The 271,384-nt window shown below is 42.4% G+C and overlaps 19 protein-coding genes and 1 pseudogene across 45 annotated transcripts; 8 read left to right on the top strand and 12 right to left on the bottom strand.

Moving 5' to 3' along the window:
* Positions 1-36,651: 36,651 nt before the first annotated feature.
* LOC131673705 (cytokine-like nuclear factor N-PAC) lies at positions 36,652-58,096 on the bottom strand. 2 transcript variants are annotated; one of them, XM_058951917.1, is made up of 10 exons: positions 57,924-58,096; positions 57,701-57,737; positions 57,031-57,119; positions 56,830-56,956; positions 56,658-56,759; positions 56,240-56,446; positions 55,873-56,046; positions 39,136-39,246; positions 38,618-39,062; positions 36,652-38,553 (listed from the first exon to the last, which is right to left on the bottom strand). In XM_058951917.1, exons 1-10 carry the CDS (start codon positions 57,956-57,958, stop codon positions 38,354-38,356), a joined length of 1,527 nt encoding a protein of 508 aa, XP_058807900.1. In that variant the 5' UTR covers positions 57,959-58,096; the 3' UTR covers positions 36,652-38,353. The 2 variants fall into 2 exon arrangements, with proteins under 2 accessions (XP_058807900.1, XP_058807901.1); XM_058951918.1 differs by having other exon boundaries at positions 56,240-56,422; positions 57,924-58,095.
* Positions 43,376-53,740, top strand: LOC131673704 (leucine-rich repeat and immunoglobulin-like domain-containing nogo receptor-interacting protein 3). Of its 4 annotated transcripts, XM_058951916.1 has the most exons (4): positions 47,864-48,509; positions 49,170-50,992; positions 51,077-51,359; positions 51,429-53,737. In XM_058951916.1, exons 2-4 carry the CDS (start codon positions 49,179-49,181, stop codon positions 52,107-52,109), a joined length of 2,778 nt encoding a protein of 925 aa, XP_058807899.1. In that variant the 5' UTR covers positions 47,864-48,509; positions 49,170-49,178; the 3' UTR covers positions 52,110-53,737. The 4 variants fall into 4 exon arrangements, with proteins under 4 accessions (XP_058807898.1, XP_058807895.1, XP_058807899.1 ...); XM_058951915.1 differs by lacking the exon at positions 47,864-48,509 and adding an exon at positions 43,376-43,512 and having other exon boundaries at positions 51,077-53,740; XM_058951912.1 differs by having other exon boundaries at positions 47,862-48,509; positions 51,077-53,739.
* A 1,059-nt stretch (positions 58,097-59,155) lies between the features above and the next one.
* Positions 59,156-62,539, top strand: LOC131673698 (NEDD4 family-interacting protein 1-like). 3 transcript variants are annotated; one of them, XR_009302736.1, is made up of 7 exons: positions 59,160-59,564; positions 60,456-60,611; positions 60,685-60,834; positions 60,933-61,056; positions 61,166-61,351; positions 61,434-61,732; positions 61,815-62,535. XR_009302736.1 is itself a non-coding variant. In XM_058951908.1 (6 exons), exons 1-6 carry the CDS (start codon positions 59,451-59,453, stop codon positions 61,535-61,537), a joined length of 831 nt encoding a protein of 276 aa, XP_058807891.1. In that variant the 5' UTR covers positions 59,156-59,450; the 3' UTR covers positions 61,538-62,539. The 3 variants fall into 3 exon arrangements, 2 of the variants coding, with proteins under 2 accessions (XP_058807891.1, XP_058807890.1); XM_058951908.1 differs by having other exon boundaries at positions 59,156-59,564; positions 60,456-60,608; positions 61,434-62,539; XM_058951907.1 differs by having other exon boundaries at positions 61,434-62,536.
* A 555-nt stretch (positions 62,540-63,094) lies between these two features.
* Positions 63,095-81,215, bottom strand: LOC131673703 (dynein beta chain, ciliary-like). Its single transcript, XM_058951911.1, is given in 63 exon segments — positions 63,095-63,445; positions 63,517-63,665; positions 63,738-63,911; positions 63,971-64,081; positions 64,144-64,319; positions 64,382-64,715; positions 64,775-64,981; positions 65,040-65,321; positions 65,405-65,537; positions 65,615-65,931; positions 66,003-66,141; positions 66,200-66,466; positions 66,526-66,801; positions 66,858-67,355; positions 67,425-67,594; positions 67,685-67,872; positions 67,931-68,168; positions 68,247-68,380; positions 68,453-68,579; positions 68,646-68,897; positions 68,966-69,187; positions 69,251-69,487; positions 69,559-69,720; positions 69,794-69,940; positions 70,089-70,250; positions 70,323-70,542; positions 70,616-70,744; positions 70,828-71,005; positions 71,083-71,275; positions 71,341-71,578; positions 71,631-71,846; positions 71,918-71,989; positions 72,067-72,270; positions 72,337-72,548; positions 72,620-72,735; positions 72,793-73,833; positions 73,904-74,120; positions 74,182-74,249; positions 74,339-74,437; positions 74,501-74,702; positions 74,766-74,990; positions 75,060-75,305; positions 75,375-75,523; positions 75,589-75,878; positions 75,947-76,179; positions 76,239-76,395; positions 76,452-76,801; positions 76,881-76,976; positions 77,053-77,281; positions 77,360-77,590; positions 77,658-78,018; positions 78,083-78,201; positions 78,282-78,559; positions 78,649-78,858; positions 78,927-79,118; positions 79,199-79,402; positions 79,484-79,711; positions 79,776-79,990; positions 80,069-80,221; positions 80,300-80,501; positions 80,570-80,677; positions 80,769-81,002; positions 81,087-81,215. Coding segments are annotated over 63 exon segments (13,641 nt in total). The 3' UTR covers positions 63,095-63,150.
* A 1,392-nt stretch (positions 81,216-82,607) lies between these two features.
* On the bottom strand, positions 82,608-86,513 carry LOC131673688 (dynein regulatory complex protein 10). 3 transcript variants are annotated; one of them, XM_058951878.1, is made up of 10 exons: positions 85,270-85,404; positions 85,054-85,189; positions 84,855-84,997; positions 84,560-84,767; positions 84,361-84,496; positions 84,129-84,278; positions 83,927-84,056; positions 83,692-83,868; positions 82,950-83,630; positions 82,608-82,854 (listed from the first exon to the last, which is right to left on the bottom strand). In XM_058951878.1, the coding sequence occupies exons 1-9, from the start codon at positions 85,396-85,398 to the stop codon at positions 83,604-83,606; spliced, it is 1,236 nt and encodes a 411-aa protein (XP_058807861.1). In that variant the 5' UTR covers positions 85,399-85,404; the 3' UTR covers positions 82,608-82,854; positions 82,950-83,603. The 3 variants fall into 3 exon arrangements, with proteins under 3 accessions (XP_058807861.1, XP_058807860.1, XP_058807859.1); XM_058951876.1 differs by having other exon boundaries at positions 82,670-82,854; positions 84,361-84,767; positions 85,270-86,513; XM_058951877.1 differs by having other exon boundaries at positions 82,612-83,630; positions 84,361-84,767; positions 85,270-86,513.
* On the bottom strand, positions 86,514-88,216 carry LOC131673702 (uncharacterized; annotated as a pseudogene).
* Positions 88,217-88,862: 646 nt separating this feature from the next.
* On the bottom strand, positions 88,863-93,339 carry LOC131673697 (probable cyclin-dependent serine/threonine-protein kinase DDB_G0292550). Of its 4 annotated transcripts, XM_058951905.1 has the most exons (8): positions 93,067-93,339; positions 92,460-92,645; positions 92,152-92,358; positions 91,867-92,068; positions 91,431-91,791; positions 90,610-91,351; positions 90,254-90,576; positions 88,863-89,946 (listed from the first exon to the last, which is right to left on the bottom strand). In XM_058951905.1, exons 2-8 carry the CDS (start codon positions 92,634-92,636, stop codon positions 89,694-89,696), a joined length of 2,265 nt encoding a protein of 754 aa, XP_058807888.1. In that variant the 5' UTR covers positions 92,637-92,645; positions 93,067-93,339; the 3' UTR covers positions 88,863-89,693. The 4 variants fall into 4 exon arrangements, with proteins under 4 accessions (XP_058807888.1, XP_058807886.1, XP_058807887.1 ...); XM_058951903.1 differs by having other exon boundaries at positions 90,254-91,351; XM_058951904.1 differs by having other exon boundaries at positions 90,254-91,351; positions 92,469-92,645.
* A 1,088-nt stretch (positions 93,340-94,427) lies between these two features.
* On the top strand, positions 94,428-101,308 carry LOC131673706 (zinc finger MYM-type protein 3). Of its 4 annotated transcripts, none has more exons than XM_058951921.1 (14): positions 94,428-94,491; positions 95,388-96,294; positions 96,382-97,494; positions 97,663-98,016; positions 98,077-98,517; positions 98,596-99,023; positions 99,439-99,668; positions 99,747-99,988; positions 100,074-100,260; positions 100,331-100,456; positions 100,528-100,649; positions 100,730-100,877; positions 100,957-101,056; positions 101,134-101,308. In XM_058951921.1, the coding sequence occupies exons 2-14, from the start codon at positions 95,398-95,400 to the stop codon at positions 101,306-101,308; spliced, it is 4,563 nt and encodes a 1,520-aa protein (XP_058807904.1). In that variant the 5' UTR covers positions 94,428-94,491; positions 95,388-95,397. The 4 variants fall into 4 exon arrangements, with proteins under 4 accessions (XP_058807904.1, XP_058807903.1, XP_058807902.1 ...); XM_058951920.1 differs by lacking the exon at positions 94,428-94,491 and adding an exon at positions 94,772-94,982 and having other exon boundaries at positions 95,393-96,294; XM_058951919.1 differs by lacking the exon at positions 94,428-94,491 and adding an exon at positions 94,772-94,982.
* Positions 101,309-101,857: 549 nt separating this feature from the next.
* LOC131673707 (large ribosomal subunit protein bL19m) lies at positions 101,858-103,403 on the bottom strand. Its single transcript, XM_058951924.1, has 4 exons — positions 103,261-103,403; positions 102,658-103,093; positions 102,276-102,566; positions 101,858-102,110 (listed from the first exon to the last, which is right to left on the bottom strand). The coding sequence occupies exons 1-4, from the start codon at positions 103,316-103,318 to the stop codon at positions 101,981-101,983; spliced, it is 915 nt and encodes a 304-aa protein (XP_058807907.1). The 5' UTR covers positions 103,319-103,403; the 3' UTR covers positions 101,858-101,980.
* A 359-nt stretch (positions 103,404-103,762) lies between these two features.
* On the top strand, positions 103,763-107,586 carry LOC131673689 (tubulin-specific chaperone D). The gene has a single exon (XM_058951879.1). It carries the CDS (start codon positions 103,832-103,834, stop codon positions 107,300-107,302), a length of 3,471 nt encoding a protein of 1,156 aa, XP_058807862.1. The 5' UTR covers positions 103,763-103,831; the 3' UTR covers positions 107,303-107,586.
* Positions 107,587-107,762: 176 nt separating this feature from the next.
* Positions 107,763-109,175, bottom strand: LOC131673696 (peptidyl-prolyl cis-trans isomerase-like 1). Of its 4 annotated transcripts, none has more exons than XM_058951901.1 (5): positions 109,066-109,141; positions 108,681-108,768; positions 108,383-108,606; positions 108,193-108,300; positions 107,763-108,124 (listed from the first exon to the last, which is right to left on the bottom strand). In XM_058951901.1, the coding sequence occupies exons 2-5, from the start codon at positions 108,755-108,757 to the stop codon at positions 108,009-108,011; spliced, it is 525 nt and encodes a 174-aa protein (XP_058807884.1). In that variant the 5' UTR covers positions 108,758-108,768; positions 109,066-109,141; the 3' UTR covers positions 107,763-108,008. The 4 variants fall into 4 exon arrangements, with proteins under 4 accessions (XP_058807884.1, XP_058807883.1, XP_058807882.1 ...); XM_058951900.1 differs by having other exon boundaries at positions 107,764-108,124; positions 108,681-108,758; positions 109,066-109,151; XM_058951899.1 differs by having other exon boundaries at positions 107,764-108,124; positions 109,055-109,143.
* Positions 109,176-109,267: 92 nt separating this feature from the next.
* LOC131673690 (endoplasmic reticulum mannosyl-oligosaccharide 1,2-alpha-mannosidase) lies at positions 109,268-113,645 on the top strand. Of its 2 annotated transcripts, none has more exons than XM_058951881.1 (10): positions 109,268-109,490; positions 109,855-110,025; positions 110,279-110,465; positions 110,539-110,724; positions 110,792-110,940; positions 111,010-111,386; positions 111,452-111,578; positions 111,651-111,815; positions 111,891-112,040; positions 112,100-113,645. In XM_058951881.1, exons 1-10 carry the CDS (start codon positions 109,377-109,379, stop codon positions 112,316-112,318), a joined length of 1,845 nt encoding a protein of 614 aa, XP_058807864.1. In that variant the 5' UTR covers positions 109,268-109,376; the 3' UTR covers positions 112,319-113,645. The 2 variants fall into 2 exon arrangements, with proteins under 2 accessions (XP_058807864.1, XP_058807863.1); XM_058951880.1 differs by having other exon boundaries at positions 110,279-110,468; positions 112,100-113,644.
* Positions 113,646-113,723: 78 nt separating this feature from the next.
* On the bottom strand, positions 113,724-142,120 carry LOC131673695 (uncharacterized). 7 transcript variants are annotated; one of them, XM_058951895.1, is made up of 4 exons: positions 141,775-142,120; positions 121,753-122,012; positions 116,542-116,811; positions 113,724-115,176 (listed from the first exon to the last, which is right to left on the bottom strand). In XM_058951895.1, the coding sequence occupies exons 3-4, from the start codon at positions 116,640-116,642 to the stop codon at positions 114,741-114,743; spliced, it is 537 nt and encodes a 178-aa protein (XP_058807878.1). In that variant the 5' UTR covers positions 116,643-116,811; positions 121,753-122,012; positions 141,775-142,120; the 3' UTR covers positions 113,724-114,740. The 7 variants fall into 7 exon arrangements, with proteins under 7 accessions (XP_058807878.1, XP_058807877.1, XP_058807876.1 ...); XM_058951894.1 differs by lacking the exons at positions 121,753-122,012; positions 141,775-142,120 and adding an exon at positions 120,675-120,766; XM_058951893.1 differs by lacking the exons at positions 121,753-122,012; positions 141,775-142,120 and adding an exon at positions 120,543-120,661.
* Positions 130,710-134,810, top strand: LOC131673691 (luciferin 4-monooxygenase-like). The gene is made up of 8 exons (XM_058951883.1): positions 130,710-130,797; positions 130,852-130,977; positions 131,081-131,288; positions 131,385-131,860; positions 132,039-132,216; positions 132,299-132,523; positions 134,256-134,479; positions 134,565-134,810. The coding sequence occupies exons 1-8, from the start codon at positions 130,771-130,773 to the stop codon at positions 134,760-134,762; spliced, it is 1,662 nt and encodes a 553-aa protein (XP_058807866.1). The 5' UTR covers positions 130,710-130,770; the 3' UTR covers positions 134,763-134,810.
* Positions 142,121-147,796: 5,676 nt separating the features above from the next.
* On the top strand, positions 147,797-149,724 carry LOC131673694 (uncharacterized). The gene is made up of 9 exons (XM_058951888.1): positions 147,797-147,943; positions 148,003-148,125; positions 148,200-148,317; positions 148,390-148,654; positions 148,732-148,860; positions 148,942-149,032; positions 149,116-149,252; positions 149,323-149,455; positions 149,536-149,724. The coding sequence occupies exons 1-9, from the start codon at positions 147,797-147,799 to the stop codon at positions 149,578-149,580; spliced, it is 1,188 nt and encodes a 395-aa protein (XP_058807871.1). The 3' UTR covers positions 149,581-149,724.
* Positions 149,725-150,084: 360 nt separating this feature from the next.
* On the top strand, positions 150,085-151,708 carry LOC131673700 (tRNA-dihydrouridine(20a/20b) synthase [NAD(P)+]-like). The gene is made up of 2 exons (XM_058951910.1): positions 150,085-150,130; positions 151,012-151,708. The coding sequence occupies exons 1-2, from the start codon at positions 150,085-150,087 to the stop codon at positions 151,584-151,586; spliced, it is 621 nt and encodes a 206-aa protein (XP_058807893.1). The 3' UTR covers positions 151,587-151,708.
* An 871-nt stretch (positions 151,709-152,579) lies between these two features.
* On the bottom strand, positions 152,580-156,556 carry LOC131673692 (juvenile hormone epoxide hydrolase 1-like). Its single transcript, XM_058951884.1, has 8 exons — positions 156,406-156,556; positions 155,579-155,693; positions 155,299-155,503; positions 154,240-154,478; positions 154,048-154,163; positions 153,756-153,955; positions 153,442-153,676; positions 152,580-153,366 (listed from the first exon to the last, which is right to left on the bottom strand). Exons 1-8 carry the CDS (start codon positions 156,462-156,464, stop codon positions 153,141-153,143), a joined length of 1,395 nt encoding a protein of 464 aa, XP_058807867.1. The 5' UTR covers positions 156,465-156,556; the 3' UTR covers positions 152,580-153,140.
* Positions 156,557-158,054: 1,498 nt separating this feature from the next.
* Positions 158,055-158,393, bottom strand: LOC131673699 (large ribosomal subunit protein mL55). The gene has a single exon (XM_058951909.1). The coding sequence runs from the start codon at positions 158,391-158,393 to the stop codon at positions 158,055-158,057; it is 339 nt and encodes a 112-aa protein (XP_058807892.1).
* Positions 158,266-171,575, bottom strand: LOC131673693 (cystinosin homolog). Of its 3 annotated transcripts, none has more exons than XM_058951886.1 (11): positions 171,454-171,575; positions 167,226-171,209; positions 166,875-166,930; positions 166,702-166,792; positions 166,204-166,386; positions 164,636-164,876; positions 164,438-164,557; positions 162,552-162,840; positions 162,354-162,456; positions 159,054-159,414; positions 158,266-158,394 (listed from the first exon to the last, which is right to left on the bottom strand). In XM_058951886.1, the coding sequence occupies exons 3-10, from the start codon at positions 166,915-166,917 to the stop codon at positions 159,327-159,329; spliced, it is 1,158 nt and encodes a 385-aa protein (XP_058807869.1). In that variant the 5' UTR covers positions 166,918-166,930; positions 167,226-171,209; positions 171,454-171,575; the 3' UTR covers positions 158,266-158,394; positions 159,054-159,326. The 3 variants fall into 3 exon arrangements, with proteins under 3 accessions (XP_058807869.1, XP_058807868.1, XP_058807870.1); XM_058951885.1 differs by having other exon boundaries at positions 170,882-171,209; XM_058951887.1 differs by lacking the exons at positions 158,266-158,394; positions 159,054-159,414 and adding an exon at positions 159,763-161,317 and having other exon boundaries at positions 170,882-171,209.
* Positions 171,576-176,757: 5,182 nt separating this feature from the next.
* Positions 176,758-255,458, bottom strand: LOC131673687 (uncharacterized). The gene is made up of 11 exons (XM_058951875.1): positions 255,301-255,458; positions 222,093-222,231; positions 217,817-217,881; positions 213,442-213,693; positions 209,548-209,862; positions 205,374-205,656; positions 203,971-204,116; positions 184,099-184,467; positions 183,408-183,791; positions 182,108-182,413; positions 176,758-181,693 (listed from the first exon to the last, which is right to left on the bottom strand). Exons 1-11 carry the CDS (start codon positions 255,386-255,388, stop codon positions 181,602-181,604), a joined length of 2,439 nt encoding a protein of 812 aa, XP_058807858.1. The 5' UTR covers positions 255,389-255,458; the 3' UTR covers positions 176,758-181,601.
* Between the last annotated feature and the right edge of the window lie 15,926 nt (positions 255,459-271,384).

The following is a 271,384-nucleotide window of genomic DNA, read 5'->3' as shown; positions in this document are numbered from 1 at the left end:
GTTGCTGCTATTGTTGCTGCTACTGCTGCTGTTGATGTTGCTGTTGCTGTCCCTGTTGCTGCTGCTGCTGCTGCTGCTGCTACTGCTACTGCTGCTGCTGCTGCTGCTGCTGCTGCTGCTGCTGCTGCTTGCGTGCTTGATCGGTTGACCGGGGTAACCGCCGCGGCCGCCGTAGGGTGGCTTGCCGTCGGCTGGCTTGACGAAGCCGCTCCTCTGCGAGGACGAGGACGACGACGTAGGCACGTTGGAAGAGGACGAGGACGAGGAGCGGGGCCCAGGACCGCTGGCGCCGGGCTTCTTGAACTCCTGCGCGGAGGGCGAGCTGCGGCTGGCGGACGACGAGGAGAGCCTGGAGCCGCTGCTTGAGGAGGTCGGCGCCGGACTCGCCGGCACGCCTTCGATCCCAATCAGCCTCTTGTTGTCGTCCAAAAGCAGGTGCCTAACTAGCGAGTAGTTGCCTAGCTTAGACTGTATCTGCTGCGTCGTGCGGTCGTGGGTGTCGGTGATGACCTACAACAGATCGTCGGCGATTATCAGGCTGGCAAGTGCTACTTGCCGCAATCAGCGCTCTCTCCTTTTCTCCGCAAGATTAACAAGCCAGGCAAGACTTCCGACGACGATCGACGACGGCGCGGTGACTCTTTCGCTTCGCGACATAGACGACGTGACTCGCCGCTCGCGAAGCGGCATGGCCGAGAAGCTTTGAATTGATCCGCGATCACCTTCCCACCGAGAGGACCTCACTCGTACCCGCGAGAAATCAACGGCTAACTGCGAGAGTGGTTTAATGAGGCGGTCCGCGATTCGACGAAAGGTAAGCGAAAAGGAACGCGAGCGACTTTGAGAGCGAGGAAGAAAACAAAAAAGCATTAAGCGCGCGTCGGGACGCCAGACGTCGGGGGGATAAAAGGCGTGCTTCTTCGCGGCGGACCTTTACGGAAGATCGTCGCCGGCGCTGGATTGAAAATGATAAAAGGGGAACGCGCTCGTTGTTTTTTTTCCAGCAGTTTGATTGTAGCGAAGGAGAGAGAGGGAGAGAGAGAGAGAGAGAGAGAGAGAGAGAGAGAGAGAGAGAGAGAGAGAGAGAGAGGAGAGAGAGAGAGAGAGAGAGACGAGGGGGAAAGGACTTTCAAGCTCACTGCTACAGTCATTAGCAATAAAGCGTCGCGACGGTCGTAAGTACAAGGGACGCGAGCGTTTCCGCGCGTTATTCGCAGCTGCGAGCCACCCCGGTTCCCGCGGCTCGAGAGACTCGTATTGATTTCGCCGGGACGACGAGATCGAGCGTGGCAGCCCTCGCTGCATCATCGCGCACGCATTCCCCGCGCGATCGATCGGAATAACCCGGCGAAACTCGACGACGAGCGGCGAGCGTGCGACAGTTGCGCGGCGACGCGACCGGGTAATCGACCGCGGCGTTCGAAGGAGGCCGACAGCGACGGGCGCTTAGGTGCATCGGAGCTGCCGCGGCGTTGACAATGCCGCTCGGCGCGAGAGCGCAGCTGGCTCCCTCTGCTCGCTGGCGGGAAACGAGGTCAGCCGCTCGCCTGCTCGCGCTTTCGCGGCGGCCTCCGCCGCGACTAGGAGATACGTGCACCCGACGAGCCGTCGATCGCAACGCTGTCGCTTTCGAAAGAGCGCGTCGTGCGCTTGGCAAGCTGTAAGCATAGTACAAGGCAACGTGCGACTTACCCGGACCGGGGCTCGGAACAGGCCGGAGGTGTGAGCGTCGGCCCTCGACGTGGTGTCCGTGCCCGTGGTGGGCATGGTGGTGGTGGCTGTGCCTGGAGTCGCCGCTGGCCCTGGCGGCTTGCTCGGCGTGGACCGACATGGCTGCGCGGGCTTGGCGATCCCGCTCGCGGAGTCGGTCGCGATCCACGCTGCAATGCCAAAACAGAAGCGGATTAGCCGCTGCGGCTTAACGACCACTGCCCAAGGTTGAACGCCTCGCTGCCGCCCGCCCGCCCGCCTTCCTTCCTCCCTCCCTCCCTCCCTTCCTCCCGCCTTCGCCCACCTCCTCGCTAGCATCGATTATTTTCGGATCGCCTTGCGCTCACACCCCCTCCCCCGCGGCCCCTCCCAGATTGATAGGCTCGTCTCGAGCCTACCTATCCACCCCCCAACGACTGCGGGCCCGCAGTGCAAACAAGCCAGGCTTAACGCGTCATAATAAATTGGTGTAGCGCACCGCTGTCGTCGCCACTAGCGCGGTTACGCTGGTTGAATAATCGCGCGGTAAGCGGCTGGCTTGCGCCGCCGAATTCGCCTGCCACGATCGCGGCAGTGGCGAGCACGCCGGCATCGCTATTTTCGCATCGGAGAACGGCCGCGCGGCGTGGTTTCGCCGAGCTGCTCTCGACGACTCGAGGTCAACGTGGAGCGTCGCGCGCGGATCCCCGAGGCTCGAAGCGAGGATGGAACCACCTGTGGACGCGACGCGCAGTCGACGTCCGCACGCGGCTTTCTCGCGGATGATACGCGAGACGGGCGAGCACCCGGGGCGTGCCGGGGGCACGTGTTTGGAGCGGCCACGTGCACCTGAGCGACCGATGCACCGACGACGAAGCCAGAGTGTGGATCGCGCTTCGCTAGAGCCGCACGGCTTCGTCCCGCTCCGGGCGTTCGCATCGCGACGGTTGGATCACTGGCACGTCCGCAGTGGTCCGTGACTCATCTCGACGGCGCGCAAGCTGCCGGGCGATCGATGATCGAACGAGGCTAGTCGACGACGAAGGTGCCGCGAGAAGGGCGGCTGGCCAGGGAGTCCGGGATCGATCGAGCTTCGGTGCCTCGTTAGCGACTCGCCTCCCCGCCGACGCGAACCCTCGATTAAAGCGTTGCTGTTCACTCGATCGGAGCGAACAGCTCTTGCAGGCCGCGTGCCAGTTCGCTGGTCGCCTCGTTGCCGCGAGAGAAACTGCGCCGCGAGCGCGCCAGTCGAGGCGTAATTGCCGGAGCCCAAGGTGTATCGGCGAACAATAGGCTCGTTCGCGCTGGCAATCGCGTCGAGCCGCGACTCGTCGGCGAAGGCCAGCAGCAGCGCGAGCTTGCGCCTTGGCTCTGCGGTAGTGCCGCCGCCGTCGCTGCCGCCGCGAACGATGTCAGTGTGTCAGTGTCAAGGCGCGCGGCGCCGCCGTCGCCGATCTCACGCGTGCGCGCGACCTGGCAGATCGGGCCGGTCGGGATCACGCCTCGCCAGACAGCGTCGTCGGGGACTCGTCGGCACCGCCGAGCAACGGATGCGCGGAAAGCGCGCGTCCGAGTCGGCCGGCAAGGCAGACACCTGCGGTCGGCGCTCGCGGGAACGGATCGGGAGCCGAGGTTCGCGAGGTCAGTGAAAAAGAATCGAGCTCGGGGCGCCGCGTTTATCGCGATTCGCGCGCGACCCGACTGATTTCCGTACCGACCGAGCAGTCGGCGCACCGCGCTCGGCTTATCGGTGTCCCGACGTCAGTGGGCCGCGTTTGATCGGTCGTTATTCCCAATGTCCGATCGTCAGCCAAGTAGGCGAGAAGAAGCGAGGCTAATCGGCGAGCGATTAGCGCGCGGGAGTCGAGGCGAGGACGCAGAGCCGCGCGCGCTTCGGTTGGCGAGAGCGCCGACCAGGGACACGTGTGAGCGTGCGTGTTTACTCGGCTGGCGGTGGGCGGCCATTTTTAAAAGGAAACCGAATCGCGCCAGCTCTGCAGCAGCGCAGGCGGCAGGCGCTTACGTAACGCGCCTCGTTGGCGAAAATGGCCTTCTCGCGCGTCGGCGTCAGGCTCTGTTGTTGTTGTTGTTGGTGTTTACACTTTGCCGCACCGTTATTGAACTCGCATGCGGCGACGCGGGAAGGGTCTGGGTCGGCCATTAGCGAACTGGCAGTGGCACTGTCGGGTCGCAGCGTCCGGGCAGATGACGCGGCACCGGTGCCGCTCGCGCGCGATCTCTCCGGGGCGACCGGGCTATCGACAATTTTCCCGCGAAACGTCAAGGTCCGACCGGCGAACGACGAGCTCCGACAGCCCCCGGACGACTCCCGAGCTTCTCGATGTAATCCGATACGCGCCTCTGTATTCGGCTGCCGCGCACGGCCAATGTAAATGCGGGCACGCGCGCGCCTTTTTTCCTCGCGCCAGGCGCGCTCCGTTTACGCGCGCCGGCTGCCTCCTCGCCGCGGAAGGCCTTTCGCCGGATTACCCAGCGAGGGCTCCCTCGATTAGCCCCCCCAAGAGTCGCAACCGGAGAAAATCGACGAGAGCCGATGGGGCAGATATAGAGTCGGCCAGGAATGTTGGACGGCGCCCAAGGGGAGCGGAAGCGGACAAGTTGAAAGTCCGCTCGCGAACTTTTGCACGGGAACGCCGGCGTCCAGACGGCGATATCGTGGACGGGGGGCGGCATTGTCTTTTACGTGCGTCCGACGCCGGCGACCGCGTACGCGAAGCCCAACAACTCGGCTAGGCTAATCCCGGGCTAACGCGGGAGGTTGTCGTCGGAGGCAAGCTCGAGCCCGCGAATTTCGGGTCCCCGGCAGCCGACAGCGTCGACACGTCGCCGCAACACGGAATCGGTGCGATCCGCAGTGGCGCACCGAACGATCTACCAATGAGACGCAGTTGGCGTGCCCGCCGCGCGCAGTTGCGTGGTGCGAGCGGCCCGAGCGACACGTGTGACCTTGTTTCCAATCATTGAGAAATCTACGCGGCGGCGGCGAGCGCGCGATCGATGCGCGGCCCCGAGAAAGATAAGAAAACAGAAGTCCGCGGTCGCCTAGGAGAAGCGGCCGAGAGGAGAAGGCAACGCCGCGTCGCGGATCGGCGCCAGTCTCGAGGCGAGCTCGCGAAACGCTCGTCATTGCCGTCGACGTCACGCGACGCAACGCGAGGCGGGCCGAGCGATCGGGAACAGGTAGCCCCGCGGGGGCAGGGGTAGCCAGCGCGGACTGACGTCAGGCGCGCCAGCGACGTACACGCGTGTACACACAGGCCAATTATCGGGCTTACTTACGTCGGCCTCTGCTCGACTGACATGTCGCGGAAGGGCAAGTTGTTGCTGCGATGCTTTTTCGAGCGAACGACTCACCGGACAAGTCCGTTGCTGGTCTATCCGGCAGGTCAAGCTCCGCACTCGCGCATCCTCTATCTGGCTTTGCCACGGACGACTGCCCGGACCACGGCCAGCTGCCTCGCTGGCTGCTCGCGCGACGCGGGCCACTCTCGAGCACTTGGGCGCACAAGCTATTTGGATATCAGCACTGTCACTCACTTGCACTGGCAATCACGGCGCGAACGCGTGGCTATGCCGCTCGTTACTGCACACCGCACCAGACTGAACTGACCGTGCGACACTGGCGCGGGAGTAGGGGCAGAGGCAGAGACTGAGAGAGACGTGGAGTGGGGAGCTGCAGTTGCGAGCGCGTGGGAGATGCGTCCGAGACGATCGGCGAAGAGAGACTGAGGAGAGTGGGGCTTTCCGGCCGAGGAGCTGCGGCGTCGGCGGCGCTGCTGCTGCCTGCTGCTGCTGTGCTGGTGGTGGCTGCTCGATGCGCGCGCTCGCGCTCTCTCGGCTGGCGAACCTTGCCCGCGCGGCTGTGTTGCGTGCGTGCGCGCACGAGCAGCCGACGACGACACCAAAGCGGGCGAAATATGTGCGCCGCGACGCGCGGGGAGCTCGTCTCGCTGCTGCGGATTGGCGCTCGATCGCAGGCCCCGTCGCCGTTTAATTAGCCGCGCGAGATGTCGCCGCGTCGGGCAGCGCCGACCGCGGCCGAGGGCATTAATTAACGAGCGGCGTTTTCGAGGGCCGGAGCGCGCGCGCCGAGAAAGATAGCCAGGTCGGCAAACGCGACGCGAGTCGGGCGCCTGCGCGAGCTGCGATTTATTAATAGCCGCGTAAATAGCCAAGTAACAATGTGCGACCGGGCATCGGGACGACGCGCGACTCGCCGCCAGCGGCCTCTCTTTATGCTCTTTCGGCGTTTTTCTATTATTAACGCGCTCGCTGGCGCCCGATTCGCCTGCCCGTCGCTGTTATTGTTGTTGTTGTCGTCGACTCGCTTTCGCTGGAGCTCACGCTCGCCGCTGACGCAATCGCTCTGTTTTCGCGCGCTCGCCTATGGCGCAACAGCAGGGTGGGGAAAGTCGCCAATGTGTAAATCACGGACGGCGACCATAAAGTACTCGGCGCGGACGATTAGTCAAACGTCGGAGGAGAGCCACGCAGGTACACGGCCACCGCGACGCTCCTTATCCGCGTCGAACTAAAAATAAAGCTTCTTTGTGCGAAGCCGAGCGACGACTTTTCTTTCTTTTTCTTTCGCGGACAGAGCGAGGGAGAGAGGAAGCAGCGAGGAAATGCCACACGGACGGAAAGCGGGTTTTTGTTCACCTGGCTCGCGGACAGGAAGCATCGAAGATGCATGTGGCGACGGGCCGAGCCGAGCCGCTCTTGAAAAACCCGCGACTGCCGAGCGGACGCAGCGAGCGCTTTCCTCCCACGCCCGTCTCCCAATTATCCACCGTCGCCGTTCTCCGCGTCGCTGATACGTAAGCGTAGCTCCGTGCACGCAGCCTCGCCGATCGGATCAGCGCGCTCGCGAGGAGAGAGGAGAGAGGAGAGAGAGAGAGAGAGGAGAGAGAGAGAGAGAGAGAGAGAGAGAGAGAGGAGGAGAGAGAGAGAGAGAGAGAGAGAGAGAGAGAGAGAGAGAGAGAGAGAGAGAGAGAGAGAGAGAGAGAGAGAGGAGAGAGAGAGAGAGAGAGAGAGAGAGAGAGAGAGAGAGAGAGAGAGAGAGAGGGAAAAACTGCGAGCGCGGTTATGATTCAATTAGCCGCGCGGCCGCGCAACAATTGCCGGCGAGCCACCCCCCCCCCCCTCACCGCCTCCCGGTACGCCGTCGAGTGCCGCCCGATAACGAGAGAAAAGCCGAGGCAAAAGACCAAATCGGAGGCGCGTATCGGTCTCGTTCGGAGAGATCTCGCTCTCGACGCGTAGCAAGATGGAGCGAGGGAAGGCGGCGGATTCCCCGCGATTGCGTACGTGTGCGCGCTCGCGTTCGCTCGCCTCCTACCACGCGCCGCCGGGCAGAGAGAATACAAGACACGCGCGCGAGTGCATCGCCACCCGAATGCTCCGATGACGCGCCGATTCCTCGCCGGCTATTTTAACGCTTGATACTTGCCGGCCGATCGTCAAGATGGCCACCCGACGCGAGCGATTAGCCGGCTCCGGGCGAGAGAGAGAGAGAGAGCGTCGCGAGCACGGGGCATCGCCGTCGACGAGAGCGACGCGCTTTTGCGTAAGCTCCCGCTAATCGCCGGCCTATTTCTCATTTCGCTGCGTGCGAGCGCGCCACCACTCGAAAGTGCGCGCTAACGCGGAAGACGCACCAAGCGGAGCTCCACGTCTGCTGCTCTGTCGTCGCGCTGATGTAATTTCACGTTCGAGCGACCTTCGTTAGCGCTCGCTTGTATCATCTGCGCATTCGCATTATTGACTTTTTCTCCGAGCGGCCATTCTGCCTTCGCCGGGCGCGCTTCGCTTCATTATCATACGACCGACTGCAAGTCCCGAGCGTCAAATCAAGTATTTCGATCAATCACGGGCCTCCTCTGGCAGCGAGACAAGAGTTACGCCGGCGTTTCGCAGCGCGCGCTAGCGCGATGACGACAGCTCCTACGACTCGCAAAAACATCGACCTATCGCTGGAGCATCTGACAATCGTATACTAATGGGCTAAATTTAGCGGATGCCGTAAGAGAGCTGGACAGCTTTGGTCGGCAGTCCACCCAATGCAAGCGGGATCTCCGCGGATGCTCGTTACGAGACATCCAAGTTCTCGCTTGTCGAGGCGCTGTCCAGAATTGAAGGAAAATACAAAAGCGTGGGGGAAACCCGCGGCTCTTAAGGCGCAGATACGCTAGACCACCTCCTCTATCTCACTCCAACGTGCCGAAAGACATCGTCACAGATAATAAATAACTATGACCTGCCATCACTTCTCACGACGATGTTGGGAAAACTGCAGGATGAAAACAAGTCGAGTCCCTTATACCTGCTCCTCCTTTCATTCGTTTATCTTCCATAGAGCTTAACGTACGACCCCCGTGGTTGCCGGAGGACACGGCTGTCGTATTAATTTTCGGTCTGTCACCGCATTATGCTCAATTGACCATACGATTGTACTCAAGTCCCGTACAAAATACTTTGCTGACACTTTTAATGACTCTTGTAAATTTGCAGCACCTTTTATCGCTTACGAATCATACTTTGAACCTCATCTAGCCTCGTTGATCGCCAATGTGAGATCAAAGCGACAGGAAAATTTTAAGCTAGGCAAATGTCATTCCACTACAGATCCACATCTAAGGCTACTCGACGCTAGAGAAAAATAGCGATAACGGAAGAATGCCTACCTAATTGCCGTTCAATTTGAGAAAGGTTTATTACTCATTGTGAACCTCAGAAATGTGAAATGAGCCTTGGAAAAAAGAAATCAGTCAGATATCACGATCATGACACTTTTTTTTTTTGTTACAGTAGAATCGGGATTTTGATTTCAGTCACGTAGCACACAGTAAGTTGTTTAAAAAAAAAAAAAACGTTGCCAAGGTCGAATGAAAAATGGCTTGCAGTCTCCACGCGACATTGAAGAGGAACGAGCCAAAGGACCTTACATTTACACGAGTGGGAAAAGGCAGAAGTACGATAAGGCAGTGCGTAGCGATGAGGGAGGGGGGGGGGCGAAATAAAATAGTTCAAGAATGACGCGCCGAGAGCGTGGAATCAGCTACAGGCTCGCGCGCCAGAGCCTCCTTGACCCATTAAAAGGTGATGACGAGCGTGTCGAACGGCCGACGAGAGTCCATAACATGTATATCTAATCTGGCCGTTAAAACTGACCGGAGACCAAGGGCTGGGCGCTACTGGCTGACAGAGCGATGCTTATCCGCGCAAAACGCGATTTTTCCCCTCGGCTCGTTGCGCAAACTGCCGGAACTGCGCACACGACGCTCTCGCGTGCGCGTGCGTGCGCGCGTGCGTTGGCCCCGGCCGCGAAGAGATGCCCGCGAAGAGATAAGGCCGAGGTGTCGCTGGTCGGCCGCGCTCGTGCCAACGAACTCGGGGCAGGCGCGCGCGCGCGATCGCCGATCAGTTTGGCCAGCTCTCTCGAGCATCTGCTAATTGAGGTTGGTCGCGGCCTTCGTCCTCGGAACCAGGCCAGCGCCCGGCGAGCGGCAGCGGAGATCGGTAAAGCCACAGTCGACTTATTTACACAGGCGGCAACGTTGTACGACACAAGTCTGTCGAGGCTTATCGGCGACGAAGGCCGATAACGGCTCTGCGCGCGCACGCGCGAGCGCGCGTCGACGCCGGCCCCCTACCAGCGCGATCTCCGCGTCTCTCCAATTCCGAGTCCGATTCTCGAACGGGCTTCCGCTCCGTGGCCTGGTCGGGCCACGCGCTTTTCGCTCGTCTTTCGCCGGAGACGACAGCCAGGCTGCCGCGCAGTGCTCGCGATCGCTCGCGCCTCTATTGCCAAAGACTTCCGTCGCACGCTTCCAGCCAGATGGGAGATAGGCGATCGCCTTATCTCGCTCGCGTTCGCTCTGCTTGCCGCTCGGGCTGGCTGCACGGGGCGACGCTCGACGCCGCGGGTGACGCAGGCGAAGCCCACCATCGATTATTAACTTACACTCGCGCTCCCAAGTTAGCCCACCGGGCTGCACGTCCCGCTGCTGGCCAACACTCACCTAGAACAAAAAAGCAAACATTCCGACATTACTATCGACGCTCTGCAGCGTTGCCTTTAATTTACGAGGAAAACTTTCGATTATGTAATGCCATTGCATTCTCTTCTGTCGTTCAGCTTCCATTCGATCGAAGCTAAACGTACGAAGTTTGCAGTGGCTCTGAGAAACGAACCCGATCTTTACGCTTGTACAGGCACGCTCATGCGTGTAGGAGTCGCAACACAGAGATCAATGTCAATTAGTTAAATCTAACTGCGATGAAACACGGATATGAGGACCGCGTGTGCTCGGCTCAGCCAATAATCTCGCTTAAATAACCAATGGCCGCAGCGGCTCATTGTTATTTCAGTCACGGTTCACTTGCAGTCGTCCAGGCTGGGCGCACGCCATGGCACCGGGGGAACATCGCAGCCGTCAGAGAATGCGAGAAAAATATGGCGATCACGGGACTGCTAGAAAGAGCGGAGCTCCTCTGTAATCTAATCTATTCCGTGAGAACAATGGTTAGCTTGAAAATCGTACGAAATCCAAGTAGTTTTCATTAGACACGCCTACCCGAAAAAACAAAAGGTGATCTGTGTACTTTAGGCACGATCCATTTACACAAATGTATTTTCACGCGCTGAACCTAAAACCACCTCAATTTTTCGTTATTTCGATTAATTAACTAGCATTAATTAACTTAGCGCGTTGTTTGTCACCGTCGCACAAACTGAAAACATGTTTCCCTCCATTTTATTCCAATCGATTCTTCTCTTCTCCCACCAAATTTCAAGACGTCGACATCAATTTTAATATCACAGATGAGAATCGGAATTATCGATTACTACTAATAATTCCAGCGAATTTTACAAAAATAACCATATCGATTGTTCATGAATTTACTACTAAAATATGAATTATCTTCTAGTTGTATAATGCGATTGTTTCAAAGTACAAAAAAATTCAAAATTTTGCTTTCGACTCGTCATTCTTTTCAGACGAGAATAAAGCCCTGAGTCAATTTAATGGAAAATAGGAGAATACAGCTTTGAAAACATTACGCGCAAGAATTTCGGATTCCGTGGGTCAAAACACGTGCAGTTTGGTGTTGCTTGTCAAAAGTACAGACCACGTTTTATTTATATTTTCGTATCACTGAAATCTGCGAGTTTTTTCTCATTGTCAGATTGAATGATATGTCGTGAACGATATCAAAATAAAACTTGGGTCGATACATTTGACGACTTCCGTTGGAAATGACGTTAACGGTATTTTGCTGTAACTGTGTTATTGTTAGGTCGTACAAAAAATGTTTTTGAGAAAAATGTAACACTCGTTAGACGCTTCTGCGTTGATAAAGATGATAAAGAAAACGTCACCGAAAGGTCCGTAAATGTACCGATAAAGTCAACCTTGAAAGGATCCCATGGGAAAGATTTATTTGGCAGCTCGGAAAAAACTTATTCATCTTAATATCAAAGCAAGACTACACTTTTTTAAATGAAAAAAAAAAACCTATGTAAGTATTCGGAGAATTTACATGAAATGATTGCTTTTTTTCAAATCTATTAGTAATCCATCGTCAATATAAAATTGTACGTATAACCATAGTGAAATTAACGAAGATAGACGCTTCTAAAAGAGCAAATCTGTGTACATCAGAATTTCGGACTAAAGGGATGGCGTGCGGATGCGACAAGCAGATGTTTCGGGGAACGAAAAGAGAAAGTGGTTGACAGAAACGTAGGAGAGGGAGCGACAAGTTTAGGCGAACAAACGCTTTCTCGTTTTACTGGATACATAGAATCGGTTACGCTATTTAGATTTTTATCATGCTAATTAGAAGGACTATTCTTTTATGTATAGGCGATTGTTTTATACTGAGTTCAAGAAAAATTAACAATTTAAGTAGTCGTTTCTTCATTCACAATTTTAGAGGGCAGATATGGAAAGGCCGACTGAGCAAGGGGCTTGCACAGCGGGGCGGAAGGTAAGTAGATAGCTATTATGGGTTAGTCATTCTACCTGTCAACGACAAGGTCAGTTTACTACGATTTGAAGTTTCAATTTATTGCCGAAAATAAAATACAACCATTTATGGGTAAGCACTATATTTATTGCGGAGATAAACGCATTAACTTAATGCAAGTTTCTTTTAATAACAATAACGAAGAAACAAAAATGAATAATCTTTTCTAGAAATTAGATCTTATCATTTGCTCATTCATTTTAATGGCATTCATATTCATAATTATGTTTGTGTTATCACGAAACCATTTTGTAATTTTGTGTATACGACTGTTTTTCTCTTGATATTTGATTTTCTCATTACTCTGCCATACTTTTAGTATATTTTTGTTGATGTGTCGATGACTGCACAAAGTTAACGTTTTGTTTAAATTCTGTATGACAATTTTATTTCTGGTAGTCTTTTATCAGTAATTATATTCACAAGCTAGGATGCAATAATTTTCATTAACAGCTTCCAATAGAAAATGTTCCCTAATAGAAAGTGATTGTTAATTTTTTTAATTTTCTGCATAGGATTTTAACCAATTTATTCTGTATTTTTTTAGATATTATTATACATAATTGTTGACTATAACATTGTTTTAAGAAGCTCCATGCCAGGCAATTGTACGATAGATTGTCATTAATGTTTTTATATCTACGAACTTTCATAGTTTTGCCATTCCGTAAACAAGATATCTTGTTGTACTACGATATAGAATATTAATAACAAATTTTTGTCAACAAAATGTTAAAAATAACTACATAAATAATCATTTATTCTCGTTTTTGAATCATGGAAAACCAAATACTTTTACGGAACTTATAAATTTAATTTTATTTGGACTTTTTTTTGGCCCACGATATTTGATAAACAAAATAATTTTAGAACAATTTTATTTTCACATAAAACTAAAAATAGATTTATTAAAGATATTTTTATTTAAATATAAATAATAATTATTTTAAATTATCATTACCTAAAAAATTGCATGAAATTGCATATAATGAACGTAAAATTATATTTTCCAATGAATATACGTAGAAATATTGCCTGTTAATATTTTTTACCAATTTATTTTCAATTGATTTTTATAATGAATTGCTATGGAGAAAGTATTGACACTAAATTATAGTTTATTTTGTTAAAAATGAGTATTCCATTGTTGCATACAAAAGAAAAACATTATATCTAATAAGACAAATTAGAAATTTTGTCTTAAATCAAATCATACAGAATTGGCATCTCTGTACGAATTCTGCCTCATTGTGTCAGTGAAATTTTTTGAATAAATATTGTTTCTAATAAATATTAATGCGGAATTAATTTTCATTTTAAGGATTTCACTCACACTTGTAACATGAATATTTGTTTCTATATTTTCAATAAAAATATTTTATAATTATTTTATAATCTGAACAGGACATCAAGAAAACCAATTATTACATTAATTACCAAGTTTAAAGTCATTAGAAACTTTGTAGGCTTTGCAAAATATTAAATAATTAATAGATTTAATTCTCTCTAATATATTTAGTTTTGTAATGGTCGCAGTTAGATTTGTGAAAACACAAGCGCAATATCTGGCAACATGCTTCATAATTACGAGTCATGGGAATTTTTCGAATAATCAATAATTTCTAGAAAATTGTTTATAGAATTTTGATTTGACTTTGACCCCGCTTGTAGCCCCACGGCTGCAATAGTTCAATCCGATATAAATCTATATCTTTATCAACTTTATTTCCAATAGGCAGATTATTTACGGATGCAACCTTGACTTTTTCACTGTCAATATTCAATAACGAGGTTGTATGATCATCCAAACAATTTGTATTTAAAATTGTCTGTTTACATAAATTATCCACTTTATAGTATTAATGAATTAATCTTTAATTGACTACACGTTAAGCTAATTATGAAACATAATTCAATTTCCAAAATTGAAGAATTAAATATTTGCAACGAATTCATAAATTGAAGTTGGATTGTTGAAAAATCGTTAATAAAAAAGTGTCAATACGCTGATGCGAAAATTGCGAACACGAAGGTTTTAACAGGGATAGAAACGGCCGATATACCTGCTGGCTACCTGCCAATGTACGTGGGGCTTGTTAGTCACGATGAACCGAGGTGTATAGTTTTTACATCCTTGTTAGTCAGCTACAGTAGCGCCACACTGTAGCTGCCTAACAGAACTGCAGCTCCAAAGCTAAGTCCCCCTAAGACCTACTCTTCTACAAGCGTTTATCTTCGCTGGTTATATACGGCTAGTCCAATATTTGAATGTATTTTAACACCGACATTCACGAAGAGTCTTGAAAGAAGTGGCATTTAATTCTTTCGTGATGTTTTGTGGTATCAAGAATTATATATACAATGGCAATCAAATTATTTGCGCAACGCACTACCAACCAGTAAAAGGAATGGATAATAGTCACCGGGTTCCAATCATTATAAAAAAAATAATATCGGGGGTACAGGAACCTGTTATACTTACTTCACCTATTGTTATCTATGATGTTTATTCGTCAAGACTGTTTCATGAAATAATCTACCAATGATAATTATTTTAATGAATTTTAAGAATGTGCTATGAAAAATCGTTTATGAAAAAAATTAATTGTCAACAGTAATGTTCTATAGACATATAGTCAGGAAATACGTGTGTCAGATTTGAGATTAAACAAATAAATGGAAAAAGCTTCATAAAAAATTGAGCTTTAGTTCATGTATAGCAATTATCATGCGCCAGTAGTTTAAGAAAAATAAATCAGGTATAAAATTTTTCTCACTTATTAGCTTGATTTTAAATTGCAGAAATTTTAATTACTTCGCTGCGTATAATACAATATTATCAAAAAGATTTTTTCAACAAATGACACTTCACATCGTTTTATTGAAGATTTTCAGAAAATAGGATTATTCAAATAGGATTATTATTGTTCAAATGTACTTTTTATACGACTATAGTTATTGGTCAGAGATCATTTTATTGAAAAATCCGGTAGGAGTATCAAGCGAACAATAAGCGAAGGCAAATATTACAGATTATTCTCATTTTGTTTGGTTAAATATCGGGCATAATTAACTAGGAAACGCTAATTTAAAGATGAATAAATAATTACGGGCGGCTGCACTCTGCAGGCGCTGTTTGATGCTTGGCGCGGCATCGCTTTGGCCGAATACTCAATGGAAGCCCCGAGCTATAAAAGCGCAAAGGTGCGGGCATGATTCCGCGGCTGGCTTGAGCTCGGACAATCGAGCCAATAACTACGTGGCCTTGGCCATAGAGGAAGAAGGAGCAACTCGTCGCGGCCGGGAAAACACTCGAGGAAAGAGTGATGTTCGTTCTCTCAGGAAAATCGAGAGGAATATTGCCCGAGGCTGCGTGCGCCGTAACTGCGTTCCACTTTTGCCCAGGATCGCGCGGTTTCTTTCTCTCTTCTTTCCTCGCGCTACTCCACATCCGTGCGGCCGCAGCTTCGCTGTCCACTGTCGACCGAGCATCGGCAGCGAAACTCTCGCGAGTGCGACTAGAGCTCAGCCCGGCAACGCTGCGAATCTGGGCCAATGGAGCGAAGGAGCCCCTCGGCCCGTTTCCACGCCTCGACCCAGCGATCGCCCTATCCTTGCCGAGCCACCGTCACCGAAGGCTGAGCGCACCGGCTCAGGCCACCATCGATCGGATCGAACACCTGCGCGTTGCATCGGGACTCGCGGACGTGCGACAGACGAGCGCAGGCACGGCGGCGCATATGGCGCAGCCTTTACTCCCTCGCTTCCTTCCGTCCTCCTCTTTGTCGCTCCTTTGGCCGCTCCTTTGTGCAGCATTTCCTGCCGATTCTGTGGCGCGCGTCTCGAGGAAGTGGTCGCGCGCAATTCGCCCGTCGGTGTTGCGTCGCGCGCCAACCGCCTCCAGAGAGCCAAGGTCTTCGGCTCGGTCGCCGCGGCAGAGCGCGCGAGCGCGCTCCCTACCTTAACGGCCGAGCCGAGTTACCGCCGACGAGTACGCCGCGCGGTGGCGTCGCGCGGCGCGGCTTTCGCCGACCGATAGCTTCCGTCGGCCGCCGGCGGCCACGGCTCGAGAGCCTGGGCTGCCGTCGGCCGTGGTCGTCGCCGCGGCTGTGTTGCGCGTAAGGAGGAAGCGCGCCCAGTGGCACGGCAAGGGGCTGGTCGTGCGTCTAATTGGGCGTCTCGGGCCGGGCGAGTTCGTCGACCTCGCTTCGCGCTGCACAGCGAGAGTACAGCCTGCTGCTGGCACGTGGCTCGCGCGAGGCCGAGTGGCCGCGGACGACAGTCGCCGCGACGCGGGTAGTGCGCCTGCAGCGTAACAGCTGTCGTCGGGAGCCTTCGCGAGGGATGAGTTGGCGCGCGCGAGTGCCACTCGCGAAGCCTTCTTACGGGTACGAGGGACGCCCCGCTATCGATCGATCCGCAAACCACTTGCATCATTGTCATCGCTCCTCCTCCTTTTATCCAATAGCTTCGTTTCGGGGCTTTCGCCAGCGCGGCGCGCGTTCGATCGACGCATTTGAACGAAGTAACACAGCCAGCTATTTCCGGAGAGAGAGACGGAGGGGGGGGGGGTCTGGATAAAAATGAACAGGAACGAATCCCTCCATCAGCACTCGCGCTCTTTATTCCAGAGCCAATTTCTGCAGCGAGCAAAGCAATTTTCATTTTCCATTAGGCGTATCGAAAACAACATCGAGTCCGGTGCCGAGGCTACCGTGCGCACGTTGCACCGTGGAGTTCGGCCGCGGGCCAACAGACAAGGCAAAGGAAAAAAAAGCTCGCTCACAGCTCGCAACCGCGCTACCCGCTTTTCTCAACATAGAGAGATGAAGAGAGAGAGAGAGAGAGAGAGAGAGAGTATTGCCATTATAGTAGCTCGCGGAGGCGTCCGACGCTGTATGGCCAGCCGCGGCGGGGACTGCTTACTCTAGTCACAGACTCCAGACACGCACCGCCTCTCGCGCCCCGTGCTTGCTGACGGTACGGCTGAATGCGCCCCCTCGTCGTTCAATTGAAATTGAGCATTCGCTTTCGGTCAAACCAACAATCACCTGGCCAAGAAACTGCCGCGCCGTTTCAATCAAGTCGATTTGTCCGCGAGCTATCCGATCTGCGCGGAGTGTGTTCGCTCGGCAAACTAGCGCGACCTGACGCGATCAGCGGCCAAGTGACGAGCCTGCGAAGAGCGCGGTTCCGCGAGAGGTCTTCGTTTCGGAAGATCGCCGAACGGCTCTAGCTCGCTCGTGAGACGGCACGCGTAGAAGCTACTACTCGAAGCCCGTCGTCGATGACAGCAGGTGCCGATTCGAGCCGAAGGAAAGTATCACGTATACGCGCATCGTTCGAGCGCCGGACGAACGCCTCTCCTCTCTCGCCCGGCTTGTCGGCGCCGCGCGTCCGATAGCGTCAAGTTAGCCAGCACTCGCAGCAGCGGCGCTTCGGTGCGCGGCGATCGAAGCGATTAAGCTGGGCCGCGACTCTTGGCCGATTCGCGTCGTGCGCGGAGCTCGCGGAAAGGACCACAATCTCGCTCGCTCGCTCGTTACCGCCGCGTTCAAATCGCCTCTCTCATTCGCATCCGCGATTGTGCGCTGATAAGCGCGGGCGAACCGGCGTTCGCGGGAGCGCTCACGCCCATTGCTTTTTAACGAAGCCGCGAACCGAGCGCCCCCCGGAAATCGCCCCACTGCACAGTCGCGTCTCCGCGATATCTCCGCCAGCGCCGTTGCTGCGGGGGAGTGCTGGCGCTATTAATTTGCCGACCTGAATATGGACGTTGATGCACGAGAGAGGCGGGTCGAGGGGTAGTCGCGGACAAAGAGTGAAAAAAGCCAAGCGTTGCTCTAGATAAATTTCACGCGACAGTGTATGCAGCGAATGCATAAAATCAATAGGCACTTGGGACGCTCGAGTTGCGCTGCCTGCAGTTGGCGGTAATTAATGGATCGGCGCTTGAAAATCAGTGGAGCGTTGGTCGGCCGAGGCCTGCATCGGCGCTCCTCCACACACAGCCGTGGACAGTGTGTCATTGAGGCACCGCCTGATTAGATAATCGATGTAGCGCGGCGCAAACAACTCTACTAGTAAAAAGGCCAGCGGCGCGCGAGCCGTGCCCACCGCTCTTCCCGCGAGTGTTGCCCGAGCTAGCTAGTCCAAAGCCGTCCTTCCAGCCCCCGGCCTGGCCGGCGCCGCGTGCTCGTCTCGCTCATCGCCAATCGTCGCCGTGGCGTCGATATCGAGCGTCGATCGCCGCTCGCCAGCTTCGATCATCCTTCGATCGTCCTTCGATCGTCCTTCGATCGTCACGAGTGCGCGGGGGCACGATTCGGGCAGACACGCGGATCGAGTCGGAGAGTGCGAACTCGAGCTAGGATCGCCAGCGAGCCGACAAAGGGCGCGTCTTTTGATCGCGGCCGGCCACTCGCAAGCTCGCTCGAGTATCAATTTCAGGCGGCAGCGACGGGCTTTGTCGGGCCGCGGCGGAGAGGAGAGCCGAGGACTACCGACGCGAGCGCGCAGGCTTGTGCGCCACGCGCCTCCTCCCCCTTCCACTCGCGGGCTTTCAAGCAATCGGTAATCGAAAAGCCAAGAAGACGCCTGGAATGGCAATCGACCGCGACGTGCGCGGCGAAGGCAAGAGGGTCCCCATCCGAGTGGCTTGTCGGCGCACAGCCTTTATCAGCCGAGCAGACCGTCGTGGTCGAGCCACAACGGCCGCCGTCGCAGCGTCAATCCGAGGCCCGGCTTCGCGATGGGACGGACTCGAGCCGGCAAGAGGACGCGCGGGGAAACAGCTTCCACCTGGCTGTGGCTGTCCTCTATTCATCAGTGCGCGCAGGCGCTCGGCATTGTGCGGCCGAGGGAACCGAGGGCGAGTCAGCTGCCCGTGCGCCGGCGTTCGCGGGCAAGTTCCCCGGCGCAGCTGCCGCCGACGCGGCCGATCGCGCGATCGGCCGCGTCGGTCCCTGCAGCGGGCGGCGCGGCCCTGGGCACCAGCTCGTAACGACGGCCAGCGGGAGCGCGGCCAGTGCTCCGTCCTCCGCCCCCACTCCGCGAGGACCGCGCGCGTGCGAGCGAGCGAGGGACAAGGACGCGAGCGCGGCTGCGAGTTCCTCGAACTCACTCGCTCACTCTCACTCGGCCGCTCGCTCGCGGTGCACGCCGCTGCTCTCCACGCCTACTTTGACAAAGCCAACGACTCGGAGAGTCGAGCGAGGCCCGAGCCTGCCGCCGACGAGCATTCTTCCGCGATCGACCGATCCGCCGCTTCGGCTCCCGAGCGCGGCGTGCCCCCGTCGCGTCGGCCGCGCACCGCTGCTTCCCGCCGCGGTGAAGTCCACGGAGAGCGGAGGAACGGTCGCGCGTGCAGAGGCCGCCACTTATCGCCGAGAGCGCCGAGGCGAGCTGCTGGCCGCGGACAAAAGTGAAGGCTGCCCGCGCGTACGGCCGCTTTCACTGTTGCTCGATTGTTCGGCAAGAGCTGGCCCGGCGCTGTCGCCCGATTAATCCACCTTGACGTCTCAATGCGAGCAAGGCGGCGAGAAGAGTCGTACGCGAGTGTGCGTGCGTCGGGGGCTCGATCGATAAGCCGACGCGCACACGCGTACATACGCACAATGGAGAAGCGAGCAAAAAAGAGAGGAGAGAGAGAGAGAACGTTTTCTCCCTTGGCGCGACTCGTCGTCGATCAACCCAACCCTCGCCGCTTCCATCGGCGTGGGGACGTAAATAAACGCCGACCGCGAGCAGGCGCGAGGACGCGCAGAGCCCGGGGGGGGCGAGCTGGCGTGGGCGGCGAGGAGGCCGCAACTTGCCGTCGCCGCCGCCACCGCCTCTCTAATCGTTTTCGCGCCGAGCGACACGTCTACTACGCAAAGCGCACCGTTAGCTCAGTGGACGCGCCCGGCCGCCGACTGCTTCTACCTCTATCCTCTATGCTTTAGCCTCCTCCCCTCCGCCTTCTCGGCCGATCAGCCCTCCGTCGGCATCGCGCGCAGGCGAAAAGCGGCGCCGCCACCGCCGGCCAACGAGGGACGGCTCGGGAGGGAAAGTGCACGGCCGTGCCTCGACCGCGAGCCGCGAGAGGTGGACCAGCGAGCGACGGACGGTTCGACAGCGGGATGAGCGGCCCGGCAGATTGGGCGCCGATAAGCAATTAGGTGCGTCGGCCGAGCGAGAATGTGTGTCGGCGGAGCGCGATAAGCCGCGTCGGCCGAGAAAGCTCGTCGCGGTACGCAAGTTCAATAAACCTCGAGGCGCGACTCATTGAACGACAGTCGGGCGAACTTTAACGAGCGAGCGAGCGAGCGCCGGCCACTTGGCCTTGCTTCGGGCGGGGAATCCATTAAAATATTCCGCCGCGGCAACAAAAGCAGAGGAGGGAGTCGCTTGCAACTGGCGTACCTATACTACAACCTGATATTTCTCCGTCTCGCTCTCCAGGTGCGCGCGCGACTACATAATACGCGAACCAACCGTCCGCGCGTCGCGCGCTCGCTCCTTCCCACGGAAGAAACTCGTCGAGGTTTTCCGCTTTGTCGCCGGCCGCGATCATTTCGCCCCGATCGTGATGCCTATCTGGGCCGATGCTCGGCGTGCACAACACGGCGATGCCCCGCCGCGACCGCCCGCACCAGTTCCCGTTCGCGCGCACACCATGCCAATTTCCGTAGTTTATCGGCCCGAGCGACTTGTGTTTATACTAGCAGAGGACAGTGTTGCAATGGCGGCACGCAACCATTCGCACCATATCGCCAGGCTCTTTTCTCTTTCTCCTCCTTCGCGCACCGCCTGCCTCCGTTCAGGCTTGTCGATTGCAGCAGCAGCTGCAACAGACACAGCACGCTCCGTTTTTACATAACGCGAGAGACGAATCGCGGAAGTTTAAATGGCACGGAGAGAGACGGACTGGCTCTGACGATAAAAGTGGGCCATTCACCGACAAATAGAGACACACTAATGAATGGCGCACACGCACACCACTTCACGGCTACTACGAGAGGCAGCACTCACCTCCGTGGCTTCTTCATCGCGGGCTAGCGTGTCAGGTGTTCACCTGGTTGGCATTCCTCATGGCATCCGCAGCCCTGCTGCTCCTTCCGAGGCCCTCTCCCTGTCTCGCTGTTTCGCGGCCTAACCTCCAAGCGGGCGACACACACGCACACAGAGCCAGCGCTGAGAGTAGCAGCGCTGGCCAGCCGAGCCGCAGAGTTCACGAAACTGGCGATCAACCGAAACAGCAGCAACGGCGGCAGCAACAGCACTGGGCTCCGTCTGCCGAGTTTTCAGTTTTCCCAGAGTGTCGAGGTCACAGACTTTTCTCGGATACGGTATCAAAATACACACACTGGCACGCACACACGGAGGAACGGCGTAGCGGAGCGACAGATGTAGTTGACCGCGAGCGTGCGTATATACTGCCGACGACGACAAACTAACCTCCGTTGGGCAGCTTGTGCACCGACACCGACACCGACACCGACACCGACACACGCACACAGCCTTCCAGTCTCGCAGCACGGCAGCGCAAAAGTCGAGAGTAGATGGCGCAAGCGACGCGGCAACGTCGCATCTGTCCGCTGCTCCGACTTGCACAATTACCACTAGGCGCGCGCTAGGTGTCTCTCTCACCGTCTGTGTGTGCGAGCGCGCGCCCGCAAGTCGAGTTTCGCGTTGGACTTGGGAGTCGAGCCCCCCTCCCAGCTGTCGCCAGCCAGAGAGAGAGAGAGAGAGAGAGAAAGAGATTGTACGTGCACGACTACACGTGCACCGATCAACCTACACTGCTATTGCCTCGGTTGTGTGTACAAAGCACGCTCGCGCACACCACCTACAACCAATCCAAGGGATATATCAGTGCGCGCACTCTTCCTCTTTTCTTCTTTGCTCGACCCCCCTTCCCTTTCCTTCGCTGCTCTTCTTTTCTCTCTTTTGGCGGAGCGCCCAAGCAGCTATGTATTTTCAGATAGACTTCGCTTTGTTTTCAGCTCTGTTTATTGCTTCTCATTTGCACTTGTCTCTCCACTCGGACGTGCGATCACAACAACAGCTGTCATTTGCACCGCTCGCCAATGCGTGTCTTTCAGTTTCAGCAATTACGCGGGTCTATTGCACAGCTCGTCGAGTCGTCCTTACAGTTGTTGCACTTGAGCATCAGCAGTTTTGTCGTAGCGATTCGGACGGCGGCGCGGGGGGCGCGGGCAGTGGGGGAAGGTGAGCGCACCTAACCTTATCCGACGCAAGTACAAGAGGGAGACACTCGCGCCTGCCCCGTCCTTGTCTCTGGCGTAAACTCTAACGCGCACTTCGATGAGCGAACTGCTGTCGTGGTTTACTTTAGCCGAGTTGCGTGCGCTACCGATTAGCGTCGACCTGTTTAAGCTCGTCAAAACACTGAGCGCCCTGGCACCGAGCACTCGATCGACGCTGCAGTCGCAAGTCCACCAGCGCGAGATGTAGATGAGAGCGGCGGATGAGATTTTGGTAGATTCATGCGGGACACGGACGAACGGTGGAGAGTGTAACGGAAGCCATATTGGCAGGCAGCGATCGTGAAAACACGCACGCACACAGCAAGTGTTCGCAGCAAAGATATTCGCACTCTCTCTCTCTCTCGCGCGCGCGCTTTGCTGCTGCTGCTGCTGCTGCTGCGAGCAGAGCAGAGTAGGAGCGAGCGCGAGAGTTCAGCTGTCGTCGCTAGGAGGCTCTCAAGAGCAGCCAAGTATTGCAACCGCTCCTCCACTTGAGTGTACATCCCAATTCCACAACCAAACGCCGCGATAAGCCGAACTCGCAGCATCCGAAGGTTCACCTTGTTCGATCCGTTTGTCCGCCCGCGCCAACCAACGCTGTCTTTGTTCTCGTTGCGTCTCTGTCTTTCTCTTCCATTAATTCATGCAGTCTCCACGTCTCGTTGCGCAATGCGCGCTTCTGCGCTGCCAAGATAGGCTCGTGATTAGTTCCTAGCGCGGACAATTTAGCGCGTCCATGCACACGTAACGCGCAGCTTTCCAAAATGAATAAAAAAAAGAAACGCTCGATAGGCAGGCGTCGGAAGACGAGGTTCGCTCAGAGCGAACCGCAGCTCCGAGGTAGAAAAAGCGCGGAGTCCGTATCGATTGGTTTGAAGCGGTTGCCATTCATCTCTGACGTTTGGCACTATCAATTAACGTTGTCGATTGCATCGCCGGGGGCAGACAGCAGCCTGCGCCGCGATTACTTTTCACGCGCATTAGTCTACGATCTAGAACGATTGTACGCGTGGTCCGAAGACAGGACAGTTATACTTGCAAAAGATCCGAGCAAAGAATACCGAAGAGAAAAAAATACTGAGAATAAAGAAAATAGCCTACATGTGGCAGTCTTTCGGCTGAAACAGCTCGATGGTTGACGCGGACAGAAATTCACTTGCGTTACGAGCCGAGCGCCTGAATCGGGATGATGAATAAATGCGTCGATTCACGGGGTTGTTCCCCTCGATGGGCTGCAGCGAGAAAGAGAGAGAGAGAGAGAAACGCTTTTGGAAATCCGACCCTTGACCGACCAGCGCTCGTTCGTTTCTGGGAGCGCGAAAGAGCGAACGGAAGAAGCGAGCAGGAGAAGAAGAAAAAAGGCCATTGATCCCCCTGTCACCCCCTCGAAAACACGCAGTGCGCAGCTGAACCGAGCTACGTTCGCTAGTCGCGCGCCCGCGGTCGCGAGCGAGGCCAGCCTGGCGACATCTCTCGGCCAGCGGCTCAATCATTCCGAAATTCCTCGGGTAGCAGCGACGTTTGTCGCTTGATTTTCGCAAAGGTTGCCTTGACGGTGTCCGGGTGGCTAACAGCGCTGGTTGGTTCCTTCGCTGCAGTATGCTGCTCGCTGACCGAGGCAGGCGCGGCAAAATTGAGCGATTGGACCGGTAGAGGTCGGCGGCCAACGCAACGGCCACCGACACGTCACTTTTGGCCTTCTTCTTCTGCCTCTTCGGCTTTTTTCGCTCGTCGCAGCTCGCGTTGCTTGGCCCGACCGCGCAGGGATTAGGCGCGAGAAGATCGTCGTCGAATGTTCCCGCTACGGCTTGCCGACAATATTTCACTTGTCGGCCGCACGCGCTCCCCGCTGCTGGCGTTGGTGGCTGGAATTTACGACGCCACGCTTCCTCCGCGACACGGGAACAATCTCTTCTCGCAGCTCGGTCCGCGCGCCTTGGCTCCCTTCGACTTTCCCTGCACGTGACTAACGCAGCAACAATTGGACAGCAGCCCGCCCAGATGCGGGATAATGAAAATAAGTCTTGGTGAGTCACTCGACGGTGCGCAGCAGCAGTAACAGCGGTGGCGGCGGAGAGGATTGCAAGCGCCGTTTATCGGCTTCATATCACGGGTTCGTTGACAAAGCACCCAGAGCTGCCAAACACAGGCCGCGCCACTGCGTCACCATACGACGGAGCTGCCAAAAGCTGGATGCTGACGCATCTCGCACCTGAACGACCTACCGACCGAGAGCCCGGTTTCTTTGGCCGCTAAGCGCCTTAATCTCCCTCTACGCCGCACACGCCTGAGTGTATACTTGGTCTGAACACTTGGTTGCACACGAAGCCAGTTGTTTCCCGCTTTGCCGAGTCGACAATGAGCGAAAATAAGGCGCGTTAGCGGTTCGGACGTCGAAGAACGAGCCGCCCAGTTTGTCGCCGTTCACGCGGACGCTGCCATCGGTTTCCCGGCAGGGAGCTCGATCGTCACAGCGGGCCCCAACAGCTCGTGCCCGAAGACGCCGTGGGAGCGATCGGTGGGCCAGGGACGCCGACGCGCGGGCAAGCGAGCGCGGGGGAGGCGGGCGTTACGCCGGGCCGGAACGAGCGAGGCGCATTCGCGCGACGTCGAGTGCGAGCTTTCGCGAGGATCATTCGACAGGGCCGACCGCGTTCGGCGGCGCCGCGGCGTTTCGCGCGGCAATCGCGTTGCGGCAATTCCGCGAGCGCGCGCCGGCGACGCGGGCGTTGCGCAATTGCCGCGGGTCACTCGGCGAAATTGGCCGGACGCGTCAATGGCAGCGCGCGGCTGCTGCAACAAGTCCCCGAGCGGAGGTGGCGCTGCGGGCGACGCGTGGCTCTTACGTCACGGGCTGACGCATCGGGACTTGCTGATCGGAGACGTCACGTCAGCCTGCACTCCCCCCCTCCCCCTGCCCCGCGCGCACGAAGCCTGACGTGCGCGCGGACAGCTGCCTGCCGGTGCTATCCCCCTCGATCGATCGCCCGAGCGCCGTCTCGCGTACGCGCAGAGCCGATTGATACGCGTTGTCGATGCAACAAGCGTCTCGACTTCAATTCCCGCTGCTGCCGAGCGCGCTGCGAGAGTTAGCGCGCGTGGGCGACGCGAGCGAAGGAGTCGGTGGCGAGGAGGAAAATCGATAGCCGCGCGCGACCCCCTGCCGTCGCGTCGACGACGCTCGCCTCTTGTTCTCGTCCCGCCTGCCTTCCCGCGACCCCAAACTCCGGCGACTAGTCCACGCGACGCAGATGACTAAACTCGACGGTTAACAATGGGCGTCGTTGCTGGCCAATACCGCCAACTTCCTTGTCACGATCGACCTGTTTGTCGATACTTTTGGAATTTTGACGACGAAGACGACGAGCGCGACTGGGTAAGCAGCAGCTACCTACGCGAAGAAAAAAGTTCTGACGTAGGCTGAGGATATAGAAGCTGCCGAGGCGGGGAAGAGCGAAGGGGAGAGAGAGAGAGAGAGAGAGAGAGAGAGAGAGAGAGAGAGAGAGAGAGAGAGAGAGAGAGAGAGAGAGAGAGAGAGAGAGAGAGAGAGAGAGAGAGAGAGAGAGAGAGAGAGAGAGAGAGAGAGAGCACTGAGGTGTGTGTGTGTCGGCATGTATTTTTAGAGCGGCGTTACTGGTATATTTGACGACCCACATACGCGAGCGCTCTCGGGGTCGTCCCCCGCTCGCGGGCGCGCTCCAGCGCAGGATGTGGGGATTCCCGAGCGTGGCGCGTTCCGCGCGGCCGTCTGGCAGATTCGACCAGGCGGCCGCGCGGAGATAAGACGAACCGTTACCTTGCTATCGCCGAGCCAGAGACAATCGACGCCGAGAAGAAAGCCGCGGTCCGACGGTGAATCAGCCGTGAGTCAGATTCGCCGTCCTGGTCTACGTAGACGGCTGCGTCGCGCGCGCCGCGCGCGCCGCGCCAGCATTATTCTTGCGCGCAACAACGCACTTTCCAACGTCCTCGCGCGGCCGAGGCGATAAGGAGAAATAGGTTTTCAGGACGCGGCGCGTTATTCGCCGAAAACAGCGACGCGCGCGACGAGAAGGCCTCGAGTGGGAGCCTTGCATAAATCGGCCCGACATTCCCGCGCGCGTTCCCCTCCGCCGACACTGCGCTGCGTCGTCCTTGAGGCGACGCGTTCCGGGAGCGCCACGCCGCGACCATTGCGATCTGACCTTCTCTCTCTCGCACGCGCGCGCGCGCGCGCCAGGCTAAAAGTGTCCCGTTAGGCGACCATTTTCGCTCTTCTCCAGGCCTCCGTGGTCCATTCCCAGCCGCTTCGGCTCGCGTCCTAGCTGTCGCGTGTCCTAACACGTGCCTCGCTCGAGCCAGCCCCGTGTGAAACGAGGGCAGTCGCTGCCTTCGCGCCATCCGACGAGCTTCGACGAGGCTCGACAGGCGAAGCTGCCTGGTTTTCGGGAGACTGTGCGCGGCGCGAGGATCGAACACTTTCACTTGGCGAGCGGCGAGCGAGGAATGCAGCTATCGGGTCGCGCGCGCGGCGCTGGATCTAGGCCTACGGGCGATTAGTCGCGAGAAAGTCGGATCGCTCGACGGGACGTTTGACGGGCTTCCAGTGCTGGCGCTTGGGCGGCGCTCGGCCGAGTGGTGGTCGCGGGTCAGGCATTCGAATTAACGCTAATGGCAGCGATACCGATACCGTCTGCGAAATCTCCACTCGGGACGAAGCCCCCTGCGGCTAAGCAAAACCGCGGCCGCCATTTACAGCTCATTTCTCAGGCGATTACGAGCCATTCAACGTGCACGCGCGCAGCCTAACGCCGTGCGGCTACTGGCGTCCACGAAACGAGTAAAGTCATTGTCATTTGGTTAGCAAGCCACCTTGCCAGGCGTAACGGCAGCAGCGACTGTAACGGCGCGCGCCCGTTTCCGCGGCGCTCGGCCATCGGAGCATTTTGGCCCAAGCGATCGCTCGTCGCTCGTCGTTCAAACGTGGATCCGCCGACGAGCAGAGCCGACCAATCCGAAGAGGCGAGTAGCTGGCTTGGCCTGGATTCGCGTTGGTGAAACGAAGGACTTGCCACGACTCGGCAGGACGGGCCGAGGCTTGCCAAAGAGTCGGCGTGGCAGCTAGGCGCCGTCTAGTAATCGACATAGCTACGTACTGGGGAGAGCAGGAGAGAGACAGAGAAAGAGAGAGAGAGAGAGAGAGAGAGAGAGAGAGAGAGAGAGAGAGAGAGAGAGAGAGAGAGAGAGAGAGAGAGGAGAAGGAGGCCACTCGTCCCGGGCGCTCTTCGCTCGTAGCTCGACTTTCACCTGCACGGATGGCTTCGCCGCCTCCTAGTCGGCCTGCACGCTGCGCGACCGTGCCGCAGAGCGCTGAATGACGCTGCCACACGGGGACCAAAAGACGCGTGCCTACGCGTAGGCGCACTAGATGCGTGGCGCACAGCGCGATCAGAACTCCTGCGAACGGGACAGGCCGAACCAATTGGGTCGCCGTGTGCTCTCGATGGAAGAGGCCAGCGACGCACGTCATCCGTTAAACGCGCCGGAAGTGACAAAGTTAGGCGGAGTCGCAACGGCGCGGTTACATAAAACCGACGTCCTCCTCGGCGCGCGTCCTTGACCTAGATCGGGCCCTCGATCCTACCGCGGCCAGATGGCCGATCGACCCCGAGGCAAAAGCGGCGCCGAGCGCGTCTCGTCCCCGGCCGCAGCTCGCCGAGCGCGAGAGATCTCTCGCTCGGGAGAAAGTGCATCACCGTAGCCGCGCGCGTATCGAGCGCCGAACCGAAGCAACGATCGGCGAGTGGCGGCCGCTCGCGACGACGATTGCCGCTGCGCGCGAGATACGCCGTCGAAGCCGCGAACTTTGTCGCAAGCTTTCGGCCGGCGAATCGGCCGATCGGCTATCACCTTTTTCGAGCACTCTCATAGCGCATGCAACGACGACACAGTCGCGCTGGTGGGCGCAGGTGGCGCGCGACTTTCCTTTCGGCGCTACGCGCTCGCGGATGTCGACGGCGGCGAGCCACGTCACAGCCGAAAACGCACCGAGCGACCGCGTTCGCGGCGATGGGGCAACGTCGATGTGTCACCAAGGAAGCGAGCGCGACCGAGCGCGAAGTCGCCGGCAGCAAGAACGGAACGGCGAGCGGCCGAAACGAAAGCACAAAGAAAAAAGAAGGAGAGAAAAAAGAAACGGGCAATCAGCGCGAATGGCATCGGAGCTACGTGTCGTCGCGCGGCGAGCTGCGGCTACGGGCGCGCGGTGGCGAAAGAGCGCGCAACTTAGAAATCCGCGGCCGCGAGCTCTGCACGAGCGGAGCTGGTGAAAGTGTTTCGAGCAGCGCGCTGCGTCTACTCATTGGCGCGCTGGCGATGTGTGCACCTCGCCACGCTTCGCCGGATCCTTTGTTCTGCGATCGAGAAACCGAGAGTTTTTGGACGCGCGACTAATGGGGTCGCGAGCGCGCCTCGCGGATATTTAAAACCGGTTAGCGTCGCCGCTGGAGTCTCGGCGCTCGGCGCCCAGTCATTTCGCTTTCGTCCCGTCCGTTGGCGTGGAAGCGCGCCGAGGGACGCAACGTCCCGCGGCCAATCCGCTCGCCGCAGCCTCCGCGCGCCGCGTCACGGCCGCGTCTTCGCCGAGCGGTCCGCGGAGCGCCAAGGCGAAGGGTCACGGGGGCGCGCGCCGGCGAAATCGGCGCCGACCGCCGAACCTTTCACTTTCGCAAAATGGAGAGCGCTCGCCGCCGAGGAAGGCAGCGGCGAGCCGTGCCAAGAAAGAGCGCCTCAACCTTGGCTCGAATTAATTAAGAAGCACCGAGCCGGCGGCGAGCGAAGGCTGCGCCAGCGGCACGCGAGCGCATTGTTTACGCCGAGCGCCGCGTCGGCCAGAGCAGCCCCGTCGCCCTCGCGCCCGCGAGCCAGCGACGAGCCGTGCCCGGAATAGATGCGTCAGCGATAAAATTAGCCTGCGAGCTCGGCGGCGAGAGGACCGACCGCGCACCTCCGCGACCGAGGCGCTCTCGGCAGCGATGGCCGTGGTCCTCGCCCGCGACAGCGAGGACCGAGCGCGGCGGGCTTTTCGAAAGTCGCCGCGGCGCGCCGGAGTGCATTTGCGGGTCGGCTCTAAAGCTGTGGTTACGCAAGAGCGGCGTGGCCGGGCGGCCCGTTGGACTCGCCCGCGCCGTTGATTGCTGTACTCACCTGGACATGGTGCCCTTGAGCAGGGGGTTGCGGTCGTCGTAGTAGCCGCCTCCGCAGCCGGGAGGGGCGCCAGTTGCCGCTGGGAGCTTCTTCATGGCGATCGCTGTGCGTGCGCTGCTGCTGCTGCTGCTGCTGCTGTCGGTCGGCCGATCAGTCGAGCTCGGCGACGAGGCAGTCGCGCCTCGCGCCACGACACTGCATCTTTCAGGCCCGCGCTGCCATTCGCCGCAGCCTGCTTGACCGGCTGGCGATCGGCGCACCGCCGACGTACTGCTCACTGGCCCAGAAGTGCCTGCAACGCAGAGCCGCGCGAGCGGCCGGCTTAGTGTCTGGCTTGGACGAGGACCACGCGGAGTGGCCATGAGCTGGGGCGAGAGCCGACCGTCGTCGGTGCTCGCTTGGCGACTCGCACCCGTCGTTTCTAAGAACGCACGCGTATCACTTGTCAACGCGAGTCCTTGTTTTCCACGCGACGCGACAGCTTGCTGCCTTGTCTTATCAGCGCCGGCTTAAATTGGCCATCCTGCCCGTTTTCCCCCTTTGCGGATCGCTTTAGACGCTGTACTCCCCCGTTCGCGCGCAAAGTTTTATCAGCGCGCCGCCGCGCCGGTCGACCTCAGACGATAAATTCAGAGCATTGGTCGGCAAGGCGCGTTCGTTATATTTCCAATTTCACTTCTAGCGCGAACAGTGCTGTAACGAATGACGGTCGTACTAGGAGAAAAGAAATAAATCGTATTTTAATTTCTCAGCGCGATGCATTGTTTGTTTCTATGATAACGAGACCGAGTCAAGGTCTGCTTATGACGCGCGGAAAAAAAAAGTATTTCCAGCCTGGCATTCCCCATCGACGCGCTCGTATCGGCTGGAGGCGAAGCAGAAAAAGTGAAAACGACTGCCACGAAATTCTTGCCTTCCGTCAAGCCAATGAGGCGCGGTTCAGGCGGACAACTCGACTGCTGGTGAGAAAATGAGGTCGAATTAAGAAAAGACAAATAAGTGGAAAAAAATTGGCTTTGTCTCTCCTCGCGAGATAAGCCATATCGGTACATTTCTCGTGCTCGCAAAGTTGACAAGATAATGGATGTGGCCCAACTAGACCAGAATTGGAAAACGGCGAGCGAGAACCGGCCGGGAAAGCGAGGAGGCAAGAAGGAACAGCTGCGAAAGGCCGCGAAAACAATGGGAGTCGGCGCTGCTGCAACGAGTCAAAGGAGCCGTGGCGATGAAATGCATTGCCGAGTAAAAGTCGCGTAGCCAAGGACGCGCGCGTTATAACGGGATGCAGGCGCGCGGATCGGAGCAGCGCACTCGCGCGCCTACGATCTCGCGCCAGTCGCGCGCGTTTTCGGATCGAACGGGCAGGGCGCCGCGCTGCATTCCGCGTCGCGGTCGGACTCGATTCGGCACCGGGTGCGGACGCCTCGGCCGGGCCCGCGAGCGGCTCGGGTGGCTGTCGTTGTGGGAAAGCCGCGCTGCAGGCTCCGCGATTGTGAAAGTGGCACTGCCGCCGGGCGGCCGCGGACCTCGGCCTAAAATTGAGGCGCGAGAGCGAACGAGAACGGCGTCGGAGCCGCCGTCGCTGGAAAATACCGTACCGTTCGGCGTGCCACTTGCCGAGGAAAACGCTCCGAAGTCGGCGGCGCTCGAGCCGCGGGACGCGCTGCGACGATTCCTTCCTCGCTCTGCTCGTCCTCTTACGCCTCCCCTGGCTGTTCCCTTCATCGCTAACCTAATATCCGCTCGGTCAGCGTATTCGTGTTTCGGCAGCGTATCCGGCGGCAATAATGAGCTTTACGAGAACGGCCAATGGGAAAAGCCATGGGTTCCGCGCGAAAACTATCATTTGGCGAAAATGCCGACAGACTTGCTGGCGGCACGTCGGTGAATAAGGCGATAACTTTGTTCGACGAACAAGAAAAAAAATGGATGAGAAATAAGTTTGTTCCTCTTATCGGTCGCGCACCGCTCAAGAAGCTCGCCAAGTGTACAGCGTGAATTAATACAATGTCAACAATTTCAAGTGATCCAGAGCGTTGATGGAGCAGCCGACGATGATAATAATCAGCTATATCTGAACAAACATAAAAAAAAATCTGGAATGGCGTAACAGCACTGCTTCATCGGGACCCAATCTTCATCCGCGTTTCACGCTGCGATTCGTATTAGACTCGACCACGGTCACCTACACGTAACTTGTGACTGGATCGCGTCGTCAAACTCCGGTCAATTCGATCGTAACGTCCGAAAAAAGAAAAGCGAGATTGTGGAAGGGAACTGCGGGGGGGGGGGTCGATGCCACCCCAGAGCTCGCGATTATTGTTTTGACCGCACGCGCTACAGGTAAACAGGTCTAACAGAGAGAAACATCAGAATAACGAAGGTCGTCTGCCGTGTTGCCGCGCAGATTGTGCGCGTATGTAGACGTGACTGTACGTTGATGTTCGATTATGGACTCGCTCCCCCACCTCTCGCGCACTGGCTGTTGGATCGAAGGTAGTAAACACGAATCATTTTTTTATCCGTTTTCGCCTGCAACGCGACACTTGTCTCCAATTTGCCGTCGTTCAAATTTTTACGAACCGTCGACTGTTAAACTACACGCCGAGATGTCTCTCGGAAAAGCGCCCCGAAAAAGACTAATGCACGTTGGCAGGACGCGAAGGATGGAAGATGGGGACGGTCAATGACCTCTGAAAGACGAATTTCAGAAGGAAAGCCCGAGAACCTCGCGGATGATTGAAATTTTTGAAATGCTCGTAAAGGTCAGCTCGAGAGCGCGCGACATTCGGACGCGCACAGCGACGCAACGATATAATAAATTGCTGACAAAAGCGCCGCGATACAGATGGTCGTTGTATTGCTCGCGGTCGACGTTAGATTATCGGCGCGGCTCGATCGCAAGTGAAAAGCAAAAAAGAGAAGCGGAGCGCCAGGGCCGTCGACGGCAACGGCGAGCAGTGATGCAACGGTTTTTCTCGTGGCGCGCAACTAATCGGGGGCGACGCACGCACGGCGAGGCGAGCGAAAAGAAAAAGCCGCGAATTTTATAACGGCTCTCGGCGCGGATCGCGGAGCTCGCTCGGCCGGAGCAATGGCGCATTATCCGCGCGAGGTCGCCGGCGCGCTCGATCGCGGCTCGATCGCGGCTGCGGCGCGCGCGCGCCAGCTTTATCGGGCCCGCGGGTGCGCGAATAAACAGTGCGGGAACACCGCAAAACTCGCGCGCCAGCGAACGAGATACGCATGCAAATGATAGGAAAATCTTCGCTGTAACTTTCACCGGCGAGCGGCCAGTCAGGCAAGCCGGGCCGCGCGATACGAGCAAGCAAGCAAGCAAGCAAGCAAGCAAGCAAGCAAGCAAGCAAGCAAGCGCGCGTAGCCGCGCAACGCAACGCTCTCGGCCGAGGCACGCGCGAGTGTGTGTGCGCGCGCGTGACATAAAAAGCTATTTCAAACGCACACGCGCACTCGTCTGCTCGTCGTCGATGCAGCGTTTGTTTATCCTTCCTCGCGCTCTCACAACCTGCTGATAAAGATTTGCGCAACATCGGCCGGCTATATCAATTCATTGTCAGCCGGCGATAGCGACGTCTGATTTCAATTCGCCAAACTCCGCTCTGCACGGCTGCACCACAACAATCGCCGGCGCGCGGCTTTCTCGAGCTTTAATTTTTCCTCGTTTCGCACTGCCTCGCGAGTCCGATTACAGCCAAAGCAATTCATCCACACCGTGCGCCAACCACGCAGGTGTGTGTTTTTTATTTGCTAAGCATTTTGGTAAACAGACAGAACTTTGTTATTCGCGCTCAGCAGTTTGATAAAGCCGAGCGAAAATTCTCGTGCGCGCAACATCCGCGTTCCGAAAATTTCCTCAAGCTCGGAGTACGTAGACCACCGTACGGAGGTCTGCGGCCTGGCTTCGGCTTGCTGCGTACGTGCGTTCGTCTGCTGGTGGTTTTCCTGTTTGCGCATTTCTTATCGCGCGATGTAGCTGCGTTGCGCCGAAAAAGTGGGAATCTGTCGCGCAGGCACAGGGCACTCGAGGCCGAGCAGTAGCCAAGCGGCAGAAGCCCCACTTGGCTACGGGTCCGCGAAGAAAAGTCGGTCGCCGAGGTCCCTGCGAGAGCCGAACTCTCGTGCAGGCGGCCGCGGCTGTACAGGTATATAGATGTGCATATTTCGTCACGCTCGCCACACACCGATACGCGCACACGACAAAACACAGCTGCACACCAGCGCGACCTCGGCAAGGCAGCGGCTTCGAGAAACCTGTGTGCGAAACTACACCTCTCACTCTCTCAGCACTCGCGCTCGCCTGCCTCTTTCGCGTATTCTTGCTGTCCGGTTCAGGCACACTTCGAGTTCTTCCTCACGGGCAGCAGAAGTGGTCGCTCGTTTCCGAGAAAAGCGCGGGAAATCCGAATGGACGAGGCAGCGAGAGAGACATTGCGAGCAGAGGGAAGGAGACGGAGACGGGGTTAGACGACGGTAAAAAGAGCCGATCGAAAGGAGGTTATGCAGTGCAGGGGGCGCGGGCGGGAGAAAGGAAGAAGCAGAAGGAGCGGAGGGCGAGGGGGAGGGAGCGAGGCAGGCGAACGAAACACACCGGTGAAATACTTACTTGCAGTGTCTGGATGGCCGTGCGATCCGGAAATTCCAGCTGCGCGCTCGCCGAGCCGCCGTCGCTGATTCCGGGAAGAGGTCGTCGAGTGCGCCGCGCAGCACGGAGCCAGCAATCGGGCTGAGGCCAGGCACACGCACAATCACTATCACACATACGCGCGGCGATGCTTTATCACAGAGAGGGAGAGAGCGAGCACTGCAGACGAGAAAGTCGTAGGAGAGGTTATATTCGTCACGCGTCGTCGCTGCTTCGGTCGGATCTGCGACTGTCGACGACACTGGCACGCGACAGCCACGAAGACGCGGAGGCTGCGACTCTCGGTGGCTCGTTTTGCGCGGCTACGTGCGCACCGCGTACGTCAAGAATCGCGTAAGAGCAACCAGCGCCGCGCTGCTGCACGTAAACAGACGGACGAGGCCAGACTCGACGCACGGAGCGGCAGCGGTGGAGAAAGGAAGCGACCGGGCGGCGGGGGGCGCACTGCTGCCTGGGCGCATGCGCGTCGCGCTAGAGACTCGCACGCACGTCGCACACGCTCGAGTCGCGAGCCGCGCCGGGACTGAGCGAGCGCGCGCGCGCCACAGGTGTCATGTGACAGCGGCGGCCCCCTCTCGCCTCGCACCTTTTCCCATGCTGCCGCGGACTGCAGCGCGTGCCAGCGCGCTCTCGCTCTTTCGGCTGCTGCGGATGCCGCGCTCTTACATCTCGCTGTGGCCAATTTCGCCCTTGACTACCAGCTGCTCGCGCTCCTCTCTCTCTCTCTCTCTCTCTCTCTCGCGCGCGCGCCCGCCGTTTCCCTTTCTTCTTTCCGCGAGCCAGGTGGCAGCCACACTTGCGACCATCTGCACCGGCCCAAGCTTTTCGCCGCGATCCTCGCTAAACACGTCGCCGCGCTCGTTTTCGTTTCGGCCCCCGTCTCACCGTCTCGAACGGTCTTTCGACCTGTTCTTAGCGCTTACGCGCTACTCCAACCTGATCCAGCTCCATTCTCTTCCCCTCCCCCGTGCGCTGGCTTTTTTCACAAACTTATTTGCGTAAACTTTCGAGCGAAAGTGTGCCGAAATCAACGAAAATAGTTTCTAAATCTCGCGGTGGCTGTCAATTCAATTAACAAAGGGGCCCACTTGCAGACAGTTGACCTCAATATTACGTCGCTCCGGCTAAACGCCGAATGCCACTGTCGTCTCATTCCAATTAGTCAAAGGGAGCCTAATCTACGTAAGCACGTAAACGAGCAAAGATGATCGATTGCGTAAACTCGAAACAGACAAGTAATTATTATGTGCTATCTCTACTCCAGGCCTCGGCGATTTCACCTAGTTATCGTTCGTGTTTGCATACCCGACTAATCCACCTAAAAAACAATGAAAGATCTCTAGGCGAACCGTCGTCGTGGATTTAGTAAGTGAACAGAAATCGACAGTTGTTGCCTTGAATTGGGTTCGACGTCATTGTCAAAATACGAAAGCAGTAACACGAGCAAGGTATTTTTAACGACACACGAATGCATCGCGGGCAAGAACGAAGGGCTGCCGAGATTATCGACCTCTATGCCGACTTAAAAGCCGCGTATGCGTAGAAGGGCGACGGAAAGGAAGCTGCAACGCAGGGAGAACGAGCAAGGGGAGCGCTTATATTGGGTTCGAAGTACGAGACGTTGAGCGCAAGGCACAACTCTATGGGGAAATCTACGTGTGCATGCCCTGAATATCTAGCACAATGAGATAAAACACAATAATACCTGCTAAAAGGCAATCTATCGTTTCACCTTGTTTTCTCATCGTGCCATTTTTCTCAATAATAATAAAGATAATGTAAATTATTAAATAGCTCGTACGGACCTTGGCGTTTTCAAGTAACAATTATAAAAAATGTAGATGCTGAGGCACGTGGGCTCGAGGGTTTCAACCTAGTTGCAATGACTTCGTTTTTTCATACCGTTATTTCGAGCGATTACAATACGTGTACACTGCCATTCTTTGACAATAAGTTATATCCTAACCATTATTTGATCATCAATGCTGTATCGACCTGGCCTACATAAAAAGTGTACAAAGCTTTGCCGTTCGGTCATTAAATTCTTGACAGTTCCAATGCTATTTTCTTACGTAGTTTTACACCGATCGAAATGACTTCGAACAGTCATTTTGCTGAAAAGTAAGCAACTAATTATGCCGAGAAAAAAAGTTGCTCAAATACAATTCCCCTCAACAGTTGCGTGATAAAAATTAACGATAGTTAATCACTCGAAAAATTCAAGATAGCGAGAACAATATTTGCTTTTAACGATCAACTTAACATAAAGATCACTTTTCACGCCTGCTTACGTCATCTTTCGTTGATGCTTTCAATCGTAAATCATCAAAATGTTTTGAGCGACGTCGCGTACTTTATAACCAAATTTTTCACCTTGCTCAACAAATCAACCTGACAAGTGTTATCAACAAATTTTTCACATTTGATCGCTCGACATTGCCAAAGATATTTGTATTGTTACTAATACTTTTCTTCTACCTTACGTGGAACAAGAGATTATTTTTATGCAGTATTAGTTTGCTTTATTTCTGACAGGCTCGGCAAAGCATCAAAGACCTTGCTGATGACGACCATTTTGGTCTCATTGTTCTTTACAGCTGTCGAATATTTACGTCTAATTAAAAGTTAGTCTTTTTCCATAATTTTACCAAGCGACTAAAGCGCGATCTTAAAAAAAATTTTATGACATAAAATTACTCAATAGTAAAACACAAGTTGATAAATGGCTTGAATCATTTTTATAGCGAGTGAAGAAACGAATGAATGGCTAAAGGTTCAGAAACAACAAATAAAAGCATTTAAAGTCTTTATTGTAACACCCAAATGTAAAATTTTAGAATCCTACTCATTTTCCTATTAAACTAAAAATAAAATGATATTTTTGTTCATAGATATTTTCTGCGAGTTATGTAATCAATACAAGAAAATATACATATGAAATTATTCTATATACCTATATATATATATACGTAGACTGTGTATCTTTAATTTTATTTTTATTATAAAATTTAAAATAAGTTGAATAGATAATCTAATTTAAAAAAAAAAATAATCTTGTGACATAAAACATACGCATAATGCGCCACAAAATCTAGGAGTTTTTATACTCTCATCTTCAACACACTTTCATAACCATCCTTTTTTCGCTATTTTAGTTTTCATTCTTTTACAGCTATGTATATATATAACCATATACCCAATTTCCTGTATATTTTCCAGTTTGCGGTCTGATTTTTTCCACATATATTTATACAGATACAAAACTTGCTCTTTCAAACCAAAACTCAAAAATGTGGAAGTAGAATGGATTAGTTAGTATACAAATAACATTGTCTTAATTACAAGTATGTGACATTAATATTCTGTACTGTTGAATGGTATCTTATCTGCGACCGTCGGTTTAAAGAGCAAGTTAAGTCATATTTTAAAAAGATGCAAATGAAAATTTTATTTCTAAATTTTATTAATCAATTTTAGAACAATCGTATTCATATACTTATATTTGAATATTACACCTTTTAATTTTTTTTTCTATTATTAAAATTCAACTCTGCCGCAGCAAAATACAAACTCACTCATTCCCTTTCTAACAATTTTCAGCTTGATGCTTTAGCAGATTTCGCTTACTTTTATTTTACCCTCTTTTTGCATTTTCTGCATTTATAAGATTAAAATGTATCTCTTGAAGTAACACGATGTTAGTGTTAGAAAATATCATTTTTATTTTAATGATTTTTAAAGATACAACAGAGAGAACAGTAGTACTCATCTGTTTTTAATACGTCAATTTTCTAAAATGATCGATACATTACTCGAAATCATTAGACAATCGCTAATAAGAAATTTATGAAAGTAATCAATTTTGCAAGTAAATTATAAGCCTGATACTATACAGTATGGAAAAGCACATTGATCCAAGAGCAATGAGATCTTTGTCGCATAAAAAGGAAAAGTGAATGCATACAATGATGATGTTTGTTACACATAACATTATAAAGTTTAATCAAGTGAATAACTGCTTTTCGTCCCTTGTCTTTGTTTGACTGATTGTAAGCATGAATAAACATGCTCAAACTTGATTGAGATATAATTGAGTAGATTGTTAACCATGGTTAGAGACCAAAATGAAATCTTGAACTTATAATAGTTTGTCATAAAATCTGGATGGAAGGAGGGAAAAGAGAGGGAAGGGGTCGGTCAAATAAAAAATAAAGAGAGAGAGAGAGTTGAAAAAGAAGATTAAAGGAAAAGATTGCATGAATAACGATGGTTGGACGATACTCAATAAAACTAAGCCATGTTAGCGTAAAAATCAAAGCCTAATAATCTCTCTTATTGCACAGTCAGTGTAAGTGTAATTACGTGTGTGCGTGGGCGTGTGTGTTGGTCGGTTGTGATGATGCGTGGCAAAAGAGAAGAGACGAGATTAGTAGCTGTTCATAGAGTCACGTCGACGTCGACGATTGAAACTTGGTGATGAAAAAGGCGGCGGTTGGAGGCGTGTCGGGATTGTTCAGAACCTGGCGCCAATGTAGACGGCCGAGACGTCGTGCTGGCCGTAGCCGAGACGCTTGGCGTGCTTGTAAATCTCGTTGGCCGCGGCGGCTAGCGGGTTGGGCTGCTCCAGCTGGTCGCTCATGATCAGCGACAGCCGCAGGTCCTTCTGCATGTGTCTGAGCGGCTGGCTCGTGGGGAAGCCGCCCTCGATAATGGCTAGAGGACAGACGGCAAATCGGTTAGCGAAGCCGACAAGAGGAGCGTCGCGCCCGGAACTCACCTCTGCCTTTGTCGAGAATCGCTGGGCAGGAGAGCGAAGTGAGCTCGAGGATCTCGAGCACGTCCTTCTGCTGCAGACCGACCCTATCGGCGAGGGCCATGCTCTCCGCGAGTCCGGCGAGCGTGACACCGGCCAGCAGCTGGAGCACCAGGTTCATCTTGGAGGCGTTGCCCACCTCGCCCAGGTAGAAGGTGTTCTTGCCCATGGCTCCGAAGCAGCTGTGGCAGTTGTCGAACAGTTGGCGGTCGCCCGCCGCCAGGATGACCAGAGTGCCCTCCTCGGCCTGCACCTTGCTGCCTTGCACCTGGGCCTCCAGGTAGCGCGCGCCTTTGGCCGTGATCGCCTCGGCGATGTCCTCCGAGGTCTCCGCGTCGATGCCCGTCATCTCCACGTAGCCCTTATCCGGCGAGATCTCAGTGAGCACGCCACAGTTGCCGAACACCATCTTCAACAAGGCAGGTTGTTACGCCTCGCGTCGTCGCCCGAGCGTGCCCACCGGGCTGGCGCTGATCACTTACCTCCTTGGCGGTCTGCGGGTCGGCCACGCACGAGAAGGTGATGTCCGACATGCCCACCACGTCCGACGGCGTCAGGCCCTGCTCGGCTCCGGCCTTCACGAAGTCCGCGCACTGGAACGAGCAATGGGTCGAGCGTCAGAGCTTTGGCGATTCGAAGAGGGTCGCCCGAGCGCGCCGGTGACCGGCCTGTCGGCGCCACCTCGCGGCCGCGCGTTCGACGCTGCCTGCCTTGTCGGCGGCGAGCGACCGAGCGCGCGCGCGAGATGACGCTCGCGTCGTTGACACGAGCTGTGCTCTCTCTTTCTCGAGCCACGGCCACATCAGCAAACGCCGCCATGACTGGCTGAGCAACGCGACCGACGGCTCTGCCGCCCACATCCTGGCCCGCTGTTCCTGCAGTTTCGGAGGAGCTCGCAGCTCTCGCTGGACCTGCGTGCCCGCGCGATCACGCATCCAGGAAGTCGCTGGGAACGTGGCCGCGCGGACGAGCAGCAACGTCGACGCAACGAACGAACGCAACGGCAACGGCAAAGTCGCGATGTACAAATTCGACAACGCTTGGCAGTCGGAGTTATCCGGCGCGAACAAGGCCAAAAGGAAACGGCAACTCTAGCAGCGCGGAGACGGCGGTGGGGGCACCGCGAACGAGCCTCGACGCTTCCAGTTGAATTCGCACGGGCAGCTGTGCGTCAAAGGGCAACGCACTGCGCTTCGGCGAGCTCGGCGACAGTGCGTCGCTAGCCGCATCGTAGCACGCGCGCTGCCTCCGCCCGGTCGCTGGCTCGCGGTCCGATTCGCATCGAACGCTTCCTGCCTAGGCGTGTCTCGTCACTGGTCGTCGGGCTGCCCCAATCGCTCGATAATCCGAGGCTCGGCGAGGCGCGTCGCCTCCTCGCCGTCGAGCGATCGGTACAGCTCGGTCCGCCCACGGTTGGCGTCACGCGCGGCTCTCGACTCTTTGCCACTTCTCCACAGCTGCGTCCAACCAGGAGATCATGATCGTCGTGCGATAAGCCGATAGAGAGAGCGAGACCGAGATCGGACCCGATCGACGCAACGGAAGGCAGCCCGCCGAGCGTCGAGAGCGCGAGCCGCGCTCCGCCAATTGGGACGACTGCGCGTTTGACGCTGGGACTGGTGGCCAGCCAGCCACCCGGGGCGGCGACGACCGCGAAAGCCGAACGCGTAGGCCGTTGACGCATTTGCGCGCGCGAGTTTGATCGATACCGGGCGAGTCCGGCCGGCCTATTGCGAGTAGCCAGGCAGGCGGCTACGCCACTGCCTTCGCCCTTCGACCTAGCCGCGCTTTTCTCGGCGCGCCATGCTTCGCGCCGTGGGCGAACACGACGGACATCGCTCGAGTCGCGACTCGTTTGAGCCTCGCTGGCGCTTCCCGTAATAAGCGCCGCTCGGCCTCACCGGCACGAATTTATCGACGTGGCATCGATCCGCAGCGCCGACGACGGCCGTGGCGAGCTACGAGCCAGCGGGGATCGCTTCGTCGGGACGATCAGCCAGCAGCGGACGGCGACAACGAAAGCGGAGCAGCCAGTGGCGCGGCCGTGAAGGCTGGCGGCACGGAAGGGACGTTCGCGCGCGAAAATGCAGGGCTTCGTGGATCTGCGTCCCCGGCGCTCCTCGGGAGTTCCGCCGCCGCGCATCTGCTTGCGATCCACCTGTCGACTGCGCGAAACTCCACTAGCCGCAGCTGGTTGGCGAAGCAGACAAGACAACGACGGAGAAGGCGAACAGCCTGCGTAGGTGTCTATCAATTTGGGGGCGCGTTGCCGCGTCGCCGTCACTGGCACGTGCGGAGGCGAATAGTGGGCGTCCGAGCGCGTGAAGCTCTTTCCAACGGGTATCCAGTGGCTAGCTGCCCTCCAACTGTCTTGCGTGCGCTTTCTATTTTAGGTACCAGTCGATCGCTTAAATTAGCCGCGAAACCCTCGGACCGTCGCTCGCGCCGCTCTTCCTGCGCGACTCTCTCCTTCAGCCAGTTGACGAGCTAATAGATCGCGCTCTATACACTCGTCGGCGTGCAGTGGCGTCCGGTACAAAATTAACCAGTTGGTCGCCGTCGTATTTAGGTCAATATTTCGCTTGCGCAACCCGGCTGCTAAGCGGATTTTCGATTACACGTCAGCGACGTTGGTGCGCTAAACAAGCTGCTGCTATTCCCGCTGCTGCCATTAATCGTCGCGACATTCGAGAACCTCGAGAATGCGTTCTACTCCGAGTGGCAAGGTCCTGCATAAGCGCTCGGAAGTCACTTTTACGTGGATCACTTTCGCTCGGACCTATCGCCGAGCGACGCCAACGGCGACGAGCGCGCGCGCGCGCGCCTCGCTTTTATTTTTAAAAACAGCGGCGTGCGATGCGCGTTTCTGCAGCGGTTGCTATAAATAACGAGCGGGCGCGCGCGGAAAAATGCCGATACAACGCGACCAACCATCGCGCGCGATTATTTTCGGAACGGACGAGTGTCGAGCGAAAGGTGCAATGTCGCGGCCACCCTGCGAGCAGTTTCCCTCCAAATGCACTCGTTCCTACGACACGGTCGACTGATTTATTGCATTCTTGTCTCTCATCGATTCGTTCGTCTTCCAAAATGCATCGTAATCATTTTCATGCGAATACGAGGCCGTGCGAACGATAAGTTTCGATTCGCCTCGACCATTATTTACGATCTATCCGATCTTACAGAGCTCGTTTAGTCGACGCCTCGAGAATACGAGCAACGAAAACAAGAAAAATCGTTCGAATTATTCGCAGCGGCGGTGGGTTCTGCATGTCGAGAAGGAAAGGAAAGCCAGCAAAAACATTCGGCAATATCAAGTCGGGATGCGGCACCGCTACGTAATAGCGTTAGCGCGAGGAGAGAAAGAGGAGACGACAGCTGGAGGCGCAAGCGAGAAGATAAGATAACGAAATGATAGCGGAAGATTACTGCGGCCGCGTGAATCGGAGTCGATGGGGCACGGAATGAAACGCGTCCAATTCGAAAGAGAGACAAGGTGTCACGGGTCGATCAAAAGAAAATGTAATCGATTGGTCGGTCGCTCGTGAACTTGACTGTCGTAGATCGCGAGGCGCGCTAAAGATCAGCGCTCGCGACGGCTGGCCCGTGAAAATGAGACGCGCGAAGCGGGCGACGAATCGGGCAGGTTTGGCGGCGATCGGGCCAGCTCCGAGGCGGAGCACACGGCCGGGAGCAGTCGAGGAACGCTCCGAATCCGTGGGCCAACCAGCGGTTAAATAATCGCGGCGCGCGGAGAGAGAGAGAGAGAAAGAGAGGGAACGTCGGTCAGCGACGACTCGTCGGTCGGTCGGTCGGCCGCGCTGCGACGGCGACGTTGCCGCCCCGCCATCGATTGGCAGCGGCGCTCCGCGCGGCAACGCTGCGCGCGGCCCAGCTGATCGCCGCGCCGCTGCCAGCCCGAGCGCGAGCCTCTTAGTTTCGCCCTGCTCCGGCGCTCAACGTCGCGCATGCGACAGTCGCTTCCGTCGGACGTGGCTCTCCCATGACAGGTCAAAGGCCCGCGTCGTCTTATCCGAGCTCGCGCGCTATCAGCGCTTGGTCGCGCGACTCGCGATCGCCTCGTCGACGCGCCGTTTCACACGGCCTCGACGGCTTCCAAGCGGCAGCCGATTATCGCGAAATGTGTTTCGATTACGCCGTAAGCGCTCGACGAGAGGTATCAATTTGTTTTGAGATCGCGCGTGAAATAAACTTCGCGCGCACACTTAACTTGCGCGATAAAGAATTGAGCAACGCGACGCGCGGCTCTTTCCTCGCCGAACGGCAAAACGTGTTTTAAACGAATGAAAATTTTTGTAGCTCCTTATGTAAAATCGAGGGAATTGCTGATGTTGAAAAAATACCGCAGCATTGCCAATACTGCGAACCGAAGAAGGAAAAACTCGTCAAATGCCGTTCTTGCTTCGTCGAAATCCCAGAAAGTTATTCAACAGAATTGCGCCGCCGTCATTTATTCGACGATTCGCGGAGCCGACAACAAAGTGACACGTGCAATCTCTTTTATTTTGCCATTGTTTACGCGTCAGACTGGAAAATCGCAACGAGGTGGGCGATTTTGAGCGTTCGACGAGCCGATATGAGAAGCCCGCGGGTGAGTGCATCGGTTAACGCGACGAGGCGAAAATCGACGGTCATATTTATAAATATGCCCGGCAGCGCGGGTTCGCGAGCTTTCAGTTTGCACTTTGCCGAGTCGTACGACGTTGCCGCATTTCTTTTCGCGAGTCAGTTTGACTTGTCTACTTTGACAGTTCAGTTGGGCAAGTATGCCTTTTTGACTTTCAGTGCTACATTCGTCTTTTTGTGTTTGTCAAAATATATCCAGGAATGTAGTAGCGGTATGCATAATTTCGTATGTTAGCGAGCATTTTCTTATTTTCGTATTGTTCATCTATTATTAAACAGAACAGTATTTATAAATTCAACATACACTTTGAGACTAAAACTTTACGAACTCGATCTTGGAATAATTTTCTTAATTTCTTTTTATATTAGGTTAATACTTGTTAGGCCTGTTTCATTCAAGTGAACAATGCCGTACTTGAAATGCATTTAACGGTGTGCAAAAATGAATATAAATGAAAATAGTTTTATAAAAAAAACAAGGTATTTATTTATGGTTGTGCAGACCGTAAATGAATGTTATAGTTTTGTTTATCACTGAGCTGTCTGCAAAAGTATGCTGGAGTGAGCGAAACAATTAATTATAAATTGTTGTTGTTATCGTAACTACATTCATGTGGAACGCTGCAGAGGTATGCTAGGTACGCATTAGTGTTAGTTCTCTATAGTCATGAGTACATAGATTCACACCCTCACAAATAGATGAATGATGTATTATTTTTTCTAATAATACTGCGCCTCTCTATTGCAATTAAATGTTATCTAATATATAGTATAAAAATGAGTATATTTTTTATACCCATTTCATTGCTTTCAATAAAATTTCTTTGTAAAAATTGAATTACTCTGACATATTGGCCAAATTATCACTGTCTTATCCATTTATTCGCTTCGAAAAGATCAACCGACCATTATTAACATAATATAAATAGAAATTAAGAAGATTGTTCAGAGTTCTGTTGAAAATGGGTGACAACTGAAAGTTCACAATATTTTCGTTTTAAAGTCTTAAAATTTATGTCAAATTTATGTGCAATTGCGCTTAAAGGACATTCCTACACTAGTTTACATTAGTTGAAATATACAAAAATAAGGAAATGCTTGTGGACATATAATTAGATTTACCTACCTTGGCCGGGACGAGGGTCAACACGGTTGAGGCGATATTTGTGTACGGGGTAGTGTAAGGCCGAAGCAGCTTGCAAAGTGAGCGTCGATCGTTATACTATCCCGCGCACAAACATCTCCTCAGGGTACATAAATAATTGACATCACTAGATTCCTGAATTTATTCGATGACGAATAAAAAGGCTTACTTAATTTAACTATTAAAATAGCAGTATAGCTGTTGACAGAGCAGTATTATTACAATTTAATATAAATTAATTACTTAAATACCAGTGAAATTATGTAATGAAAGAATTATCCTCGACAGAGTGTTAAAACACATAAGGTAATGTAAGTCATACATAAAATATGAAGAAGAAGTACAACTTGAGAAAAAAATTTTTATCGATGAAATATATCTAAGAAGATGACAACTTATATGACGATGAAAAAACAATTTCTATAGTGTTTATGTCGATTATTTAATCTAAATCAATAATCAAAAGTGGACTAAAAAACTCTTTTTCACGAGGTTCCTTTTTTGCTTGAACTGTGTTGTCATATAAGAATTGGGTATTGATAGCTTTTTCGAATGCATATTATAAAAATAATCATGAAAAACTTTGAAATGAAAAGCACTGCCAGATGTATTGGTTGGTAGCTAGTCTCCGGTATACTTGGACCGACCGCGACTTTGGAGCTTACCGAGAGACTTCAGGCGACACTTTTTCCCGACATCGTATGTCGAGAGTGTACGTAATTCATAGAGCCGAAGCGTAAACACGACCTCGAATGATCTGCGCGAGAAGGCTCACGTGACGCAGAACAGTAAAGTTACGTTGGCGCGGTTTATCGCGTGAGTAAGTTACTTTCGATTGCAGCGCCAGAGAGTAATGCGACTCTGGCGGAGCCGATTCGAGTGCCAAATTAGGGCAAAAGGCGGCCAAAGAGCGGACGCAGCCGGTTCGACCCTGACCGCGACGGTCCCGTGGGACAAAGCGGCGAGTCAGTCGTGTGACAGGCGCAGGTTGCATTTTGGTCGGTGCGTTGAGCACCGAGGCAGTTTGGCCTATCCCACCTGGCCGTTATTTGCTCGCTAATTGCCGACAAAGCGCGACCACCTCGTGAGTCGAGCGTGACCAAGGGCAGTGGGAATGTCGCATTGTTCCCCGAGAACTTTTCGCGCGTCCGAGGGACTGCATTCTCAGAGTGCGCCGTCGCGATGTCGCCCGCGGTGGCGGCGAGCTTTTAGCCGGTTCGCTCCTCGCGACGACTTTCGGATCCGTTCGAGTGAATCCGCACTGGCAAGGCCGATCGATGCGCGAGCAGCTCGCTGTTCTCAATGGCCGGCTTGCAAGGCGGCGCGGCGTCCAAGTTGCAGCGGCTCGACAAAGCCCGGCAAAGCGCGAATGCCAACAGGTGCTATTCACGTTTCCGCGTATGCAGCGCGTTTCCTTGTGCGACACTCGCGGCGGCCGCCTCGGCGCACGTGCCCTCCGACAAAGACAGTCGCAAGGACGCGTGTGCTTCACAGGCTAGGCCAAAGCCCCGTTATCCGAAGGACATCTGCTCTCTACGCCGGTTCTTCCTTCGCGCTGTCAATTAATCAGCGGCACAATTAGCTGTTAACGAGTGGTCGGGGCGTGATAAGCAAGAGAGACACGTGAAAAGCGGGAGGGGTGGGATTGCTCGGGCGAGCTCAATGCCTCGTAGCGATAAACAAGGGTGTGACTGTCGGGCGTCACGTGCCGCCGCCGCCGCCGCCACGCGAAAGAACGGACGAGCCTGTTCGCGCTGGCAAATGGCGAGGAGCCGGAATCGATCGCGAGAACGGCGGCAGGTAAAACCATCGTTTCCACGTCGAGCGAGAGAAAGCAGCGCGGGCACCAATTCAAGCTCCGAACTCTCGCTGGCGCGCGCAATCGACGTTCCGTAAGAGCCGCCTCTGGGATTCACCCGTCGACGGAGCACTCGAGGCGCTCGCTCGGGAAGCCAAGTGACCTCACCGCACCCGGGCACGTACTGCGCGGCGCTGGAACTCAGACCGAGCCGAAACGCCAGCCAGAAACGAGGACGATGAAAATTCAATTGGAAACGCTGCCGTGTCTCGGCTTGATTAATAATAATTAACGGCACGGCCAAGTAGGCCGATGGGAGCGAGTGGCCGCGGTACGACGTCTCGTTCGCTCGGTAAGAACGTGCCTTTCGCAGGAGGCAACGAACACGACGACACCGAGTGTCCAAGCGACTCCACGGCTCGTTTCGTCTGGAGGCTCCGTCTCCGAAATGCACGCCTTCCGGCTGTAACCGGCCGCGGCGTGTGGTCCGCGGCGCTCGCGCTGTCCGCTCGCCTAATGCCCAAACAGACGAACCGCGGGATATTCGCGACAACGCGTCGACGACGAACGGCGGGTCGGCTCGCCTCGGGCAGCTTCGGGCTTTGGGAATTGTTCGAGCGCGGGCGATCGGCACGGGTCGGCTAGCGCGAATTTCCAGTGACAAGACCTCGAAAGTGCCGCGTCGGGCGAACGAACGTGCCCATCCGCAGTTGCGCAACCACCGGGGCGTTACGCAATGCCAAGTTGCCGCGATTATTCGCGGAAAACAAAGCAAACGCGCGGCCGGCCCGAGGTGACTCCGGTCGGCTGGGCGCGCTATCGCAATTCCGCTCTTGCGCGAGCTGTCGGGCATGCGCCGGCAACCGCTTGATCTCGACCACGGAAAGGCAACTCGGCTGGGCTCAATTCAGCAGAACGTTCGCGAATTTTCCCGCGAGAGGTTGTCGGAGTTGCGCGCGCACGCTACGGTCGGAAAGGTCGGATACGGGCCGGCGAGGAGGCGGCCCGAGGGCGGCTCGCCGACAAATCGTCACGACGGGAATGAGAGGCGAGCGCGAGCACTCGTCATAGCGACTTCGCTAGCTCACTCCCCGTGTAGCAGAAACGCTCCTCGGACGAAGTATACGAGCGACCGAAAGAACGGAAGCAAGGAAAAACATAGAGCGGTGTCTCTGTCTATCAGCTGTGAGCGCAGCGGCTTGAATCGATGAATGACCACGGGCGAACGGGGCGAAAGGAAAGCGGCGCGACAAAGTGGATGCACGCGGCAACAGCTTCAGAATGGAAATCCTCGGCGACGGAATGTCCCCAGAATTTCGCTATAGGCGCGTTGGCGCAACTTCGGCGAAAATGTTTACGTCCGTGCGCGCGATTTGGGCCACGATTTGCTATCAAGACTTTGCGACCTGCCGAGACGCTTCCGCGAGAGCGCGCACACGCTGGCTATTCTTATCCCAAACTCTCTTCCCGCATCAAAGAGGCTCAAAATCGTGCTGCTGCTGTGGCTGCTACTCGATGTAGCTGAGCGGCCGATCAAACTAGTTCCGCGTAAACATTTATCCAACGGGGCTGCTTGCGAGGAATTGGATAAGTTCATTTACTTACGGACTTGACGCGATAATCGACGCGTTCCTGCACTTGCCAAACTCACCTGAAACACAAAGAGAAGTAGGTCGTTAATATCGAAAAACCGAAGCCGCCAGCGTTCAGCAAAACGAGGATCTTCCGGAAAGGGAAAAAGGAAAACCGTTAGAAGGGAGCAAAGGGGATCCAGCGAGCCACGGGAAAAGAGCCAGCGCACAGGAGGGACGAGCGAACGGGCGCGTAAGAGCGGTGGGGAGCGAGCGGCCGACCAACCAAGCATCGCGCTCGTCGGCGGCGTGCGCCGCCTGGCCGTCGGCGCTCGCGACGGCAGCAGTACGCGCATGGGCCGCGTGTCAGTTGGACGCACGTAGCTGTCTTGCTCGTGTGAAACAACGGCCGAGCGAGACTCGCGCGCACTGGCAGACAACGGAGAAAGGACGAAGCGCGCGCGCGAGAGCAGCTAGCGCGTCGAGAACACACCGATGGTAGACTCGTTGGCATTGCGCGCGAGCCCAAAGACAGTTGTTGATGCTGCTCGGCAATAATGGCGGACGCGAGTAGCAGCTGAGCCGTGCAGTGGTAGCAGCGTCAACGTGAACGGAGCTTCGCCACCGTCATCCACTAATTCCTCGACTCGCCAATGAACTCCGAGCAACGCTCTGCGAAGCTCGAGCCCGAATTAGGTACGCGTGCACTCACTCTTTCTCCTTTTCTCTCTTTCTGTATCTTTCTTTCTGTCTGTCTCTCTCTCTCTCTCTCTCTCTCTCTCTCTCTCTCTCTCTCTCTCTCTCTCTCTCTCTCTCTCTCTCTCTCTCTCTCTCTCTCTCTCTCTCTCTCTCTCTCTCTCTCTCTCTCTCTCTCTCTCTCTCTCTCTCTCTCTCTCTTTCTCACACATGCACACACACACAGGCACACGCGCGCGCACCGTGTTTCTCCCTACTCGACTCGGCGGCGTGGGAGTAGCGAGTCCGTGCGTGCGCGCCTCTGTCTGCCGCGTCTACGGATGCTTCGTGCTGATGCACTTGAGTGCCCCGAGCAGAATAATAAACAATGGCGTCGACGTAGCGTTAGAGCGCGGTGCATGTGCCGGGTTCCCCGAGCGCGGCGGCCCTTTGTCCGCGACTCGGACGGGTCCCGGCTGCAGAGGATGCCACGGCGGGGCGCTATCGATTGGCCGCCGCCTTGGCATTCACGCCCGGACGGCAGGCACGCGCTCGGACGCGCGCGCGCGCGCTCGGTCTCCCCGAGGACTAGAGGGCGAGATTGGAGGTTAGCCCGACGTCGAGAGGCGGGCGCGGCATCTCGGCACACCGAAGGCAACCGGCGGGCACGCTCTGTTTCAGGTGTCCGGAATGGGGGTGGCTCGCTGGGTCGCTGCCCTCCGCCCAAGCCTCGCGCTCTGGAGCCTTGCCGCTGCCCTCGCCGTCCTCTGCCCCTCGGCAGCCCACAATGGTACCGCCGACAGCGCCAGCTCCGCGCCATCGAGCTGGCCATGTCCCGAGCGGTGCGAGTGCGACCAGAACGGTGCCTGGCTGGACTGCCGGGAGCGCGAGCCACCGGCGCTGAGCCCGCGACTGAGCCGACTGTCGTTGCGGCGGGTGCGGGCGCCGGCGGCGACGCTGAGCGCCGCGGCCCTGGCCGCGGCGCCGCAACTGCGACAGCTGAGCTGGCGCGAGAGCGACCTGGAGCAGCTGCAAGCGCACAGCCTGGGGGCGCTGCGCCAGCTGGAGCTGCTGGACCTCGGTGACAACCGACTGCGGCGGCTACCCGCGGAGGCTTTCCGGCCGGCGCTCGGCCGGCTGCGCAGCCTCAACCTGACCGGTAACCTGCTGGGCGTGCTGCCGCGCAGCGCGCTGCAGGGCATGGACGGGCTCCAGGAGCTGCTGCTGGCCGATAACCGGCTGGAGGTGCTGGCCTTCCAGGCCTTCGAGGCGGCGCGCGGCCTGCGCCGCCTGGACCTGTCGCGCAACTTGCTGGTCTCGTTGCCCGACCACAGCTTCCGGCCGAACCGCGCGCTGCGCGAGCTGCGGCTGTCCGGCAACCGGCTGAGCCGGCTGCCGCCGCAGCTGTTCTCGGCGCTGGGCGAGCTGCGCGAGCTCGAGCTGGCCGACAACGACATCGAGCTGCTGCCGCGCGGCCTCTTCGCCGAGTTGGGCCGGCTGGAGCGGCTGGGCCTGGCCGGCAACCCGATCGCGGGCCTGGCCGCGCACAGCCTCGCTGGCCTGGGCGCGCTGCGTTGGCTGGACCTGAGCCGCACGGGCCTGGCGCAGCTGCCCCCGGGTCTCTGGGCGGCCACGCCGCGGCTGCACAGCCTGATGCTCTCGGACACGCGCATCGAGGCGCTGCGCGACGGCGCGCTGCGCCACCTTGGCGAGCTGCGCAGTCTGGAGATGGACGACGGGCCGCTGCGCGAGGTGGGCCCGCACATCCTGGAGGACACGCCGCGGCTCCGCCGACTGAGCCTACGCCGCAGTCAGCTGAGCTTTCTGCCGCCGAGTCTGGCGGGGCTGCGCGAGCTCGCCCAGCTGGACCTGGAGGGCAACCCCTGGGCCTGCGACTGCCGCATGTTTTGGTTCGTGCGCTGGGCCGAGGAGCACGCGCACCGCGCGGCCTTCGGCAGCGGGCTGCGCTGCGGCCACGAGGCCGACATGGTGGACACGATCCAGGCGCTGCGCTATCTCAACTGCACGCCGCCGCGGCTGAGCGCACCGCGGCCCGGGCCGACGCGCGCGCGGCTGCGCGGGCCCGCGCTGCTCGAGTGCGAGTTCGCCGGCAACCCGCTGCCCTCACTGACCTGGGTGACGCCGCGGCTGCGCGTCTTCCACTGGAGCCCCGACCCCGCGTTCCCCGACGCCTTCGCGCAGCATCCGCGCGCCCACGCCTTCCCGCTCGAGGCCGACGTGGTGCCCGAACCCGACGACGGCCGTGTGCGCCTGCTAGAGAACGGCTCGCTCTATATCAGTCGGCTGCTGCGCGAGGACGTGGGGGACTACAAGTGCTTCGCCGTCAACCCCATCGCCAACCTCACCAGCTTCGTCAGCTTGCGCGCCGACCCCGTCACCTATCGCAACATCTTCCTCGTGAGCCTGGCCGTGGGGGCGGCCAGTGCCGCGGGCTTCCTGCTGCTCACGCTGCTCGTGCAGTTGCTACGCTGCCTGTTCGTCAGGTGAGTAAGCGAGTGGCCAACCGATCGGCCGACCGCCCGACCGTCCGACCGTCCGGCTAACACCGAGGCCCGCTGCGTGCGCAGGTGCGGCTGCGCCAAGTGGTGCCTGTGCTGCAGGCACGTCGGCGCGACCCCGCGCGCCAAGCAGATCTACCAGATGCTCGACAACATCGAGCATTACAAGAGCATGCAGCTGGAGCGGCTGCGCGAGAACTACACGCAGCAGGTGCAGCGCATCAAGGAAAACTGCGCCCAGCAGGTCGAGTGGATCAGGGACAGCTACGAGGGCCAGATGCAGCACATACGCGACATCCGCGACTACGGCACCAACCACCTCACCACCTTGCGCGACCAGTACTACAACCAGGTGAGTCTCGAGCACGCGCGCCGTGCTGCCCACTCGGCGCTCACGCTCGACCCGCTGTCTGTCGTGCAGGTGACTCGCGTGCGCGACTACTCGACCAGCCAGCTGAACTGGGTGCGCGAGAACTACGTCTTCCAGCGCAACAAGATCCGCAAGTTCAGCTCGCACCAAGTGCTGCGCCTGCGCGAGTCCTACAAGTACCAGCAGCAGACGCTGAACAAGGTGCTGGAGAATCTGCCAAGCCTCTATCTGGACAACTGCCGCAGCGGCTCCTGCGGCCGCTCCGACTCGGTGGTATTCGACCCAAAGGACCTGGTGGACGGAGACGAGCCGCCGCTGGACGTTCAGGTCGACAGCTACTTCAAGGCCAAGATCGACGACATCGTCGCGGCCTACAGCTCCAGCCTGGACGACGTCAATAGCGAGTACTACACGCCCAGTGGCCTGTCCTCGTGCAGTCCGCGCCAGCACGTGGAGCATCTGGTCGGGGCCAACCTCGAGGGCGTGCCGGTGATCAACTACATCGACGACCGGCCCGCCAGGCCGCTCGGCATCGGTCCCTCGGCCTTCCTGCAGCGCATCGACGAGTTCAACGGCACCAGCACGTCCAGCCTGGACAGCGCCGAGCGGTCCGTCTTCCGCGGCGTCAGCGCCGAGACCCTGGCCGGCGACACGCGCGGCACCCCAGAGGTGCTCGGCCTGCTAGTGCCCAGCGCCAGTCTGCCGGAGCTGCCGCACGAGACCCGACTCTGACCCGGACGATCTTGATCTTCCCTCGCGCTGCGTGCTCTTGTTGTCAGTGCCGTCGCTGTCTTTGTGCCGCTCGTACGACTTTGTGGTTTCGTTGTCAATGCCGTCGCTGCGGTCGACGGATGCCTGCTCGGAAGATTGACCAAGTACCTGAACGCTGGGTTCGCTGCGACGATATACGGTGCTATGTGCAAGTGACGCGACTCTGTGCCGGTGACTTTCTTTCTTCGTGTCCGTCGTGGAGGCATGGTGCAAAATGTTGTTCGCGCTGGTCAGCACGACGATTCAAAGGGAAACTATGTCGACGGCGACGGCGACGACGACGACGACGGCGACGAGGCCGGCAAGCGATCGCCGCTGTTCGCATCGACGCTAAAAATTCCAGCCCCATGGCACGTGTCAATTTCCATCGATCGCTACCGCTCAGTTTTCTTCGCACAGTCACGCAGCTTGCTGCTCAGTTAGGTCTTGAGACAGTGAGAGGGCCGCGGGGGCACCGAACTCGCGCCTCTTGCGCTACACCTCGCTGATTGAAGGACAAGCCCGAGACGGACTTGAGTGAGTGCCAGTGTGCTGTCGCCTCGCAAAAGACTGAACGACCAAAGTCGTCGACGCCTCCCTGCCGCCGCGAGCTTTTACACGCGCGGCGAAGGTTTTAATGTACAGTCTTAGACATATACACACACGCACACACGCGCGCGCGCGCGCGCACACACACACATACACTCACACTCACTACCGTTATCGAAATATTGTACGGTTGCTAAGTCCAACGTGGATGCACGTCGGCACGTTTACTTCGCGTTTGTTGTGTTACGTAATCACGACGCATCGTATGCAACTTCGCGAGTAACATTTTTAGATTTTGTTTGTTTGTTTTGTAACTTTTTATCAATACTTATCGGATTTGCAAATAGACAAAAACGTCTCTCGCTCTCACTTTCGCAAGGTAGACGATTAATTAGGCTAAACAATTTATCGTATTCGTGGTCTTTTTAAGGTCGATTCAACTTAATAAACAAACAAATAATCAATTAAATTAGTTGATCATGCCAGTTGGTTATTTTTGTTCATACTGGACTGTTAGTGCTACTTTTCATTGGAAAAAATCGAAAAATTGATGTGAAACTATTGCGACGTCGCTGTTATCTGCGATCGTTATTATTATTGACTTTGTCGTTACTCTTCGATGCAACCATATATACACATACATATAACCAACTTTGATGATAATAAAAGGTCTATTATTGAAAATAAACCGTCACTGTTTTATTCGTCAGATAAGCATGTCTTTGATGAAATAATACGTAGCTATATACTACTGGTATAAATTATATACTTCGTCAATTCGTACTCTATTACAGTCGGAAAGTTATCCTTAATGGTATTTCGACTTGGAGTAGCGTCAATCATATTCTACTCTACTCTTGAATTCGATCAAATAAGGGACGATGAGTAAAAGCTTACTGCTCGTCCCATTGATCCTTTCCGTTTCTTTTTAGTCGTTTTTCATAATTTTAGAAATTATCTGTGATTTTCAATCTGTTACTTCTATTTGTTTTAATCAACTTTCTTTTAATCAAGCTCGAATAAGTCTGTTGTACATTTGTAAGACTAACAAAAGAGAACTGTTTTCCATTTAGTTTGTTTTTTTAATTATCAAAATAGTATAATATTTTTTTGAAAGTTGCAAATAGTTTTCCACTTGTTATGAAGATTTGTCAAGAAGTGTCGAAGTGAACGTAAAATTACGAGGAAACGGTAATAACAAATAGTGAAATAAAAGATATAAACACAGAAATGAACGATAAAAAAAATGTACTAAATAATAAATAACTACATCGAAAACAAAGTGAGCATTTTAAAAGGTGACAGGCAAGACTTGTACTTAGGCTTCCCTCATGTTGCATATATATTTTTATACGCCCTATTACTATGCGAGAAGTAAGAACAGTTCCATTCTCAAATGTAAATATTAAACACGCGTGACTCTAAACTGCCGAAATTCTATTTCTTGAGAATGCCTTTTTACAATATTTCCTATTAATTCATTTTATCTTCAGTTTTCAATTTGTAGATCACGTCAAAATTTACTCTCGACAATTTTTATGTTTACCAGCGAACTAATTAGTAATAAAATTCTTTCAGTAATTTATAATATTTTCTTTAACAAAATTAACTGGTACTATTTCTATGTTTATCTTATACACGAAATTGCCTTTATCTGAGAATGAATCGCATTCTTTTTTAATACCGAATCTCGTTCAATAATCATCATATTCTCTATGACACTTTTAATAAAAAAAAAACGTAATATGTAGTTTAAAAAAAATTTGATGAAACTTGAAGGAATTCGGCAACCTCGGTCATGCGAAATAACTTGAAGATCTGGTAAATAATAGTTGAAAAAACCAGTTATGGTATGTACAAGTGTCTTTAAAGAATGTGCGCTGTTAAATATTGCGTTAGCAAGTGTCCAAAAAATTGCAAAATAGAAGTAACATCTCGTTAGTATCAGACGTATATCAAAACTCATACATATTTGTTTTTAAAGACATTAAAATCATTAACTATATATTTTTCCAGCATAACCGCTTGCATTCATTTTTGTAATTTTGATTTATGTGTATTTCGAGATTCAAATAAAATATTATGATAAGCTATTTAAAAATCAGACATATTTCATTCAAATCTTGAAAACACATAAAAAAGACCGAAATTAACGTAACCAGTTATGTCGGTTGCTCCAGATTCATAATTTTACAGGCGGTCGTTCATTTTTCGATGCAATCGATAGTTTGTTGGATTTTATTTACATAATTTTATTTTATGAGTATATATGCCTCTTATCCTAAATTTAGTTCATCATAAATAATAAATAAAAAACATTTTCAATAATTACGTAAATTAGTTTGTGTTAAAATGAATATTTCACCATTTCAATATTTGTTATTGATAATAAGCGTAACTGGTAGCTCTGCGTAACGATTTATAGAAATTTTTCTCGTATGAGTTCAATAAATGTTTCAACATTTTAACTAAAATATCTTTTGTGTTAAAAACACATGTTCTATGGTTATATTATTTTGGAACAGTATAAAAATGAGAAACAATTTTGAATTCCATTAGTTGTCGTAAATTGGTTCTTGAATCTCATAAAAAATTATGCTGATAAAATAATTGAATAACGTGAAATTTACTCTAAAAGTATAACATGGCTTTCTCTTTCACTTATTTATTTTTTTTTAACATCAAATAGACAAGAATGAATTGAAATGGTGAAATAATTACTTTTTATGATAGCCCGGTTACGTTGTCATATAAAAACAAAAATTGTCAAATAATTGTGCTTTGATGACAACGACATATTTCTGTATCACCACATAAATAATAAAATCGAATATGTTCATACTTGTTCATGTTTTAATTAATAATGTCTTAACCCAAATTTAGCATGCATACTCTCAAGTTGTTACTTTAGTCATCTACATGTGCAGAAGTATTGAACATCAATGAAGAAAGTTTGTAAACTTTATTATTATTCAACTCAAGACTCAATTATTTTCGTAAGATATGCCCGCAAATTGACTTTTGATAGAGTGGAAACCAATATTCATGCCAATCACCAAAAAAATAATCACAGAAAATTTATAAAATAAAAACGCGACTCCACTTAGTAATTTTTTTTAAAATTATTTACACAAAAAAAATCGAGGGTCCAAATTTTTCTGAAAGAAAAAAAAAATCATAATGCGATTCTACATACCTTTGTTTGTGTTCTGTTCCAAACAACGACTTTGTGGCCACTATTCAGGAGATTTTTAACAATTCCACTGCCCATAATGCCAAGTCCAAGAAAACCAAACTTTAAGCTAGAAGCGCAAATATTTTTGTCCTTTAGAGTTTGAGAAAGTGTTTCAACATCCAATGGGGGAGTCGCCTGTGAACAATTTTCTATATTCAACAATAGCTACTCACATAAGTAATATTTGTAAACTAAAAGAATGTTGAAAGTTCACTTAAAATATAACAATTAATAACAAATTTTATGTAGTATTAAAGAACTTATCTAAAATAAAAGCAAATGTACTCTACTTTAATATTCTACACATGAGAAGTACTAAAATACTCACAGGTCTAGTAACATTTGCAGGTCGATCTAAAAGAGAACCACTTTTCCTTAAAGGTGTGGAGTGGTTCAGAGCAGGACTCAAACTACCAAGTCGATTGTTGCTACTGGCATTAGAGTCTGTTCTTTGTTTTTTAGCTGGGCGCCGTTCACTACCAATACTTTCCCTTTTTACTTTTGGAGTTTCCTGCAAAGGTACGTATGTTTTTAACTAAAATAAAAAAAAAAATTGTGTGAAGCTGTGTTATAAGTGTTGTTACTATAATTTATTATGTTATAAATAAATGATTCAGTGCTCTCATGCATAATGTAAGATGTAATTTTACAAGTAATTAAAGCAATTTATTTTCAAAAATGATAGTAGTTATGACTTGATAAACGTTTGAGTATGTAGTAATTTAAAATTTTTTAATATAAATTACCTTTTTTGGTTTTATCTTTGGAGTCTTTTTTTCAATTGAAGTGTTGCTTTCTTCTTTTAATTTATCAAATAGAGAGTCAGAGTCCAATTCATCTTCAAAGACCTACAAAATATTTGATTATATATTTGTATGACACTATATAATATGAATATAAGTAAATATAGGAACACACCTCTCCATCAGCAATAAATTTTTCAATAGCTTTACACGCTTCTTTGAATGCTGCAGTTCTACAAAGTTTCAAACAAGTCTCTTTATGATCTTGATAATGATTCATGTTAATTTCATCAATCCATCCACTAAAAATTGTTTTTATTAAATAATTGTCTCAAGCTTTGTAATAATTCAATAATTCATATAATAAATGACTCACTAGTTGTTTGTTCCAAAGAAATATATACAATGGACTGACCCCTTCTTTGGATTGTTTGGTTTTTTCATATCCTTTATAGGATTTGACACCTTCAATACAAATTCACAAAGTATAAACTAATTTTAAAGATAAATAGTTTGAATATTTCAGAAAATGTCCAAAATCAATACAGTTTACAATTATACAATTAGTGTAAAAAAATTAACGAGAGGCTTCATTTGACAAAAAAAATGTAAAGAACAAAATTCAAACAATGCATCGGTTGGTTATCAATCACCTTTTTAACCGACCTAAATAACAAAATTATTGCGAAAGTAAAAATCGTAATATACTGAGCTTTGTAGTACAGCTAATAAATGAAGTTGGACTTTGAATTAATTTGACAACAGATTAAAGCGGGCAATTTGACAGCTGAATTCCAGGTTAGGAGCCCGTGGGTTGCTGATCAAAACAATGATAGATAGAGCATCGAACGCGGTGAAAACACTCAGCAGCTTAAAGAAATAGATTTCAAACGATTCGAAATCGAAATTAACAAGTAATATCAGGCGTAATTATGATATTAAAATATTAGGTGGGGAGTAGAAGAAAAGCGCGGGAGCCAGCTGAGTGCAGCTTGCAACGGATTATTGAAGGATAAACATACTGATAAGAAAGCACTCAAACTTACCCGGCCTGGCCATGGTGAGAATCCCTTCATCTTAGCCCTGCAACAGAATGAGACAGGTATAGCGTCAGTTTGAAAATTGCCGAGCGTGCTGGGCTTAGGTTATGTTAATTCGGTGAAGCGAGTGGGCAACGCGCGATTGCTGCAACAAGCTTGGTGCTTGCTTTGGTTTTCCCCACGTTACATCCCGATAATTAGACTGCATTTTCGTCTTGTAAATACGTACCAGACCAGATCTCCGAGTTTAAATTGTTCAGTCATCGTCGCTTCGTTAACTTGAGTTGACGATAAGTTGCAGAATATCGGCTTAATGATTTCACACAAAAAATACAGCTCCGCCTCGAGGGACGTTCGGCAAGCGACTGACTGGAGTTTCTTGTAACTGCAGATCAGCAGTTATGCCGCCGCGCGTCCTTTGCCGCTACTACGTTAGTCGAACGCATCGCGCCACGCGGCCATCTTCTCTCTATGACTGCGCTCGTCGTTAAATGTCACCAATTCTTAGGCGCATTCTACAATAAGCATCATTACCTATATTTTTTTTCGCATAGAGTCAATTAATCTGAGCATGATTAAGCTAATCTGCACTTTTGGCATATAAATTTTCTTTTTAAAATCATTAATTTAAGTTTTTAGCGATATTCGTATGCACGTGTTACTTACACTGAGTTGATTTTTGAACAATTGTATGGTTGGCTTCACAATATTTTTTGAATATTTTCCAGCGTTTCTCTTTCACGAATACAAAACAAGCTACATGTCTTTGTTTTGAATTTTTTAGCATTCGGTTAGCTACATATTAGAGATATCTGTCTACTGCTATCTATAGAATACCAAGATTTTTGAGTTTTATTTCCGGTTTTATAAGTCAACAAGTTGAGCTTTATCCAATGCGATAGCTAGGAAGATTATCACACAGCCTCTCATTGGTTAGAACTTGATGCCGGAACTACCCGTTTAAAATTGAATGCTCTACGATGCAGAACATCTAATGCAACGGTAAATAAATAAATTTGTAAATTATAAAATATTTGTTTATAGAAATATTTCGATTATTTAATTTGGAATATTTGTTATAATTTGTATTCCGTGGAATATATTGGAATATATTTTTTAATAATTATTTGTTAATATGTTAATATTTTTTAATTGTTGTTATTTAAAATAAACCCATGAAAGATTTTACTTTTTTGTAAGTACTTTATTCTTAACCAATTTAATAATTGATGAAGGTATAGCGAGAAAAAGAAATCGAGTGAAGGATTTTAAATAATAAAAATTAACCTTGTACACACATATTCATTTCTGTACTATAAGAAGACCCGAGACTGCTTGCTGAGGCACGGTCAACTCTATATCATATGTAGTATGTGTACATCTATACGAAATGTATCTCACACACAAATACGCCAAGTGACTGCTCATCGATTGTAGGTAGCTTTTTTGCGCTTCTCTCTGCGCTTGCTTGTGCGCCTGTGTGAGAGTGCAAACGAAAGAGAGAAAGAGAGAGAGAGAGAGAGCGCTGAACGAGAGAAAAAGAGAGAGAGAGAACTGCCTCGAAGTGTACGAGGAGGAAGACGGAGACGAACGACGAGAGAGTTTTCATTCGCCTGATTCGCAAGTGAATTATACTTACGTGCGATGATGTACGGAGTAAGAGTATAACGCAGCGCTCGCCGTTAAATCGGACGTGTTTAGATAAGCTACTTAGGCAACGAGTAGCTCTAAAGAATAATAACAAATCTTGAGTGTTATGATCCGATACGGACGACCGACAACATACACCGCTTATCAATCGCAAATCAGACAGGATCACGGACTTAACTCTATCGCAGCACGTATGGACGACGACATCCACTCCAATATGGTATTTATTATGTTGGTTTTGTCGCATTTTTATTCGAATCGTGCATCCGGTAAAACCACTAGTATGACCTGTGTATAAGCACCTTCATACTCACGTTTTTCAATTTCCTGCCATTTTTTGTCGCAGTTAACTTGTTAAATGTGTATATATGTGTGTATAAGAGTGCGTATACCTATTCTCTCTTCAGTTTATAATTTTCTACTCGGCTGAATCGTGATAGTTTAACGTATACTTTTTTTTTCAATGCAGAATACTTGGTGTAATTCTGTGAATAAATTTGTTGTAACTGTGTTGACCAACATTTTTTTTTCATTTCATACTCATAATACCTGACTTTAGTAACATTGCTTTATTATTGCAAATATAAAAAGCTGAAGAATCAATATTGTTGTCATTAACTCAACTTTTACATAGCTTCAATATCAATTATGGCAGTTTCACGATAACTGCTTTTCCAGTTGAGTTTTTTATAGAATTTTGCTTAATAATTCATTGAGTATTCATTAGCATAAAATCTGCAGTACATATTGAATTCATAGGTATTATTTAAATACAATTGATAGTTCAATTGCATCAAAATCTGTATAACTTTTAAACAGATTTACTTCACATAAATTTATAATCAATGTAATATATTTAATGATCTGAATTTCTTTATATAAGTGAGATAATTTTAAAAAAATGTCATGTTAATTTATTCTATATAACTTTATTTAGCTGTGTGACACATTTCTAAAAAGAAACAACTTTGTAAAATAAGATATATTAAAACTTTTAATTGAGCTAGAGTGTATGAGCTAAAATAATGTTAGTAGATGCTATCTTTGCTTATCTTATTTATCTGACATGATATCCAGTTCTAATTATATTCGTCAAATGGCTTATCAACAGGCACAAGCCTCAGTAGCAGATGCTGAGACAAGTCAATCAGTAGTTCATTCTATAGCTTCTGGGACTAGACAGAACACCACCATAGATCAACATGAAGAAATAACACAAGAAGCCCAAGTATCTTCGAGGGCCCAAATTGCTATTTTGACTAATGTTGTGAGCTATTTTGAGGAGGGAAAATATTTCAGTTGAATTTATCATTGTATTCAATTTAATACATACTTTTCAGACAACTGAGGAAATCCCTCCTCCAAAACCAGATTTTTCTGCACCTCCTCCTTATGAGGTTGCTACCAAATTGCCAAGTTATGAAGAAGTACAGCGAGAAAAGACCCTTCAAGGAGAGCCAATACCACAAATTCATCCACAGATACACTTGGTAGGTTAATGTTTCAATAAAATTCTTTAATATATTTATTTAATCTACTGTTATGTTTCTCAAATTGATCAATTACCTTGACATTGCATAATAAATAGCCTGGAGTTGTCAGAGCACCACAACAACCTTTGACGATTCTGACTATAGATACAGATGGGGTTGAAGGAGATCCAGAAAGTACAATGCTTGGTACAGATTTTATGTTTTTTACTGCCTTTTTAGGTAGGTTTAACAATTTTCGTAAAGCTTTGATTTTTTTGTTTTATTTCAGAAACGATTCTTTATGTTTGTATGGAATAATATAAATTTCTAATATATAATATAATTTTAGTTGCATTCCTGTTTAACTGGATTGGCTTTTTGCTGCTGATGTGCTTCTGTCACACTATAGCTTCTCGATATGGAGCACTATCTGGATTTGGTTTATCATTGACTAAATGGACCTTAATCGTCAAGCACTCAACAGACTTGGCATCCCGCGAGAATTCTTGGCTGTGGTGGCTAATTATGGCATTTGGTAAATTTCAATGTTGTTAGAATTTATTTTACTTTGAGAAGCTAAATAATATTTATAAAAATTTCTCACGTGATTTTTGTAGGTATGTTGATCTGTGTTCGCGCTATCATTCAGTATTTGAATATCAAACGAGGCTGGCGGCTTTTGTCTGGAAGCGCTCAGGAGCGCTTACTTTTCTACTATTGAACATAACGTTTAAATGACGAAGTAACTTTCTGTTTTAAATAAGAAAATTTTTAAGTAAGACAAGCATAATTCAGGCGTGTAAAGATATTTGCCATATCCCTACACATTAACCGCTTCAAGGATCCTAGATTTCATGTTATTTATAGAGATTATGTACGATAAAGAAAAATAAGAAGTACACGTCAGTTTTGAAAAGTATGATCCTTGCATCATAGTTTAAAAAGAAACTCTGACAATTTTTACAAGGAAATAATCACATTTATCTTTTTGTTACAAGGAATATTCTTAAATATAAATATTGAAATCTGCAGCTGATACGTTGTAAGAATATCTTGCCACAGCTGTATTAAAGAAATATCAAGAGCAATGGTTGTCAACTGTTATTCCAGTGCGAGTATTAATTTTCGTTATTACACGAAGCCTTTTAGTGATATTTGAAAATAAAAAGGACGAATCTGAATGTGCAAGAGGGCGTTAGTGATATTTATTAAATATAAAGAATAAAATATGTAAATGAGAACAGAATAAGTGATCATGGAGCTTTTAGAACTTGATTATATTGAACAAATATACATACGTTCAACACTAATAAAGGCATAAAATAATAAAGAAGAAACCAATAATAATGCTGAATCGCTCATTTGTAAGTCATTATTTTTATTTATAAAAAAAGTATACAGACAATTTTAAGGTTGTAAGAATATTATTTTTATTACTGTGTATTATTTTAATAAATTAAATTATAATAGGTTTAAGAAAAAAGATTTTAATCGCTACCGTTCTTACTATAATTATCGATATTTTCTCTAAGAATAAAAAAGAAAGATTTTTGTCAAAAATCACTAGCATTTAAGAAAAAGATGCCTGATTTGAAAATATTAATTTAACACAGGCACTTTTCTTGTTTCGAAATTGTAAACATTGATTTTACAATATTTATGTCTTTCAAATTGTGAGGTGGAAATTATTTATGTAAATAAAATAAAAGAAGTGTTTACTACTTGATACTGTTTGTTCCATTAGCCACCTTCAATCCAGTCATTATGACCTAGGCTACCTAAAAATTTATTCCTGAAAAAATTCTTTCTAAATTATAGCAAGTATTATTATCAATGAATGCCAATTGAGTAGCTTCTTAGAAAAATTCATATTTTTTTATGAGTTCATTTTTTATAGTTCTAATTGAGAAGCTGAACTTTTTGAATGCATATACAATAATGAGGTTCAAGGTTCCATGGTGTAATGGTTAGCACTCTGGACTCTAAATCCAGCGATCCGAGTTCAAATCTCGGTGAGACCTAACTTTTTTTTTATTGTTATTCTTTTGAATTTTCTTACTCAAAATTTGCAATTAGATTTTATGATGAATAATTGAGATTACTCCTGCAGACATTCTTGTATCTTCACAAAAGTAATATTATTCGAGCCAGAGTTTGTACAATTGAATCTACTGAAATAGGTAAATTAGAAGAACGTTGAAGAAGTTACTTTATTGTGATTTAGCACAATTTTAAGTAAGAATTGTTAAAGGTAAAAATGCAAGAAAGGAGAGAGGAGAGAGAAACGAAGACAGAAAATAAGAAACTAAAAGAAAAGTAAAAATAAGATGGAAATCAGGTTTGCAACAAAATAGCAACGCCAGCAAGGGTCCACTTGGTGGATTTATCTCTTGTCTTAAGATTGAAGGTCCAGACGAAGGTGGGGCCACGCGACCTGGTCCTGTAGACGGGACACTCGTAGACGTTTTTGAGGTCCTGCTTGTCCTGCGTGATAGCCCTGATGTAGACGACGGGCATGAGCGGGAACAGCTCCTTGAGACGCGAATCCATGATCGAGCCGACGGCAGTGTCCCACCGTGCGCCTTCCATGAAGAGGCCATTTATGTAGGCACCCTCCCGAGGTGGGCTGCTGCTCGATCGTTTGCATCAGCATCCGCATGCGTGTTATCAACCATCGTGTGATTAGTTTGGCGCGCTCACTTAAACTCGTTCTTCTGCTTCTTGGTAACATCACAATAGAGGCACATTTTATCGAGAGGCCATTCGTTCTTGCGCGCAGTCTGCTGCATAATCGCGGTGAGGAAGGACTGCGGATTGAAGAAGCCGGCCAACCACACAGTCGCGGGCAACTGTGGACGTGGTCGGACATCTGTCACGACGATCGTTGCAAGTCGTTCAAGCGATCGGTACAGATGGCTTACGCTGAAGTCGCTGGTCCAGGCCTGTAGCTCGCTCTGCCTGTTGATCAGATCGGCGAACCAGTTGTTAAGGCCGAGGGTCGAGGGATAGGCCCGTTTGGTCCACGAGGGCGGAACCACGTCCATGAACAAGTAGTTCTGCAGGTCTTCCATGTCAGCGTTGATGGTTAGCTCTCCCTGCAAAGCGGCACGGACTCGTCAGACGCGGCGGATTTTCGTCGCTGGACTGACCCGACTTTCAGGCCGAGCTCCAGCTCGCGCAGAGAGCGTCGCATTTCGTCGCACAGGATGTTCATGCGCTCGCACTCCTGGATAGCGACGATCGTGTAGGGGGTCCTTTCCTCCACCTGTTTGGCAAGGCTCGGTGAGAGATGCTGCGATAGATAGCCGCGAGCGAGCTAAGCAGTACCTTGGTCATCAGTTCGAGGATGTTAAACTCTTCGGGTACCTTGTCCAGCAGGTCCTCGATGAGCGCCTTGACCTTGTCTTCGCGCGACATGCCGGCGCCGGCGCTCTCCCCGGCGTCTCGCGGCTGCATCTCCAGCACGGTGCGGAACAGGTTCTCGGCCGTGACCGTCAGGAAGCCTGTGCACGCCGAGCGAACCATCCATCGACATTCCCTAGGACAAGGTGGATCGCGCGCCTACCTATTTCCGCGTTGGGGTGCAAACCGTAGAGCAGCGGGCTCTCGGCTGGCAGGAAGTCATCGACGTACTGGTGGTAGGCCAGGTAGTCGGAGTTGGGTGGCGCAACGAAGCCAGCCGCAAAGTTCAGATCGGCCTCGACCAGCTCGGGCTTGAGGTACTCGAGGAGGTAGGTTTGGCAGAGCCGACGATCCCAGTCGTCGGTGATATGGCCTCCGTACATGATCTCGCCGAACAAGTAGCGCAAGTCCTCCCAGGGCACACGACTGTTGTTCTCCAGGTAATTCAGCAGTACCGATACGCTGATCGTCAGGTCGCCGAAGTTGAACGGATAGACCTGGCGCGAGGTGACACTTGAAACGATGATCCCCCTCGGCCGGCGAGCGATCGGCTTACCCTGTTCCAGCCTTGCGGCCCGAACCGCCGTCTCTCCGCCACGACGGCGTGGTAGTAGCAGAGCGCGAACAGGATGGCCTTGAACTCGGACTCCTTGCTGCACATCTCCAGAGTCTCCTGGTTGAAGTTGTCCAGGGCCTTGTGGATGTTGGCCTGCATGCCCGTAGGCGGCTCGTTGGTCACCTTGATCGCCGACTCCAGTATTCCCTGCGTAGCGGCCGACTGATAAGCGGCCGCCCAGGGCTGTTCGTTGACGAGCACTCACCTGGGGAATGATGGACTCGTGGGGGTCGGCGCTGGGCTCGGCGCTGATGAACAGCCGATAGCTGTCGTGGGGCTCTTCCGACAGCTGTTCCAGCTTCTTCTCCAGGTTCGGCAGCCAGCTCCTCACCAGATGCACGTTCTGCAGGATCACCCAGTGGCCCTCGCTCGCGGCCAAGTCCATGGCCGACTCGGCCACCGGCTCCTGGCCTTGGCCCAGCGACACGTTGTGGAACTTGCGCGCCTCCGCGGTGAAGCCCAGCCGCTTGCCCAGCCGCTCCACGTCCTGCGTTCGCCATCAGCCAAGCCCGTGTAGCATTACCGTGTGCTCGCTGGCGCAGCGGATCGATCGATAGCTCGAGCGCATACTTTGAGGGGGTCCACGCCGGGTGATAGGATGAAGAACACCGGCGTGATCGAGGAGGTTTCCTCAAAGGTCTTCTCGAAGGGCGGCGAGCGCGACTCGATGAACTTGGCACCCAGCTTCTCTTCGACGAAGCACCTGCCGAGCAATTTCAAGACCGAGTCAGACGTCTATCGGCTCGAGCTCGTCGCTCGGCGTTGCTCAACGTCGCTCACTTGACGGCATAGGTCATGCGATCGAGGCGCAGACAGCGCATCATGCACAGCCTCTGAAAGGCCGTCTTGTTCTTCCACTCGGAGGGAAACTTCTCCCTCTCGGGCTTCTCCGACTCGACCAGCTTCTTCCAGCGCTTGGCCGCGCCTTCGATGTCCTTGTCCAAATTCGCCAAGTCCTCCTGGTTACTCAGCAGTTTGATGCCAGCCCAGCCAGCGTGGCTGAGGAAGTCCACGGGACTGAGGACGTTCGGGTCGCAGGGGTAGCGCAGCAGAAAGTCCACTTCCGTTCGACTGATCTCGTTCGTTTGCAGGAGTATCTGCAGCGCGATGGCCGCACTCAAACAAATGGTTCTACGCAGACTAGACGCGCTGAGCGGACGTTGCTCACCTGAATAGCCATCTGGCAGAGAAAGGTCAGCTTGTCGGCCTCGAACAGTCCTCTGCTGGTGTACACGAACACTAGGTACGAGATGCTGTCGATCAGATTGACGACGCGTTTGCTAATGCCGTCGGCTGGCACGGCGAACCTGGCGACAAACGTGAATCGTGGAGCAACACTGCAGCTGTCGGTGATAACGCGCTTACTTGATGGCGTTCTGAAAGACCACGTTAAACGCTTTCAGCGAGAACTGGTAGAGCATGTTGATTTTGCTGAGGTCATTCAGGATAAAGTAGAGCAAACTGGCCCTCGAAGCAGCCGGTCGATACCACTCGCGCGCCTCGTCGATCTTCACGGACGTGACTCTCGCCTCCACGACTTTGATCTCGATCTCGGCGGCGGTGCGCTTGGTCGTCTCCAAATTCTCGACCAAGGCCACGTCGCTCAGTACGTTCGGTCCCGCGGTCGACAGCCTGGTTCGATTAGCTCAGTTCCGTTTGGCCATCGACGAATCGATTCATTCGCGCAGTACCTGTGCAGTAGCTCGTCTTCCAAGCTTTTCAGTGTGATCTTGAAGGTGTTCTGCTGCTTGGTGAGCTCGGATTTAGTAGCCTCCAGGTCGGGCCTCTCGGCCTTGACGACCTCGCCAAGCAGCTGCTCCTCCAGACCGTCCTGAGTCACCGTGAAGTTGATCAGAGTCGTCTGAGCTTGCATTTCGGGCTTGTAGTGCGGATTGCCCAGCTTCGTCTGGAGTATCAGCCGAAAGTCCGGGTTGTAATCCACTTCTCGGTCACCGATTTTCATCGCCCTAAACAGTCGCGCGAGTGATCGTCCGAAGTAAGCGGGTCGTGTCGCCGGGCTTACCGGCCCTTCTTCACCAGGACTCGGCCCAAAATCGGATCGAGCACGGCGTCGACGCTCTCCATTATGTTCTCCAGGAGGACCACTTGGCCGTTGCTGATAGCCATCTCGATCCTGTCCAGGTAGCTTCGATGCGTGAGGCGCAGCACCATGAGCTCGTCGCCGTACTTGTTCTTGATCCACTTGATGCCTTGTAGCTGGGGATCGATCATGAGCGGCCAGCGCGCCGAGTTGGTGAGTATGGTCGCGTTCTCCGCGGACATCCTGTCGGTGGGCAGGCCCTCGTTGTTCCACTGGGCGATCTGGGCATCGTCGGTGAGCATGCTCAGCGGGTCCATGTCCTCGGTTCTGGGTATCGGAGTGGCCAGCCCGCTCAAGTACGGGATCCAGTGCACGTTGAGCAGGTCCAAGCGGTATTTGCGGCTGAAGCAGCCGACGTACGAGATGAAGGCCGTGACCAGCAGCACGTCTCCGGGTATTTTCACGCCGGACTCCTTCAGCCTGTTGGCGAGTGGGTTTGTCGAGTGGATCGAGGCTGGATTTCTGGATTTGCCCTCGGCTAGCACTCACTGCTCGACCGTCTCCGCCCAGCGGACTTTCTCCGAGGCCAGACCGTTGACTAGTCGGTTCGCCAAGTCTATCGCCGTCGCCGTCGCGTCGGCCTCCGCCTGGCACTTCTGCTTCTCGGCCATGGCGATGTCCATTTTCTCGCCCAGCGCGTCCAGCACCTTTTGCAGCACCTGCGCGCGCGCAAACGCTCGTCCCGTCAGCCGGTACCGATCCTAGTCTCGGCGCGCTTCGGCGCGCTTCGGCATGCAGCCAGCACTCACCGCCATACGAGCCCGCAGAGCGTTCAGCTTGTCCATGGCGGCCTTTAGCTCGGCATTGGCTGCGGCCAGAGCCTGCCTCAGCGGCTTTACGTCCTCGTTTATGTAGTGGAACACCATGACGTTTTTCACCCAACTGCATATACCGGCAGCCGCTTGAGACTTGGTCTGGATGAAATCCGGATCGAACTCTGCGAGGAATGTCATCGTGAAGGCCGACCTGTTGATACAACGGAGCTTGCCGCCAACCTTTGTCGTTGATGTACGGCTGAATGGCTTTCACCACATCCGCATGGATATTCTCCTTGTTGTAATTTCTTAGGTTGGACAGGAACTGATCGGCGCTGCCCATCATCGCCTTGCAAGCTTTCCAGCTGCGGTCTTTTGGCACTTTGCCCTTCGGTGAGAACAGCACCAACACAGCCTCCGCCACCTTCGACACCGCCGGCGGCGGCGAAGCAAAAGCCTTCAACTCCGTGAGATTGCCCTGGAATCGAAGGTCTCGCTCAAGGCCCGCTTCCCTCGCGGCTTCCTCCGCGGTTCTTCGTTCTTAAAACTCGGTTACCTTGTTCAAGGTGTCCAGAGCCGCCTCGGCTTGTCGAACGGCCGGCTCTGCTTTGGCCAAGTCTTCGTCGCAATTTTTCTGCCTCTGAGACACCACCTCCTTGATTTCGGCGACTTTCGCTTCCTCCTCAGTCACTGCAGTCGACAATCCACGCCAATTCGTTACGTCGCGTCTGCGCGAATAACAGCCTCGTATTCAATTCTTACCGAATGCTTTTTCAACTTCAGCTTTGTTGTTCTCAGCAGTCACTTCGGCCAGAATTTTATCGGCAACGTCGTTCTTCTTCTTCAGCTCAACCTCTTGTACTGCCAAAACTTCTTTCAATTTGTCGGCCTGACAAGCGTTATTTATCATTATTTATCGATCGGTAGGTTGAGTCAATATTGGCCCTTAACTCACTTGACTAGCACAAGACAACAGCTTTTCCAAGCCGTTCTCCAGTCTCTCGATCATCGCTTTCAAGTTGAACGATTTCTCTTTCAGGAGTTTTCCGTACAAGGCAATTTGCTCGAGGAAGGATTTCGGAGTGGTATAATTGTATCGCTTTTCGTTCTGCAGGTATAATTTCGACACCTCGTTCACGCAAGTGTGAACAAATGACATGAACAGTGAAACTGGTTTTCTGAAATCTGCAGGAAGTGTCTCGAGTTCCTGGAAAGCGCAAGTTTCGATATACCGTCGACGAAAACAGAGAAAGAGGCAAATTAAACGCCAATTACTGCGAGGAACTGCGATGAGACGGACTCCAAGGCTTCTTGGGGCCAATCTTGAAACCAATTGATCGACGTGCAATTGACGATGGCTGGAAATTGACGAGCTCTTTTACGCAATGTCGCCCCCACGGGCGAGAAGCACAAGACGCATTTCAGCTGCCTTCGCACTTTGTCAATGAAGAATTTCCAGCAGGTCTCCTTTGTATCTAGCATTCCGGCTTGTTTTACCTGGTTTCATTTGTAAAAATCATTGGTAAAAATCTCGTCTAGCTACATTATCATTCCAATTACCTCATTTCTCATCGCATTGATGATGCCTTCGATTTGATCATCGGGGAAAAGATCTGGTATCTCGCCGGAAGCTAACATGTCGTTGACGACGACCAGAAACTTTTCCTGCGCCACTTGCGAATCCGTCATGAGGAATGTCATGCCAATATTTTTAACACCCGCTTTCATGTACAGCACAGCCAGATCCGCTTTCAAATCATTCAGCGAGTAGCCCTTCCTCAGTTGAACTTGAAAGACCTTTTTGCGGAAAAGTGAGGCCGTTTGCAAATTTGTTTGGGAGCTCTGGCATGCTCATCTGTCTAATTTACTTCCAATGTGGAGATGAAAGACGCGATCCTCGACAAGGACTGCTTTCCACTCCCACCAACACCGACAAGCAACGCGTTACCTCTTGGCGCTTCTAATATCCGATTGATGCGGCAAACGTGATACATCGCATCCTCGAACATTACCAGATTCATGGCAGAAACCTTCATTCCGATAGTGTCTTTATAGTTTTCGAAATTCGACAGAAGGCGTCCTTATCGGTATGTCATTACTCACCAACTCGTTATAATTCAGGAGAACGTCGCTAAGCAACTTTTCAAGGTGCGGCCAATCGCGTATTGGCATGTACTTTGGATCGCCAACACCCTCGGCGAAGTGGCAGAAAATTATTGGATCGGCAAAAACTTTGTCTTCCTCCAGCATCTATCAAAATCATTCTCCTACATTAAAACTGCAGCACTACTATTATTGATGTTCTAATCCGTTTAAAATTTTTTTTTTTTTTTTAAATACTCTAGACGCTCGAGTCAGCACGGTCAGTTTTTACATGAAAATATCTAATGGTGCTTACAGGAATGTATTTTCTCAAAGAATCTCGGAGAAGTTGATCAAAGAGATTTTTGTCTTCGCTGTCGACGAGCTTGTCACAATACACTCTGTTAGCTTCGTGTACATATAAACGCAAGAATGCTATGCTGTCCGGTATGGTATTGCCAGTTGAAAACAAGATACCCTGCAATGACATTTCAGAAACAAACAAATGACTTTATGGAGTGAATAGTGAACTCGAGAATGAATTATTCACTTGGAATATGTTTGACAGATCTCGGAGATTGAAAACGTAGTGGAACTTGATGGCCGTTGGCAAGAAGGAAGTTGTAACTTTGTCGTGCATATAGAGAGTCGTATCTATAAAGGCGTCCAACAGTTTGCCGATCGCCGGATTGATTTTGTGCAACGGGTAACTCAGATGCTGCTCCAATATCTGACTGTAAATCGTGACTAGAGCTTCGCGCCCAGGAAAACTGTCAACGGAAATTGATCGAATGTCGTGCGTGAGAGAATTGTAGGAAGGGAGCGCGAACGGAAACACGATACCTGACTGCGAAAGCAGCAAAGTGTCGCTGGAGTCGAGGATCAATCGTAAAGCTTCCGGCGGTGGGATTCATGCAGGAGACGTACTGAGTATTGTGAACGTCCTTCAGCGTGAATTTCTGCCTGTCGTACCTGGCGACGATAGGAATTTACGAAAATTATCGTTGGCTGCCGGCAAAGGTATTTCGCCGAAGTGTCAGTGAAAGTGACTATACCAATGGGCGTAGTCCATGTGTTGGCGTATAATCGTGTGCGGCTGAACTGTGCCGTACGTGTCGACTTCGGGCATGTTCAAGTCGTCAATGAAGTAAACCAACGACTTGGAGCCAGGTGGGCCGTAATTACGACCGGCCTTCTTTTCCAGGTACTTTTCCAGAACTCTTTGCAACATTTCTGTTCACGAGACAAGGTCGGATCAATAAAGTTGGATTATTCTTGAAAAGCATGAATAGACAGACATTGATCCTTACCGGAGGTCGTGTAATAGTTGAAGGGCACATTTGCGATATTATAGTTGTCGGGCAAGCTGGACAATTTGTCGGCCACGATGACGCTTTTGCCTGATCCCGCACTGCCGATCAGCATGACCGGCACTTTCTTGGCCATCAGCATGTCCATGAAAAAGCGAATGCGGATCGTCTCGGCGGTCGGCACCAGCGTCGCCTACTCGTCGACAATGCGCCTCGTCATCGTCGCCGGGCTTGCCTCGGCAAACGGGCAGCACATACCTGCAGGGGGATGTCGGTGTCGAGGTCGAACTTGCCGACCTTCTCGTCCCAAGGCAGCAGTTTCTTGGTCTCCGAGTCGATGAAGTACCCGAAGACCGAGCCGCCCGAGGGAAATTTCACGGACTTGAACTCACTCTGCCACCACTTACTAAACTCGTTTCGCCAGTCGACCAGCTGGTCTTGGAACATTGCCGAGCCGAACGCCCAGATGCAGCAGAAGCAGAAGTACAACTCGTACCTTTGACGTAAGCATTTATCAGTCCCTTCACCAACGGCGTCAGCCTACTTACCATTCCTTCGGGCAGTCAGCTGGCACGTTTTCCTTGACCAAGAAGCAATCCAGTAGATTGCAGAGCATCTCCAAATGAGCGATTTCCGGGATGGGCGTTATCTTTTTGAATCTCAATTTCGTCGCCTCCAGAAGCGGCGGAATGTACTTTTCGAATAGCACCAGCAAGTTGCCGCGCTCGTTCACGTGACGCGTGTCGATCCAGCTCTGCACAAACCTGAGACACAACCAAAGCAATCAGCTCGTTACCGGTGCCCATGACGAGCAAGAGAAGGTCGCTGCAGTTACGGGCTCCATCCGAGGTCCTGCGGGTTGATGTACAAAATACCAGCTCGCGAGACGGTCGCGGGGGTCGCCGTCCTAAAACGATTCGAGGTCGAACAAGCATTAGGTAGGCGCTCGAGTTTGCAGGCAGCGCGAGCTCGAGTCCGTCGAACCTCAAGTTGGAAATTTCAAAGAGCAGGCGCATCTGCTTCGTGAGCGCGATACGCTCATTGCTAGCAAGAGTGAGCACTTTGTTGTCGTCCATGACGGTGTTGAGCGATTCGATCCACATTGGGTCGATGTCGCCGTCGAAAATGATCCACTTCGGGCCGTCGCCGCTCATGTTTGCCTGGTCTCTCATCAGCACGGACACCAGACTGAACCGAACACATTGTTGCACGATCAAACGGCGCAGTCGTCGTGCCGTCCAGTCGCGCCATTACCCATCCTTCCATTCTCTGGTAGCTGGATTGATGACGCCGAACAGCTCGTCGTTGGTCACAGCTTTCGGATTGAGGTCGTTGAAGTACGGCTTGCGCTTCTGATTCAGGTAGGTGCGGAAGAGCGTTTTCCAGACCTGCGACTTTCCCGTACCGGCGAAGCCGACGATGAAGACCGAGTGCCTCACGAACAGCAGCTCTTCGAGTTGCACGACCTGCGCGGAAAAGACCAGCCGATATTCGAGAAAACCTCCCGCAAAGGGTCTCCCCGAAGGCTATGCCGTGCCTTCAGTATGAAGCCGTCCTCCGGCTGCAGATTCAGGTCGAGAGTGGCCTGCTTGACTTCCTCCTCGAAGTGTAGGTCGCGCTTACGGGGCACGTCGAGGGCAGGGAAGAGGTCGCCTGCAAGCGAGGGCGCGTGAGGTGGGGAGGGGGCGGCAGAAGCGAGCTAGAGGTTACCGATGAGGCCCATGAAGACGGGCACGTCGTCGGTGACGATCTTGGGAGTGTTGAAGTCGCGCAGGGCGCGCATGAGCACCTGGTCCTCGGGGCGCAATCGGTCGCCGCGCTTGAGCTTTCCGGCGACCACGAGCACGGACTTGATGGCCCGCAGGCCCCAGTCGTAGTGGTCCTGCTTGGAGAGCAGCTCGCGGCAGAGGGTGTAGAGTGTGATGAACTTGCGGGCGAGCAGGCGCGCCTCCTGGAAGCCCTCGGCCACCAGCATGATCTCGCAGATGAGCTCGAAGTCGGGCACGACCATGGCGCACGGCCGGAACAGCGCCTTGAGGTTCTCCGGCAGTTCGGTGCGCCCGGCGTAGCCGGGGTTCATCGTGATGAACATGCCCACCGACGGCACCAGGTTTAGCTCCTGGTCGAAGAACACGAAGGTCCGCCGGCGGCTCTTGATGCCGTCGAGCACGCACTTGACCTGCACCGCCACCACCGACAGCACCTCCACGCTGATGCGGTTGAACTCGTCGAAGCAGCCCCAGGCGCCCGTCTGCGCCAGCCCCTTGTAGATATTGCCACAGGACTTGTAGTCCATCTGCTCGGAGCAGTTGAACACGTAGACCATCTGGCCGAGGGCACGGCCCAGGTCCTTGGTGGTCTCGGTCTTGCCGGTGCCGGCCGGGCCGGCCGGCGCGCCACCCATCACCAGGTGCAGCGACTGCGTGAGCGTGATGTAGCAGCGGTCGGTCAGCGGCGTGATCACCAACCGCGGCGTGTTGCCCAGGTACTCGTAGGCGTAGGCGAAGCACGCGTCGCAGATGTTGGCGAAGCAGTCGGCCAGCTTGTCGTCCCAGCGGTGGCGCAGCTGCGACTGCCACTGAAAGCTCAGCGCGCTTTCCGCCTTCATCGAGATCAGCTTGGCGACCACGTCGCGCGCGTGCACGTCTATCGTGCAGATCGTCATGATCTTCTGCCGGTCGTTGTCCGTCAGCTCGCCGATCAGCAGTCCGATCAGGGCGTTCAGCTGCGCCACCTGCTTCTTCTGGTAGTCTGCGGCCGAGCGAGCGCGGTTACTCCTGCGCGTCGCCGCGAGCGTCGCGGGCCTCGCGCGCGCCACCACCTTTCAGAGCATTCTCCGAGCCCTCCTCCAGCTGGGCGAAGGCCATGTTCACCTCGCTCGTCCACCAGATTTGCGTGCCGCAGAGCGCCGGCTGCGCCTCGTAGTCGAACAGCCACTGCTCGCGCGGCTTCTCCGCGTACGAGTTGACCGCTTGGCTGAAGTGGTAGCGCACCGTGCGCCTCATCGCCTCCGTCACACGGTTCAGCCAGATCTCCACCTGTGCGGCCAACGCTCGCTTCAGTAGCCGGCCGGGAGCACGCGCCGAGCGCCCGTCCCACCTTTCCGCTGCAGTCGCAGACGCCGTTCATCTTCATCACCTCGCCGTCCTTCGCCACGATCGCATTCGCTGCGCGAGGCAAATTCGTGATTTTCATTTTCGACCCGTCAGCTCGGCCTCGACGTGGCTTTCAAAAATAATAGGCTCGAACGAGCTACCTGTTTTCGAGGATTTACCACCCTCGATCCTCCATTTCAAATTAGCCACCGAGTCGTATAGCTTCGACAAGTGTCGGCAGACCAATTCGGGGTTGTTTCCTGAAAGCCCAACCGAATACGCGTATGCATGGTCGATCTCTAATCGTCGTTCGCGCTGCTCACCATTGCTCAAAATGTCCAAGAGATCGGCCGGCGACACGAAATAGAATCGCGGATAGGCCAATCGCTTTGTTTCCAAATAGTCGGTCAGAGCTTTCTCGCACAGATTCAGCTGCCTTTCGATCTCTTCTAGCTTGCCGAGCAGATAGGGCTTGTTCGTTGCTTTGATTATATTCAAGTTCGAGCCTACGTCCCTGAGCAAGTCCTGTTCGGTGAGAGAAACGACATGAAACGGCTGGGTGCGAAAGCTAGCTACTCTAGCGCTAACCTTGAAGTCCCGATCGAGTTTTTCGAAACGTTTCGAGTCGTCGGGCAGCTGACTTCTGATGTCTTCCGAGCCAATGAATATACTCTCGAGATGCATCCATGTCCTTTGCACCTCGAACCAGATGCTTATCACCGCGTCGGCATTGCTCAGCTTCTGCTGCCAATCCGAAACCTCTTTCAAGAAATGCCCGATGAATTTGGATCCTAGCATGTTTTGCAATTGCACCTGAAACGATCGAAAGCGAGTTGCGTAAGGGTGGCGAGGGGGTGGGTACCTTTGTTTTGTTATTTCTACTTGGTTTTCTTCCAACGTGTCGATAACTTCTTCGTTGATTCGCAGAACATTCAAGCGCGTTCTCTCGTGCGGCTCCTTCTCAAATTCCATTTGACTCCACGTAACTTGCAATTCGTTCAATACCTTTTCCATGCCCATCTCCTTCACCGCCTTATCGACGATATTCTTCACCTCTTCCTCGTACTTGTGGAGTTCGAGCCTCAGCAGCTCCTCCAGTGTCGTTCGGTCGTTCATGGTGAACTTGACCTGTGGGGCCAGGCCCGATTAGCCGTCACACTCAAATGACGTTCAGGGACAGAGGACACTGAAAATCACCTTTGTCTCGGCCATAAGCTGATGCCAATGTCTTTGCCTGATGGCCGGGTTTTGGAGTTCTGACACCGATCTCAACGACGACATCATGTTTTTCAATTGCGCGTCGATAAACTTGTACAACTCCAAGCTTTTCACTTCTTTGTCGAGAACTGGCAAGCCGAAAAGTATTTTATCAGTAATCCAGATTGCATCGCGCGAATCGCTCAACACGTACGCCTCAATTCTCTGGTGAATTTTTTGCACTCGACGTCCATTCCCTCGATGTCCAGCTTCTTCCAAACGGTCTTCTTCCACTCGGAAATATTGGACATGACGACATTGGCGTAGTCCCAAAGGTTCTTTATCATCTTTATTTCCTGGCGTAATTGATTTAGCTCTTTGAACTCGGGTGTCGGCTGCTCGAATATGTTGGCCGTGCGCGACAATTCGCGCAGTTCGTCCACCAGTTCTTGCACCTTCTCGTTGATCTCATCGAGGCAGAAGTACGGATCCTCGCACGCCGGGCTACGGATTGTCGATGGTCAGCGCGGACTCGATTCAACGGGTAGGGCTACGCGCGAATACGGACGTACTCGAAAACTTCGTTGACGCGGAACTTGTCCAACAATTTCCTCTGTCGGTACTCGAACCAGACGAACTTCTTCTTCAGCCAGTCGATCTGCGTAGCTAGCAAGGGCGCCACGGTCTGCTTCACTTGAGCTCCCAGCTTTTTCACACTGCTCCAAAACTCAGGCAATTGCATCAGTTGGTCGCGAATCTCCTCCTCGAATTCCACTCGGTACTCGGCCAGCAGTTGGATCGTCAGCTGATCGTTCGACACAGGTCGGTATTTTCAAGGAGCTCGCGACGGAGAGAGATCGTTACTTTCAGCGGCTCGAACGCTTCGTCGATTTCGAAGGTCCGATCGCGGACTTCCTTCAAGTAGTAGATCGTGTCGAGCAGAGCGTCGTAGTCGTCCTCGGCCACGGGCGTCGAGAATCTCGTGTGGGCTTTCCTCAAAAAGTCCGCTATCTCGTCCAGGCTGAAAGCGGAGCCGATTATTTTCAGCGGAAACGGATATATCGAGCGCGAGCATACGTCTTGTGCACGCGCTGGACGAGGTACTGCTTCAGGAGATTGGACCACTTGCACACGTTGTTCAATATGCTCTGCTTCAGAGGCCTGACGTTGACCCTGAGCCACTTGTCGAAGAGCGCCACGTCCTCGATGCTACGGCTCTGGTCGTACAGCTCGCGGAACCGATCCAGCTCGCGCTTGAAGTCGTCGAGCTGTGGCTTCTTGTCGGGCATATCGACGAGCACCTCGTCGTCGTCGGCCTGAGCCACGCGCTCCTTCTCGCTCTCGGTCAGCTCGCGCGCGAATCGCAGGAACAGCTGCAGATACTCTTGCCTGTCCTCCGTCCACAGCCACGCGAAATAGTCGTATTTCTACGAGGGAGACACGCGAGCAGAGGCGAGTGGAGGTTAGGCCGGGCTGGTAGGGTAGGTAGCAAAGCTCAGGGCTCACCCGCGAGTACGCCACGGCTTCGCTCAGCGCTCTTTTCACTCGCGACGAGGTTTCCTCGAGCATGTCTACGATGTCTGGGTTTTCGGCCAGGTCCACCTGATCGGGGGAACGTTGCGGGCGCGTTAGACCCATCGACGCGCGACGAGTCGATCGCCGGCTAGGTCGACGTTACCGTGTAGAACTCGCGCTCGACCATCTTTTCCGGGTCGACCCGCGGCACGAGGGTAGCCATCCGCATGACGTCGAGCATGATGTCCTCGTAGAGCGCGTAGAAGCCCTCGGGATGATCGATGTCGGCGGACGGGCGGAAGACCAGGCTGGGCTCCTCCAGCAGCAGCTGGATCTCGAAGAGCGGCTCGATGTCGGCCGTCGCCTCGGTCTCCGCGACGACGTAGCCGATGCTGCGGACAAGCGGAACGCGGCCGTGCGCGTGAGGTGGTCGGAGTCGAGGATCGGTCGGTCGGTGGCTCGCGGCGAACCTCGACAAAGCAGCCCGGACGAGAACCCCGGCCACGAGCTCGTCGACGAAAGCTAGGTACCGGGCGTACTTCTGGCGGCGCTGCTGCTCGCGCTCGGCCTCCAGGGCCGCCTCCTCCTCGCGGCGGAGCAGCTCCGAGGCCGTCGCCGACGGCTGCGACTCCGGCTGCTCGAGCGCCGCCTCCTCCACGGCCTCGGCGACCTCGTCCCCGAGTCCCGCGTCCTCCTTGGCCCTGCCGCCCGAACGATCGGCCGAGAGCGAGCGCGTTAGTTCGACCGAGCAGGCGCGCGCGAGCCGACGCGGCGCCTCACTGCTTGTCGTCCTCGTCGGCCTCGCCGCTGTCCTCCGGTTCCGGGCGCGGCTGCTCCGCGAGCGCCGCCTCCGGCACCAGGTCAAAGTACAGCTGGTAGTTCTCGTCGAGGACGCGCTCGATTTCCCCGGCGTCGGCGCCGACCACCTGGTACCGCTTCTCGAAGATCTCCTTGCGCTCGACGACGGCAAGCAGCTGGCACCGCTTGTTGTCCTTGCGCGTGATCGCCGGCGTCGAGGCCCAGGCGTCCAGCCGCTCTCGCAGCTGCGACAGGTTGAGCTGGGCCTTTTTCACGCGCGATGACAGGCTGCCCAGCATCTCGTCCAGCTTGTCCACGAACTCGCTCGCCTCTGCAATACGTTAATCGTCGCTCTCGTCGGCCGCGCAGACTCTTCTTGCCGTTCGCGCGTTTACCAGGCGAATTCCACGTGTAGTTCTTCTGGCTGTAATCTATCATCTCGTCTATGGCCTGCATTTCTTCGGCCAGCAAGAACTTTTCAATGTCCGAAGTGGTGGTGTTGACGTCGTTGTACCTGAGACGAGCGAAAGACGCGGTGAACGACGGGGCACGTCGCGCGACTCGCCGGTAAGAATCGTGTTAATCTGCACCTACCGGCTGGAGATGTTGCCGAGCTTGACGTTGCACTCGGAAAAGAACACGGATCTCGCGAACACGTCCAGAGCCTCGGCCGGCAGATCCGTCTTTTCGACGATCATGATCAGATACCTGGACTCGCGCAAAACCATGGCCAAGTCCGCGTCCAGGTTCACGGACAAAGCGTCGTCCTCGTCCTTGTCCAGCAGAGTCTTGGCCAAGCCAAGCTCGCACCATTCCGGCACTGCCTCGGCCCAGCCCGCGAAGATATCGCGCTCCCTCTGGGCCGCCAGCTCCTTGACCGCGGACAACGAGCGCGTCGACAGTCGGCGGGGCGATCGGGGAAGAACCGATTGGCGGCGGCCCGGCCGCCTCGCGTACGCACCTCGAGCTGCTCGTACTTGCCGACCGCGATCGCCATCGACTCCGACTGCATCAGCGGATGATCGACAGAGCGGACCCAGTCCAGCGGCAGCCGGACGCGCGTCTGGAGCCTCCTCAAGAAGGCCAGCATACCGGCCACCGGCGGGAATCCCTCGTCGATGACCATGCGCCCGGTGCTATCGTAGAGCCTCGCGTTCTCGTCGAAGATCAGCTGCGGCGGCGTCACGGCCGATGAGAGTGTTCGCCCCCCGATCGGAGGCTCCTCTCGATCGACTTTACCTTGGCCGCGTCCAGCTCGGCGTGCAGCTTTCTCAAGAGCTTATCGTAGTACGGCCACAGCTGGCGGAATATGATCGGCCGCGAGACGATCGTGCCGACGTTCACGGTGAATTTGTAGATGCTTTCTATCGTGTGGCACTCGGCGAAGGCTCGGTCGAGAATGGTCGCCAGTCTGCGGTCGTACTCCTCGATCTGCGAGAGGGAACAGCGGCGACTTTGAGTTTTGCTTTCCGGCGGCGGCCGATCGCCCTGAGCGGCTAGGCGCCCAGAACCTGCTTCAGGAAAATCTCGTAATCGCGATCGAAGGTGTCCTCCTCGGGGAGCAGCATCTCGTAGCCGACGTTGGCGAACTCGGCGTAACGCTTGACGAACTCCTCGTAAACCTCGAGGACCAGGGCGCCGAGCTTCTTGCCCCGCAGCCCGGCTATCTCGATTTTCTCCAGTCTGAAGTACTCCTGCGCCACCTCGAGGAGCGACTGCGAACCGAGGCGCGGGCTTGCACTTGGCGCTTCTGCGGCTCGACCGAGCGAGCGGCCCGTGGATAGACCTTCGGCTACCTTCACTTGCTTCACCCTCGACAAGAACTTGAGCAGTCTGTCGAAGATCAGCTTCTCGTGGAAGTTCCAGCCGAGCGGCTCGCGCGAGTGCTTGAAGTAGCTGCTCACTCGGACGCGAAAGCTTTCGTACAGGTCCTGGAAGTTCTCGATGACGGCCACCCCGCGCGCGATCTTCTTCAGGCTGTCCTCGGCCTCGCCTTGGAACAGCGAGTCCAAGTAGTCCATGGCCTTGGGAGGAGAGCAGCAGTGAGTGCGCCGGCTAGCCGAGCCCCCAAGCTTGTCAACGACAAACCTGCAGCAGTACGAGGTTGTTGATTTCCTTGAAGAGCGTGACGATGCGCACGCTCTTGCAGTAGTACTTGGAGCGAGCCCAGGTCAAGCAGATGCAGTGCAGCATGGGCTTGAGCTTGGGCTCGATGCTCGGCAGGTCCGACTGGCTCTCGATGTCCTGGAAGTGCTTCTCCAGGGGCAGCAGGTGCAGGCAGACGTCGCGAGCCTCGACCACGGCTGCGCGCCGCGCCACTCTCGCCGTGTTAGCCGCGCGCACGCTCGCTATTCCGATTACGATTCCGGGCTCTTACTTACCTCCGACGACGTCTTCGAAGATCTTGCGCAGGCTCGGTAAGTACGTGCTCTTCGACTTTTCCAGGATTTTGCCCATCTTCTTCACTCGCGGATCCCTCAGCTGGTCGTAGATGGACTCGACGTTCTTCAACCGCTTTCTCCAGAATTGCAGCTCTGCGGGCGACGCAGCCGCAGCCGAATTCAGCGGCGTCCGAGCGGACGGCCCGCCGAACACGGCGTCACGGCGAATACCTGACTTGGGCAGAGGCTGCTCCTCCTGCTCGAGAGCTTGGCTGCTGTCCTCGGCGAGCACCTCGCCGATCAGCTCGGCCCACTTGATCACCACCTCCTCGATGCTGCGACGCAGCCGAGGCGGTACGGCACCTTCCGCGAACACGCGCTCGGTGCCCATCGGCATCGGCAGCATCGTCTCGCCGCTCACTTTGCTTCGGATCTGCGCGTCAACGGCCGCTTTTTCGCTCTGCGCTTTTGTACGGAAATCGGCCGGTTCGCGGCGCCTACTTGGCATATCAGGCTGCGAAGCTCGTAGATGTGATTTCTCACGTCCTCGGCGATCACCTCCGGCCAGGAATTGTATTCCTCGGGGTCCGCGAGAATCGGGATGAAGATCTACGAGTCATTTTCATTTCACATCCACGTACACCACTTGCCGTACGACTCGGACAAGCGAAACTATCAGCTGAAAGCAAGCGTCTCACACCTCTTCTATGACGGTAGCTAAGTCGTCGAAGGATCTGGGCGTCATTTCACCCGCAATCATCGCAGTCGAGCAGTTGTCCTTGCTAATCTTAACCGCTTGATTTTTCAAAAAATAGTGATACTTCGATTTGAAATTGAACTGTATCGTCAAGTGAGGTATCAAGACACTTGCTGGCGACAGTTCCACGAGAAGTAGGTTCTCCGTTGGGGTGTCGAAGAACCTTTGAATGGTATTCTGAAAAGTTGCAAAATAACAACAATCGAAATGCACATGAGTAAGTTATAATCTCGTTTGACGTTTGGTCCTGTGCAATATAACCTTGTACTCCTTTGTAGCCTTCATGCGCTGCCATACATCCATTTTAAGTTTATTCATCTTCAAAATGTACTGAAGAATAAAGTCGTAGCAGGGATCTTCATCTTTCCTGTCGTCAACTTCGTCACCCATTGTAACTTTATTTGTCGACTTATATTATTTCACTTTCAAAATTATTATACATCGAAGTCTAGGTAAACTTGTCTATTTCATTTTGATGGCTTCACGGCTCAATACATATGTACACTTTTTTTAACTACAACTCAGCATTTTTGTAATTGCACTGTGAGCGTGAAGTTGCTTAGCAACATTTTTTATAACGTACTTTTTCTCCCCAACATATCAAACAATCATTAGCGTTCAAATGTTTTTTGCAATACCTTCCGTCAACTTTCGATTTCGAATATTGGCTCGAATCGATAAGCATTGACTTTATTACATATTTCTGAGAATAAATATAATTATAAAATAAAATTAGCATTGACGCTCGAATTAACCCTTAACTGCTATGTGGGGTAGATTTACCCCAGACAATTTTTAACAATATATAAAATTTTTTTTTTTTTTCAACAATTTTTTTAGTGTGTGTAACATTAAAAATTGTTAACCTGAATATTTTTTTGTAGTAAAAGGTTTGAAATATACTAGAAAAAATTTTCATAGCAAAATATTTCAAATTCTCTGATTTATTCGATATTTTTCGGGCTGGGGTAGATTTACCCCACCGAGCAGTTACGTGGCCAAAATGAGGTGTGCAAGTTAAGGGTTGAAGTTAATAATTAACTTGATCACACGTTTTACTATAAACATATAATACTATAACAATGCAATGATATATATATATAGGCTTTCGAATCGTACATATACAATAATCAATTCAACATACGTAAATAGAATTATTTTTACGCATGTTTCATTGTAACTTTACGATACAACAATGCCGCTTTTAAATTTCTGAAGCAAGGCAATTGTTAAACTAATCAAGCTGACAAGACAGAAATACTTAGAACTGTATATCGTGCAAAGACAAAAAAAAATTCGCTTATTTAATTTCTTACTCGACAAAACTCATTTGCGCTTTAGCGCTTACCAATTGCAAACATTATTCGGTTGAGATTATATACAATCATTTATCGAAAGACGCGACATCAAAATCTTGTAATAGGGCATAATGTTAATTCTTATCCTTGAAAAATTTACTATTTTCAGTAGATGTATGAGCACGTTCGAAGGTTTGATCAATAACTAATGAGAATCAAGAAAGCGATGACTTTAGGTAGTTATATCTTTTATTACTATGGGGAAAAGCTGTAATATCTTGTTAACATATATGTGAGGTTAAGTTGATACATATATTAATTGAGTTTGATCTTTTTACATACAAACGTTGTATTTGATTCGAAACCACGATGCACGTTTGGTGCGTGAGTTTTCGTATGGTCAAAGTCAATAAAAAAAAAGAAAACGAAAGCATTTTATTAATTAATTGTATAGCAATTATGAAGGATGTATAGTATTAATTATATAATATTAAATTAATATTAAATATTATATTAATAAATATTCATATTAATATATTATTAAATTAATTGTATACTATACCTAGCGATTAACAAAAATGCCCGTTAGCTGTTCGTAAAAAACGATGAAAGAGCTCTGGACAATACGGTTTTTATCACTTCATAGACAAGCAACTCATATTTTATCACTAAGTTTTTCTTCGAGAATTTCTCGCTTGAGCGTTTTTCTTATTACATCGTTCTCATAGCATCTATCCGCAATCAAAGCGAATTTGATAAATGTACATGAATTCTTCTCCTAAACTTTGATTTCTAATAATATGTGCAGAAGGTTCAATTTACTTACATCAAACTGATAATTGCTATGGTACCAAGAAAACGTTGACGCTATGGCGACATAGAGTAATAAAAATCTTCAGTGAATTAGTCAGTAAAGCTTTTTATCCTGACATGTGTCATTTTCCAAAATAATATACTTTGGCTTAAATATTTTTATTAATATTTTGTCTATACTTTGGCCAATAACGAAGTATAAAAAATACAGTTGTTATTGGACAGCGGACGTTTACTTCGTAACTTTAGGACAGACCTGAGTTGAACAAAATATAACGAATGAATAATAAATTATTATTGACCTTCGATTTTATTCAACTATCGAGTTGGATACTTTCAAATGAAATACATAAAAATGGAAACAATTTAGAATTATCAACAGAAATTTTGTAATTTTCCAAACAAATATTTTTACATTATTTGATTGAAAATGTTCTTTTACATATATTTTTGAATTTTAGAAAAGTGAAGACTATAGATTATTACAAAAACACAAGTGTTTTCAAATCAGCTTCCGACTGTAACGAAGCTGCATTGATAGACTTTGTGAAATTTGTTTTCAGATGTCTTCGACTTAAAAGCTGACTTTATTTTCAGCTAAATTTATTGTATTCATCTTTTAAAATTGAACTATAACAGTTATACGTGTGAGTCTTCATTCGGTTAGCTAAGCTTTGGTCTTCTTCTTTTTTCCCTGTAAGTTTAATGCGTCAGAAATTTCCGGCACCATTCGTTTTTCGTTCTGCCATACAAACCTTCTTTTTATCTTTTTTCTTCAACTTCGAGCGGACAGCTCGCCACCATCTTTGAATTAATCTAGCCGATCGGTTGTTTACAAATTTCATATATTTTTCTCTATATTCCTCGAAAGCTTTCTCTTCCCTTTCCGTTATAATACTGTTGTAAATAATGAATTGTTCGTTCATGGCATCCTATAATGAATACAGATATTATTGGACTGCAAAGAAAATTATGTAGATCGAATGTCACCGTCAATTGAGATTTTTCTTGCTCCAAATCAACGTATTCTTTCATCAGCTCATCGTAAGTTTCCTGACGATCGCCAATTTCCGTATCAAATTTCATGATCAGCGACGTTAACTGAGACTCGACTTTGAATCTAATAATAGAATAGCATTGGCAAGACGTAAGCACGACAGTGCAAGTCAATGTGAATGCGAAAGTAATTTACTTTTGCATTTGAATGTCATGCTCTATCTTCTTGTTGTTGGCTTTATCGTTTGCAAGCTGCGTTTTCAATCGTTCAAATAACGATCGGTGACTATTTATTCTTTCGGTAAACTCTTCCAAAGATGTATCTCTCTTGTCTTTAGACGTATTCCTGACAGAAAAAAAAGAAAAATAATACCATCGAGACATTGATCGTTAGATATAGAATTTCATATCTACAATACTTTCCTTACAATAGTTGTTTGACAGTAACATTGTACTCCTCGTCGATGTTCTGCCATTGATTCAAAAGATTATCGAGTTTGTTTGTCAGCTGCTGGGTTTCCGCTCGTTGTCTAGATTTTTGATCTTGCAGAGCAGTGGTCAGGTCTATGAAAAGATGAGGTGTGATCGTTGTCGGGCAGGCAGCTGCGCTGGCTATCGTGCTTTTACCTAGCATTTCAAGCTTCGATTGCTCGATTTGCGCGCAAACGTTACGGAAATTCAGCTCCGTGTCTCTCTCATCGACGGGCATAGACAGCACTTTGGACACGACGAATTCCATGAAATACTTGATTTGCCGAAGGAAATAGTTTGATTCTCTCACGTTGGATTGCAAGCTTTTTGATAGTTGAAACAACGTCGGATTCGATAATACGATCTGAAGTAACGTAACAGCGCGCCAATGCAAGGAAATAGTCGACGATGTATCGCTAATGCGAATAATCACGAGATTTCAGATAGTTACTTGAAGAAGTTGGTACACATCGATGCGGTCTTTGATGGAAGCATACGAACAGGAGGATTGTCGCGATTGATTCACTTGGCTGTGACCTATTTGTTTCAGTGAGCCGGAATTGTCGAAATTAACGCCGACTGTTTTCAGTATATCTACAAATAATTCTTTTGTAAAAGACTTTTTAAAATCGAAACAATCGATCGTTAACCTTCAGTGTGGATTGATGCTGAATTGTCGTGGTCAGAAGTAAATTGCGAAAAAAAGGTGCTTAGGAGTCGTTTTGAATCTTCGTCCTTCACGATTTTAAGGATACTTGCATCAGAGCTTATTAGGGGTAAGGTAGCCTGAAACATCGACAATCGTGCACAGCGGATCGCGTTGAGAATATAATTATGGCGAAATCGATTATTTCAATGCAACTCACGGCGAGCTCCAATTTCGTCATCAGTATTTCGAAAATGCCAACGAGTCGTTTGGCAAATACGGCGACTTCGCTATTCGCGACTTCGGGTAATACGAAATGATTGTTCTGTTCCAGTGTGCTCTTTCCCATCTTGTTCCGAGATCAAATCCAAGTTGTAGCAAACTCCATCAAGACAAACGTGAAAATGCAATAATTTTGCTCGTTTTCTAACCTCCTTGACCACGTTAACCATTCCTAAAAAATAGTTTGTGCGGTTTCGAAGTATCGCACAGATTCACAAACATTCGGTTGGTTGGCGAAGGACATTACGAGAAAGTGCAATTTCACAAGTTGCAATCCATAAATCAGTTATATCTACTGCTGTCTGTAGAAATGATAGAAAGTCACTTGAGCTACGTTCACGCAATCACGCAATTCTTGATTACGGCAAGAATATTGCTAGCGATAGTCACAGAAAGAAACGAGCATTGGCTACTCGTTTGCGAAAGGCGTGTTTTGTTTATTGAATAATAATACCATGTGCACTGGCCATCGAAGGATACGGAGACGACGACTGTAAGTTTCAATGAGATTTCGGGAGATGCAACGAAACGATCGACGACGAGTGCGGGTTATAAACTTTCCGGGGAGGATCGCTCGAGCTTTTGATCGACGTTATTTTCTCGGCTGGTCCTGCTACGATCGGCAAAGGCGGCGATGGCGGGAACGGCGGCAGCGCAACTCGCAGCTGTCCGATTTTGTCGAGGCAATTCGTCGATTCCTAGTCGTCACGAGCGATCCGGCTGGAGCCGAAAACCACAAACTAAGCTGCGAAGGAAAGTCAGCCTGTCTTTCGTGTCGCAAGTTCAAAAGATAATGCAATGGCGCAGCGTCGGAGCCGATCGGACATTTCGTCACGGCGATCGTCATTGTTCTCGCGAACGTGCTCAATAATGATCGCGCAGTGTCTACGCAAGTCCGTCATGGCGAAGCTCAATTTGTATAGGGAAAGCTCTAACTGGTCGCTGAGTACGGCCGGGGTAATAACAGGCCGGTCGTAAATGGTTCGCCCGTGTTCCTAGCGCAATGCGATTTGCATACGGGCAAAAATCACGAGTACGCTTCGCGGCAAAGACGAGAGAAGGGCAAATGAACGTGCACTCGACGAAGCGACTTCCCATGAAAATGCTCTGGTGGCTATGCAGCCTTTATTCTTGTTATCGTGCTGACTGACACGCTGCGCCCGTCGCGAAAATCCAGCGTCGCCGGCCTCGTTATTGGAACGAAGAGAAAACCGCCATAAAGGATATCGACTTTTTCATCACCTGGAACAGAGGGAAAAGCGAGTGTCGAGCTGCGGGCAGGAAGCTGCACGAGATATAATACCGATATGAAGTTGGCGTAGTTCATGATGTACATTCCGCCGGCGGTAAGCAAGCAGGGCCTGGAGCATCGCAGCATGAAGAAGTTGAGGAGGGTCTTGGTGGGAGCCGAGTTCCGATATCATTGGTTCAGGTAGCTGCCGGCAAGCAAAAATAGCTCGCACAATCGTATAAGCGGCCAGACGAGCGTGGTAGGTATTTACGCTTGCCGATGAAGTTGGACGCTGTGGTCCATCAGCTTCTGTCCCGGCCAGCTCAGGTAGAACAGGTGTATCGCGGTGCCGGCGCACAGCAGCACGTACCTGACGAAGTTGAACGCGTTGTCCGACTGCAGGAGCGTCTGCAACATCCGAAGGCAGTGTGGTCGGTCGCGCGCGCGCACTTCTCGGCGCCGGTGGGTGGCCGCGAGCCGGCTATGCACTCACCGGCGCGCACAGCGGACTGGAGTACACGAGATTGACGCCCATGATCGCGAAGAACGGCTGCTCGTAGGTGCTCTCTAACGTAACTGCGAACCTTGCGCAACGATCGCACGAGCAACGCGAACGACAGAGCGACGGGCGGACAGCGCGAGACTGGGACCCGGTCTGCCAGCGCCGTCACCGAAACAACAAAACGAACGCGCGTCAATTAATCGAGCTTAACTGCAATATTTTCGAGTGCAGTCGGATAATGTGCTGCATCCAATGGTAGGCGGGATCTCCGAGCTGGAAGCCGCCGCCGGCGATCATCCCGTCGGCCATTCGCAGTCTGTGCCTGCGCTCACCTGACGATGGCGAAGAGTGCCAGGCAGTGCTCGATGCAAGCGGCGTACATGGTGTCGCAGGCCATGAACATGAGCACCGTGACCAAGAAGGCCAGCGTGTCGCAGAGATAGATTTTGCCGTAGTTGCTCTCCCGGTCGATCAGGAATTCCCCGTTCATCACATAGAGCTTGGGCCGAGAGGCGTTCAGCGGCAGCACCACGAACATCGCCAGACTCATGGTCAGATAAGCTGCGAGAAAATAGGAGGCGTGGTCGGCAATCCTACTGCGGCATACCCATACAACCCAGAGTGATCATAAGACCGCTTTCCGAATATTTCACGAGTATTTCCCGTTCTCGTGTGTCTATGATCGACGCCCAATTACGTTTGGGCTCGTTGTAGAGCAGCGATAACTGCGGCGATCGGAACGTAAAGGTGCGAGCGACGACTGCACGACAAATGCAACCGACGCACGCACGCGAGAAGTCAACCTTTCTCTCGAACACGATGCTCGAGATGACTTTCACGCTCGCCAGGCAAATCAACATGATGGTGCCTATGTGCTCCAGCAGGGTCCGCTTGTGCTTATCGAAGTTCACGATTATGCCGATGAACTGCGCACGAGTACCAACAATGATTAAAGAAAGTCCTGGGGCGAGTGCGACTCGCAAAATCAGCGGGCCAGCTCGTGCTTACGTGAGGCAAGCCCATGGCGACCATCGTGGCGAGCACGCAGACGCGCTTTGTACGCTTCCTCGGCGCGTCGTCGTACGGCCACAATCCGATGCCCACCAGCAGCATCTTATTGATGCTGAAGTAGCGGCTATCGAAGATGTCCATGTCTCGTGCGATATGTCGTCGACGTGGGCTGGCGTGAGCCTTGTTCGACTGCGCCTTGCCCTCCGACAGCGGACGCAGCCTCATCAATATTTCTCGCTTCACAATTACGCATTCATGTGACGTTCTTTGCGTTTGCCTTTCGTCGCGAGCGAAGAAAGGGCTCTTACGCTCGTCGACGGCTCAATTTGCATACGCAAAAATGATGATTGCTGGCGGAAATAGCTGCGACGAACAAGACTCGCCGGCCGAATCCACCGTCTAGTCGTTCATTTTCTCCGCATAATTCTTTGCAGCCCATCAATCTTTTATTTGATTTCTTTGTCTCAGAGACATCGACTGACTTGGCCAATCAATGGGGCAAGACCACATATTCCTTCGATAGCTAAGTCTTTCAGTTATAACTGACAATCGAAAGAAGCTGATTACTTCCAACTGCAAGGACCATTAACAGATAAGTCATTCGTCATTTCATCCAAGTAAAAAACGTGCATTTCTGAGGATACCATGGTAAAGGGCATATTACAAATAATAATAAAACTCTGATCCAAGTTGAAGATGACTTGCGTTTCCTATCCTGATCATATGATTTATGCTGAATGACGCGGTGTCAGACAACTCTGAAGAAATTAAAGAAACACAGTTTCCGAGTGCAAATATATAATCTTAATAACACTTTTTATTGAAATTTACAAGTTGCATAATTTACATCATACAAGCCTAACATTTGAATGACACATCGTCTTGGAGTTTTGCTCGGGAAACACTCGTGAAGATCTTTCCTAACACTGTCATAAAACTGATTTAACTATTATAACGATTCCGAGCCGTTTAGATTCTTTTTTTTTAATACTCGTTTCTTTCTTTTCGACATAAATTAATTAACATACAAAATTTATCATTCTTAAAAACAAGTAACTACTTTATTTCACAGCAAACAGTTTCATAGATTATCTATTTACTTATTCATCACTATAAAAACAAACTTATAATAAAAATAACTATTTCCGTTCTCTTCTTTATCTTACACTTGCTATATTTTCTTTGTTTACTAATAATAAGCTCCAGTTAAGTGATGTTTAAAATAGGTAAACACATCTTACGGTGATTTATTTGCAACATTTCGAGTCAATAATCATAATTGACAATCAACGTATTATTTTTCAGCTATACAGTATTACTCCAAAAGTTAATGTTAAACTCGAAAGCAATATCAACCATTAGATGCCAAGAAAAAAACTTGATGGTGTGATAGGTTTGGAGAAATCTTTCAGTGTGTAGTTGCTACTTTAAAGATTATCAAGTATTGAGAAGAATCATCTACATTTCCATCTGTCGTACTGCTACTAAAATCTTAGAAAAAATAGTCTTGAATAATACATCGAGTATACGCACGTAGCATGAGTGTGAAAGTTCATAAATTCGTTATTATTTTTAGATTTAATAAAAATGGAAAAATATCGTAAAAAGAAACAATCCCTTAAAAGTAGTTTCGAATTTTTTTGTTCAGAAAGTCCCACGTATGAGCCACTTTCTTCATGATCCGTCCTCTAAAGTTATTCGGTTTATCACGGTAAGTATCCGCTCGCTTCTTATTATTCGGTCGGGTAGAAGCTCTCCGAATCGTTTTCTTTTCTTCCGTCTTGCCTCCGTCGTTACTCCTCGCTTGCTGACGCGAATCTGCTCGGACAAAATACCAATCAGAATTCCGCTGTTTTTCGCGGGCTTTGCCCCTACACACAACAAAGAAAACAATGCCACACGTGAACAAATGAAATGGTACTATCTACAGTCGTTCATATCTTAGGTTTTATTTTCTTCGTGATATGAACAGTGTTATGCTGTGCGGAAGGATAGTTATGAAAATCAGTGTTTGATGCTGCGACTACTGGCACTGACACATAAATATAGTAATCTTAATGAATTATTCGGTAAAAGCGTGACGTTTAAGCTATTCAATTACGAGAGAGGATTTTCAAGTAATTTCTCGCTAAATAATTTACAAACAAGGTATTTATGCTTTACTATTGCAATTCTTACCTTTGCATTTGCCATTCTCCAGTCGGATATTTGTCCTTTCTATCTCTGCGTTCATGATTATCATATTTTGCATATTTTGATTCTTTGAAATTTTCAGGTTTTAAAACGTATTCCTTATTTTTATACTTTTGTTGTTCGTGATTATTATTCTTAATGATATCTTCCGCAATATTATCCATTTTTATAATAAATTTTGAATCATCATTTACGTCCTTATCATATTTTCCAACTTTTTTCTTCTCCAGTTTTCTTTCAAACTCATCATTTCTTTTAGATTCATATCCATATGCATAGTCATGATCTCTCTTATCTTCAAAATTTTGCTCAGAACTGTAATACTCTCTATCATAATAAACTTTAAAATCGGTATTGTGATCCTTTTTATATTCAAATTCACGATAATCATAACCACTATCTTTTTTGTAATCTTGTTTTCGATCGAATTTAGTATCTTTTTTATTATTTTTATTATTATACTCGTAATTTGTTTCAATTTTTTCAAACGACTTATTAAAGTCACTTTTTGATTCTCTTTTGTGCCTGTAACCGTTTTTATTGTTCTCTCTAAACTTTTCATTTTTATTGAATTTATTTTCTACATGATAGTATTTTTCATTATTTGTCTTCCAGTTATCATGTTTTGCTTCTCCCTTACTTTTGGTATTAGCAATATTATTAAAAGGTTCTCCTTCACTAGCATTGGTATATTCTTCCTTAGTATCCTTGTATTTTTCGTATCCTTTATTACTTTTATAGTCATTTTTTTCATTTTTCTTCGACTCATCTGTAATATTTTTCTTGGTTTCGCGATAATTTAGTTTTTTTGAATAACTAGTATTTGATCTGTAATCAGCTGTTACAGGATCTGCAGTCACATTACAATGATTTACAAAAAAATCATCGTCAAGTAAAATGTTTAAAAATTTGTCATCTGATTTTTCAAAATCATTTAATAAACACAGCCGTGAATATAATTCGAATCCGAACTTATTCAATCTTCTATGCATTTTGAATGAAAAGCGTACAAACATCGTTGAAAAATCAGATAGTAGGGAATCAGAAATAACGTCGAGTTTTCTTCCAGCATCAGTGAACATCCTAAAAAATTATTTACGGTAAGCATACATTTATCGTAATAGTACGAATATTTCGATAAGATTGTAAAAAAAATGAATACCGTTTTTCAGGCATAGCGGTTTCCTGTGAATTTTCGAAAGCAAGTTTCAGATTTTTTTTTAAATTAATCATATCTGACAGAATCGTTGGTGTTCTACATAAATCGTTTTCCATATCAGCATTGGATGAATTAACTTTATTCATTATCAAACACAAATTTGTGTAAGTATCCACAAGCATTTCCAATCTATCATTTTTAATATTGCTATTGAAATTGTTTTGATTATTAAGATTTATAAAATTCTTGTAATCTTCTAAAGAATACTTGAATTTATTGTTTTCTGATTTTTGATATGCTAGCTGATCTTTTAATTTCTTCATTTCTGGCATACTTGTGAGAATTTGGTCTAAAGCTTGTTTAACTATAAGAAATGATACACAATCAGCTGTATATAAATTCAAAAAATGTACTATATAAACATTATACATTCAATTACCATCACTTAATTCTTTCAATTTGTCTTCGATTGCTTCCAACTCTTTCAGTTTTTCAGCAATATTAACATTGGCTCCATAATTTGTAATATCTCCTTTTAAATTTGCTACTCTACCAGCAATCACTATAGCGAATGTTACAACTATCAGTGAACAAATGAGGCAAGTACTTGAAATTAACATATGAGGAGATGAGCTTTCTCCCTAAAAACGATATATAGATTTCAACTTTAATTTATAATTGCATCAAATTACAATAAACCAGTTATATACAATAAACTAATTACCAAGGAAATGTTTGGAATTAAAGCTTTTGACTGATTAGATTGACTTTCAACACGCCATTCTATTTTTTGTATTCTTCCTTCTTCAATAATAAGTTGCTCTGATTCACTTTCATCCGATAAAATTGAAACATCATCTGATTCAATATCATTCTCACCAGCTTCTTCACCTTCTTCAATTTGCTCTACCTCAGGTTTGCTTTCTTCGGTCTGCAAGATAAAATTTGCACATTGATATTGCATTTTTTATCCATATAACACAAAGATTTTATAATTTTTCTCAATATGGAATAGAACAATATAATTCTTACTGCACAAACATTTTCAGTAACTAAAGTTTCTTTAATTAAATCAGAAGTTTGATTTCCATTGTCTTCTTCAATTGCAATATCAATTTTGGATTCTTTTTGGTCAATAATTGTCCATTCCTCAGAATACAAGCTTTCTTCAAGGCTATCTTCTTTCTTTTCTATATTTGACTCAGCCATTTTGTCTGCCTATTATTACATTACATTAAATACAATATAAAATTTATATTACTCTATCACAACTGAAATATAGAACAAGCAATAGCTATTCTTTCAGTGGAATTATCCTAAAAAGAGTATAAATGTTTTGGACGCCGTTAGTTATTTGGTTAAAATATCCTATCCAAAACGTTTATTTTTAAAACTTTAATTGCAACTTTTCAAAATATTGCCAAATAAGCTGTGTATTTACGTATATACACCAATGATTAAATAAAGAAAAATAACTTTTCTTAGGAATCTAATTTCAAGGTTATTGGAAAGTGCCGTACCTACAGGCGAAGCTGGAAAGCTTATATCGGTAGTACTGAATAAGTGAGGAGTGTATAAAAAAACAGAACTGAGTTCAATTTTTGTTGATAGACAAAGAAAGAGCAATGCCAACTCTTACCTTTCAGCTCTAGTCCTTTGTCGTTTACACTTGTTTTCACGAGGGAGTGACGCCAAAATGCTCAATAATTTAGCATCGCACACGATAGTTTCTTGCGAAATCCGACGAAATTAACGACAGCACAATGATGATTTCATGGCAAATCTTGTATCTAACAGCGTTTTTTCAAGTTCTCGTCAAATAAATACAGGGACTCTATTTTGGCGACGACTTATTTTTCCGCCGCTGACGAACTGACAGATGATTTGCGCACGCGTATGGTAAAACACTGTACAGTCGAACCCCCGGCACTTCTCGCTCTCGGGAGTAGCTCGCCCTGGCACTTCTCGGTGAGCGGCAGCCAATCAGAGCGTACGGCCAGGTATGGGCATACTGTAGCTTGCCGCGTGGGCCCTTTGGGGGACTCAAAAATAGTTAGTTCAAAATAAGCAGCTGCGCCTTATATTAAACAAAATTCATACGTTAACAACAAAGTATAATTAATATGATAGTCAACTTTTTTTTTGATAATTTAAAAAATTGAACGCAAATAAATTTTATTTATGATTTCTACATATGTATAGGCAATAATTAGTTATTTAATTTCTTTGTAAAACATGAACGAACGAAATACTTCTTTTTTTTAATACCATATTTTTTTATATTTTTGTTACATTTTTATTATAAAAATAAATCGCTAAAAATTTTGTTTATTATAAAAATAAATAGGAAAATTCTTTTTTCTTTAAAAAAATTAAAAGCATCAATTGGTTTGACGAGAAAATCTAAGACATTCTCTATCGCGTTTTTTTTTGTCAGATTCTAATTTGTTAGTGTAAAATCATTATAAAGGGGTTCATAAGTTTAAAATTGGATTATCTGCATCCATAAAACTAAAAGTTTAAAGTCAGATTATGTATGTGTACCCATAAAACTAAAAGTTTGAAGTCGGATTATCCATACATATTCGGAAATCTATTGAAATTATAAAGAGGGAAGAATAAGCCTTCCAATAAGGCCGTAAGAGAAAGAGAGACCCCCTGGTACGCAAGGGGCAGTGTACGGCCCTGCCCCTTGAGAAGTGCCGCGGCGCAGCCAGCGAGAAGTGCGGGGGCGCAAGAAGTGCCGCAACGAGAAGTGCCGGGAGTTCGACTGTATGTTGTGTTCTGTTGCAGTCTGTTGTTGCGCCTGGCCTTGCCTGTGCATTTTATAGATATACAGTGCATGTATGAAACGTTCTGACTTGGTCCAATCCCTAGCGCACGCGGGAAATTAAAGTTATATCGTAACGTCATTATAGATTTTAAGCTGATTATGCTCGGAACTTCCGATTTTCCTATTTACCTAAAGATTACAACGAAATAATTAATCATTTTTAGATTTGACAAATTCTTTTTTATATGGATTATTCGCTCTGACCGCTTTGTCGTATATAGGTATAACTAAGTAAGTATACTTAAATGGAAATCTTGTAAAAGGACATTTAAGTCAGATTACGGAAAACCGGTCATGATGCGCGCACATGCAATCCGACGAGATAATGCAATAATATTTGCAAGAAACCGACCAATCCGGTGCAATATATTTTCCAACAATGGCGACGATTTTAACCTAGAAGCCTGCTTCCAATACTTACATATTTTTGATAAAAATTTGCGGCACTTTGTTAATGGAAAGAGTTCCCGTACTTTGTGATTTTTGTCGTCAACTATAATATTTATTTATCTCTAAACACATGTGCTTTAGAAGTCAAATCATTCGTAATTAACAGAAAACTTTGCTGCTATTGTTTATCTAAGGTTATGTTCAGCAATGGCTTGCTGAATATAGCTAAAACTGCCGCGGCGAACTATATATGTTATATCATGTTCCGTAAATTAAATTATTTTTTACTAAAGTACCGTTATTTTATCTAATTAAGAGTTATCAACTGACACGTAAGTATTTTATTATTTTGTAAAAAAACAGATTTTCGTTCACATTTGTTTGACGATTACTGTTCGTTGTCAAAAGCGTGGGTTGCCGGCTTTGAATAACCTATAAAATAACGTAGCGTGTGTAATGTTTCCAATTATTCTAATTGACAATGAAATGTCTTTTCCATTATTATCTAAATTTTTTGTTCTTTTTAAAATAAATATACTAATTATTATTTCGCATGAGGAACAATCATAGTTCCGTTAACATTTTCTCAAAGACGAGTAATTTTATATAATGTTCTAGTTTTTTTATGTTTTCTCATAAATACTTGTTGGCGATTTGTTATTTAATAGCGTTATTATATTAGATAAGCAAGTTACAGTTTCAAATTGTCCAATTATAATTATAATAGCACCTTTTAGCATAGGTTTCATGATGGAATCTGTAAATAATCAAGAAAAAGAATCTATTACTAAGGAGAAAGTTGAAGAATCAAGTAAAGCAGATGAAAATGCTGAGAAGCAGAACAAAGAAAGCAGTGGTGATGAACCATTTGATAAATGTAATATAACTACAGAACAGTTGGTAAATAATCTTACATCTACAAAAGAAACAGAATCACCATCATCTGAAAATGCTATGGAAGTTGAATCAACTGATACTATTGTAGAAAAAGATGCAAATAAAAATGATGAAGCAGAAATGGAAGTAGATCAAACTGAATTACAAGAAAATAAAAGTGGCAACCAAAGTAATGGAGAATCTACTACAGTTATAGAAAAAAATGAAGAAAATCAAGTAAAGGATGATTTGAAAAATCATGATGGTGTAAGCTTACAAAAATTAATAGTTACTGAAGAGTTAATCACCACAATTGAGGAAGAAAGTAATGGAAATCAAGAAGATCCTAGTAAAAATGAGAAGAATCCAAAGGAAAATAAAACAGATTCATCCTACGAGAAAGAAAGTTCTGAGAAGTGTACAAATGAGAGCAGTAGTTTGGAAAAATTATCTGAAAAAGAAGCAGAAGAAACTTTGGAATGCATTGATGTAGAAATGGAGAGTCAAAACAATAAAAACAATATAAATGATAAGAACCAAGAATTAGAAAATACAGAATTTGTTCAATTTAATCAGGATAAAGAAGAGTCTCAAACAGAAATTCAATCAGAAGCAGTTGATCCATTTGGCGGTGACAGTCTTAACATTAATACTGATAGTAATGAACTTATGGAAGTGGATTCTTCTAGAAAAGCTGAAAAAACAAAGTCTACAGAAATAAAAGATAAATCAAAAGATTCTAAAAATATACAGGACAATGAAGATAAGGTTTGTAAATAAAATTTTAATCTTACTCATAAAAAATTACTTACATTTTAGTGAGAAAAAGAATATTTGCATTTAAACAACTTTCAGGAACAGCCAACAGATAAAACCGATTTGAAGTTTGGTAAAGAAAGTAATGTAAAAGAACAGCAAACAGACTCTTCAAAAGAAACGATGGATATAGAACAAACAATTTCTCCAAAAAAAAATTCAGACAAGTCAATGGAAATTTCAGAAAAAGATGACGAATCAACAGAAGTTTTGCCTGGTCAAGACAATGAGCTTTGCATTATCCCTGATAGTACAAAAGAAAATAAGGCTAGTGATAAAGATAAAACAGACCAAAAGAAAGTTGCAGCTAAAGAAAATGAAGTTGTTATAGAGAATGATTGTGATACAGATAACCAAGATAAAGAAAAAAGTAAAGAAAAAGGAGAATCTGAATCACAGGACAAGTCAAAAGAAAACAGTTTGAAAGTAGCAGTTCTGACTTCGAAGACAAATGAAGTTCAAGAAAATACAGAAAAGTCAACTGAAGGTCAATCTGTGGTAACTTCAGATGTTATTGACATAGAGGATGATGCGAAAAATTCTGAGATAGAGGAAATAGACTCTAAAGAAATTTGCAAACAGTGTAAAGAAGAAAAAACATGCTCAATAAAAGTGAAAGTTGGTAGTAAAACCTTTAATGTGTGTTCAGAAGCTTGTAAAACTGCCTTTTCTAATGACAACAACAAAGCTACTGACATCCCAAGCGAAGGAGTAAGTTCTAAAAGAGACAAACGATGTGCTAATTGTTTATTAATTGTAGAGCCAAAAGATGAAAGAAGTTTATCATGGGAGACAATGGAATTTTGTAATGAAGAGTGTCTAGGAAAATTTCAGACAAGATATGGCAGTTATTGTCGAAATTGCAATGGAGCTGTACAAGCTGTCAGTTTAGGAAAATATTGTGTAAGATTTGGATACGATGTGAGGCAATTTTGTTGTTCGACGTGCTTGGAGGAATTCAAAAAAGGGCTAAAAGTGTGCAGTTACTGCCAAAAAGATATTAGTGCTGGTGCTGAAGGATTCTTAGCACCAGTGGGCGATAAAGGTCAGTTTAAGGATTTTTGTACACAGGATTGTATGGAAAAATATTCGAAAATGAATAGCACAGAGCCACCTGTACCTGAAAAAAAAGTCTGCAGTGTATGCCAAGAGGTAAATGAATAATTTTATTAGTAAAGTGATTGAAATATTTCATAGAATAAGGGCTTAAATTTAATGTAATTTAATTGAAAGAAATGCCCTTATTTCATAGAATGTTTAAATCTGATGTTTTTCTTAGGTGTTAATAATTTGTTAATTGATTTTCTTTTTAATTTCAAGGAAAAAGTTATGTTTTGTGAAGTTCAAATCGATAGGAATCCATCGGTAGCTATATGCAGTGAGCCTTGCTTTGCAGCCTTCAAATTTGTCAACAAAGTTGATCCTGATCAGTGTTCCACTTGTAAAAAGTACTTTCAATTACCTACAAAAAAAGGACGTGTTGTGTTCTATGAAGATGAAGCTCACGCTTTCTGTAATAAAACATGTCTAAACGTTTTTATAATAACAAATCGAAAGATAGTTCCCTGCAATTGGTGCAAAGTGAAAAAGTACAACTTTGACATGATAAAAAAAGAGCTGAAAACGGGTCAGGTGATGATGATGTGCAGCTTGAATTGTTTAACTTTGTATCAGGTAAGTTTGTTTGAAAATGAACTCGAGGAGCTGACGTTGTAACACGGCTTGAACTTATAGGTGTCGGTGAACGCAGTCTCGGCGCGCCGCATCAACTGTGATTTCTGCAAGGAATTCTCCCAAGCGCAATACCACTTGACGATGTCGGACGCAACGATCCGCAACTTCTGCTCTTACAAGTGTGTGATGAACTTCCAGGCGCAGTACACCAAATCACCGATCACAATTCCGGCGGGCGACGCTAACGGTCCGAGCGACCCGGTGCCTACTGGCATACCGAAGCGCGCGATCGCGCCGGCGTCGCTTCCGCGACCGCTACAACCGTCGACAGTCAACGAGATTCCGGCAACCAGCCAGATCGCCGCTAAGAAGACGCTGCCGGTGATTTCATCAGTCACAAGTCTCGCGGCCATCGCTAACGGCCAAGCTCAGAACACAGTGCAACTTGGCAACGCTCAGACTGGTATCAGCGCACCCATCACCCTGCAAGGCACTACCCCTGTGCGTCTCGTGCTGACAAATGACAGACGAAGCAGGACCGCCGGACTAACGTACTCTTGTCTTTTTTCTCTCGTGTAGGTGATCTACAAGCAGCAGGTGATAACGAGGCCAACCTCGCCGGTAGAAATTGGTAACAAGATGACCCAGTGCAAGCCGCAGATGCACACCAAGGGGGTATCCGTGAGGCCGATTCCGTGTGACCAGTCGACGCAGACCGAGGGGTTGGAGCGCGTGATTGTGCCCATACCGGTGCCTATCTACGTGCCCTTCCCCGCGCACATGTACAGTATGCCTTTTCCCGTGCCCGTACCCATTCCACTGCCCATTCCGGTGCCCATCTTCATACCTACTACTCGGAACAGCGTCAAGGGTATTCTTAAAGAGATCAAGAAGATACAGGAAAAGATACCCTCGGATCCTTTCGAAGCCGAGCTGCTCATGATGGCCGAGATGGTCGCCACAGAGAAGAAGAACGACAGCGATTCCGACTCTAACGACGAGGCCAGGTGGATATTTTCACTATCCTTTTTGCTTCTTTTTCCCCTCTCAAGCCCGATAGCGATCCATGTGCGCCATGTGCTACTTGCTCATTTTCATACACCCCACCGAGAATTCTCGACATTCGGAAAGGTTTAGACCAGCTGTTGCTGGCTTGGCAACGGTTCATGCTTATTTCAAAACTCACTCGCGCTTTCACATTCGTTACCGGTGTATGTGACTGACTTGCGTTTTATTATATTCAAGTATCATTGTTAATTACTTTTGATAGAGTGGTAATAATATTGAATTGCTTTTAAAATAACCATACCTTTACTATTATTATTATCATTATATCATCATCATCATCGTCATCATCATCATTATTATTATTGTTATTATTATTGTTATCGTTGTTATTATTATTATTATTCTTTTTATTAGCAGGGAGAATGCCGAAGTAAATGACGAGCCGCAAGCTGATAACTACAGTCCAGAAGGCGTTGATGGAGGCGTTGATTCGTCGAACACCTTTGGCGAGGACATGTTGCAGATGGCTCTTAAAATGGCAGACGAACTTGAAGAACCGGCTGTAGATCTCGAAACCGCTCTCACTTCAAATACTATACAGACACCGGCTCGAGCACAAAACGAGGAAAACGCAGAAAATAATGGTTGACTTCTTTGGCGAAGAACTTTCCCTATTTGATTGTATAAATACTAAAAAAATTTATTTACATTGCCAATCGCAGCTCCTACTCCTAGAGTACACTCGGTACACTCGTCGCGAGGACGCAAACGTGGCAGTTCATACAAAACTCGAGGCGTTCCTAGCAAAAGGGGTAAGCGAAGCACAAATTCCAATGACGTTGGTGTACTTGGCACTCAAGATACTCAGACATCAACACAACCACGATTTACCGAGCCTGCAGAAAAGCCAGATGCTAATATGGCTTTGAAATATACTTTTGGTGTTAACGCCTGGCGACAATGGGTAAGTGCTAACAGTTTTATTGATATTTTGTATGAATAGCTCTTTTATTTAATTGCAAAGCATATGTGAATCGAATAATTTTCAGGTTATTACGAAAAATGCTGAACTAGAAAAACAAAATACACCAACGAGAAAACTCAAATTATTCAAGACGGATCTATTACAATTAACAGCTGACGAACTAAACTATTCATTGTGTTTATTTGTTAAAGAAGTGCGCAAACCGAGCGGAGCTGAGTATGCGCCCGATACAATATACTATTTATGCCTAGGTGAGTTGACATTTAAAAAGTTTTTCAGAGTTACTAAAATAGCCTGACAATAAGTTGTTATATTTTCTAGGAATTCAACAATATTTATTTGAAAACAATAGGATAGATAACATTTTTACGGACGCTTATTATGAAAAATTCACCGATTGTCTCAACGACGTAGCAAAAAAGTTTACATCTCTTCACAATGATGCTCGTAAGTTTACAGACATTCAACATTTTAAGTTATTGATGAATTGAATGTAGCCTCGAGTCTTCTATTTTCAGTATTTGTCGTTACAAGAGTGGAAGAAGAACATTTGTGGGAGTGCAAACAGCTCGGGGCCCATTCTCCACATGTATTACTGAATACTTTAATGTATTTTAATACAAAACATTTTAATCTTGTAGTAAGTAATTATAGTCAATAATTGCTCGATGTAACTATAACACTACTAACGATTTATCAAAATACATATGCTTTTTCTAGACGGTAGAGGAACACATGCAGCTATCTTTCTCACATATAATGAAACATTGGAAACGAAACTCATCGACTCAAGGAGTCCAAGCTACCCCTAAAATCGCCGGATCCAGAAACGTTCTATTACGCTTTTATCCTCCGCAATCTGCGCTTGGTATACATTTTTTTCGAACAATAAATAGTTGATAGATAATATCAATTCTTTTATTAACAATTTATTATTTTTCTTCCAGAAGCAAATTCAAAAAAGAAAAAAGTTTATGAGCAGCAAGAAAACGAGGAAAATCCACTGCGATGTCCCGTGAAGCTATATGAATTTTATCTTTCAAAATGGTAAAAGATCTTATTTATCTTATTAATTAACAAAAGTATGTTCAAATGGAGCAATAATTTGTTATTGTCACTTTCAGTCCCGAAAGTGTTAAAACAAGAAATGATGTATTCTATCTATTACCAGAAAGAAGTTGCGTGCCAGATAGTCCAGTATGGTATTCGACATCTCCATTAGCAAAAGAGCACCTTATAAAAATGCTTCATCGTATTTTAATGGTGAAAGAAATAAATGTGGCTCTTTTGTCATCCTAATCGTATCAATTTTAGTTTCAAACTAAAATAAAAATTGATCTTAATGTATTTAATATGCAAAATATTTAAAATTTATATTTAGAATTGTCTTTGTGTAAAAACTTGTTTAAATTAAGAAATAAAATTCTAATTTTCGATAGAAGCGGATAGTTTGACACTGTATAAATGCGGTTGCCATAATGCTTTTCATTCACTATCTGTACAATCATTTTTCGACAAAGTATATGCAATCAGAATAGTCTATTAAGTTTGTATGGCTTTATAAATTTGTTAGAAGATACTCTTTAGGTTGTAAGCTTTTTGTATCGCCTTAATTAGTTGATACTTGTACACAAAAGATCGATAATGTTAATGACGCATAATTATTCATAAGAACTGAGTTACTCATGTAATAAGAATAAGTAGGTCTTATCAATTCGACACATTACAAATATTTTTTGTACATAAAGTAGTTTTCATTGACGCAAATGTAATTTTAATATAAAATTATTTGTGATTAGAATACTTTGTAATATAAAAATGCATTGTTTCACATCACTTCAACCCCACATCAATAATTCGTGATTAAAATAAAAAAAAAGATATTTTTTAATTATTTATTGTAAGTTTATTATCAATCAACTAGATCATTAAAAAAATGTCATATCAACAAGTATTTATAAAGCTAATTATTTAACCGTTTTTCTTTGGTTTAACAAAATTTCTACTGCGTTTCATTTTACGATTTTTCATTTCCAGTTCCTGAAGTTTATGATGAATCTCGCCAAATATTTCTGCCTGCTCTTCTGCTGGAATAGTTTCTCTGAAAACCACATTGATACATTTATTTACAAGATATTTATTTAAATTATAAACAATATTTTAACTTGAAAAAATTTTTTATATTATAAAAAGCAAGCTACTTAAAATTTATTTTAATCAACTGTATTCCTAAGGAATCCTTTAAATAGCAATATTATTAGCTTACCTGTACATTTTCATGAGATCATACTTCTCCCAAGGCCTCGTATGCATGGGCAATGCTGCTTTCTTTCTTCTTTTCTCGTTGACCATACTCAGAGGATCAATTAAACCTTTCATATCTTTTCTTTCCCACCGTTCAAGCCAAGGTGTTGGGTTCAAAGGAATTTTAATATCGTTGATGGGTACTGGCGTACCTTCTGGATGGTACTCTGGTTCCATATCCAACGGAAAAGTGCTATACTCTGGAGGACAATCTCGTAAATATAGTAATTCTTCATCTAATCTTTTCTCAAGCCTAGGAAAAGAATATACATGATATAAATATTTGAATTTTCATTTTAAAAATTTGATAATTTTTTTACAAATTTTATGTTAATTCTACATACCTTATCACTTCAATTTTTTGGATTGTTGGATCATATAAGTCAAAAATTATGTCAACACCCAAATTATCTATAACATTCCTCAGCATAAATGAAGCTCTTAAACCACATCCCTTTCTTTGTATGCATATTCCTAAAAATCTATTAGTTTTGCCTGGAGCATGACGATCAGAATGTGTTACAGCTACAATTGATCCCACATAAAATTCAGGTATCTCTACATTGAATCTTCTTGCTAACATATCTCGTCTTTCCAATCTTTCTCTTAACTTATTTCTGTATTTAAAATTAGGATCTGGTAAAAATTCTTGATACACAAATCTGTAATGTGGTGGTGGAAAGGGTTCTGTTGCATTAGGTATTTCAGTTTTCTCGTCTTTTTTCGTATCCACTAATAATTCTGATAATACTGTTGATACGCAACGTCTATTATTAAAAACTAAAGAGAAAACAAATGTTCAACATTAAATATTTTTCTGAAATAGAAACTCTAAAATTATTTTAAATTATTGTACTTCGGATATTTTATTTTTAGATATAGGTTATTTCACATTGAAAGATTGTAATAATTATATTACTTATTTTTGTGTTTCAATTGATACTTACAATTTCTGAAATTATTTCTTAGTTGTAAGTTAAAAGTGGTCTTACTCGCGAATGACATTTTACAAGTTTTTAATAAACCTGATTATAGATAATAATAAAATACAGTGGCTGTGTGATCTGGGATTCGTGTTTAGAGCTGGGCCTGCATTGATATCTTATTCTTCTGCTAACTTCATACGATTAAATTTTGTGAGAATAGGTCAGTTTCTTCGGCCAATTGACCACAGTGAATAATTAAAATTGTTCCTATTTTTGCACGTTGAATACGACTATAATTGTATAGATTTTTTATATATTATAAAATAATGTTACTATATAGGAATAATAAATAAAAACTATTGTTTAGTCTAATTTTCATATTTAACTGTCTGAACGAATAGACTTAATCTGACAAAAGTAATCGTTATGATGTTGTGAAGTCACCAGAATGTTTGTGATAGGACAGTAAATTGAACTATAAGGTTATGTTAGCGTCATTCCAAATATATATGATTGTTCAGGTTACAGTTACCTCAAACGTCACCTTTCAAAAAAATTAGTGCGTATAAATGACAGTGGAAAGAATTTAAAAATGAATTCTAATGATGACTCGGATTGCAATAAATGTGGGGGCGGTTTTACCGCTTTCAAAGAGATTGATGAAATCAATCATCTTATTCAACAATTGCACGTACCAGATTTACCCACGAGAGTCATGGAGAAGAATCAAGATCGTTTTTGTTTCATTTTAAAACAGTATCAGGATCAACCTCAGTTGCTTGATCCTTATCTTGAAAGTTTCCTTAGCCCCTTGATCCAATTTATCAGAGAGAAGACTGAGATTGATTACTTGAAGCACTATGTTTTCAAGTACATTTACATAATAATGAGCGTTAAGACTTACAAGAAAATTGCTATACACTTGCCTCATGAGGTAACAGATTTCAACACTGTCTTGGAAATGTTAGAAAAGCAAGATATAAATGACAAGGAAAATTGGCAAACACGCTATGTATTGTTAATATGGCTGTCGATCATAGCTAAAATTCCATTTGCTATGTCGAGATTAGAAAATGATCCTTCAAAAACAAATCCAGATCAAACAATCACAATAAGAGTGATCCAAATTTGCAAGCAGTATTGTGCTTCGAAAGACTCTTGCTCTGATGCAGCAATATTTTTAGTGGCTAACTTTCTGACTAGATTTGATGTCAAAGATAAATATTTAGAAGATATGGTAATGTGGTCATTGAAATGTTTTGAAAATGATCATTTAAATCACAGACCACTGGCTGTCATTGCATCAATCATTAAGCATAGTTGCAGAGATGATATGGCACCTTATACACAATTGATACTTGATAAAATTTCAGATAGTAAGTTACATGAAAGTCCTGCAGATCTAGTTAGAAAATTTTCAATAAAGATCTTTCAGCGTGTAGGTATGACTCTGCTGAAAGTAAACATCACTCCTTGGGGTTATAAAAAAGCATTAAAAACTATAATGTTATCAAACAATATAACTGAAACAAACAGTGTTGATTCTATCACAGTAGACAAGGAATTTTCAGAAATTGCTGAAAGCGAAGATCATGAAATTCCACCTATAATGGAAGATATACTTGAGTATTTGATAAGAGGTTTGCAAGACAAATCCATGATAATCAGATGGTCTGCTGCCAAAGGAATTGGTAGAATAACAGCCAGACTTCCAATAGATTTGGCTGATGATGTTCTTGGTTTTGTTATCAATCTATTTTCATCACGAGAATCAGAAACTGCTTGGCATGGAGGATGTCTAGCATTGGCAGAATTAGGAAGAAGAGGTTTACTTTTACCTTACAGATTGAAAGATATTATTCCTCTTGTTATTCAAGCTCTGGTTTTTGATGAACCAAGAGCATATGGACCTGTTGGTTCTATTATTAGAGATGCTGCTTGTTTTGTATGTTGGTCTTTTGCAAGAGCTTTCGCACCAAAAGTATTTGAGCCTCATGTAAAAGAAATAGCTCCAGCTCTCTTAATAGTTACTTGCTTTGACAGAGAAATCAACTGCCGTAGAGCAGGTTCTGCTGCTTTTCAAGAAAACGTTGGCCGACAAGGAAATTTTCCTCATGGTATAGATATCATTTCTGCAGCTGATTACTTTGAAGTTGGTGTACGCAGTAATGCTTATCTTAAAATCAGCGTGCATGTTGCTAAGTATGAAGGTTATTTCAAACCTTTGGTTGATCATCTGGTGAAGAAGAAAGTTACACATTGGGATATAGCCATAAGAGAATTGGCATCAAAAGCCATGCACAATTTAACAGAACTTGATTCAAACTACATAATTGAAGAAGTGCTTCCAACCTTATTGGGTTTCGTGGACTCAATTGACTTATTTGTTAGACATGGTGCTATTCTCGCTATTGCTGAAATCTTTGTCGCATTGCACAAAAAGCTTGAAAAAGATATAAGTGAAATAATTGGTAAAAATGATTTATTAAAAGTTCAAAACATTGTATCAACATGTCGCAACAGAGGTCAACTAAGAGGATTAGGAGGTGAAATAATCAAACAAGCATGTGTGACTCTTATCAAAAAGTTTGCATTAATACATAATCATGTAGACACAGATCCTATTTTGAATGACTGGCAAACTTTAATGGAAGAATGTTTGAGCAATGAAGTTTCAGCAGTCAGAATAATATCTGCTGAAGCTCATACTGCATTTTTCATTGAGTATTACTTTTGTTGGTCTCTTGAGGAGAGACATGCCATTATCAATCGGTATCTTAGTAATCTTCAGTCAAGTAATCAAACAAACAGAGTTGGTTTTGCTCTTGCAGTCGGTTATTGTCCAGCACCCGTATTGAAAGAAAAAGGAGAGGATATATTTAAAAAATTAATGGAATGTGCTGTTATTACTAAAGATACTCTACTATGGGCTGAAGCAAGGAAAGAAGCTATGAATTCATTAAAAAAGATATGCGAAACTTTAGGATTAGAGCATGCGGAGCTGTGGAAACCTTTTGTGGATGAAATATATCAATGCTTTTTTAATGGTCTGATGGATTATACAAACGATAGTCGAGGTGATATTGGCTCTTGGGTGAGAGAATCTGCAATATCTGGTATTCTCACATTGACAAATTTAGTTTATGATGCTGGTTACTTGTCTATTTTAACTGAAGAGCTTATGACAAAAGTCATTGGAGGAATAGCTCAACAAGCTGTTGAACGAATTGATAGAACAAGAGCAAAAGCAGGTAGTGCTTTCAGTTCCTTAATACACAGTCAACTTCCTAATATTCCACATCATGAAGAACTCAAATTACTATTCACATTTGAAAATAGAGACAATGGTAAATACACAGATTGGAAGTCTGAAAGTGAAACATTTCCACTTTTTATCAAAATGCTGGCTTATCCACAGTACACGCAAGATGTTCTGAAAGGAATAATTTTTAGTGTAGGTGGTTTGTCAGAATCTTTAGTGAAACATTCTAGCATATCACTGTTTTCATATCTGCAGCAACTGGATCAGATGACACTGACTTCACTTTGCAATCAAATTTGTAATATATTTGAATCTTGTCATGGAGATGATCGGATGATTTCGGCAAGTTTGGCTTTTCTCGATCGTTTATTCAGTTCAGGATGTATACAAAGCATTTTTGATGACGCGGAAAATGAAATACCCCCACGAATTTTGACGCTACTGAAGAAAGAGAGTAAGTCTATCAATGCTACTCAGCCTTTACTCAACAGCGTAAAACTTTTCTGTCATTTATTGCAAGTTCATGGTTCAGTAAGCAAAGGTGCATTTTCACATCTTAGCATATATTTGTGTCATAAATTCAAATATGTTAGGAAAGCAACAGCCAGTCGTTTGTATGAGTCACTCACACTTTATGGTGACGAAATGGACATAAGTGAGGATGAATTGGCTATTCTTTTGACTCAGCTCAACACTATTGACTGGGAGCAGCCAGTTGAAGAGTTAAGACCAATAAGAAATAAATTATGTGAAATTATGAAGTGCCCAATACCAATATTGCGACAAAAGCCTCAAACTTAAAATGAACTTATCTGCTCAAGTGCAAAGATCATTGAATATTTAAATAAATTTTAATTAATGCTACTAATTGTTTTAATAAGTTGCTAATTATATTTATAAAATAAGATGCGATAACAAAGAACAAATAACAAAACCAGTGATATAATAAAATCAGAGAAAATTTTGGACAGTAACTATAGTTAAAATGAAAGACTATTCATGTTTTAGATTAAAAAAAGCTTATTACATAATATTGAAAAATATTTTTATAACGCTTTTGAAATATATTATTTAATAACTAATATAACAAAATTTGGATTTTTTTTTATATAATTACTGTAGATTAATTTTTTGCAATATTCATATTTTGATTTCTAGACGTTTATTTATCAAATGAAAATAAGGCATATTATTGTGTATTAAAATATTTATACAAGTTTTATTTACTTTTCAGTCAATACATGCTTGAATTTAAATACAAATATTGAAAGGAAGGTGTTTATGAATATGCATTGAGTGTAATTTACTAAATTGTTATTGTTAGTATTGTAGAAACATACAGAAAGTAATTTTTACTTTGTAATTAAATTGTTTTTTAATCCTACTTTCCTTGACTCTAAAATGAATCCAAGTTTTTTTATCTCATGTTGATCTTTTGCTTGTGAATTGATATTGTTGCAAACTTACACGTTTTTTTGCTATTTTTATAAAATTAAATATTGTATTTTTACATATTTTTAACTGAAGCTTTAACTATTTTCACATCATCAATTGGTCTGTCATTCTTATCTGTTTCAACAAGTCCAATTCTTTGCACTATTGTCATTCCAGAGTGAATTCTCCCTAAAAAGAGAATTATGATTAAAAAAAAACGATAATACAATCAATAGAAGATAAATCATTTTCAATACCAAAAATAGCATGTTTTCCATCCAACCACTGTGTTGGAGCCAAGGTAATGAAAAACTGTGAGCCATTAGTGTCAGGACCAGAATTTGCCATTGATAATATACCAGCGCCTTATAAATAATAAGATAATAACATCAATTTATATTTCAAATATTATATCTTATCAATTCAGCAGCAAACAAGTGGTGGTACCTGTATGCTTTAAATCATCATGTATTTCATCGTCAAAGCAATCTCCATAAATGGAAGTGCCACCTTTCCCAGTTCCTGTAGGATCACCACCTTGAATCATGAAATCCCTGATTATCCTATGAAACTTTGTGCCATTGTAATATCCTCTCCTTGCAAGTTCTGCAAAGTTTCTACAAGTTATGGGAGCATGTTTCCAGTACAGTTCTATAATCACTTCTCCCATTCTTGAATAAATAAAAAAAAGTATTAGCAAAACGATAATTAATGAAAAAATTAAAGTATTTAAGATGTTATTTACGTTGTTTCAAAAGAAACAAATGGGGGTTGCCAATGTTTGTCAGGTATCCCTGATGAATTTGCAGTAGTCAAGGCCATCCTAGAGATAACTAAATATTAATTTATTTCAAAATTTTCAACATAAATATAAATATTTTGTATTGATAAACTTGTGTATATATATATATATATATATATATATATATACACTATATATATACAAGTATATATATATATACATTGTATATATATCGATAAATTTGTAGTGATGAAAACAACACCAACTTATTTAATGATTTCTTAGTAAAATTTTGGTAATAAAAAATATTAAAGGAAATAGATCAATTCTTCAATCTCCATTTTACTCTAAATAGTCTAAGTATCTTCAATAATGACCTTATATTCACCCGTAAAAGAGAAACTCCAAAACTACCGACAGAAAAGGTTATATTTTTGTTGACTTCCACGCACTGACGCCGCACTGACACCGCACTGACGCCAGACTGACGCCGCGTGTCTTGCCTTGCGTGTTCTTAACACGCAAGAAAACAGCTGTGATCCTGTGATAAGCCCTCTACCGACACGCTTAGACTTCAGTCGTCAGTGTTCCGTGTAATATTGCGGAGACGGGCAATTAGAGCGATTCCGCGGCGCAAAGTGCGCAAGGAATGCGAGGTGGTGGTGCTAAGGAGAGCTGAGGGTTGCCGCCACGTGGACGATGTTCGCGGCTAGGAACAACGATTCGCCGGCGGCATCTAAATCTGACTACATCAGTCTCAGTATCAACGACGGTACAGCCTTCGGAAAAACCACTTCTCGCAGTGTCTGGAGAGTAAGTTTGCAAAGCTCTTTCTTATTTTTCTTTATTCTTGTTAATGAGATAGAAACTTATCAAAATCCACTGTGTGACAACAATGATTTTTTTAATTTTCGGTGCTAATTTTTGTCTGTTACTCTCCACTTCCTTCTTACAATTAACTGTAATTAATTTTCCTGCTAGACTCATTAACATTTTTATCTTTATTGCCCATAAGTGATTGTTTGTTATTTATATTATTTTTAATATAAAGTAAGTTTCAAGTGCTTAATCCATTAATTCAAATCAATGTAAAATAAGTTTCAAGTGCTTAATCCATTATCTTTTCATTAAAAGGCAAATACTATCATCATATATAATGTTTATTTAATGTTATCAGCAATGGAACCAATTGTCCAGATTTCAGCGAAATATTTGCTACTTTGCTGTGATAACATTAATAATTTTAGTAATTTATTTATTACCTGGGAAGACTCAAGTTAATACTAATGTTGATGAAAGTGATTACGATAGTGCTAAGGTAGTTCAGGAATATCCAAAGCTATACAAGGTAATTGAGTTTTAATCAAAGAGCTATAATTTTATAAAAAATTAAGTCATTACACATGGTACTACAAATAGAATTTTTCTTTTAATTATTTGAAGATGCCTGTTACTATAAGTGTAATTTGTAATTCATTAATGTGTCTTTATCTACTTTAAAAATAACTAGTACATTTTTTAATTAATTCCATTTTATTAAACGATATATAAATAAATGTTTTTTTTATTTTATTAAATATGATGTATTTTGTGTATATTAGGTACCAGATGAAATTGTAATTAAAAGTGTAAACCACAATAGAGGAAACATGAAAGAAAGTATTAAAGAAATAAATGATAACAATGTTGATGTTATTGATGAGCCAGAATTCCAACCAGAAGTAAATCAAGTTGATGTTGATCAAATCGGAGAACCACCTCAACATAATATGCAACCTCTTAAATTTAGTGGTAATCAATAATGGAATATTTGCTGAATTATTTATAGCAATCGCAGTTATAATTTACTATTTTTCTTTAGGTCCACAAAATGATAGACAGAAAGCAATTGTTAGAGCTACAAAATTTTCTTGGGATAGCTATAAAAAATATGCTTGGGGCCATGATAATGTCAAGCCAATAACAAAAGGATATCACGATTGGTTTGGTCTGGGATTAACAATCGTTGATGCTTTGGATACTCTGTACATAATGGGAATGCACGAAGGTAAGCATTCTTGAATATTTAAAATTAATAATTTATTTTCGTTATAATATTGATTGTATATTTTCAGAGTTTCAAGATGCAAGAAATTGGATTCAAAATAATTTATCATTCACTCAAAATAGAGATGTCAATTTATTCGAAGTTACCATTAGAGTGCTTGGAGGTCTTCTCTCTGCTTATCATTTATCTGGAGATAAGATGTTTTTAGATAAGGCGGTAAAGCATTAACTTATTAAATTTATGAAAATTAATTTATAAAATGAAATTCATTGTTAACTTCTACAGATCGATCTTGGCGATAGAATGATGCCAGCTTTTTCAACTCGTTCAGGTGTACCATTTTCAGACGTCAATTTAGGCACTCGAAGCGCTCATCCCCCAAAGTGGGGTCCAGACAGTAGTACTAGTGAAATCACCTCTATTCAGTTGGAATTTCGAGATTTGAGTCGTAGTTCGAAGCAACCACGATTTGAAAACGCGGTGGCTCAAGTTTCTGAACACGTACATAGGCTTGAAAAATATGACGGACTGGTACCGATTTTCATCAATGCAAACACTGGATTATTCAGAGAATATGCAGTTATCACATTGGGTGCAAGAGGAGACAGTTATTATGAATACCTATTGAAGCAATGGATACAGACCGGAAAAACAATTGATTAGTGAGTGAAATTAAAAAATGTTTGTCTTTCAAGCTATTTCTAACGAAAAATTTTTATTTTAACAGCTTGAGAGATGATTATTTATTTGGTATCGAAGGGACAGAAAAGCATTTGGTAAAGAGAACTGCCGTTAATAAATTTTTATTCATAGCAGAGCTTTTAGGTGCTGCGCGCGACGTGAAACCAAAAATGGTATGGTAATTTATTTAATGAATTTAACGTAAAATTGCATATTATTTATTTCATTTTTTTTATTCATTTTAGGACCATTTAACTTGTTATTTAAGTGGAACACTAGCCTTAGGAGTACATAACGGCTTGCCAAAACGCCACTTAGAGCTCGCCGATGAATTACTCAGAACTTGCTACGAAACGTATGTCATACAGCCAACTGGTCTTGCACCGGAAATTACTTACTTCAATATACAGGTAGTTAAAATTTAATTTTACTTTGCACGTTGATTATGTATAGTATGTATAATTTATGAAAAACGTTTATTTCAGAAAACCAGCGATGAAAATCAGAAAGACATGTACGTGAAGACTAACGACGCGCACAATCTTTTACGGCCCGAATTTATTGAAAGTTTATATTACATGTGGTACTTTACTGGTAATAAAACTTATCAGGATTGGGGCTGGAAAATATTTCAAGTAAGTTTCTTCATTTTATTAGTTATTTATCAATTAACTTGATTTTTGTGCCCTTTCAGGCTTTTGAGAATTATACAAAAGTGGAAAATGGTTATACGAGTATCAACAACGTAAAAAATATTTACAATACACGTCCTCGAGACATGACTGAAAGTTTTTGGTTTGCTGAGACTTTGAAATACTTGTATCTGTTGTTCGATGACACAAGACAATTGATAGATCTGAACAAATGGGTTTTCAATTCCGAAGGACATCCATTACCGATTTACGATTCATAGGAAGTTTTTTTTTGTTGTAGTTGAACTGCTCGTGAAGTACTCTAATTAAATTTGTGATAAACGTTCCGCAAAAAGTATCAAGTGGTATTCTTCAAGATTATGTGGCGCTTGGTTAGGAAATTATAGAAAACACATGTACATGATTACAAAGTGTAATTAGGACTAGGCAATGGATTCGTTCGATAATTAACGGTAAAAAAACAGATACGATGAAATATGCAAACAAGTCAATTTCTTGTATACAAAAAAATCAGCTTGAACAGTTACATTTTATACAAATTTATATACTTCAGAGCACTTTATCGTACTTACTATATAGTAATTTTTACTCTCTTTATATAAAATTTTATTTGTTTATTATTGTGTAGATCGTATGCGTGCTATAATACTAGTGCATTGATATTTCAGATCATTTACAAAAAACAAGGTGATAGGATTTTCCCTTCTAAAGAATTTATAAAAGAATTACGAGATTGTGAGTTTATTGTTAGATTCACCTCATTGACAACTTAAAATTTTTTTTTTGGATTTGCAATTCTTTCAATGGTTAATAAGAAATAAGATTTTTTTTTAATAATGGAGGTGAATTATGTACTATAGTCGAATAATCATCTAGTCTTGTAACTAAATACACTACACTCACTACTAGAATATTGTTTGAATGAAAATGGCCTAGCGATTCTAAAAGATTTTTACAGAATACTGTATCAAATTATTTTTAATGCAAATTAGTAGCAGTCATAGCTTATCAGCATTTATGTACAATAAATTCAGTTGGTATGTATGAATATAGGTACACAAGTTCTGTAAAAATCGTTCTCGGACAAGATTGAGTATATGTACAAAACATAAGAATAGTTGAATCAAGGTATGAATTGAAACGGAGTATCAATTATCTATAAAATATTTTAGCTGTTTTTCAATTATTTGTCATATACATTTTTAGATTTGCTTAATAATGTAAGGCTTTAGCAAACGATAAACACAGACTATCACTAGTAATATTTATTGTAGTTCTATTTAATTTTAGAAATGCATCAATTGTCATTTGAAAAATCTTCCATTTATCGCGAACTGGATAATGACTGCGTGTGTCATCGTGAATTTTATTTACCTGTGGTGAAAGAATACTGTATACTTCGGGTTTTATTTGTAAATAGTTCAAGGTAAACGGCCTTTGAGACGTGGCTTCAAGCGGATTATCATAGAATTATAAAATTTATCAATCTATTAAGTCTTCCAGCCACGCCTCACTGCTAACTTTGATTATGTAGAATAAAATTGTCGAGTACATAGAAAAAAAGTGTGAAGCAATAAAAATATAGATAATCTCAAATACAAAATGTGTTAATTATTTCACATGCAAATTACAATAAGATAAGGAAATGGAAAATAAATAATGATATTTTGTAAAACAAATTGCACTTTAATTGTCACTTACTTCTGTACACTTATACAATAGATTGGAGAATCAATAGATTTTACTTTTTCTCTGACGAAAGCTGTTTGTTGTTGCACCCTACAAGACATTTTTTTTTCTCTAATATAGCTTTGCAGAAAAAGGTATAATATAATCATGCGTAGAAAAAAATATACTTGCGAGCTTTGGACTGCTATATAGTGTGAATAATTGTAAAATTCAAAATCATCACGTATACAAAAAAAATCAAAGCTTGCATCTTCTCGACATGTATCACTCATCGCGATTTTTCTCTTCTCATTATTATTGTAAATATTATCGTTGATCCTCGATCTACGACGTTCACTCTATATTTTTTAAAATATACTTAGTATATCCGGAAGATTTTAAAATATTCCTTACGCTTTAAATACAAAAATACAATTGAAATATTTTGTTGTTTTCCATGTCGATTTAGACATATTGTACTTGAACAAATTTGTTAAATCTATTACTTTTCTCTCTCGACTATCGTAAAAGAAATGCAATTTTGTTCATCCTTGACAGTGAACAGTGCCGCTCATTTTTCTCTTAAAGTGGTGTCTTTTGATATGTTTGATTTTACCGCCAACTTCCGCGAAAGATCACAGCTGGCTTCTCGGTTTATTTTCTTATTTCTTTTGTTATTGCCGATAGCCGATATGTATGTATATATATATACATACATACATACGGTTAGATATATATATATCTAATATTAAGATTTTTTCTTATATAATTTCACTGAGCATTCTTTTCTCGCTTACGGAGTTCTGTCTTTGTGATTATTTTGACAAATGACGCAGTGATTTTCAAAAAAAATACCCTTTACGCATGCAATTCACAATTATCAAAATAATCAAACGTCACGTGGCGCAGCGGAACGGAGAAGAGAAAAAGTTGAAGGAGAAAGCATCGGCATTGTCGTTCATTACTTTATCATTTCGGATTTCACTCCTTAAAAAAAAATGAAGGGGGAGGGAATCAGACTATCACGCACTCGCAGCACTGCTGCGTGAAATAAACGCATTTGATGAGGCAGCTGTCTTCGTCGACGTCACGTCGCTCTTGGAAAGCTGGCTTCTTCAGTCCATTGCTGTTGGCCATAGCAACGCCGTCCAACCTGTCGTGTTCCTTGTAACCATTGTGTTCGATTAACGGTCGTGGTTCTGGCGATGGCAGTGTCGTACGCACGATTGGAACCTCAGCTTCTTCGATAACTTCCTCTTCCTCGTGACTGCTGCTACCACCGTTACTACGACTCGTTGCTGCCCGCGGTGACGGTGACGAATTAGTCGTGTTGGTCGTTGGCGTTGTGGGTGTTATTTTGCCTGGTCGTGGCTCGTCTGGCAGCTCGACGTAGCCTGCTGATTGTAACGATGCTGTGAGCGTCGGTGATGTGTCCGTCGACATCATAACACTGGAAGCAGATGAGACGAAATTACATGGTGCAAAACTTGACAATAATGGAAGATGGATAAACGTGATGGTAGACGGATTTTGACGGATAGGTTTTCTGAAAAATTGATTTTTTTTTCAAAGATCTATTGAAAAAACATATAATTTAATTTTTCATTGAAAATATTTATTTGAAATGAATCATTTATACTTCGAACGTATTGGAAAAATAATAAAGGGATAAATATAGTAGGTGTATTCATAAATATATGCATGAGGGTATGTAAATCATAACGATCTACGAGTACAGATAATTGTTAATTATAAGAGTGAGTAAAAATATAACATCATTATGTATATCTATCGATAGCAATAATTACATTATTTATATTATTTAATCAAAATTATAGCTACAACAACGCAAAGAAAAATAAATCCGTACCATTTCAAAAGAAAACTATTGATTGCGTGCAACATTCGGATGCCTAAAAACATTATCCAAATGATAAATCAAACGAGCGACAAGATCCCAGCGCATCGAACTGTCGTACACAAGAAGTAGCATATTTATTTATTAATATTACCAATCAATCTCCATTTCGTCCTAAGACTTATATAAACGTCACTCAATATATTTTAAGCTCGTTATCGCACGACACCTTCATAAGGTAAACGATAATAATTTTCAAATGCTTGTCTTCTAATTGGGTACGTCCGTCAGTTTAGTTTTGCACGCGACGATGTACGACGTCTTCATTGATTCGTTTCCTTTTCCACCACGATTGATCAATCTTAATTGACAACGGCGATCTTTCACCTTACGTCAATCTACTCAAGCGACAAAGCATCAGACGAGTTCATGGGGAATACTAGATGGGTTTTCCTGTGCGAAGAATTGAACTTGTCATTGGTGGGCTAATGCGTGGGGAATTCGTATGACATTTCTTTTTTAGTTGGTGCACGAGTCTCGCGTTCGTTCAGCCCTTGGTCCACCCTGACGTTCAACACCCCGTGTAATCGAGCGCGAACGTATTTGTGCAGCAAAATTGGCCTCGACCGAACGGCATTTAATCGCTCGCGCAATCGAAAACGTGAATTCGTTATTTGATAACGAAACGCGACACTGATTAGAAAGTGGCGCGCACCGAAGAAGATTACTCGAGAAAAAAGAGAACAAGCTCTCGGTCGTAAATCAAACTCGAGTGCGTTAAATCAAGCTTAGTCGCTCTATTCGCGCGCGTTCCACCTCCACGTTGCAGGTTTAGATCTTTTTCCGTCGCGAGGCTGAAACGTCGCGCGTCGTTCTCAATAATTACAAGCGAAAAGAACAAGCCTCACACAAGCAAACGAGACAACGACACTGACAACAACAACAGCAACTACGTACCACTTGGCCTTCCTGCAAGGATGCATTCGGGCTTTTTCCTCGCGCGTTAGGGTTGGATAATACGAGGATGCCATCTGCTCGGGTATCTCGCTTAGTCCCATAGCGCGACCTATGGCGTTGTACCACTGGCGCTGTCGTACTTTAAACGTCGGTATCTTCGACACTCGATGGTACTCGCAGTAGTTGGAATTGTGCTATGGGTTGTGATGTGGATAATGCATCTCGCTCAGACGCCGACACTCACGGCACCACCATGCGCTCGTCTCTCGCCTTCGTTTTCATTTTTTTAAGACAGAGTTAGATTCTTCGTGTTTTCGTTGAGCTTGTCGAGAGAAGGTGCTTCGCAACTGTCGATCGTCGCTTCGTACAGAGGATTTTTCGCAATAAGCCACACGGTTAAATGACGATTAGTTTCTTACAAATCGCATCAAAGCATTGACGCCTCGATGTAACTATTTTTTTTCTGCACGAGAAAGTAAAAAGTGAAGGTCCCGTTGTGGTAAGCGTACTTCCTCTGCATAGGAGTATTACGTACCACCTGTTCGCCAAAAAAACAAAAGAAAAAAATGCTTCGCCGAAGCCCCTTGATTTTCGGTCAAATTCAAGGCACAGCTGTCGGTGCATAGTCAGTGTATTAAATTTCCGTAAAAGAAATTAACCTTCTCTCGACAATTTCTTTTTCTTTTCCTTCGAGCTTGCGTGTTTACCAAACCATTCGGATCGTTTATATTCGCACGGCCGTGCCAATATTATTCCGAAAGAGTCGCTGCAAGTCGCGACGTTAACCCTAATTTAATCCTCGCTTACACCTTCGTGGGTGCAGTCTTTGATAGCAATTGTCCCAATCGCACCGTGCTCAATTTCTTACGAACGTGTAACTAATCCCGCGCGACGTCTAGACAGTCGCGTGTGCGCTCGGGCACAGCTTGCACTTCTATTTTTACGTTTCGCTATCGTCTCCTCTGATAATTAAACTACTTTTCTTTCTTTTGTCGAGCGTATTCGTGTTATCCCGGTCACGCGTCGCGAGTCTGTGTGTCTGTGTGTGTGTGTGTGTGTGTGTGTGTGTGTGTGAGAGAGAGAGAGAGAGAGAGAGAGAGAGAGAGAGAGAGAGAGAGAGAGATAAGAAAGCATCTTTTTTGAATCCTAGATGATGGGTGATACAGGCAGGTAATAATCCTCCGAAACTCATATGGAAACCGCCCGAGGGATGCGCCTTGGCGCTACGCCGCGCGGCAAAGATGTTCCTCGTGATGATAATGAAATACAAGAAGAACATGTGCATTGGCATGGTTGACGGCTCCTAATGCTTACTTTGAATTTCAAATGATATACTGCGCTGTTTCTTTTTTATTTTTCAAGTTATTTACGGAATTTTAGTTAATTTTATCATGGAAATATGTATATATATTTCTTTTTTTCCAACAAGAAACTCAAAATTTCTAATTCGTAAAAAGTTTCATTCAAATTCCAACGACGATTACGGAGTAGTGAGTAAACGCAAATGACAAAAATATCTAAACTAAAAATTATTTTCGATAACGGCGAGCCGACGCAACATTCTACAAAATGCGCTACGTCAGTTATTTGCTTTTCTTATACACGTAACCGAAACGTTTTCCATTGATCGCTTTCACCGGAAGTTCAGCCGAGATGCCTAAGCTGCTCTTTATGCTCCCAATGTGAAAACTCGCGCGGCATCATTGGGCGGCAGGAGCAGCTGCAACCGAACATTCAAGGCCACGCGAGCGCGCGCGCGCCTGTTGACTCATTCACAAAAATTTACCGAAGCATTACGAAAAGGGGACGCCGGTGCAACGGCGCAAGGGACGGCGCTAAGCGCAGGAATATATTGCTATTATTGCGTCAGACGACTCGTCAACGTGCCTTCCGATGCCTTCAGCCTTTGTCCGCGGTTAGCTTTCAGCTTCCACACTTTTCGTTCGAGATAATTATTTTATTTGTTTTGGTAATTGATATATAAGTTCGGCAAACGAATAGACAGAGCGCAACGCGCGTGCCGTTCGAAATGAAAAGCTGATATGTAGATAAGTCATCGCGACGCATGTATCCCTGTCAAAACAATAACTCAAGAAGCAGCAGAAGTACTGCATCTGCGATTACGCTCGAGAACGCTTGATAAAAGTCGCCGCAGGAGCCGCCGCCAACTGCATATATAACACGGGCCCCCTTCGCCGACACCGCCACGTCTCTCGCGTGCGATATACCTATCGCTTCTTTTTTTTCCCTTCATTTCCTTTCGTACGCGTTACGTGCTCTCGTGGCGCCCGAGGAGGTGAATGCGCCGCCGCGATCTCGAGCGTTTCATTATAATGACGACGACTGCTTTTCTCACGCGCGCGCGCGCGGGATACGTTTGACAGAACAGGTTACCATCGACAATTATACACGTTCACGGGAAATCGCGCTGACCAATCGAGTCGTCCTCGTCGAAAAAGAAAGAAAGGAAACATCTTTTTCGGTGACCCTTGAGAGCAGCCCGTCCGATAAAAATTCCGTGAATCAAGTTGCTCGGATGACACGAGGCTCTGGCACGGCGGTCGCGTCATAAATTATTAACATTTTTTTTTTCGGGCAAACCAGAAACCACCTCGGCTGTAGCTCTCTTATTCGCTTCTCGTTTGGTTTTATGGGTGGGTGTGAAACGATAATTTCCAACTTGTAATTTACCATTTTTTTTTTCTTTTAGCTCTCTCTCGCGCGTGGGTGCAACAAAGAACCTCGCGTACATTTGCCTCGCTGTCTATCTCTCCGCGGGATCGTTCCTTATGCCCTTCGATATGATTTTCTGGGCTGATTAGAATTGCATTGTACGTGTTCGTTTTTCACGTGACGCGCGCTTATTTTATCGTATATTGTACACGTGCCGGAGAGAGAGAAATTCAAAACTATCTCGCGTGATAAATAATACACGGAGTTGCACGCTGATTTTTCGATCGAACGCCTATATATCGAATATGTTAAGCAAGTCGACGTCCGTGATTTATTTGACCTAACGAAGTTTCTTCAACGTTTACCTATCACCCATTAACTTCGTTAAAATAGATGGTTTCATTACCATAATTCCAACGATGTGTTAACCCGTCATCGCTTTGGTATTCCAATACGTAATAACAATTATAATTGAAAAAAAAACAACAACAAACGCGACCAATTATCTACGAACGAAAGTTCCAGGTATACACATTATCATATCGCGGTGGTGATCCTTACGCGCAAAGGCGCGCAGAGGGAACTCCACTGTATATGCGTCGAGAGGTTAACGGCGCCGCATACTGTACGTTAAACTTACCGGCTGGCTGCACACAACTGCAGCACAGAACGAAGCCAGTCGCGAATCCGTCCAACACGACGAAAAAGAAAAAAAAAAGAAAAACGCGTAACACAAGTGGAATTTCGAGTGGACGTTAGATCGAGTTAATTCATCGATTATACAGTAGGAGTCGTTAATTGATTGAATGAACGAGATGATGCGCGCGCTCGGGGGCACAGTTTCCTTTTACGCTCATGGGAAAAACTTGCGCGCGAGATAGCGCGTAGCAAACAAAAGACGTATAGCTGTTCGAATGATATATTTTGATTCCGTGTTTGGTTTGAGCGCATTGCGTAAGGATCCGTGCGATTTATCGACGCTGCGCACGCGAGTGAAAATTCTATGAAGCTACCGTAGATGTGTTTGTTAAGTTTACGACGTTTGCGAAGCGAGCTGGAAAGAGCTTCTTTAGAGGTAGAACGTTTTGAGAAGCTACACACTGACAGGCTGTATTTGCACTTCTGGAAGATATGATAATAAGATTCGCTGTTTTCTAACGCCTCCAAACGCTCGTGCGGCAACAATTTATTACTCCCGCAAGTACGTTTAACCCTTCGTCGTAAATCGAATGGTTTGGTAAACTACCGAAACTGACGAAGTCTTTATCTCGAGATCTCTTGGAGGAGTCTATACGCAAACAAAATATCGTGAGAACGGAAAGACAAACCAAAACAGCAAACTTCAGTCCAAAGAAAATCAAAGCGTGAGGGGAACAAACAATACGAAAATCACGTGATAAGCTTCACAAAAAAAAGGAAAAAATTCACACAAACGAAAAATAAAAATAAAAAGAAAATACACAAAAAAAAGCGGAGAGATGTAGGAGTCTCGATGCGGCGCGCTCGGGCGCGAAGCTACGACTACCGAGAGTTACTCGCTCACGTGTATGTGTCGTTGGAACACTGAGAAGAGAAGGGAGGGGCAACGCGCATTTCTCTCACTCGCGATTCCAAAACTCATTCTCCCCCTACCTTTACACGCAAGAACTTATCGTCAGTGTCGCTCTCACGTGTGTTTTTCCTTTTTCTTTCTCCTGCCCAAGAGGGAAAATTCGAGTTTTTGAGAAGGCTTCTTCGACAATAGATGCGCGTCGAACTTCCAACTGATGGTGAATTGAAATTTTTTCGGTGAAATGCAACGATCACCAAATGATTCATTTAAAGAAGCTAATCCGAATTTTCTACATTTCAAAGGAGCGAAACGTAACTGACGAATTATCGTATGAATCGCGACACGTTTCATCAAACAATACGTCATCGAAAGTACAAAGGCTTCAATAGATTTCTGAATTTATTCGTGAGAATCATTCAGTTTGAAAAAAAAATCTTCTAAGCTCTTCAGTTTGTAAGATTGAACTAGATACTTTGAAAGTTAATGTACTTTAAAGCGAACAATCGCGTCCTTTCACTTGTGCAAACTGCTTATATATGCGCATACACAGCGTATAAAAGTTCAATTAGACACTCTTCTACTCGCAACGTCTGTCTGATAATAGTAGGCTTTGATACTACCGGCTGCACATTGCAGCGATTATTATCGGTGATTGCCACAGTAGAAAAATTGAATACAGCTAGGCATTTGCATACCCAAGTGTCCAATCAATTATTCACAATTATCGTGCTCTTTTTCACTTGGACGAAAAAGTTCGTCGGCACACTCGTACACGCAGCTCGAAATCGGCATGCGAGCGAAAATAATAATTCAGTAAACGGCATTCTCAAAAAAATAAATAGTAATAGTAAAAACACTGCATCGTCATTCGATCAAGCAAAATTTGCATTCAGGAGATCGACGTTCGCTTGCACGCGAGGCACAATGAATGATCTATCGCAGCAGCTAAGTTCGAAGAATTGTCAAAGGAGAGGATATATACTTACAATTAAAGACGTCGCCGTCGCGGTTTGTTTATTTTATCATCGAGTTTCGCACGTTCAGCTGACAATCAAAGAGAGCCTCTGTGCTGTCGCTTAAGGATTTTTGATATTGTTGTTTTGGATGGGGTTTGTGGATGCGGTAGCGTAAAATAAAAGTAAAATATAAAAACACTGAGGAAGTATAACTAATTGCAAACTCACGAAATGCGAACTGCGGGTATACATATATGTATAGTGCAGTGCAAGCTGCTCTTGGGACTTACCTGGAACAGAAAGAATAAACATTTGATTAAGCACAATTGTTGCATTTCAATTTATAAAATTAATTTTTTTTATTCCTTCGTAGTAGCGTGTAATTGTAATTACGACAAGGCAACGTTTGCCTTGGTCATTGCAGTAAAACTTTTAACAGCAATTGTAAGCTCATCAAAATGCCTCACTAATAACTTGTGACTGTAAACAGTTACGATTATGATTTCGGTTGTTAATGATTATGCTTAACTGTATATTAATATAGCATTCACGCCTCGTGAAGACGAAAATGAAATTATATACCAATCGTTAATCTCGTGAAACGATAGCTTTTCAAATCAAGTTATGCTAAAGTACATTTAATTACGAATTTTAATAAGCGTTTAATTGCTGTTCAAAAATTTTACGGTAATAATGATCTCTCATTAACGTATCACCAAGCCTAAGAAAATAACTGCATTACGGCCAAGATAAAAAAAAAAGCAATCCAATTTACAAGTTGCAAGGGTACAGATGTAAAAAAGTCGATAATCCGGCGAACAATGCGGGCACAACAAGCAACAACAACGAAAAAGGAAAAAGGGACGACGACGGCAACGACAGGGATGGAGAGGAGAAAGAGACCGTAGAAAACCAACAAAGGAAGCCGAGAGAAATCTTTGTCGGTCGTCCCTTAACTTCGTGTGCGTTCGATTCCCGCGAAAAACCTGGAGTTATTGTCCTGCGCGGCGAGTTCAACGCAACGCAGAACGAAGCGCGCACGTGTGCTTGTTGCCGTGGCGATCCATTTTCTCCCTAAAGTCGGTTTGTTTACGCGAGGTGTCCATCGGGCGCTTTCATTCGATGGCGTATCGCTTGTCTTTACATCACTTGTGTTTGCGCGGCTCCATCTTCGCAGCAGAATTGTGGAAGCACAAATGGTTTTTCAAATGAAAAATTTGACTTTGCGTTATTACGAGTTCGACGATCTTGTCCCTTTAGTGCCCTTGCAATCGAAGTTAAAACATTAAATCTGATAAAAACGGTCCGAAGTATCTCGGCGTATCCGCAGCGCGCATTCCGCTCGAAAAATCGGACGAAACAAAACAAAAAAGCCCACACTAGCCTAACCTCAACTGAAAGATAGTCAACCCAATAACTCACGAACGCAGGTAGACTCACTTGTAAACACCACGCTGTGGCAACAGATTCCTCAACCTCATGTTCGCGTACTCCTTTTCAGCACGCTTCATATACAAAGCTTGGTTGCTGCGGCACTGTTACGCTATTTTGTGTCACGTCGGGCGAATAAAAAAGTGCGAGGCCACGCGAAAGGCAGCGGCAGACCGACTGCTGCTACACGCGTCGCGGAGGGAGACGCGCGCGCAGTCAGCAAAGCACGCAGACCGGCAGACGGACCAGAAAAAGGAGAGAGAGTGAGAGAGAGAGGCTGTATATGGGGAAGAAGTCGATATATAAGGGGATAGGACTGGACCTGTGTGCGATGATGCTACCGCGCTCTCCTTTCTATTCGCTATTTAACGATCGATCAGAGACGATTATTAATCTTAAGACAACGTTTGATAATGGCGCTCGCGCATGGATCTGTGCTTCTTTTTATTTTATTTTTTTCGTCCTACAGGAAATCTGTAATCTGTCCGTCTATTCATAAGGTTTCAAGAGGACTCATCTGGAACAACTATAAATAGGATCCTTTCTTTTCTATCGAGCCACGCGCGCGCACGACGCGCTTCGAACGAAAGGAAAGACAAAAAAATATCGACAAACTTGTTATTGTAACAGTCCCAGTCACAATGAAATACGCGATCGATCGACGGATTCGCGAAAATCGGTGTCTCCATTGATATTAGACGCGCGCGCGCGCGCGAGATTGTATTCAATTGCCACGAATTGACAAGCGCAAGCAAGTCAGGTTGCTATACTGTTCACGTGGCATCCTCGTGCCTAAACAAAAGTGCGCACGTCGCTTCGAAATTTACGGTAAAAATGCGCTCCCCTGCATTTTTGTTGTTGTTGCTTTTCTTTTTTCTTTTCGAGATAAGAATGTGCCGTTACGGTCGTTCCTTGGGTATTGGATGTATCGCCTGAAAATTGAGCTCGGTTGTACGCAAGTCAAACGAGCAAAAGGAGAACAATAGACGGCGTGTGCAGACGTGCGCGTGCATTGCGCGTGACATAATTCGGAAATTCTCCGTTTGTTTTGGGAATTCCAACATCAAAGGCTTACCCGTCTTCAAAACAACGCGCCAAAGCTATTCAATGGAATTTTTGAATAGTGGAATAACTCCATGTTGTTGACCACATACTTAGGTATTGTTTTCTGTATATGCAAGAATTGAGATAGATGTACAGTACACGTAAGCGGTCTAAGCAAATTCGTTTGCAAAAGTAAAAAAAAAAGATTGAGCTTATGATGAACGAATATGATCCCGGAAGTACTTTGTTGTTCGGGTTAACAATTTTGAATAATTAGAGTTTCTGCTCTTTTTTGAAAATTGTTTAATAATTATCTGTTCGAATGATTAATTCGACGATTCTGCGGAGCAATTCATAGAAAAGTTATGTAATTTTTACAAAGAAGCGTATTATGCAACACAATTGCCGTTAGAAAATGATTTAGTTGTTCTCGCTCATTGCTCAACAAAGATACTGACGAGTAGGAGAAAAAAGTGACCCTATGGAAATAAAATCTCGCGAAATACCGGATCTACAATGATCGCAATACCTGACTGAACACTATGCCAGGAATGGCGATCTGAAAAGGAGAAGTTTATCTCGGGGGAAATATCGGCAACAACTGAAACATAGGAAGGGACCCTGCACGCGGGAATCCGTGGAAATTGCGAGCAGACGTTGAATGTCCCACGTGTTTTAACTTACGAAAATGTTTCACGTTGCATTTCTTAATTCTTAAAAACAGTTACGGAAGAAATGTTTTTGTGAATTTTCAAAAATCAATGCTATCGAAAAATGGCAGTTATTTATTTAAGAATTTATTACGACTATTTTGCAAAGTCATTCATTGATATTAATCTGTGAATGTTTATTTTCCATTTCACTATTCTCAACAAAATAAATGTGAGGCATATTTACCGAGAGCTCAAAAGAATATAAGCGACGTTGAAACATGCGAGTTTTCATCTTAAGTAGACATAATTACTCGTTAAAGAAGGAAACGTTCACTGATTTACGATGGCAAACGTCAGAAACTAGCGAGAGAACTGGTACAATGTCAGTAATAAGTACTGTTACCTTGGCCACTTGGTTCGATGACACTGCAGCCGAGATAGAATATTCTGTTACTGTTGTTAAGCAACCAGACCAAGCAAAGTCAGCAGAAGATCGTTATTATAATTTAGCGTTATATTGTTACAACTATCTCGTCTATAAAAAAAATTGAATGGTTGTTCAACCACCCCCTTTAGCATTAACAAGATTCCGAGCGCGAAAATTCACGAGCGCATGCGCTGCAAAATTGAGCTTCAAGGTCTGATCATCGTGGGGGAAGGGTTTAGGAAAAAAAATTTTAAATCACCGACGCCGCGAGAGCTTCACGACAATTCTCGATGATCATCATTATTAGACTATTGCGCACCGGCTGAGGAGGACAAAGCGTACGAGGTAGAAATTGACGTTGAACGAATTATAAAGGAAGGGAAAATAACGCAGGCGACTAAAAAGTTTGATAAGCTTTTGAAAACATACGACGATTCGTCAAATTAACAATAACAAAATTTTACTTGTTTTTGAGTTAAAGTTTTAGCGTTGCGAATTTACATTTCCGCACACCAGGGAATTTAGCAGCTGGTGAGAATCGATTTGCTCACACCCTTGACTCTCGAGCACAAAGACTTACAAATGTCGTCGTGCGCGAGAAAAAGCACGCACTCGACGCATAAATCATCCACGACCTTTCTCACGCATCCTCTCTCTTTCTCGATAGAGAGAGAGAGAGAGAGAGAGAGAGAGAGAGAGAGAGAAATATGTATGTGGCACATAGCAACGCGCATAGACAGAAATGCTTACCCGTAAGAATTCATCTCTTGACGTTCGAAGCTCACGCTGAAAGAGAAATGAAAATACACCAGGCCGCGCACGGACGCACAGCTCGCGGAACACTCGACGTGATTTTTGGCGAAAACCTCGCGGAAAAGGATGTGCATGAAAGGACGCGAGGAACAATGCACACACACACAGGCGCACACGGAGCGACGAGTCTCCAGAAGGCAGCAGCGGCAGTCTTCTCCGTGTGTGGGAATGCCGCAGAAAGGCTCGAAAAGAACGGGAGAGAGAGAGAGAGAGAGGGAAAACCGGTAATACAACAGGAAAGATGAGCGACTCGGCTAAGTTCGGCTGTAGTCGGATTGCCGACACGAACAAGGGCTGCTCTTTCTCTTTCGTACTTTAAAGGGGCTTTCACCATGTCAATTTCGAGAACGTTATGGTTGCTGCGCAATGTGAAAAACTTTTCGGGAGATCTGAATTACCGACCCTTAACGGCACAACGGGGTTCGAAATCACGATTGCCAGCATTCGATCAATATTATTAAATGTGAATTGGCTTAAAAATACGTTTATTCGGTTTGAGTCTTATCAGAATCTTCGTCTACGGCACATAAAAAATAGCAACTATATAATACAGTTACAATAACAATCTTGAGCTGACAATAAATTATCAATTAAAACACCTAACGCATCATTAGGGATCCATAAAAGCCTCCTACGTGTAGTGATTTATCTTTGTTTCGGCATCGTGAGGTTGCCACAACGATCGTCCGCTTCGAAAAAGAAGCGATGGTGTTCCCATCACGAGCGACGCGGCGTAGGTCAAGGCTGATGAGCAGCGCACCTCTCATTCCATTTAGCCTGACTTTTTTTACATCGCCTATGCAATCGGTACACTTTCCGCCTCGCCGAGCATATACGTCCTTATTCAATGATACCGTCTCTATTGGTTTGTTTTTTTTTTTTTTTTGGGAAGGGGGTAGGTATAGCAATTTTGGAACGAATATTCGAAAGTGTAAAAATACAACGGGATTCGCCAACGCGCTGTTCTTAACAACGAAAAATAGTTCTCACTCGATCTTAATTCTAAATGTCACGGACAAACGAATAAAAATCCATTACAACGATCACCCTGGCACGCGCAAATAGATTTCCCATGTACACTTATATAACGCTGCAAACATCTACGGTCGAGAATTACATCATTAACAATGTCACGAAAATTACATCACAATGATCGTGTTGGGTATATATGTAGAAAAGTAAGCGCAGATGCGTGCAGCAAACTTGCGTAAAAAGGAGGCATGCAGCAGACCTTTATCGCTGTCACGATAGGAAAAGGAAGAAAATAATTGTTATTCACCCGTCGTCGTCGTCGTCGACGTCCTCAAGAATTTTAAGTCTGCTTTTCGGCTGCTCGGGTTCTTGTTCTGATCTTGTACTTAGGGCTATCCACGCTCTACGACTCGAACGTTTCTTACCAGCATTGCTGGACGACGCGTTTTTGCCGAAAAACGACGAACGGCCTTTCGAAAGCATTGGAAAAGCGACGTTCTACGAACGCAGCGCAATGATGGTTACTATCGAACTGACCGCGAGCGCGGCGTCCGTAAGCGACAGGCTTACGTTTCTTTCATTGGCCGCCGCTTCATTTCCATCGCCCGCGCTCCATCTCTCGAGCGACGCTTGGGTTTCTTTCCGGCAGGCCTGCTAACGATGCTGACTGATGGCGTTGGAAATTCCTGGGCAGATGCAACCTCGATAGCTATAGCGTAATTGTATTCTCAGGCGCGATGCTGCGAGCGAAGCAATCGATGCGATTAACTATTTATAACACTGACTGCGTGGTTAGGACTCGACAATCTGATAAGAACAATGAGCATCGTAATTGCTGAACAAAGAAGAAAAGGTCGATCGATGATCGGTATGAACCTAGCTGGGCGTGACACTCGGGGAAAAAAATGCTTTTGTCATCGCTAATGATATGTCGTTAGGAAATGAACGAAACCAAAATGTATAACTTGAATAACATCTTATAATCCCAAACTTTTTAATACTAAGGCGATATAGGGGACTAGTTAGAGCCAACAATTTTGATGCTAATAACACGTATAGGCGCGCGGAAAAATCTCTATCTTTCATTATTCAACGTTAAACGCATTTCATTCGAGTCCCAAGAGTAACGAATCCCCGGACATGCGTTAAACAGGTGAAAGCCAAGCTCTTATTTATTAATTTAAGTTTCAACTCGTTATATATAAAACACCATGCCACCTCTTCTTTTTCTTCTTCCTGGATGAAAGGACCGCACACTTTCACGGCCATGCGGTGCAATCGAGTGACGCAACTCTGCACGCGATGTATAATGGACAGTGCCTGGAATATAGGACGTATGGATCAGTATTTGGCGCTATTGAGCGAGGTAATATTTCAGGATATATGTTAAACAGATTTCTAACTGACAAAGAGGATGAAGATACTATAACGGTAAGTGTTTCGTAAAGCTGCCACTCGCTTTCATCTCGACATGTCTTCGGATACCTGAAGATTTCATTATACTCGCTCGGATGTTTAGATAAGAACAGTAATTTTCTCTTTGGAATATCCAAGCTGTTTGTGAGAAATGTCATTAACGCATGGAAACAATAGGCAACTCGAAATTCATCAGCAGTATTCGTGAAAGCCACGGCAGTCATTAAAAATCCAAAATTCAAGGAAAGCCGAATTGGCAGTAAAAGAGCGAGGCGAGTTTCTTGCGGTTCGCGCGCGCACGCGTACAGGTATCGTTTTTATGCGGGTCGCGAACATTGGCTCGCCTTACGATATATCCCCGGCGAAGTGTAGTCGTTAGTAGACACCTTGTGTGACTTTGAAATTCACGATGTCCACTCTCTCGCTCCTTCGAGAAACTCGTTTTCTCTTTTTTTCCCTGTTTTTTTTTTCGTATTTCTTCTGTCTCATCACCGCGCGACGGAACTGTCGTTTCTTCGCTCGCTATAATTCCAAGAATTTTTATTCAGTGCTAATTGAATGTTTTATTGCTGTGTACCATATGCATACGCTTCGCTCTTAATTATTCGTTTCCGAGAAAGAAAAACAATGAAGGAATATAAGAGACCGGATTTAAAAATAGTTTTGAACGAAAAATTGCGAATCATCCTGCGCAATCGCAATAGCTGTGCGTAGTTTGTAAAATGGTGTCTATCGAGCGAATCGAGTTCGCAAGAACCGCACTCGCAAGCTTCACTCGAGAAAAAAAACAGTTGTTTTTTATAGCAATCCAAAAACTCGCGCGTGGCATGCAAATGCGCGATCGAATTCCGAATAAAGAAAAGGAAGAAAAAAAGTATAGAGAGGGAGGGAGAGAGAGACAAAGAATTGCGCGCGCGTGTGTGTATAAGGATCACCGCCGAAAAAACCAGTAGAGAGAGAGCTCCTCGCGCCGCGGTTCATCGTCCGCATGACGCAAGCGAGCGAGCATTTCGAATCGCGCGCCAGCGCGCGTGTATATAACATGTCTCTTCGAACGCGAGAAGATTAAGCGATCGGTTAACTGCCGTGACTTTGGTAATACATTCACCACATGACCTACGATGACGACACGTGCTGGGTAATGGAAAAGATGAAGAGAAAACTGTTTTTATACGCCGATTTTAGTAAACATCAATTATACAAGTGCCGGTATAATAATTATTCAATCACCGTCTCATGTGATCATTGTCATGCGGACGGGGTATGCGATGTCAAAAATAAGGTGAGTAGTTGAAGAGAGGAAAAACGAGATCATCACGCACTGACCTGAAAATTTAATTTGATGCATTAAATGCGACAAAAGGCCTCTCTGTTGTATCCATTAACGATCCACAATGATCGGTTGTTCAGCCAATCAAGAGTGCTGTGTCGATATTATCGACAATAATTATTGTCCGAGTCTATTATGAGTGAAGCCTCAAAACACATTCAATTCCTCAACCACAAAAGCAATGCCAAACTCGAAGAAGGCAAAAAGAAACCGTTATTGAACGAAGCAATAAACCGGCAAATGGATTTGCCACTCTACTCATTGGCTTAATTACCAATCGTGTGGTACATGCACTCGCACTATAGGCTCCAAGGCCTAGCGTAGAGACTCGACCTCAAAACGTGCACGCCACATGCGAATCAATCAGTGTACAACAAGCTCAGAGACACACAGAAAGAGAGAGAGAAAACAAGAGGTAGAGAGAAAGACATGAGCCTCTCTGTTACCTAATTCGCTATGTCTGGGTATGTAAGCTTGTGCAAAAATAAAAAGTGTATCGCCTCGAGCGAGTAGAGCAGCGAACGTAAACTAGCGCGTCTTGTCGGGAGCTGAGATATTACATCACTGCAGCAGCAGCTGCTGCTGTGCACTGGATATATAAACGTTCTGGAGAGAAAAGGACCATATTTTTAGTTTATATTTGATTGTTTTTATTTTCTAGCGTTCAAAATGAATATAGTTTTTAAAGTAACAACAACAATAACAATATATTTACAGTATAAGCTACATCGTGTTGATTGCGATCTTTTTTTCCTTTATCACAATTATTGTCATTAATCTTTAACGCTGAAGATAACATATCGTAGTATCGTAGTAGTATATCTATTATACACGTAAATCATATCTGTCAGAATACTTTTATGTACTAACGTAATCAGTTATTAACATATAACTAGCTTAGCATACGAACAGTCACTTTCAGTTTTCCGCGTAGATTCGAGTTTGTCGCTTGCAAACGGAAAATGGCTTTGAAAATTCCGATTAAACTTGTAAGTTTGTGAAATAAATAAACAATTCTGTTTTGTGATCCATTGTTTTTTTAGGATATTGAGAATTTCACAATTGAGGATAATATTTTGAAAGGTATTATTGTTGAAACTGAAGAAAATCCTAATATTGGTGAGGCTATATTAAATACATTGGATTCTACCCCAGACCATGTCGCACAGGTAATTAATGATTTGTGATATTCGAAATAATTCTCGAACGTATTGAAATATATCATTGGGTGATATTCCATTCGATGACAAATTTAAAATGTTACGCAATCAGATCGATGCAGAAACCGATCTAAAAACTACATTTGCTGAAATGAAAGACCGCAGTATAAGGTGTGCTTTGTGGATGAAGGAATATGGTGTAAAACTAGGGGATATTATTACGATTTGCTCTTATAATCACTTGGATACGTACGTGCCAATTTTTGCTACTTTTTACTTAGGAGCAACTTTTAATGGATGGGATCATGAAGTTGGTCTGCGTAAGGAAATCTATTGATCTCAAATAAAGTTCTTAATTTACTAAACCTATCTGAATATGAAATGATTATGGTAAAAAATTTCGGTTCGTTTCGTAGAAGCGGCGAGACATTTGATGAAACTTTTTGAACCAAAATTAATATTTGTATGCGAGTCTGCCATTGAGGTTTTATTGGAAGCAGCAAAGTTGGAAAATGTAAAAACAGAAATGATTGTTTTTGGAAATTATCGTAATATTAATTCATTAGATGATATACTAAAAGTCCAATACAGTGCTAAAATTCGAATGTTTCATCCTATGCGAATCGAAAATCGAGATGCAATTTCTATTATTTTATTAACCTCTGGTAGTACTGGCGCTCCAAAAGGTGTTATGCATTCTTATAAAAATTTCTTAAAACTGGTACAAGCGTTCACAGTATATCCATTGAAAGGAGTAGCTTTGTGTACATCGACAGTTTATTGGTTGACTGGTATTATGTACATGTTTGTTTCTACGTTCACTAAAGGAACGAGAATCACTTTGAAAAAATGGGACGTTGATGAAGGCTGCAAGGCTATTCAAAAATACAAGGCAGGCTTTTTTTAAGTTACCAATATTTTGTCCTGATGAATGTTGAGTTTATGTAATAGTAAAGTTTGTTTTTTTAACTAAACAAATTTGTCAAAAACTCAATTTAATAATAGTTGCTTAACTATTAGTTTTATTTTAAAAGTAGAATTTTATTATTACAAATGTATTCTGATTTTAGGTTGAGAGAATGTTTATGTCACCTGTTATAATCAATTATTTACGTAAATTGAAAGCTTTTAATAAATATGATTTAAGATCCTTAGAAAATATTTGCACTGGTGGTGTGAAAATCAGTCAAGAAATTTTAAAAGATTTTCAAGAGCAATTGCCAAATGCTTTTATATACCAAGCTTATGGTTGGTATTACGTCTAAAATAAATATTAGTATAAATAGTACCTTTGTATGAAAGTTTAAATGTTTCCAAACTCAAACCACAGGATCAACAGAAACCGGGCGTATGGTTGCAACTCAAACAGAAAAGATAGAAAATCTTGATTCTGTTGGTTTCGTTACGTCGAACACTAAAATAAAAATAATAGACGTTGATAATCACCAAATTCTCGGTCAAAATCAAGAAGGTGAAATTTGTGTCAAACAGCCGACACTTATGCTGGGTTATTACAAGAATCCCGAAGAGACAAGAAACGCGATAGACGAAGACGGTAATAACATTATGTACCAAGGAAGCACAGGAGACAATGGACGCACTGTTTGATGTTGTTGACCGAGCTAAGCAGACTCGATCGGCATTTCACACAGAGCGTGGCTTGCCTACTGTACTTCTGTGGGGCACATACGATTTTTCCGCATACCCCCGTTAAGGAGTGATGCTGCGACCTCTGCTGGTGACATAGAGCCATATTGACTTTCTGAAAGTAAAGTGCGTTATGTGCGTGTGATGTACGTCATGTTTACTTCTCGAGACGCAATCGAGAGTCGTAAAGACGCATCACGCATGCACAAAACACTTTACTCTCATGGGTCCGACTGGCGATGATAAGCAGTTGTAGAATAGAGCTTCTACGTAGCGCATACGCGAAACTACTAGGGTGGATTGATAAGTCCTTAGAAACTTATGTTGCAACAGCAAGCATCATTTATAAATAGAGTGCTGCCAAAGTTTCAGCCAGATACATGAAGTGGTTCCGTTCAAATCGTCGATCAAAGTGAACAACCGTTGCTTATTGTTAACAATGGAGAAAAGTCAGTTCTCAACGGCGATAAAACATTTCTATTTAAAAAGCTTTACTTCGAAAGAAATCAAAGCTAAGTTAGATACAATTCATGGTGAATCTGCCCCTGTATTTGCAACTGTTTACAATTGGGTGAATGAATTTAAACGTGGCCGTACATCGAAAGCAGATGAATATCGTTCAAGCTGTGCTGTTCCGTAGACGCGAGTACCCCGGAAATGATTGATAAAATCCACATGTTGTTAAGTGACCGAAGAATAAAATTGGGCGACTTAGTTGAGGCCACAGAAGTTTCAAAACGTAGTCATTTTGATTTTTCATGAGAAATTGAACGTGAGAAAAATCTCAGCAAGATGGGTGTCGCGTTTGCCTTCAGCCGAGAACAGACGCAGTCGCTTGGTGGCTGCTGTGGCCCTCTTGGCGCGCATCCTTCGCAATCCGGGAGACTTTCTGCGTCAATTCATAATTGTAGACGAAATATAGATACACCACTACACTCCCGAGACGAAAGAACAGTCAATAAAGTAAATTGTAAAAGGTCAACCACCTCCAAAGAAGGTGAAGATAATGAAATCGGCCGGCAAAGTTATGGCCATTGTTTTTTAGGATACAAGTAGAAAAAGAACAATCAATCACCGGAGAGTATTATGCGTCATTGTTGGATCGACTAAGCGAAAAATAATGAAAAAACGATCTCATTTGAACAAAAAAATATCCTGTTTCATCAAAATAATACACCGGTGCACACTTGCATAGTTTTAATGGCAAAAATTAAAGAATTGAAATTCGAATTATTGGACCATCCACCGTATTTACTAGATTTGGCTCCTAGTGAGTTTTTTTATTCTCAAATCTAGAAAAGTGACTCATTGGACAACGATTTATCCCGAAAGAGACGATTATAATACAAACAAGTGGATATTTTGAGAAACATCTAAATTTTTTTTTATGGTTTAAAAAAAACTCGAAGAACACCTAAATCGAGCTAAAAGAAGATTATGTTGAAAAATAAAAAAATTTTTTTTCTATATTTTTCTAAGGATTTATTTGACTCACCCACGTATCAATTCGACCCCAAGCTGTACTCCCTGCTTATAGAAGGCGCAGTCACTAATTTGCGCGCAGTGTGCGGAAAATATTATTTTCACAAAATAAAATAAACGATGAATTTTACTTTTTGTTTGATTGTACAATATTATAGGTTGGCTACATACAGGCGATAAAGGTTATTTTGACCACAACGGTGAAATAATAGTAACTGATAGATTGAAGAATATAATAAAATGTCGTAATTATCAAATATCCCCAGCAGAGTTAGAAGAAATTTTATCATCCCATCCTGCAGTATTAGAAGTTGCTGTTGTGCCAATTCCACATGAGATGGATACAGAACAACCTTTAGCTTTTGTATCTGTCAATGCTCATGTATAGATTGTTTAAAACGCTATTTTTTTTTGCAATAATTTTCATTTTATTTGTAGAAATTATAAAAATATTCTATATTGCACAGGTATCAAAAGAGGAGCTTATATCACTGACTCTGGTTCTTGGAGAAAATAAAAAGTTACGTGGAGGGGTTGAATTTGTACAAGAATTACCGAAAACTCCAAGTGGAAAAATTAATAGAGCAGCATTAAAAGAGATGGCTAAGGTTTTATATAATAAACGTCAGCTTTATGCTACTTCGGAAGGTGTTCAGTTAAAATAAATTACTATTAAAATGTAAGATGTAAATGAATAATAAAGTCATGTTTAAAAACGTAAATAATATTTGCTTATGAATTGTTAGTTGATATTTTGTTAAAAAACGATTAGAACACAAATTCATATGGACGGATTTATGGGATACCATGATGATAATACCTTTTACAACTACAGGAAGATATAAAGACTTTAAATGATATGAATATCCTAGCAAATAAAAACATCTCAGAAAATCAATATGTTTAAAAAATATTCTGTTTCTGTAGGTGTCAATTTACGATCCACTAAAGTATAATTTTACTTGTGGTCAATTAAAATTCACTTGAAAATCATTAGCATCATTAAAATGTACGTGTGACCACAAGGATTTTCACATTCGGACATTTCTTCGTTTACGCGTACGTAAACATTATTACTTTGGTGTATATTGTATGAATTTATGGGTTTTCTGCGACGCTCATTGGTTAACGTCACATTCGTTAATTTTTCATTAGCCTTTTCTACATTTCAACGATTGTTAATTTCGATGGTAACTCAAACAACCTGTTAAAATAAATTTTCTTCGAAGACACTCGACCGAGATTCTCATTTTAGCAGTCTTCAAGTAGTCATTGGAAAAATATTTATTGTAGAAAAATGGGTCGCTTCGTACTTTGCACGCTTGCTTAATCAGATTAATTGTTTAGAATTAAAGCGAGTATACGAAAATTAGTAAAGGATTATCAGCATGTAATAACAAGACAAAAGTGTTTTGTCACATTAAAATATGCAAGGCAAATCAATGAAATAATGTATTCTTAAAATCCTACGATAAGCTACGTATCCACAACATCATCTAATCTATACAAGCAACAGTCCCATACAGCTGCTCAATACGTATAGCGTTGCCCTGCCCGATGCTCGAAGTGACCTCGCTTTGTTGAGGAGTTTCCTCGTGATAGCAACATGATTTACGGCGTGCAACCGAGCGAGCCCCCTCGCAAGATTGAATTAGTAGCTGCTGCGCGTAAGCACAGAAGGCTACACAAAGAGGAAGACCAGAGGAGAGGAGCGTAACTCGCGGCCACGACTATTAGGCTCCTGGTGTCTCGCACTCGCGCGCAGCAAGGAAATTCCGAGAGGGAGGAGATGAAATCTCTGTCAAGGTCAAGGCCAATCGAGTTCCTTGGTCTCCGCGGCGCTTTACATACCACGCTGACTGAGAAAAAAGAAAGGGGGGTGCTGCGAGAGAGAAACAGAGAGAACAAGAGGAATGACGATGGTACCTTATACGAATTCAAAAGAGGTGAAAGAGGTGTTGCTTTTGGAGTTGAAATACTTATTTCTTTTAATTTTTTTTCGTTTCGATTGCATTGTCGTAAGTGCTTGACTGTGACGATCATGTAATTAGTTTCAAAAGGGTTTTACGAAGACTTGATTCTGTCAAAAATGTCTCGAATATTCCAAAGTACAGATAGTTGCTGTAGTAAATTAAACTGCATCGTTTACAGTCAATTGAGCAACACATGTCAATTTGATTAAATCATGAGGTTTTTGAAGTTCAATGAATCGAAAATGGCAAATGCTGACGACAATCTTGCAATTGTACGAGAGTGGTGCAGACCTCCATTGCAATTTGAGTCACCGGAAATGCGAAGCATAAGGCGAATTTGAACAAGGCTACCGTTGTAAATTCACTTGTGTACTTTACTATTCTCGTATATCTCGTGATAAACTTATTCCACCATTTTTTAGAAGTCGTTTTCGGTTAACGTAATGTAATATTCCCCAGAAAGAAGATCGGAAGTTAATTTTATAAGATTACAGAAAGTAATTGCTGATATTTAAAGCAAAAGCTACTCCAAGGAAGTAGGCAGCGTCTTTAAGGATGTGATTTTTCCGGTGAGACTGGTTTATTTCTTGTCGAAACGGAAGCTTCATCCTCTCGATGTACATCCGCAGCACGTTTCTCGTAACATCATTCTTTCCCATTTGTCGAACAAAAAAAAACTTTTTTTCCATAACAATATGCAAGGCTGATTAGCCACGACAATTAGTCAAGTAAACGACACTTCTTTTAAGGCACATTGCCATGCATTAAAACAAGTGTTGAACTTTGCACAAACAAGCAAATAATTGATCGTAGAATAAAGAAAGTAGTCGACCACTCAATTATCAGCTCGCTTTTGTCACTTCGTCACCGTGTGCCTCGTTAAAATCTTTTTAGCTCGTTTTCTTTCACTCGCATACGCAGTCTTGCCGTGCGCGCTTTCCGCTCTCATAAGCAAGCGCGCGACGAAACGGTAGCTCAACGTGCTCTGCCTATGCAAAAAGGGACGGATGGAAATTTGCATATGCCGGACAATCCGCCCAACGTTTTAATAGACAAATCGGCAATGGCGCGCACTTGTGAATTTGCCATTTTATTTGCGAATGCCGAGTCGTCGTAAACGTCATGCGCCGTGTTCAGTAATTTATGCAAATTATTCCTCACGTTAATCGATGATCAGCTTGGTAAGTACTAATTGACGTCACATTGGAAAACGATAAACTGTGCGCCTCGTAGCCATGACTGTTTTCCTTTTATTGTCAATTGCTTACGCAACATTGATCAGGGTGCGCGGTTGTTCGATAACCAAAGATAAAAAGAATCAAATGTCTATGGCGAACGCAAAACAAATCTCGCGATCACCGCAGTTTTCCCACTGAAGAGCATTCGAAATCTGCATAAAGAGCCATCGTCTGCGCGCAGTTCTGCGTTCTCTTACGAGCGCGGGTGTACGAAGAGAAAGTTGGCAACTTTTTCTTAGCCTCGCGGTTCGCGCCCGTAAGTCATGTCCCTTTTTTTCTCTCCAAAGAGCGCATGGAAACGTGGCCAATACATAGGCAGTGCAACAGCAACAGCAACAGCAGCAGCAGCAGCAGCAGCAGAGAACGAACCGGTTTATAGCTCACGGGGGAGAGCCGCTGAACCCATGCGAAATGAGAAGAGGGAGAGAGAGAGAGAGAGACTTTCAACTGCCGCCGCCGCCGCGACGTCCTTTGTGCCATAGCACCTCTCCGCCTGGGAGAGAGAGAGAGAGTTTAACCCACACGAAAATAGCGAGGGCGCGCCCTCGCGAATCGTTTATTTTTGGGTCCGCGAAAGAGAAGCATTTTAATGCTTCTTTTTTCGCGGGATAGGAAGCACGAGCGATAAAGTGCCGAACGCCCTTTTCCTTTCTCGCTCTGCGGCCTTTGTGAATTGATTTTTCGGCACGGCTCGTTCGACATTATTTCGTTGCAGTGAAGCAATTTTACCTTTGATTTATGTACAGTTCGAAAGGATATCTGCGACTCGGTGGCTTGTAAGTTGATACTGCCGGGTAGTCTCGCACAGTAAACGATTGGCTTAGTCAGCGATGGATACAAGAGGCGACATTTTAAGCGTTTCGATTAAATGACTCGCTGGGATAAAAAAATACGTATCTCATCGCGTCAGATCTGACCGATCAGCTGATCTAACGATTGTTTCGAAATCACCCGAGAGAGACTTTTTAATAAGGTGCGCGTGAATCACCGACCGAGCAATTAAAATTCCGTAGAAAAAAAAATACGCACAGACACAGGCGCGCGCACATCGTTTATAACATGTAAATTCAACGACCACAAAAACAAAAAAAAATAAGGAACGAAATAATCGTGCATCCACCGCGTCATTAAAATACCGGTGCTTTTGAGAAAGAAAAAACGAAGAAACTACTTGGTGCGTTTAAGAGCGACGTGTATACGATGGGGACTTGTACGGCAAGAACCGAAGAGACTACAAGCTACGTGTACAATCCTGGAACTCCTTATTTTCGCCGACAGGATGATGCATGGGAGTGCACGCAAAACGAATCGATAACCACGCGAGAGCGCAGGAGAGAGCATTTTTATAAAGCGCGAACGAATCGGCGCAGCTTCCGATTCGGAAAGTGCGCGCGAATGATAATTCACGCTCGCGTTGGATCGCCGCCACCACCGGATAAATTTGCAGCGTGATTATTTAACGAGAGAAAAAGAGGAAGCAAGAGATGCAAATGATTTAATTAAGCCAATGCTGCGACAATAAATCTCACCCAACGGCATTCCGAGGCTGTATTGCTGCTGCAGCCATGTATCGCGTTGCGCGAAACCTGCAGCCCTCTCTCTCTATATCTCCTTTTTGCTCTCTTCTCCGCTTGTGATTTCTTTTTTTCCTGGCAACCGCGAATTTTAGTAAGTACGCGTTGCAGTGTGGTGATTTTTTTCTTTATTTTGCGTTTCGTGACTGGGATTAGAAAGCCTTGAAGATACATGATGCGAAGTGCTTCGGTCGGTGTAGGAAAGGGCAGTGTCATGTGGTTATTTGAGATTCGACTTTTAAGGATTCTTCCATGATTATAAATTTTATTTTAGGTACTTTTCTTAATGTACAAATATAATCAATTTGATGTAGATTTATATAACATTATGTTTGATTGATAATAAAATCAATTGATCTTATTGACCGTCGACTGCAATTGGAAGGAATATCTTTAACACTTCCAGTTGCCTAATAAAGTGATTACCGTGCCATTGCGCATTCACAATCTAACGACTTTAAATATAGAATTTAACATTGACAAATGAACGAAGTATACCACCTGAAAAATCACGCAATAATATTTCAAGGAAATGCCCGAGTCTTCGATGAACAATCTCAAAAGTGTGCGCTAAAATCTCGTTCACACTTCCTGATCGTGAGCATCAACGTCTGACATCGCCCTTTTTGTGTATTTCAAATCACTTTACACCTCTAAAGAAAAGAAAATAAATAAACCACAAGCAGGGTATTCATTTCATACGTGACACGTTCACGTGAAAATATGTAACATATCGTGTCTCTTGAGACAAAGAGAAATAACTAAATACCCATTCTTTCAGCGCAAACATGCGAAAAATTGCGCGTTGATTAGCGAAATTCCAGAAGGTTTCTTTTGTCAACAGTAGCAATCACTGACCGATCCGCGCGATCAGCTTTGAAAATTGAACTTAATTATATGGCTACGCGTTACGTGTGCTTATACGATTACAAGATATGCAAAAGGCTGTCGGGTATTCTTAAACTTCTTGTCTTTTTTCAAACGTTATTATAAGCACATTTTTCAAAAGGGTAGCCTTTCACATTCTTCGAATTGTTACTTTTGCTAGTTGAATGCTCGCGCGGCTGAATTTCGCAACTCCTTTATTCTTTATCAAGAAGTACGTCGTTACCTGTTCTGTTCTGTGCCTTTTTTGAAATGCAAAGCGTGTGGTATAAGGCTACAATTGTGAAAAGCTCGCGTTCAGCTCTGTGACGCAAGATCGTAATCGGTTTTGTATATTCGTTTGAGAGAAAATTTCTCTCGCCTGAATTTTTTTTTTTCGTCAACCGAATGAATGAATAAAACCATAAAATCGTTGAATCGACGATAACTGCAGCAGCTACTCAAATGATTTACTTGCGATCTGATTTCACATTATCACACAACGTCCACCCATCCAAAGTGCCAGCTGTAAAGATAGAGAAAACCCAACGCACACGTAATGAGGTACAAGATCGTATAAGGGCAAAGCACACAGCAAACTTATACGACACATAAATCCCAAGGCGTCTCTGCGCGCGCGAGCGGCTAAACTAACGGGTGCAGTACTATACGCGCGTGCCGTGAGAATTTGAGGAAAGAGCTGCTGCCGCTACTCCGGGAAAGATAATAGGTATTATCTCGCCGCGAAAAAGAAAACAACGGTAAGTAAATTAATCAATCATTAGTGTATACCACGCGTGAAAGTCATCAGTGATATTTTCGCGAGAAAGTGAATGAACGAATGATCTCTGTGCACACACATTCCAGTTTCAAGATGCGCGTGTGTGCTTATGAAAGGCAAAGAATCGTAAAAACTTGCCGCGACGACGAATACTCACGACTGCATAAATCAGCCAAGTTTTTATTTTGTTTGCTTGTGTGCGTGGGAACGAATCTTATAACGGTGACGAGTCAATATATATCGATTGTTGCGACTGCGACAACGATGACATTGACATTTATTGGTTATCAATTTCTAACGATAACGATTTCGTCATCGCCTCTGTGTTCATATCATAGTTTTGTCATTGATCATTCGGATTATGCACGCTGAGGAGATACTTTTATGTAACCTTCTAATGATTTCTCTTCGATGGAGAAAGAGAGAGAGAGAGAGAGAGAGAGAGAGAGAGAGAGAGAGAGAGAGAGAGAGAGAGAGAGAGAGAGAGAAACTGTTACATGAGCATCGGACAACCTGTTGATTTTTGTTCACTTTCTAAGCGTTTCGTTTTTTAAGGTATAATCGATTATACTTGCCATTCATTCGTGCTTTTTTCCATAAATCTCGGAATGGCATAAATTGATTTCGTAATGCAAAATAAACTGTAGTTATATATCAGTGAAGAAGAAGCAATCAAACACTGAACAGACGTATAATTTGGCAAATAAATCGATAAATTTATCAATATACTGTACAGGTTTCTGCGATATTTTCAAAACACACATACACGTGTCATCATCATCATCATGACAGACGACAATAAACTGATTGCCTTCACGGGTTAAACCGTTTTGTTACTGGCAGGCATCGTTTTATATGGTATCATCGCTTTAATTCGATCAGTGGAAATTACTTTTATTACCGCCCGATTTAACCTTGACATACAATCTTTTTATTTGAATGTCTGAACTAAATGATTGCTTGTTTTGAATTCTTTCCAAATAAACTCATTTGGCATGTGTAGGATTGCCGCCGCCCGTACTTTTAATTTAACACGCACCACGTGCTTCTTCGCCGTTTCCGTGAATTTCGTGTACTTGCGGTTTATATTTTGTTCGGAAAAATGAAATGGTCTCTTCAAGCCTCAGTCTTTTTATTTTTTTTTTGACTAAACCTTTACTCATCAATATACACTTTGGCATACTGAATAACGCAAGACAAGGCTTAGAAAGCATGAGTATAATTACAACTTGATAATAACAACTCACTTGTCACTGGTCGAAGTACTCGGTAGCTCGTCGTAAACATCGGCGTGCGTGATTATAGTCGAGTCTCTCATCTTCATGTCTCTTTGTATAGTATATTACTTTTTTTCTTCTTCCCACGCACACACCACACTTTTAATTCCAACAATCAAGCAGTCGTTCAACTTTGTCTTCTTCGTGAGGATAGTTTTGGCTCACGTGAGCACACCTGCATTTCCATGACACTTTATATTCCCTTTGTTTAAACTTGCACAACGATAAAATTCGAAGAGAGTACACATACACGATCGGTGGAAAAAACAAGCGCGTCAGCCACTTACCAAAGTCAACGTGCGACTCGCCAGCATACGCTCCGTCTACTGCTCGCTCGGCTCTCCTACTACCTACTTACTCCGACGGACTTTTGTTGCGCGCGCACGTGTCGTCTGCTGCTGTTGCTGAGACGTCGCACTGAGTTTTTTTTGTGCTGGAGCGATTGCCTTGTATTTTTTTTATTTGATGTGTTTGGAAGTGATGAGGAGAAGCATACTGATGACTACAGTATATGCGGATTTTGGGAATGGAAAGATTTGTATTGTGCCTTGCTTGATGGAATTAGAATAAGGAACGTGTTGTTCTTTGAGCGATTTTCAAGCGGAATACGTTCATGATTTGCTTTTTCTGCTAATATCTTTCATATCGCTTCAACTACCTTTTTCCAAATCTGTTAATGTAGTAATTAAGTTAACGTCGAAAATTGTATGTTATTTATGAAACGATTATTGCGAGAAACTTAATCGAACGCATTCACGTCGAACGAACGAATTTTTTGCTATTCTCTTTTCTCCATCGAGTTTTCAATTGATCAATCAACAGTTAATGAATAGTAATGACCTATTTCTAGACAATTACGACTTCAATCTTTATGCTATGTTTAAATATCGCAATATAAGTATATATTTAATACATGCACAAGTTAGAGCAATATTTATCTCAACTGTAAATGTATGTGTTACAACAGGTTTTTTAAATAAAAATGGAAAAGTTCAATAAAACGCATTGCATTTTCATATAATTAAAAATATACTTTTAATTATACTGAGTAATATCAACATAAATAGTGCATCAAATATAAATTTTATCGAAATCCCGAACGCAACCCCGAATGAAATCCTTTTTATTTCAGTAGTTGGCAAACACTCTTAAATGTTTCTTGAGCCCATGTAATTTCTAAGTACCGGTATGAAAATTTCGGACAACAATTCCCACTTACCCACTTACTCATTCACATACAAAAATATTTTCCTGAGCTTTTGTATGTTATCCTGCACAGTGCACGTCAGACACTGTATTTCCACGCTAAAACCTTTCTCTTGCCTCTGCCGCTTGACTTTGTTTTTATTACGGGGCCGCGTTTCCTTCTTCACAATTGAGTGATGCGAGCGAGCGAAGAGATGAGTGTTTCTTTGGCGAAGTATCTTTTTTGTATGTCAAAGTGATTTCCAAGTGATTACAGATTACTTGTCGTAAGGCACCAGTAATTGTAAGTGAACGATCGGTGGAAAAAACAAACGCGTCAGCCACTTACCGAAGTCAACGTGCGACTCGCCATATGCTCGGTCTACTCCTTGCTATTCATTGCTGAAAACATCGAAACTACAATTTGCTGATTTAAAAATAAATTTATTGCGATTAAGTCGTATTACATATATAATTAGCGTTTTTTCTATTGAAGTTTTGTGTAAGCTTTACTAGCTTATTTATATAATAATAATATGGTCACTATTGTGATTCAAAGGATCTATTCAATAGGGGGAAATGTTGTTCATTGACCATATGTTATAAAATCAACATTTGTAACGCAATAATTTCTCTTCTTTGTTGCAACATCTAATCTGTATGCTATCTTTTTTTGACAATTGATTCGTACTACAATGGAATAATTAACCCAAGTTTATGACTTTTTTTCATTTGACTGAAAAGTCAAATGAAAAAAATTAGTCAGCTAATCCCAATAGAAAAGTCAAATTAAAAAAAAGTGATAAACTTGTTTTATCATTATTATCCACACTAATTATACAACAATAGGCAAAATTTTCATATAATAAAACAAACAAATTTAATGCGCGGCATTGCAAGTGTACCCCGAAAACGTTAACTTGATCTACAGTGGTGTAGAGCATGGTTGCCTGTAGTGGGAGTGACAGGAACCGTAATGCCAACATGTATACTTTATATCCAAGACAATCCCCATAACGCGTATAAATACTTTCACGTACGGTAAAAAGTGTTGACTCAGCAGTTTTCGATAATCACGTTATTTATGGTACAAGATAAATACGTGTAAACTCATACTGAGTAAATTATCGGTGCCTCGTTGTACGCAATTTTTGTCACTTAGAGCTAATTAACACCATTAATTAGCTCAGTATTGACGTTTACTATATTTTTTTAATAGTTTGGCTAATATATTTTTTAAATCACTGTAAAATAACATTTATTGATAAAAAAAGTTACAATGTTAATAGTTTTGATTGTATTTCTAGAAAAAAAAGATTGATTCTGCGTTTGATGGTTTATTTCTTGTGTATGAAGTTTCAAATATCAGCCGCAATAATACTTATTTGTTTATGAGTAATACGTTTACGAGTATAAATACATCTACACACTTTTTTCATCTATATGATTATTAACAATCTTAATGATTTTATAACCTTTGAATGCTTCTTTGATTGATTTACGCAAAAATTAAAGTAATTTTTATTCATAATCTAAAGCCCAATTGAATATTTAACATTTTTTAAAAGAGAATAAAACTAATTTGTATTTCAAAACAAATGATTTCGTGATTTTCTAATTGTGTCGTTTGAAAGTTTATTTTGATAAACAATAAATATTTACTTGAAACATCTACTTCGAGTTTATGAATTTAGGTTAATTAACATGTTTCATAAAGGAAAACTATTTATACTAAAAATACTAAAAACCCAATAGCTAGTAATGTTAGCACTAGAATTACTACTCCTTTCTATATGATTATTTCATTGTATATATAGAAATTAAGAAACAATTGACGATTATTTACTTATTTTTGGTCTGATAAATAAATGGATATTAACAATATGCAAATGTGAAACGCAAACAGTGAAAATCTTTTCTTAATACTTTATTATAATATTTATAAGCTCAAATATATGGCGAGTTTAGTTAAAGTAAAGCATTCTGCAAGATTTCGACATAGATTAAATTACTAAATATTATATGTTTGCAATAATAAGTTACTCACTTAATTTTTAATAATCAAAAAGTAATTAGAAATGTTATAAATTAAACGTGCATATACGCAAATACAAATAAATGAAAGTAAAAAAAGTATAAAACACTTTTAATTTTAGAATTAATAGACATTCACGAATGTTAATCCAAATAATCAATTAGTTATTAAAAAATTAGGCTGTTTTTGTGCTCAGTTACTTGGTTTCGTTTACGAAAGAATACAGATTATCAGTAAGGAGTTTAGGTTCTTCAAAAACAGTAAAACGATCACGAGTAAATTAAACCGGATTGACGTAACATCTTTTTACAATTGTCTCCAAATGATATAAAAGATCGTAATTGTTTTTGATTAAATCTGAATTCTTAGCTTATTTTCAGCACTAAGTTTCTTATTGGCTTTTGTATCATGTTCAGCGCAGATTCGCTAACTGGTAGTGATGGAATTTGTCATTAAGTATAACGTAATATAATTCAGTAGTTCATCTATAGTAAATTTTTTTAATGAACCACTGCTTATACGAAGTCAGTAGTCTGGTGAGTACAAGTGCTAAATTTACACAAATCTAAGCGACCAGCCCAGCAGGTTAGTCTAATAACTCTGCGTCTGCGTAAAAAATCATGATGCTAATCAAATAAACCCAAATCTTTAAGTAATTTCAATTTAAATAGTTTCGCACAGTGAATTGTATGTGGTAATAATCCTACTTAACCAACAGCTAGCTATAGTAGCAACTTAAGAGATACATTTTATGTCAACTACCAGAAACGGAACGTACGCATAGAGCAATCCTAGAAAATAAAATCTAGTCGAGTAGACTATACACAAGTTGTTATGCACACCAATCACACTACAATATGTATTAGTGTTGATGGATATTTTTTGTAAATTAGATGAAGCTTTTTAAATTTCTTCAAAACAATATTTAACTTTCATTTCTAGGAACAGGAATACCATATCAGTTGTTTTTACGCTACCTCAACCACCTCTTTAACCGTAGTGCCTTTTAAAATCAAGCTTGTCCATAAAATTTTTGAAAAATTACAGTCACCTGAAATCATAGAAAGATCAAATAATCTAATAACTTACAAAAAATTTGGAATCTCATCCGTCGAATGATTGTTTTACGTAGTGTACTTTAGCTGGCAAAAGTTCAGGCCTCGCAGTAAAATAAAAAAATGCAAAACCAGACAGATTGATATGACGACATTGGAAACAAAGTTACGATTAGATCTTGTCTGTGTCAATAATTCTATTTCGATAGTTGAACTGGCCAACTACACACCATCAGTAAAAGCACAACTCGCAATTTTCTATCTTTAGGCTGTGTTGTGGCTTTACGTGACAGAAGTGAATACTCAAACCTTGCAATATTCAAATATATCTAGTATTCATAAATTCCTACTCAGTCATCGTATCATTTGATATCTTGAAGAACAAAAAATAATCTCGTAATTCATTAATGTGAATTTCAAATCAAAGTGTTCACCTTACAGAAATTTGAACGGCATTTGTACACCAAACACTTGTAATCAACGCTGATAAGAATAAACGCGTATACAAATGCCTAGTATATCATTTATGACTTAGCGAATGTACCTCCCGTAATTTTACGTTACAAATATCTTATACAGTATTAATATTCTGAATTATTATATTACCTTGAAATTTAGTTTTGAATCGGAGATACTTGTATAATAAATTTTGTCTCATTTTCTAGTCATCTTTATATATGTTTCCATTACTCTAATACGGTTTCAGGTAAGACGAAGACACGTCATGGGCCCAAGCTGCATCTTCCAGAGATTTAGTGATCTTTCTGCAGGAAGTGTTCGATTATTTATTCATATCATCATTAACGTAAAACATAAATTTAGGTATTTAGTAATTTTATCTTTTTTCTATTCTTTTTTCAATTCTATTCACAAGATGTGAATATTTATTTTTCCGCATTCGAACCTTCAAATCGCACGTTCGGCATGTGTTTCCGGCTGTCATGCAGAAATTACTGTCCTTAACTGATGCGAAAAGGCTTTTCGATGAAACTTGTGACTTCAGCTCGTTCTATAACCTTCTCATTGCATCAAAAAAGCCTTTGCGTACCTGTTAGGAAATGTACCTCCCTCTTAACATTGATCTTGAATGGTACCATGTCCTTGGGATCTACTTGTGGTTTTACGATAGCTTATAATGAACAAATTAATTATTAATAGTTTCACTTTGTTAACTTTTGGTAATAAAGCATTTTCCAGAAGTACTTAGAAAATTATAGTCAACTATACAGATTGAATTAGAAAACTCCATCAATGATACAATTAATTATAAGATATTATAATGTTTTACAATATTTTATTGATCATCTTCAACTGTATTGCTTTACACTATATTTTTTTTTAATTGAATTGCCTTGGAAGGATATTTATTTGTCTATACGTCTTATGTATATGAACTAAGGAAGTTCGGATACACACTAGACTTGTAAATAGTTATCAGAACTATCTCCGAATTTTTTATACTACTATAGCCGCGTTAAGCTTTATTTTATCAATAGTTATATTTAGTAAAAGGGTCACGTATAAAATAAGAGCATCCAACGTCCATGCAAAACTAGCAATTAACTCATCTCATTATTTTTGCATGTGGTGCTTGGCAGCAGTCTATTTTCATTGATCGCGGGTTTCAGTATACGTATATTATACGTGCTGTAGTCGTCGTCAAAGTATTCCCTGAATTTGTATTTTTGAAAAATAGCAATTTTATCCATATCATATTATGAATCTTTATGAAAGCGATTATTGGAAATTAACGGTCTTCTTACAGAAACATACTGGCCTTTGGCTTTTCCAAAACAAACCATGGAAAAATTATATAGCGTGGATTTACGTGTATAGTTTTACAATTTCATTTATGGTGTCAATGGTACGTTAGCTGTAATTTTCGCGCTATCAAAATTTGTAAAACGCATGTGTAATGTGAAGGGTATACGATGGTACAACGAACTTGGCGTTAATATAGACATTGTAATAGAAAATGCTATTGGAGAAATATATTTGTCCGTTGTATTTTTCAAACTTACTAACAATATTCTGTACCGAAATAAAGTGAGCAAATAATTTTTAACTATATAAAATTGTGAAGGGCTATATTATTGAGAAAATGTAATTTTGTTTTATAGCTCATACGTCTCTATGAAAAAATAGCTTATGATTGGAAAATTATAAAAGATATAGGAGAACTAAAAGTACTGCACCGCTACACAGAGATCGGTAGTAAAATTGTTCGTTTGTATTCAGGTATACTAAATTTAATGTACATTATTTATCAATAATATTGATAATAAGGAAACAAAATTTTTAAAATTGAAGGTTACATGATCATTGGAGTGGCGGTATTTTTGTCAATGCCTATATTTTCTCCAGTTTTGGATTATATAATTCCTCTAGAAAATGGAACTCGACCAAAGGCACTGCCTTACTACGCTGAATATGGTATCGACATAGAAAAACATTACTATCCCATGATCGCTCAAGCCGTATTTGGTGGAGTGGGAACTATATCAGTTCTTGTGACCTTTGATCTTGGCTTCATGTTGATTGTTCAACACGTCGTAGCATTGTTTAAAATTGTGAAGTAAGATGCTTTCTTCTACATTCCACTTTTTCATTATTCAATGATCTTCTATCCTATATTGCTTTTAAATTTCTCAGTTTCCGTTTATCCAAAGCTGCCCAGATAGCTGCTACTATAAATATTGGTAGTGATAATATTGCAATGAAGGATTGCGCTGCCCGTCGCTACGTTGTGCAAGCAATCGAGATACACCAAACAGCGATAAAGTAAGCAGAAATTGAAACTGTTATTCAGCATAGAGTTTTTGTTTTTTTGTTCTTTTTTTAATTGATCATGATTTATACCAGTTACGTTGATATCGTTGAAAATTGTTACAATATAGCGTGGCTTATTATACTTGTCTCCAATATGATAATGGTTGGAGGTGGAATGTCAATAGTAATTATGAAAAAAATATGTATTAACAATATTAATAGAGCTAGAAATCATTTAATTTTATTTATTATCTTAATATTACATAGTTACTCATGAAGTTAAGCAGACCTGAAGAGTCCTTGAGGTACGCAGTAGTTGTGTGTGCAACTTTTATACACTTTTATTACATATTTCTTCCCGGACAAAAACTCATAAATTCCAGTAGGGATATATTTGATCAGTGGTAGAATATATATTTATTAATTCTCGATATGTTTAATTATTAGAATATTCAACAATAGAAATTTTTTCAGTTACGCGTGTAATTGGTTCAACTTATCACAAAAATCTAAACGCTTAATCCAGATTATGATGATTAGAAGTCTTAAACCTTCTGAATTAACTGGTGGTAAAATGTTTATATTATGTATGGATACTTATTGCAATGTAATTATTCGTGGAGATTTTTTACTGTTAAACAATATTATAATAAATGATCTGTCACTTGTTATTTACTTTTTTTGCAGATGATGAAAACAGGCTTTTCCATATTTACAGTTTTTAATTCTTAAGAGAAGAAAAAAGTACTACAATAATCATCAAATGATGCCTCGTGCTTTTTCATTACTGTATTGTAGTGAATTGTAATTAATTTTCGTAATCATTTTGTAGGTAACCATAAAAACACTTTTTACAAAAGTAAAAGGTTGCATGAATGCTTTTTTAACTTCCTTGCCATTTTTATCGCTAAAACCTTGCTACTTCGTCCACAGTTATTTTAATTTATAAAAATGATACGAGCGCTATATATTACTTGCTCATACACGTACAGACAGATTTTTGTATCCTATACTAAAAATTATCCATTTTTCACATATTACTCTGTTTAGATCTTAACTCAATAATAGAATTTTCTTATTCGTCTTTAAACTTTTGAAAGTACTGAAATCAATATAAATAAAGCACGGATGCCATTTATAAGTGTAACATCTTAAGGACCAAAAGAATCGATAAAATACTAAAAACTCGTTGATTTTATATGTCTAGTTCTCTATGTCTAAACATCATTGTTAACAATGACTGAAACATGTTCAGTATCTTTAAATAATGAATCATTTTTATGTATTTAAATTGATATTAGATACACTACGTCTCGATCAACCTTATTTTTTTATTGGGATCGTTTTTAAATTTTTGAAAGAAATGAAATCTATTTGAAAATGGCACGGATGCTATTGATTCGTTTCAGCTGCTACATAACAAATAGTCACGCATTATTTATACGTTGAAATTTTCAATAACTTATATAAATTTTTGGCAACTTTTATTCTTGCTGGGCCAGTCCGCCAATAATATCAGGTACAAGCATGGACAATAAAATATTATAAAATGAATTACTCTTAGCCGTGTACTGAAAATGAAAAATATCTAACATTAAAAAATTATTACCAAGAACTTTACGTTTCTACCTGGTATAAAAAAATTATTTTTCACTATGTATCAAAAAAAATATTTCGTTAAACACTTACAAATACAAATTAATTATAGGTTTACCAAAGACAATATTGATAAAAATATTAAATAATGATAGTAAGGGTGCGTATAATGAAAAGTTAGCTGTAAATTAATCATTTCTTTTTAACTCAGGCGACAGGCCCGGCAAGAATAAAAGTTGCCAAAAATTTATATAAGTTATTGAAAATTTCAACGTATAAATAATGCGTGACTATTTGTTATGTAGCAGCTGAAACGAATCAATAGCATCCGTGCCATTTTCAAATAGATTTCATTTCTTTCAAAAATTTAAAATCGATCCCAATAAAAAAATAAGGTTGATCGAGACGTAGTGTATCTAATATCAATTTAAATACATAAAAATGATTCATTATTTAAAGATACTGAACATGTTTCAGTCATTGTTAACAATGATGTTTAGACATAGAGAACTAGACATATAAAATCAACGAGTTTTTAGTATTTTATCGATTCTTTTGGTCCTTAAGATGTTACACTTATAAATGGCATCCGTGCTTTATCTTTCTTAACAGTACATGCCAGAACACCTGATATGCGCAATGAACCTATTGATTTGGAAAATTTAAAATTCGTGAAAAGTTGCATACAGCTGCCAGTTGTTGCCAATGGTAATGTTAGATCTCTTAATGATGCAGAAGTACTGTATAGAGAATCTAAATGTAATGGTGTAATGGTCGCTAGTGGAATTTTGACTAATCCAGCTTTATTTGCTGGATATGCAGCTACCCCTACTGAGTGTATACAAGATTGGCTTGACATTACATCAATCATGGATATTCAGTTTTTATCCATGCACCATCATCTTGTTTTTATGTTGGAAAAAGTGTTGACAAAAAAAGAAAAGTTGATATTTAATGTTTTGAATAATAAAAACGATATATATGCATTTCTTAAAGACCGTTTTAATATTGAACCGAAAACGATTAGTGATAAATATAAAGTAACAGATTGTGAATATCAAATTAAGCCAAGAAAGTTCATCAAACAAAAGAATATTGAAGATGACTGTAATATAGATTTAGAAAATCTATTTATACAATAAAATTATAATTACGTGTTATGTATCTTTTTATCAATCTTTATAAGTTAAAAAATTGTACATTATTTTTTTATGATGTAAATGAGAAACATCGACAAGTACATACGAGATATTCAAGGTTTTTGTAAGGATGTGAATGAATGTATAATATATATATATGTGTGTGTGTGTGTGTGTGTGTGTGTGTGTGTGTGTGTGTGTGTGTGTGTGTGTGTGTGTGTATAATAATAATAATTAAATGTATTTATTTTGAATTAAGTGCAATCATACCAATGTGACTTGTAAAAGCCTTTTCTTCCTTTTCTTCCTTTTCAAACTTTTTTTACAGAATCTTATTAGCAGTTTTAAAGTTACAATAAATACAATTGGTTTTTTTCTCGCAGTAATTGTTTTTTTAATTTGTGACAAATTTTCAAGAAAAAAGTTTCGCTGGCAGTACAGAGCTTTTGATCCAAACTGTAAGATATAAATTATAATTACTAAGGGAACGTATCATTATTTATAGAAATATTTGGTAAATGCATTTAAATGCTAGCCATCATAAATAATTGTCCGCTTTGTTATGCAAACAAAGATCGATTGGTGTATCAATAGATTCTAGAATCGTCTATCACTGCTGATAAGAATAACGAAATAATTTTATTTGGCGCATCGACTAAACGAACTGTTATGACTGCTTCGAGAAGACGACTCTGGTGAAAATATGTTTATGAAATTTGAGGATGGAATAGTTTTGTTATAGATAGCATGCTTATATTATGCTTCGAATTCAAATTCTATTACTTGAAATGACAAGAGTTGTTTAGAATGCAATCAAGTTTTCATTATAGTCATCTTAAAGATAATCATCTTAAAGATAATCATCTTTACCGATAAAGATGGCTGGGAAGAAAGTAAGAAAAAAAGTTTTCGACCATACAAAAAAAAAAAAATTAATAAATGAATGAATGTCAAGTAAACAATTAAAATTTTTTAATAGAACCAATCTAGGTATAATATATTAACAATATATAATAAGTTTTTTTACATGCAACGCTATTTATGTATTAATTAATTAATTGAAATCTGTGCACGCCGACTTCATTGAGTATAGTGTCGCGTAAAACCGCGCCTCCGGCATTCATGCCGCAGGTCGCTGCCGCGACCCTTGATAAAGACAGGATTTGGAGATTTTGCAGTTCTCTATGGGACATAATAAAACAACAGTAATAGTAAAACCAGTTAATTTACAAACGCAGAAATTCGGCAACGTTTCTCTCGAATTTTCAAATATCCAGGAGAGATCAACAAATGATTTCTGAGTTAGAATACAGTTAAAAAGAATAGTAAATTTTTGCAGTATTAACTTCTATCTGTAAATCTCTAGAACTTCATAAGTTCTTAACATTGAATATTCATCGAATGAAATCATAACATGAGTTAGTTAAAATATTTAAATGGAAAAACAATTTATTGGAAACCATATAACTTGAGAGGAAACATTATTATAAATCAACTATTGAGCTTTTTCTTGCACCAAAGCGTCATATCACAAAGTCTTCACTCATTATCACGCAATCACGCTTTTTTTATGGGTTTTGTTCTCAGTTGCTCATTTTTATATACAAAGCTCCAAATATCATCAGCAAGAATTCTAGGCTCCTCGAAAGCGGCAAAGTGACCTCCTCGTGCTGGATGTGTAAATTGAATTAAATTTGTGTAACGTTCTTTCAGAATAGACTCGGAACGATAAAGAAGCTCGTTCGGAAACATTGCGCAGGCAGTTGGAACGGTGATTGGTATTCTTAAAAATTATTTTGTTGATTAATCGTTGACATTTAGACAGATACGTTATAGAATTAACAAATATGTGACTTACTTATCGATACCAAGAGCCCGATTAGCCTTGTTGAAATTTTCAGCGTAGATCCGTTGACTTGTTGTTATCGAGTTCGTCACCCAGTAGAACATTAAATTATCCAATAGCTCATCCATTGTGAATTTTTCTAATAAACCGCCATCATCTCGCTTACGATAATCCGGATTCGTCCAGGTGCTGAACTTTTCTAAAATATAAGCAGCTAAACCAGCTGGTGAATCCGATAATGCAGTTCCTGAGTAAAAAATAAAATCGAGCAATTATTCATGCTATCTTAGAAGGACGAAATTGCGCGAAGAAGATATACTACTTACCAACTGTGTCTGGTTTAGTCGCCTGAATGTGCATGTAACCTGATTCTTCGATCAAATAACTAAAGTGGTGGCTAAGTGGATACATTTTAGAGTGATGCTCGTTGTCGACTACCAAAGATGGAATATAAGCACCAAGTAAAGCAAGGAGGTGTCCCTTTGTCGAATCGATGAAACACATGTTTCCATGGGCTCCAATTACTCTGTAAACAATAAAAATAAACATTTTCATCAAATAAGATTAATCACGCAATGAAGATGTTTGGAGGTTTAATTTTTTTCGAGTAATACTGACTGTTTGGGATAAAGAGCTGCCATAGAAGAAGTTATAATGCTGCCCCAGTCACCACCTTGCACGTAGTACTTCTTGAAACCAAGTCTTTCCATCAGATTCTTGAAGATTACACTTATCTAAAAATTTTTTATTTGAGTACAATATAAGTATTTTACGTATCGCTTGATGCTATTTAATAAATTGAATAATTACTTGGCTAGGCCCAAGTCCAGGTTTAGAAGCAGCTTCGGAAAATCCGTAACCAGGTAACGAAGGCACAATAAGTTCAAAGATAAAGTTTCGCTTAGTCGTTGGTTGCGTTAACAACGGGATTATCTTCTGGAACTCAACAACCGAACCTGGCCATCCATGCACCATTAGCAGAGGCAATACACGAAGTGTACGGTCTTTTGGTTGCTGAGGTTTCACGTGATAAAAATGAATGTTTAGACCTTAAAAAACATATTTATATTTCAAGATTTTTCAACTATTAAAAATAATTAAGTAAGCAAAACTAGAATCACATGATGATGACAATACTACAATCAAAAAAGAAAGACCGCAATGGCATTTCATCGCAGAGATCGAATTTCTTTGATAATATTATGATTATATATGTTCAATATATCGCTCGAATATTAGATAATATCCAAGAGGTTACAGCTAATGTACCGATAACGATGCACAATTTGTGGTAAGGATAAAATGCCCTAATTTTTTGCTCTTTTGATTGCAAACGTTTATTAACTTTTTTAACGTAAACATATGACTGACAAAAATTTGTTCTACAACAAAAATCTTCCGATGCCTCAATAATTTTTCCACTCGTAAATTTAAACGTCTTTGTGTCATATATGTACGAATGCAGATTAGATTAAATTTTGTAAGTTACGTTGAGATATTTCTATTTATCAAATTATTTTCAACAATCTGGATGTGTACTTGACAATAATATGGTTCATCGAATTGCAAGACAGTATAAAGATCGATGGATAGGTTCGTGCAATAGAAACTTGGTAATGTATTCTGATAATGACTAGTGTACAAGTAAGCTATGTACAATTTTCAATGCTAATAATCATCTAGCCTTTAGCACACTTATTGCCGTCGGAAAGTGAGATGTCATACTTACTAGACAGAAAACTTGAGATTGTTTACCTCGATACGTATGATAGGCATAATATTGTAATCGTACCGTATCCATGCTTATTCTTTTATTTCGTTTTCTATATTATCTTTAAATAATTCACGATAAATGAAGAGTTACATTACCTTGAATCTTGGTCATAAATTGAGGATATTTGTTGAGCAGAGTTTGCCTTTTATTCCAGTCGTACTCGTTTCTCCAGTATTGCAGTACGGTTTTGAGGTAAGTTGAGGGCATTCCGTAAGTCCAAGCTACACCTTCCAAAGGCTTTACGAATTCCCTTTCCGGTGAAAGTGCACGATCAAGTTGTTTGTGCAAATCATCGATGATCTGAGTTTCGAATGAAAAATGATAAGCAATTGAGTTCGTGCATTTACTTGAAATTCCGATGAAATGGATTCCTACCTGTTTTTTAACATCGATCTTGAACGGCACAATATCCTTAGGATCTGGCTGTGATGTTCCTGGACCCCAGTACTCATTTGGTAAGGTCGGTATGGTAACTGGAGCTTGATTGTAGCTGAAAAAATAGATACATTTTTTATTAAATGTCACTAACATTTGTACTTGCACGTATATATATATAATTTTTCGGATATCTATCGTAAGCATTACATACGCTTCATCGTGTAGAGGCCTCTTTGATTATATACAATTTTCTTAAACACTTATGACAAAAGCTTTTCTCTTAGCGTGCAATACGTTTTGCCCTTGAATATAAACGAGGTCGAGTGATGCCAAAAGATTCGATTATGGTTATTTGTTTACTACTGAATGTTGACAAAGTTGCTGACGTAATGAAGTTATTATGAATTATTTATTTATGAATTAGAATTGAATGTCACTTGAAAGTTAACTTATTTCTGATCGGGCACAAAAATAACGAACATAATAACAATATTTTTCATTTAATTATTTAAATGATACTCAGTCTTATATATTTCAGTCACTCCCTATCACAATCGCAATTTTGTTTTTCTCTTACGCGATACGCGGACGAAGTACTCGGCGGTCGAATTGGTGCAAATTATCAGTCGCTGCCTGGCCTTCACGTTCTGTTCAATTATATTAATTTTTTTACCGCATAAGAGGCACTCCCCGCTGTATTAAAATTATGTTATAATTCTAACGGTGTTGCGCTCCAAAAAATAGGCGAACGAACCGATCCAACCGAACCAATACGAATTTCACGCACCGACAAGCTCGAACATCCAATAAAAAAAAATCCATACCTAAAGTGCCAGCCAATAGCCAGTGTGCCTAGTAGAAAAACGGCCGCTCCTTTCCACATCGTTGATATTGAAAAATTATACGATCTACCTGTTGCTGCTGCGGTGTTCCGGCAGCGACTGAGACTCGTCGAGCCTGTTCTCAACCTTGTCGCTGATGATCATGGCGTCCATTGTGTATCTTCTACAGTTAGCCGGTAGATATATATATATATAATAAACATCACTATATGGTAACCAGGCGATTGCCCGAGCGATTAGTTTGTTTCTTATCGCACCAAGCAATAATGAAGAGATGCTCGGGATAATTTTGGAAATTTTAGTTTTTAATTTTGTTAGTTATTTCAACTTGTTAGACAGCTCACTAATTAGTTATAAATGTGATAGTTTATATATAAGAAAGAATTAGTATTTTATTAAATATCTGAAAATTTAATTGATATAATATATGTATTATTGAAGATGTTTGAAAAGATGGAATTCTTTTAGAAATGTTAGAATTATATTAAATAATCTTTTTATTTTTTTCTTATATTTTTTTGCAGGATTTGAAACGAAATTTCGTTAGACACAAATTGCATGCTCAACTCAATTATACATTAAACATTCAACGAGACTATAGAATAAAGAGAATATGAGATAACACTAAAAATCATGTGTGACTTTATATGTGTACAATGTATTCGTGCTTTTTAATACATGTAAAGTCATTGTAACATTTACATTTAAATATTAAGATTTTCATCTTCATATTATAATTTCAAGCATATTTATTCAATTTAATAGTGTTTGAATTATGAAGAGCCAATTATCATTTGATTTATTAATTTATAGTAATTATAATGTTATTTGTATATGTTATCGAAAGAAAGTTACTTCTTTGACTAACAATCGTAATTTTTCTGTTTTTTTGTTTTATATGGAAAAAATCATAATTGATAAGTTAGGATATTAACCAGAGTGATTATTTTTCTTTGTATGTTAATATGAATGCTTGCACAATGATATTCTAAACAAGAAGATGTGCAATTATTAACGCTAATGAACTGATTATCTGTATCATTAATTAATTACTTGCGGCAAATGTTTTTATTGGCCTAAATTTTATGTTGAAATTAACAAGCAAGTAGAGTGGAAGTTACAGATAAGATGGTAAGTTCTCAATAAGATTATGGCTTAATAATATCTTAATGAAATAAAGCGATTTTCATAAAATTCTGTTAATTTATTTATTTTGATTTGAAAATTATAATTTTGGTAAAAAAATATTTTTTGTTTCTAGTTTATGTATTATTTTTATTGGAAATTTAGTAGTTGCATAAGTTTTTAATGTAACATTTAAATAAATGATTCTAAATGATCATGAAAAATTTATTTCAATTAATTAACAAATAAAATTAAGAGGTGACAAATATTAAGTAGCATGGAAGATTCAGCTAATACAACTTCATTAAAGCTATTTATTATGACTCATTTATCACAATAACAATAGAATGTAATCTGACAATTTCATAAATATTGATAAATTTTATTTGTTTCTACTTACAAAATTATCTCTTGTAAAAATCTATGTACATTATTTTAATTGTTATTATTTAGCAAACAAAATTTATCATACATAATATAAAGTACAATTGCAGAATATCTAATTATTATTTCTGTCTGAATTTCAAGTAACGAGATTCATCGAAGTCATCTTCGATTTCTTCTTGAATTACAATTTTTGTCTTGGGTATACGTTTCATTAATCTTGCTTTTCGTTCTTCCTCTGATAATGTGCTAAGATCTAAAGGTAACTTAATAACACCAATCTGTTCTGGATATGGTATAGTTATAGTACTACCATCAGGAAACTGTAGTGTGGTTGGATATGCCTTCGTGTAGAGACGTTGACTCTTTTTCGTTAAGGTTTCTGGCCAAAACGTTAGATGCCTTGAATAAAGTTTTATGACTGGGTGAAACTTCAAGAGTGGTGAAAGTTTTGATGTCATGCTAAAAAATAAAAATAAACACATAATTTTTGCCCATCTTAATTTTATTTATTTTATCATTTGAAGTATTCTTTTTTTATTAATCTAACTTCTGTTCGTAAACAAATGCAAATGACCCATATTAATTAGTCATATCAACAAATATAATCTATATCAATCAGTTTTAACGATAACTGAATTGTGGTAAAAATATAATTTTAACTTAAAAAGTTCCGCCAAATTGTAAAAAGAACGAGTGTTCTCCGACGTGTACCGCAGAGGTTATGTAAGTACTTTATACAGCAACCGTGAAAGCTCTACGACAAAGTAATTTTTGATAAAAATGAAATATATCACGTTCCTATAACCACTATTTTATGTGAATGATATAACTGATATTGTGTATTCAACAATCACTCACTTTTTCAATTAAAACACTTGTTTACAAAACAGAGTAGAATAGCAAATTTTCTCGTCCATGCTACTGCACAACCGATCACGCGCAACCGGCTTCAGCGCAAATATCTCAAACTCGAACTACTTACGAGATCGAGAGTTTCAAGGTTTTAAGCTTCGAGTTATCAAATTTAAAAAAATCCGCGGATATCACTCTTTTTCTTTTGAACTTAAAATGATATTAACTGCAAATTACTTTAATAAAATTGTTTGTATCATCCATACCTTATTATTGATAAGCATGTAGAAGCTGGCGTCATCAAGTGTTTAAAAAAAATATTCAATATCGTTTGGAATAAATATAGACGTTCTGCTTTTGACATTTTTGGAATATAATTATTTTTAATAGATCAGTCTTGAAGAATTCAAATTCGATAATTACTCTTAATTTAGTAGAAAATAGAAGATTTCAATAAAAAAATACTCGACTTTGTGAGTTGATTTATAAGAATTGCGAATGTCGAGAATGATAATTTTTTTTACTGTTTGAGTTGTGAATCACGCTTCTGATGTGCCACAACTGATATTGTCTTCTTGACGATGCTCATTGCAACCGCCTGATATTTCGATGTAATCGGTTCTGTCCCTGTGAAAAATCAACGTTGGTAATCGTTGTTACTTGAAAATTTGGCGAATAAAAAGTACAAATGACTAATTGCAATGTTAGTATTATTATAAATTTGTACTTTTACATTATAGAGCTATTAACATACTAGTAATACTTTAATCCTTTCAGGGGCAAGCGTATCATATATGATACACCTAAATTTTTTCAGTTTTTTATCCATACCGCGAGCGTTTTGAACTCAATCGCTCTCGAATAAATTTCTATATGATTATTAGTACTTAGGCTTCGTAATGCTTTGATAAAAATTTCAAAATTTATTTATTCAATTGTTTATAAACAATCAAAGACGGAAATTTTGAAGTTTTTTCGAATAAATTCGGTCTTGGACAGAGTTTTCAAGATAATTATATGAAAATTTGTATAAAAGGACTTTTGAAGGTGTTGATCACGAATCCGGTATCAGAATTTGATAAATCCCAATATGGCCCAATATGGCGGCTATTTTAGGTTAGAATTGCGGTTTTCTGAGTAAATTCACTTGAAAATGGTATAAGGGTATTTATAGGCTTGCTCATTACGAATCCGCCATTTTAAATTTTGAAAATTGGACCCCAGATTCGTAATCAGCGACCCCGAAAACCCAAGTATACAAATTTTAATTCATATAAGTTTCAGTTTGAAAATTATGTCCGCCATATTGGATCAGCCATTTTGAATTTTAAAAATCGGACTTCAGATTCGTAATCAGCGACCCCGAAAACCTTTACGTACACTTTCGGGTTCGGGATTATTGCAGCAGAAAAAAGTGCCCCTGAAAGGATTTAAATGACTGCCCAGCTACGTAATTTTTTAAATTTCCATTGACTCGCAGACCTCTTCAATATCATGCAAGATAGAGAAGATTTCTACAAAACATAAGGAAAAGTGATTTAATTATGAGAGGAACACCACAGTTGTGCGACATTTCGGAAAGATACTCATTACACATGCTACATGCTCTTACATCTTTTCACAAAATTTGTATCAACAAAAAAGTCTTTTAATGATATTGAACTTAAATATATGGTTTTATGAAACGATGAACAATCTTGGAAAGTATGATAGTTTTTAATTGATGTGGGACTTTTGAGGGGAACAAGGTATGACAATTTTACGATATTTTATTTCATAATTCAGTATACTATTGTTGATATCTTATTCATTGAAAAATTAAACATATTTTAAACAATGATTGCTGACTAAAATTGTGAGTTTAAAAATTTAATGATATAGTCTATAAATTAAGAAAAATCTGATTTAAACTATTTAATATTACATTATTTTCATCTTGTATATCGATACACGTAAACTAATAATAATCTTATAATAAATTCATCAACAATAATGAAGTATTAAGTACAAAAATATATATACATTCATACATATATGTATTTATATATATATTTACTTTAAATTTACATACAAATGCCTCAATTTTATACTTCATTCGTTGTAATTATTCTGAATCTAAGATGTTGAAGTGTATATAAGCACTATAAAGTTTAATATTAAAAATTGAAATATAATTAAAATAGTCATACATAGAACTGAATTCTATGTATATATAATCATTTCATAATATACATTATTTCTATCTAATTCATGATAAAAAAATATTAATTCAACCTGGCCAACTATTTACATTGATAGAGATTCAATACCATAATAATGTCAGAAATATAATACTTCATTAACGAATAATCTCTCACTATTTTAATTTGGCACTCATTTGTTTTAATGCACTTATATCATTAGAGAGTATTAAAATTGTATTGCAAGGTATCTGTCTCATAAAAACTATAAAATAAACTATGATGACTAAGTCGTTCCTTGAGCCTGTTAGATTCGTCCTTTCAGGTCGATCACCTTCTCAATTTCATCTCTGTAAATTGAAAACTCTAGCTCTACCTCACATGTCAAAGTGCAAATTCAATGCATATGATTTTTTTACATAGTCAATGAAACACAAGACTATTGGGACAGAGTCACATGCAAACTTTATGTTTTCAAATCACAGCAACGTTAAGCACGGTACGACAATTAATTATCCTTCGATTTAAAATGGAAATAATTTTGATATAAGACAGAGTTATCTATTACTTTTAGTAACATGTATGTATATAGTATGAATTACAATTTCTACAATACATAAAAAATGGATGAAAAATAAGCATGCACATGCAGGTTTTAGATGTCCTTATGTAGGAAAATTAATCAAGCGTGTATTATACTTCTTATCAATTATTTAATAGATAGTATTGTAATATTATATAAATATTAATTGGATTAAATAAAAATATTAATACTATTATAAACAATACTAGTTTTTATGCGGTTATAATAAAGGTAGCCTTAAAATTATCCCGATATATTACAGATAATATTTTTCTTTTTCATTATACACCGTCATTCAAAATGGCAATATTTTAATTTATATTTACAGAAAAATTTTGTTCAACTATAAAATATTTCATTATTTTCGAATTTTTTTCAATAAAGATTACCACTATAAACTTTGCCTTCTTTGGTAAAAAATTACTTATTTAAAATGATGCACTAAAAAAGTTGTGTAATATAATTGATAAATTACTGCTAAAAGATGAATAGTTGTAATTTATAGATTACAAATGTTTAATGTAAAATGGAATTTGAAAAATATACTAAAATTGATTTTCTGCGCATAAAATAAATTATCTCAGATTAATTTAAGAAACTAAATAAATATATGCAAAAATTAGTCTTGCAATTACGAAATTCTCGGCACTAATTATTCATAGCAATTATAGCATGCAATTTATGGTACAGTAGAATGTTACGTAACTACTGTTAAAAGCTACGATACGTTACTAAATACAGATGCACCTTTACCCAAAATTTGTATATGTTAAGGTTTGTAATGTGAATCTAATAATTCGTACCTGTATAGCACGAAGTGCTGTATAAGGAAAAATATGTCGAATGCAACGGAGAAAAATCCCAGGCCGAACTTCGTTGGATCTCCAAAAATACTCTCCCAGTCATCTAAAAAATTCAATAAAACCAATTTAATATTTTTTTTCGTTAAAAAAATGGAAAATAATAAATTGTATTATTTTGAAAGATATTGATTGTATTACCATAATTGTAAGCATTTAAAATCATTTGAAGCATCGAAAGTATACCACCAGTGAAGTCTAAAAATATATTGCCAATGCTCCAGCCGACTGTGGACTTCCTTTTGTAGTTATAAAACGCTTGTGGTACGTATTTGATCAGCGTAATCGCAAGTTTTACATAGCTACAATAATATAAAAAGTCGAGCCATTGGATTGTATTGTAGAGAGCAAGGATCATTGACATTAGCACGAAACTGCTAAATACACCATGGATTAGTCGTGCTATTGTTGATACCCTTTGACTACCGGTCTGTGAAAAATATTAATATTATATTACAGAATTGATTGTCGAAAAATAACAATAAAGAATTTTTTATCTCGGATTTTGCATAAATCGTATTTTCTAATTATTTTTGTATAATTTAAGGTGTGATCAAATGACGATGTCTGTGCTCGGGCCGAGCAGGTCAGTCTTTGAGCGTATGCAATCGCCATTGAGCACAGAGACCATTTTCGACTAGAAAATCCTTTACAAAGCTTGTACTTATGAAAATATGTCAGCGAAAAATGTTCATAATGGTTTGAAGTATGTATTTAAAATTTTTAGGAAATTTACATTTTTATGTTTTCGGACATGTAAAATGTTGAATTGTGCAGTAATCTATATTTTAATTAGACGTCGTGCTATAAAAATTTTTCATAGACTTGTCATACATCTATTTTTATTCATTTTTACGCACTAAACAGAAATCCGACGTTAACATTTTCCCATGGCCCTCTTCTTTTATTAGCGTTATATAGCGCTATTTATAAAGTATTTATTGCTATTTTTCTGCTATCTATGTAATCATATAAATAATGTTGTTATCTGTTATCTGTTGGTGGTATGGTAATATTCAGTTATCATATAATCATAACTAATTAATAGCAGTGGTTTCATAGGACCTTAGTATTATACCTATAACTATTAGTAATACATTTCAACATTGTTTCCTCATTGAAAATATCTGTGAATATTCTTCAAATTTAATATTCTGATAATTAGTTTCCATTTCCTGCAAAGCTCTCACTTTACAAAAGTAATTTTCTTTATTTTATTCTTTTAAATTTTTCTCTCTTCCAATCATATTTTAAGATAACAATATTAATTTCACAGATGTTAATCAAATTATTCCAGTATAATTTGAAATCATAATTTCTTATTTTTTTTAAATGATTTATTAATGGCATATTTCCATTTTTGCAGATTATTATTCATATTAATTATACATAAATTGAATTTATTGCTGCAATATAAATTTCACAATCCTAGATATGTCATACAAATATTTTCAAGTATACAAAAATTCAAATTTTCACGCTTTTTCTTAGTTCCAACCAATCATAACGCTCGGTGTCGGAAACTCATTATTTAAAAAAATGGGATTTAGTTCTAAAAATTTACCATAAAAAATAACCAAACAAGAATTATTTAAAAAAACTAGAGAGAGATAGAGCAATTTGCAAATCTAACTTGTGTTTAACTGGCCGAAATACATGTAATAATTGATGTATAATAAATAATCCATGTATAACTTGTCTTAGTCAAAAACGTCTTTCTGTGTACCGATGAAAAAACTCATCACAGTGTGGTGTCTTGCTAGTTTAACATTTAATATCATGCTACGTGGTTTAATCTTTCATATATCCGAAAATGTTAAATGTTGATTTCGTAATATTTCTAGACGCATACTTCAAACCATTATGAACCACTTCCTGGCTGATAGTTTCTCATGCATACTTTCTAGGGCTGATTTGTGCAACCCATTGTTGAATAGAAAATTTCCATTGAAACTTTCTATTCTAACTTACGACTGCTAGCATATGCCTATCGTGCTATAAATTTTATTGACTATTAAAATAGTTACCTCATATATGAAGCATTGGAATATTGTCACAATCGTCGCGATAACAGCATGAAGTGCAAAGAATATGTCGTTTACTTGAACTGGATTCAATCCTTTCGGATATCGACTAAAGTATTCTTGCTGTAAAATAAAAAAAATTGTGACGTTGGCTTTGCAAAATATAAGCAGTTTTTGTCAGAAATAAGAAAATACATTTACCTCAATTTCCGGGATCCAATACAATCCGCAGTTGAACAATGCGTACATAATAAATCCAACTAAGTTAAGCGACAGATAGTCGAAATTTAGCCCGATTACACTCTTTCTCTTATAATTGGTATATATTTGCGGATAAAAACTAATACTCCATGCTAAGAAGTAAATCCATCCTACCACTGAACTTATGTTGTATAGGATCTCAGATCTTTCTACTGTTACGCGCACAAATGCTTCGGAAAAGCTGGAAAAAAAGGTCGTTAGTATTTACTTTTTATAAAAAATGAAGAAGCGCAGTGTATTTACTTCATGAAGTACATTTTTGCACTGAAAAAAAAATTAAGTACACTACTTCAAAGCAAAATGTAGTTATTGAAAGTCACGTTTTTCGTGATAAAATAAAAATAAAAAAACTACGGTTAAGTAATTCCTCATTCGTTCTTAGCTGCAGCTGTTAAGAAAAATCCATTTTATAACTCACTTCATATTTTTCAAAGACTCGAGTTCATCTCGAGGAATAATAATAATCTTATAAAAAGTCATGGCTATCAAAATATGTTCTAATCTCGCCAAAAGAAAGAAAAATTACGAAATCGAGAGAAAGCGTAAAAAAACTACAAATCGCAATTTTCAAACACAACTAATAAACTCGCATATGTCATACACAACAACGTCGGTCAAAATCTCGGCGCAAACTGAGAGCTGATCTTCCAAGCCGAGGTCGCTGGGGCTATCTCGGCGCTTAGCAAAAGTTTATTACCGGGGTAGCATGGCGTTGGCGAGGGAGGAGAAAGGTGTCTTATACCGCAAGGTGCATGGAAATGTTTGAGGACGGTACGCGCTTGGCTAAAAATTTTTAACTCATAGACTATAGTGTCCTTGGAAAAGTTTTCGGTAGGTTTGCTTCCTTTCGCGCACGAGTCTCGTTTATTGATAAGATCCCGGGAGTGAGAAACAAAAAAAGGAGCTTATCTATTCTACTCGCGTGATGCTCAGACATTTGATTAGCCTCTTTATTTTTCTAGTGGATTATTCCTCACATATTATTCTCATTGTTAGACTGAGCTTTATTACGAATAATCGCGTTGGATGAAAGCGCATTTTTATCAATGAGTTTAAAGGAATTTTGTGATTGCAAAAAATCTCGAGCAACTTGCAAACGATATGTCAATAATGATGATAAAGGGTTAAATGCTTTTTAATGATGCCTAATTAGGTATAAAATATCTGTTTGCGTTGATTTTTGCAATTAAAGAAAAATAAAATTAAAATTCACAACGATTAATTATCTCTAAGCAGTATTACTATGAGGTGGTATAAAATAAATATTTTTATGAGTTAATAGTTGGAAAAGACTGTACGATTGAAAATGTTGCCTATATAGATTATATTAATATCTAAATGAGTTTAGATAGAGTAAACGCGGAAATTATTTGGAACATGAGTATGAAATGGAGAACGCGTATAATCTAGTAGTGCCAATTTACATGCACTCATAAACAATATTTTCAGTACTTCTATTCAAATTACTCAATAGCAGTAAACAACTATTTCAAGTAAGTCATACTTACTTTGACGGGTCAATGCCGGTTATATTTGTAGTGACCGTAACATAACCAGGTTTTATTCCAAGAATTTTTATTGTCCAATTGTATTCATTTTTTTTTGCTATAAAGTGAGCAGGATCTGTCCGAACCAAATCATCATGTTGTGACTCAAAAAAAACTTCAACATTTTCCGTCCTATTTTTCTCTCTGAAATCAAATTAATGATAACTCACATTTTTTAATACAACTTTATGTCAAACATCGTAAATTTTATTGTTAATGTGTTTCCTTGAATATGATAGTTAATTTTTACTACCAACATGTAGAAACTATAAGAAATAATTTTTTCAGTAAATGCACTATAACTATTAAGCAATAATGATTTTTAAATGTTTTTTAGTAGTTACAAAGTCTTAAATGTAAAATGTGAAAACTCTAATCTTTCAAGAACAAGTATAATTTCATAATTGAACTCTACTGTTACACCAACTTTTCGTTAGTAAAAATTAGATTTATACTTACGTTGAGTACAAGTAAAATTGAGTATCATTATTGAGATGTACTCGTATATCTTGGCTTGATACTCGAAATTCTGCTGATACAGCAGTTACCGCTTGGATATAAAACAATAACATTATTATTTATTAATTTGCTTAAGCATAATTATCAAGGATAAATAAATTTTTTCTTTTTACCTAAAAGTAGCAGTATTGATAATGAAGACAGAGATATATCCATTTTAACAAAATGCCTGTAAGTAAAGAGAGCACTATCAGAATATTGCATAATCATAAATAATAGATATCAGCGTAACTGTTCTTCATTAATAATCGACTGATCCAGTAGACAGAAAACTTGTTTGAGCTCAGTAACAATAAATGGTCTAAGCTATTCTTTCAAATTATATGAAAATATATGTATTCAAAAAAAAAATCAATGAATATCGACTCTATACAAACTATTTACTATTTGGTCTTTATTATCTACTACTTAGTCTTTACATGATAAGAATCTTATTTTAATTTAGCCAGAAAACAGGGACTTACAATATTTTTATTGAGAAAGAAGGTATCTATGATAAGGCACAATATGAAAGTATGCACTTGGTATTTCCAGACTATGTGTCTGTATTGAAGGCAGCGATAAACGGATAGTTTTTCGACGCAAATCCAATTTATCACTGAATCATGCATGCTTATCCAAAAACAATGGCAAAACACACTTAATTATAACCTCAAAAAAATCAACTTTTGAAGTTAACATAAAAAACTCATGGCATTGCAATTTTATATTATTTACAAAACGAATGACAGAAATTCCTCGTTTAATAAATACAATTGGAAGAGCATGAATCAAACTTTGATAAGCACAAATTAATGAGCTCGAATTAACACTTCGAGTTTCCGATTCTATCGTACACGCCTATCCCTAAATAATAATATGGCATAAAAAACAATTATCCGTGGTATCTCGATATAAAATATTTAATCTAATTGATCAATTGATTAGAAAATGAATTTTATACGATTTATAGCAAACGTAAACACGATTTATTGAAATTGTTGTCAGTTATAGCAGACGACAGAGTGCACTGTGCGCATGTGCGCGACTCTTCACTACGCGTTTTTTCAAATCAGATCAGACACTGTGAGATTCGTTTATTTTTGTTTAATATAGAATACACACAGTTCGTTTCAACTTGCGAAAATATTACGTATGATTGGAAATCAAATTTAATGATAGTTTTAATCGTTTATTCTTGTCAATGAATTTAATTAAACAACTCATAAGCAGTTGGAGATATAATCGCTTCCTCATTACACTCGGTTTAATGACACTCGAAGTGTTGTGTGATTCAGACGAGTTTCACAACTCCAATTAATAAAATGAACTAATCAAAATATCGCTATGATTTCTGTTTGAGTTACTCATTATAGATACAGGTAATTAATTATGTTATCAACTCAACTTCCAAGTTAAGCATTAATATTACCAATTGAAATGACCATACATTTTTACGATCATTCACAATTCACTTTTTATTCGCCTCTATCTAGTTCATCCTCTCCGGCTAATGATACCTAATCAACAGTACAAAACGTAGAAAATAGAACGTGCCGTTTGAGAAGAGTGTCGTCATCGGTCACAAACGAGCGCGCGGCTACCGGCCTACTTCCAAAAAAAGAAAATCCGGCACACATTCTAATGTATTGTTAAGTACGCTCAGCAATTGTACCACGCGTATCTCTATCTACTGCCATATCGACTTGCATTTTCATCCGTTGAAACTATAAACCATATCTGCGGTTATCTCTGTTCCTTCCCCAGCCTTCCCTCGTCGAACGAGCCGCGTAACCAGTTCAGTTTTTTATCGCCGCACATGTGTGCCAGCGAAAAGAAAGGAGAGAGCTTTATCGGCATCATCGAAAATGTAAAGCACTCGCGGGCGCGAGCTCGACGCGGGGAGAAAAATCTCCTTTAATTTCCCGCGCGACGCCCCAGCGAATTTATCATCGGCGCGCGCTTGATTCGCGCGAAGAAGCCAGGCGAGCGGGAATGAAAAAGAAAAAATCGGGCGCGCGCGTACGGCAGCGGCTTCCTGCTGATTACCGCGCGGGTTTTCTCGGGGATGGCAGGGATTCTTTTAAAGGCCGGCTGGAACGAGGTGCAAGATTGATGAGCTTGTTGTGGCGTGCTTGCGATTTGAATTAAAGAATTGCGGAAGTTTCGCGGGCGCAAATGGAACGAGCGATAAATTTATGCGCTGTGCGCGCGGGGGCCGAGGTTTCCTCAAAGCGTTCCGCATTGAGGAGCTTCGCCCAGCTGGCGCATTCTCGAAATTTATGCGACACGAGTGAGACGGAAAAGAGAAAAAAGTAGAAAAACAAATTGTCTACCGAAGCTTACGTTCAGCAGGAACGGCAGCAGCACCAGTATTTAACCTTGATCTTCAAAGATCTTTAGTCTTCCCTCGCTGGCGCGACACGCACAATATCATCGTTTAATTGAATTAATAACAACGCGCGCCAGGCGGCGCGAGAGGGAAAATTTCGCCTCGGCAAACTCTCGCATATTAAAGCACTAAACAAGTCGGCGTCGACTTTATTAAAACATCTCGCCCCTCGCGAGCGCGCACAGAGAAATTCCCGCCACCGCCTCTGCTCTTTTGCCTTGATGACGGGCCAACGCCACCACCAGCGCTCCGCGAACTATATATAATATGCACGCGCGCTCTCGAATTCGGCGGGGAGTTCATTCTTGCCACGTAGTTGACTCGCTCTCGCTCGCGATTTTTCACCCGAAGTAATTATCGCGCGGAGAGGAAGGGAGCGAGAAAGCCCTCTCTAAGCTTTTACTGGGATCGTTAGTGCATTAACAATGCTAAGGAAATTGCGTGTACTCGTCCTTCTGGAAATTTCGGCTTAAACGGATCTATGTGCAAGTTTATGGTGTTTACTGAGCGATGCCAAGTGACGAATGGTATTTTTTTAATGATTTTGCAATGGTAGAAATCCGAGGGATCGAGATTGCAATAAAATTTGCTTGCAATCCAATTGGAACGATCGTCGATAAGAAATTTATCGTATAAGGCAGAAGCGTTAGGTGCAAAGATCAGATTTTTCAAATAATTAAAAAGCCACTTACCGGCACGTATCGTCAACAGAGCCGGCCCGCCGTATCTATCGAAATTTCCTATCACGCCACCACGTGTTGATAAAGTCGAGGCGTTCAATATTCATCGTCACGATGCGTATGGGCGAGTATCGATCTCATCGCGAGAGTCTCGCGTTATCTTTGTACTTATTGCCAGATTCTTAACTTGAATGCAAATCAATGACGCAGTACGTGCGAGGATTATTTTGCACGTGCTTAGCCTATGAATGTTAAACGAGGAGAAAATGCAAGATGAGTGACACCGATTCTTCCAGCCCGAAATCGCGGCCTCAATTTCCTTCTTACTTGTCGAGTTGACGATAATACGCGTGTGAGAGTAATTTGTTTGGCCAATGAGTTAGGAAAAAGTGATGTGAAATTCGTCGCCGATTTCTGCAGGAGAGTCGTGTGGCACACCTTGGCACACATCTTGTAAATAGAGTTCACAAGGTCGCCACGGGCGTTCGCACGGATTGATATCTTGTCACGTGAAGTGTGCGCAGGCAATCAATAAGATTGCCGTCGCGATTGCGAGTTTCATTCGGGATGTCTTCTTAATGTACAGACAGCGACGGATTATAATCGATATAGAGTTATTATTAATTGCTTCGAATATATGTGTAGTTACGCACGCATTGTGTGGGCTTTTCACGTCCCATTTTCACGTGTATAATTTATATTTACGATAAGATAATAATGAACGACGTTTCTTTATTTTTTTTTTCCAACGTTTCACGGAAAGAGAAACTATTACACCGCTCATTTGTCGTGCACGAAGCAATCCATTAGCTGACAAAAGATTACGTAACGTTGATCTAACGGAAAATACATTATTTCATTATCGAGTAAACGGGAAAAAGCAAATTAATTTCCATATTTGCTGCGTTATAGTTTGTTGTCTGGCGAGAACTTTTTTGACTAAACTTCGTAGCAGCGTATCGACGCACGAAAAGCCGCATTAAAAAGAAAAAAAAAAGCTTCCCGGAATAACTTTTCATAATTACCGCGTGACCTACAAAAATTAATCAAACTAAAACTTTTTGCTCACCTTTCTCGGTACGTATACTTTTTTATGAGACCCCGCGCTTGGCACTCTAAAATCTTGCCGATATCGTAAAGCGTGCTTTGCTTGTCAGTTCTCCCGAGTGAGAGATAATCGTTATAAAGTCATGAAGTAAAAAAAGTTTCGTGAGCAAGCGGAAATACCAGGTGCGCGATTTGTTTATCAATGTTCATGACTGGAGGTTCGTTTGAGAGATTTGCTTGATTTCGTGCTGCTCGCTATAGCCGGATGATGTCGAGGCTGCCGGGAAGCCGCGGCCTCTTTTGATTCTTGCAAACGACTCAGCATTGATGACCAGAGATCGTCGAAATTCCTATAAAAGTGCAATGACACTATTATAATTTGCTAAACATCGATGCAGTCTCTGAAGCAATATTCCAATAGAAACGTATGTCGATTACAAGAATTTAGCATGCCAATCAAACACTCAATTAGAAACAACTAAAATACCAGTGACTTTGACCTGCGATCTGAACAAAACAAAGCAGCCTATAATTAGATCACGCGTTAAAAAAGACACTAGAAAATAATCTATATGTCATTAATGTGCTGCCTACCGCTGTCCTTGTGAGTTGTTCACTAAAAGAAACAGTAGATTTCCACTTTAGTTGATTAGCACGAACAGTCCCGTTACACTTTTGATGTTCTCTCGCGGCGACGACGGCACGCGCGATCGTGATACGTGTAAGCGTCCACCAAGTTGTGCGCTGACTTTTATAAAAATCGAACGACGCCGTGCCCCACCACCGCAAGCGTGCGCTTGTGACGTAATGACGAAGGGCTGGAATTTTCGCGGTTGTTGCGGCCGTCCTGTGGAAGCTATTATGTTTCATACTTGAAACAATAAGCAACGCAGATCTTTTAAAAATAAACATTCACGGGATAATTAGGTTATTGTCAAGTCAGAATTTCGATTGATAATGGCCGAAGACAAACACAGAAATTTTCCATTTCTACGTAAAAGAGAAGTATTTTACTCGTCATCATTGATCACTAATTCGCCTGAACATTAAATTTAATTATTGAAAAAATATACGTTTTCTAAAGTTGATGACGATGGAAAAAATTGAGATCGTCTAAACTTGGTGATAATACAAAAAAAATAGAAATAACATTAGGCTGTAGCACATAATTTTACGCATTTAATCTGAAATTTCAGAGTACAATTTATAAAAGATGGTCTATTTGCTGACTCATAATCGTCAATTTTTTAATGTGGTGAATTAATTGTAGAAAATATATCGTGTTTTCACTAAATGTTTAAGACATGGTCTATGAACTCTGTTTCGAATGAATGTGTAATAACGAAAGCTATAATCATTAAGCAAGTTAATATTGTAGATGGTAATTTTAGAATACTGATAAACATTTAAAAAACATTAGACATTATGAGCAATTAGATAATTTTAGTTTTATTTTTATGATAAAACGGGAGCCACGAGATTCTAAAGTATTAATGCATTTGCTGTCGGTATATCAAATCGAAAGTGATTACGTAACCGATTCGAGTCCACGAATAGATAAATTGCGGAGGAATGTCGCAAAAAAAGAGACGAAGACGATCTTAAGAAAACGAACGATAATTTACTTGAGTTATATTTTCTGGGTTCGATTTTATAAAGTAATATCTCAATTTATTTATCTTTGCTGATAGTTAATCATGATTTAACTTTTGTTGAGTGGTTTTTCGGTAAGATAAAAAGTCAATTGATGAAAAGTCAAATATTTTGATTTTGCTGCTTGAACCGAAACTGTAAAATATAAAATTTATACTGAATGTATCTCATGCGCGATGAATATATTTGCTTGATGCACTCAATTATTCCAATGTTTCGAGCTACAGCAATGTCAATGTTGATTTTTTATTAAGATAAAATGACTAACAACGTTACAGATTGATATGTTTCAGAAATGTATTTAACTTTATAATGGATTGCTTTTTAATCCTTAAAAAGATGCATGAAAATATCATTGTATATGCATTTCATATATTAATTCAAACCTTATATTACCTTGTTTTTCTATATATTCGTCAAATGGGATGCTTTTAAAATGTTACACTCGCGCATAAAAATGTAAAATTTTTCGTAAAAGAATATCAAAGGAAAGATCTTTATGTGGATATTTATGTAAGGATGAGAAACTCTCGAATGGTTTTATGCAAATTCACTTTCAAGTTTTCAATAAGAAAAATTCACGCGAGAAAAAGGTTCGCAGGCCGTACGCTGAAAATACCAAGTGCAATGAAACCGTAATCGCTGGCTAAGTACGCGCGAGTATATGACAAGTTTTTATGACAATTTTTTTGCTTGTACATTGCGGCAAACTCGTTTCCTCGTTCTCGTTGGCATTTAGCCATGTTACAATGGATCATGTTCGATCGTGGATTTTTAAAGAAAAACAAAAATTTATATGTATAAGAACCGATTTTACCGGTAAGGAGTAAATACGCAGAAACGATAATAATTCGCGTATGCAACTGCCTGAGAACAGTGTCAACCGATAAAATTTAGGTGACACAGCTGTTAGATCGCGTTCCACATCGTCGTCAACAATAATGGCAATTGGCAAAAGTCAAGAAAATCATGTCGAGACCTCATTCGTCTTTGGGAGGGGAAGAAAAAAGAAACTAAGTCAGCGCAACGTTTGCAAAACCGGTTTTGTAACGAACACGTGTCGATTGTGTTCCTGTGCAGTTTTAATTTTCATGGTTCAAATAAAATTGCAAGAATAGAACAATCGATTTCAATTATATTAAAATTTTTATTGTACAGGACAGATGAACATAAAATTGTGAAATTCCTAATAATATGCATTGTTGGAAGAAGCATATAGGTGTTCAACTTTTTAATTAAATTTTATTCTTCAGCTTATAACTATCTCATTACGAAATATATTTTTTATGATAAACTATTTATTAACAAAGTATCTTTCAAGTGTTATAGCTTGAATGTTGGAGGAAAATTGAAGTCATATCTGATAATGATTAAATCGTTTTATAGATATCAGTATTACAATTAAGTTTTTTTATTGGTTTTCGGAATTAATGTTTAAATTCGAATGATAAAATATGACACCTTCCAAGAAACGATTTTGAATTATTTGTATTACACAGTCCAGGTTTGACCTGAATTTAAAAGTAATTTGAAACTAATCGTGTTTCATTGCAATACGACAAGATTACTTTAAAATTCAAGTTGCACGTGGGTCAAGCATGCATGCTTATGCTTTAATTAACACGAGTGATAAGTTGATTACATTTACTACAACTCAAACGTACAATAGTTGTAGAAAGTAAACATCACTAGAAATTCTTTTAAATATTAGAAAATAATAAAATTGAGAACAATTAAAAGTAATTGCAAAGTAAAAGAAAATTGAAAAACGAAATTATTTTCCTTTTACAATCAATCCAATTTCTAACAGTCAAAAGCTCTGAAAATACAGTTCACTTTATGCAATTTTTCTGCAAAGCGTAGATAAAACGTGGCAAATAAAAAAGCAGTTTTCCGACTGCGTCGTAAAAAGGGCCTTCTTATTATTCAGGATCCTTTTAACCATTTTCCGATCAGCCGCAAATGCAAGAATTTATCTATGATAACGAAAAAGTCTGTGCATCTGCTGTCGTAGACTAACTTATTAAAACTGCGGCATCATTGAGCAAAAAGGGCATTATCGATTGCGTCGCAACAGGACGCGCCGCTGGCGCGAGAGCCGCGAAGTGCATTTTTCAATATAACCGACCGGGGCGCGATAAAACGGATTTGCATTCCGCGGCATTGAATTATTGACGAAAAAAAAAGAGGAACGGAGAGGGAAAAGTGCTCGCATGCTGCACGCGCGTCGCGTACATGGTTTATGAACGATAGCTTTTGAATAATAACAAGTGGACTGCAAAGTGTAAAAAAAGAGGATAAAGAAACCTTGCGTTCACATTTTCGAGTAACAATTTTTAAGTGTCAACATTAAAACAAACAAAAAAATACAATGCCAAAAAAAAAAGGAATTTAATGTCAATACGCTACCCCATCCTTCAATTTTGTGCTTCACGTAAAAAGTAGACTATCGGTTTCATCTATTTTAACTTAATAACTTTTATTTAAATCTATATTTTGCGAACAACTCATCTTCAACATTTGATATTCGATGAAACAATCGATGTAAATCATATACTGAATGAAAGTTTTGTACAGTCATTTTGAAGCGATTGAGTCATTTTGATTTATGACGATTTGGTCCGTCTTGTGATTAATTGATAATTATACTGTTTATTATGTTACAACGCTATACAATTAACTATATCTACAATTTTAATGTTTTAAGTTTAAATTCATTAGCGAAAGATCTTTTTTACGTTTTTTATAACTTCGACATTTTAATTTATTCAAGACCTCTGAAGATTTAGGCAATAAAATGATCAAATCAATGCTCGATAGACATTTTTATGGCTTCATAGTCAACGGTTATGTAAATATTTAGTTGTAAGTTGTTTTTATTGGTTGCACGTTTTTCTTTTCTGCTTGATAAAACATCGGAGTTACGACCTTGCAGAAAGCTGCTGTCATTCTTTTTGCGTGGTAAATGTACCGCAAAATATGTCGTTATTGATTGTTACATCGATTATTATTTTGTTTCAAATTGATTCGATTAGGCAACTTCAATTTCTATAATTTTGAAACGAAAAGTTTGTTTAGTTCGTAAATATGTATTTTGAAGAAGCATTGCAGTTTAAATTTGTAGTCTAGTTTTCCATAAATTTATATTGAAAACAGGGTTGACGCATTAAATAAAAAATACTATCAACGTTAATGGAATAATTTGTATAGAAATTCTACTTAAATGACGTTTTTTCCTTTTTTACAGCTAGTACTATAAATATTTTATGATCCTCCAGTAGCTTTTGCGCCTCTTTAAATTTCGAAATTGGTTCCGTAAAGTTCAATTTTTTTCTATCTTTAACAATTCTAATTTCAATTTTTGACTTTAACTAATGAATGTATGACAAAGAAACAACGTGATATTTTCGTAACTACAATTAAAACCTAGCCGAACAATTGCAAAGTCACGATCGCCATAAAAATTGATGAATGCGCATTTCACGAAGAGTGTTAAACTACTAGCTTGGCTCACGTGCAGAGAGAGAGAGAGAGAGAGAGAGAGAGAGAACGAGAGTGGGAGCCGCGAAATAGAGTAGTTAGTTGGCACGCGATGAAAGATTAAACCAAGAAGTCTCTTGCTGATGATGGGACAATTGAGCCAATAAATTCTTCAGTTCATTGTTCTTACTAGATTCATCAGAAAGAAAAGAAAAAGATCGTCTTGATGATAACTTATGCTAGTGAATTTTCGACCCGTTTATCCCTCTCGGGTATAACAGTTTGTACCGAGAAGTCGAAAATTCGAGTGCTACTCAATTTCGTTACTTACCTTTTGAAGTAGGTGATACTGGATCGGAGTTATTATTGGTTCAGTGATATTCTTGTTAACCAGAGTTGAATTTTTGTTGTTGTTCAAAACCATTGCAGAAGCGTGCGATTATAATTCTCGCTCGCACGTACGCGGCGTTCGCGCGCGAATATTTATCTCACGGGGAAACCTGGGAAAATTCATTTTACCAGCGCCCAAATGAATTGTTACTGCAATTGCAATTGTGAAAATGGCGCAAATTTGGCTGCTCCTTTTTATAAATTGAAATATGGAGTCGTTACGCCTCGATTGCACGGAATTATTTTAAATGCAAACTAAACATAATTCTAAAAACAGTCGATGACAGGGAGTGAATAATTCATGCAAATCATTATCTTTGTATATATAATATATTTATATATTACTTATGTATAGTTTTTTACAAGGCACAGGTAGCTCGCACACAATCGCATTCGTCCATCGCTCTGTACACACGTAAAAGTTAACCATGCACACGCACGCACAACTATATTGCTTTTTACATACGAGAGTCTTGATTTTTTTTTGTTCGATGTTTTTTTTCATAATAATATACTCTCACTACGTTGCTTTTTCGCCCGGTCGCTATTAAATCAGCAGGCAAAATCCTATCGTACAAACGGACTATTTTACTTTACAAAATCTTTCCTCACCTCTACCCGCGGACTGCTTCTGTAACTTTCATCTTCGCGCTTGAAAATTAAATAATGTCGGATCGTTAATTTTCCTTGGCGGGTCATTTGAATAATTCTCTTTTTTCGAGATGGGGGGGGGGGGGGTGTAATCGCTGTGGGGATGATGTAGCGCACTACGTGATAAAATCTTCATGGAAATAGAGGTGGAGTTTTCTCTTTCACTGGACGTAACAAGTTCATAACTAAAAATGACTCAAGGAGACACGTTTATACAGGCACGTAAAGAGCATGAAGCTGCACTTACGTAACCTCCCAAGTGCTTCCTGATAATAAAAGACCTACTGTTGGTTGTAAATTTTGGAACATGAGGGGGGAGTTTACAAAAAATATATGTGTAGGTAATCGCTTGCTACGGTATTACATTTTTTTATATTATACCGCATTTAGAAGATTAATTTTTAGACGAAGATCTAAAAAAGGAAATTTTCATTAGATATTATCTAACGTACTTGTTGATCTTTTCACCTTTCTTGATAAGTATTTACTTTCCTGTTATGTAACAGCAGACTTAAAGTTCTAATGTCTTTTAAAATAATTCTGTCCTAGTATTATCATTTACATTATTTTCAATTATGCCGTTATTGCAAAGCAAAATAACTAAAGGCAGGAAGAAGCCGAGAAATTTTCCGATTCATGTTTGACAAAAGCTGTGCTCGCAAAACGGCTAATTTTGTCTTTCCTGTACGTGATGTACGTGACTCGAATTGAAAATTCAAGCATCTCGAATTTGGTTTTCAAAAACTTGAAAATTAATCTCTCAATAAAAGCGTCAACAATCCGCAGTTATCGGGTTAAAACGTGTAGCTTATCAGCTTGTCATCGCAAAACGACGTGGTATTCAGCGGAAATGTCACGGTATAGTTGCAAGATGCCGTAAATGTACAGCGTTTCTTTCGCACGCGAACAATCTGCTCGATCTACATTGAGTAATGTCCAATCGAGAACGCAGTAGCCGGTTGAGGGAAGACGAGTCTCTTTCGTAACGGTATCGCGGCATCTCCATCATTGGTGATTTTCAGCCTTTTTCAAAAACAACATTCAGCTAACGACGTTACGCGGGAGAGCAAAATAAACGCTACAGTCTCATTTATGACGCGTGCGCGGCCTCGTGGCCGTCGGAATTATGATTAATGCGACATGGTGATTTAGAAAATTGCGAACGGAGTTTCAACTCCGCAAAAAAGGAGTCACGAGCGCGAACGACCTTTATATTTAGGCGCGAGTTTGGCTTTGAATTTGTTTTCTTCTTCCTTTTCTTTTATCTCACTGCAGAGTCGATGTTAGTGAAACGATTGATTTATCTTAGCTACAGAGCTTGGCTGTTATTTGCGATACGTTTGATTTTGATTAAATGTTGGAGTACACCGTTTGTTTTTGCTTATCTTCGTTTAGATAGTAGCAAATACTTTAAGCTCCCTCTCTCTTTCTATCGAAAGTTTATTGAGTAATGGAATTATTTACGACCAAGAAGTAAAATAAATGTTGTTTGAACAACGGTATTGAATATTCGACATTTTTAATTGGGAAAAAATCTGCAATAAACGCTTGAACTATATCTGTCCATTCAATCGTTCCAACGAACATCAAAATTCGTATACTCATCAAACGAACCCTCGACGTCGAGCTAAAGTGGCCCATATCGCGCGCGTGGGGGATGATCGAACACGATTCGTTCTCTCCCTCTCCGACCACTCGACGTTCGACAGGATATGCAGTATATTCTCTCTTTCTCTCTCTCTCTCTGCAAAACGCATAAAACCAGTTTCACATCCTTTCCATTGTATCGATCTCATTAGCTCGCTTGCTCGATCATATATATCGAGTTTTGGCAATGTGCCCTTGATTATCGCCGGCCAATGCTGCTGCTAATGAAGTTTTGTCAGCCTCGCACGGCAGTGAGATGCTTTTGTGTGGCTCACGCCGGTTTTCTCTGCAACGCACGAAGTTTGCGTTCTTTGATTGCTAAATTAGCAAATCATTGCAGTTAATTTTATTCGCAACGCCGCGCTAAATTATGATTTTGCTTTATCGAAAATGCTAGTTAATTAATCATGGGCAATCTGTTTTGACGTCAGCCAATTTAGTGGGGCATTTATCCAATTATGACTTAGATCGGTGTGATCATATGACGTACGTAAAGAAAAATTAATTTCACTTTTGAGTAGAAACTCGTCTAATAACGTAAAAAACTAGCTTATAATTAGTCAACAATTTTGAAAAAATTTGTTTTAAACTTATCAAACGTCGCAACTTATTAATTCGCCTCTTAAAAATAATTATTCGCATAGTCATTCGTTAGCAGATTAACTAGTTATATATCCCTAGATTATCAAAGTAAGCTTACAAGATTACAAAATTTCCTGAAACACGAATGCTCAAATTACCAGTGTACATTGTCGAATCAATGAATGGGGAAAAAAGAATCGTTGACCCTGATATTCCGTCGTGAGACGATTCAAACTAATTTGGCTTATATATTTTCAGACGTCTTTCTTGCTTGTTACTCACATCTTAGCAGCATCCCTTTGTCCAAAGGGATTGGTATTTTTTTCTCGTTGCCGTGTTCGCTTTGATGGCAAGCTATGATTTCCTTTTCCTTAGTATTATTATCGTAACGAAGCGTTATTATCAATGTTATTTCTGTAATGACTAGAAACGCTTTGTCATACGTAATAGTACTAAAACCAATTTTTTTTTAGATCCTCTGATTGAAAAACGAAGAAGCAATAAATATATTAAAGAAACAAATGAAAACAATCTCGAAAGCGCGTTAAAACTCAAAAAAAGCTCCGAGCGTGAAGATGAAAGTCGTGAAGGAATCGATGCAGTGATTAAACAGTGGCTCGCCTAAGAATTGATTGGCCTTAGATGAAGGTGTGTGTGTACGTGTGTTTGTTGGTATACGCAAGTGAGTGTGTTTCTTCATGTTTAATTATATATAGTGGCGATTGCTTTCTGGTACAAAAAATCTTTACAACAATTCCCAATCGTTGCCAGGAATTTATTCTTTTCAACGCGCATGATTACTTGGTTTTTCCTCTAAATTGTTTTTTATAGACGCTATTGTTTGTTTTCTTTCTTCCCGTGTAAAAAGAAGTAATTTGAAAACTCTACACGCTTATCAATTATTACAAAGATACTTACATTACAATGTCAATGATACAATATATAGATCTCTGCGTTAGATACAATCTGGACTCTCGGTCATCTGCTGAGAAGAACCGATTTTATTCTTTTTCTAGCCACGTCATTACTCGTACAGAATAAATAGTCCTTACGCTTTTATACATCCAATTTCGGGACAATGTACAAATCATCATATACACTCAAGCGTCCGAAAAAAACTCTCTTCTTATTGCTTATTGCTTGCTTTTCTGATTGCGTCTTAGCTTTATAGCTCCTCACTCGTTATTTTTTTGTTTTTTTTTTTGTTTTTTAGCGAAGCGAATATCGCGAGAGAGAAGGATCGAGCGGCTCTCCTTCGAATTAATCACAGTTACAGCAATTTACATATCGCGCCCATTGTCGTCGTCAGATGAAAGGAAATTTTTTTTCTTCTTCTCGTCGTCTTTTCCCGTATTCTTCGTCCTTCCGTTCGAGAGAAAGAGGAGAAATCTAATAGACACTTTGAGAGAAGCTCGAGAAGAGGGAATTATTTTCAGCGCGCAGAGAAATGTCGAGTAATTGGTGATTTTGCATCGCTTATCGCGATTGATTTCCATGACAAAAGTTTCCGATAATTCTGCGGTTTTTTTTTTGTTTTTTTTTAGCGTAACAATTAATTCTTTTGTGATGTTCACTTTGCATTGCCGCTGACGTGCTCTCTCGCAATATTGCTGACGCTGGAATTTTTCTGTTGTCTCCAAAGTTGATTAATTCAGAACCTTGAAAGCGGCGAATCGCATTTCCAATATTTTCTTTGGAGCTATCTCGTTACGCGCTTGCATTATCTTTCGTAACGCTGAGAAAATGACTAGAAATTTAAATATGACGCGAAACATTCTCACAAGTGTCTATCAGAAGGAGAGTTTATCAGCCAAGTAAGGAAAATCCTAACAACCCCATTGTCGTCGTAAAAAACTTATACTCTATACGAGAAAAGAAAAAAGAAAACGAGTATTGCGTTGGATCACTTTGCTGCTTAATATCGCAATTTTGCTTCATGCTGTGTATATATATTCCTCCCTAGTCAGTCGCACACGCACATGCTATAGCATATACACACTCTTAACGCGTAGCCGCGCGCAGATTAAGGGCATAACTCATCGGCCTAAAGCTTACATAATAAATCAAGTCGCCCGCACTCACAAACGCTCGTCCCCCCCCCCTCCATCTTTTTTTTTGTTCTTTTTATCTTTTTATTTTCTCTCTCGCGCGTTTTCTTTCACTCGCTGATATGGTCTAACCCATAATTATTTACCTCGCGAAAAAGAAAAGAAACTGCCTACAGAACGAATGGAACAGAGGAAGAAGGTGTGCATTGTGGCTGTGTAACGCTGTTTGCTTCTTTTTAGAAATGCATTGCTTGTCGTCAAAGGTATGCTGTCCTCGCGTCGCACTTAGAATCACCTGAACATGCCCAACAGCAGCAACAGAAGCGTCGGGATCAAGCTCAACGAAGTGTTGCTCAGACTGGTTGCGCCGTCCATGCACTGGCCTGGAAAATACACGAGTGTTTGCGTTTACTATGAACTGCGGTTGTATAAGCTTTTAATGCATTTTTATCGCTTTTCATCGCGACCACGCATGTACAGTTTCACCCTGTAATTTCAATACGCGGTGTTATTTGTCTGGTTGCTAGCCGCCGCCAACCAAATTATTATAATTTTCCATTTCAGTGAAGCGGTTCGGGTCAATTTGATCTTTCCCAAATTCGCCTTCTAAGTCTGGCAGCTGCGCATCATGAAATTACTTCAATCGAATTTTCTTCTGATTATTCGCGGCACGAATTGACGACGAAACCCTCTCAAAACTAAAGTATTCTCTCCAGAACGAAGACATCGATCAAGCCAGCGATCCATCGCAATGAATTATAAAGAAAAAAGGAAGAAAAAAAGAAACATCAACTCACCGATGCTCGTGGCATTGAAAGCCAGCAGTGGAGGTGGCGGTGGCACACCGCGTTGGCAAGCGACAGGACTGGCAGTAAGACTAACGACACCGCCGTTCTCTCGATACATAAAGCATAATCGTCGCGTGTTACGATATGGTTGAGCTCGTGCTGCCTCGGGCCCGCCCGACGACGACGACGATGTAGACGACGACGAAGACGACGAGGATGACGAAGAAGACCAGCTTGGACGTGTACGTGCCAAAGGCGTCGCTATCACGAATTGCGTACCTTCGGCGTCGAACCAACGCCCATGGCACGAGTACGCTGTAACAGTATCAAAAGCACACCCCATACTTGTCTTAGAGATAAGGAGTTGAAGCTCGCGAGTAAAGCCAAGCTAGGATTTGCCCCATTGGCTGCTAAGTTTAATTGTGTTCGCGAGCGAGTGCCGATAAGTTCGCGTGTATATATATACGTACGGCTTGCGATCTTTCACTTGGGATTATATCATTGCGGCCTCTACTGCGGTTTTTGAGATACTCGCATTATCTAAATGTTTGAATTGTATTAGGAGCAGGCACCGAATTTATGTGATTTTATTTTAAAACCGAGATGAACGAATAACGATGGCGTCATTCGTTCTCGGGACGAAATGACGGAAGTAAACTTTTTTTTTCAATTCAATTGAAAGTATAGCAACGTTGACAATATTTGTAATGTCAATTTGATTACTTTATGTAAAATATGGACAGCCTTCTTGGTTGGAGTAAAAATTTGTCCTCCTATAGAAAACTTTAACTTAACAACCTCTGCGCTATATCGAATCAATAAATTCATTCAAATATTGTATAGAAGATTATATAGAGAATTTAAACGAAACGCCATTCCACGTAAGATCTCTTTCAACGAAGCTTTATTTCATTTTATATAAAAAAAAATGATTCGACCATTAAAAATAACGAATATCATCAATGCACCGTTATTTCAAATCCAACCGCAAACAACAGAGACCATTGCGCACATTGTTATTGTTATCGTTACTTCATATACATTCGAATATCATTTAAGGATCATTGTTAAACTCCGGGGGTAAACCCTTTTTCGAAAGTTCGGGAAAATCCTGCTGAAAACTGCGCGCAAAGTACAGATTCCATTCGCTCGAAGTATATCATTGCTCCCCGGCAAGTTCAGCTATGCGCGGAATATTCATTGACAGCGGCATAACTTGCGATTATCCGAATAATCTCAGAATTGTCTCGCAAGTCGAAGCCGCACTCGAAAGCCAATTAATTATTGAATATATAGTTCGTATACGAACCAGTGACAAAGTCCTCGTCGACGCAATCGCTTTGAAATTCCATTCGATCGGCAGTCGAGCAGCCAACTGTTAGGGTTGTTATGTCACTGCTACATTGACGTGACTCGACTTCCTCGCGTTTCCGTCGTCGTTTGTTGTGTCGTTCTGTCGTCGACTCTTCGTCGACTTCGTGTTGCAAATGAATTAAATCCAATTTCCAGAGGAACGTCGGGTATGACGAACGTTTCTTTCGCGGTAGATCTTCATCGATGTACTCGCTGAAATACTCCACGTCCTGCGAGTCGAGACTTTGAATTTCCACTGAAGCTTCGATTGGTGGGTAAATTCGATGGCTTATATTTTCGGATTCGTCAGCATCTGTCGATCGTGTCGAACGATGCTTATCTGTGAATTGAAAAGAAAATAAATAAAACTCGAGTCGGTTTAGTGATATGCGAGAACTTAAAAAATAGAGGAAAAGAGACAAAGACTGTTTTTCAATAAATATTTGCACCCAATGAAATAGTATTTGGAGCGAAAAGCGAAAGACTATAGAAAGATAAATATCGCCAGCAGTTGAAACAAACTTCTCTCGCGTCATTGACTCGCGCGTTGCAACTTTGGCAAATACACATGGAGAAAGAAAGGAGAAAAACAAGGAAAGCCAGAAAGTGGGTCAAAACAGCCAGAAACACTCATAAAATACACTGACTCTTGAACAGCGCTCGTGTATGGTCCTCGAGGGCCTTGCGATCGGCAAGTCGTCTTGTCCAGAGCTCCTCTTCGATCAGACGATCCTCGACCACGACGACACCACCATTGACGATTGATCGTGCCCGGCGCCGCTGCTGCTCGTGCACGAGATACTGGTTGTTACCACGGCGTTTCTCAACCTCGAACTCCAGTTTACGTTCCTGGCCGTGTCTCACTCGCGACTTACGCGAAGCGGTAGTTTTCTTCTGGGCGTGGCTCGAAGACGAAGACGACGACGACGACGACGACGACGACGACGATTCTTCGTTCACTCCAGTAACCGTGAATTTACCCAGATATGGGCATTGGCGTGGCTCTGGTGAACTCGCTGTAACAGATAACGATTTTTTTCCACGTTAACATTGGTACTGATATTTTTCAAGCGATACTCAATAGAATTATAGGTGTAATTTTTAGCTCCATAAGCGAGTACTTTACACTTCGTGTTGTTGACATTATTAATTCAACGTCACTTAATATGACGAAGTTATAATGAGGTTTATTTTAGACTGACGACAAACCCAGATTCTCGTTAACAGATTTACACTTCATGCATTATTAAAATGGTACTTCAGTAGGTATAAATGTTTAATTGATCCGTTGCTTTCATAGTATACTGAATCACTTTAAATAAACCTGCTTTTAAGTAATTACAAAAAAACCTTTTACCAATTACATTAAGTAAATACGATGATAATACAAGTTCAACTTTTAGATCGACATTCGTTTTAGTAACGTATAGAAAAACGGAAAAAAGAAAGATATGTTCTCTTTGAAAAAAAGATTATTTGAACGTAGAGAAGTTCGATGCACTAGTGAGATCATATTGCCAAAGTACGAGCCATATCTACTTCAATCGAGATCCATATATCGCCAAGCAAATGTTTGTACAGCTAATGGATATCGAAAGTCTCTTTTGGAGATGCACTTTGACGGATATATTAGATCGTTGAAATGCCTTCGTTTTTTGGCTGTTAGTGTAAAAATTGTAAAACTTTCGCAACAACGAAGTTGGAAAGCGTACAGAGAATTTTCCTGGAATGAATTAAGCGAGCACGCGTATTACAAAACTAGAAGAAAATGGAGAGACTACAAACCGTAACGAGACAAATCCGCCCCAGGCCGACGCCTTTGAAGGCTTGCGCCCAATTTCAGAGGCTCCGCAACGTCACGACGTACTCCAGAGGTTTTTGTACCATGGGATTCTTTCTCTTTTTTTTTTGTATTCTTGCCCCCGCACAAGACACAGAGGCGTGATTGTGCAGATTGCCTGACTGATTTGGGATTGGGATCCTTTTTCCATTGGAGCGAGAGAAGAAATAATAATGATCTCTTTGTTTTTAATAAACCGATTTCAATGCTGTTTGACATAAAGGCACAAACGTGAACAGATACGTAAATTTAAGCGCTTGTTGGTGCAGTAATTGATTCTAGCCGCACCTGGTGACAGCGAAGCCAATTAAAACATCTTTGGCTCAGCAATCTCAATTTTCATTTACCAAACGATGTGGCTTTATATGTTCGAGACATCCTTAGTACGTTCTCTTTATAAAAAAACATCACCAGTGAAATCTTATGTCAATCCAATCGTGAAAAAAAGCAAACCCAACATCTCAATTTTTTTTCGCAAACGCACTGCGGAAATCTCGTTATTTTCATGGTTAATTAGACGCTAAAGTCTTGCGTCAAAGGGACGACGCGGGGTCTCTTCGACGGCCCTTCGCCGACTCGATTTTTCCGGCTCATTAGACCGATTTCCGGAAAGGGTCGACCTCCCTTCTTGACCTTTTTGCGTTTGAGTTTTTTTTTCGATGTTTTTCGATTATCCCGAGTCCATTAGTTACCCGTAAAAAAGCTCAGCATCGACACTTTTAATGGTCGTTTTTTTTAAGGGAAAGGAGGGTAAAATCTTTTTGATTTACTACCGATAATCTCTTCTTACGACGGTAGCAGTAGTGGCGCAAATATTATATATATATATATAGTCATGTGAGAAGCAGAGTTGCACACCCTCTGCCAAAAGTGATTCGGTTATCGAAGGCCGGAGATGAGTTGTTCATCATTACGGACGATTCTACAAGTGGCATAAAGGAGTGCACGTCGCGAGTTTCTTTAGTGCAGGAAAAAGTATCGCGCGCTCTAGTTGCTCGCTGATCGATTTGATCAATTTTGTGTACAGAGATGCGATTTCTGGAGGTGATACGAATAACCGAGATCGTCATTTTTGGCAAATCACTTTATTTGAGTTTACGGAGTCTCGCGCGCTTAAGCGCTTACATTCAATAAAATAATTCAAAAACAGGTTTGTTCGTTTGTCCGTATCAAATAACAACACTCTGATCTTCGCTGAGACGAAGAAAATCCAAAATCCAATTACCATAAAAACGCGAGCGAGCGTGTCTGGGTGCAAGGATACACGCAAGAGAGCAAAGAAAGGGGGGTGGGGGACAAAACAAAAAAATAAGTAGCAGCAGACAATGCGAGAGAGCGCGGAATAACGAGAGTGCGCTTTCAAATTCTGAAATAGCGACTGCGAGCTCCACGGAGTCATTTTCGCTGCGAGCTTAAAAAAACTCAATTACTTAGCGAGCAAACAAGTTTTCGTCTTGCAACAAGTTTAAAAGAACGTGGCTACATGAGAAGTTTCAATTTACGGAGGCGAACATTTTTGAATGATTGACGTGACGAGAATAGCCACGCGAACATGCCGAATAAGGCTGATCGATAACGTTGTTTATTGATTCCCTCGAGTGCCTTGCGAAGAAATATTTTTGCTTTCTTCATGACTCATTCGAGTGTCGAACGTAATTATCAGCAAAGCTGTAACGAGATTGTCTTGCAGGAGAAAATTAATTGCAAATTTGGACGAGTATTGACAGCAACGTTCGCTGAACTTTAAAAGCGTTTCGCGTAAAAGCTCGAGTTCGCTTGTATCATTCCGGTGAAACTCGCAGCCGCCCACAATATGAGAGAGTGCGGGAGAAGGAAAAACGACCTAATTTCACGATGCAATGCTCTCCGTATGCGAGGTGGTGCGCGGGGAGTTGTAATCTCCGTGGAACGTTTATCTCGAGAGTTAGTGTTGAAAGCTTCAGGTCACCTGACCCGTGTCAAGTTCAAAGGAGTTGAACCGGATACCTTTTAGTCTCCTCTTGACGACACAACGTAGCTTGGACTTTCTTGAGCTATATACATTGTAGTAGTCTTCAGATCGCTGTAAAACCCCTTTTTGTAAAGTGCTCTCTCCACTGCTGCTGCTGTACTGGCCGATTTACGCCGGAGACACCTTCTCCTTTTTCTTTACGTCCCGCTTTGAGGTCAGCAAATTTGAGGGATCATGTTTCAACGCTGAATTATCAATGTAATTTGTTAGAGTAGTCTCGAAGAAGGGTGTGCTGCACGTCGATGTTTAAATTTATTTATTTGTAAACAAGTACATTTTAACAATCAATATATTTATTGAGAAATAATTTCTACATGAAAGAAAGATTTATAATGTGTGGTCTTAAGCCCGCACTTCTCATTTAACATGTCAAGCGAACCTTCATACTTTATTTACCATTCATAAATAAAGTAGACTTAGCGACATACTCAAATTGAAAATTCGCACGCACGTCAAAAATCTATCTTTTAACCATTGCAGGGCGTCGAAAACTTTTTTTTAAAATTGAAAATGCAACTTGAATGCAAGAGAGAAGTCTTTGTGACAGGTTCTGTGAAAAAGCCGATATTCGCGCGTGGGCGACGCGATCCGGAAATTATGTCTTTGCCTTGGGAGCTCAAACGGATGCCAAGCCACGGTCCATTTCCAAGGCAATGCCTTTTACCAAGAGAGATATAAATTGACGAAGTCGCGGCGCGGAGCGGAATTCTGCGGAAACTGTAGTGACTTTGCCGGCACCGCCGCCGCCGTTGCCGTACGCAACGCAAAGGGAGATGTATCTTTATGGTGATTCTTCGACTGATACACCCTACTCTCTCCGTTTCTCACGCTTCGAATGATTTCCCTTTATGGCCAATGGAGACAAAGTTGACTTGTGTCTTAGTGATGCAACAGGTTAACATTCAAATGTTCATATCGAATACCGCGGCTCAAAGTAAGGCTTCTTTAATAGTATTTTTCAGCGTGGTTACTTGGATCGTTTACTTGCTCTATTAATTTCGGAATCAAGCTGTTTAAATACAAGGTTTCGTGTTGACTTTTTTTTATTCGCGTCGTTCTGACCAAAGTCAATAAAACTTTCTCTTCCCATCAAATAGAACAAAAAAAAAAAGCCATTGTCACTCTGTCGAAAGCTCTTGGCAGAGCAGTTGAGTCCTCTCGAGTCCGATAATCCGCAGCCAAATAAAATAAAGCTCGTCGCCGCTGCCGAGTAGAGAAGACGCATACGCGCGTTATTAACCTTCCCGAAATGCTTGGTGAGCCCAAGGATCACGTCAATCAAGCATCATCGACACTCCCCTACTTCGTTCGCGCTCTGTGAAAAAAATGTCACTAGCGCTCCACCCTTAACGCTGTCGCAGCTTTTCCTTTTTTCTCTTTCTTTATTTCATCTGACTCCTATAGTCTATGTGTCAGATCAGCGAAACAGCCAATGTCTTAATATAGGGGATATCGCAAGAGGGCTTACTTTCCTTCCTTTCGCTGCTTCCTGATTATTTTCTCGTTTAGATGGAAACTCGCGCAAGCCTGAGATTGGTCGATTGTGACTCGAGCATTATTTTTTTCCGATTCGGAATCAACTGTGATTGGCTCCACACAAAATAATAAATCGACAGCGAACATATGAATATAAGCACGTTCAAACTTGATTTTGCAACTTTTGTCAAAAGATTAAAGCAACTTTCCAACTGAGCAGCTGCTCAAAAGCGATGCTTTCAACGACATAACGAAGTATATAGAGCACAGCTCTCTCACTCTCTCTCACTCTCTTCTGCTCTGTTTGCGGGGTATCAGCGTTGCCGATAAGCTAATCTCACTGACGGCGATACGCGGCTTTAGCTAGTCTTCGTCATAAAGACGTTGCTCCTAACGAGTTTATGTCTGTCACTGTTGTCAAGTCTAATGTAATTTGGACAAATTTTGATTTGGATGAAGTGGGTTACCGTCGTTACCGATTGTACACGGCTTCACAACGTCATCTGATCAATTATTTCGTTAAAACGACTTTCAGTTATAAAGATTGAGAGAATACGTTGAGCCGGAGATGCTTATACGCCAATTAATTTATTTCCTGCTTAAAGGAATGCACAGTCTATTCGTGATAACGTTTTAGAATTTTTATTGACGGAAGTACGATAAGAAAACTAGGATTCAATTTGCCTTTTTTCAATTGTAGAAATTTTTTGAATCGTGATTCGATGATCAACAGTCAATTTCATCGCAATATTTCTGAAACCACAATTTGATAATGAAAGTACATAAATGTAAATGAAGGTAAAATAAAAGATGAAAGCAAATTATTAATTCATATTTTTCAACACGAGGACCACGCTTGTAAAATTCTGCTGATGATTAGCTTTACAGTTATCTTTATTCTAAAAGTTTTTAAAAGTTGTGTTGCTAGTGAATAATTATATCGAACTTTGCGTGAGAATTGCAGAATTTATGGATAAAAGTAATTATAAATAATAAGATAAATAATAATTATAACTCTCGATTAGTTTCCTCGCACTACAGACTGACGTGTAATTTTGACGCTTGTATTCTAAAAAGTAGAATGTTGTGTCAGGAAACCCTCTAGAAAACTTCGCTCTAATTTAAAAATGTAATAGATATAATTAATAAGTGATATTAAAAATATAATAAAATTCTGTCTAACTCGATAAGGGAAATTTGATTGCAGTATCCGCGTAAATTCTTAGAAATGATTTTCATTTTCCTTCTAGAAATGTAATTTAAGGCTTTTCTTTAATTATCAAAAGATTAGGATATAACGTTGTAACATGAATTACAAAAGTATACTTTATTGCCGAGATATAAAGTTATACGCAATAAATTGAAAAAGATATTTCTTTCAGAAGATGAATTCATGAGTTGTACAAGGAGAAATTCACTTTCGAGGATTGAAGTTGGTTTCTTGGAAGTAAGCATCAAAAGGGCTCGCAGCTTATCTGCAGCAAATACTTGAAATAGACTTGCAGCCTCCTTGAATTTCAAATTTACATGGCAACGCATCGGTCGAATTTTATCTTTGAAATTGAAAATGCGCGTCTGCCCTATGTAAATAAATTCGGGAGCGCATATCAGAATCATCGACGATAAAAAAGAAAATTTGCAACGTCTATCGTGGCATTGAAATGAAAAATCTATGTAACGTTCCTGTCGTATAAAACGTTTACAATGTCCACGAAAAGAAAACGTTGAGCGGCATCATATCGACTAGCGAGCTGAACAAATAAATAATTTAACAAAGAGCAAGCTGAAAAACGAAGGAGGAAGAAGGAGAAGAAAGTCATCGCATATACGCCACGACAGCAGCGGCGAGGAGAAAGATCGCAGCGAGATAGAACGCGAAAAGCTTCTGGGCTTGCAAGAAAAGCGAAGTACTTTCGCGTCGCCCGCCGGGACGTGACTCCTCTCTTTCTCGCAGATACACGCGGATGCATTATAAGCGACAAGATCCAAAGTCGATTTCCATCCTATACGAAGGAATTCGCTCCGCTTGTTTCTCTCTCCTTCTCGCGCTCTCCTTCCCTTCCCCGAGCGCGTCGCGACGGTTAATCGATTTTCGGCCGCATCACGCGAGCGATTTTTCCATTAGGACGTGCGAGTTCTTGCCGCGCCGTGCCTTTAAACTTTTTTGATGATGATTGATCCCGATTGCTTCACTCGGACAGTTCGCACCTTGTTGTTTAATTGCCTTGGCAATGATTGACTTTTGCGAATGTATAGCCCGACGGTCGATTTCCGCTGCTTTATTCGAAGCTGAGTCTTTGCGGCGAAATTTTATTTGCTCTAATGAATCTCTCGTTAAAACTTTTGCAAGTAAAGCTGAGAAAAATATCTGCAGTTTTTAAATCTTGAAAAACAAAGAAGGAGGAAAAGGAAAAGATCGAGCAGTCGAAAATCACATCTCAGATATCCTATCGGAAGAGTGAACTCTTTTCGATTCCCTCGCCACGGACTTTCGATTAGGTGCACTTCGCTTCCTAAACTGCATTAAAGTGTTTAAGAAAGTTGAGATAAAAAACGAGACTGTCGCTCTGAAACCGCTTGCGTGGATAAGAAAATTTATTGTTATTTAGTCTTTTTCTTTAGCTTGAAAGTTGTTGGTGAGAAAGGGTGGATGAGATGCAGCATTTTTGCTCGCGCGCGAGGCACACACAAAAGTGTCTGTGTCGCGCGCAGACAGACCCTTAGTCGTCGTTCGCCAAGCTACATACTATGTACCTGTGCAAGCATCAAGACACGTGTCATACTGAATGAAGCCGGTTTCTACCATTTTTCTTTGCTCTCGTTGGGAATCTGCTATGTGTATTACTTTATCACTGAAAACTCTGTTAATACTGGGAGTGTTGTCGGTGTTTTTCAACAAAGAAGAGAATTTTTATTTATTTTTTTTTCGGAAAAAAAGTTAATCTAAGCCGTAGGTAGATTTTTACGACGGTGTTCTCTTAATTATTTGATGGGTATACAAGTAAGAGAGAACTTGCGCACTAATGACACTCTTGCAAGCGAACTTTTAGTACCAAGTCAAAGAGTCTTATGACGTCGAATCACACATGGAGTTTTTGCTCCGTGGAAAAGCGAGGCGCGTAAATACAAAAAGCAATCTGTCTCAAAGAGCAGGGGAGAATAAAAGAATCAACTCTACTCACACTGCTTGGCGTCTTTTCACAAAAAAAATTGCAAACCTTGCACAAGCTTGCGTTGGCTTTCATTCTTTCGAGCTTACGGCAAGTCTTTGGTGAGAGAGTGACGTGGAAGTTAAAGGCGCGCCACGAAGAGAAATGTTTTAATCAATTCCTCGATTTCTCTCTCTCACTCTCTCTCCGGGCAAAGGAGCTAAAGAAGCTTTTCGAGTGGCGAGATTGATGTTTAATTGCTCAGTAGACGCGACGATTCAAGGTGTCTTTGATGTTTTTCCTCTCTTATTTCTCAATTGGTAGTGAGTAATCGGCAAGATAGTCTTTGGATTTTCTTTTACGAATGTATAATTAAGGAAAAGTCTTGTCTGATAAAGTTTGATTGACACTCGACAATTGAATTGGCGTTTATAAAGTAAGATTTCCAAAGAATTTGTTAAATAATTAAAATTTCTTGGAAGAATACGAATGCTTTGAAACAGACATAAAGTGAACCAATCGATATCGATAGATACCATTTTAATAAAATCGGTTCTGGCTAAATGACAAAATCACTTTTAAAATAAAACATCGTTGAGAAATTAAATTTCTACAAAGCATTTATAGAAGCACTAGAAAACCGTCCCATTTTTAAATTTCGATTAACGCCACATTCCCGCAAATGCACTGTGCAATAATACGTCAATCACTTCAATTCGTTCGCCGTTACTTCGAGATATAAAAATTTGAATTAGCCAGTACGGCTGTCGCTGTATACAGTTCAGAAATCTGGATTCTGAATTATTCCATTCTCAGCGGCTAAAAACCGCGGCTCTATCCTGCAGTGACGATCTCGTCGTCGTCGTCGTTTGATCGAAAAAGCTTCAGCATCGTGTACAGCGAGCGAGCGAGTGAGCGCGCGGGGGGAATTGGCAATTTGTTTGCAAATTTCCCTGACGCTCGTGCTCGCGCGCGCAAGCCAGAAAGTGAGGAAGATGAAGAAGGTGATGGCGCACGACTACACATTCGCCCCTGCGCATTTTTTCTTTGTACAGTTTGATGGACTTTTCCTTGGGCCCGAGGTGTACTGCGTGCGTACGATTGAAATAATCACTTGCGTGGAGCAAGTTTCTCTCGAGGAAGGGAAAATTAACGCGCGGAATTCACCTACAGCCGAGTTCCAATTACTTTTCGTATTTAAAAATTATTTAAGACGAATTTCGCATCAGTTTGGGGATTGAAATTGAATAGGAGCTTATAAGCTGCAATGCACTTGCGGAAAGAGGCCTAATTTTCCGGACGCGCACGTGCACACACGTGGGTCTAACGACGTCGGAACAGAGACGAGTCCAGCCAGCGAGAAAAGTGTCAGGGCCAAATTCTTCTACTTTTTTCCTTTCTCCTTTTCTCCCCTCGATCGAAGAACTGCAGTAGTCGAGTCGATCCGATAAACGAACGCGACAATGCGATTTTTCGTTGGGTAAGGGGGCAAGGTAGCTGAGATTTTTTCGTTGCAGAGGGAGAGAGAGAAGCGGAAGGACCTCTTTTGGCAGACGGCCCGACGTGAATCGCCGAAGGGGGATCGCCGATTTTTCAAAGCAGCCGATTGGCGCTTTGGGCAAGTGGCTCTCTCTCTCTCTTTCTCTCTCTCGCTCCCTCTCTTACTCTATTTTTTTTATTCGCAGAGTGCCGAGTGGAATGGAAATTTTTGCCAAGCTTTTCGTTTCGAGGTGACAGATCTATTTCTTTCTAAATTTTGGTAAATTTAGCTTTTTTATTTTCAATAATAACAGTGGCTCTCAATTTGCATGGCGGACATTTTATGACGTAATTAGCATCATCGAAAGCATTCAATTCTCGTGCTCCAGTGTCCGATTGCCATGAAATCCGAATAAAAGCCGGGCGTTGACACATAGCAAACCTAAAAATGAAAATTTCCGAAAGTACTGTGTGCAACAACTCGCCCTTTCCCCGATAATCAATCGCAACGGCATCATTGGGAACTGAATCACGTACTAGTTCGATTTTAGCACGAGCGTGGGGATAGAAGGCGCCCGCGGCAAATTAATCGAAGTCAATTACGAATCTCAATAATCGGCACGTGTGTGCACTGCACGTTCATTTTGCTCCGTGCGTTCGTCTTTTGCGCGCTTTCTCTCTCTCTCTCTCTCTCTCTCTCAAATTCGGGTCATCGACGTTACATCCGTCTATAACTCGTCCATCAATTCAACGAACGCGCACGAGCACTGCAATTTCATGGCTCTTTTGGGTCGCGAATTCGGGTTTCACGTACATACACGTGCACCCATGGAGCTTTATAGATGGTATTGGATACGCTCGCTTTCGAGTGAATTCATGATTAATATTTTGCAATGAATGTCGCTTTTACATTAATTAATACCGGTCGCGAGCGAAGGCAGGGAAATCTGTTCGAAATAACTTGCCGCGAAATATGTTGTGTATACGAGGTTATCACCGTAAACATCTGAAATCCGGCAGATGAATTTGTCATGAAGAGAACACGTATACACGTACACATATATAGACACAGTATCTCAATCAAGCGACGACGTTTTTGCGGGCAGATCGTTTGATTAATAGGCGAGGCGAGGCAGCGGCAACCTCGAAATAACTCCTTTACATAGAACATATACTGCGCGGGAGAGGCCTCGTTCAAAATTGAGTTACAAGATAGATATACAAAGACAGAACTCGATTATCGAGCTGTCAGCGCAAACGAACGAGCAACCACGCGCCACGTTCACTGGGTCACATTTCGGCTGAAGAAGACGACGGCGACGCCTGACGCTCGGCGACGTGACCTACGTTTCCGTATCAATGGTTACATATATCGCTGTACATCAGAACTGAACTCTCTGTGTACGTACGCAGCTAAGCTGGTCTCTCAACTTACTTGCTTGACATGGTTTCGCCGTTGGATCAAGATACAATTGGACAATCGTGCTGCGCGTGTGATTGCGAATTTGGATGACGTCTATTTTACTAACAATGTCTTTGTTGGACGCGTGAAACTTTTCACACAATACCAAGGAAACCCCGGGGGAACAAAAATAAAATCGTTAAATCAATTCAGTACCAACCCCGCGAGAGCGGCACCCACAGATTGTACGGTGCAATAATCGAGAATACCAAACAATTACAAGCAGTGCATCAAACGCAGGCAGCGGCAGCAGCCGCCACGCCGAAAAACGCAATCCATCACAGGTTTCCGTGCAAACAATTACCCGCGATCGGCAATTCGATTCCTCTGGTGTGCTTCTCTCTCTCTCTCTCTCTCTCTATCCCTCTTTCACCCTCCGTATATAGCTGCAGACGAAATTGCATTAGTTCCGGTGCGTTTGCAACCCGCCTCCGCGTCTCGCCGAAATATGACGGGAGAAATACTCGCTGAGAGGATAAGTGACAAGTTGAGGCATTGCCTGCTTCTGTGCTGGTTATTGACTTTTTTCTCCTCCGAATCCAGACCGTCGTTAGTTTTCCCGTACAAGGATGTATTTTTTCTCTGGCGAGCCTATCGTTTCCGTATCGAATGCTACTCTGAGTCATCGCTCATATTTCTCATCGTAAATGCAGGCATGAGAGGATTCGGAAATTGAAGTAAAAATAAAGAAAAGCAGTCTTAGCGGAAAGCTGATTGCCACGCGGATTTCCCAGTATCGAGGAAGAAGAAGAGAAAGAAAGACAGAGGCGCGCGCGCGTGTGGTGCACTTGAGAACGTCGATATCTACAACGAGATCAACGTCGCCGCTACGAGAAAAAATCCCCAAGGATCTTTGGCTGCGGCGCAGCGCCGGGGAATACATTTTGCATGTAAGCCAGGCGTATACACACAGCGAGAGAGTTTTTGTTATTGGCTGTGTGTTCGTGTATATATATCCATGCCAGCGGCGCGCCTGATAATAGACAGTCGGAGAAGCGTCTTCTCGAGAGTTGTATACGTGTCTATTGCTCGCCAGTCAGTTTTAATTTAGATGTGACGTTAAGTTTTATCTTGTTTTTTTCTTCTTTTCTGGTATCATTTACACGTCAGATCATGAAGTTTCGTTGCGAGTCTCATTCGACTGGAAAGTTCCCAGAAGTGAAGAGTAAAGTTTTCATTTGTCGTAGAATGATGAATAATTACTTGTGAGCGTTCCGAGAACACTTTACTCAATTACGTTATATGGACGAACAGCAAGTTATATTAATTTTCACATCTATAAATAGCGCGGATCTAATCATGTGATTAAAGCAATTACTCAATTGCCAAATACGCCAATGAACTTTTTCAGTCGAATTGACTGTTGGACAATTACATTATCAGTATATTAATACTATTTCTCAATTGGAAAGTATCGATCCCCTTTGCACCCTTAAAAATTGTATTATTCATCATAGTCCAACCCCTCTATCTTGAAATAACGTTATTTTAACTTCCAAATCAATAAATCTCCGCGTCTCCTCCAGATCTTAATCTAATAATCCAAGCCCGCAATAACAAACCCTTGCGAGAGGAGAAGACAAACCTGCCGAAAAACTTGAAATTTAATAATTCCAAGAAAAACACCGAAGCACTCTCCGCCAGAACTTCAGGGACTCGTCGAATTCTCAGTGAGAGAACGAGAAAGAGAACAAAAAAGAATCCGCGCCATATGCTCGCGGAATTCAAATTTACGCGGGCGCCCTGTTTTCCGAAGAGCGAAACTTATATGAAAAATGAGTCTCGAACTCTCTCTCTCTCTTTCTCTCTCCCTCTCTCTCATCGTGGGAATGGCTTAATTGGAAAGCGGCGAGTTCTTTTTCTTTCTCTCTCTTTTTTCACCACTCTTCCGTTCTCGACATTGCCGCGAATAGGAGGGAGACGTTATTAATTTTCACCGGGGAATATTAGGCGGTTGCGGGGTTTTCTCTCTCTCTCTCTCTCTCTCTCTCTCTCTCTCTCTCTCTCTCTCTCTCTCTCTCTCTCCTTTTCCTTTTTTCGTTTCTCGTGCGGCTGCTAGATAATTACTCGACGGGAGATGTAATTGAGGAACTATTGACGGCTGAAGGTGTCTGCCGAGTGATCGAGCGTGGAAATAGAAATTGAGGCTAAACTCTATCCCTGTTTATTTTCGTTGATTTGTACAGATATTTGCGCGTTTCGTGCTTTATAGGAACGTGCAACGTGCGTAAGGCAATCGTGCGTAGATTACCTGATGAAAATTTTTAATAATATGAAAGCTGATTGATATGCGTGCTTTGCTGGAACGTTCAAATAATTCGTATTTCAGTAAAATAACGAATATATTGAGAGCATTTGAGTTATGCGAGATAGATATTAATTGATCACAATTGTAAATGTTTCCTTTCAATCGATTGAAAAGTTCAACATACTTCATTTTAAATATTAATCGTTGCATATTGGTTGAATCAAAATACATTTCGAAGCGAACGCGCGCCAAGGCAAATTGTATCAAAGATATTTTCATGATTTTACGAGCTTGATAGATTAAAAAATATATATTCGTCGATGAAATGTAAATATCTGCTGGTAACGTTCATGGCGTTTGCGATTGCTTTTCGTTTCATTCTCCTGACTAAAATGTCACAAGAACTGAAAAAGTGCAAGTGATACATTTCATGAAAATTTAACGAAATTGTCCTCTTACACACACGATAAAAGTTATATTATCGTTCGCACTCAGTCAGCTGTGTCTATAAAAATAAGCTCCGTCTTGTTTTTTTTTTTACGACACCAATCTCATCGTAAAAACTTTCGACACCTGCCGAACGGAAGTAAGTCGCTTGGAAAATTGGCCGTCGCGCCAATAAGCCACACTTCATCAGCTCATAACTCGAGTCGCTTTCTTCGACGTTATATCCTGTCCAAACACAAAGGGATGAAAAAACTTTCCGTCCACTCACACATAAACTACTAAATGCATCCACTAATGACATGAACCGTTGCACAGGCGCTTTAAATCAAATTTTTCGCGGTGAAGCGGAAACTCGAAAATTTAATTGACCTCGGAGTTTCTTTGCCTCGTTACTATGTTTCCTTTTCTACATTATGGTATAAAAGAACTTTTAATTCTTTTATACAATTTGACAGTAAAGTTTCATAGTAAGTATTTTCATAGAAAAAAAAAAATTAAGTCACCATCGTTTAACCGTTAGGATGAAAGTTTCTTCGACATATAATCTACTCACTTCTGAGAAAGTACCAGTAAAACGAATTCAAAATCTTTATCGTAAGAAAACCTAAGCAGCATGGTTATTTATGCATATTTATTATCTCGATCTCAACTGATTGCATAGAAATAATCGAGAAAGCATGCCTTGTATATATCATTGAAGAAAAAAAAAAGAAGGCTGCGCGCGGAGAAGAGAGCGAGTAAGCGCCAGAGCCGATATTTTATTTTTACATCGCGTAATAATCCGGCTTTAGTGCCAGCCGTAGATCACATTATTATTCCCCGTAAGCCCCCTCGGATCGAGAAGGATGAAAATAAAATTCGAGTGCCCTTGATAACACTTTTGCACGGGGCGGCTCTCGCTCTCTCTCTCTCTCTCTCTCTCACTCTTTTCTCCGTCGTCTCTTCTTCGCGCGCGCAAGCGTGAGCGATTAAAAAAATCAATGATGGCGACGACTATTACCTGAAATATATCCCGGACGTATATTCTTTATTTATGATTTTAAACTGGATCTGTTGGTGGCGGCTTATTGATGAATATTGAAAATTTTATACTGCGCGCGAGGATGGTGAAATTTTTTAATTGATAGGCCGCTCAGAAACTTTTTATTAATTAAAAAGCACCTTGCAGTTATAGCGCTTCGATTTCATTCTTTTCTGCGAAAGTAACGATGCATTAATTGGCCCAACTTATTGTTCAACTTTCCCACAACTCTCATATTATCAGAGCACTCGACTCTTTAAAAAAAAAAAAAAAAGAAAGAAAGAATCTTGATGCATCCGCAGCAATAACAAAGCTGCAAGCGAGCATCCGTAAAATAACTATCGCTTTTTGGCAAAACGGAAAAATAGAGACAGATACGGCCGGAAGTTTTGAAAAAGAGTAGGGCCATGAGCATGGCGCGCAGACATGCGTACATACTGCTCGCGGTTATCTCGCGAACGTTTACCATCCGGCAAAAACTCCTGCGCAAATCACGATTATAATACAACGCCCATCGTGGGGAAGTACAATGGAAAAAAGATCCTTTATTCTTTTTTTTTTTGCCCAACCCTGAAGGCCGCAAACGCATGCTGTTCCTGTGTGGCTTACAAACTTGTCAAGTTTGATGTGGATATTTCGAATGAAAAAATTTCTTTTGAAACAACTGCCGAGCGGAAATTTTATTGATAATTGAGATACTTGTAATTCGAATGAACAACGAAATTGGAACAGCAACTTCGAAATAATAGGCTGACTATAATCGACTTATACTACTTAACTTTGTAATTACTCTAAAATTGTTCAAAAAACACTAATGAAATGTTAAAAATTCAGTGTTATTCGAGCACGAAAACACGTTACGATTTAAACTTCGCGACATCCCGGGTGTACTTTCAAAAAGTAATGCATCAAAATCACCAACTGGTATTCCGACGGTAGGCGGGTAGGGCATCTGAAATCCTAATCGCACCAAATGGAATTCCAAGAGGCGGCACACATATTAGGGATTAACATATTTTCCTGAAAGCTCGCGCGCTCGCTGGATTTTTCTCGGCGAGCGCTGCTGCCCCGCGCATACACGCGTCCCGCACATGCGCCCACTTACGTCCGGGCGTATTTATGTAAATGCAGCCGAGTATTTATAGCGAGCCGGCAGCGCTAATTTTAAAATATAATGCCCGCACGAGCGCACTGACCGCAACTTGCCTTGCTTCTTATGTGAATAATTTTAGCGAGTTTTAATACGATTGCATTGTAAATTTTAGTAATTTTCAAGAGAACTTTTTCTCTCTTTACTGACACTGTTGTAGAGAACGAATTTACGACGTATAGTTCTCGTTACTCTAAATCCGTTGAAAAAACCTCTTTTTTTCCTTTCAACTACCTCGTATCCACAGTAGAATTGTGAAAAGAAGAGGGGTATTTGCTATTTATGGTTTGTTAACGGAGCACCAGTACAGCGTGGATTTCGCGACCTCGCGCTGCCGAAAACGGCAGGTTACATTTTGCAAGAATAAATCCGAATGGTCAAGTCAAACACACAGCACAGAGCGCGAGTCCGGCTTTCAATCGGATTAAACATAACGTTTCCGGCTATGCAAATTCACGTTGGTCGAAACGCTCGCTTCGCTCTGAAATCAAGGTAATGCGGTCTCATAAAGCAATTACTTAGCCAGCGCGCGCGCAAAATGTTTTTCAACTGTTGGCGCGAGGACAGATCGCAAAAAAAGCCCACCTCCTTTTTCCTCATGGTATTATATCCTCGGGAGGGTTTGGTTTTCCACTTTCGTTAGCACGATTATGTGTATTCCTTGTTTTTTCTTTGCTCTCTCGCGTGCGTGCGTGAATGGAACAATGGAAGCGTACCCGGAGAATGTTGTGTTTCTCTTCTTTCTCGCTTGTTTCCGCGAATCAGCATGGGAAATTTATCATGCTATGTTTTTGTCGGCTTTCCTTTTGCACCTCCGACAGTCCGTGATTTTTAGTTTTTACCACGGGGATATATATTCGATTGTTACGTGCGTTGCGGCTGTTATTTCTTTCCTTTTTTATATGAGTTTCACGTGTTCGCAGTGTGTATTGTTTTATTCCGTTGGTATATAGCCTGACAATTGAATAGATTGGTTTTTATAACGAAAATTATAGCTTTATTCGATTATACATAACTGAATAACATATATCATTGCAAGTTGTTTAAATTAGCTAGAAAACAAAAATTGGAATCGTCGCACTTAATGCACATGCGTATTAATTTGGGCAAATATTAACGTAAATTCATTAGAAGTTTGATGCCAACGCCATTCAGTTGCGTTCTCTTACAACTCCCCGGTGGTAAACTGTTTAATGAAAATGTTCATAGATGTCAGTGAAATTACATGGTTGGTATTTTCAACTTTCAATGTAACATCGCTTGTGTAATGTAAATCGCGTAATTTGAATTATTATCTCTAGCATAACGTATAGTATATAAGCATAGTATATAAAATCAGCTTTATACTCGCGACGTTGCGATTTTGAGTCCACAAGACACTAAGCAATAAATTTCAACGAATAAAAAATCATCAAATAACGCAAATAGAGTCCAAATTCCAAAATTAGCCGGCATATCAATACTTCGGACAAGGAGCGAGCAGCATTTGCTTTTGCCGCCGGATGTATTGATTTTCATGTCAGTTTTGATAATTTATCACGATGTACTTGCAAGAGAGAGGGAGACAGAAAGAGATCTCAAAACAGCAGTTCTCTCGACGGATAGAGAGAGCAAGAGCGAGAGAGAGAGAGAGAGAGAGAGAGAGAGAGAGAGAGAGAGAGAGAGAGAGAGAGAGAGAGAGAGAGAGAGAGAGAGAGAGAGAGAGAGAGAGAGAGAGAGAGAGAGAGAGAGAGAGAGAGAGAGAGAGAGAGAGAGAGAGAGAGAGAGAGAGAGAGAGAGAGAGAGAGAGAGAGAGAGTGAGTGAGGTCAGGTCAGCCGCGTGTAATTTTTCAATGAGCTCTACACCGCGGTCACGCTATGAATAGAATTTCAATGCGACCCCTTGAAATTTGTAGCTGGATATACTGCAACCAACAGCTGCTACTAGCAAACAACGACGCCTTGAATAATATCGTGTTGCATGATTTTTTGATGGATCGCGCGGCTTGGGTGCAACCGCGGCTGGATTAGTATCTTTGATGACTAATTTGCGGGTCGTAAAACCCTATTGGAATTTCCATTGGGAGGCACTACCGGTTTTTCAATGTCGTTTTTACGCAAAGTAAATTATTCAACGGCACGTCTGGAGTGTAAAAGGGAAACGGCTATCTTACAAAATCAACCGATACGATAAGTCGAGCAAAATCCAGATAACGATCGAAATACATGATCCTACAGTTTGAACCGAAAACCAGCAATCCATCATCAACAAAACTTCCCTTTGCCTTCACCCCAGTTTCTCAGAAAATGAAAAAGAAGTAATTCAACGTTGACTACTAAATGAACACACTCGAATGAAAAAGTAGGCCATCCCGTCGGGGTAAATTGCCCCGCGCTGCGAGTACGAGGTAGAGAGGGAGAGAGAGGGAGAAAGAGAAATTAAAAAGAGAAGCGAAAACGTAAAAAGACGCCCAGAGCTACGTAAACACACGCGTAGCTAGCAGCAGATGGATCGCGAGACTTTAATTGCTCGCGCGCCAACGAGAGAGTCGAGTAATTTTAGCGACGCACTTGCTACTATATGCGCTTGAAATTTTTAAAAGCCGGCAGAGTTTTATCATTGGAGAGGAAAGAGGAAGGGAGTAACGTAGAACCAAGCGAGTTTAGTCAGATCTAATTTTCAGCTGACAATGTTTTGCATATTAGTTTGTGTTGCATTGGCGGCGTCCTCCTCAAATATTTAATTTAGTAATGGCATTTAGAAATTGTTAATATTTGACTTGTGCGTTTGTAACGCAGAAAATGTTGAAAGTTAATATCGTAGATTTTCTACAGATGTAAGGGTTTTTAATATGCCTGAGTAAATATTTTCCACGTATAACTTTTTTTACAAGACATAAATTCAGCTGTGTATAGGCTTTTTGTTGGTACCATGAATTTTGAATTTATGAAAAATTTATTTGATCTCGGTTACGTGAGTGATCGGAATCCACAAGCAATGCTCTCGAATTTCACATAATAATCAGATCGGAAAAACCAAGTAAAGAGCGAAACAAAGTGATAACCTGTTAGAGCCAAAGGCTACGTCATTGAGCTCGTAAAAAGGCTACTCCGAGTTTTTTGTCGTTTGGTAAGGCCGTAAAGAAAGAGGCGCTGCCGGTGATAACATAGAAAAAAAAAGAGCGAAAAATGTAGCTACTTCTAGGTTTATTATAAGGCCGCGCGTATATACACTTTTAGCAAATGGGCGGCAAACCGAGGAAGACGACTACTCCAGATATATATTCGACCGATACTTATCTCTTTCGTGCGAGGGCGCGTCTTTGTTCGCGGGGAAACGTCGCCTTCAGAGCGAGAGAAAGAACGAGAGCGGTTTCTCTTTTCTGTGTGTGTGCGCCTTTTGTCGGGACTTTCTTTGATTCCCATGCTTTCCTGGAATTTACGATTTTTCTCCGAGTTTCACGGTTAAGGGAAGACGACGATTGATGCTGAGTTTGAAAACAGTTACATCGTAAGATTTCGTAAGTCGGAATTGATATCTGAAAAAATTGATCTGGTTATGAACGGGAATTCCAAGGGAATAAGAGTGAAACGAATTATTTTGCGTGAATTGAATTTTATGACGATCAATGGCCTACGGCAACAATTCATTAATAACCTTTTCCATTCAAACCATTCAAATGTTCCTTCGATTCTATTGGAAAAGTTACAAAAGATATTGCAGCTAACAAATAACGATCAGAGCTTCGACTTCCTGTTCGAAGACGAAGCAAAAAGTTGTAAAACATACAGAAAGCGGATAAAAATAGGAAACACAAAACTTTTCTCAGCTAGCGGTGATCCCTTCCCTTCGTCCTTTCCAATCCTTTCTCAATCGCCTGGATAAAAGATAAAGCCGTTGGACCTTGTGGCGGGTAATTACGTCGAAGGAAAAATCTTTCCTCCCCTCGGAACCAGCTCGGAACGTGATTTTGACAAATCTCTCTCGACAGTTAACCTACATTTATTCTCAAAATCTTCTTTTATTCTCCTAGCGGTGTATTTTTAAATTACCTACAAATTTGCGGATTTCACCTCGAATATTCAATGTTCAGCTTCCACGGAGGGATATAGAGTAATTGCTTGCGAGGATCGTCGACAGTGTCGGGACGAGCGTGAACTCGGCTGGGCTCAATGCGCGATGTAAATTTTTGTCCGATATTCGATATCTCGACAGGCGAATCCGCGGTGGTAGCATAATAAATTCACGGTACTCACTGACTAAAGTGACGAAAGGTACGCTGTGCTGCTGGTAATGTGGCGCGCTGCAAGCCTCCTCGGCTCTCGATACTTTTGCCCCAGTCTGCAGCTCCACCACGTGTCCGTCCCTCTTGTAGTAGGCCATGCACATGTAGCCGCTGTCGCTGTGGAACGAAAATTGTTGCCATTCACTGATAGTATTGCAGAAGGCCATTTCAGCGATCCTGCATCTATAGCGCAGAGTCGATAAATTCATATAGGGAAATTCCGAAATTTGGAATAATTTCCTATTGTTCCGCGTACACACGGCGAAGCCCGAAAATTTAATTACAACCAACCGCTGATGAAACTTTCATGCCGGAAACTAAACTGCGCCAGTGCGCGCCTTTTCAATCATGCGAGTGTAATAACACAACTAATTGGAAGTACGATAATTACGCGTTTGCCTCGTTCGCCCTTCTCTCTCTCTCTCTCTCTCTCTCTCTCTCTCTCTCTCTCTCTCTCTCTCTCTCCCCCACCCATGCAAATTGCAGCATTTCATTCCGCCTCATCAAAAGCAAGAGGGAGAGAGATAGAGCTTTGACTAGGTATATAGCGTTCAAAAGCAAACATATACGTATGCACAAAACGTCCACCGTTACTGTAATAAACCTCGGCTCGCACACACGCGCGCGCGTGTATATAAAACGCAGGGTTCGCGATATATAAAGTTTTACGCGTGGCATTGTTTATATGGAGTCTCAGCTCTCGAGTAGTACGGCCGTATTTCATTTTCGGGAAATGACGACAACGGGGGAGGGAGTCGCGGTAATGCGATATAGATTCGCACGACGTGAGATGGGAATTGGATATCAATCGATATCAATCGGCGCGGCGTTGCTTTGCTGGGGATTTTTTTCGGCTCTCGAATTGACTTTTATTGGTTATTCGGGGATATGTGCTCGCATTAGTGACATAAGGCGCGAAGAAAAATTGAATTACCGCGAAACGAAAGAAACGAAATACACTTGCGTTCCTTTTGGAACGCGAATTACTTGTCCGCGTGTTACGGGAGACGAATGACATTAATGAGATTATACCATACTTCGGATGTCGCAAATATACACGCCATTATCAATTTAGCGTTTGTACATGATAAATCAAAATGAGTAAAGTGGCATGGATTGCTGAAAGATCGAATTGCGCGAGCTCGTATAATATCTATTAGTAAACATTGCAATATGATAATTACTTTGAATTAAGCCAGCAGCAGATATGGATTTCCTATTTCCCATATGCACTTGGGCGAGTTGTTAATCATTGATTTTCGGCGCCGACGCCGGTTATTGATTTTCAAACGCACGGACTATGATCAGTAAGGGAACTTTGAAGAAGACGGGCAGCGATGAACGATGTGATCGTTGAGAAAAAGCAATACTCACCATCCAACGGTATAATGCGCGACGATCATAAAGACATTCTGCTCGACATCGGCAACTTTGACGCTATTACAAAGTATCTTGACGTTATGTTCCTCTTGGCCGGGCAAATTGAAAAAGTCAGTGACCTCGGATGAGCTCCTCTCACTGCCGTTGGATCTGACGGTGTGCAGCGACGCGTTGCTCGTGTGGAAGGTGTAAGAGCGGCTCATGTCCAAGGTGTGCCAAGTGAGGCTGGTTTTACCCGTCAGCCAGGATGGGAACCAACACTTGCCTGGCGACGATGCTGTAATTGAAATTCGTTGCTCGTTTAACATGCTCTCTCTCTCCGCGTTAGAAGCTGAATAATTTGTTGCCTCTCGGGGGTTTAGGAGCAGCAGGAGGAAATTGATTGCATGACTATACTCGGAGCAGAGAGTTCTTGGGGAACTACGTGTGCGTTCGCGGAATTCACTAAAATGGACTGATGCTGGCTGTTTGCTGAATTATTAATGAACGGCGAGCTTGGGCACGGCCGCCGCTCGGTCGGATCGTCCGATAAAAACAACGCGAAACGATGAACGCTCGCGCTCGCGCGGAATGAAAGCCCACTCTGGCCCTTTATTTTACATATCTCTTTGAGCGACACTCGCAAATCCTTGGCGCGTACGCACGCGGCTCGAGCCTTTTCAAAATCTCAGCTCCTTTTTTAGCGAGTCATTGAAATCAGCGGCGCTGGCGGTCCCGGCTCATCCATCATAATGGCCGTCGCCGCCGTTGCGACGCTCGCTCGCGTACTGAATAGCCTCGAGAGTCGGAAAGCCATGAATCGCTTATCGCCATACCCCGATGCCTGCCATTGAATTACCGCTCTCGCGTAGATATCTTTCTGGGCTGCCGCCGGCGCCGATCATCCGTAATGCCATACATGGCAACTTGATGATTTTGGGGCTACGTGCTGTGTTTGTCCGTGTTGGGATGTGCCGCGATGACGTGTTCCCAGTGTGCTGTTACGTTGTACCCACAGGGAAACGTAACGTTTGTTCAACACGAACGAACGAATGATAATAATTGAAATAGTCGCGTTGTCGTAAAAATCCCAGTGTGAAACCCAGTACATCATTCTTAGAGAAGCTTATCGACCCAACTGCGCAAGTTCAATTATCAAGTCTGTCGCTATAAACGCAAAAGCGCATTCAAGTTTTATCACACTTTACATTACTTTGAATTTACTGTAAACCATAAAAGCTCATGCAAAATTCGCCTCAAACGCAATGCTCGACAATTTCATTCGTAAAGAAAGGAAAAAACTCCTCTGGAGTTTCTGATTTTCGTTTCTATGCGCTATACGGCGCGGTACGACGCGTTACTTTATAGCGAACAAAGCGTCTCTGCGTCGAATTGGCGGCGATAAAAAATCGGCAGCCGCAGTAAAAATTTCATCAGTGAACGTCGCCGATCTCTCCTCTCTCTCTCTCTCTCTCGTGCGGACTTTTGTAACCTCGACTTTTATATGCGACTGTTTTATTGTATGCAGCGTTGGGGAATATGCGACGATATTTTCAAGTTTTACGGGGCAGTTCGCTCGACAATGTGCTCGCGCGGATGAGAGTCATCCAACACGAAAGATGCACTTTCGGATTTTCTATGCATCAGGTATAAGATACGAAATTCTCAAGACATTTTTCCCCGAGCTTTTTGTATTTTTTTTTCTTGGAGATTTTACGCGCTCTTTTTTTTTTTAGGTCGACGATGATGTGCATTTTTCGAAAATTTGCAAGAACAGGATTTTTTTTATCGAGACTGCTCTGTGAAAGAGTTATAATTCTAATGGTAAACCAATTATTATTTCATCGACGATTTCATATGCAAACTTTTATTATTCATTATTATAAAATCAATCAATATCCCAAATAAAGAACAACACCTTTATTGTATTATTTACCGGAGAATTTCCTTCGGTAAAGTTCATTAATAGATAATCGACTTAAAAATTTTTATCAAATCACCTAAATTATTTGGTATTACGAATTGATTCCAACAATTCAATATAATAAAATACTTATCTTGGTAGTTTGGTTTGCGAAATTGCAAAAAGAGATTCCAAACATTATTAGGTGTTTCAATAGTACTTCTCATAAGCCTAGCTGTTTGATATTATGTTCAACCGATGCTGCTCAAATCAAGTGAGCAAGATAAGTGACAGTGATTTATTTCGTTGCATTGGATTAATGGCGTGAATTTGTAAGATGAAATAATTTTTGTTGCTTTCTATATCATCACAGAAAGCGATGCATTCTCATATATCTTATGAAATTTTCTTTTACACAACATAGAATTTCGAATATTCTTTGAGCCATCAGCAAAAAAGGAGAAGACGAAAAAAAATATTAGCGTGAACTTAATTAAATCAGTAATCGAATTACCATTATATCACCTCTTGCCAACCGATAATAAAATTCCACGTAGCAAATTTCTCGCTCAAAGGCATGGCTTCGCCTCAAAGCGAAATTTCGCCTGCACGCGAAAAAAGAGAGAGAGAGACACACACACACCTTTGAAATTCCGTTCCGTTTTACGAGCAACGTCGTAAAGGCCATTGTGTCACTCGAAGAGAGAGAGAGAGAGAGAGAGAGAGAGAGAAAGAGAGAGAGAGAGAGAGAGAGAGATACAGAGAGAAAGAGAGAGAGAGAGAAAGAGAAGGGAATTATCGAATATTTGGCAGCTCGTAAAAATCGCGCTAATTCGCGCGAGCGAGCGATAAAAACGAGGTGTATGGCTTTACGTGCGAGGATTTTTATTGTTTTTTTTTCTCGCGAGCGAGCGTTAAAGATGTTGGTACGCGGGGAAGTATTTCCCTGGAGCTCGTAAAGCTCGAGACATAAGTAACGTCTCTCTGGCCAAGTACCGGAATCCCCGGGACACGAAAGAGAGAGAGCGAGAGAGAGAGCGAGAGAGAGAGAGAGAGAGGGAGAGAGAGAGAGAGAGGGAGAGAGAGAGAGAGAGAGAGAGACGTGCGACGAGCTACGAGCCCGGATTAATTAGTTCCGCGACGGGGCAGGTTTTGAGTTTTCGGGCAAAGTCATTTAAGCACTGTAAAGGCGCACCGCTGTAAAACGGAGAATTCGAATTTCGAGCGGTTCCTTCTTTTACCTCAGACGAAATTGAAGCATTTGTTATTTACTGTTCTGGATTTTATTCTTTCTCTGTTATTTTTCTTTTCGAAACTGAATTTATCAAGTTTGTCGATAATTGCGAGATGGAGTAATACGAGTTTATGTTCTTGGAATTAACGAAATACGATATTGAGTAAAACGGGTAATGAAGAATTATATTGCAAATAATTACTTCGAAATACGAAGTCTATTATCTTTTAATGTGCAAAATGAGAAGTCGTAACCCAGTAAAACCTACCAATTATCGTTTTCCGATAACCAAAATAACCTGGCGCAGAAATGTCAGCTCTCTCGTACAATTTAACCAAATAATTGTATGAACACAAAAAAAAGGTCTCGTATATCTACGCAAGGAGAAAAAAAGTACGCATTCAAGCTATAAAAAATGCCAGGCCAACGTTTTTCCAACTCTCGTGCGCGAAAAAAAAAGCTTTGACACACGTTAAAAAAAAAACAAAACAAAAAAGAGCGTTGCACGACATACCAATCGAGAGATCGAACGCGCAGGGGACAATGCACGCACATAGAAATCGTTCGTTACGTTTCCATTGAAAAATTCCATGCAGCCGGAAGTTCTTATGAAGCCCCGTGTGCGCGAGAGAGCTTTTTTTTTTCGCAGTGCCGTCGCACAAAAGTCGTTTTGAGGACGAGCACGTAACGCCCGTGCGGCGCTCAGCATGACGGGATTCTTTTTCAACGCTTATCTCAACTGCGTACGACTACTACCTCGTTTATCCGCTTGTCGCAGAGAAATAATAATTGCACCGCCAGCGAGTGGGGATGTGTTTTTGTGTGTTTCTCGATGATGTGTTTCGAGATTGAGAGAGAGAGAGAGAGAGAGAGAGAGAGAGAGAGAGAGAGAGAGAGAGAGAGAGAGAGAGAGAGAGAGGGATTTCACTCTGTGTTCGTCGTAAACGTAAATATTCTATGTAGTTTTTCTTCTTGGAATAATGTTCTTACAAGAGGAACGAACATAGGCAAGGGAAAAAGAACACGTTGCATAAAGGATTTGAAAAAGTCACCTTTGGTAAGAGTCATAGTCCTCGAACCCTCCAACGGACTAAACAATCCATTACACGTAGCGTCACCACTCTGCGCGACCTTGTAGATCTCAGGACTACCCTCGGGCACGGGTCCGGCGACAACTTCATGTACAGTGGCGATACCAAGTGCCGCGGCGGAAGCTCGATTGAGACTGGTAACTGTCTGACCGCCTCGCTCGTAGACGAAGCAACGATAGCGATCCTCGTTACTCAACGAGTGGCCGTTATGTAGTCGGCCGACGAGATAACGATTGCTACCTTCCTTCCACGTCGCTAGACACTCCAACTCCTCGACTGAAAAGAGAAATAGATTCGAATGAAATATACGAATGTAATAAATAAACTTGAGCAGTGTCAAGATACAGCAAAATGCCCGCAGATCAAATCGATCTGACACGCGCTTGCATGCGCTTATCGAATTATTCAAATAGCAGTTTGCTTCGCCTTAAGATTCCCTTTTTTATCTCGCTTTCTCTCTCTCTCTCTCTCTCTCTCTCTCTCTCTCTCTCTCTCTCTCTCTCTCTCTCTCTTTGCCCCGTAGCCCAGCATCGGCACTTCCTTAAAACTCCCTTCCTTTGTGAGTGGAGAGCCCGAGCGTTTTTCATTTCCCTTTAACTCGCTTATCGCGGCGGCACGTAGTCTTTCTCTCTTATACGGAACTTGAAATAATCGGCGCTACTTCCCAACCACCGTCAAAGTCTTCGATAACAAGCGGCCCTCCCCTCCGTCGACGTCTATTTTACGCTCGTTCGACCAAAGTATCTGATCGCTGTAATGCCGCGGGAATTTATATATACCAGCGCTGAATTTAAGGGCACGATGATAAAGTACCACAGCCAGCGATTTATATTTGGCTTTTTCAAGCGAATGTATTTCTACATTTGCCGGGAGCTCACTGAAAACTGTTAACAGTCACTTTTGCATTCGATAACTGTTACTTGATTATGTATTATTCTCGTCAATTAGTGTTCCTTGATTATCAGAACTTAATTTACGTACACGTTCGAGAGCTAAAAACGAAAATCATGAAATAGTCCGTGGAAAAATGAGGAAAACACTGAATACATTTAACCACATAATGCAAGCGCTTTATCCGCCCGTATATAAACATCCAGGGTGCCAGTTTAAAATTTCCGCTCAAAAATACAAGGCACAAGAAAAGTTTTATTAAAGGAAAAAAAAACAAAAAAAAAATGAAAAAGAGAAGACGCAAGCTCGCACAGAGGCACAGCATTCCATGCACGTGAAGCCGCCGGAATAAAATTTCATAAAGCCCCGGAGCACGGGATACCTTCTCCTAAGCAAGTCTCTCGTGCGCGCGTCTTTCTCTTTTTCGGACGTAATCAAAAATGAAAACCGAAATGTGTGCTCCGCGTCATTTTTTTTTTCTGTTTCTCTTCTTTTTCTTCGTCGTCGTCGCGCGACCGACGTCCGAGAAGTGCTTCTTATTTATGATCCAATATCCTTGTCACTTACCAGTTACTTTCCAGCTTTTATTACATCCAAAATGTAGTTGGGTTATATTTGTGTTCTTGCAAGATATATTTGTTTAAGATAACGAGATTTTTCTTTACAAGTACGAACTCACGTATTTGATTCGTTTGTATGTTCAGTGAATTTATTATTATTGGACTGTTTATGTTGACTCATAGCTTTGGTCTTATTAGTATTTCATTGAAACAAATTCTAATCATATCTACTCTTAATTTTAGAGGCAGTTTAACAAGAAAAGAAGGTATAAAGAAAGAAAACTGAATCTCAATTATGACACAAAATCACATGGTAATATTTTAACTATTACTCAATTTTTTAGTGAATTGGCATTTTTCATAGCTATGATACAAAGCCTCATCAGATTGAAATAACATCACTCTGATCGAAATTCTGCTTCCTGGCAATTATCTACCAATAAAGATGTTTTGCAAACTCAGCAAGTTCTCCACTTACTTTAGACAATTACTAGACCAAACTCAATTAATGCAAGGCAAGTCCAACGAAGCATCGTGCACTTAAAAAAAAATTCTCGAGAATTCCCAATCTTTCGTCCAATTAAGAAAATAGCCTCTCTCAGGCCTCGCGGCAACAATTATCGCGCAAGTCGCGCGTGTAAGTAGCGATGCTATCGCACCCACAGAAAGACAGAGTCCATTCTAGCGAGAGAGCTCCCTTCAACCCTATCTTTTTTTTTCCTTTTTTCTTTCTTTCCTTTTTACCTTTCGTTCCTTTCTCTCTCTCTCTCTCTCTCTCTCTCTCTCTCTCTCTCTCTCTCTCTCTCGCGCGCGAACTGAGTGCAGAAAAGGATTTTACTTCTTGGTCTGCTAGTTTTTTCGCCGAAGGAGAGCGGGAGAGAAAGAGAGAGAGAGGGAGAGAGAGTTCGTGCTTTAACGCGCTCGAATTTCTTACTCTACTCTCTAAAGTTTCATTCCACGGGGCGGTGAATGAGCGAGCAAAGTTTTTGTTACCGCTGTAAATCAACTCTTGCTTGAGAGAGTACGATATCGTCGTTTACGTAATCAATATTGGTGAATTACTGGATGACATTAATCGTTAAAAATATTATGATTCATTATATTTAAAATGTAATTAGAAGAGATACTATGTCCAGTAAGAATTTTGGGTCATGCAACAAACGCTTTGTTAGTAAGAATAATAATTAAAAAATCTATTAACGATAAAGGCAACATAAAAAAGTAAAATTAAGATCGAGAAAAGGAACAAAAAAATATATACCGCGTAGGAAACGTAAAATTTGCTGTGGATTTTTTCCCCAACAAAAGAATCAGTAGTAAAGCTCGGCGTAACGAGCGGTGAAACGTAACGTTCAACCGTGTGCTCACGCTAGCTTCCTTTAACATTCAATCTCGTGGAGATTAAGCATCTCCAGTAGCAAAACTACGCCTTTCCTTCCAAAGAATTCACTAGAGAAAAGCTTCACTAAGATTACGCAGCCGCCATAAACCGACCAGCCCTTTTCAGCACTTTCGAGATAAAAAAAAGAAGAGAAGAAAGAATCTCGAGACCGCAAGGAGCGAAAGAAAGTAAATCATAAAATAACCCTGCCGCGAGAGTTTGAAATCATAAAGTTCATCTTACATATATACATATCTTCGTCATATCTGTGGAGTGGGAAAGAGAACTTGAAGCTCCTTTTTTCTTTGGCTTAATTGAAGGCGAATTCTTAATGGTTCAAGAAACATAATTCGTGGAACTTTCAACGTATCCGTTTGACTTTTTTTAAAGGTAAGTAAGAGTCTGGATGGCAACTAAAGTCAAGTTGCACGTGGCACAAACGAGGTTAATTACTGTTAATGGCCTAGTATAATGAGACGTTTTCAATGGTAGAGAATTGAGCTTCTTTTCTTTATTTTTGATCGATTTCATTATTCTTTTCGTTGGCGTGATGCCAACTTTTTCCCTATTCATTGATTGGCCATTTGAATAATTGATATTTCACTTTTTGCGATAAAAAATACATAAGAGGAAATTCATAGGTACGCCAATATTTTTTAACGATTTGGTATTATTGCTAATATTTTTGAAAGCTTGGTTACCGTGTACAAACTCTTTCTCTATTAAAAAATGGAGGTATGTACAATTGTAAAGTTGAATAAATTTCATTATTTTAACTGCAATACAAGAAAAGAGTTTTTAAGTATTTTAATATCAAAGTTAAATAAAGTTTGTATTGACCTTTCAACGAATATACAACTACTTTTTATACAACGCGGTAGAGTCGACATAATTTTATTAGTTATTTGATAACTACGCGAGTGTATTTGTTCATAACGCAATATATATTGAAGCCATTGAAAAATCTGTATGATACCGTACCTAGAATGTCCAAATAAAAAAAACAGAGAAAATTCAACTTACCAGTACTCTCGGAAGCAGGGACATCAGGACAAGCCTGATACCTAAAGAGCAATCTACTCTCGTCGGTGCAGGTGTCGACGTTACTTTGTGGCACAGCACACCTGCCATGTCCTCGATTGTAAGTGAAGGTCATGGGTCCATGAAACGGGCAGGGTACAGGATTGGCCTCCTCGCGAAACATCGAGTAGAGAAGGGCGTCGCCGGTTATGTAGGAGCACAGCGACGACAGACTGTTACGCCCGTGGCAGTAGGCTGCAATCAGACGTTGCGACGTCACTCACTTGTCAGAACGTCAGTATACTAGCAGATACGTTAGGCATTGTTGCTGATTCGGCGCCTATGATTTGTGCGCGCGCGCGTGTGTGCACGCGTGCAGTTTGAGAGACGCGATGGGCACGAGTGATTTACTTTTCTTTCTGGCTGACTCGATTTCGACTGTACTACTGCCACACGTGATGGTCGGGCTTGCGCGACACGAATTAACTCGGCGCGAGTTCGTACAGACTACGCCCTTATTTCACTATTACGTGCTATTGATTAATTTTTTCGAAACTTTCGCCAATGGTAATTTATCGATGGGGATAGGAAGGAGAGAGTGACTCGCGAGGAAATCTTAAGGGAATTATTAAAAGGCACGCGCTCAATATTGCGGAATGTTTTATCGATAATGAAAGTCATAAATCACAGACAGGGTACGCTGGCGGCAAGGGACAGGTTGTCTACCGTCGTGTTTCTTTTTTCTTTTTATTTTTTTCTTCCGCTTTCGCCGTTTAAGAAACTCTATACTCGCTCGCTCGCGCTCTCTTTGGCTCGCGCTTCGTTAATCACCCGTGAATCATCGTTTTCCTAGCTCGCCGAGCGCTACTACCCTTCATTTAACTCAGCTCGTCACTCTCTTTTCAAAAAAGCTTTTTCCCGTGTGCGCGCACGCGCGATTTGTTTGTTTGATGAGCTTCGCTAGCTCATACCTTTCGCTTTCTTTTATTATCCGAGTTTGTTCTGCACTCTCACAGACTTTGCCTTTTTTCTTTTTAAGACGAACCTGTTATTTTTTTTATCTCCTTTGGTCTGAATACAAAGATGTACCGTAAGTTATGTGCTTTCATATAGTTGGTTCTAAATTAAGTAACCCATTCAAATTTCCTCACTTTAAAATTTTGTAAACATATTTCAAAACTTCAACAAAATTCACGAAAGTGCAATTTTCAAGCATTATTTTCGTAAGTTTATTCTCTGAAATACTGATGATAAGGATCGATTTAGTAAAGTAAAATCAATGCCTTCAAAAAGTTTACTGGAGATAAGAAACATCGTTCGAGCAAACAAAAAGCTATACTCCGCCAAAAAAAAAAGCTCGAGCGTATGCTCTCGATGCGCCGTTGCAGTCAATAGATTCCCGTATTCCCAACCACGCGCTGCTGCTGAGTGGAAATAAAAAAAAAGTAGTGAGAGGCGGTGCCCGAAAAAGTGCGATGTTGTGTTTTCCCTCTTTGGCTGCGGTATGACGCCGGCCAGATTAAAAGCCGATAAAAAAAGGGAAGGAAGACTTTGACAAATCGTTGAAAAATGCGCTCGCCTCCCTCAACTGGGATAACTCAGTTTTATTTTTTTTAGTTGCACTCGCGCGCTCGCGCGTCGAGCTGGAGTTCGTGCCGTGTTTGTTAAATAGCGCGATGCGAAATAAATGCACGCATACTACGGCAACCTCGAGCCAGACTCTATTTCTCTTATCTTATTCTTCGCTAAAAGTTTTCTCGCGGACTCGGTATCGCCGAGTGAGCTTGGAATTGTAAAATTTTTATAGACCGATCAGCCAACTTGATAAAGACGAGCAAGTCTTTGTGGCTCCTTTTTTACTTGTTGTTCGAAGTTATACGTTTCTTTGAAGAGGATTGAGTGAGTGAAGAAGTTTTCTTTTTGAGATGCGTGTGATGAATTTTGAAGAACTCTTATAGCTTTGAAAACTTTCCTTTCGAGACTTGAAGACGTCGATGAAACAAGAAAAATTTTAAGCATCAACAAGTTACGCAATAAACACATTTATCAAGCTACCCGTTGAGATTTGGGTTATGCTGCTCGGTTAAAAAGCGGACGAGATTTACGGTCGTCTTTTCAAGCAGCTTCTTCGGCAACGACGGCCCGATTCCAAAGAATTCCGCTTGGCGACAAAAATGTCGTGCTACGAGGAATTTTTCTGGCGCAGCGCTTTTTCAGCGCGCGCGCTCGTAGTATGCGAAATTCATTTTTTTTCAGGCCAACGTTCCCGTTCTAGCGCTTTGACTTTGTTGCAATAGAAACGAGTGTATAGTTTTTAATATCGAGATTTTAAAAGCCAAGCTTTCGATATACTACGTTGCATGTGTTATTGTTTTAAGATTTTGTCTGAAAAATGCTGCATATTCAACATTGAATTATTCGAGGGATGAAATGTTAATGAATATCATACATAAGTGTTTATTGGAGTGTAAAATAATTATTTTAATATGCTTATAATTCAGAAACACGATTCCATCCGAATGAACTTTCTTGTTAAATAAAATCAAACGTCTGTGTTACTGATAACAAAATTAAAAATTGCCCAAGGCATTAAATATTCATATTAACGTTTACCGAATAAGGTTACGTAATTTCTTGGCACATACCTAATCAATCGCGATAATAAAGTAAAGTAGATCAGCATTAGAAAGCATTATCATCGTAGAATAATATCGTGCATGAAAAATAAGGCCAGCTTAAAAATCAGCTCTGTTTTAATTTAAAAGTTATGAACGTGGCGCACGGTGCCATGCATAGCATCGCGTGTCTGATAAATCACTCTCTCATACAGGCACACCTGCACGTGAGCTTTCACGGTTTTCTTCCCGATCAAATTAAATAATGACAATACATAAGCATTCAAATTCCATTTCCCGCGATGAATTGAAAGAGTAAGAAAAAAAGAAAGCCCGGGGAAAAGTTAATTTGAGAACTGGTGAGAGCGAGGGCGAGCTTTCGTAATGATGTTTTTATCTCTGCGAAATGGCTTTACGATGCCACTAGCCTTTTGTAATGCCGTCCCCCTTTTAACAGAGTCTCTCTCTCTAAGCTTTTTTTTTCGTCACATAAATGCCCCGAGTATACTACAGTTCTGACCTCGTTTCAAGCGTGCGGCTTGTCGCTCCGTCTTTTTTTTTTTGTTTTTTTTTTTGTTTTTTCCTTTCTGAATATGTTATCTACGGATGCTGATTTTTCCTGGGCCAGTTGCTTTATTCGCCCTGTGTGTACCACGCATTTTTATGATATACGAGCGCACCAGCGACTCAGCTTTGAAATTCTGTTTTCAGTGGGATTTGGCTAGGGCCGAGAGTTAATGTTGACGCTCGTTTTCTGTGACGAGATTTCGAGCAGTGCGCTTTTTCTTAGGGGACGCAGTATTACTGCTGGAGTAATAGCGAGGATTTTTATGTGTAATATTCTTGTAAAGAAATGTCATTTGTGAGGGATTTGTTCTATTTCAAGCTTCAACGAATCGCCATGCGTAAATAGAATATATGTTTGCATTTTTGCAAGCGTCTAATTCATTTTTAATTTGCGGTTTCATTAATTTTAATTTCAAGTGTTTTCTTTTTTTTATGAGAAAAATCGATGCTCGTCTCAAAAATATTCGTAAAACATTGAAGCGCGAGGCCACGTAATATTACATTTTTCATAGTACGAATTCTATGAAATTTCAATATGAACAGCGATCGACACATTCTCAATTAAAAACTGTCAGCTCATCAAATTTCAAATTAATTTCCTTTTTTCCCCAAGCCCGTACGGAAAAACTCATTATCTCGGGTATTCAATAGCCACAAAAAGGGGGTAACTTTTTTAATATAAACATTTTACTGGTCGGTTACACCCCGAATTGTCGCGCCAAGTTGTTGATGAAAAAAAATTAAATCTTGATTCTTATTAATACGTTAGAGAAAACTGTTTCCCCCTATTAGCAAGTCAAAAAGTTTTGCCGCTGAATAGTGCTGGTCGGTCAACAAGGTCGTTAACTCTCTCACTCTCTCCTCGTTGAAATAATCACACGCCCTACTCCCTTCGATCCGTCAAAAGCTTGGAGCTTTTAATTAACGGTTCGCCGATATGGCATAGCACCGCCCCCTAATTAAGCACTCAACGTATGTGGAATGTTTTCTTTCATTTTATATTTCACGCATATGCACGGCGCGACTATGTACATGTGTTTGAAATGACGATGACGATGGTACGGCAAGGTATGTTTACTCGTGTGTATTTAATGATGACAAATGTATAACGTATGTTTCTAAACTACATTTCATATGTGTGTACACACACACACGCGCGCGCGGGCGCGCTCACGCACATATATTTCGATACTTACTTTCTTTGTACTGAAGGACATTGGCGTGTTTCTCGTGGATTACAACGCAACGGTAGCAGTTTTTCCTGAAACAAAAACGAAAAATTTGAGTTGTGACTAATCTTCGCTAAAAGGGTTTCACGAAAAACAAGACAAGAGACAGAGAGAGAAGAAGAAGAAGAAGGCAACAAGCTTTGTACTCTGATGGCAGCGAATTTCGTGGCCCCGTGCAGAAATCGTATAGTTCCGATGAAAACGTACGAGTATTCGAGACGTTACCTTCCCGGTTGGCCGTTCATTGGCGGCAATTTTGTTTGCGGTGCTATCGAATCGATTCCGTTTCCTCTCTGATTCTCCGTTTCACACTCTGATTTTATTCTCTCTCTCTCTTTTCTCTTTTTTACCTCACGAGCCCTGTTCTTTTTGTTTCAAAAACTCGTTCAGTTTGTGAAAGTCAATTGACCATTTGAAAGGTTTTAATTTCCAGGAATGATTTCTTACAATTGGATTGTTTAAGTGTAATATATTTATGATAGATCCGATCAAGTCGTGATTTAATTGTCAGTCTTCTAGGCCAACCAACTGACAAATTAATAGAAAGTAATTAGTTAAATTTATCTTGTACGTTTCTGATCGCCACACCTCCCGTCAGTTTTTAATCCATTATAAATTAGTAAAATTTCAATCAATCTCAGGTCCATCAAATAGGACCTGTACTCAGCTTGTAAACCAAGCAAATACGGACGTCAATCAAAACCCTTGCGAGAGTACGACTTTTGTTCCACAATAATCCAGCGCGATGCATAAGGACTCTCGACGGATAATGAAATCTACGTTTGCACGAGACACAATGAGAACAGAACACGAGCAGAGCTGTCGGAATCAATTAACAGATGTGTGCCAGTACATTTGGAGAAAAAAGTGTGCAGCGCTCGAGGTTCTACTTGAAGTGACGGAGATTTATTTTCGATCAGTTTTTAATACGAGAGATAAGATGAATAAAAGAGAAAAAAAGTGACAGATTAAGTTTGAAAGATAATAACAGTTCATTAGCATCTATTTTTTGATTCTCGAGTGGACTTTGAAAACGCAAAATGAACGATCGTTGGGATTCTTTTATCTTCGTTTATTGCTGTTTACAAATAAATAATCTCATTTTTATGTAATTAATAGAGATTTTAAGGGGATCAGCTGGTGTTAAAAAGTGAAAATTATAAGTATTATTTATTGTGTGTAAAAATCGTTCTTATAAAGTTATCATTGTAAAGATTTTTTAACCCTGAAGTATTAGGCAAGTGCTTTCATTTTATTCTTTTTCACTCCGAAACTCTCAATTTAAGATCCTAGAAAGTCCTTTTAAAGGTAATACCTTATTTTTTAAAAGATATGTTGCCATGCTTTCCTGAACGTTAGTAATCAAAAATCATTTTTGAACTGCTCATTTTCCTTCTTAGAATTTTTTTTAAATCAATACTTTAGATAAAGTAAAGAATTTTCTTGAATAGTAAACTTTTGACCATTTCTATGAGAACTTTCTCAAATTTATTTAAAGTTTTTTTAAAATATTCTAAAAATTTAGAAAAATCCTTCATTGAATCTGGAGTACTGATCTAGAGATAGAAAATGATCTATTCAAAAATGATTTTTGTTTCGTCTAACATTTAGAAAAGAGTGTAGCAAGTCAATTTGGGTCTTAAAAAAGAAAATGAAATCATTTGCTAAGTACTTCAAAGTGAAAAAATATTCACGATGATAAGTTTTTAAGAACAATTTTTACACCACAGTAAAGAAAATTTATAATTTTCACTTTTTACGCCAATTAGTCCCTTTGAGTCAACTCTGCTTATATATAATAGCCAAGTTCAATTCGTATCGGTATCAATTCTACATAAATTTTTTACTTTTATTTATTCAACTTAATACTTTCTTGAATTTAAGAAAACATAAAACAGTATCTATTAAAAAAGACGATACAATGTAAACTTTCTACTGATAATTCAAGTGAAAAATAACTGATTCAAAATATTCTTTATAAAATGTTTTTCAGAAAATAAATAAATTTTATAAGAATTGTATGTTTAAGATTTTGTCTATTATTAAAAAATGATCAAATGTACTATTATGCCTTGAGTAAAATATTTTATGCTAATTAATTTTTTGTTTATTTTTTGTAGAAAGATGTAGTATCAAATAATATTTGATTAATTGATAAAATTGAATTTTATTTTTGGTGTTCAATAGAAAAGCATTTTGTAAAATAAACAAAATTTAAAAATTCATATAGAATCCAATCGTATAAAATCGGTATCTGTACGAAACGAACCCAGGCTTCAATCAATTAGATTATTTAATAATTGCTAGTTTTCATTAGAATTTATGTAGAAACTTTTCTATCCAGGCAAGTTTCGAATAGGAAATGTCATGTTATTAGTAACATAAAACTATGTGTATAGGATTTTGCGTTTGCTATTCATCTTCGTTATATACATGGAAACTTGATGTTAACGCGTTTTTGTATATTCTCAAATAACTTTTGTTTAGAAAGCTTGGCTTGTTCAACAAATATCAAGTAACTCATCAATCATAGTGTTTTTTTTATCTCACCGAAAAGAAAATGTGTGTACTCCGTTGGGAGAAAATATCGAACAATAATTGCAAATCCATGTTACAATAAATCCCTCAGAACAATTTATTACTTTCCATGACCAAAGATATAAAAAAAGCTTGAGTATATAGCCTGCATGATTTATGGTTGACGCTCGAATTAAAAGCCGAAACGGCGAGCGTTCAATTTTCGACTTCATTCGAAGCGATGAGAAACGTTGAGAGCGACTTCCGTTTTTAATCAGTCGAGTCGTTCTATATATGCTGCATCGTTGCTTGCGCTTAGAGGGGGATGAGAAAGAGAGAGAAAGAGAGAGAGAGAGCAATGTTCGTTACTTGCAGGACGAATGGGAAAATCGAACCCGACTGCATTCGAAGTCATAGCAAACCTTTCTGCCTTTCCATCAGAAAATAATTAGGATTTTCACGCGTCGACGAGTTTTCGATCGATGCTTGCTTGGCACTTTTCCCTCCCTCTATCCATTTCAAAATTTGTTTGCCAATCGACATAACAGTTCACAAAAAGAAGTTTAATCAGTCACAAAAAATAGAAGAGAAAAAGAGAAAACTTCACGTCCAGAAGAGATAAGACGAAACAGAAAAAATATATCAAGCTTTGACAAGTATCCAGTGGAAGATGCCACAAAGACATGTCACGCGAAAATTCTCATCTCAAGAACCACAAAGAGTGTGTGTGTGAGAGAGAAAGAGAGAGCATGTACACGTGTATACGAGAGTAGAGAGAGAGAGAGAGAGAGAGAGAGAAGGAAACAAAGACGATTGCGTGGTAAGACGAGGAGGAGGACGTTTGGCGCCGATGAGAAAAATCCCATGTTGGCTTCGGAACAACACACAGAGTGAGATACCGGCGCCGGCTTTTAATCCAGCGCTCAGAGAGTCGTTCGTTTTGCCCCCTCCGGGCGAACTCGAATTTCCAGTCGAACGGAGGTGATTTCGCTCACACTGCCTTTGTAAATTTTCACTGTCGGCCCCTCTCTTTATCTCTCTCTCTCTCTCTCTCTCTCTCTCTCTCTCTCTCTCTCTTTCTATACTGTCAACAAATTCGTTTGATATACACATGGCTATTGTCATACGTCGATGTTTCGTATACAGGACGTGGGAATTCTAGTATTTTTGGTCCGTACGTTTGTTTCTAGTATTGACTATGATTTGTCTTTTCGATATTTTTCTCGTACTTGGAATAGTAAAGCTGTCGAGAATAATGAGCTGTTGGACTTATTTTCTTTGTATTTTTTTAATTTTTATTGAATATCGCAAGCTCCTTAATTATTCAACTAAGAAGATTGCTTAAATGAATTAACACGACGAAGAAAAACAAAAACGAACTGAGTCGATTCCTAGAAATTAAAGTGTCAAAATTTTGGAACTCCTTGCTTTTGTCTGTGGGTAATATACTGAGTTTACCGCGGTTCCAAACTGCACGGGGCAACATTTAATTTTTTTTGACTGATTTTCTAGTAGCTTAGACTCTGCAGAAAGTCTGCTACTTTATTAATTATTATCGAAGGTTTCATCATTTTTGTATTGTCGTTTACTATCTACGATGTGTTCTTACACGAATTGAACTGATTTTTATTCTTTGTCGTGATCAATAAAATTGAAGATGACGATCCATTCTTCTTTGCTATAATGTTACTTTCTGCTTATGATTATAAATAATTAATCTACTTACTCATCCACCATTAGAAATTTGTCGCCTTCGTTGTGTAAACAAGTTCCTTTACTCGAAAGTACGTTCTTTTCTATGTTAATCGATTGGCGGACGCCACTCTGGAACCACGTGCCTTCCCATCGCGATGGAAACGCACATTCTGAAACAGAGAAATTTATTACCTAATTAGATGGACGATTTCTCAAAATTAGTCAGTCACTTTTTCTGTTTTATGCAGCAGTAAAAATTGTAATCGATATGTTTCGACAATTCTACATTTTCATTTTCTGAATCATTGAGTAGCATTCTCTCGAAGCAATGAAATGCGCACTGCAGCTTGATGGGAATTCAAATGGAAGAATGTCGTCAAGTGCAATTGCGTATGAAAGTGCATCCATCAAATATTCTTGGCGTCCTCAATCTAGCATCATAAGCGATCCATTACTCGCGTGATCATTTTTCAGCGAAAAATAAGGAAACAAAAACCTTTCTCCGAACGAATAACGGGAAAAGGGAGGAGAGCGTCATACAGGAAGTGACGGCCGAAAAAGGAAGGTAGGAAAATTTTCAATCGCGTTCAACGGCCTCGAGCGTTTCGATATGTAAATGAAAGAGGTGTATTTTTTTTCGGCACGACCGACCCCAGCCTTAGCTCGTCGATATTCCCTCGATATTAGGTTTTGCCTCCCTACATCTTTTTTTTTTCCTCCTATCGTGTCGTCCGCCAAGTGACTCGGGGTTTGACCGTTGCGGCTGATAGCAGATTAAAAGTCGATGGCAGAGCAGTTGTATACTTCCTTTTTTAATCTTTTATTCACTTCGTTGTTGGACGTACGTTCTTCCATTATCGTACGAATATGTATTATAACGATAAATTGACTATCTACCCTTCTGCTCGACGGTATAGCTTTACGAAAAATATCAATTTCCAAAATAACTAAAAAAACAGAAAGAGAGCAATTTTTACAGAAGCACAGCCATTTATCGCAAAATAAAGCGTAACGTCCGCCAAACTATCTTTGTTTCCAGAAATTCGCGCGCTTTTCAAAAACATTTGTCAAAGAGAGAGGGAGAGAGAGAGAGAGAGAGAGCGAAAAAATCTTTGCGTGTAACGAACAGGAAAAAAATGTCGGTGAACGCCGCAACGATTCGTCATTCGAAAACTGCAATAAAGTGCACATACGAGTGAGAGAGGGAACGGGGCAGTTTCCGGTGGAATGGCGATTAGTCGGTAAAGCAATCGATAGCAGCCGAATACGTCCCTGTGGTCAAGCCTGTGTCTGCGGTCGTTCCTTGTTTCACCAGACCTACACGATTGTCCCATTTCGTTTGCGACTTTATCCGACGACTACCACGGTGACTCTAAGGTTTGACTGTGATCCGTCGTAAAGATTTTTATGACTACGAGCTACGGGCTGCGCTTTCTAGAAAGCATTTTGCTTCAAATTCAGATTGTTCCGCTTTAATTGCTTGCATTTTCAGTGCCTTTATATGAAAATTTTGATTATATATATATTAAATATGTCGAAGTTAAATGAATAACAGCCTAATAAATGAATCTTGTTACCGAATCATCGTACGACGACGTGATTTCGAAATATAAGAGCGGGAGAGAGAAAGAGAGAGAGAGAACGTAGTCTAATTTTTCATTCGTATCAACAGACTCGAAAGAAGTAATTGCCTCGACGCAGGTTTTCGTGTTCTTACATGCGATCGATTTCGTTGGAATACGCGGCCTACATTTCGCTCTCAGTCTATTTCAGTTTCATTTCTTTTCATTTTGTTTTTACTTGCTCGTCGTCGACGACGTCGCACAGGAAATGGCGATTAGTCGCTGAGCGGTGAATTATGTCCTCGCGGATTTTGGCAGGGCGAATTCATCGAGCGCGGGCACGTAAAACACTCACGCGCGGAGGGGATTTACTCGCTTTGGCCAAATGAGCGGAGAATCGGTTTTTGCTATGCCGCGCTCTTGCTCGGCCGGTGCTCACTGTTTGCGCTTTTGTTCGTAAAAGCTCTGCACTCCGCGCGGTTAATTAAAAATCTGGACTTTTTCTTTCTCTCTCTCACTACTTTTTTTTATCAACGCTTTGTAAGCCAGTTTGCTTTATTGCTCTGCGCAATGCTCGACTTTTCAATATTGATTGTGCTGTTGAAAATGAGTTTGTAAAGTTGGATAATTGCGACATCTACTCGCGCGTTTGCATTCTTTGAGAATGAAAATATTAGATTAGTTAATTGAAGATTTCTTTTGTTCCAAGAAATGATTGAGTAATCGTATTCTACATTTAGAAAATTTCATAAAGAATGATAGAAATGCTTATTTAGAATAAGTATTTTATTAAGTGTCATTTCAATATCAGATTATGAGGAAATAAGCTGTTGTTTCAATGTAGATTTCACCTGAATCGTGCAAGTAAAGCAGAAAATAATGGTAATGTAGCTTGGCAGACACGTCAAGAGAGAGTAAAAAATGTTGTTTGCTGTTGCCACAATTATTTGTGCACTAGCAGCACAGTTTGGAAATAATTACTCCTGGCTGTGGAGCTGACAAGTTTTTGTAACAAACATCCGGATACAAGTTTCACATGTATGTAACAACTCATATAACACTTGCGAAAAGTAGTAGCAAAACAATTGTTTTGCAGAAAAAGATAGATAGCTTAAGAGTATTTCTTTGATAGAAGAAACGAACACATGGAAAAAAAAATTCTTTTGAAAATCCTAAACTACTGTTTTTTTCGTGCGCCCCTCATAGCTCCATTTTACTGTCGTGCCTTTAACGAGGCTGGTCGTAATTCAGTGTCACGTGACGTCGAAATTTCTTAATTAAGACGGCACGCGATTATATCTCCACTGCCATTTTTCAACTCACATGTTATGTGATATACTCACTGATTCTTGGGTCTCTCTCTCTCTTTCTCGCTCTCTTTGCTTCATTGAGTTAAACAGCCATGAGGTTTGGTAAGTATGAAATGTGCGGTCTGTGTTTTTTTCCTTTCTCTAGCTCTCTTTTCATTAAGAAGGGGTTTCCAAGGGTCATTACAATAACGAAAGTGCTTGGCGAGTTTCATGCTCGTACGCGCGAAACGACTTTTCGGAAGGGCTGGCGTAAGCAATCAAAATACGAGTGGGGGTGTGAAAGAACATTCAACCTATAATTAACGCGGCAAATATTTTAGATATTAATTCGCACCGGTGCGGCATTTTTGTGCCGTATTAAACTGAACGAAAAGTTATTTCAAAAACCCTTGCCGGGGGTTTTCGGCTAATGAGCATTTATTTACGGATTTCGAAACTTCTCTAAAGCTCTATTATTCGCGACTGATTTTTCGATTTCGAAAATGTAATTAGTTCTGCTATATTCGTCATGTGGTTCTCGGTATTGCTCTCGTAGAGTGAAAAAATAATTATTTCAATGTAAAAGAAATAAAGCAATGAATTGCTTGTGGAATAACGATGAGAATTCAAAATCAGATATAAAATATTTCGTGTTATACTCGTTTGATAATCTGATGATTCCGTTGAATTTTTTGAAACTAAAGTTCTTGAAAACTTGCTCCGCCGAAAAAAAAAACCAAAATAGGAAATGTCACGAGCTCCGCTTATAATTGTACTGTCACCTCTTTTGCAAAAGGGCTAACGAACCCGACAATCAGTGCTATCAATTTCCACGATGTAGCTCTGTGTGGATGATCGCTTTTTGCGCGACAATTCCGAACGTGCGGATTTTTTTTTCGATGACAGCACTCGATAGGAGTGTATAATGTCGAAAGAAGGAGCGAGTGAGTTTCCATTGCTACGAGCGGAATGTTCATTGTTAAAGCCCGAGATAGAACTTTTTTTTTTATTGCCTTGTGTGAAATTTTTTGTCGCAGGTGATGATTTCATTCCGTTACGTTCTATCGGTTGGTTGACTATGTCGCTACGAGCGTTTGCTCGTTTTACATTCTCTTTTATTTGCTTTTGTGCTGCTGCTGTTGTTATTGTTGAACATCGTCTATTAGAAAGATAAAAAAGAAAAACAGTTTCGTTCCGTCGCGAATGCTTGTAATAAACTTATCAATTAAGATAGGATACGGCAACGTGAAAATTATTGGAGGAGGAATATTGGCAATAGCTTCAAAGTCTTGCGAAAACCGCAAAAAAGAATCATGAGCGCGCGATCCTCTGGTTTCACGAAGCTGTACCATCTCAAGTATGCGGATATTAGTACAGCGAAGCTTGGGCTGAGGCTATATTTGATTAGTTCTCTCCAGCCAACTATGTAACTTTATAAAGTCTCGTCTCTCTACCTTCCCCTCTCACTTCTCTCTCGTGTATAATGAAATGAGCATTAAGAGCTAAGCTGTGTTAAGGTGACGAGTAATGCGAATCGAATTGCCCGACGCGTCATCCGTCTTCGCGGAGATCTGATTGAGCGATCGACGACTAAGGATTGGGAGAGAGACAAGATGTGCCTCGTTATATTGCCAGATTCCTCGCTGTCTGGCGGTTTCCACATTGTGTTCGTCTCTTTTCAAGTCTGCTAATTATGTTTGACGATGATGGTGAGGAAAATCAATACGCATACGCTCCTAATTTTCTTAGCTAATAAGTAACGCGAATACCTTTATTTGGACTTTTAATTGAAAAGAATTGTCTTTTTCCGTCTCTCCGACGTGGGTCGTTAAAATTGTCGATAACGATGGCCATTCAAAACGCGTCCCTCTGGGAAAAATGAAATTCACGAGGCAACGACTAGAGCATATGCGTGTCTGCGCATAGCTGACCAAAAATATTATCGAGGAAAAAGTGATTTATTGAAAATTGCGAATGTTTCTTGTTAAAAAGGCAAAATCCCCGACTGAAAAATTATTCCGTGCGTTCCATCGCTGCACGGGACTCAAATAAATTGTAAAAGTTTTTGAAGCAGACCGTTATCACAAGATTGAAATCTAGATAAAAATACTTTTATTTTATGTTTGTGAAGCTGAATATGTATTCTATTGGAAAACTTTTCGAGTATATCAACAAAAATTCATTTACACAAGCGAGTTATAGAGACACATTTAACCTTAAAAAAAAAACAGAATAGAAAATAATGAGGCCCGACAATCTAGCACCTGAGCTTGCGGGACACTTTGACAGTCGATGGGGTGGTGCGTGCGCGCCGCTGTTCACCGACAGCTGTCGGCTGCCGTGAAACTTCTCGCGGCTTTTCGTGATTTCGCCCTTACTCTCTCCACTTTCCTCTTGATTTAATGCCATCGAGGATGCCGAAGTGTTCTTTCCTTTTGCGGTTTCAGGATATGGTTTTTCCTTCTTATACTTTTTTTTCTGATGAGTAAAAGATTGAGGATAGATTGAGTGATTGATATCCATGATGTAGTATTTTTTTTCATTTGACAGATAGTTCAATGACTGGATTGTACTTTTAAAAACGTTGGCCTTTCAGGTTAAATTTATTAATGCAGATCTAAATGGCGGGTGAGAAATTGAAAAAACGATTGTTAAATTTACATTTGGCGATTATTTCAAGTTCTGCTTCATTGACACATGCACGGTACTCAGAGTTTATTTCGTAGAATTGTTTGATATTTTTGATTGCTTGTCCATTGCGTATTCCGACAGTTATCATTGAAATTATGCATCCGCAATGCAAATTGACATCGTGTCATTTTTGGAATTTAATTTAAAAATCGAGTTCTTATAAAATTGAAGGATTGTTCGCTTGTGAAAATGCACACGAGCATTTAAATGAAATAAAAGTATAAAATTGCGAAATTATATTAGAAAAAAATTGGTTTTATTGAATAAAAAATGTTCCCACGACTTAAATTTTCTGAGATTGTCTTTGATTAGTTCGTAATCAACTTCAAGAGCCTGTTTTTCTATGAGCTACTTCGTGAATTTATTCATTCAGAGCCGCGATCTCAGTCAATCCAACTTTATCCAACACGTTAATCCATTTTCCTGCTCGAGAAGAGCTAATTTATAGTAAATAGGAAAATTCAGAGTCGAAAGGCTCAGCAGTAGTAGCGCGCGATAAGCTGCGCGAGGAAAAAGTCGCTTACGCGAGCGTATATGTTTGGCTCGTAGCCCATTCGATTGGTCGAATAAATCAAAAGCTGAATTATGTCGTGGGAAATTGATGCAACTCGTTCTCTCTCTTTCACACACACACACACACACACACACACACACACACACACACACACACACACACACACACACACACACACACACACACACACACACACGTGCTTGTACGAGAGGTTATTTATTATTTCGAGGGGTGGCAATGTCCAGGCAAAAAGCGCTTGATTGTTTTGTTTTTAATGGGTCGCCAGCCGAGCGCATGTGAAACAAAACAAAAAAGTAAGCTGAAGTGAAACAAATCGGTACTTGGTCGGACGTTTGATTGAATTATTTCTAATAATGTAATTGACTGCGAACGCAAAAAAAAAGTTGTGTTGCGAGCGATTGGAAGGAGATTTATGTTTTTTCGTTGCAAGTAGAACATGTCAGCGTCAAGTCAGTCAAGGATAATTGTGAAATATTCGTTTTTACGCTGTATGACAACGATAAATTTGGAGTTCCGAATTGTAAAAACCTTGCCATCAGTGAGCATCGGTAAAATCGTCGGAAAGAGAAACTTGTTTCGGTCAAACTCGCACCAAATCTCTGCCAGAGAATAACTATCAGTGCTGCAGCGCTGGCGGTCCAAAAAACTATCTGCACATAAATTTGGCCGGTGAAAGGATATTTCTTGCGGCAGTTCGGTCACTTTGTTATCTTTGCTTGGTAGGGAGAGGGAGCGAGAGAGAGAGAGAGAGAGAGAGAGAGAGAGAGAGAGAGAGAACAAGAGAAAACGCATTCTTTGGCGTTCTTTTTCGCTGTTTATCTACTTTTCCGCTTATCCATTTGTCTAGCCGCATTGCGTTCTCATTTTTTGCTTTCACGCGTGCTTTTTCTCAGCAGCTCCGGGTATTTCATACCGATGCTTAATGTCAAATCAGAGAGGTTAGATGTTGCTAAGATCTGTGATAAGAATTGTTCTTTGTCTGTACAATACAGATGTATATTTATACGATAATTTATATAGCTTTACATTAAACAGTATTGAGTGAGATTTTCCATTCATATTATTATTACTGGGATTGAATTTCTATTCAAACATCATAAAGGAAATTATTTTAAATTTCCATTATTTAAAGGTAATTTGAGGTTATACTTTTTATCACAGATGTTTATTCGTGTGTATATATTAAAATTTTTTTAATACTAAATAGCATATCTAATGAAACAATAATTTTGCATCTAACATTCCGATATATGCAAAAACAAATTACGAACACGATACGAGAATTTAAAAATTGAAAATTGCTTTTACGCAGCGAGATTGCAATCTACGAATACGCTATTGTATTTTGAATGAACAGAGAAAATTATAGCTTTAATTATTGCAAGCTGAAGTGGCAATTTGCTGGAATTTAAAACTACCCTAAATAAAAAATATAAACTTTAAATAATTATTTAGAGAAAAAGAAGTGAATTTTTCACGAGCGAGCTTTGGATAAAAGGCTAGCCGGCATGTCGACGTGTAGAAAAGCCCGCAAGAACGAAAAGAGCGACTTTGGCGCAAAATGACGCCACGGAAACGGAAGCTAAGTCTCCTGGCTTGCGTTCGGTGAAAAATCACCGCGCACGGCGGCGGCGACTTTGCGCGCGATGGTCTATACATGTATATAGAAGCTACGTGAGGGTAAAAAAGAAATTGCTTTTGGACGCAAGAAAACTTGCCAGGCTAACACGTGACGATTTGCTGGCCAATCTTTCAGTTGACAAATGACTCGATCAACCCTCTTTTGTTTCTATCTTCGATTTATCGCTTCGCGAACATTGCAATTGCTAAAAAGTTGATGGTAATTATACCAAGATCGAATATGCATCCATGGCGAATGATAGGAAATGTAAGTGTAATTCGTTTCACTGGTAGGTAGGCGTATTGGTGATGCAAGATGAAAGCGTGCAAATGCAGAGGCCGAAATGTCACTGCGCAGAAGCGTGACTGACGCTTTTCCATGGAATGAAAATGCTACGCAGGGAGTAGGAACGAAAGAGAGAATTTTTAGTTCACCGCAAATGAAATTCATGAACGCGCGAAGGTAGATAAAGCTCGCGACAGTTTCCAATAATTTAGTCACGTCAACCGCGACACATATTTACGTACACAGCGAGAGGGGGTATTTATTTATCGATGCGTTTCAATAATGACAGCGTGATCGTGTTTTTCCACGGTGGTATTCACACTTTATTCGTCAGTGTCGATGCGAGTTAATTGAATTATTGAATATTATTGAATTGCCGTGGATTGTTTTTTAATCCTCGCTAGAATATTCGAATTCAAGCCGTTTGACTGAAAATATGGAATGATTTTCGTTTATTCTGACAGTTAATTTATTCTTCGTTAATTTCATTGAGAGACAAAAGCAATTCCATCTGCTTCTACGACTAATTGCATTACTAATAAATCAAAACCTTTTCGTGGATGCAAAAGAAAATCAATTCAATTTCTGTAAATATGTTTTTCAGGAAGCTCAATCGAAATTTCATCTGTGGACAACGAAATCTCCTGTGGCGCTAAAATCAGCTTTACACAAATTAAAAGTCGCGAAGTTCTCGGCGCTAGCACGATAACAACGTAGTGATGATGGTGGTCCGAGGGTGCGATTATCGCTGGCAGATAGCAAAACGCTGCCACGAGACGACGCGGACGGTTAAACTCGTGCGTGCGTGTGTGTGTGTGTCGATGACGACGTCACCGATTGAAATGGTGCGTAAAATGGTTTTCTGCCCCCACCTCCCCCTTACTCTGTCTCTCTCGAGGGAGAAATATCCTTTTCCGCTTAAACGAAGATAGAGTTGATTTACTTTCTTATCGATAATCGCGCATCGACTTTCGGATGTATCTTCGAGAAGGATTTTTCAAGAAAAAAGGAAAAGGAAATTATAGTTTGCCAAGAAGTGAGATAATCCGACACCAAGCGGTACTTTGGGCTAAAAGCTTATAGCGTGACCACGGCGGCGACAATGACCAGTATCACGTTTCACGCAGGTGTACATCAATAAAAGTCGGATCGTCTGGTGGATCTCTCTTGTGGTATACATCGCTATGGTTTAAGGAGGGCTCACAACTTCAAGTAAATGTTGTGAGTTCTTGGGTAATAACGTTATTCATTTCGTCTTATTTCTACGTGTCATCTGACAACATCTTTTACTGGTAGTATTATTATATTTTTTAGAGGATCTTGAGCTTGACTATTTACTCATCCGAAACTCAACAAAAGCAAAGCACAACAATCTCAATTCTCAATCGACATTCTCTGCGGAGTATATGAGCAGCCACCACCTTTGTCCTCAAAATCGCGCAGTAAATCTTTAAGCCAGCTTGTAAACCCAATGTACACGCGAGAATTGTCGTCGTCGCAATCATGCAAAATTGTAGAGGTAGTTCTTGGGTCGAGCCAACTGCAAAGTGACTCGATCGAACTTTAACTCTTTCTCTCTCTCTCTCCTCTCACTGGGCTCCGCGCGTATGCATGAACGAGCAATGTACGTATGTACGCGAGGAGTTGTTCTGAATGTTTTCTTCCAAGTAGTTCTCTCAAACAGTATGTGTGTGCGCGACTGTATATACTTTGGCTTAGACCACCTTCTTGGCTTTGCCATGAATTGTGTAGTTTCTTGGTCGGACTTGTTTAATCTCTCTTCTCGGTAAATACTCGCGCGTGTATTCATCCTGGCTTTATTTTTGACGACGAATGGATAACACACACGCACACACACTCGTATATGCGAGTTCTTCACCTTCGTATCTTGTATTGCGCGCACAAAGTTTGCAATCGCATGTGGATGGTAACAATACGTCCCATGCGGAAGTTTTAGTGGGAACTTGTATTATTATTATTATTTTTGAGAAGTGTTCGTGCAGTGCAACAAAAGTTTTATTAACGATGAACTGTGGAATTTATCAGCTGAAAGCTCCAGTGCTCGGTGAAAATATATTTAACTTAAAAACTTATCACCTTTTCCAGTAGATTTTGTTACAAGTTTAAAATTGCGTTACACGAAAATTTAATTCTTATCTATCGTCAAAGCACTTTTGGAAATCAAATGAAAAATGTTGTCATCGAATATATCTTCTAATTTACTTTTGTGCTCTGACACGTAATGCGCAAATTTTAGAAATAGGGCTCTCCCCCTCCCTCCTCTCTTTCTTTCTCCTTCGCGCATATGAACGAGAAAAATAGTGAAAAGCCGCATTGTGCTCGTGTGCGAATAAATCAGAAACGGCGAGCCCGGAGAACCATGAATAGTGCAGTGTCTTTCGCACAAGATTTCGACGGATTTCACGGGTTGGAAAAAAGAGGGGAGAGGGCGGTGCAGATAGTCCTTCAAAGGCGACCTCGATTTTACCGTCGATGAATATCCCATGAGCAGGCTCTTGTTCACTAGTCTCTTTCGTTCATCCTTTTTGTGTCTTTTACTTTTCTTTTCGATTTTGTGTAGATACGAACATTTTTGAAAAAAAAAAATGAACGGAAAGATTACTAGCGATATCAGAATTAAGTTTCTCGAATGAATTTTTTATCGTAACAAAACGACAAAATAAAAGAAATTTGTTGATGGTCGAAACATGAAAAGAATCATTCGTTTGATTTTTATACCGCGAAAAAATCTGCGATGCAAATCTCTCTCTCTCTCTCTCTCTCTCTCTCTCTCTCTCTCTATTGCACTCGCATTTGTCTGGCAACATCAAACGAATAGCACCATCCGTGCAATCCGACATATACATTTTTGGATATATACGAGCAAATCAAACTCGGTCATGAAGAAATAAAAAGAACACGCAATTTTTTTGTCAGTCACGTACTGCGATTCAAAAATTAATACAACGTGTGACCAATTGCGTTTTGTAATCCTATCCGATTGCTTTTTTTTATCACTGTGATCGTAGTTCGTTGGATATTGTAATCGGAACTATCAAGGAGAATAAATAAACTGGGAGAGGGTGAGGATCGAAGTTTAGGGAGGAAAACAATGCTTTTGTCAGAGGCAAGAGAGTTGACGACTTTGAGAGCTCTTTTCTAGAATTTATCTTGTCTCCCTTCACTGTTGCTCCTTTAATTCGGCCGCCGATGTTGCGAAAGTCTTTTGGCGGAAATACTCGCTGCTCGCTTCCTTTTTCATTCTCTTTTTCTTCTTGTTGTTTGCCTCTTCGTAAACGAAATCGCTACGTAAGCGGCTTCTTTGTTCCTTGTGTAACGTTTTTGTATCGTTGATGCCTGTGTATCGAGTGCACCGGCTCATAACTGGTGTGTCGTTTAATGAACCCAGACGATTATGTCTTTAGCTTGAAAAACTTCACCGCTTTTGAACCTAAAATTTAATTTATTACTCAAGTTATGATAAAAATCGGTTTTTCTGTTTTTTTTTTCGTTTTTCAGTTGAAAAAAAAGGCAAGTTTTGTGGTCTGTCGTATTTTTGCGAAAAACTCTCCATTGTTATTTTATTCGAGAAAGATCTCTGCCCCTATTACGTCTGCTGCTCGTCGAAAAGACGTCACGCAGTAAAAACAAAACAAACGCGTACAGACAAAAAGTATCAGCGTCACTCGAGTCAAACGTCAGGGAGAGAGAGAGAGAGAGAGAGAGAGAGATAAAGAGAGAGTGAAAGATACACGCCCATAGTCTGTGATTAATCACCGCGCCTCGCGCGAGCGCGGCAGTAGCGCTTTGTGTGAGCACCTCATTACTGGTGGGCGGGTATAGGCGCGCGACGCGAAACGAACCTATATCGTAATTGAAACGCCCGAGCAATTAGCGAGGGACCAGCTGTGCCTCCCCCCTTCCTACTTGATAAGGGCCTACCCGGTGCTGCTGTTCACATAAACGCGACGGATCTTTAATGGTTACTTGTTTGATCGCTCTCTGCTACTTTATGACTGAGGTTCCTTTTTATTGGGCAGTAGAAGTTTATTTTTGGCTAATTCGTTGATTGATGAAATACTTTTCATCTTTACGAGTTTTTTGTTCATAATAAAATTTTACGATTGAAGTTTGATTGCGTGCAAAGTGCGCAGCTGTAATAAATAAGGAAATAATATAATGTCCATTGAATCGGCTTTTCAACCAACTTTGTAACAACGCAACTTTAAGAAAATTTATTTTCCATATTTTAAACTTTTCAATTGGTAGACTATTCCCGTGAAAAAAAAATTATATGAGAATCCATTGGCGTTACAGGGCATACTTTTCCAAAAAGCGCAGTTAAAGCCTGAGCGATCCTCCGTATTAAAACTTAGAAACGCGCTGCGTCTTATATACCTCTGAAAAGCTCAAAGGTAGCTTTATTCTCCCTTCCTCTCCTTAAAACTATAGTCGATAGTTGTTCCAACGTGATTATACGCCTGAATTTTCAAAGAACTTAGCGTGCGGGGATTTGGTTTCCTCTGAAAAAAAAGGAGAAAAGAAATCCATCGAATCCAGAAATCTTTCACCGGAGAAAAGAATTTAAGCGGTCGCGATAATTCGTAGACTCTCTCGCTCCCCTTCGACTAATCCGAGGAAAAGTTTTCGTCCACAACGAAGGAACGAACCAATCGAGCGGAACTCTGGCTTAGGCTCTGTAATCTCGTTCGAGGGTATAAGGGCGCAAAACTCTCCTAATCCAGCACGGCCATATGCGAAAATTCGATTAAACTTTTGATTTCCACGTTTACGAGTGCGGCTGCAGATAAAGGCAAAAGGGATGATGCTGCTTACATGAGGGTCGCGAACACAGACGGGAAGAAAAAAAAATATATAAAAGAGAAAGACTTTTGCCAGCACACAAGACGACGAAACTGACGACCTCCTATTTGCTTTTCCTTCCGCTCTCTCTCTCTCTCTCTCTCTCTCTTCTCTCTCTCTCTCTCTCTCTCCCACTCTCTCTCTCTCTCTCTCTCTCTCTCTCTCTCTGTCGCTCTCACTCGTGTACGTGCGTGACTCAGGGAATTTTAAGGATCCGGCAAGACCAGGGGAGAGGAAACAGCATTCGATCAGTATCTCTTGATTTCTTGCCAACCTTTTAATTGGACTTTCTGTTGTTTCGAAACGTTTTATTATGCGTCTGCGAGCTGTGTACGTACTGACTGTTGTTGTTTTATAATTTACATGTGTGTATATAGATTTATTTGAAAAAACAGTTCATAAACGTACGAAATAAAGTTTCGATACAAAGTTTTATGATTTTGCCCGATCCATTTTAATTTGATTATTAAACATAATGGTGCTTCGTGCTTGCAACAACAAAAAATTACAATAGTTTTAAAAGTAGGTACATATATTCAGGCAGAAAAGCATATTTTTTTAAGCTCGGTGAAAAAAAATACCATTCCCATCTCTTTGCAAACAAAGTTACGTCGTTTATTCGCAGTGCCTTTATTCATCTCTAACTCCATCTCTGTCTCTCACTTCATGACTCTCTCGCACTGTGCGCGTCCTCCCTTCTTTTTTTTATGCCAAAGCTTTTCCGCTCTCGTGTTTGAGAGAGAAGGAATATGATGTATGCGCGATACACGAGTAGAAGGCGTCTGCCACCCCTCGAGTTGGCGTATGTCTGTACACGACTGCTGCTGCTACTGAAGCCCTTGGCCGAAAGTTTATGCGGCGGCTTGAAGGAAGGCAGAAAAAAAAACAGGATGAAAGAAAAAGGCTTATTCGATTATGTTAACCACGCGTGAAAATGCCGACAGCTGAAAGAGGATCTCTGAGCAGTTTATCCAAAAATAATATTGCGAGCTATTAAACAAGGACCGTTTTTGAAATGTTTCATAAATCCATTACCTTAATGGAAATTATGGTGAAATTTGTTCAAATATGAATCTCGAAAGTTACGGATGGCGTGAAAAACTTTGTCCTTCATAACATGGCGAAGTGACTCTCTTAACTTCAAAGAAACACTCCATGGACGAGTTGTTAAAAAACTTGGAAATCCACTCACAAAGTTCTCATTATAACGCTGCACCTGCGTTATAATACTAACTTTAACGTTTTAACGTCGTCATTACAAACTCGATACGGCAGACAACTCTTTTTCAACGACGATAACAAACACAACAATCACACTTCGTTTTGGGTATGTGAAATAAAGAAGAAGAAAAAGAAGAAAAGAGAGGTGGTGTAGAGAATACCGCGAGTCTCTTTTGCAGGAAACCACGAGATTTGCCTTTCAGATTTTTATCGGATTTCACTGGCTTTGACTCTTTTTCTTTTCCCTTCCATTCTCTCCTCTCTCCTCTTCCTCTATTCTCTTTTTTTTCTACGTAATGACGATGAAGGCGAGAAGATTTTGCTGTACACAAGGGTGTTATGAAACATTTTATAAAAAGCTCGTGATTTAATGACGGATTTTGCCGGATTCGAAAGCTATTTTTATTTCGTTCTTTTCTTTTTTGCATGCATTGCAGAAAATTTGAGTGGATCTTTAATGACGTTCTGATTTCTTCCTTTTTCAGGTAAACTTTAATAATTTGATCAAAACTTAAAGCAAATTATTTATATTTAATTTTCATCAGCAAATTAATTTAACTACACGTTTATGGTACCATGTAGACGGGTTATTAAAAGTTCAGTATTTCTGATCGATGATTTATTTCAAGCACTTATGTAAAGACTCGGAATTATTTTGAATTCTCGAGTAGTAATCAAATATTGATCGCGTTTATAATGGGAAAATAGCCTTTATTCCTAGCAATATGTTGTGCAATCACAGCAGTGTTCAAAGGAACCACAAATACAGACGCAAAAAATATTCAAAGAACTAGTCTCTTTTTTTACAACTCAAACGACACAGAATATTCCGTAGTGCGTAACAAACATTTGAGGGGGTAGGGGGAGGGAGGACGAACGAACTAGAGTGGTACTGCACTCGACACTGAAAATTCTAGTTACATTTCTCTCTCGTCCAACTCGCATCGGTCACAACAGCAGTGTGTTTCTCCTATGGGACATACGTATACTCGTGACCATGCAGCAACGCACATTTCTAGCTTATCGTATATTTCTCTCATATCACACGGATGAATATTTACCGTGAAAGTTTGTCGTCGACTCTCGATGGACTTGTTAGTTAATTGATTGAGAGCCAACGAACAAATGGAAAAAAAATTGAAATTGAATGTAGCGGGTGGGTCAGTTCGCTAACTAGTAAGTTTCGCAGGGTATCACGCAGTTGCAGCGTCAGCGCTTGTTCGCACGCTCTCGTTTGTTCGCGACGACGGAAAAGAAAGGGCTTTGCTTTTCAAGACGCGGTGCTTTATAGCCCTTTGCTGCACACTGTCACGCTAAGAATAAGCGCACACTTTTGTATTTTCCACGGTGAATAGTGCACAGTTGTTATTTTTCCATGACATAGGGTATAATCGTAATGTAAATCAATGAAAATAAAATCGTCATCGTCATTCGGAATAAACATTCCTTAGTCGTAGAAACAATTCGAGGACCACTCAAATATCCAAATCCTATTCTTTAAAAACAAAGAAAATAAAAAGAACTAGCGAGCGTAAAAGATGAGAATCCAATCGTGTCTTCTTTATCTCCAACTAAACGAAACAAAAAAAAAGTTTTAGAAGCACTGAAAAATATTTATCTGATAGAATACTTTTAAACAAATACAAAGAAAAGCAAAGAAGTTCTCTCGCGCGTGGGGAGTAAGAAAGCCAATTATAACTCGGACAGAGGAGGGAGCGCCGGATAAAAAGGAGGCTTGCTTGTAATTAAAGCTCGCGGTTAGATTAGCCAGCGTGCGCACTGCGAAGGGAGGAGTGGGACAGATGCTCGCTAGGTAGCTGAGTAACGATAATTACACGAGGACACCAAAAGTACATTTGCATTTGCGCGCCATGTCGTTGCTATGCGTTTGTTGCGTGCGCGCGATAATCTTAATTTCCATGATGCTTGTTTTTCTCTTCTCTTTCGAGCGGAGAAGATAAGATTTGTAGTTACGTATATAACGTGCCAAAAGATGATCGAGTTTTGCGATTAAGCTGTCGCTTGCAATAATGTTATTTCTGAGTGGCTGTCATATTCGTCATTTCGAAGTGGTCGAAAAAGTATAACATTGTTAATAACGTGTCATCTAATCATCTTAATGTACCATTCCCGGTTCCCTTTTACATCGGTCTTTATGTTTCAAGTAGTAATAAAACAAATGTCCAGTATAATAAATTGCACTAACAGGTAACTGCCTGCTGAGTAGAACAGCGTCGAAGATAAGCGGATACTCAGACAGAAAGATAAATAAGAATAAAAATAGAGAAAAAGAGAATGGAATAACTCACTGTACCAAAGCAAACGGAAGTAAACACATAGTGCATGATCAGCAAAGTAAAGTATTACAGAGAAATATTTAGAAAAGAAAACCCCTGAATTATTGATAGTGATGTGCAGACTTTCCTCTCTCTCTCTCTCTCTCTCTCTCTCTCTCTCTCTCTCTCTCTCTCTCTCTCTCTCTCTCTCTCTCTCTCTCTCTCCTCGCAAGAAATGGACATTGCGTTTTCTTTTGCGAAAGAAACATTCAAGATTTCATGATAGCGCTTTCGCTTTTCTTCTGCTAACAGAAATAGAATTTTTTATGGCATAAAAGGTAATATTCTTCCATTATTCACGCGTGCGGGGTTGAACGTGTTTGAATCTTCAACAAAGGATATAATTTTCATTCGCTCATTTCTACTAAAAATAATCTATTCCGTAGAGATGTTCTAATTCAATTGCCGCGCTGTATTTCTAGTATTCCCATGTTCGCTTCAAACGAGATTAACATTTCAAAAATTCAATAGCATCCGTTTGCTATCAAATAAAAAAAACGCTCTTGAATAAATAACAGTGTCGGGAAGAAAATAAAGCTCGTACCATAAAAAAGGAGAATTCAAACTATTGATAAAACACCGATACGAAATGAAAAATAAAATTGAGACGATAAAAAAAGAAAGAGAAGTTAGTTCGTATGCTGCAAGGCAGCATTTCGCTAACGAGCGTACAGCCCAGCGTCGTCATAGGCGTTGGGGGGATTAATTTAATAATTAAAATGCGCAATTATGTGCTTCGCACCGTCGCCCTTGAAATTAATCCGCTAATGATAAGACTGAATGCTACGTTTTACTGAGATTTTGGGTAATGGAAATGCCGTTGTAAACTTACGTGTAGGCAGCTGAATTTTGTTGATGTAATTCTTACCTGAAATTGGAAAAAAATTATTAATAGAAACAAAATTCATGATAATTGTATTAATTTTATTTTATAATTAATTTTACAGTTTCATTCTTCATAGTTCCAACGTTTACTCTTAAATTTAGACGATTATTAATTGTTTTATAAATATATTAAAATAATTGTCCTTCTAACTCACTTCACGCTTTCCGTAATGAAAACTGATTATTTGTCGATTTGTGTATAATACAAAAATACGTAAATGTATAACATTATTTACATAATTTTGCTCTAAAATACGTAATATGCCAAACCACTTTACTCCAGCATATTACAACCTCGACTTAATAACCTTGAGCCTTATTGTGTAAAAGGAAAAACACGAAAAAGAGAGAAAAGAGACGTGGGGTAGCTCACATCGCGAATCTCACTAGTGGTTATCTTAATCGTTATCCGAGGAAGCAAACGGGCCTGCGAATCACATTTCTCTCTCTCTCTGCCTCTCTTTTCCAAAAGCGGACTTTCATTTTTTTTCGCAGACTTCATTTCACTTATCGCTCGCTCAAATCCCTCACTCGCCCCCGAGGGAGACTTAGGCTTCGGCAGTTCAAATGAGAAAAGAGCCTTCCGCCCCCTTATTGACATATCGAGAAATTTCGGTAATAATGTTTCTTCTAGGGAATCACGCGGCAGCTCTCTCACCCTGACCGACGCTGGGATATTTGTAGGGAATTGTTTGTTATGCGGGCTTATTTATCTGTTTTCATCGATAATCCTTGAGATATCGATAGCGATTTTTCGTATAACGAGCACGAGGCGCGTGCGCAATGGTATATTGACGTAGTGGGATGTATCAGCCGAGAGAGAAAGAAGACGCGTTTTTACTCATGTTTGATTAATCGGAACAGTCAACAGACAGTAATCGCTTGAAGTCTGCCAATAAAGTCAGTCTCGTGTATAAGCCGCAGCGCTCGATCGCATTCAATAACTTGCGAATTCGAAAGAGGAAAGCGTGCATACGGAGACAGGCAGTTCGACAGTATCAACAGTCGTATCAATAGCATCCTATGGGAGACGCACTTTCATTTTCGAGGTACACATTTCTCAGAAGATTGCCAAAGAGCCATCCTCTATCTCAGTTTCGATTGCCGATGCAGTCATGCGTAACGCACTTTTCCGAGGAATGCCTTTGCCTCGTATATAACATATGCAATATCCTCGGCAGCGCACAAGTCAGTACGCGCGCGCGTTCTCGCTTTTTAATGCGCGCATGTATGCGTGTGTTGTGGGTGATTTACGATGACGAAACGCGGCGCGATACGCTTGTGCTGCTGCCGAGTGACGAATGAAATTCCCTCGATTCGGCAAGGGTAATCGAGAGGAAGCACTGATAGGCTTTGCCGAGGGCTTTTGTGAGACTTGAGAGAAACTGATCGTTTAATTTGGGAGGTGGGGACAAGCGCGCGCGGAATTCGACGTTGTTAAGGACATTATTAATGCTTTCAGACTACTCGCCGAGATCGTGCTCTTTTTTCATCAACTGTGTACGAATGTTATCGCGTCAGAAATGCAAGTTTGATCGCTGCCGCTTGGGAGCGGGCGCGTTTCGTCGGTATGGCATCGCGCTGCTTGAGGGCCGAATCCCGGCTCGGAAAAATTTTCAATCAACGGGAGCGATGCAAAAATTCCAATAAATATCGTGCTTCGTCGGCCAAAAGGTTGAAAGCACTTTTTCATCGAAACTTTGTCAAATTGTTTGAGCGGCTGTCGAGTAATTGGAATGAAAATAGTGAATAAAATAGAAGCAATTCGTGCGACTTAACGACCGTAGTATAGAGATGAGCCTTCGTTAAAGCAGCCCTCTCTCTTTATCTCTCGAACGCCCATAATATCGCAACAATAATTATTTGTTCCTCCCTCTCTTCCGCACAATCAATATCATCGCGCCAATCGGAGGTCATTATAGGCTCTAATGGCACACGAAATAATCATTGTAATAACAGTGACCGTACAGAGCCGAACGCATAATATAACCATCATAGCCGCGCTAGTTTCCCAAAAGCAACAATCACAAGTTGGCGACACTCGCTGTACTCATCAATATTCACGAAGTTCGAGCCCCGGGAGCCCGTCGCCAATGGAAATGAAGATCTGCGAGGGTAGGAGCGAAAGGCTCTTATCGTTTTGAAAAATTCACGCAATGGATTAACTCGCGTGCGGATTTTCGGATTGATTATTGTAATGCGAATGACGAGCCCGAATGCCGTGATTTTATTTATGAAGGTTATCTGTTTCAGAGAGGAAACTTGCGAGCCAAAGTGGTCGGACTCTAAGCTCCCGATGACAGAATAGGATTACAGTTTCGGCCGACGTCCTGACAAAGGAGCATGGGATTACTTATTAATTGATCGCTCTGTCTCTCTCTCTCTCGCTCTCTTCGGTACAAACTCTCTCTCTGTGAATAGACTGTGCAATGATTAATTAGATGATACGGTTGCTTTCAATCCACTTACTATAACTTCTGATTTATTTACCAGGCACGTTGAATGGACACGCATTGCTTCGTAAACATCTTCTATAACGTTTGGCGCTTTATTCAACTGACTTCTCTTCCGCGAAATTCAACGCGTCCAACTACACATCGAGTCGATTTCTCAGCAGCTGCAGTAAAGCTCGCGAGTGCGGAGAGCGGCAAGTAGAATGAGGTTAGCAGCACTTACTCCGATTGAAACGTTCTGTCTTCGCGTCACATAGAATTTTTCGAAATCCGTGCGCGAGCGTCTAAAACAAAACGCACTCGCGCGGAAAACAAAAGATGAGGCGGATGAATAATTCAATTGCATCTTGCGCTTTATCCCTTTTGCGCGGTGAGAGCCGTCGGTTCATTGCAGAGCTGAAATTTTTCCGTTGCGCGCGCCTCGATTATCTCGCGGTCTTGCGTTGCCGATGAGTAATAATGACCAAGCTCGAGCTATTAAAGACGGAATCACGCGAGACGCGCGCGCAAAAATATACGTCTATATTCTCGGGGGCTAATCGGGTCGCGCGGCACCTTTAACGAAGTTTCACTACGCCGAAAGGCTTTTAGAAGCTTTTAAAAAGTTTTAGCCATCGCAACCCCTCTCTGTTCTCTCTGCGCTGCGCCCCCAAGCCCCCGTTCGCACCGTGCGATACTTTCACAGTCCTGAGGGAGATCGATCGCCAAGTGACATACTGCAAATTATTGATTAAGCGAACGCTCGCTCGTCGCTATTCTTATCTCTCTCTCTCTCTCTCTCTCTCTCTCTCTCTCTCTCTCTCTCTCTCTCTCTCTCTCTCTCTCTCTCTCCCTCTCTTTCTTTCTCTTTTTTTTAAGGCAACTCGTTAAGTCGTGACCTCGTTGTTAAAAGCAGCGTAAATCGCGCTAAACGCATCCTGCGTAACAACTTGGCATTATAGAACGCTGTTACCATAAAGATATAGACGCGCTGCTGGTATTTTTTTTTTAATGAGACTACTCTGCATTAGCCCGCTAGTACGAGCGTAGTTTTCACGTGCGGATGCATGAAAGTGAGTTTCGCATCGCTTATTCATTGACGCGGCTGTACTCTAGTCCCCATGGCTTAGAAAGCCCCGAGCTTTCAGCGTTCCGGATTTGATAAAGCGACGTATATCTTTGAGTTGGCGCTGTTAATAATGTTCATAACGACGTGGTTTTTCGCGCCACTCTCCTTCAGGCAAGGAATAAATGCACGTTTATCGACAAATTGCGAGGTTATAAAGAGAAATAATAACAATCAACCCCTATCGCTCTCGAGCTGTCTACCATGCGACTAAAAAAGGAAAAAGGAAAAAGAAAATTCTTTCTCTTTTCGCCCAGCCGAAAATAATTAGAAATATTGAAATATCGATGCGCTTGTCGAACCCTTCTGGTTGGATATAGTAGTAAACGCATTGAAAAAGAGAAAGAGAAAAAGAAGGAGCAGAGAGGGCGATAAACGGCCAAGCGAATTCCAATATTTTATTTCCTTTCGCGAGAGCGAGCGAGAGAGAGAGAGAGAGAGAGAGAGAGATGTGTTCGTATAGCTTCGGAGAAAAAGTGGTGTACGTGGGCGCACGTATAATGCTCTCGGAAAATAAATAACGTCCGGCCTGCTCTCGCGCGTATAGATTAAAAACTTATTCTACCGCTTTCTCGTTCGAGTGGGATGAGCTTATTCTCTGCTTTTCTTTTTTTAAAAGCGTTAAACAGTAAAAAATCCGCTATGGAAGAACTGAGGGAGGAGGGAGATTGTTTTTTCATGGGGAGGTTTGTACCTGCTGTGTTTTCTGACATAATTGAAAGGCAGTTTTCCAGTTGTATAGCAGCAAGTCTGCTGCTATGAGAACACGCTGCTGTCGATAGTCAAACATTTGCGTGTTGTCTTTCAATATGCTTTGGCGATTGCAACCTTTTTATTATTTTTACGGGCAGATAGGATCGAAATCAAGTGGATTTTTAAAGTATCGATGTAAAAAAAAATTGAATGCCAATGCTTGTTTTTGTCCATCATTTCGGATTATTTTTCTTGTATGAATAAGACAAACTGAATATTAAAAGAATGGAAATCGAACATCAGCTTTTCGTCTAACCGAGCACTCCCCAATTACCTCAAGCGTGAGCTTCACCACCCTCGCCTAATTGCGCCGCGTAGTTGTAGCAGCGGTGGCCCGTCATAATTCGTTAGTAGCGAGACAACGTCGCGAGCCATTGATCAAAGTCGATAAACAGTCTGCGTCCACTTCCTTTCGTATTGCGCATACGCTCCTGTATGCCTTGCTGCCAGCAGGCCGCAAATGCCCCCCCGTCTCTCTCTCTCTCTCATTCCTCTGATACCACTCTCAAATCTCCTATCGCGTGTGTATGTGTCGCAAGTGTGGCAAACACATGTGGCGCACTCGCGTATATACGGCGACGAAGAGAAACGGGAGGCGTTACACTCTCACACTCTCGAGATATATGTGTTTTTCGTTTAATCCGATTATTTATCGCTGTAATCCACAGCCGCGCGGCCGCGCGTAAGACAAGTGTAATATCGATCTCCCCTCTCATCTGCAAATTGCGACGTTTAATAATCTCGACATAAGGACAATTGATTTGTTGCGTGGAGGTAGGCGTGCGCGAAATGTTTTCGGAGTTAATTATGTTGCTCTCATGTGGAAGTATTTCCTGCTGGTCGTTTTAATTATGTCGTTATTGATGGCTCTGCGGACGCGAGTGCGCAATGCCGAACATTGAATTATGGATATACTTTGGCTTTGTTATGCTGAATTTTTCTTTCGTAATATACCAATGTGAAATCTAATTACATATAACTGACATATAGCTCCATTAGTAACGAGGTTGCTTCTGAAAGCATTTTATTAACAACAAAGCGAATGTTGATTCAAATGGCTTTCGTGTTAACTATTGTAAAATGTTAATTATCGTTCGTTCCATTAGCACGCTTAATTAATGTCCAAACTTTCTTTTCAATTCCGAAAAAACCACACGTGCGCTCCATTAACGTATTTTAAAAAGTTATATTTTCTATAACCATTTTCATAATTTTGCAGCATACACACACACACACACATATACATTAATGAAATCACCTTTTTGACAGAAACTTTACGCCACAAAAAAAAGTTCGACTTTGGAATATGGCTGGGAATAAAACGTTACTTTGACAAATATTAATTCGGCAAAATTTCCATTACCATAGATAACCCACCCATATAAATCTTTTATCGCGTAACAATAAAAACGGATTTTCGCAGCCGGATCCGAATATTTTCCGTGACTGTTGCTAATATGGACCGTCGAGCGTGCGCGCTGAGCCATACTTTTTTTTTTATACGATTTGAATTTGGAATGCTTCGAGTGTATATTTGTTGCTCTCGTGTTATTCGGCAAATAAGCGAAAAAAATTCAATAGTAATACGCACGTAAGGGTCTAATCTCATGAATCACAGGATGTCGGTTTTATATATCGTAAATATCCGAGAAAAATGGTCAGAGTTCTTTCTCTCTTCCGCTGTTTTTAAGCGTACGATTTATGTTAATGATTATACGGAACCTTTAATTAACTTGCAACGGTATTTTTGTGAATTTATGCTGTTTGTTCATATTGTGCAAATAAACTCGAGAGTGGAGGAGAGGTGGAGTATCGAGCGGAAATTTCCGCTAATTAAAGCGCTGAAAAATGAGCGAAAATCGGTAACTGGGGCGGAAAAAGAGCCGTCAAACAACGTTAATTAATTATTTTTCTCGACACGCGAAAGTAAGAGCGAGAGAGAAGTCGACGCATAAATAATATGACGAAAATAAAAAAAGTTTGAGTTCTCTTGGGTGCTTTTTAAGAGTTACGTTGCTGCTGCTGCTCTTTAACCCATTAATAGCCTAAGTGTCCTCAATTTTCACTGATTTTGTATCAAATTTTTTTCTTATATTATTTGTATTTAAAAAATTGAGAAACACTATAACCAAGGTAAAATTTTATGCGCTTACAGAATATATGTCATTATAATTTATCTAACGTCCATGCTTAAAAAGTTAGAAACACTGGTTCATAATTTTTTAAACATAAACAAGTTTGATAAAACATAATGCCATATTCTCAAAGAGCATGCAATTTTATATCAGACATCATGTTTCTAATTATTTTTTAATACAATCAATAAAAGAAAAAATTGGAAAAGAAGTCAGTGACAATTAAAAACATCTGGGCCTGGATGGAGCTAATTTATCACTGCGGCGGCATTTCTGTAAAATTTTTCTAAATGCTTGTGGTATTATTATTTTTCAAACGTAAGAACTTACATTTTAATTCTTTTTTCTAGATAAATTATTTTATTTTTAATTTCGTTTATAATTGCTTGATTTACGATGATATGCAAATGATTAGTAATGACCATAAACATGAAATTGAAAAATTGTATATATACACTTTTTTTTAATAAACTATCGTGAGAAATTTATTTAGAAATAGATTTAGAATTGTCGTTGGTATTTATAGTGAGTACAAGTTATGTGTCTGCAACTAAGCAATGAGAAAAGAATACTTTGAAAGAATTAATAAACAAGCTATTTAGAAAATATCGTGATTTAACTTCTTTAGCTCATCCTTTTTGACAGACAATCTTATCTTTCAATAAAATTTGTTAACATTTTAAGCTTCAATAATACCTTGCAATAACAGTGACTTAATTAAATCTTAATTGAATCTTAATTAAGATCTCGGAACTAAATACGATAATTAATCTGTCATAATGCATTATACATTAGCTCTAACAAAAAAAAATTCCTTACAATCACAAGATAACGTTGCCACGTACTTACAAATTTACTCTCTCATAAACCAAAAAAAAAAATTCTGCGCACAAAAAAGTTGAAGGTAGTTTCTTACGAGACAATCACCTTCAGAAATTTGTACAAAGCGTTACATCAAGGAAAAAAACCTCGCCACGACAATCCGTTCCATCTCGAAACTATATCCATCCATCCTGCGGGGACCTTCATATTTTTTTGCGCGCACGTCGCGTGCTCAACACATGCGAAGAAAAAGAGCGAGCGAGAGAGAAAACCACCCGTGTCGCCAGCCGTTCGCTCGGTAACATATGGTCTATTAGAACTAATAATAGAGACTGCGATGATGAGCTCAGCCGCTCACTGATGTATATTTCTTTTTTTTCGGAATTGAAGCACACGAATGATTTGTGGAGTGTTGCTTGATTTGATGTGCCATCTACATTTTTTCAGAGTGATTTATTTGGCCGATGCGATGAGGCTTATACTTCAAACAGCTTTTTTCAATATTCAAAAACGGATCGTTGGAAAATAGTTGTTTTAGTGTTTCATAAGTCGATTTTCTAAACTTTATATAAATATTAGAATTATCCGTGTCATTGAAATGTATTTCGAACCAGTTATTCTGACAAACTTTCATAAGGGAAAGTCCGTTATAGTTACAGAACAATTTTGATAGTGCAAAAGTTTGATCACAGTGCGGAAGTGATACTTGTTACAATACTGCAATGCTACATAGTCACATGTAAACCGAGTTATGCAAATTAACTTCGCTAAAAATATGTCCTCGACATTGCGTTTTTCTCATGAACTGTCGATGAGAATTCGCAAAAGAAAAATTTATTTGCTCTAATTGATTTCGTTTGGCGTAACAAAATGCTCCATTTCATCAATCGAATATTTTGATCCGGATCGCAGTTTCACTCCCCCTCCCTCTTTCTGTTTCATTCTTTCTCTCTTACATCTGATTAGTAAAGTCGATAATTACGCTTATCGCTTCTACAAAACTGTTGGAAAGCTTGGTAAATTGATGTAACAATAGAGAACCAAGCTAATAATAACGCTGGAGGCTGGCGCTCGCCAACGTAAAAATAACAATGAACCAGTTAAGTGTAAAATCATGTAAATCCCCAAGAGATATATTGATCTACCTTTGCCCAAGAGACTCTTTCTTTGCGTGTGTGCTTGTTGGCTAATTAAGTCTTAATACGAAATTAAATTGCTGTCTCTCGCGTGGCTATTTTCTTCGCAGCTTTTATTAGACGCTTGCGGCCAACCATTTCCTACGCTCGTTCCAGTTTTCTCAGCAACACCCGCTACTGTCGGTTAATGCGCCTTTTAGCGCTGCGGATTGTTCGTGGCTCGTTACAGCGCATGATTAATGGATCTGATTCTTCGGGATTTCGCGTTTGCTACTTGAGATAAAGCTCGATTATTTGCCAGCTGGCGGTACACTAAGATATTTGAATTTGATATTGGGAGCGAGGTCTTAATCATTTCATTGAATTGTCATTTCAAATCTATTTAATTGCATCTGAAAGTAAGAATGTCATTAGTATCAGTAGATCAACTGTATGTAAGTTTCTGAAATATCTATCTCGACTTAGCTTGACGTGCGAAATTCAATAACAGATACAGAACGTTTATGAAACAGAAAATACAATCAATGATTTACAGTACTCTACTTTACATAATCACGCAGATGTTAATTATTTCATACTTATCATTTTCTAATAGCAAGCGCAAAGCAGACAATTTATATTAAGCTTACACCTGCAGGCTCAACTCAAATAATCATGACAGATCTCGCATCGCCAATGAAAAAAAAAGCCGTGATTGCTCAGAATTACCGACAAGCAGAAAAGTCAAACATGTAGCAGTAAGGTAAGAGTAAACGCGTCAGAGCGTAAAACTAACCGAATGATAAATGACAGAGAGAGAGTGTGTGAGAGAGAGAGAGAGAGTGCAGTGCGTATAGATATAGTTGCCAGGACAAGCTGCAGCGCCTGGATCTTGATGCACGAACATTTACAAGTTGCCGCGCGTATATACGATTTCGTGTAGACACAAGGTTGAGAGTTTGACGCCTCTGCTCTAGTCGTGTAAATCAGTCCGCTTTCGCCTCGACATGGTGGATCGACTATCTTGTTTCGCTTCTTAATGAAACGACGCCGACGAGAGCCAGATAAATAATAACTTTCCGAGCGCGTCTTCTCATTAGCGACACGACAGAGAAAGTCAGTCATCGTTTGCTCAGACCCTCTTGACGTGCGTATACGCGTATGCGACTGTTGAGCTTGCAACAAGATTGATGGTTTGACTGTTTCTTTCTCCTCTATATTTATTTTTTTTTATTTTGGGCGTGAAATTTTGAGGGTCGGGATTTGAATAATGATTTCCGCGCGACGCACAGGCGACTCTGATTGCTTATGTTGTTGATGATTGTCGAGTGAGTGAAAAGTGTGATCGATCGCTACACGCGTCATTATATCACCCTGGCAACCGTACAGTTTACATGTAAAAATTCTATCATTGCAGGTTCAAGGGATAGCGTGGTTAAGTTGATTTCTAAAAATGGAATATTAATAATTTTTATGAAACTACTGGAACGATTGAGCAGTTCGATTTGAGGAAAACCCGTATTCTCGTCCAGCTTTCTTAACGTTGATATGAACGATAAAGCCACAATTCCTTTCACACCTTAGCACGTCGAGACAGCAAATTTCACAGAGTGTATACGCTTTTGCGTAGGAGAAGGAGAAGCATCTCGTCAGATTTATTAAATAATTCACAGCAAGAGCAGGAGCAGCAGCAGCAGCAGCAGCGCATCTCCCTCTGCGTGCTTTTACGGCAGTAGCAGCGGCAGTAGCGCGATTGTATGGAAATAGAAGCGTCTACAGCAGGCGAAGAGGTTTGCTGCTGTCTGTTTGCTCGTGGCGTCGCGCTGTTTGTGTTTGTCCTCGTCGCCGTGGCGCGCGGCGCAGTCTTACAGAATATCGAGCGCGGGATTAGAGCGGCGCACACGCGAGAGGATAGTTTAACGAAGGTGTCGCACAGGCGCAAGCCTACTATGCTCTCACATCGCTTTCAAACGCGCGCGGACGCCTCTTGCTCAGGACACCTTGGTCGGCTGACGGCGCTCTCGCGTCAGCTACAATTACCAACGAGTTTGGGACGCCACATGTTTGCGATGTGTCGTGATTCGACGACGGCTTGGTTGTAATCGACGCATGCTTTTTATGGAATTTTGGCGTTTGATCGAGTTCCGTAGAGCTGTTATTTCCGCAAAGAAATCGAGTATCTGTCAAAATTAATAAGTGGCATCGAGTATATGACGTTTTCCATTTATTTTATTGACAGTTGCAAGTGCAAAATCATTTTCGACAGATTTGAAACTAAAATTTTCCTTTCGACTAGTTTGTTGCTTCGTCCAAATTACATTAATCGACTCACCGATACTCCATTCGTAACACGTCCAATTATCGTAGCCGCTATAATGCACGACAATTTTAATGCTATTTAATGCACGAGTATAATTTGAAAACTAATGAATTATTGCAAAGTTCATTTAGGAAAAAGCAATAATTGAGAGCATAAATCAAGAATGAGGCGAGCTGATTGAATTGGATTTTATTTCCTTGCTAGCTAATTAAATGGGCAAGAGAAAGAGATGATACTCGAAAAGCAAGCTGATAATTTAATGTTCGCCAACCTATATATATTCATCAGAATTCCAATTAAATTTTGATTATCTGTGTTTTCGTTAGAGGATGCACGCGCATATTATAGCACATGCCCTAAATTGTAACATTCAAAAGTAGGTTGCGCTAGATACGCACGATTTAACAGAGGAGTTTGTTAGTGGCATGAATTTTCGCTGGACGTTTTTTCCCTTCTATGCGCTTGTCTGTTACTAATCCAATACGTCGAGTACGTAGGAATGTATGAACGCTGATTAATTTCTTTAAAAAATACGCCGAAAAGCAGGATCACGTCATTAACGAAAAAAGGATTCCCCTCGCGGGTTGAAAATAAAACCCACAGATAGTGCGTCTTTTTTTTTTTTTTTTCTTCACGCCGCCGTGGTATTTGAGACACAATGCGGTTCGCTGGCTTTTGTTATGAGAAGGTTTGGTTTTATACTTTGGATTTTTGACGTTCTGAGCACGAACTTGATTGAGAATTTAATTCGTGCCTTGGGCATTTTATGGTCCCGGGTCCCGCGATTTTATTGGCTGTTTGCGAGTTTGATACGGTTGATTAACTTTCGAGTGGATCGTTCCACTGTATTCATGCTTGCAGATTGAATAGCTTTTTTTTATAGGGCGCCTGGGATGTTTGGCGACTTGATTAAATTTTCTGATATTTTTTTATTTAGTGTGTATTAGTTTCGATTGAAAGTTTTAAAAGCTCCTTCATTATTACACAAACGCTTTTTCTTCTTTATTTCCCGCATTAAGTTTGAAAATTATTTTTTTCTATGAAAACAGTTAATGCATCGAAAACTCATCCGCATTCCATTAATTTTTCAGCGTCAACATTTTTTTTCTTTCTTTCTATTTACACTCTAAATTCTAATGGGAGAATTCATTTTCACTGCCGACTCATCAGGAAACTATTAACTTTTACGAATACAATATAGTAGCAGTGAACTTTCTATTTTACGTTTCCTCAGCCCCGAAACTTATCATGCAGCACCCTCCGATACAAACTTTCACTTACGACTCACGGCGCGTGATTAGTTGAGCGTAAAATGATCTCCGACGTGCTCTTCGAGATTAATAAAGAGAAAAAGTAGACAAAAAATAAAAGACCATGGACCCTCTTTAAAACTTTCTTTTTTTTCGTTTGTTTGTTTAAAAGTAAAAAAATACCAGGGGTGCGAGGTTTCTGGGATGTCTTCCATCACATAGCCGTATAATTAATAACGTGCGCACGAAATTATCGATAGACGACTCCCGGAAAAAAACATAAACCGTGCGGCAATTAGTAAAGCTTTTTTACAAGGGTGGGTGTGCGTGGTGCTTTTTTTCGGGGCCGCGGTATGCAAACACTTTGGGGAAACCGAAGACAAACTGTGTCTCTAATTCTCCAGTGAAACTTGCTAATGAGTCTCGTTGTCTGACGTGAGTAGTCGCTTTGTTATTTCTAAAACAAAATCTATCTTCACGGTACGTTAACATATATTTCAAGAGTTTTCTAACAAAAAACAATGACGTAAGAAAGTTACTATCGACAAAAATATCCGCCCCACCCCTCCTCACATCTCGCACAAAACTTTAAAATCGAGTTTTACCGCATCGCGGGCACATTGATTTACTAGTCTTGATTAAATCTCGCGAGCGCGAGTAATGTCCGCAAGAAACGTCGATCGATCAATCAAAATCCATTGTAGCGACGCAGACGAATGGCCCAATATTCGAGCGCACGTCCGAAAAATTCAAAATGCCAATTCGATCCGGCCAAAGACGCGACACTTTGTCACAGTCAAACAGTGTGAGAAAAAGGGAGAGAGAAGAGCTAAGTATGCGACGGAGAAGGCCATTTGTCTCTTTGCAAGAGCAGCACGTCATTCCGCAAACGGAATTCGTCGAGTATTTCTCAGTGCACACTTTGAACGTCTGGCATTTCTAGTTCGACTTTGTTCCACGCGCTACCGCCAGCCAGTAGTAGTAGCTACCAAGTCGACTGTCGATCAAGTTCGGTTTTCCAAGCCAGCTATTATTTCTGCCTTTCGTTAACTGCTTCGATTTGGTAGTTGGTTAATTGTTCCAGATAATACTCTCGTCGAAATAGCAACGTCAAGTTTAATTTTCCTGCAGTGTATTCGAGCGAATAAGTGCTTCTTTATAAGAAAATAAAAGCCAGCAACACTCATCTTGAAAGTTTGATACGTCAGTCAGGCCAGCCGAGAAACAACTTTGCTAATTATTAAAAAGCCGATTTCAGAGAATTAACACGTCGTATTACTTCAAGTCTTTCTCTTTCTGTGAGATTTCATCAAGTCGAATAAATATTCTCAAGATTCTTAATTCATTGGCTGGAAAAATGCTGCCGCGCAAGAGATCAAATTCTTAAATCTGCTTGGATTGTCATGGTTTATTTTTCGCCCTCCTTTTATTTCTCCGGACTACGTGGCCATCGCATTATGTTTATCCTGTAATTTCATTTGAAACACGTAAATGCTTGTTCATCTTTTAGTTGAAACACGTTTTCTTTTATAATCTGAAATAACTTGATTTTGCGACTTTTCTATAACTTCTTAACCTGTTAACCGGGGAAATCGCTTTCTAATTACGCAACATATAACGGGCGCGTCCTTTTCTACTAAGACGTGTATGAATGACGTATTACCATAGTAGTAGTAAAATATACGTCCCGCTCGTTCCAGGGCGCAATATAAATATCGAGGGCGTATTCATATGTCCTACCCATACCCGATATTGTTTACTTTTGACGTATTTATACGTCCCGCTTGGTTAACAGGTTAATTACTCTCGTTTCTTAAAATTTATAGGCGAAACTTCATTTTTCAGTGTAATTCAATCGATTAATTTATTCAAGGTAAAGGTCAAATTCAATGATTATCTTTATTGATCTATCGTATTATATATAGATTTATCGTGATGAAATCAAGTGTTATTAATGAGATTCACTGAAATATCACAATCACAAAGTGTAAAAAGAAACATGACGTGCTAATGAGGAAGCCAAGGATAGCAGAGCAAGTTAGCCTAGAAACAAGGCTTCTACAGAACTCTCGACGTTGTCTCACATTCAAACATTAGTGGTGAGAAACTCACGGTGGCGACGGTAGCGACGACGGCGGTGGTCTCCGCGGACTTCTCACAGAGTCAAAGAGCCGAAATTGCAAGAGAAAGAAAAACAGATTAATTACGTCTATCGCTCATGGGAATTCTCCGGGTAGGTACGCCAACATCAACTATGCACAACTCGCATTTGTCGCTGTTTGCGGCACTACACCAGCACAATGCACAATACGAGAAAGGGATTACGTACGCCAGATGAAAATACCACCAAGATTTCTTTCTTCGGTATAACGAATGCAAGTTTCTTTTTTCAGTCAAGAAAAGAATCTTGTTTAACGTAGCGGAATTATTCGGCCTCATTACGGAAGCTCTTCTTTCGCGGTTATTTTTTTTTTCTAAACCATTATTTTTCCGGGTGCTGTATTTTTTACTTGTCTTTACTCGTCTCTCCAACTACTACCGCTAGAGCACACGATCACCTTCTAAAGAGCAAGAGAGTTTGAGGAAAATTTTCCCGCGATGCTGTGCTCTTTTGACTGTTCGAATTTGCCCAAGAATACCCAGAAGTGGATTGTACTTTAAGGGCTTCATTTGCTGCTTCTGCTGCTTGCCTTCTTGGTTAATTCATTCGAGGGTGGAATTTCTCGGAAGCGAAGAGCTTCTTTTAGTTATTGAAAGATTTTATCGATTAAATATTTGCTAAAAACGTTTATTGCAGTCGATGGAAAATGAAAAGCTTATATGCAGTCAATGAACTGTTCATAACCGTGAAACAAGAATTCTCGGAAAAAGATGTGAAAGTGTGTTGGATCAATTATTTCATAGAACATACATAGTCGGCTATCCAACAGTTACGAAATACTCATTGACACACAAAGAGGAACCAAAGAAAAAATGTTTCAGCGCTCGAAAGCCTCTCACGCACCCGAATCATTCTCCCCGGACAGAGTAGACAAAACGAATGCGGTGAATTGAAATTCTCTCAAGTCTCTCTCTCTCTCTCAGCAAGTAACACATTGCTGGAAAAGGGACGAAAAGTCCGCTCCGCGCGCACATGTGCAGGATGGGGTGAATTTAATTTATTACGCCTCGGACACGAGTGGCCTTGCGTAAGCCGCGCTTAAAGAAGATAAGAGGATGTAAGTATAGGAATGGAATTTCGTCTCTCTCTCTCTCTCTCTCTTTCTCTCTCTAACGCGCTTTAGCCTCATTATCATAAGTACGACGCTGTGTGCGAGCGTTAATTGGCGAGCAATTATAATAGAAAATTGGTAGCAGGCGAGTCTCGTTTGTTCAAAATTGCTCGCGCGCACTCCCCATCGTTTGTTTATTGACGGCGTATCGGAGACCCGGAGAAAAAAAAAGTTAATAAGCGGGCTGGGGCGAACAATTAAAAGTCGTCGTTGTCGCTTGCGTTGACCGATAAGCCGATTAAAGGGGTAAGAGGAGAGTTCTCGTCGTTGCGCGCGCGCGAATTTGACACGTGTGTGCATACGGTCACGCGAGCCGCCCATTAAAATTCGATCAGATAATCTTATTTGCTCTACGATTAGGGGTCCACCACCAACGCGCTCTCTCTCTCTCTCTCTCTCTCTCTCTCTCTCTCTCTGCCACCTACGCGACGAGCATAAATTTCAGGCCGATTAATATTTTCGCTTGTAATGCTTCCGAGGAAGCTTTTGTTGCCTTTTTTATGCTACGAACCTCAAGGGGTTCTACGTCAAAGTACGTCGAGGGTAGCTGGTTTTCGTTGAATTTTCTGATGAACCTTTGTCTTATTTTCTTTTTATCGGAGTAGGATGCTATTCAAGTAGCATATTGTTTTTTTATGCATCTCTTTAGTAAATAAAACATTTGACGTCCAAGAAGCAAGAGTCGTTAAGTTAAGCGATAAAAGTTTATGGCAACAGACAACTGACCTGTGGTGCGCGCACTGTAGGCGCGTCCGTGTGCCGCCGCGATTATCAGAAGCAGCAGCAGTGCACGTGACAAGCTCGAGGACGGCATCTTTCCTCGCTCTCGAGCGATGGGGAAGAAAGGGGGATTGGCAAACACTAGCCGAAACCCCTCATCATCGTTTTCCACCTGGAATACAGAAAAAAATTAAAACGATCATTTTCACAATTCTCGACATTTCCATTTGCATTTTCTATGATATTGAACGATGTTCGTTTTACATCGGAGTATAATTTGACTGCCCTTTGATAGCCATTGTAACTTTATTGAGTTTTCGAGCGTGTGGTGGATATTCAATAGTTCCAGCGGCAAAACGACCAATCTACGTTCATTGCTGATTGTAAAAGTTAAGAAACCTAGTGGACAAACGTATTCCTCACGGAGTCCACCGAGCCAATTTCGAACAATATCCACCGATAGCATTCATTTGATAGAATTCCAAAGAATGGGCAGACAGCCGAAAGATAGAATTTGGCGTGTCGCGACAAACAATTGAAATGTTCAGCAGTTTCGCGAAGGCTTCGCAGCGAAGAATGAAAAGTTAACGAGTCCTTTCTACTGATTGCCAAGGCAAGTAAGGCTGGCGCGTCGAGACACAGCAAACCATACCTTTGACGAAGAAGAGAGAGGAAGCTCCTTGGAGTCAAAGCTAATTGCCAGGGTGGGTCGGTAATGACGGCCCGCGGGAGAGAGAAGAAAAGGGCTTGATTAGTATTTTTCCGAAAAAAAAGAAAGAAAATTTCGGCGCTTTGCCAATTCTCCTCCTTCCCTCGAGGCATCGCAGCTTTTGTCTCTCTGTATAGATCCCTGGAAATTCACCGCGGCAGATCGATTAATCCTCTCTCTCTCTCTCTCTGTCCAAACAATTATCTCCGCGGCTGCATTTATCAAATTAATAGGCGGAGCGCAGGTAAAAGAGAGCTGCCGTGCAAAAGGCTTTAATTAGCGGGCGAGCGACGCACGGCTGCGTCGTCCCTTTTATATCAGCCTGGCGACGTCGACGCGCGCGCGAGCTTTTATTTCGGACGAACTCTGCGCGAGCGCGGCTATTAACTGGCGTTGTTATAGGTGGTTATTGATTTCACGTTTAATTGCGCAACTCGCTACACCGCAAATTTTAATTATCAACGATACCGACTATCTTGCGATATTATATTTCTGGTTCTCTCGTCGGCGAGGTAATTAGCAGCGATGGATCGCAGCGGAAACATTTTCACCGTATTACCCGATTGGAATTGCGTTTTTAGCGCGCTGCAAAAAGGACGTGTGTAACCTACTGAGGGATTACCGCGAGTGTGGGATTTGATTGAACGAATCTCTTATTCGCGAAAATACTCTGAATGACGTGGCATATGCGCGCATTAAATTTTCTGTAGCGATGATTTTTTGTTGAGCTTCATTTTTTGATATAAATTTGTAAAAGCGGAACGAGAGTATGCCGAGTTGTCGTTCAAAAGGAATGAAAGGTATTTCGATGTCGTACATTAATGTTTCGATACTCAACGGCAAAAGCTCCTGCGAAATTCGGAAATAACGCAACGTTTATTCGAGCACAAAAAGAGTAGCATTATGTTTCTTTGCGTGCATTCACTGTCGTAAAATGCATATCCGTAAAGAGAAAATAAAAGTAACGCGCCTCATTTTCCAAATGGAAAATTCAAACGGCCGCAAGAATCCCACTGAATGGAGAATAAATAAGCTCGAGGCAAAAGAGCCGTGCCTATATACATACATATATATACACATATATACCTCCACGCTTCATGACAATAGGCAAATGCCGCTCGTTTGCAGCGATTTTTCATTCTTAAAAACCACGCGCGCTCCATCGATCCGACCTCCTCCTGCGCTGGAAGCAAGACTTTTACTCGTACCTGTTGATACAGCGGCACCACCGTTGCCGGTTTTTTTCCTAGACGCGCATGTTTGTTTTTGCAGGTGGCAGTAGTTGATGCAACACACGCGTCACTTGCGCGTATTTTCCCAAGTGCGCCAACGACGACTACTATGCTTAATTGCGCCGAGCTTTTTTTCTCTCCCTCGCGCCGGATTGGCGCAACGCTAGAGAGTTGCTTTTTGCGCCAAGGTGGTTCGTGGAATGGAAATATTCATTTGACGTTGGTTGTTAAGCGGCAATTCAGGATGTATCACGACAGTCTTGATTGAGCAAAGTCGCGATCGACGATTCGGTACAAAGTGAATTTCTCGGTTGTACCGTAAAATGTAACTTTTCAAGAAAGATTGCAATTTCAAGTTTGCAATCAACGCCCAAGGGCCTTAAAACACTCGAGCAATCCAAAGTGTAATCCAAAAAGCCTCGGTACCAGCATGAAACTGTCTCTTTGACTAGAAAGTAAAAGGCATAGCGGTAGATAGGAATGGGGGCTGCTGCTTCGCCTGAGTAAAAGTAACGCGCAAGTAGAAAGCATTTGGAAGGGAGGAGAAAGCGCGTCGAAGAAAAATGGGAAAGGACAAGTCGTCGTCGCGCGGCCTGGATGGTGTATAGCTCGAGGGGCCTTTTCCTTGGGTTACCATTATGCTAAACCGCAAATGGAGTCCTGCGATCGAGTGTCGCCGACGCGCACGGACACAATGGCCCCGAAGGCTGCTCTGAAAGGTGTAGCGTTACTCAGAAATGACATTCTCTTTTCCCTTGGCACTCGATTGCGTGGGCGGAGCTATAACACATACATACACCTTTTTCTTCTCTCTCTCTCTCTCTCTCTCCCTCTTGAATCATAACGTTGCAACATCACCGAGAGTTGGAAAATTGCATTTGGCTGTGTTTTTTCCTTCTTTTGTTGTGGCGTGTATGCGAGATCCTGTGGCTATTGTATGACGACGCGACGCTCATGAATGTTTTATACTCGGGGTGAAAATTTTTTTTTCTTCTTTATGTGACACACACGGAGTCGTGAGTTGGTAAGTTTGTAATCGGTTTTTCATTGTATAGTCTTTTCACTGAATGGAGCACCGATTTTCGAGCCCGTGATATAGCTTGTGATGAACGTTTGTGTTGTGATAGAAGCAAATCCAAAAGGAGAAAATTGAGGCACCGCACGCTTCAATTTTTCATTTTCCCTTCGATCCCCAGGTAAATGTACGTAAGATATTTACGTATATTTGAAGTCGGGATGTCAATTTGGCAAACATCGCACGTTATTCAAATGTAAGAAAAAAGAAAAAAAAAAGAAAAAAACAGTAAAACGGAAAATAAAACCGCGTGACGCGCTAGCGACAAATACTCCCCGAGAGCGAGTATCGCAAAACTGCGTCGCTAGGGCTTGATAACTCTCGGCTAGAAAAAAAAAAGAAGGAAGAAAAGTCTCTCGCGCGTTCGAAAAGTTGGCCAGAGGCTTGCTCGCTTGCGTGCCACGCGGAAGAGAAACTTGTTAGAAAACTTTAATGGACAATCCTCGCGTATACCCGCTCGTGCGAGTGGCGCGAGGGAACAATCGTCATCGTTCTGTTTCGCCTACGGCATCTTATATATATACTTACCACGTGTGTGTGTGTGTCTATTCGCTTTTTATACAATGTAAAACTTGCTGTGTGGAATTCCGGCAAGTCGTCACCTCTGTTCGTTAATCAATGCGCTAACCGTGTTGTCCTTTTCCAACGGAGAGAGTGTGCCTGTCTCTCTGCATTTCGTTAGCAATGCAATTCTGAAGTCTCTCTAGGGAACGAGTAACGGTGAACTCGTATTTATAATCTCTCTCTGCGATGCCACTGCCAAATGGATTTTCAAGCTTTATTCTAATGCGAGTTGATTTGTTATTTTGATTCCGTGGCACGCGACGACGAAGATTCACTTGGATTAGTTTATTCTTCGCGCAAGAAGAACTTGGCCTTTGTGGACTTGTTGTCGAGCTCGCGCGAGCCACCGAAAGTTTAGCATTTTGAACGTGCAGCGAGAAAAAGAGAGGGACAGAGAGGGAGCGATGTTATATGGATTCTATACGAATTTTCAACTCTAGCTTCGCGAATTATCGTTAATTTGTTTGGGAGCTTAGCTGTTTATTAGAGCAGCGAAATTTGAAAAGTTTGGACAAAGCGGCGGCGGGCTACTTCTCTCTGTGGCATGGAGCGGCGGCTTGATCATTGAAATGCCATGGAACGTAAAGTTGCTCCCAATTGCATTATTCAAGTTTTCTCAAAGTGCCGCTGCATTGCGTAATTTCAATTACACGGATTTCAAATTGAAATTTTCTCTCCGCGCGAGCGATGCTCCCTTTGATTGTCGGCTTGATGCAGACTACTAATTACACGCTGCTATCAATTACGCACACTTGAACAGCATGCCAATGCGCAAACGCGATTAATCATTATTTCGACTTACGAGTGATAATTCATGGCGTAAAAATAAATAGTCGAGGGCGCGAAAAAACGAGTCCCTCATTTATTTTCGAGCGAACTCCCAACTATTTCCGAAGCTATATTTAGGAGGCTGCTGAGGGTGATGCACCAGTCCTAGAAATTTACCGGGGACATATTTGAAAAAAAATGCAAAAATCTAAGAACGGAAGCTCTCGTCAAACGTACAAGATCTATATTTAAACGTATCGCGCGAGTTCCAGTAAAAATATTAGGCTATCAATAAAACGGAGAATAATTGTTCAACGTATTGGACTTGGCATTGTGAAGCTGCGACCCATGCACGAAGGCAACTGCAAACAATAAACGCCGGAGCACTGTGATCGTATAATAAGTTTGGCACGATGGCACAGTGGCGCTGTAAAGTTTTCGTTCTGCTAATTACGTGCCGCCGCCGCTGCGCGCAACATGCAGTTTTCTTCTTTTGCGCGTAGCATAACCGCGAGCAGCAGAGGAGCGGCGCCCGCGCGAGCCTATCTCTGCTCTACGATCTCGAGATGATTTAACGCAAACGAGCTATTTTGCCTTCGCTGCTGCTGGTGCTGTTGCTCTCTGCGACCGAAGCGCGTTTCCACCATTATTCCGTTGCCATTGTTATTAATACGACTGGTGGCATTAATTACTTAGTATTGTTAGACTATCAAAGGATACGTTGTTGCGGTATTCTCTTTTTTTGCGGACGCTGAATTTGAAAACAGAAATTTCCGAGCTCGTATATCTCCGCGAATTTCTGTATGCGTTTCGTAAACTCGTCTCGGCTCTAAATATAAAATCATCACGGAAATGTACGTAATTAATGGAATACACAGATATCTTTATCCGATATAAATCAAAAGAAGCGCGTTCGTCTTCGAATCTTAGTCGATTAATCAGAAAAAGTCGTAGAAGCAGCAGTTCGACAAACTACGTAATCGCAAAAGGTCATTTTTCAAATGGAAAAGCATTTTCCCGCATATAATCTCTGCCTGTCTCACTTGTGCGCTCGAAGAGTGAGAGCCCGTATCTTGGAAAAAGTTTCTCGTCTAGAAACAAGAAAAGCCCGAAAGTCTAGCATCATCGTCCCTTTGGAAAGTCCAAGGGAGAAGTGAGCTTGCAAGTCGGTGCCGCCGGAGGCGATGCCTGCGCTTCTATACTCATCTACCTCTTGGGACTTTGTCCCTCCCCAACCTACTACTGCTCGTAAGAATGATCGCGCGCGCGTCGGCAACTCTCCGGATTACCGAAATCAACGGCAGATTGGACCCAAGCCAGAATACTGCACCGGTCACTGCGACAGCAGGCGTTGCTTCTTTTGTTCTTCTACGAGATGCAAATTGCCCGAGGGATATTAAATTCTGGCTCAGGTTTTCCTCGTTCATACGTGGTTGGAAGACTTGACTTAACCGTACGAGGATCGAGGCTCGTTATGAGATTTCCTTTTTTGGACCTTGTGTTTTAGTAGATTGACCTACGCGCTTTGATTGCTCAAAAGAAAGAGTACTGGTAGAGAGAGAGAGAGAGTTAAATCTGTTAGGCAATTCAGGTCAAAGGTCGATTGAAAGGTATTTTTGCGAAACCCTTGTGGAAGCTACTTCGTCAATTAGAAAAATTAATATCATTAAAAATAATTATTCCGTAAAAAATAGGAATATTAATTTACAGACTGATTACAAAAAAGCACTAGAGAATGGCGACGAGAAAATGGAGAAGTCAGGCAGCAGCCGTCCCTGTTGGAAAATCAGTCTCTCGGAAATTGCTCAATCCCTGGAGTCATTCAATTAGCGTAACATTTGCAAATGCAGGTCAGCAGCAGCAGCAGTCTCTCAAATCGGAACTCAATCGGCGCTCGGCCGTCCGGACAGAAATCATCTGTCGCTCTCGCTCTTAGCCTTATCTCTCGCCTGAGGGGCTTTAATCCTCCCTGGATAAATCCGTGCGTTTTATCTTTTCCTTGACTTTTAGCCCAAAAAGCATTCACTGCAGCTTTTATTAGCCGGAAGGGAAATCGAGACCTCGCGCGTACTGTGTGTTCGCTTGATTTTTCTCAGCTGCCTGCTGGAAAAGAGGCCACTGGGTTTTATCTTTTCGTTTAGCGCCCTACTCTCTCGCTCCGCTTGCAACTCGCCGGGAAATACTTGGAAATTGCGGGATAACGCCGACGCGGAATTTCTTGTTTTGTTGTCAATGAGAGACGATGGGTAGGAACTGTTACTTTTATTGTTATCATCGCGTTATTTCTTTTCGTATTAACTTCGACAAAATGATACAAATTTCAATCGTGCGAAACAAATAAAGAAATAAATAAATAAAAACAAAAAGAAAAAACATAAACTATTGGCTAGGAAGAAGATGATATGTTTCAATTCCGAACTTAGTTACCTCATTCGTTCCAGAGATGAAACTGCAAAATATACCCCCAGCGAGACCGTAAAGCAAATGCATTCAGAAGAATATTAATTTTCCCCGTAAAAATTTACTCGCCATAAGAGCTCCTACCCCTCACCTTCCAAGCCATTTGGAGTTTTTTTATACTCTTGCAAGTGCGCGTTCCACAATTTTTATCTCCAAACACAAAAGTCGCATTAAAAATGTAATTCAAAGCTGGAACGCCGTAACGTATCGATCGAGCCAGAGCCGTTAAACTTCACGGCTCGAAAAACTGTCATATCCAGTTGGAATATAAACAAAGCTCTATTCTAGTGTTCGGGCGCCTGTATTTGTACGATTTCTTTTTTCCAGAGGACAGAAAAAGAGTGTAAGCGGATTTCCTCTTGAGGAAAAGGAGCAACTCGAATCCGAGGCAAGCAAGCGCGGCTATCGAGTGTCTCACCTACTTTCTGCCGAATTACGACGACGACCAAGTGAGCTTCCTGCCACGAAATTACAGACCATCGTGTATACTCTCTGTATAGTGTGAGGAGCAGCTTCGCTGTCTCCGACTGCATTTGATTTCAGTATAGTGCTTGAAGCGACAGTTTGGTTGCATCTGCGCGTTGAAGGCGAAGAAATTATCTCGGAAATCATGTATGCGCGACACTTGCAATAGCAGTCGCATGTTCGACATATGAGAGAAACGAGAAGAAAGGAGGTCGAATGGAATCGTCGAAAGAGCAGCATCTTTTTTTCTTTTCTAATAACCGAAAGAGCCACCTGACCAAACGCCTAGTTTCTCGGCAGTGTGCGCTGCTTTCACATATGCGCCACTCTCGATATTCAATTCAGACACACGGACAACTTCTTTTCTCTTTGTTGCTTTTGTTTTTGCGAATGCCGGTGTGTGCGTTGCACGGTGCATGATAATGCATACTTTAGTGCCTAATAAAAGCTCCCGCGCTAGAGAGATGCCGAATTGAAATGTTCCTTGCCTTTTATGCGAGTTTCGGAAACTCGGGAATTCGCTACGGACCCGCGGCGAATTTTTCGAGCTTACGTATGTGTATGAGCCATAAGGGGAAGAAGCTTTTTACGACATTGTTTGTCAAAGAGAGTTATGGATGTATCTCGCGAGGTATCACGTTAATAAGTAAATGCGAATGATTTTTACGCGGCGCTTGTTCTTGACGGCCGTTCGATATGCTTGCGCGCGGATTATTTTTCACCTGACGGATTATTTTCCAACTGATGTCACGAGTTTGAACGGATTTCGACAACAAAGTCTTTCCCTAACACAGGAAGAGCATTCGTTGGCAAAATTATTGACACAGAGCGGCAGTGAATCCTTGCCGAACAATTTTCAGAAAATATTCTCTGAGAGCTCGTAGATGAGCCTCATTATGCGTGTTACGAGTGCAAATAGACACGCCTCGAGAGAAAGACCATACACCGTATACTCTCACTCGGCTTTTATATCTTGATTTTATGGGGTTGAGAGTTCAGTCGGCCGCAATAGAATTCGCGCGTAGCGCCTCTCTCTCCGTCTCTCTCTCTCTTTCTACTCGCATTCTTCCTACTCCCCTCCACCCACCCCTTTCTCGCTCAGTTTTATAAAACGCGCCGGCAGCGCATTGCGGTAAGCCGATTTTATGGGGTTCTCATGCCGCGAATGCCTGCTGACTCTGATGAAAGCTTCGAGCTGCTACTGCTTCTTCACACACGTACACACACACACACACACATACAAAGCTAGCTTCATAAAAGCGAGATTGTGTGCATGTGTGCGTGTGTATGTACTCGTAGTAAAAATCATATACACGCCGCTGACTTTATTCAGCCAAGGATGCTGACCGAGTTTAATGCGCCTAGCGTGATGAAATCGATGCCGCAGCTGGCTAGTTTATCATAGAAGCTACTTTGATCCGACTTGTGATCCGGTGATTTGCTCTTTTATTTTTTCTTTTTATGGAAAACTACGGTGATCGCAAATAATTTAAATGCTGCGACTGGAGTTGCAATAGAATTAAAATGTCGAAAGAATAAAATTGAAAAGAAAAGACACGATCATCCTTGAATTACTAATATTAAATAAATTTCATCTCACAATATAATAACTTCTCGCCAATGCAGATCTTGCATAAAAAAAGAGCCTATGCCCACCTGAAACAGAAAAAAAATTGTTTCCATAAGAAAACAACGCCAGTAGCGCGAATGTGATTTAGAATAATGGGGCAAAATTCATTCGAGCTCACATATTTTCAAATAAAAGCTAACAGATATTCAGGCGTACGCCGCCACCGCATTGGAATTGAATTTAACTACCGTCGTATCTTTCTTTGCGTGAGATTTCTACAAACAGGTACAGCGAACACCTGCGCGTTGCAGAACACGTATAGTTTTTCTTTTTGTTGTTCTTTATTTCCTTATGCGTATTTATTTATTTATTTTGTTTTCTGCTTTTTGAAGAGTGAAGCGCGTGCTCACGACTGCGTTTGCCCGTTTACGTGTTTGCTCGCGAAGCACTCATGCCGCTGAATAGAAACTCGACGGATGATTTCGTCGAAAAGTTTTTGACAGACTTCGGATTTTCAATTGATAATTCATTTGCATTTTCATGTTTTCGTACATTTTTCTATTTTATTCACTGCTGCTTATTTTTTTAATATTTGTTTTTGGTAGTGATTTATTTCATTTGTTTTATTTATACTTTGACAGAAAGTTTGCGTTTGGCCTATATTTGAACAAAACTTTATCTTTCAAATGTTCTTCTGTAATTTTTTGTATGCACGGTAATCGGATTCTACATTTCCAAGAAAATAGCAGAATCTTTTCTGAGTGGCTTAATTAAGGATAATAATTCTAGTTAAAAGTCTTGAAAATACGTAATACCAAATTTATCATCAAACCATGCTTAATATTAACTTTTATACTACCAATTTCTCTATAAGATTCGTAATTTATATCCACAGCAAGGGGTTTTCTCATTTACATTAATAAAAATGAATTGATTCACACACTTAATTATTATAAATCAAATGCTTAAAATCACAAAAAATTTTAAAAAGAACTGTATCAAACATCCTAACCAACCTTCATCGATCGAAAGCTTGACCTCAAAACCAAAAGCTTTCAATGGACTAACAAACAACTCGCGTTGGGGAACCTGGCGGACTTCCCAATCACCGCGTTCCATTATCAGCACATAATCAAACGTCGGCTAGCTAGCAGAGATGTGTTTGTTCCATGAGGTAAAAAAAAAGAACTTTCAAGTCTAAACAATCGAATAATAGCACCGAGGGAAAGTCAACACAAGCGATTATTAACCAGCAATCGTAGCGCGCGTAGATCGCTGCTAATGGCTTTTTGCATTATTCGTGGGCATTGATTTTTGGTAGTATGGCCCCAACGCGTGTAGCCATTGAGTTTATCAATTGCTACCACCGTTGGGTTTGTTCATTAGTGTCCGCCCACGACTGCGGTTGTAGCCCGCAAGCTTTTTGCATTTGACCTGATTTCAGGTGGCGCAACCCTCACGGACTTCTCTTTCGCGTGCCGAAATGCGTTTTTGAGGGAAAGAGTGTTTGTTATGCTGATGAGCGCCTGATTTACGCGAATGCGTTATTTCGCTGCAGCGCTCTGCATTTTCACTTTCTCTTTTTTTTTTTCGTGTATTTTGTCCCTATTATCATCTACATGAAAACAATGTTTATATTCAACGTGCTTTAGTCTGTTTTCGCATTCAAATGTAGCATTTGCTTCGAGATTTCACGTTCATAATTAAAAACATACATTCTTAACAATCAATGCTTGATTGCTAAATGAACCCAAGTTTAATTTAATCTAAGTCATCTCGAACATCTCGACATCTCGACATCTCGACTATCTCGACCAACAAATTTTCCGAATTTAATATTCTACTGAGGTGTTTGAAAGCATGCAAGCAACAACCCCAGAACAATTTTTATTATGCCAACTAAAAAAGCAATAAGTTTACATGCCAGATAAAAACCTCAGACTAGTTGATTATATCTTAAAATAAAAACAAAACACAAAGTCGCATTTGTGCTTCGTGCAATATCTAGAATGCGCATAAGCTTCGTTCCGCGAAGCCTATATATATATAGCGAAACTACATGTACCGTCGTCGTAAGGAATAACTTTTGCCTCGGTGCAGTCAGGGAGTGCATTAAGGACGCGCATTAAAAAATCATGCAGCCAGCCTTAATGCGCGGGGGGGGAGGGAGGGAGTTACCCTAGGTAAATTATTACAATGTGCTTCATTAGCGGAACATCGTGTATATTCGCTTGCAAAAGAGGAGAAAAGGGTGCAGGGGTTATCCACATACTTTGCATAGATATGCATGACGCGCAGGTTTGTACAATATGTTCATTGCGCGTGTTTGCTTAAAATTTATTCGGATACACCATAGCTTCCAATAATTATTCATGTACAAGCGACACAATAACCGTTCTTTCCTTCCATATTCTATACCTACGAAAAGTAATTGGTTATAAGTCATCGAGTTACTCTATTAATAACTCACCGAGAATATATATATATATATATATATATATATATATATATATATATATATAGAGAGAGAGAGAGAGAGAGAGAGAGAGAGAGAGAGAGGAAAGAGAAAGAAGAAACGTGAACGTAATAACGCACATACTTCACGGGAAGCTGCGCATCTCATTACCTAAGATCGTGCTATTCTTCACCAAGGGCCAATTTTAATATGCAATTTCACGGTTCTCGAGCACGTCAACGATGCGCCTGCACGTATTTGCGTGTGGGGCAAAAATCCAAATCGATGGAAAGAGAACGAGAGAGCGAGAGTGTGAAGAAAACGAAGAGAGAAAAGAAAAAAGAAGAAGGAGGTGCGAGTAATCCGCGAGACGGACGAGAAAGAGAAGAGGTACGAGGCCCGAGGGCGCGAGAACCTAATTGTACTCGGCTCACGCTCTTTCCTCGTTCTCTCGTCGTCTTTCATCCTCTTATCTCGCCCGACCCTACCTAACGCTCACTGCTACTGCTACTGCTGCTGCTGCTCTCCTTGCTATCTCTCTCTCTCTCTCTCTCTCTCTCTCTCTCTCTCTTTCTCTCTCTCGCCAACTACGCCACGTTCAGCTCGACTATTCTTTATCGACGTCTCGTTATTGTTCAAGCTCGCGGGCTTTTGTTTTCACGATGTAAACAAGAGAAAGCGTCTGCCAGTTGCTAATATTTTTTTTCACTCGGCTTTCAGAAATTGGAGTGTGGAGCTAAATTTTATATCTTACATCGGGCATCAAATTGTGAGAAATAAAAAATAAGGATATGTTGATAGATAATTTAATTGTAAAGTAATTTTTCACGTAATTTCATACAGGCAATTACAACTTTGACACTAGAATTAATTGAATCATGAGGCCAACACGTCAATTATGTAAAGCTTTCAATCTGCAAAATGTAGAGCAAATTCAATTTAATTCAATTAAACAAATGAAGAGTAAATTCGTAGAATTATAGTCGATGCTCGAAAAACATCTTATCAAATCATAAAACTCAAAGGCAAACAATAACTCTTACCTTTCGTTATTTCTGCATCTCTTCCTCTCTCGTCGTACTTTTCTCGAAAAATTGTTCCTTGCGTTCGCGCGTGCACGATGCTCAAGCACTGGACGAATATCTACAACTTAGTCGGCGCGTGCACACGTGTATCTCTCTCTCTCTCTCTCTCTCTCTCTCTCTCTCTCTCTTCGTCGTCTTTGCTTTTTCTACGTTGGAGCGAGGAAGAAAGAGAAAGAATAAGAGTTTCTCCTCTCTCTCTCTTTCTCTCTCTCTCTCTCTCTCTCTCTCTCTCTCTCTCTCTCCCACAGGAAGAGTTTAGTCGTCGTCGAGAAATTTCGCTGACACGTCGAAACTTCGAGTGGATGAAGCATTTCGTTCGATTGAAATGGGATAGAGAAAGACGAGAGCTGGATGAAGATAAAGGATACACCAGTCGAAGTGCATGCGGGGTGAAGAGGAAAAGCGACGTCGATTATCGACTCGTCCGCGCGCGACGCACTTCGCGATTGTCGATCTCGACGTTCTCTTTTTATCTTTTAGCTTGATGGTGAGTGATTGATTTTATCTGCAGATTATGCTAATTGAATGCTCGAAAATAAAAATGATCAGCATTTTTTTAGATTATCCCATCGAATGATATCATATCTCGAAGTAGTATTAACTTAAATTCGTCAGACTTATAATAAACATTTTCACTTCAGAGGCTTTCTGTTTAAAACTGTAGTTAAAACTTGCTCTCTTCTAAAAAGGTATAAATAAGACAGGTAAAAAATACAAGCGAGTTTCTAAGCGGTAAAGGGTTAAAGAAAGTAGTCCAAAAAAGAGACGGTAAAGAAGGTAATTAGAAGCGACGATTGCGCGCACTTTTACAATTATCGTAAAACACTTGGTGCACCCGTAGGCTGCTTAATCAGGGTATATATTTTTTTCTTATTCTCTTGATACGCGAAAGCGTAAACGAGGCGAATGAAAAAAAGAAGAAAGTACAGTAAGCACAATCAACCAGCTTAATCCCTCGAACTCGTGGGATCTAATGAGAAGTAAGCACGGCAATTGAGATTTGCAATCTTACGATGTTTACGACGGCACGGGGATTATGTCTGTTTACCAATCACTCGCTCATTGAAATCTGAGGGATTTAGCGAAATGATACCGTCGCTATTGTAGCTTCTCCAATAAAAAGTCCACGCATTAACACGAAACTCTTTTAAAATGAAAGAAACGTACCGATATTAAGTATCACTAACCGCTGACGTTTCCCACTTTGGGAATACTCGGTAATATAGTACCGAATAGAAACATCAAATGCGATCGAGACCGCAGCATAAGCGAAAACCTAGATACTCACTAAAAACTTTATCGACAACCATTTCCCGAAAAAGAAGGGGATGCCTAATCCCGCACACAAAAAGACCCCTTGGCAAAAAGTCACTGCTATTCATCGGAATCACTGGCAGTAGTAGTAGAACGGTTAAGTGGTAGCGCAGCTTTCGCGTGATCGGCCCGTATAAAAAGGATATCTCTCTCTCTCTCTTTCTCTCTCTCTCTCTCTCTCTCTCTCTCTCTGTGCTACTGAACCCTCCTCGTTAAAATCTCAGTTTACATAGGCCGGGAGCAGTAGTAACAGAAACTCGAAGGGATAGTATAAAGCGAGGCAGGAGTCGATAGAGTGATTCGAGCGGCCAAATTGTGCAGTTGGTGCTAGCTGCTGCTGGCGCAGCGGAAATCCAGTAGCGAGACAACGAAGAGAAAGAGAGAGAGAGAGAGAGAGATCCCAAGCGATACAGTGGCTTTTTGCCGGAAAGGGTTCGATGCCTAACAAGGGATAACCTCGTTAGAGACACACACTCTCTCTCTCTCTCTCTGGCTCTCTCTCTCTGTGTGTTTTACAAGTTAGGAATTAGGTTGATTAGTTCACGAGGGAGTGAGGAAAACCCATATATAGCTTGCGTATGTGGGCATGAGTGAAAAAAAAGAAGCTTCTCCCTTTTTTTCGTTCGTTCGTTCGCGGTCTACTGCTGGCGAGTATCTTAGTGCTCTCTCACGTAGAGCGCGTTTCAGGCTCGGGCGAGCAAAAGCGCTCCAACCGAGGGTGAAAGAACGCCGAGGTGTCGTCGGGAATTTTTTTTTCCGGCTTTTTCTCTCCTTCTCTCTCGACTACTACTACTACTTCTACTTCTTTTGCCAGCCGCTCTTGCTGTGCGATGAAAGTGGGAAGGCGACGCCTGGTGTACGTGAAATATTAATACCCTCCTAACCCCGCGCCGCGCCATACCCGCCTACCAGGATTATTCGCTGTGAAAGTTATAGGTTACGTTGCATGTAAGAATTTCTGGCACTTTGGCTGATGATTCCTTGAAAAACGCGAAAATTCATTTTGATTTTAAAAAAGTGTGGGTTGGGTTGGGCTACGAGGGAGTGGTTCGGCAGGCCTATAAGTGATGTATAAAAATTATATTCTTGATTCATCCTTTCAATATTATAAGAATATTGTCATTGAGATGTTGGTATAACGATTCTGAACAAACAACAATAAACTCGTTGAATGAAATTCGTAATTTGATCATTGATTATTACTTCACCAAATGTCTAACATTTTAAGTAACTCAATTTAGATTTCTAAGTCGATAAAGTGCTTCATTATCGTTTATTCTATTATTTAAAAGTACCTTCCTAGATATTTATCTCATGAGATTCAACGGAACGTCATAAAAATTTCTTAAATCTAAATAACAATTTTGAAATTGAACCTTACTAACTAGTTCTCTTTAACATAATTACATTCTCAGAATATTTAAATTACTAACAAAGAAGCGTGTTAGTAGCGCTCCACAAAATTCCGTCCAACTTTCGGACAAGCAATAAAGGTCTAACAACAGCAAAACAATTAAGGCAAAATTTAAATTCCTAACTCGTGCATAATAGACGCTGCCGGTGCCACTGAGGCTGGACTTCTGCTACTAGCCGCAAGTCCCTCATTTTTGCCGTGCTCCTCGCTAATTAAATTAATAAGACAAACACACATGCGTATGCACACACACACACACACACACACACACACACACACACACACACACGCACACATGAATACACAGGAAGGGAACTCCAAAATTAAGCCCTTTCTCGGCCGCCCTTCCGTAACCTTGCTACTGCCCAGGAAATTACATGTCCTTCCTCGTTACGTTGCAGAAATTATCAATGTCTCCCTCTATCTTCCTCTCCCCCAGCTCATTTGTATCTTCGTTAACGTTTTTACTCTCTACCGGATGGAAGAAACGTGGTTCGAATGAAACCTGCCACGAAGGGGTTGGGAGAAGGATTTCTGATTGTAATATTGGATAACCTATTCTTTCAAGACTGAATTTTCATTGCAATTTAAAATTCATAATATATAATGATGTAATTTTATATTACCAAAAGTGCTTTGTCAATTGAAAAATTTTTTTTCCGTTTCTTATGAACTAGATGTAATGAGAAATTGAGTATATTGCAAAAGAGCGAGCGAAATAAAATTCAATTTTCAGTGAGACATTTGAAGTATAGAATAATCAAATATTTCGGAAATTCGAGGATAGTTTATATTTTACTGAAAGCAAAATATATTACAATCAAAATGATATTTTACTGAGAAAAATTCTGCAAAACTTTGACAGTGGAACAAAAAAATGTCAAAGAACTATCAATTTGAAGGTCCTTGTATTAAAAATAAAAAACAAATCTCTTTCGCGTGGTGTAAAATCAGAGACACCTAGCGTTCGACATTTTTC

This window comes from Phymastichus coffea, unplaced genomic scaffold, assembly GCF_024137745.1.
Source record: "Phymastichus coffea isolate CEN01 unplaced genomic scaffold, Cenicafe_Pcof_1.1 PCOF00191, whole genome shotgun sequence".
Lineage (NCBI taxonomy): Eukaryota > Metazoa > Arthropoda > Insecta > Hymenoptera > Eulophidae > Phymastichus > Phymastichus coffea.
This window is presented reverse-complemented; position numbering and strand designations above follow the sequence as displayed.

Bases quoted from the DNA above. Each gene is read 5' to 3' on its own strand.
- LOC131673707 (XM_058951924.1), bottom strand. From the start codon at position 103,318: ATGTCATTCGCGAGTAAGACCACTTTTAACTTACAACTAAGAAATAAT. The intron at 103,094-103,260 runs GTAAGTATCAAT...TTTTCTCTTTAG, and splicing joins AAGAAATAATTTCAGAAATT to TTTTTAATAATAGACGTTGC. The intron at 102,567-102,657 runs GTATGTAGAATT...TTCTTTTCCTAG, and splicing joins CAAAAAATTGAAGTGATAAG to GCTTGAGAAAAGATTAGATG.
- LOC131673694 (XM_058951888.1), top strand. From the start codon at position 147,797: ATGAATCTTTATGAAAGCGATTATTGGAAATTAACGGTCTTCTTACAG. The intron at 148,318-148,389 runs GTATACTAAATT...TTAAAATTGAAG, and splicing joins AATTGTTCGTTTGTATTCAG to GTTACATGATCATTGGAGTG. The intron at 148,861-148,941 runs GTAAGCAGAAAT...GATTTATACCAG, and splicing joins ATACACCAAACAGCGATAAA to TTACGTTGATATCGTTGAAA.
- LOC131673698 (XM_058951907.1), top strand. From the start codon at position 59,451: ATGATCCGATACGGACGACCGACAACATACACCGCTTATCAATCGCAA. The intron at 61,057-61,165 runs GTAGGTTTAACA...ATATAATTTTAG, and splicing joins GTTTTTTACTGCCTTTTTAG to TTGCATTCCTGTTTAACTGG. The intron at 61,352-61,433 runs GTAAATTTCAAT...TGATTTTTGTAG, and splicing joins GTGGCTAATTATGGCATTTG to GTATGTTGATCTGTGTTCGC.
- LOC131673693 (XM_058951886.1), bottom strand. From the start codon at position 166,917: ATGGATATATCTCTGTCTTCATTATCAATACTGCTACTTTTAG. The intron at 166,793-166,874 runs GTAAAAAGAAAA...TTTATATCCAAG, and splicing joins ATCAATACTGCTACTTTTAG to CGGTAACTGCTGTATCAGCA. The intron at 162,841-164,437 runs GTAACTATTTTA...TATTTTTCACAG, and splicing joins TCCAATGCTTCATATATGAG to ACCGGTAGTCAAAGGGTATC.
- LOC131673706 (XM_058951921.1), top strand. From the start codon at position 95,398: ATGATGGAATCTGTAAATAATCAAGAAAAAGAATCTATTACTAAGGAG. The intron at 98,518-98,595 runs GTGCGTCTCGTG...TCTCTCGTGTAG, and splicing joins CCCTGCAAGGCACTACCCCT to GTGATCTACAAGCAGCAGGT. The intron at 101,057-101,133 runs GTAAAAGATCTT...TGTCACTTTCAG, and splicing joins GAATTTTATCTTTCAAAATG to TCCCGAAAGTGTTAAAACAA.
- LOC131673689 (XM_058951879.1), top strand. From the start codon at position 103,832: ATGAATTCTAATGATGACTCGGATTGCAATAAATGTGGGGGCGGTTTT.
- LOC131673690 (XM_058951880.1), top strand. From the start codon at position 109,377: ATGTTCGCGGCTAGGAACAACGATTCGCCGGCGGCATCTAAATCTGAC. The intron at 111,579-111,650 runs GTATGGTAATTT...TATTCATTTTAG, and splicing joins GCGACGTGAAACCAAAAATG to GACCATTTAACTTGTTATTT. The intron at 112,041-112,099 runs GTAAGTTTCTTC...GTGCCCTTTCAG, and splicing joins GGGGCTGGAAAATATTTCAA to GCTTTTGAGAATTATACAAA.
- LOC131673699 (XM_058951909.1), bottom strand. From the start codon at position 158,393: ATGACATCAAAACTTTCACCACTCTTGAAGTTTCACCCAGTCATAAAA.
- LOC131673697 (XM_058951903.1), bottom strand. From the start codon at position 92,636: ATGGCTGAGTCAAATATAGAAAAGAAAGAAGATAGCCTTGAAGAAAGC. The intron at 92,069-92,151 runs GTAATTAGTTTA...TATCGTTTTTAG, and splicing joins TAATTCCAAACATTTCCTTG to GGAGAAAGCTCATCTCCTCA. The intron at 89,947-90,253 runs GTAAGAATTGCA...TGTTGTGTGTAG, and splicing joins GGAGAATGGCAAATGCAAAG to GGGCAAAGCCCGCGAAAAAC.
- LOC131673691 (XM_058951883.1), top strand. From the start codon at position 130,771: ATGGCTTTGAAAATTCCGATTAAACTT. The intron at 130,978-131,080 runs GTAATTAATGAT...TTACGCAATCAG, and splicing joins CCCCAGACCATGTCGCACAG to ATCGATGCAGAAACCGATCT. The intron at 131,289-131,384 runs GTAAGGAAATCT...TTCGTTTCGTAG, and splicing joins GGATCATGAAGTTGGTCTGC to AAGCGGCGAGACATTTGATG.
- LOC131673705 (XM_058951917.1), bottom strand. From the start codon at position 57,958: ATGACTGAACAATTTAAACTCGGAGATCTGGTCTG. The intron at 56,760-56,829 runs GTGTGTTCCTAT...AATATTTTGTAG, and splicing joins AATTTATTGCTGATGGAGAG to GTCTTTGAAGATGAATTGGA. The intron at 56,447-56,657 runs GTAATTTATATT...TTTTTATTTTAG, and splicing joins CAAAGATAAAACCAAAAAAG to TTAAAAACATACGTACCTTT.
- LOC131673688 (XM_058951877.1), bottom strand. From the start codon at position 85,398: ATGGGAAAGAGCACACTGGAACAGAACAATCATTTCGTATTACCCGAA. The intron at 84,998-85,053 runs GTTAACGATCGA...AATTATTTGTAG, and splicing joins AGCATCAATCCACACTGAAG to ATATACTGAAAACAGTCGGC. The intron at 84,768-84,854 runs GTAACTATCTGA...ACGTTACTTCAG, and splicing joins ATGTGTACCAACTTCTTCAA to ATCGTATTATCGAATCCGAC.
- LOC131673696 (XM_058951898.1), bottom strand. From the start codon at position 108,757: ATGGCCTTGACTACTGCAAATTCATCAGGGATACCTGACAAACATTGG. The intron at 108,607-108,680 runs GTAAATAACATC...TATTTATTCAAG, and splicing joins TTTGTTTCTTTTGAAACAAC to AATGGGAGAAGTGATTATAG. The intron at 108,125-108,192 runs GTATTGAAAATG...TTCTCTTTTTAG, and splicing joins TGGAAAACATGCTATTTTTG to GGAGAATTCACTCTGGAATG.
- LOC131673704 (XM_058951915.1), top strand. From the start codon at position 49,179: ATGGGGGTGGCTCGCTGGGTCGCTGCCCTCCGCCCAAGCCTCGCGCTC. The intron at 50,993-51,076 runs GTGAGTAAGCGA...CTGCGTGCGCAG, and splicing joins CTACGCTGCCTGTTCGTCAG to GTGCGGCTGCGCCAAGTGGT.
- LOC131673700 (XM_058951910.1), top strand. From the start codon at position 150,085: ATGACTGAAACATGTTCAGTATCTTTAAATAATGAATCATTTTTAT. The intron at 150,131-151,011 runs GTATTTAAATTG...TTGGTCCTTAAG, and splicing joins AAATAATGAATCATTTTTAT to ATGTTACACTTATAAATGGC.
- LOC131673687 (XM_058951875.1), bottom strand. From the start codon at position 255,388: ATGCCGTCCTCGAGCTTGTCACGTGCACTGCTGCTGCTTCTGATAATC. The intron at 205,657-209,547 runs GTGACTTTTTCA...TTTCAATTACAG, and splicing joins GACTATGACTCTTACCAAAG to CATCGTCGCCAGGCAAGTGT. The intron at 181,694-182,107 runs GTGAGTTGATGT...TGTATTTTCCAG, and splicing joins TTTCAATGCCACGAGCATCG to GCCAGTGCATGGACGGCGCA.
- LOC131673695 (XM_058951889.1), bottom strand. From the start codon at position 127,545: ATGCTTTCGAAAGGCCGTTCGTCGTTTTTCGGCAAAAACGCGTCGTCC. The intron at 115,177-127,369 runs GTGAATAACAAT...ATCTGCTTCCAG, and splicing joins GTCGACGACGACGACGACGG to TGTTATGATGTCGACGGACA.
- LOC131673692 (XM_058951884.1), bottom strand. From the start codon at position 156,464: ATGTGGAAAGGAGCGGCCGTTTTTCTACTAGGCACACTGGCTATTGGC. The intron at 155,504-155,578 runs GTAGGAATCCAT...TTCGAAACTCAG, and splicing joins AGATCGATGTTAAAAAACAG to ATCATCGATGATTTGCACAA. The intron at 153,677-153,755 runs GTAAGTAGTATA...TTTTTTACTCAG, and splicing joins GACTAAACCAGACACAGTTG to GAACTGCATTATCGGATTCA.